This window comes from Halichoeres trimaculatus, unplaced genomic scaffold, assembly GCF_033239565.1.
Source record: "Halichoeres trimaculatus isolate MK-OKI-2021-1 unplaced genomic scaffold, fHalTri1.1 fHalTri1_scaffold_19, whole genome shotgun sequence".
In the NCBI taxonomy this organism is placed as follows: Eukaryota; Metazoa; Chordata; class Actinopteri; order Labriformes; family Labridae; genus Halichoeres; species Halichoeres trimaculatus.
Window position 1 is genome coordinate 12,596,437 of NW_027437197.1, and position 243,793 is coordinate 12,840,229.

General features: G+C 39.6%; 7 protein-coding genes and 1 long non-coding RNA gene across 17 annotated transcripts; 2 read left to right on the forward strand and 6 right to left on the reverse strand.

Moving 5' to 3' along the window:
• Window positions 1–28,646: 28,646 nt before the first annotated feature.
• Window positions 28,647–54,079, reverse strand: wnt10a (wingless-type MMTV integration site family, member 10a). The gene is made up of 5 exons (XM_074695538.1): window positions 54,021–54,079; window positions 52,002–52,267; window positions 45,779–46,152; window positions 29,020–29,201; window positions 28,647–28,932 (listed from the first exon to the last, which is right to left on the reverse strand). Exons 1-5 carry the CDS (start codon window positions 54,077–54,079, stop codon window positions 28,647–28,649), a joined length of 1,167 nt encoding a protein of 388 aa, XP_074551639.1.
• A 13,564-nt stretch (window positions 54,080–67,643) lies between these two features.
• wnt6b (wingless-type MMTV integration site family, member 6b) lies at window positions 67,644–93,507 on the reverse strand. Its single transcript, XM_074695575.1, has 4 exons — window positions 92,698–93,507; window positions 82,104–82,324; window positions 71,839–72,143; window positions 67,644–70,615 (listed from the first exon to the last, which is right to left on the reverse strand). The coding sequence occupies exons 1-4, from the start codon at window positions 92,775–92,777 to the stop codon at window positions 70,154–70,156; spliced, it is 1,068 nt and encodes a 355-aa protein (XP_074551676.1). The 5' UTR covers window positions 92,778–93,507; the 3' UTR covers window positions 67,644–70,153.
• An 11,017-nt stretch (window positions 93,508–104,524) lies between these two features.
• On the forward strand, window positions 104,525–108,512 carry LOC141808405 (FAST kinase domain-containing protein 3, mitochondrial-like). The gene is made up of 10 exons (XM_074694978.1): window positions 104,525–104,662; window positions 104,944–105,799; window positions 105,976–106,126; window positions 106,238–106,425; window positions 106,533–106,701; window positions 106,839–106,924; window positions 107,020–107,191; window positions 107,461–107,530; window positions 107,714–107,828; window positions 107,915–108,512. The coding sequence occupies exons 2-10, from the start codon at window positions 104,969–104,971 to the stop codon at window positions 108,011–108,013; spliced, it is 1,881 nt and encodes a 626-aa protein (XP_074551079.1). The 5' UTR covers window positions 104,525–104,662; window positions 104,944–104,968; the 3' UTR covers window positions 108,014–108,512.
• A 75-nt stretch (window positions 108,513–108,587) lies between these two features.
• On the reverse strand, window positions 108,588–119,772 carry cfap65 (cilia and flagella associated protein 65). Of its 5 annotated transcripts, none has more exons than XM_074694159.1 (34): window positions 119,642–119,772; window positions 119,292–119,374; window positions 118,454–118,641; window positions 118,267–118,369; window positions 117,983–118,149; window positions 117,603–117,811; window positions 117,222–117,358; window positions 116,909–117,134; window positions 116,497–116,765; window positions 116,216–116,410; window positions 115,871–116,100; window positions 115,349–115,505; window positions 115,025–115,153; window positions 114,578–114,829; window positions 114,334–114,473; window positions 114,144–114,228; window positions 113,922–114,068; window positions 113,446–113,611; window positions 113,200–113,328; window positions 112,894–113,107; window positions 112,597–112,725; window positions 112,299–112,389; window positions 112,109–112,194; window positions 111,873–111,939; window positions 111,523–111,633; window positions 111,114–111,305; window positions 110,650–110,808; window positions 110,415–110,552; window positions 110,071–110,187; window positions 109,835–109,969; window positions 109,695–109,745; window positions 109,390–109,610; window positions 109,184–109,315; window positions 108,588–109,065 (listed from the first exon to the last, which is right to left on the reverse strand). In XM_074694159.1, exons 2-34 carry the CDS (start codon window positions 119,370–119,372, stop codon window positions 108,645–108,647), a joined length of 5,274 nt encoding a protein of 1,757 aa, XP_074550260.1. In that variant the 5' UTR covers window positions 119,373–119,374; window positions 119,642–119,772; the 3' UTR covers window positions 108,588–108,644. The 5 variants fall into 5 exon arrangements, with proteins under 5 accessions (XP_074550260.1, XP_074550258.1, XP_074550257.1 ...); XM_074694157.1 differs by having other exon boundaries at window positions 109,695–109,751; XM_074694156.1 differs by having other exon boundaries at window positions 109,695–109,751; window positions 110,071–110,190; window positions 110,418–110,552; window positions 115,871–116,103.
• A 1,104-nt stretch (window positions 119,773–120,876) lies between these two features.
• Window positions 120,877–123,139, reverse strand: LOC141808792 (homeobox protein Hox-A1-like). The gene is made up of 3 exons (XM_074695504.1): window positions 122,671–123,139; window positions 121,617–121,777; window positions 120,877–121,373 (listed from the first exon to the last, which is right to left on the reverse strand). The coding sequence occupies exons 1-3, from the start codon at window positions 123,137–123,139 to the stop codon at window positions 121,038–121,040; spliced, it is 966 nt and encodes a 321-aa protein (XP_074551605.1). The 3' UTR covers window positions 120,877–121,037.
• A 13,855-nt stretch (window positions 123,140–136,994) lies between these two features.
• myo1b (myosin IB) lies at window positions 136,995–199,451 on the reverse strand. Of its 6 annotated transcripts, none has more exons than XM_074694212.1 (32): window positions 199,219–199,451; window positions 189,782–189,928; window positions 186,366–186,481; window positions 171,763–171,857; window positions 168,416–168,520; window positions 167,067–167,113; window positions 165,055–165,118; window positions 162,502–162,600; window positions 161,288–161,391; window positions 159,297–159,444; window positions 158,392–158,510; window positions 157,827–157,913; window positions 157,638–157,703; window positions 154,015–154,119; window positions 152,002–152,064; window positions 151,597–151,797; window positions 151,204–151,430; window positions 150,144–150,344; window positions 149,096–149,189; window positions 148,059–148,208; window positions 147,876–147,944; window positions 147,679–147,765; window positions 147,210–147,296; window positions 146,029–146,115; window positions 145,344–145,430; window positions 143,703–143,777; window positions 143,435–143,569; window positions 142,465–142,571; window positions 142,152–142,284; window positions 141,628–141,780; window positions 139,324–139,454; window positions 136,995–139,245 (listed from the first exon to the last, which is right to left on the reverse strand). In XM_074694212.1, exons 2-32 carry the CDS (start codon window positions 189,905–189,907, stop codon window positions 139,113–139,115), a joined length of 3,501 nt encoding a protein of 1,166 aa, XP_074550313.1. In that variant the 5' UTR covers window positions 189,908–189,928; window positions 199,219–199,451; the 3' UTR covers window positions 136,995–139,112. The 6 variants fall into 6 exon arrangements, with proteins under 6 accessions (XP_074550313.1, XP_074550314.1, XP_074550315.1 ...); XM_074694213.1 differs by having other exon boundaries at window positions 199,211–199,451; XM_074694214.1 differs by lacking the exons at window positions 146,029–146,115; window positions 147,210–147,296.
• A 984-nt stretch (window positions 199,452–200,435) lies between these two features.
• Window positions 200,436–209,597, forward strand: LOC141808870 (eIF5-mimic protein 2-A-like). The gene is made up of 12 exons (XM_074695625.1): window positions 200,436–200,567; window positions 201,198–201,271; window positions 201,550–201,726; window positions 201,909–202,003; window positions 203,047–203,112; window positions 203,258–203,393; window positions 206,434–206,543; window positions 206,788–206,958; window positions 207,276–207,422; window positions 207,758–207,896; window positions 208,526–208,648; window positions 208,894–209,597. The coding sequence occupies exons 2-12, from the start codon at window positions 201,208–201,210 to the stop codon at window positions 208,923–208,925; spliced, it is 1,260 nt and encodes a 419-aa protein (XP_074551726.1). The 5' UTR covers window positions 200,436–200,567; window positions 201,198–201,207; the 3' UTR covers window positions 208,926–209,597.
• Window positions 209,598–230,128: 20,531 nt separating this feature from the next.
• Window positions 230,129–242,444, reverse strand: LOC141807992 (uncharacterized). Its single transcript, XR_012599883.1, has 3 exons — window positions 242,320–242,444; window positions 241,905–242,019; window positions 230,129–230,332 (listed from the first exon to the last, which is right to left on the reverse strand). It is a non-coding gene; the product is annotated as an uncharacterized LOC141807992 (long non-coding RNA).
• Between the last annotated feature and the right edge of the window lie 1,349 nt (window positions 242,445–243,793).

Sequence of the window (243,793 nt, forward strand, 5' to 3'; positions counted from 1 at the left end):
CAACTCACTTTGTTACAAGTTTTGTTGTCAGGTTTAGTTTTTTTTTTTCAGCTTTCCTTGTACCTGGTCAGACCTCCTTTCACTCTTTAACTATGTTTGAGTCAGAAAGTCTGGCTGACTTTGCTGTTGTGTCTGTGCAGACATGATCATGGAGAAAAACTCTCACACGCTTTTGAACCACACAGCTGTAGCGAGCTAACTTTACAAACCAGCAGCAGCATCTTGAGGCCTTGTGGGGGAAAGTAATAGTGAAGGAAAGCAACAAAACTTTAGGAGAAGTCAAAGACTCCAAATCAAAATTTGACACAGCTAGATCATCTTTGTTTGGATCTTTGCTAAGACAGGCATCTTCAAAGTATCCAAGAGTGGCCGCTGCTGTCTTTGACCTGCTTTAAGAGCGTCATCACAGGGAGAGGCATTTCTGAACCTTTCACCTTTTGTTACTTGGCTATAACCAGCTTTCATGTCCAATTTGCCCATTTGTGGTTGAGTAAAATCAAAGCCCTGAAAAAAGGGAATGTAAGATAGTCTATTGGATTTGGATGAGGAGGTCTGCTTGAGCTGCTCGATAGTTGCAGGTCAGATCATATGATGAAGACCATGAACACCTTCACAGTATTCACACCTGCAAACACTCACGGTCTATTCTTCATGCCAAAAAAGGCAATATACTAAAAATAGTTTACAAACAGTAAAAAATAATTAGTCTTTGAGTAAAAAAGCCGACATTTGGTCAGGAAATGTCAGCGCCTATCCTGGTCCTTGTTTGGAGATGTTCAAGTAGCTGGTAGTAAGAAGTGTGGTGTTCCACCTTACGTGTTAACCTCTGCAGAGGGCCCCTTTCACAAAGTCATATGAAACAGATTTACCTGGCTGAAGCAGGGAGTAGACTGCATAAAAAGGAACAGAAAGAACAAGACAGAACGCTAAAATAGGGAGAGGGAGGGAGGGAGGGAGGGAGGAAAGGAAGGGTTAGAGAAGATCCTCTGAGGGCAACAGCAGCTCTGGTTTCATCCAACCGCTGATGCTGACTGGCAGCCATGTCAAAAGCTAAGAAGTCAAACGATGCTGATTCTCAAGTTCATCTTAAGGGCATGTCAAAGTAAAGCTTATTATTCATGCTTTTGGAGGGGCAGGAATGTGCAAAAACACTCATTCAGGTACACAAACACACAAATGGAGGCACACACAGGTTACAGTGCACATCAAAGTGCAGACAGGGTTTGCAGAGGATACACATTAGATACCCTCGAGAGTTTTGTGCATGTATTTCTGTGTACGCACGCACACACACTGCACTTCATCAAAACATCTTGACAGTTAGGATTATTATACACACATTCTGAAGAAGGGATTAAATATAATTACTGATAAGACATTTTCATCTGGAGATCATCTCTGTGATGTACAGAGAGAAAGTCAGGCTTAGACCGTTGTTTGGACACTTGGCTGAAAAGTGCTTCACACAGGAGGAGTGATCACAGGTTTTTTTTTAATGAGAAAAGCTACAAAAAGTCTAAGAATTATTTATTTCTCTTAGTTGTTGACATGCCTCAGTTGTTGGTGCACAACAGGAACTTCTCTAAGTGCAATTAATCATCTTTATGTCTTTTATTTAACAGCGTGGGCCCTTGGTCCAACCTTGTTTCAGAGAGACAACATAAAAAGCTCTCAACATAAAAAGTAGCTTTAACAGTTAAAATCTAACATTAAAAAAATGGATGATAATATTTTTCCTCACTGTAGCTTATAATAAATTCTGGGAATTCTGTGTAGGATTTATTGTAGTGATCATTTTTTGGCCACTCAGTGCAATTAGAAAACAGCATTTGCTCAAAAATGATGGCATACTTACTGTTTTGTTTTATTTCTTTGCTTTTTTTCTTTTTTTTTTTATATACTGTATATACTTGGGTTACATAGCTGATAAATTAAAGAATATCAACAAGTTGGAGGAAATCACCAATCCTTGATGATTGCTTGATGCATACTGTGTCTCATTGGGGTTGTTTTTCAAGTGACTTCAACAAGAACTTTTTGTGTCTATTTGTCTGTGATATGGGAAACAGAATGGGGGGACATGATGCTGATAGAAAAAAGCTTTTGGAAACACACTTGAAATAGTTCATTTTCTAAAGACTTCATCAACAAAATTCTGGAAACAACAAACTGAGAAGCCTTCAGCATGACTTTATATAGTAATGAAAGCAGCTATTATTTTCTATGACTCTGTGACACTGCTCTTTATTTGATCCTTCTGACAGGTAGTCTGGGCATCGATCGCTTCTCAAGCTAAGACATCCAGATTATGAGTAGTTATGATTCTACTTCTGCCACACAGATGTTACACTGATTAAATGACACTGGTCAAAGAGAGGTCACCTGACTCCTCTTACTGGGACAGTGTTCATGATTTCTTGGAATAAAAGGCCCATGTCTGGGCATGTCTTGTAAGTCACAGTTAAGCTGTAACACCTGTGATTTACCTGTAGAGGGAGCACTCCTCTATGTTCTTGCACCATACCCCGGCTCTTAACACCTGCTCTCCACATGTCTTTTTCTGCACAAGGAGACACAGCTCCTCTTTCAAACTTTGCAGATCTTTTTAAGGCAGCCTCTCCTCATATGTGACTCCTAAAAAGAAAACCCTTCTCCATGAACCCTCCTCTCCTTTCTTTGTCGGCTCTTCCTTTCTATGCAATGATTGTTTACAAAAGTCTTTATTATGGCCGTGCTGTTGGAAGTGAAGGTGAAGTGAAAGGAGGGAACATCACATGGTTTCAGAATGCTGGAGGCAAGAAGGAACCTCCTCACATCACTCCATTGAGATACTCCTTCCTATATGTTTCTCCTAGCTTTTTAAACCCACAATGATGAAATGTTTACTTTTAATGCCCTTTTTTTATATACTTCACCATTAAAGTGCACTTGGACTGAATTGTGTAATTGGTATCGTTTTTTTGGTGAAGTGAAAGAGAGTGTTCCAACATGCAAATGATGTATGAGTCATGTAATGATTTGGAGGGAAATTAGCCTTAACTTGAACAACACTTGAGCTACCTGTAGGTCTCTAAGGTAGCTAAGAAAGTTTAACAGCAGTCAGTGAAGTGTCCTGTGATGGTAGGTTGTAGGAGTGTAAATCCTTTGCCCTCATTGCAATTATCCCCCGCGTGTTTGTAGTAAATCTGCACGCATATGGCCCTGCCTTTGAAGACACAGCTACTAATCCCCTAACCCTGTCTGAGAAACAGAGGGAGAGGGAAAGAGAAACAGATAGAGAAGCTGAGAGGAGAGTCATACTTGTAGCGTTATTATGGTGATGGTAATCTTCAACATGATTTTTGTTTGAAAAAAGGGGGGAAAAAAAACTCTCCTCATATTTGGCCAAAAAGAAAATCAAACATTTCCAGAGTAAATGATGCTTCACTGTTTCTGTTTTTGTCGTATTTTTGTAATTCCACAGATTCTTAGTTATAAAACACAAATAATATGGTGCAGTCCATTTTTTTCTTTTATTTATATTACCACAAAATGGCACGCAAATAAAGGACAGCCGAAATGGCCAAAGGGGAAGGCCAGGTCTTTAATATTTGTCAGGAGAGGGAAGCCACAGGGAGGGTGTTTCCCTCTGGCCCAGGGGCCGCTGCTGTGGTGACTGCTGCCTGCCTGCCTGCCGGGGGCTGCCTGTTAGCAACAATGTTTGATCCCTGGAGTCCGAGATCCCTGGAAAAGCTGAACTCCATTTGCCTCGGTTGGTTGACTCTTGGAAACAGAACAGTCAAGTCAGCAGCGGACTGGCCCCGAATCTGTGCAGCTGCTCGGAGAGTGAACACCACGAGAACCGCGCAAAGAACCGCTAGGGGAACCGCCACGGAACCGCGTGGAGAACCTCGACATGTGTCATAGCCACAATTTACAGAGCTGTGTGTTGTGAAACAGATATATGATACCATGACACTTAACAATGTTATTTTGGAAATGGTATATAAGTCCTACCAACCAAGAGCCTGGCTGCAGTGACGTGGAGTTTCTCATTAAAGCGTGCTCTCTGCTTTCCTTCACTTACAATTGCAGGAATTTCAATTTGTTTTCTGCACATCACCCTGTTATAAAGTTCTTGCAGAAATGTGAGGAAGATCTCTGTGATGGTCTATCCCAATGTCATAAGTGCACTCTGTGATCCAGCAGCTTTGCATAAGAGCATGTCGAAATCAAACACAACACTGAAAGTTGAGTTTTACTGAGCTGTTACTTGGGTCCCTTCCATCATGGGTGACTCACTCATCCTCAGTATCAGCTCCGCTAGTCTGTGGCAAAATGTCTTACTTTTACAATACTGAGATGTCAGATGATGAAGATTTTTGCCAATAACTGGTCAACCTGTTCTCAAAGCTTTTCTAATTTCCCTATTTAGTGCGAATTTAATGTAAATGTATCTGGATATATGTTACATTTGATTACTAAGGGAAGAGTAGGAGAATATGTTTTAAACACTGCAGAAATGGACATGCTGTTTCATACATGTGAAGTGACGCAACTACATGTAGCATAATAGAGGTCTTGCAGTTATCACATGTGCTGCAGTCAATGTTGGTTCAAACACTCATAATGCTTTCTGACTAGAAGTGTACAGGATAAAGATGTTAAAAAAGGAGTGTTATGATAGAGAACAAATGAGAAACACATGATTTCACATAAAGAGAAATCCGTATGTGAAAAGGGAGCTACACTCCCAGAGAGATTGATAGTGATGGCGGTCTACCGTTGGGGGTTAGCGGGGCAGCTGTTCCTATCTGGAGCAACTATTCCCAGGCAATCGTCATGACTCTGAAATACATGATGATTAGTATAGCCACATAGACCATTAGAAATCAAAATGTACGCAAACACACACACTGACACATATGCGAATTTACTCACATTGAGAGTTCCCAGACATTCTTGGATATGTATGGAGCCCCAAGCCCCCGTCACCATGTGTTGAAGTCGCGCAAAGGCAACCACATCAGGGTCTCCTGCCCCACCCTGCTCACCCAAAGCACACACACACACACACACACACACACACACACACACACACACACACACACACACACACACACACACACACACACACTCCGAGTTTTAGTAACACAGCTGTAAAATGAAGAAAAACTAATAACACAAGAGCATCATGGAGGAAAGTCTAAAGTGTATGCAAATTCCCAAACCACGTAAACACACAAGCAGATGCTCGCTGAGGCTGACCATAGACATATGGAACCATGCAGGGGTTTAAACCAGTGGTGTTACTCACTTAGACTTTTTTTCTGGTTCAATCTGGTTGATGTTGGTGTGGTTTTGGTTGGTTTAAGAAATTTTAGGAAATCTAAAAAAGTGCTGTGGGAAAGGAATGCAAGAGGAATTTGAACCATCATCAAAGACTAACATTAAATACCAATTTTTGAAAATGTTGAATGCACATGTTTGCCTGTGAGACGTAGTGTGAGTGCAGGTTTTGCAGCTGCTTGTGCTGCTGAGGTGAAGTTATTTCATTTGACTCAATAACAGAAGTGTCTGTCATTCCCCTTTAGGTCCAGTGCTGCGAGGAAAGCATCATGTTGACTCCACAGCTAAAACAGGTAACTAGCTGTTCCTCTGGTGACTTTAAGGAATTTCAAAAGTTGTCCCACTCATTACTTTTCATGTCTTACAACAACACAGACTGACCCCCACAAACACAGATAAGAACAGTAGCATCAGCTGCAAAAAGGCAAATTGTGTTTTGTGAACCATTTCTTTGTGTGCTTATTGGCAATATGTCTTATTCAGTGGAAAGCCTGTTTATTTCCCTTCTAAATTGAGTTACATTTGTAAATAACGTGTATGTGTAAAGCCAGCCAAATCTCCTGAGTGGCAATGCTAAACATCTTGTTCTGCAATTTACTCTGCTTCTGCCACACAAGCTATTCCATTTAAAAAAATACAATATACCTGGATCCAAATCACAGCTTCATACAGCTTCTAATGTGTTTCTTTAACACGCCTATCAAACTAGTTCGAAAAAGTTCCTCCCTTTAGATGAGTCCAGGCATTTACATGTGGGCTGGTTGTGGTTCGGTAGTTGAGTTTGTTGGCTCTCAATTAGAAAATTGACCATTTGATCCTGCTATCCATGAGCTTAAATGTCTTTGGACAAGCACTTCACCGTGAACCCCACCCCTCCACCCCAGATACAACTTCTGTCATCCTTGTGTGTATAGATAAAAGTGATGAGACACTTTTAGTGGTCAGAAGACTTTGAGAAGATAGTTCATGTTTAATATTGATTCATCCTTATTTTTATGGCACCAGAACAAGAAAGAGCAAATCTATTTACAGTATCATCTCATTTTGACCCAGCTTCTGCTCAAAGCACCTCAAACCCAAGGCTCTGAACTTTGGCATCTTCTTTAAATTCCCAGGCCCTGACTCATTTTGTTAAGAGTGATGGTGACCCTCTTTGACCCTGCCAAAGACCTGCAGGGGTCACAGCTATTAGAGTGGTTATAAACTCTTTCTGGTATTCTTTCTGTCTGTAATTAAAGCAATAAATTACCTGCTGATGGTGGCAGGGTGTTAATGGTAATTTTATGGGGCCAATAACATGTTAGGGTTGCTTTCAGGAGGATGAAAATGTCTTATGGACATTGGTTTTCTTACACATAATATATATATATATATATATATATATATATATATATATATATATATATATATATATGTATATATTTGATTGTTAAAAAAAATCTTTTCATACATTGTGTTTTTTTTGTCAGTTAGCTGGCTCCAGTCCTAGACAAAGCCACACAGCTCTTATGGTAGCTTGTCAGGCCTGTGTAAAGTGAAGTAACCCTTTAACTTAATGGAAACATTGACCAAGCTGTCAACGTTTCACTCCTCAGTCTGAACCTCTATCCGCTCGATAAAAACCTTTCCATGATACCACATGTGCCTGCGTGCGCACACACACACGCACGCACACACACACACACACACACACACATCCACATCAGGGTCTCTGTCATCAATACTTTTCATAGCATTGAATGGCCTTGATTTCAACCATAACAGGACCTTTAAAAGCTGTAAGACTAAAACATACCATAATAACCAGAGACTGTATCCTTCATAGACTCTGTAGTGATATGAAGTTCAGCTTAATGAGAAAGACTGGCTGTCTTCTTTCTAATCACCTGGTATCAAATTAGATGTATTGCATACATTGCTGTTGAGAGTATAAAATAATATGCTCAGGAACACGTAAAGTTATTTAGATGAAATTTAACTTAAGGAGATGTAAAAAAGAAAACTAGCCTCTTATGTTTCTTCCTATAGTTGGAAAGAGGTGTCAGAGAACAAACCTGTGGAAGTATTTGTTGCGATTTCCTCATGAGATGTCAGCCAATCAGCTGGCAGTAACACTGTTGATGGACTTCTTGAATCTTTTCTGATTTTCACCCCCCCTCACTCAGTAACTGAAGGAGCATAAAATGTAATAAAGCATAATACTTTCAACTAAACAATATATACTTCAGTAGTGGGCTTTAAAAATAGAGATCTTGTGAGAAAAGACTTTAAAGATATTCTTTCTCCATCAGCATCATCTGGACACAATTGTGTCATTACAGAGCCTCCCGTCTGCCAGTGAGCACCCTTTAAACTCTGATGATAAGGTCTCAAAATGAACTCTTATTATTCCAATCCATTCATTGCTTGACTCCCTCACGTCTTCTGTATCCAATCTCAAAAGCCACACAAGAAGCTGCTCAATAAAGGAAACAAGGTCGCTCCCTTCCAGACAAGCAAGACCTCACTTGACCTTTGACCTCACATTGTGACTGGTTCAAGTGTGGTGACTCAACATAGACACACACAAACTCTTACGGAAACTTTAGAGGTCCTGTTCCCGTAATATTTCAAACAAAGTTAAACAGCTTACATCTGTGTATAGCTGCTATAAGAGCGGGGTGTCAAAGAGCAGCTGTGGAAGTTTAACTGGAAAGACTAATGAACAAGCTAGCTTGCTTTGTGTTAAATAACCTGGTTTAAAAGAGCTATCAACCAAAGACAGTTGAAACAGAGTATAATCCCTCCTGGAGAGCAGAATATTAACTTTCTCAGTGTAGCTTTAAAAAAGCTTTGGGAACTCCAGAATGCCTGTAATTTTTCCTGCAGTGAGGCTTAAATATCCTAGATTTATAATTTAGTTAAAAAAGAAAGAATCAGCCTGGATGTAGAGATTTTCATGATGTGTCTGTGTACTTGAAGTGTTGACCATATGGGCATATCGGTGTAAGTGTGGGTCATTTAACAAATCATCTTCTCTGATCGTTGAGTGGTAACCACTCATTCAGCTGATCTGAGAGCAGCCTCACCCTATTATTTAACTACAGCAAATAGCCGTTCCCCTCAAAGTGGGTCACTTCTGACTTCTTTGTCTAATGACTCTACAGTCATTACTTAGTCTGACCCTGCAATCACAGTCTTCTTCCCACATGCAGAGCAGTTTAGGGGCTTTTGGGGCATCTTAAGACTTATTTACAGCTTAAATATATATAGTTTTAGAATAGAATAGAATAGAATAGAATTGAATAGAATGTGTTTTATCAATCCCTGAAGGGAAATTCAGAGTCACCGCAGCAATCCAGTCAGCCTCCACCTCCACAGGGTAGGTCTAGGACTTAGCTTGTCTTCCTTTTAGTCTGTGAACTCTTGCTCTCCTTTGTTCTTGTTACCTCTGGTGCGTGGGTTAGCATAGCTAGCTCGTTCATCCTATTGGAGTCACATTTTCTTTTCCCAATAACGATGAATGGAAGTTACATAGAAGGACAGGCCGATGTAAAACAGATGTTACCCAGTAGCTAACAAACATGTGGGAGACAATCACCAATCCAAATGGATGAGCTGCATGAATGAAGTGAGAATCAGCACACTTGTTGCTGGTAAGTGACTGACAAGCTCAGCCTGTCACACTGAAATGCATTACGTGTAATTTGACAAATCAAATGCAGAGTCAAGAAAATACCGTGGATTTTGAGTTTCTGACAATCCATCACCAACACTTAACTTTTCCTGGTAAGGGGCAAAATCTAAATGTCTACAGACGACTGTAGATCTGCAGGCCTTGAAAAAAGTTTTCCCTTTTGGTTCTCCTTTCTTCCTCTGCCCAGTATAGCTCCCGTTGCTACTGATTAACAACATCCTCATGCTTCCGTGTGTGTGCGTGTGTGTGCGTGTGTGTGTGTGTGATGACTACTTTGATCTCACTATCACCTCCTATGAATTGACACAGCTGGCCATAATATGCGTACTGTGAGTTGTATTGTCCTGGATGAAATCTCCATTCACCTTGTGTGAGCATGTGTGACAGCAGGTTCTTTGTGGTTTGCGGGTTGTGTATGCCATTGATCCATGGCAGTCATGTTATTTCTTTGAAATAATGTTACACTGCAACGGAAGTTAGGTTTGTGATTCCACAAGAGTGTTGTAAAGGTTATAGTGAAGCAACTCATTCATTCCTACATGTGTCACAGGATAAGGACATAAGACTTTCTCTTTTGTCGATAACCATAGAGATGTTTGATATAGTACTGAGTCTTTTATAGGTTTCACCCTTCCTCTATGATGTTTAATTTCAGCTGCTGTCTCTTTAACCCCCTATCTCTGATTGGCCAACCCCTGGTCCCTCAGGGGGCAGTCATGGATGGACCTTGGTGTTTGAGTCTTCCCCAAATCAGGGATTTCCACAACATATGAATATGTAACGGTTTAAAAATCTTTTCTTTTTTTTAGGGATATCCAGCATTGTTACTTTATACCCATGTTGAAAATGGAAACTTATCATACCCCTGCTTTAAGGGTGGTGGTATAATCTGAGGGTCTTTACCAGTTTCTAAATAAAGATACATGTGCACTACAGCATTTTCATAACATTCATCTTTAAAGAATCTGTTACTGAGAACTGAACTTTTCAAAGGTTGGGCCCGTGTAAAAAGTGCTCACTGAGTATGCTGACAGCGTCTCTGTGGATTTCCTCTAGCTTCCACAGTTTCGGGATGGGAAATGCATAAGGAAAGTGCACTACAGTCGGGCCACTTGAAAGCACGCACGTTCGATAGTACCTCTGACCAAGCTGGCTGACCTCCCAAAGGCTTCGAGCACATATGAATATGTTTAAGTAAGGAATGAAAGTGTAGCCTATGAGATAAAAGTGCTGGCTGAGCAAGTGTGTTGAAAGTGTTGCTGCTATTTTTTTGGTTCAACAAATTTAACAATAGAAACAATCAACAATGAACTAGTTAATTATTTTGCAAATCTATATTCTGTAAGTATTCGGAATTAGTATCATATATAGCCAGCTTTTTGGACACAAAGACACTCAAAGAACTAAACGATTAGTTTGTAAATCTGCAGGATCATCAGTGTTCAGTCATTTGTTGAATTTGTAAGTGGTATTTCAAGCAGTTTTCATTGTTCAGCTGTAATCTGAATTTGAGACATCTGTTGAAAACAGTGTTCGAATACTGGCAACCCTTGGTGTTGAAGAACACATTACAGATACTACTGTGATTTTTTAAACTTCACTCTGCCAGACCCTGCCCATTGTGTTCTTCACAGCCCCAAACATAACACAGAAAAAGAAGGAGAAATGCTCCAGGAGATGGAGAAACTAATAACTGAGAATGACATAGTTGCTAAAGACGGCAAACAGGAAGATAACAGAAGGAAACATCAGAGGACGACAGAGTGAGCCTGGATGCAGCTCTAAAGAGAAGGAAACCACAAAGAAAACCTCTGTGGCCAGAGCATCAATCATCCTCATGTTACTGCGATGGGAAGAGATTGCTGACCTCACCAGCAGATGTGCGGCCTGCTTGCAGGGCTGGGCTGGCCAGGGATGGGCAGGGAAGAGTTGGACTTAATTAAATTAGGTTGTTATCCTCATCCAAGTACTTTTAGGGCCATTTAGCTGCTATGATTATAATTCGGCACTTTTAAGCAGAACACCCAGGATTAAAAATGTATTCAGCCAAATGACTAACTGAGGAACCTGCTACTCCAAGGACTTTGTTATTGTTTGTCATGGTCATTAGAAAAGTATTCAGGCTGGGTCGAAGACATTATGTGCTAAGAGAAATGAGATGTGGATAATACAAATAGATGATAATGATGATATGCAGTTTTAGTCTGTTTTGTTAAGACACAGGTCCTTCTCACCTTCCGGGTCAAGTTAGCAATATCAAAAAATCATTTAACAGAGTTCATGCACACCTTTTGCAGGCTAAAACATGCCCAGAAACTCTGCCGTAAACAGCTTCAGACTAAACAAAAGTGAATAGCAGTTGAACAGGCAGTTCCATGTTTCCATGTAATGGATGAGCGTCCGTGCAGGAAAAGACCTTTGTTGTTCTCATGAAAAATACAAAACGTGCCAGTTTGTGCAGTCATGAAAAAAAAAAGATCCCTCTTTCAAGGGAGGCAAACACGCAATGGATGTGTAGACCACCATGGCATAATAGCAGTACAGACAACCAGCATGACAAAATTACAGATTGTAAACATATATGAAGCAATCCAGGTGCTCAAAATCAGATAGGACCTTAGCCATACCTCCTCTCTTCACTGGATTGCCGTCAAAGGACAAACAACTAGACTTTACAAAATCACAAAGCCAGTGTTTGAATACATCATTCATACAGATGGGAGAAAGGAAACAAACAAGGAGCATGAGAGAAAAGGACAACATACACTACAAGTGGAGGGAGCGAGAGAGAAATGTGAAGAGACTGAAACTCCTGAAGGACAAAGATCCAGATGCTAAGCATCTGGAACACGGCAGGAGATTCAAGGGAATGTCAAAGTCCTGTGCTTTGCAGCGCATACAGAATAATGCAGTGGGGGCTAGATCAGTGTGAACTTGTGGCTTGTTGTTTCCAAAGTCAAGGAAGTGGTAAACTCTACTTGTCAGGTTTTTTTTTTTAAGATCTCAGACCTTTCTTCCACACCCTTATGCGTTGGCTTATCACTGTGTTGTGAGTCCTGTCATCAAAGATCTGCCTATATCCTAGTAAATTAGTGCTAGTTCAAGATTTTCTATTTCTTTATTTTTTCAAGAAAGATTTTATTTTAGGCATCTTGAATGCAGCAAATTTTTGCATGATCTGATAATGCCCAAGACACGCAGCAAAGATATCTTGCATGTTTTCAGACCAATATACCAATTTATCCATTTGGTCTGTTTCTACAGTTTGCTTTCACTCATCACTCATCTTGCTGGTATTGTCATTGCTTTTAATGGCCACTTTTATTCTCACTGTCCTCATTTGTCAGTGAGCCACCTCTTACCCTCAGTAGTGGTTTTCCTTTATCTATCCCTATCTCATGATCCCAATGCTCTCCTCCTCTTCTCCTGCTCTGCTGGAAAGTCCCCCGAGTTTCACAGTGGCACCAGGAGCTACAAGAAGCAATGTTTGGGTCACACTGGTGAGCAAAAGGCACGCTACTGGCAACTTGCCTACCACATTAGAAGATTTTGGTGGATGCATGTGTGTATGTGCATGAGTGTGTTAGCATGTGTGTAAGTGCATATGTGTGCAATAATAAGAGCCCTGCTGCCTGTCAGCCACAAGGCAGCAGCTGCTCAGGCCCACAGATTAGAGGCTTGTGCTGCACTGGATGCCCTGAGTGAGTGGTTAGATGGATGGATAAATGAACAGATGGATGGATGGATAGGAACTGAATGTTTACTAAGAGCTCTGCCCTCTAGCAAAGTGTAATGGCGATTGTGAAATCCCGTACAAAATGTAAATTTATAACTCATCATTTCTAAAGCTACTTTGATAGATAGTAAAACATTAAAACACTTGGAAAAATAAGCCGATTCTGCGGCCAGAATCAAGGGTGTTTTTTTTAGGGATGAAGACATTATTTTTCCTGAACACTATTACCCACTGTCCTTCAAATGTGACTCTTACAAAGACATGCATTTGTTATGGGAACAAATAAATGAAAAACAGATATTAACACTAAGGCCAGCCCACTGTCCTCTAACATGTGATGTGTTGCTATATTTATATTTTTGCCAGTTCAGCTCTAGTGTCCATCATTACTACCAAATAAATCCAAGGAATCTTTTTTCTTTTTTTTCCCCAAGAAAAATGCCTCTCAGTTTGTCAACTCACTGCTAAAGTTTGCAGACAGGTGTAGCTTCCTCAAAGGGGATTTCGGTCTACATACCATTAATAGATTTTGGTTTTCCAGGAAAATCTTGCCCAACAATCCAGAATGAGATAAAGCAATTAAAAATAACCAGTTTTGGTGTGTAAAATCCAATTTTCAAACCACGCATGATGAAAATGCAAACATACACTCACCGGCTACTTTATTAGGTACACCTTACTGGTATGAGGTTGGACCCCTTTTGCCTTCAGAACTGCCTTAATCATTTGTGGCATAGATTCAACAAGGTACTGGAAACATTCCTCAGAGAGTTTGGTACATGCTGACATGATAGCATCACGCAGTTGCTGCAGGTTTGTCGGCTGAACGTCCATGATGAGAATCCCAAAGGTGCTCTACTGGATTGAGATCTGGTGACCGTGGAGGCCATTTGAGTGCAGTGAACTCACTGTCATGTTCAAGAAACCAGTCTGAGATGATTCCAGCTTTATGACATGGAGCGTTATCCTGCTGGAAGTAGCCATCAGAAGATGGATACACTGTGGTCATAAAGGGATGGACATGGTCAGCAACAATACTCAGGTAGGCTGTGGACTTTAAACCATGCAAAATTGGTACTAAGGGGCCCAAAGTGAGCCAAGACAATACCCCCCATACCATTACATCATCACCAGCCTGAACTGTTGATACAAGGCAGTGTTGATCCATGCTTTCATGTTGTTGACGCCAAATTCTGACCCTACCATCTGAATGTGGAGCAGAAATCCAGACTCATCAGACCAGGCAATGTTTTTCCAATCTTCTATTGTCCAGTTTTGGTGAGCCTGTGGGAACTGTAGCCTCAGTTTCCTGTTCACAGCTGACAGGAGGGTCACCCAATGTGGTCTTCTGCTGCTGTAACCCATCTGCCTCAAGGTTGGACGTGTTGTGCGCTCAGAGATGCTCTTCTGCAGACCTCGGTTGTAACAATTGCTTATTTGAGTCACTGATGCCTTTCTATCAGCTCTAAACTCTAGCATCAACAAGGAATTTTGGCCCACAGAACTTCTGCTCACTGGATAATTTCTCTTTTTTGGACCATTCTCTGGAACTGCAGCAGATCGTCTTGACCATGTCTACAAGCATTGAGTTGCTGCCATGTGATTAGCTGATTAAAAATTTTGCATTAACAAGCAGTTGGACAGGTATGCTTAATAAAGTGGCTGGTGAGTGTATAAACATAAGACAATTTCAAAGTCACTAATAGTTTTGTACTCTCATTTTATCCCTATTTCATATCCTTTTCTGCTCTGTGACCAATACTTTGATGCATGAGCTTAGGGCCCCTGTTAATTTGCTTTAAATTCCCCCCACAGGCTTCTGTATTCTCAAGTTTGTATCAGAGCACCTCCTCTTTATGCGTTCTTCATACCGGATGGAAATAAATTAGCATTGGTTCAGCACGTCATTCAAAGATTCATGGGTGTAAAGCAAAAAGCTCTACTAAAGAAAGAAGTGAGTCTTCTCCTCCTCCTTCTTAGTATCACAAGGAGTATCATAAAGGCCACTATAAAAGAATCAGTGTCTCTCATATTCCCCACCTGTGCACAAAATCTATTTTAGGGTGGAATTTCCCTTTAGGCAGGAGCTATCAGTCATGTACCAGTGAGGTATCCCCCCTTCATCCTTTGTTGTGGTTTCTCTGAGTGAGATGAAGGCTATTGCTGTGACACTGGGAGGTAGGCGATCTCTTAAATGCTCCCTCACTGTGTCTGATCTCTTTGTTCCATACACACTGGCACACGCGCACAGGGATACATGCAAGTACCCGCAAGAACACACACTCCTAAACTCCTTTTAATACACACACACACACACACACACACACACACACACACACACACACACACACACACACACACACACACACACACACACGCGCACACAGGCCCGTGTGGTTTGTTGATCCATGTAACAGTATACTCTTTATGTCATACCGACAATAAAAGCCCGGCCCTCCAGATGTCTGGTGTGTGTGTGTCATTGTGGTGGGCAGATCACCTGAATGAATGCCCGCTCACTAAAACAGGCAGAGCTAACACACACACACACACACACACACACACACACACACACACACACACACACACACACACACACACACACACAGACACACACACACACACACACACACACACACACACACACACACACACACACACACACACATTCATCACAGGATATGATGATCATGTCGGTGTTGGACAGGCAGTGAGGTACAGCAGTGGTTGCCTCATACAAAGAGGAATGCTGTTCTTAGGACATCTGGTGCAGGTTGGGATGTAACTGTTAAATATTATGTCATGGTGCAGGTGATGTAAATGGGGGATTTGTACACCTCATGTTTTGCACTACTCACCACACAATGACATGCATTGTCTTATTTGTTCTCAGTAACAAACACTATGGTAACCTAATAACATACAAGAGTAGGTGGATTGTTTGATGTCTCATAAAATGACATGGTGAAAAAAAATCCAAGACAGGTCACTTAAAATTTAAACCATCCAATAATAACATATTATTTAGATTTGGAACACATAAAGTGAAATATTTCAAGCATTTATTTCTTTTTAATTGGGTTGACTACTGCCTAAAGTTAATGAAGAAGCCAAAATTAAGTTCCTGATTGAAAAGTTCTGAAAAAGTTTAATATTTTAAACCAGTGGTGTCACACTATGACTAAATAACTAATTGGACACTCTTACAAAGGTTTCACAAGCCTTTAAAAGGTCTCTTAGTCTGGTTCAGTTGGCTAAAAAATCATGAGTAAAACTGCTGACTTGTCAGTTGTCCAGAAGACAGCCACTAGCCACACATACATGGACCCAAATATTCCGCTTGCATTCGGTTTATTTTCTCAAACGGAAAGAATTTAACCTTTGTATACACCTCATTCCGAAAAAAATGTTCCAATCCGGATGGACATTTAATCGGTTTCACAGGAGTTGAATATTCCGTTCCCCAAACCGATTGAGGTATCATGTATCCACTCAAATGGAAAGTTGTCAGGGTGCGTTCTTTCAGCGCATGCTCAGGTATGACGCAAGACACAACAAGAGACGTTCCTTAGTTTTAAAAATGGCGGCGAACAGTCAGCACTGGACTGCTGGTGATGTTTACATTTTTCTGCCCATGCCCCATCGTTTCTTGTGTTTGATTATAGTGGCGCATGTAGACCAGAGATTGGAATATTCCTTTCCATGTATACTATTGTTTTCGGGAAAAGTCATTCAGAAAGATTCCATTCGGAAAGACCAAAAACTCCTCATGTAACTGTGGCTATTGACACCGTCCATAAGGAGATTTGGCCATTGAATGTTATTACTAGAGAAAATGGCTGTTCACAGAGTGCCTAATCCAAGCACATTGCTATAAGGTGACTATCAAAAACATTGACAACTACAAACTCATTGAGGACTACTGTTTTCTTATTCCTCTCCAGCTGATGCATTCTTCTCTTTTGTTTTTCAAACATCCTGCTACAAAAATCACTTTTTCAATTCATCCTTTTTCCCTACAGACATCTGTGATCATCTTAAAGACTATTACTTCTTGCCACTCTAAGCCAGACAGAGACTGTCTGTACTTTGGAGCCACTGCCTACTTGTAGCCAAAGATTTCCCTGGGAGGTCCCTGGTTTACAGAATACTTGGAAAAGATTGTATATGTATGTACATGCACATATTAATGTGCACTCACTCTCGCCTACAGCATAGGGCAGGTTTGAACACTGGTAGCAGTGAAGCCTTGGCACTCCCTGTTGACATGTACAAATCTGTCCTGATCGCCGATTCTCCACTTAATCTGCACCTGATCACCTCTTTCTGTCACATCAAAAGGAGAAGGGAGGTGTCCTCCTGTAATTTCCTTCTATAATTTAATACCTGTGGTTAATGAAGCAATTTGAGTTAAACTGGATGGGCCGGGAATGGCATTTGCAAGTTTGTATTGTCAGAAGATGATGGTACAGTCGGGACATGAAACAGAAGTTATGAGCTCCAGTCACACCTGTAAGAAACAGAAGGTGAAAGTTAAGGCTACATTCCTTGTACTCTTCCCTTTAGTTAAACACGCGGAATGTACTGTAGTTGCTCTGCATGTGCAAAAAGAGGGGGACAATGTGTGTTTTTCAGTGTAGCAAATAATGGGACAGTCATGTTCATTATTGCATAAAGACCATGCTTGTTTCTAATGGCACACCAAAGCAAACACACTGAGTCTTGTTGAAAAAGTGAAACTTCTGTGCATATACACATTTTTGGCGGACTGTTTTTCTCATTCTCAATGTTTTGTTCCAAGCATGGCATTCTAAAGTATTTACACACACAGTTGTGTATTAGTTTAAACACCTCTATCTCTGTTTGTGTAAGTGTATATGAGATTTGAGGATAGTATGAGACCAGGTGATCAAGCCAGTTAGTCGTACCACAGTCTGCAGACAGGGTTGCCTTGTGGGATCATGAAGGAACAAAGTGGGATGGACAGAAGAGGTAGGAGGAGGGAAGAATGTGTGGAATGATGGGTGAGCTCAGCCTGGCAGGTCTGTACAGAGACAGCATGCGCAGTGAACTCTAAATAAGGTAGTAGAAATGGCCTGAGGACACATCTTTGCCTCTGCCTCTGCACAAAGAACTTGCTACTGATTAACCTACATCTAATCAACTCTCACACCCATTCTCTGACACTGTCTCCATCCGTTAATCCCTGGTTTTCAGTTACACAAAGTATCATGTGAGGTATCTGTCTACACAAATTTATGAAGTAATGGAAGAAAAGTTAAGTCGGAAACTCCTTGTGTGCTCTTTTTCACTTTGAAAAAAAATAATTACAGTAGCTTAAAGGCTCTTAGGATACAATGGGCTCAAAAGAGGTGTAGTGTGAGTGGCAGGTAAGCAAAGCAGCTTCAGTGTTCAGTCTATGGATCCATTTACTGTTTGTAAACAATGGTAGATGTGGGTGCGTCTTCATTTTGGCAGCACAAGTGAACTGACATTTACAGATGGTTAAGACCTCATCAACACTAGTCAGTAGGTGCATTTCTGTCCCATTGTCATACAGCCTTCTTAAAGACGTACCTGAAAAGCACATTTTATCCATGAGTTCATTATTGAGATTTAAGCAAAGAAAGATTTGTGAGGACATTTTCATATCCTCTGTCTGCAAATATGTTAACCACATATGCTGAAAGATACCAAGGGTCACAAGTTAAACTGAAACACCTGAGTGTGTTTTGTAACTGAAAGACCCAAAACATTAGCATCTGACAATATGAGACACAACAGTTAACTCTATAGTGGTCTAGTGACACAGTATGATCTGATCAATGGAGATGAGATGAAAGATACTTTGTTTTTTTTAAATGTACACCATGAAAATCACTCAGAACATTTAGGAACTGCTCCTTTAACTAAACAGGGTGTAATAGTGAATTAATGCCAAGCCACTAACTCTACAAAGTTAGTCCTAGCAAGCTGCTCCAACTCTGCTGATTTTCAGATTTGCTTCTAATCCTTTGATCCACAACAGGTCACAAGTGAACGTCCAAAACATTACAAGATTACAAATGAGAAATTACCCACAAATGAAGCCATTTGGCTAACCACTAGTTTTCAGATCTGTCCTTACGACCATACACACCCTTTCTCTAAGGCTTAAATGGTGGTCTACTGGAAGACGTGGGTTGCAGTCTATCATGCATAAGTAGAAGTAGAGAGGAAGGTAGGAGGTGGAAGAGAGAAGGGACATAAAACATCCCAAATGAAAAGCTCAAGATTACAGAGAACGTCTGTACCTCGTTTCATTAATAATGCCAAAATTACTAATTATATCGTCTCAGAAGTTTCAGGGCTCAGTTGATTATGGAGCAATTTAACTTGTTTGGGGCAGATAACTGATCAAAGCTGAGCACCATGCTGGGTCATAAACACGGAGGTCTATAAGAGAAAAAAATGACAGAGGAATACACCAGAATGATATGCGTAAAATGAGACAAAATAAGGATGGAATGTTTTTTTAAAAGTGGAGAACAAGACATATCATTAAGAAGCGCAAAAACCACAGAGAACAAGATCTCCAGAGAAAACTAGAGAGATATCTAAAGGCCCAAAATCAACCACCAGCAAGCTACTCAAGTTAATGACTTAGCCAAATCTGGAAGTGTCAAAGAAGACCAAACAAGGGCCCTGCACAGCTCTTTACCCATAAGAACTTTGCTTGTGTTTAGAGAAAGAAGAGACAAGTGTAAGACCCAAAGGACGCTTTCATCATGTTGTGGGAGTGCTTCAGTGCCCAGTTTAGAACTGGGACTCTCGTCAAGGTTAAACATTAAATCATGAAGGATATGTGAAGATTGTTAAAGACACTCAACACTCAAGCAATCAGCAGTAAAACTGGGTCTGACACCAACCTAAAACATACAGACCTGATGAAAATCTTAAGACCAGTAGAAAAATTGCTAGAATTGACTTTTTGCAATTTTGGATCTTCATGAGGTTTTAAGTAGAGCTACAATATGTCTTAATTTGGGTCAAGGACCACCCTGTGTCTTGACGGACAGCCAATCGGATCCTCCGGCTCAGCGCAGGTGTAATTTTTTGGGGTTTACCACTTGACTTTTTTGTTCCATAATGCTCAGGATATTTCAAAGAATTTAGAATGACCGTCTTACTGCGTTAATAGCCTGTGGTCTTAAACTTTTGATCAGGTGATAAACAACCTATTTCTGTTTTTTTTTTTTTTTTTGTTAATTACAAGTTCCAAATGTTTTTGTCACACTCCCCCCTTTTGCTTTTGCATAATGTTGCTCTACTTAAAACCTCATTAGGGTCTAAATGTGCAAAATGCATATTCTAGCAATTTTTCAATTTGTCTTAAGATTTTGATCAGGTCTGTATGTGGCTCCTGGTGAAGAACTACCTCCAAAAAAATCAATATGAGCATTATTGGCTGGCCTGAACAAATCTCTGACTTAAATTCCATTGAAAATATGTGGGTTGAACTCAAGACCAGAGTTGAGAAAACCAGAAAATCTGATTAAAAAAACTTCCCTGGTTTACATTAATTTACACCTGTTGTGGTTGCTGGTGGGGAGCTTTATACTGAACATGGCCTTGTGAGTTGGATCACTATAAATATTTGAAAAGTTCCTTGGGTAGTCATTTCTAATCCATACTTGGGTTTTTCCATCTGAAATCTTGGCTCTTAATATGTCCTCATGATCACAGAATAATAAAAAAGGAGTTAGTCATTGTCCTGAAAATGTTTTGCTCTACTTTGATGATCTCAAAGTGCAGTGTTTGCACAAGTGGAGCTTACAGTTCTCCCTGGGAAAACTGCTGGACCTGAGGGGTTAGCCATCTTCCATATATAGCCCCTTTAGTGAGGAAATGTTTGACCTTCACTGATCAATATTTTAGGAAATTGCTCCTTGTGTCACTCTCCATCTCACAAGCTGACGAGGACGTGATCACAGCATGTGTGTAAGAGGCTTGAGTTAAAGTGAATCCATCAGCAGAAGGCCCACCATCTCGTTCCCTGTAAGGCTTTAAGAAAGTGGAACTCAAATCTTGTCGAGCAAGTGCCAGCTTAGGTCGAGCGGAACATGTTCCAAATGGTGTTAAAAGCATGTACTCGTTGGCCTCAGCTTTTAATAATTAATGAGAGAAAGCCCACAAAAATGATCCCTCTTTCCTCTTCGATCCTTCCCTGGTGGGAGAACGCATGAATTAGTAACACAGATCAAACTGCAGTGTTAGCGCAGATTAAGTATTTGTAAAGAAGCTGAAAGGGCTGTATACAAGAGAGGTCCTATGAGATAATGTGGATGTGCCTTGCATGTTCCCCATTCCTGTCACATTGAATTTTAATGTGGAACAGAGCAATTCTACAAGGTATAAGAATGATGAATTAGTTATCAAAACACAGGACCTATCTTTAGCTAGGGATGGCTTGACAAAAGTTTTAAAAGGCTGTTTTCATGAAGTTTAAAACTTCTCAGCAGCTAGGAATGAAAAAAAAAAGAAGTCATTGAGTTGCTTAGGAACGCTTGTTAATGTCTTATAAGTCAGTGAGCAAATCACTCCAGAGCTGATAACTTCGAACCAATTCAACCTTAGTCTGCTTTGGCTAATTGGATTTACTTTAATACTTGTGTGGTCTTCTCTGATCAAATCTGATGAAAGTCATCTATGCTGACATGGTAAGTCAGAAATGACAGTCAAACTTTATTGTAACCGGCATTCTAAGCAGTCCATAATGGTCATGAGCAATCTATTAGGAGTAAGCCAAGCACCGATCCCTCTTTTGCTTGATAGAACACTGGGCAGCTCATTCTTTCTGTTTTCAAGGGTGTTTAGGGATTTTAAAAATGATAATTTGTGAAAATCTGACAAAAACTACAGTGAGCCAATAAATGGAACAACTCACACGATGTTCTGGTTTCTGAAATAAACAAAAAGATTAAAGATCTTGGACTCAACAATCCATCCTATAAAGCCAGAAGCAAGAAGGTGACTGAGGACAGGCTTACACCTGTAGCTTCTCCTGCTTCTATGAGAAACAGGGTTGACTAAGTAGATGCAGTGTGAGCAATTTATACTTTCCCTGTCAGCTGTTTCAAAGCGTCAACACCAAAGCCGTGTAGACAACAATGGAGGGTATAAGAATTCAAAAACTTTGCCTAATAACTAATCGTTTGCATAAGTTGTACATATATGCATACATTTCAACCCTAATATGTTTCGATGTAACCACTTCTGCTACTAGTAATACTACTAATAATAATAATAATAATTATGACTAGAAAAGCGCTCAGAGAGCGCAGACCTCTGCCAAGCATATTGTGATTCTAATGCATCACTTTAGTCCTACTTTATTGTTATACTCCCTTTCAGCAGACTGCTGCAATTTGGTGTTAGTTGCAAGTTTGTACGATAATTTGTTTCCTGACAGTGTTGAAAATGATGATGACCCAGTACATATTTCATATTCTGGATCTTAGTATCCAGAATATTGCCATGATCTGGATTGTACTTCTACATCTGTCAGAATCGTGACCTTGTCTTGTTTTGTTTTGCAAAGCAATCCAACCATTTAATGTGGAGTTATATACACATATGGTGAAAACGGCCCTGTCTCACAATGATGAAGAATACTTTAAAAAAAAATCAGGATCCAGAAGGTGATCTGGATCACCTCCAAAATTTAATCACTTCTTCCTTATCCCATTTTGAACATTTCCTGAAATTTTCCTGAAGATACGTTTGTTACTTTTTGAGTTATGTTGTTCTCAGACAAACAAACAGACAAACGCTTCCAAAAATATAACCTCCTGGCGGAGGTAACAATAATATTAACCCCCTACACAGTTTGAGCTATAAGCTATTTTTTATCTGTGCAATAAATGTTTATTCCTACAGTAAAGTTGGACTCCTATCAAAGAGTGAAAGTTGAGTTGCTGTTGGAGCCAAACTCAAGCAGCCACTTGATCGACTGCATTTCTTGGCACTTCCACACTGGCTTCGTCTCTCTAGCCTGAGGTTGCCATTTGCTAAGAGAGAAGCAGGAACACATTGATCAGTCACACTCTGATGTCACTGATGACTCTGCAGCTCATACTACTTGTCTTCTTTTCTGGGTCTATTGTTTTGCATGACTTGCTTAATGCTCTGCAGGATGTTTGATTTATTGTTAAAATCCAGTATTTCCAATGTTCTTGTTACTTAGTTTACTTGCAGGAACTGGTCCCGAACATTTATTCCTCCCAATCCAGCCTTGAGGGTTGAAGGCGTAAATAACATTCATCCCTCATCGAGCTTGTAGCAGCTAGCCGCCTGGCTGTCTTCTCATCTTTAGCTGACTACATCTTTCCATGCTGTACATGATAACCCTTGCTTGCTCAAACTGTAATTTGAATCGACACTCCCTGAATTAACACCTTTTATTTGTATTCTTTTAGAATGAGGGCTAAATTTAGTGATTGAACTTGCTCCTCTTTCTTAAAGTTTGGTTGAGCTCAGAACAAAGTGTTTCAAGTATGAAAGAGTCAAAAGCAATGAGGGAATCTTTGCAGTATTCAAAAGGATTATTAAAAAAAGAGAGAGTTACTAAAGATGCACATATGCCCACACATTACCTTCAAAAAATCCAAATAGTTGCATGCAGTTGCTCAAACAGCATATGGGCTGCAAAAAAGCAAGGTGTGCTCTCCCTCTGCTGTTTCTAGCACACACACACTTACCACTCACAAGCCCAGCAGTTAAATAAACAATGATCATGGTTTGCAAGTTGAGGTGTTGTTGCTTGAGATATGCAACATTTATGCCTTTAATTATTGTGTTTTAATAAAGATAATTGAGTTATTAAAACAGTCTTTAAAAGTCACCTCTGAAAACAACAATTAAGAAATCAAGGTTAGGACTTAAAGCAATACTTGTGGACAGTTTATTGCGCTGTGCCAAAAAGGCAATCTTGTTTATTCTTCAGAAAATCTTTCATTATCAGCAAGTCCAATGCTTGATGTTGATTTACAAAGTAGTGCATTAGTTTAATGAGTCATTTTCCCCAGTAAAGTGAAGGCACACATGTAACTGCTTGATATTTACATGCATAGTGACTGTCCATTTAGGCGTCATTGCAAAACAACCTGTGTTTGCCCTTGAAAACATAAGAGAATGTTCAACAAGTGGTGCAGACCTGCTAAGTCATGCCTATGGGATCACAACATAATAAATCTCATTCACCAGCATAATGTTGTTTCAGCTCAAACCTGAAGTCACTTTGGGACCTGCTCCCCATCAAAATAACAGCCACTGTTCAAATAAACTCAACACACAAGTCCAGGCCTGGGGTTTCTTTACAGGCAAGAGCCATTCTCGTGAAATTTTTTTTTTCTTTTTCCTTTCTAGAAATCTGATATTAAACAAGCTTTTCTTGTAGATTTATCATTTCTTTAACTCCTGAAAAGTTAAGTGATCATTTGGCAGATATTTCCTTCCAAGCAGGATAAAATAATTATAAAAAGAAAAATGAGAACTGAGCAGTTTGATTGACATCTGTATAAATATTATTTTTATTCTACAACACTGATGATTAGCTGCCCTTGTTTTAGGACCTAGTAAAGTCCTTGGATGACAGGCTGTAGCGGAGATCTCAAGGCTTCCATCAGGTTGCTGTTGACACATAAAAGCATGCACGGGAACACTTTGTCACTTAGCCTGTGCGGAACAACACACGCCTGCATAAACAAATACGTACATGCAAGGGTTGTCACCACAGTGACACATTCACTCATTAACAATTAATGCATGTAGAGAGGGAGATGAAGAGCATGCTCATCTAAATCAGAACACTAAAAGATGCACTACACTTGCTTAGTTTAACTTAAAGCCAGAACTCCAAAGAGAGACCCAGGAGAGCTCCAGGAAGCGTTTCCTTTTTTTCCCTCTTGAATGTGAGCAGTATGTTTGGATAAGAATAGAACTGCACGACTCTGAAATAGCACCTTTTAACTGCACATCTGTTTACTTTGAAAGTGTATCTCTTGCATTCTTACACTTGACTTGGTGACTTCATCACTTCCCCCGGGGCGTAGAATATATAAGTGAGTCAGGACGCTCAACAGGATTTCTCGCTGCACGCAAGCAGCAACTGGTAAGGGAGGGTTTACACTTGACCAAAGTCTTTTTGTCTTACCTGGTCCAGCTGTACTTTAAGGTTCTTAACATTTAGGCTATGTTAAGGCATGAGTAATTAATGTAATGACACCATGCTGGAAGCCCACATTTACAGTGCTGGATCTTTTTTTCTTCAGCCAAAGTTAAAAAAAAAAAAAAAAAGGCTTTCTCAAACTTCTACCTCAGGACATATTCAATCTGAGGAGCCTGACAGATTATTTTTCCTGACAGCTATCCCCACCCTGCATGGAGGATATCATCTAAATAAAAAGGAGAACACTCAGTTACAAATGTGTTAAATAATGCATGTTGATTATGTCATCATAGTTATCTCTGTTAAACTCACTGACTGTTAAGACTTCTAAAAAGGAGGTGTTGGGATAGAAGTGAGAAACTAAGAACAGAAACTTTCCTGAATTAGTAGGACATCTAGGAATTTTGGCAGCTTTAGCTCTTTTTTACATACTACTGCACATTACGTGCTGCATTTTGGCCACAAAGAAAGTGCTAGTATAGTAGGGAGTTTGGAGAACAGCCACTGTTCAGGGGAACATCTAACAATTCTGTCCAGTATTCAGAGATCCAAGAGCGAGATGATGTACCAATCTCGTTCAGATCCAAATGTAAGAAAACCTTATCTGAACCCATTCTTTGAATGAGAGGTCAACAGCCACAAAGGTTTGGAACAGAGCCTTACAGACTGGCTAATATGGTGACTAAGAATGACAGTAGCTATATATGACCCTCAAATACCATTACCTTCAAGGCATGACAGTGTTAAGACCCCCTTGGAACTCTGTGTATTTTTTTATGGGACGGTGATGACAAATATGGCCTGAACAGTTTTGAGATACCCTCAAACAACCATTTTCCTAGACCAATGCTGTTGGATGTAAAATCCATTTGTAGTCACCACTTTGAATCCTGGTTCATACTGGTGCCTTTCTGGGTGGGGTTTGCATGTTCTCCCCATGCTTCTGTGGGTTCTCGCCAGTTTCCTTCCACAGTTCCCAAAAAATCAGAAAAATCAGGCTTTACTGATTGATCAGTCAAAAAAAGATAATTGATTTCTGAAATGATCCAAGTACTTTTTCCTCAGCTAGGAGTGTTACTGTTTCTGATTATGGACTTTGTTTTGTGGCTAAAACATAAATGTTCATGGTACAGGAATGTTAGCCGTAATTCTTCTACTAAGACAGAACATGTTCAACATGATCATAGTATGAAAACCTAAAGAAACAAATACTCTCTGAAGTACTGGTACTGTAAACATAAACACACCGGCTTGTTGTTAACAGTGACTAATGGTGTGCTGATGACAACTTACCATAAGAAAAACACAAAACGTTTCTCTTACCAAAGACACTGCTTTCATGTTTTTTATTATTCATCACATTGAATCCCCCTTTCATCATTATGGCCTTTCTTTGTTGTCTTACAAATATTAAGTTATCCACAAAAATAAAATTTAGATTATAACCATATTAAAACATAAAAATACATACATACATAACATTTATGACATGAAAAATGCATATTGCTGATAGCTCCCAGAGTTTTCCTGGACACAATTCTGTATGTGCAAACTACTTATCAGAATCAAAACATTGTGTTACACCAGAAACAAAGTTCCAGATTTATTTCACCTCTGCTTTCAACACAAAAACATCTGCTCGAAATAAATTACTCTGTTTAATAAGGAGCCTCACTCTTGAACGTTTCTTGAGATCAGATTCGATCTTCAAAGAGTGCATAGACAGAAATCCTTATCGATTTTATTTAAATACTTTTACTTGACACCAGAATATCCCTATTTGAAATGTTAAAGGAGTGTGAAGAAGTGTCTTGATACATCACAAGAAGCTTACAGTGCCACACACAGCACATTGCATCACGAAAGAAAACACTTTGATATTGGTTTAGGATGTATGGACTGTGAGGAACTGAAGCTTGTTCATGTGCACTCCATTTCCAGAGGCACTTTCAATGTATAAATGGAATTTGTGCAACATTCATCAGTATTATTTACACTGCTATTCAGATTATGCCGAAGATGAAATGTTCTTTTTTTTAACTAATGGGATACTGTGCATTGTACTTTGACAGTCCTCTTACATTGCACACCACATACAACACACAGAACAGTTTGATAAAATAACTCAGCACAATGCATCTGCACGAGCACAACACTTGTCACAATGGTTTTCAACAGCAATTTTCAAATGGAGTCACATTATAAACTTACCGTGTTCTAACTCTATTGGAAGCTGATTTTGGTGGGTTTGTTTTTAACACACTGTTTTACTCTGGGGAAGGAAATATTCACTGTTGTACGTGTCTCATGTGAGAAATCAGCACAAGGGTTGACGTAATCGATCATAAAAGGTTTACGCTTTCAAGATAACCATCTGGTCAGCATGAGAACTTAATTTTCAACACCAGTTTGCATATTTTAACCAACACATGATCAATTTACTCAAAAACATCTAGCAGGGTTGCATATTACATTGATGAAAATGATATATTATCTGCTTTCAATGTTGCTTACACTACAAAAACTAAGATCTAAGCAAGCGTTTTGTCATTTCAGTAAAAAAAAAAAACTCTTATTAGACTTAACATGAGTCTTATTCATCTAACAAGTACAGAAAATGTTTTTTCCCCCAAGATTTTCTAGGAAAAAATCCCACCTGACTATGTAATTGTGTTTAATTTCATGTGCTTGGACTTAATTCTCATTTCACAAAACTTGAAAAGCACTTATTTTTTTGACACTTATTTTACTCTTTACATACAATTCAGACATGATTTTTTGTCTGTCTTGAAAAAAGACATTTTCTGGTCTTGTCAGGTAAATGTGACTTAAATTAAGTCAAATAAGACAACTTTACTTAAACTAGGCATAAACACTTGCTTAGATTTCAGTCTTTGTAGTGTCAGCTAAATAACCTCTTGATGTTTCTTTCTGGGTGCACGTTATAATTGCTAAAATATTTACTGTTCTGATCCAGTTTTGAAAAAAACCTGTATACTTAAGCTACTCTTGGGTTTTGCTGTGTTTAAATACACCTTGTGATGTGTGGAATGATGAATTTCTCTCTGTAAGTAATAAATAGGAGATCTGGCAAACACTGTTTGACGTGAGTGTTTATGCTGTAAGACATGTTATAGTTCATGTAGGGACAAATGGAAATCTGAGGATGGATGATGTGAAAAAAAATGATGTATTCATCTTTTTTTTTTAAGTTTCATGAGAGGCATCAGTCTTTTCATCGTATATATTACTATTGCGATAAAGCAATATAATTTCTCTGCATGCAATCTCCTCCTTACTCTCAGGTTCCTCTTTGCTCACCTGAATGGCATGCAGTAATACATCATGCAGCATATGCTAATGAAGCAACAATAACTTGTGAAGTACAGAGCTAAAATGTCCTTCCAGACATTTATCAGATAAAACCGTGTTCCTTTTTCCAATAGGAAGGCAGTAAATATCCATGCTCTTGTACTCATAGAAGCTTTAGACATATGCCGCATGTGCACATGCATTCAGCCATGACCTTCTATCTTTCTGCTGGCTCAACTGCTTCACACTCCTGGAGAACAGCAGTCCACTGCAAAAAGGTACGGGGCACATGTATAACAGTCATATCCCCTTTCATATTAGAAGTCTTTATTTTGAAATGTCTTTCTCTTTGTTCTTTTGTGTTTAGTCTCTGAATGTGTGTTTCTTCATTTACAGACACTGACCCACTCTGTTATTCGGCACTCTTCACACACCACATAGCAGCACCAGTGGAACTTGCAGTTGCAGCGTTCACTCCGTGTCTGCTGCAGGATGTTATGACCTCTACCACAGCACAGACTCTCACAGTTATCCATGCCAGGGCTGGTCTTGTTGCAGATCCGGCCCTGCGTACCTGCCGAATCCGACCCCAGGTCCCGCTCACAGAAATCTGGTGACTTTTCAAAGTAGACCAGTTCATTGATGCTCGGCCGCCGCCGATGCGAGTGATGATGGTGATTGTGGTGATTGTTCTGATGATGGTGATGATGGTGGTGGTGGTTGTGGTGGTTGTGATGGTTGTGGTGGTTGTTGTTGTGGGAGTGGTCGAGCTGCCCGGTGTTTCGGTTGTGAGCCTTGATGAGCGTGGCAATGTGGAAGCGCTCTTTGAGGATTGAGCCCACCACCCGGAACTCTGGGGTGACCTGCCAGCAGGTCTTCAGCTGGCAGCTCCCGGATGTCCCGTGGCACTTGCATTTCCTTCTCATGTGGTCCAGTACCACCTGCAGGAAGCAAAGATTGAAGACAGACAAAAAGAGAGAGTGGGATAGATTGAGGAAGTGAGAGGCAGGAGGGCAGAAAGGTAATGAGAAAGATTAATGACTGTGTGGAAAAATGGTTACATTACAGTTCAATATAAACAGGTAGGGGGTGTTCTAGACTACAAGCCATTTATCATTGTGGCTTCAGTTTTTGTGTTTGTTCTTGCAGCAAGTCACTGTTCCTCTGTATGGTAATTTACACCATATGCCCCGCATTTTTCCAGACAGGTGGTCTAACTCTGAGAATGTTGTCAAACATACTGATATCAAATAACACACATGGATGCAGGCATTATCCAAACAGTAGGCTGTGTCATTATTCATTGGGTGAATATCACCCTCATGATATCAGATAAAAACTCAAGTGATCATCAAGCACCAGGACATGAAATTATTTACAGTATTAGTCTTTAATAGTTCATGTTAAAACCAATTACCAAGAATCAGCACATTTTTAAAAAATTCATTAAAACATAGTAAGAGATGCCAGACAAAATGAAAAAAGTCCTTAACCTAAAAGGCCTTCTAATCTCTTTTTATCTTATTAAAAAAAAAAAAGTAAAAACATGGTACAGGTTTGCATGTTTTTTTTTTTTGCTTTGACAGTCTACACAGTCGTGCATTCATTTTAGGCCAAATTTGTCCCCTTTGATTGCTAGTGAACCTTAAAGAGTGTCTAACACAAGCACACTTTTTTGACATGCAGTTTAAGTCAAATAACCATCTACTAAGAAACAGTGGTACATGGGCAACCTGTATTATTAGTTGCTTTAACGAATGACTAAAATTGTTATCACTGTCCAAATTGCTTATCAAATGTTTTGTCTAAACCAGGGGTGGCCAACCTAGGGCTCGCGTGCCGCATGTGGCTCTTTGCCTTCCGGTGTGGCTCTTTGATCAATTCACAAATATATATATAAATATATTGTCATGGATAGTGGTTTGACGATCAATCTAAAATATTAATATATTGATACCAACGTTGGGATCAGTATTGGTTAAGACTTGGTTGATGACCTTGATACTTAAGTTTCAGTTTCTCTTTTCTACATGTGCTCCTCTCAATCACTCATAGAAAGATAGATAGATAGATAGATAGATAGATAGATAGATAGATAGATAGATAGATAGATAGATAGATAGATAGATAGATGAAACTTTGTCTCTTCTGCAGTAAAAACAGAAATTTGTCTTTTACATGGCTCCAAGTACAAATTTAAACATGCTTACAAACCCACTCAATCTTGCTTTGAAAATTGGAGATGTACTGATTTTCATTTTAGGTCATCTTTTTTATGTGTAAGAGGAAGTGCATTTGTCAGGCTACGCGTGTGATGTGGCTCTTTGTCATACCACTGTAATTTTTGTGGCTCTTGGTCTCTGACTGGTTGCCCCCCCCCGGTCTAAACTGTACAACTTCTTATAGGTAGATTGGGCTTCTACCACAGTTCTTCAATGCTCTAATTTATTTGGTATGGGTTTATACCAGATTTGTGTCTCACAGCAGAGCGTTTGAATGAGAGAAAGTTGTGTGGAGGCTGAGTCAGGTAAACTGGCATATAGCTACAAGACCAGAGGTATGATTAACCAGCATTTAGACAAAGAGGGGCTGTTGGTTGCTCTGCTAACGTTAACCATCGTGACATCATTTAACCACAGAATGCTGCAAAGTGCTCTACTCATGGTGGGTTAAACTGAGATGAGACTTCTTATCTTGTCTTGTTGTCTGTTGTCTGTTAATAAAATAACATTTTATTAACGGTAGAAGGTCTAAGCCTGTTAATGTGTTTGGAAAGTGTCTTGAGAAAACGTTTGTTATGACTTGGTGTGTTATAAAGACCGTCTGACTCTGCGATCCCAGGATGAGTTGGAATATAATTTGACCAGAAGTTAAATCAGTGTGAGCTCACTCACGGTTAACCCCAGCATGTGTGCAGCACATTACCTGCATCAAGATGGTCTGGGCTGTTAGTGTAAGAGTGTTTAGTAACTGGACAAACTTCAAGGAGGATGTTTTGCTATAAACAATGAACTTTGTTAACATTTGTCACCTGTCAAACTTTTCCTCATTCAGCTTATCATTGTGAAACACAAAAAGATCTGAGCGCCATCAGGATTAGAGCGATAGCATATGTCAGTTCTGTAGAGAGTGGAGACTATGGTGTCCATCACTATGATCAGACACAAAACAGGAGTAAACTGCACAGAGCTGCAAAGGTTTTGAGTCATAACTGGCCATCAATATCATTTCTGTAACGTTTTATCCTATCAGCTGCAGCTATCTGTACTTGATGAACTTGTCCAAGAGTTACAAAGGCCATGAGACAAACACATGTGTACACACAAACACACGCAGACATGTATGTATCACACGCTATAATCCCCGTCCAATCTCTTTTTCCTCATTGACTTTGTGTATGCAGGTGTGTGTATCAGTGAGTATGTGTGTGCGTGTGTGCATGTGTTTATCAGTCATCACCTGCCCTAAACTTTAGGATCCAATTACCATCAGGAACGGTACTCCAGGCCACCCAGAGCCTTGACAGATGCTGCTGCTTTTGCAACCCCTATCAACACACACGCATACACACACATGCTGGACACTTGCAAGGTTAAACACATTCCACACATGTGCTAGCAATAATGCTAATCTCCACAAACACCCACTTATTCGTTGTCACCCACGCTGGCTGAGACTTTAAAAGGTTTGACTAGTTTAAGGACAGGGGTTGATTAAAGCATGGTTAGTGAGTGCCTGTTTGTATGTACATATGTAACACGTATACTATATGTTGATACTTGCATGTACAGATGTACTGCATAAAGTTTTTTTAAGTGTTAAAGTAATCCTGTGGACTTATCTCACTTAAATTCAGAAAAGGAAACTCTCCCAAGAAGAGCATCACGTACTGTCCTTGTTACGAAATCACAGACCTCATCCATTATTTACCTGGGATCTCGTTCATTAAAAAATCAGCAGAAGGAACAGGATAGAGGGAAAAAATAGAGACACGAGGGATCTCTCATGTACTTATTGAGAATAACAATCCACTTTTTAACTTTCTAAAAGTAAATGTTAATTTGGATTGATGCCAAAAATGGAATTCTTCCCTTTTCCCGCTCTTCATTTTTTTTTTCTAAATTCATCTCAAAACAAGACCAAGAACAAGTTGTTGAATACCCTGGTGAGTTTGGTTTGCGTGCTCTAAGGCTCTCCTCCAGGCTGTGCAGTGGAGTTTCACAATTGAGCTAACCATGCAGAGTAAAGAGGGGGAAAAAAACATGTTTCCTTGTTCTGGGGCATGAATGAGCAGAAGGGTGGACGGGGGAATGAAATAGAGATAAACTGAGCCACTTGACTCATCTGCTTGGAATGAATAAGTGAAAAAGAGCAGCAAATGATAACACTTGTGTTTGCCAAAGTTAATAGGGATCAGTCAGAGTCTAAAAAAAGAGTAATGACAAAAAATATCAGGTTCCTATTGCAAAACCCTTGATGGGAAAATGATGAATTTATATTAAAATCATTCAACAATGAGAAAAACATTTTAATCCTAGACTTAACTGCAGTCATTTTTCATGTAATTTTTTAAACTTTCTTCGCTTGCATGTATACATTCTCTGTGAACTCATATTCATGGAGTCATTCATCAAAACTTATATGCTGATTATCAGATTAGTGATGATGAGAAAGGCTGAAAAACAGAGATTGACTAACTTCACTTAAAGTGAGTTCAAACTGCAGCGCTTGGTTCTGTTTTTACATAGGGGCAGCTGTAACCCCAGGATCACAAATGCGCTGGTCTTAAACACACAGCAAAGTCTGTAATCATAAAACTCTCCAACCCACTTAAACCTTAGACACACAAACTGACCTAGGAGTCACGACTGCATCCACATTAGTACCGTTTGAAGGTTCATTCCCGGCAGGATAGAGGTTTCAAAGGATGGTGATAGAACAGCAGCTGCTACGTGTTTGATGAAATTAGCCTCAGTCGTTTAGTTGAGGGAGAAATGAAAAGCCAAATTGCAGACAAACTATGAAATACAATAATCTGTATCTTATAGTTTCCTGTGTGTATTCAAGTTTAGTGGGAGTTACAAAACTGTTGCTTTCCACTGCTTTAAAGGGGTTTGGCAAGGCCTGCTGAGCGTTAAAAGCCTTTACATGAAAACATTGCAGTCAGAGCAAATCTCTCAAGAGTTTTGTCTTTTCAGAAACCAAAACACAAGGGTGGAAGCTAAAGAAGTAAATACTAACTGTTACTAATACTATTTATTTCTGCATGAAAAAATGGTAAAATTACTGGGGTGACTGGTAAAAAAAAAGAAGAAGAACGAACTGGATGAGAACTTTAAAGCAAGACTTGATGATTTACACAAATCCTGAAGCTAGAGTTTAAAGTTAAAAATACACCATTCATTTCACTTTAAAGTAAGTAGTGGCACAACTTGTTAGTGGTCAACTAAAGCCCGACCAATATGTAAATGAGTGAATATGTTTTTTTTCCTTTTTATTACAATTTTTAATGTGGTAAAAAAAAAATCAAATCTAAAAAAAACACCATTTTCACTTAACAATTCGTAGTAAACTTCTTATCTGTAGATATTGTCTGTAAAAATTTGTAAAGGTTAATGTAACTCAAGACATTTATCTCCCTAATTAGAAATATATCAAAAATAACATAGAAAACACTTAGTTTTGAGTTTTGCAGTGTGTGAGCAATGATGATAATGTGAGCATGTGAACAAACAAGCTAAGATTACACATCAGAGAGTTTGTCAGGCTGTGTCCCTCAACAAACTGTCTTTGACAGGAATTAAACAACTTCCAGATCTATGTGCTAACAGTGAGTGAAAAGAAGACATGAGCAAGTGGACAAAAATTCAGTGGCTAGACGTTTTTAGCAGACAAAACTAGTGTACTTGATGCTTATGATTACATTTGACTGTGGTCAAAGGATGCAGACTGAGTACAGCATCTGTTAAAACCAGATGCATTCAACTGAAAGTCACTGGTCACCAGAAACAAAAGTGTCTTTCAAACTGTCACAATCCTGTCAGAGTTAGAATTTAAAGTCTGGTTAGATTACTGACAAGTGATCACTCAACAACCAGACATCTTGATGCTGGCAATGGTTTTAATTCAGTGTTTGAAGTGTGCCAACTCTGGCAGAATGAGGAAAAGCACAGCTAATAGGACATAGGTTGCGCTTTTTTTTTTTTTTTTGGACATTAAGCAGGTCCATTGAAACATCTTCCTATGCTAGAGGAAAATAAATCAAAACAGTCATCTACATACGCACCTTCAGATGCAAAACACTAGTGTTGCTGAACATGCTGTGTTCTAACAGAAATGATTTAAAAGGGTGCATTTTAAATAGTCTTTTGACATGAAGCAAGAAAGCTGTCTGCTCTTGCTGTAGAAGAAGTGGTCTATCAGTGTGACATGAGTGACAGAATATGCTGATCTCTCTGACAGAAGAGTAAGGGGGGAACATATTGCACAAGAGAAGAAAAGGAGCAACTTAAGTCTGAAGATTCTACACAAAGAGTCTTAACATTTACTGATCAAACATTATGAACTTCCCGTAGCACTTAAACCCAATCTACTTGGCTTGATTTTCACAAATCCAGACTGCTACAAGATCCTGTCTGCTTATGATGATCAGATAAAAGTTTGTGACTTTCTAATTTCTTCCTGTTCCGCCTATCTATACCTGGGGCCACAGCTGTGAGTTACAAAAAAGGGAGAGTCAACAGAGACAAGTTTTCTGTCTGCCTCTGAGTGTGCGTTAATGATATCCAACTTAAATTAAATCGGAAGAAAACTGATGCTGTGATTTATTGCTGCCTTGTTCTATAGCCCTGCAGACACGCAAGGAAAAGGTGGAGGAGGAGCTGAGGTAGAGAGTACTGTAAACAAGGAGGTAAGGAGAGGTGAGAGGAATGGAAGATGGAAGGAAGGAGGGGAACGAGCTTTAGATTATCTTTTTGCTGCTCCTCCACCTCTTGGTACACCTAAGTGCTTTAGTGTATCCCTGAGTGTGTGTGGGTGTCAAAATAATTCACCTGAATTCAACCGATACTCTATTAATGCTTAGTCATCTTTCTTATAGATTAGATTGGACTCAAACTTCTATCTTCGCTGTCATCAGATGTAATTGTCTTGGCAATGTTGGCAGGGAAATATACAAACATTGTACATGTTACACAACGTGGGTTGCCTCATACATGCTATAAAAAGCTTGCCTGGAGTGAACACTCACTTACTGTCGGATACGTTAGTGCATATTCATGTGTCCAGAGACTCAGTAGTGGCCTGGTGTCTGGATTTAAGAGGAGTAAAATAGGTTACCATGTTAAACGAGGAAAAGAGCTGATGTTTTATAGATGAAATGTGTGACAGTTATGCAGTAGAAGCCCTGTTCCAGTCATGCAAGGATTTTCAATGATCTGAAGTTATGTCTACAGAAATATGCCACTGGATAACAGAACTGTTACCTGCTGAGATGTGCTATAGCACTGACATTCATTGCAAGTACACTTTAACATAATTGCATCAAAGTCAACAGTGGACCACAGTAAGAAACAAACATCTGGCAAGTTTTTATTGGCTGAGAGAGTGAGACAGAGGCGTCTATAAAATAACCCCAGACTGAGATCAAATACAACATGTTGGTGGCAGATTAGGACTGCAGGCTACGAAATAGAGTAGGCCAGGGAAAAGTGCAGCATACTGAAGCAGATGACTGCTGTAATATGAGGAGGAGCGGACGGATTAAACAACAGATGAGAGCCTGCGTCTAGCCTTGTTACCACAATGTGATAAAACGGGTCTGAATGCTGTTATTAGACAGGGAAACTGGTTGGAGACTTTGCATAAATGAAAGACCTGGAGTTACATTTGAGCAAATTTTAGGGTGTTTCACTTCAAAATATGAGAAAATAAATACAGTTTAAGATATGAGTTTTATAACACATTTCTGAAGGGAAAGGCAGCAATTATATTGTAATGTTCTCAAAATTAATTTAATAAAGCAGTCATTCCTTAGTCACGGCACATGAGCGCAGTTTGCTGTGATCCAAGACTGCCAAAGGTTGAGTGTTACCACACTCCTGTCAGCTCTGTGTTACACATGCCTCTGTCATCCTGACCAAATATCATGATTTGGCTGAGTCAACGCTGACTCAGCGAGTTGATAATGAAGGAGTTGGTGATGACTTACAGAAAAGCTTTTTTTGGAGGGGGAAAGTCCTATGACTTACAGAGGAATCCCGAGATAAAATTATGTGTCGAGTCTAAAGTGCTCATATGATTAGTTTTTTTTCTCTCTTAAAATAAATCAAATAAGTACACTGCAAAAAACGGAAATCTTATCAAGTGTTTTTGTCTTTATTTAAGTCAAAATTGTCTTATACTCGATATGAGCCACTTTCAACTTATCAATCCAGAAAAATGTCTTGTTTCAAGTTATCAGAGTACAAAAATGAGGTTTGAATCGCTTGTAACCAGTAAAAAAATCTGCCAATGGAACAAGAAAAAATTGCTTGAAAATTCCTTGAGACTAGAATAATGTCTAAATACAAGTAACTTTTCGCTTGTTCCATTGGCAGATTTTTTTTTACTTGTTACGAGCAATTCAGACCTCATTTTTGTCCTTAAATAACTTTAAACAAGACATTTTTTTGGATTGGTCAAGTGAATTTGGCTCATATTGAGTCTAAAAAAGAATTTTCTACTGAAAATAAGACAAAAACACTTGATAAGATTTTAGTTTTTGCAGTGTATGTGTTTTGGGTGAATTCATGGTTTGAAGTCTGAAGTCTGAAGTCTTACTTATTTCGATGTCACTTGTGAATAACTTTGTAAAAAAGAAAAATTCTTTACATCTCAGAAAAATAATTTTCAAAGGAATTCTGTTCAACCAAGAGCTAACTAGTTGAAGGCCAAATTGGACTGTGTTTGATGTTTTGTGCACCAAATTTTATCAGTGCCCAAACTATCATTGTTGTTACTGCCAACAACTTTAGGAAAACTCCTACCCAAACCTGTGAGTGTCCTGCAAGCGACCCCTGTCTCTAACAAACAGCAGACTTGTCTGCACGCCGCCTTATGTTTGTCAGTTCAAAGACAATCTACCAAAGGAGCTTTAAAGCCAAGCAGAAAGCCGAGGCAATATCAAAGCACACAAACAAATCCCACAGCAGCACATTAAGCCCAGACATCACTTTAAACAAATCAAACGCCTTGCTTCAAAAGAACAGTTAAGGGCAGGAGACAAATACGCATGCAGACATGAAAACACAATGATATGCAATTACTGAGTGTGCACATTCTCAGTATACAGTAAGTCGTACACAAGCAGGAGTGTTTATGTACGTAGTATTTACTCACTGTTACCACTTTGTCCACAGCTCTCATTTAGAGACTCTAATAAAACGTTATTACCAACATAAGCACTTCCACCTGCTGACCGTTTACTATGAAACCTTCACCTCTGTGCATGTTTGTGTGTTATGCGTGAATGTGTGAGTGTGTGTGCTAAAGAGAAAAGTCGTAAGGCTAGTGTGGGTATGACTCAGTATATGTGTACATGCAGTGCTGTGTGCAGAGTTTGTGGTGGGTCAGATCAAATGCTCTGTCAGGACTCAGGAATGCCCGCCACACCACTGATGATACGAAATGGCCTCTGAGGAGCACAGGAGTAACCCCCCATTAATGATGCTATTCCTGATCAAACACACTTTTCTTTTCGTGTGGGTTCCTCTGAGTCAATTAATTTACTTGAATGGGCTCTCCGGAGCAGTTTATCATAGCTCAAGGGTTAAATTAGGCATAAAAGGATCTTAGGGGTTCTTGTATGGCTGCTTGGGATCAAATTAAAGAGGGTTAAGCTCCAGATTCATCGTTGTTTTCACAGTTTTACAGTATTTTCAGTGCTTTGATGAAGCAAAGTGTGCCTTGGGGCAGCTGTGGCTCAGTGGTAGAGTCTCATAATCAGATCGGTGGTTCAGTCCCATCTGCATCCATATGCTGAAGTGTCCCTGTGCAAGACACTGAACTTAACATTTCTCCTGCTGTTGGTCAGTGGTGTGAGAATGTGTGTGAATGAGATTAGTTAATGCTGATGGTCCCTTTCTATAGCAGCCTCTGCCATCGTTCATTTTTCTCTTTGCAGCTGAGCATTGGATAAAATACATTACATGAGACGGAAAACACACAAGTGTATGAGCCTGGAGTTCCTGTGTAAAAGGTGCAGAATAACTACAAAAGAAAACTTGTCACCTTCAATAAATACGCATCTTAGGGGCCGTTCACACGACAACAGTTTTAGGGTGAAACACAAAAGTTTTGTTGTGTTTTAGCCTCACGTTTACATGGAAACGGCGTTTCAGCCGACCTAAAAGGCAAACTTTTGATAACAGCCTCCAGAGTGGGATTTTTCTGAAACACTGCTGAAACATTGTTGCTGTCTAAACAGTAAACCTGCATTTTCAGTGGAAACAATGACGTCAAGCACCGCTTTGTGCAAGCGCATACAACAGTACAATAGTACTGTTGTTACGATTGTCGCAAACTATCATGTTGGGCTTGTGCTGCTCAGTATACTTTATCTGCTGACTGTCTTTCAACTAAATGTGCATCTATTGCTTGACTTTTGCACTTAGTATTCCCCAACATACCAGATGATCAGCTCAACTCTACTTCGAGATGGAGATCTCCCAAAAGCGGCATCTTTGCAAGACAGTTATAGTGCTAACTACAGGCCTGGCATGCTTACTACAGCGTTTTCAGTCCCTCTGCGTTTCCATGTAAACACAGATTTTTTTCACTGCGTTTTAGCGTTTTCAGATGAAAATGGGGCCTTAAAGGTTTAAGAATTTAGTTGCTGTGTTTGTTGTAATGAGAACCAAAATAAAACATTTGTCCAATGAATGAGGGCAGTTGGTAAGTGAGTAGGTGAGGAGTCAAAAAGAGTTTCTATTTTGGCACCATGTGCTTTGATGGCCAACGCAGTGGTCACTTATAGAAATTAAATTTCATTGGTGGTCATGGTGGTATGGGTGACTATCTCTGTGTATTTTACTGACTTCTACCACAAAGCTTACCAATACACATCTTTTTAGAAACTGGCCCTTGAATTTCTCAGGTGTAGCCAGGAAAATAGTTGTGGATTTGGCTTGCAGCCCTGCTTTCAATGTGTGAAAGAACACTGTCTAATATTTCTAAGATGCCAGAAATCAAAAGTTAACAGTTAATCAGTTATTGTGCCCCATGTTCATGGAAGAGAAATTGCATGCAACCAAAAAATCTGTCTGCCAAAATAAGATGTGCATCATCAGGATAGGTCCAACTTTAATAAAAAGCTTGGCAGTGCCATCCTCAGCTCCTTCATGTTGTATTATCCTTGGGCAAGACACACCTGGCTGCTCACAGCAGTGTAGCCAGTGGAGTGTGAATAAATGTGAATTGAGATAGCACGAAGAACACTTCTGCAGCTTCTGCCTCAGTTTATACACCTGTGAATATGACTTGTAGTATAAAATTTAGTGGTGTTTTGAGCAAAGGTAGTGGAGTTTTTTTTCCTTGTGTTGAGCAGTCATGCAACGAACATACAAGAGCTAATCCAGATTCATGTTAGCATCCTAACTGCCAACTACAGGCCTAAAAGTTATCTCTTCTTCATTATTTCAATTATCTAGTGCTTGAAAATACTTTAATCAATTTGTAAACAGCCTACTTTGTTTAACCTACAAATAAAAGTAACGGATGTGCAGGTAAAAGTCAGGTGGCCTTGACAGCTTGGGCGGTGGCTTATATTAATAAAGCCACGCTCACTTTTAAGTGATTCACTGAGATGAGGAGGATCTCATTTCTAGCAAATTCCACCATCCTGCATATCATTTCACACAGAAAACATTTCATTATAATTCATAAGGACAATAACTGCCACTTAACTTTGTATAAAAAGCCAAAACTGCATTGTTCTTTGGGATAATCAAAGGCGCCTTCTTTTTGCTGCCCTTAATTTGTTCTGTGAGGATTCCTAGAACAAAATACCAAAGACTCACAAAAGCTGGACCTCTAATAAACATCCCTTGAAAATTATATGGAGGGATGGGAATATTGTTTTTAAAGTTCAAAATGAGTTTTCAGTATTAAAATTCAGATTGGCTGCACGGGATAATTAAAGTCAGGGTCAGAAGAAGTTGAAAAGTATTGCTTCCTTCTTGAGAGGGGGTATCTCACTTTACTTCCCTGAAGTCATGCCTTGTTGGTAAATCATAATTACCAGACTACGCTTGCCAACATGATGGCAAACAGTTGTACAGCCAACACTGTCACCACCTGCATAATGAACCGACAGGATTCAACAGAACCTCTGTGAGGCTGGGAGCCCTGCAACATGAATGTAGACACACGTGCCAAGCATTTGTTTTGAGGTGTGCTCTTTAAACGTTTGAGGGGAACACTCACAAAACAAAACAAAACAAAAAAAACCTGGCGAGAAAATTGACTTCAGCAGTGCAGTGTTTCCATTTCATAAGCTACAACTTTAAACATGTAGTCAGCCAATTAAATCTTCCTTATTAGCTTCTGAACAGTAGTGTGTTTTGGTTCACTGCAAAAGCAACAAAGAGAGAAGATTTTTTTCCATGAACATCTGGATGGAAGCAATTTCAAGGTTTGCAAACACCTCAATTAATGAAGTGCTTTAACAAGTCTGGCTGATAATTTTCCAACTTAATCTAATTTATGATGATTTTTAACATGCAACTGCTGGAGCCTGAGCTTCACATTTGTATGGTGTTAGTGATATTCTGTTATCATATGTAAATCAACCCACCCTTGTGTTTTTATTTCATGTGCCGCTGTAGTGTACTGTATTATTTCTGTAATCAGCCCTGCTGGAGAGTAGTTGGAGTAGGCAGAGCAGGAGAAGGGAAAGAGGGGAGGGAAGGAAGGGCGAATCTCTTTCTACTTTCCGCCTCAGCGTTTGAAGTCTAAAATCTTTTGCAGGGTTTTAAACATCTGTTTCCAAACTGCCAGCAGCCACTAATTAGGGCTAAAAACAAGACGGGACGCCGTGAGAACCCTGGGGTGGGCATGAGGCGACATGCACACCCCGCTTAAAAACCACCGCATTCCTCTGCTTAAAGACTACTTCTCGTTGAGGGGGGAGAGGGGCAGGGGGGAGGGAGGTGAGGTGGTGGTAGAGGCAGGTCGGTGGGAGGAAAGAGATACAGGAAGGGTAGGCATTATTTAGAGGCCCCACCTGTCAGTGTTTTCTGTTTGATTCTGGGGGCTGTGTGTGTGTGTGTGTGTGTGTGAGTGTGTGTGTGTGTGTGTGTGTGTGTGTGTGTGTGTGTGTGTGTGTGTGTGTGTGTGTGTGTGTGTTACAAGGTCTCAGAGGGTTTTGTTGAGGTTTCAATACTATTTAAGTCATCAAGGTGCGTGGTATTTTACAGTATAACTGCTCAATAATGACTCATAGTGGCTTCTCGGTTTCTCCCTTCTTTAGTTCACCCCCCCAACACACACACACACACACACACACACACACACACACACACACACACACACACACACACACACACACACACACACACACACACACACACACACACACTGTTCATCTTCCCTTTCTTTCCCTCCAGCCATGAATTGCCTTTGTACATTGCACTCATTCAAACACTGATGTCAGCCAGATCCCTCTGAGCTACCCATACATGAGCAATGATTTGAAAATGAACAGAAAGCTCTAAAAAGTCTTCCCCCCCTCAAACACTGATCATCAGATCCACCCCAAAGACATCTCCAAAACTTTCAACTTTTTTTTTTTTTCACTTATCAGATTAATCAACCCTCACTGATGCGAACAGGTATCATTTCCAAAAAGGAGCTCTAATCTCTTAAACGATGATGGCTATGAGTCAAACTTTCAGTTGTTTGATTGATGATGTTCATTTGGCTGGAATTTTCAGCCTGGCACAAAGAAACCCTTAGGCCCAATGTTTTGCATTTTATATATCAAATGGGGAATTTAATTAAACACTTGGAATTGCCATTTGTACTTTGGTTACTTTGACGTACCTCTGCTTTCTGGCTTCGTTATGATTGTCTTGTGCTATGCTAAATTTCTTTCTCTCTGGGGATGAAAACATTGCACACACACAAATAAGGAGCAGGATGATCAAAGTTCTCATGATGTAAAAAGCCCTCAAAATCTATTCCAGATTTTCTATTTTACCAGAAAGCCATGCGTAAAACAAAACTCAATCTCTCTCTCTTTAAAATTGAATGCTAGCTAGGTTAAGATGCTCACAGTACTGGACGCACCACTCGTGTCCAAAGACACTCAGTTTCTGTTTTTACAGCGCTGTGCTTCAGCTCAAAAGACAAGAAAAAAAAGCAAGTGATTATGTAAGTGTGTAGATACCCTAAGCACCAGATTATTACCTCCACCAAGGAGGTTAGGTTTTTTGGAGAGTTTGTTTGTTCGTCTGTGAACAACATCACTCAAAAAGTAACAAACAGATCTTGATGAAATTTTCAGGAAATGTTCAAAATGGGACACTGAGGAAGTGATTAAATTATGGAGGTGATCTGGATCACCGTCTGGATCCAGGATTTTTTTTTTAAGAATTCTTTATCATTGTGAGATAGGGCCGTTTTTACTGTATGTGTATATAACTCCACCATAAATGGTCAAATTGCTTTACAAAACAATACATGACAAGGTCACCATCATTTCTAACAGATGTTAAAGTACGAACCAGATCCTGGCAATATTCTGGATACTAAGATTCGGAATATGAAATATGTTCAGGGTCATCATCATTTTTAACACTGTCAGGTCACAAATTATCATACAAACCTGCAACTAACACCAAATTGTAGCAGACAGTCTGCTGAAAGGGAGTATAACATTAAAGTAGGACTAAAGTGTTGGTGACAATCACAATATGCTTGGCGGAGGTCTGCACTCTCTGAGTGCTTTTCTAGTTGCTGGCTGTTTTCATGTAAAGCAAATTAAGGCCATACCTCCAACTGATATCATTTACAAAGACCAAACTATTCTTCATCCAGATTCAAGCATGTACTGTTTGAACAAAACGTGAAGAGTCATGATACAAATGGAGACTTTTTCAGTCTCTCAGTCGCCCTCCAAGGCTTTAATATTTGGACAGCACAAGGCCTCAAGAGGTACAGTAGACAAAGAAAAGACAACATGCATGACGCCACAGCATGACCCTGCCCATTGACCAGGGTCTCAGATCTCACTTACTACATCCAAACAAGAAGAAAAGGGCCCGATGGACTCTTCCTCCTTGCTTTTTACACTCACTTCTGCTCATGTCATTTCAGCCCCCACCCAAATTATACTCCCAAATCCAGAACACTGATCATGATATATGTCATCAGTTTTACATCTCTGACTACTTCTACCATTACAGCTACTGCAGGGAGTCCAGCTGTTGTTGAGTACAGATGACGGGCTCCACATTTGTGTTTTGACTGCATAATCAAGGAAACCAGAAGTAAACTGATGGAAAGATACAGGCCCAAATTACTCAAGAGGAAACAGGGAACAATGAGCAATTTACAGACGCTTCTCTTCTCTGTTCCACCGCAGAGCTGGATATCGTAAAGGCTTATCACTGTCATTTACATCTTTCTCTTCCATTGCCCCAGGCAGCACACTTTGTAGAGTATTAAAGAGTCATAAAATTACACCAAGATCTGGATTTACAACACTGTTAGAATAGATGAGATATTTACCTGATCCTCAAACACAGTCTTTCTCTGAGTTGTGATTAAACAATGACAACTGTAAGATACATGAGTTGAGATTAATACTGTCTCTAATGCATTTTAATTAAACAAAACTGTTAATTTAAGAGAACAAATCATGTGAAAAAGTATTTTGCTAAAAAGACCCAGAAAAAAATAACCAGTACCATCACTTTACTGAAACAGCAATCCAAGTCCAACTCATTATTAAATGTCAAAGCAAGACAAGCACATGGCATCCATTATACCAGATTAAACTTCCACAATCTGTCAAACAGAGATAATCTCAGTTGTCACTTCCTAATTCTAAAGAGTTGGGGGAAGAGCTGAAGTTTCCCTGAAATGAACAACAAAACAGGGGTACAAAAAACAAAAACAGAATAAAAAGTAGTTCCACATGTAGGAGGCTGAGAAGATGCCCTGAAGGTTTGTATGTATCCATGTTTTTGTTTCCCCTTGGACTAAGTATTAATACCATGATGCACAAAGGTGAGTCATGTGGGAACTCCCACTGTTTTGTGCCTCTCTTTGATTTCCACTGAGAGCATGTAATTCTCTCTCAGCTTCACTCCACAGTAGTTGAAATTGAGCACAGAAAATTGATTGTGTGTATGAAAACTCAGCTAACAATGATACAGAACAACATTCTGAAACCTCTTTGCTAAATAGCTATGAAAATACTTTGGGTTTTATCAGATTTGATTTGATGAGTATATTTTGCAAGTTATTCCAAGTTCCTAACAAAATTAGGCTGATATCAACAGTGGAACCACGAAATGATGCTTATCAGTGAAATTAACTGATTAAAGTAAGACAACTTAACTGCTGATAAGGATGGCTGTAATCTCTATGAACCAAATTTCTCCCCTTATAAAAAAAAAAAAAAAAAAAAAAAACCCAGCCAGTGTCATTGCTTTTCATCCTGTCTCAGTGCTGCGTTTAACATTGTGTGTCAAGTCATTCATCTTCTAGAAAATAACTTTTTCTACCACCAAAATCTTCTGATGGGAGTTGAACAAACTACAAAGTTATAATAAGTGATCTCAAAAGACATCATCATATCTGAATTTCAGAATTCTAAAAGTTCATTCAGTGTTAATGAGACGGCTCAAACTGTGGAGCCATGGAAAGAAGGGAACTAATACTTAAATCAGATTCAAACACCAGATTACATGAAAAAACAAATTAAACTAACTAAATTATAGCTTTGCAATACTTGTAGAGAAACCATGCAGCTTAAGCAAACCCATTTACAAACACAGGCACGCACACACACACATCCACACACACACATCCAGTAAAAATAAACAGCGGTGGTGACCTCGCCACTACATCCAGATTGTGTTCTGTGCTGCAGCATTATTATTGGCCAAGCAGCACTCGACCCACCCAACCTCCACCTGTTTTATTGTGTAATGTGTTTTCTTTTATAAATCATATTACAGATAGTGTAATATTCAGATTGATAGCACATGTAACTAAGTGTATGTGAGTCAACTTCATCTGAGCGGGTCAACTTTTGAGTATTTTTTATCATCTGTGACAAACGAGAACTGCATTCATTTTTCAAGTTAGGGAAGTAATCATTAAAATGTAGGCTCTATCCCTCTGGATACATCTGATTTGAATTGATTAGTTGAACCAAAACCTTAAACAGACGGAGAGACTGCAGCAGAAAAAACACCATAAACTACACAAATCCAATAATTCTCTTCCTAAGATTAGAACCCCGACTCACCTGTCTTCCAACTCTGTTATTATGCAGCCTCATGCGAGCATGGATGTCCTTGTAGGTTTCACGGGCATCTAAGAAGTCCCTTGAGAACTTCTCTCCAAATTCCACATCGGGGCTGCAGCCGCCCCACTCCCAGGAGTCCTGAGGTCCAGGCAGATCTGCAGGGAAGTGCTCCATCACGCCATGTACCATCCCCTTCCCCCTGTGGATGGCCTCCAGTTGCAAACGGTGCAGTTTGATGCGAAAGGCCTCCTCGTCCCCTCGCCGTTTCTCATCACAGCTGCACGCTTTCAGTTTGCCCATGGAGCAGGCGTTGGCCACTGCGTGCACCACGCCTGCTGCTGCAATGGCGTACGCAAAGGCACTCTCTCTGAAACCTGTGGGGTCACAGGACATGATGGTTGTGTTGGTATGTTGAAGATACAGTTAAAAAAATGTGAAAAAAATAGTTTCACAGTATCTTCACAGTCATGGTTCAGTGTAAACAAAGATTTCCCGGACAAAGATAGATTTAAAACTTTGTACAGAGCCACTGAGCATCAGTGTTTTGGTAAATTTTATGTGCTATGTTTCTTAGAAAGTATATGTTACTTCTTTAAACAAGTCTTGAAAATAAGATGCAGTTAATGTAAAACAAACATTTTTACAACCTGCAAGACAGAGGAGACATGTCATGAAGCTGTTGGTTAATATTAAAAGTTATGCAAGAAGAGATGATGGAGAATGAAACAACGAACACAACAAACAAGGCTGTCACTGGTAACATAGACCTGAATTCACTAATTAAGTTATATTTATTTATTTATTCTGTATAATTTAGTTTTTATATTAAATAAAGGGACGCAAAAAATTCAGTTTTGCAACTTAAAATGAGCAAAAATATATAAATAAATATGTTTTGCATCACTGCAAACAAAGGGTGTTGCAACACATATATAAAGACATAAGTTTGATTCTCACCTTTTTATATATAAAAACACATGCTGAGGCTCACATAACCTCTGGAAACATCTGGGACAATAGCAATTAAGTGTTCCAAACACTTGCGTATTTAGCACCGTGGGCCAGCTGAACATGAACAGACTCCCACCACTCCCATCAGAGGACTCACAGAGGACTCACACTCTGGACAGGGCTGTGTCCCCCTTTGTCTACAGCTAATGTACGAAATATTATTCATTTCCCACATCATATCTTGTAATGAAAGGACTAAACTGTGTTCCTGTAACATGTCATCAAAAAAGCCATGCTGCATCATTTGCCTTGTGATCACTTTGAAACGGCTCAGACTGCATGAAGAGGGGGAGGTTAAATGACTGTGTGGATCTAATGTCTATATACGGCGTGTGACTACTTTTGCCTTTACAGCTCAACACATCCTTTCTCCTCCATAGCATGTCTAAATTGCATGTGGCAAATGTAATGACTTCAACTTCACTGCAACTGATCTGTAATTCAGCAGACCAACATTACATTAGTGTTTTCCTACAAACACACATGCGGTAGCAATGCAAACACACAAACACATTTACCCTATCCATGCTAGTCTACGCTGGGGCCAAGAAATCCATGACAAATTGTGGAAGCTGATAATATTGACAGATAAAGTGTGACAGCAGCATTTGCACTCGTACCCTGTCCAGTGTTTGTTGTTAAATCTCAGCTTACTGCCCTCAGGGTCTATAAAAGTAGCCCTGCTGGCAGTCACGTAGTGCTGAAAAAAACACTGTAGATTATAATGGAAACTTGTAAAGAAAACATGAAAAGAAACCTCTTGGGAGTTTATAGCACACAGCTTGGTGGGGAAATGATTCAGGGTGCTCGTTGGAGTCAAATAAAAAGCTATTAACTGAAACGTCTCTTTTTAGCACTGTTTGATGTTGCTTTCCTTTTTTTGTGTATGTAGGTTAAGTTGATGTTATTTTGTTTTGTGAGATATGCTGTAAAATTTGACACATTACCTTTTATGCTGGACTACTTTGCCTACTTTACACTGCCTGGGGTTGTTTAATCAGTTACACTGCATATTATCCATCAACAAGTGTTAATGGATGTACACCTACATGGTCAACTATGTTCACCAGTGTTAGGCTGCAGTCAGAACAAAATGCAAGCCATGCCCTCATATTAAAAATTGGTAACACTTTACTTTAAAGCTCTGCAAATTTCATCGCACTAAGGTAATAATTACACAAAGTTTTTTCCTATTTCTTTGAAATTACCCCAGAAATTTTCTGAGAATTTGGTAAAAATTGGCACATAACTTCTGGCGAGATCAGGTAAGGCCAATTTACAACCCCTCTCTTGGTGAATATCACATCTGAAGCCTTCAGTTGTATCATGCAAAACATAGGCCCAATCATGAAGGTATATCATTTTGCATGTGATCTCAATTATGTATATCAACAAACTCAGTACTAAAGAACTTGGTGAAATTAAATAACAAATAGCTAACTATAAACTGCTTATTGGGAAACTGAATTATTCACTTAACATTTAAAAGGTAATCATCAGAGAAAACAATGAACCTTTATTATGTACTTAAGAACTAAGCAGCTATTTATCATCTGCTTCTCTGGAAATAGCAAAAACGTTGGGATACTGCTAAAAAATTTTGTGGTGGGTTGGGGTTTAAATTTCAATTAAATTATTTGCTAATCGTCAACTTCTCACCTTGCAATATAGAGTAAATTTCAAAGAAACTGAAAAAACAGTAACCTACCAATTGTGACCTGCGGAAATAAATTTGGACATAATTTATAAGAAGTTATGTACTAATTTCAAAGAAATAAGAAAAAACTGTGAAATTATTACCTAAGTGTGATGAAATTTGTGGACCTCTAAAGTAAAATGTTACCTAAAAATCATTGCCTCTTGTTTATTTAAGCTGAGCTGACACTAAGAGATCTCTGGCATGATTTTGGCTCATCAGGCAAGAGGAATGATTTTGGCTCACCTCTTGATGAAACACAACTAATCCATGTGCCAGGTGATGAAACTAAACTATCGGTACACTGACTAGTCAGCGGCAGAATTAACAGCCAAACAAATGATTTATATTTTGAAGAACGGAAACTTCAGTCATATGTTATGTCTGAGCTGTAATGCAGCCACCTGATACCAGCCTGAGTTGTAGTTCAAGGTCATAGTAACCTCCATAATGTGACAATGCTCTTACAGCTTAGTAAAACTGATATAACTACTTAAAGCTTAGCTAAAGCCAAAACCACTTTGCAGACCAGGTTGGCATTATTGAATTGTAGACTCTATAACTGATCATATCTGAGGTTGGTATGAAAAACTAAATTCAACTATCAGATCTCTGGTTCAGGCTGAAATTAGCTTTCAAACTATCCACCTGTTGAATGTCTAAACTGTGCCTTTATCTCAGCTTTGGGTCAGACTCAGTCAGCTCTAACTGCTTTGTACTCAACTGTCTGAACTGACTCTATGTTAATTTTGTCTCCTGCTGAGGATGCAGCACAGCCTGTTGTATCCTAGTGGCTTCATTTGTTGAAAGAGTTTAATACTGCACTCAGAGACATAAGGCCGGGTAAGACTGAAGCAAAACAGTAAAAATGGCTGGCCATAAAATCAAACAATGAGCTTAAAGAATATAAAACACCTCATAAAGGGAAAAGGAAACTGCAGAGTCAGATTCTTCTCTGTGGATTTGTCACCGTTAGCAGCATCCCTAAAATAACAACATACAAGTTATTTGATCCACTCATTTCTGAAAAAAAGAGGGAAATAATTAATGTACCATACCAGCAAAAAAATCCCCATCACCATGATCCACACAAGCATGGGGAATTGAAAGGGACGGCACTTAGGCACATCTTTATACATAGAAAGCCCGTTTTAGCTCTTCCCCGCTCGGAGCGCAGCTCCGCACACAGGCCCCCAAAAGACTGGGTACAAATCAATCTAACAAATAATTCACCGGCTGCGGCACGCCCCGCTGAACTGATGGCAGAGGAAGTGACAAAATGAATTAAAGATTGAAAAGAAACTGTCACTTTGTGTTACAGAAACCAACTAAACAGGTTTATGCTTTTGCCTCCGAGAGTTGGGAAAGTGCTGAGAGCAAATTCACAAGTACTTGCACTGGCAAGGGAAGTAAAAGCATTAGAAGAAGCCTAGCGAGGGAGGACTCAGGCACAGTGACGGAGAAAGAGAGGGAGAGAGATTCTCCTATTTCTGTCTATCCATGTCTTGCCTGATGTCCTCTTTAGCCTAGTTTTTAATGCAAGCTCAACAGGAATGAACATGAGCCCATTAAATTTATCAGAATCCATCAGCAGAGGGATGCATGGTAGAGCGAGGGAGGCTGCAAGCAGCATCTGATGTAGTAAAACAGTTACCAAAACAAACATTTGGTTTTTGTTAATAATATTTTAAAAAAAGTTAAGTCTAGACTTGCACCGTATGAAAAGTGCCCTTAGGGAACTTCTGTTGTGATTTGTGTAAACAAAAGTGACCTGACTTGACTGCGTGGAGAGCTCCTGATACTTTCCTCAAAAAAAAATACAAACATCCAAAGATTTAAGGAAACTCTACAAAATCATTAAAAAGAAGAGGTTCAATGCCAAGGAAGCCAGTTTTACTACACCTTAACAGTTTGTCAAAGCTGTTTCAAAGTATTTCAGACACATTAATAAACTTGTCACACTTTATGAGTTATAAAAGCAAATGTATTGGTTAGGTTGATTCACAGTAAGCCTTGTGCAAGGCTCAGTCATTGACTTTTACCACACTAAGTGTGCGGTAATCCTCACAATACCAGGTAATCCATGTCTGCAAACCTGTCTGAATTAAAGTACTTACCCTTTACAGTAGCCGCACGCAACAAAGGCCCCAGCACGTTCACTTGTACTGTATCAATTTTATTACTGAGCAGAACATATCAACATGTAACAGATGAATCATCCAACTTAAAGAGGTTGTTTATGTCAGTGGTTTAGAGTTTCGGCACCTGAGGCAAATCAGGGATGCCAGACAACCAGCAACTGCCTGTACTAATAATGACAAACAGCCTTCCAATGAGTCAGTGAGGAGTGAAAGTAAGACCAGAGGTGTGTAAGCAAATACTGAAGTTAATAAACATGGTTTCTTTCTTTTTTTTTCATCACTGATGGTAAATATAAACCCGTAATGAGGCTAATACAACCTTAACTGTATTATTGTTTAACAGAAAGATAAGGAGATTAAGTTTGGCATCTCAGTTTCCCTCCAAAAAACATGAACTTTTATCAGCTTGTTTGCTTTAGATGGGGAATCATTCAGTTGTTGGGCACAAGCAGAAAACATACTTTGATAGCTGCCACACTCATGAAATGTATAAGTGTAAAAATGCATGCAACTCATCTCACCATGCAAAATTGATTTCCAGATAAATTACAGCCATATTGACCACAGTGGTTCAAGATTTAAACATTTTTGGACAGAAATCTGATAACTTGGTTTTCAAGCAAACTTTAGCCAAGAGCCACATGCAGCGTTGCATATGCGTCCCAGCAATCTTGTTATTAAATGATGCCTTTTGATTCCATGAAGGCTTTCCAATGAAGACAGATCCTCTTTCATCCTTTGTGACCAACTTGCAAAGCTTCAAGCAGAATAAAGCGTCAGAGAAAGCTGATCTGCATGAGACTTAGTAATCTTGAGGTGACTAACCGCTTTTGAAGTTACCTGTCCTTTTGTACAGGCTATTGAAGAGGTACGGTAAGGTGGTTAGAGAGTTGGTACCAGCCTGCCGGTCGCAGACAACCTAACCTTTCTGAGCGCTTCATTCACATCAGACAAGAGTTGTATCTAAGGGATAAAGTGATCCCTTTTCATAATCTTTGGATGGTGTTTGGAGCATAATATTATACCGATGCTTGTTCAGGATGTTTTGGGATCTTTGAGCGAACTAATCTTACTAAGCTTTTCCTTTCAAGGTATTTCCATCAAAGTGTGTTTGAGGATGAATCCACAGCCTTTTTGAAGACCAAACTTTTGAACCGCTCGTCTTTACTGCATTATGTTTTTAATAAGGTAGCTTACACCTCATTTCCGAAAGGTGTTTTGTCATTTTCACATGTTTTGAGTCTCCTCTTAGAAGGATTTATACTGCTTAGGTTTTGTTTCCCTGTCAATGGAGGGGATGAATGTATGTGATAAAAAGGCAGACATGGATCAAATTAAACATATACTGGCAGCTCAATTTGCCCATAAGACTGACCTCTTTTGAAGACTATGCTGTCGTAGGGTATTTTGTTCCTCGTCTCAAGGCTGGAGCAGTTCCAGCGGTGCCCTCGGAACTGATGCTGGCACTCATGGATGGCAATCTGGATTCCCTGGATTGCTGAAGCCGTCACATCCGGGTTCCTCATGCACACCTCCAGCTGACGCCGTGTCAGACCCGGGAGAGTGAGACACACTGTGTTGGCATTCAGGATTGGGTCGATGTTGGGGAGCTTCAGGCCCAGGATCTCATTGGAGTCTACCCTGCATGGAGCACAGAGGTCAGGTTAATAAGGAGACAAACTTACAAATCAGTTGTTATTTTTCCCTGTTCTTTCTCTTTTTACTCCTCTTAGAAGTTTACTTGCAAGGGTCAGTTTTCTGTTAAATGCTCAAGATCCATACAGTCCAATTTATGATGCAAATTGAGGTGATTGCTGTGATTTGAAGTTAGTGAAACCTCAACATCTTCACATCTTTACATGGCAGCTTACAGGAGAAAGAGGTCTGACATCTTTGGGATTGAATTTTCAAATACCCTCACTTTATTATGATGCAAATCTTTAACCAATATGTAAGCTTGTGTTTGCCTGCATAGAAAAAAGAGGGTCAGACTGTGATTCTTAAAAGGATGTGGGTTCTTAAAACACGTGCCAAAACCTGTTACATACCTGTTTGTGCTTGTTCTAATTTAGTCAGAGTTCACGGTTAGTTTGATCTTCACTTTGATGTCAACTTGACTGTACTGGATAATAGTTGTACAGTAGAACAGGTGAGTTTAGAAAGGGGATTGGGGAACAGCTTCCACATTGTTGGCCTGATTCCAATAGTTTTAGTAACAGTTTTACGGGACAATCCCCTCAGGGAATCTGTTAGCATGTAAATTCAGTGACTCCTTTGCGGTAAGGTGTGTCTCTGAACTCAACTGTCTGCTGCTCCTGTTGCAGATCAATCATGTGAACAACAGTAATTCAGCCGACAGCGGTCAAAGCTGCTTTATACTTCACAGAGAAACAGTAACAGCAGTAACAAGGAAAACACAGGCTGCACTGATGACGGCCTGAGAGCTGCACAGCTTCTCTTTTCAACATCATTACAAGGAAACACAGGTTGTGTGTTTCAGTGTGGCTGAAACGCACGAGGCAGGAGAATGTATGGCTGCGGGCACACACACACACAGACACACACACTTACACCTCTGTATGTACACATGCTGAAGCACACCCGGACATGCACACACAAATACCAGGTGTAGGGAGTATTGTACAGTAACACGCACATAGATTTTCACACAGCTGCAAAAACTTTGTCAACATGTGTCTCTTTTTTTAAGTTCTTCTTTTTGCAAGACTTTTTTTTAATCACAGAAACTCATACCCTTTTAAAGTTCAAGAAGCCGTGCATGTGCTAAAAACAAACAAACAAACAAACAAAAAAAGCTACCATTAATTTTGTACATAAAGCAAAATACGACTTGCCATGACTCCAAATGTTCTTCACTTGCATGAAAGTGCCCTACTTTCTAGGTGGCATTAGCTCACATGTGCTTCTGTAATTCCAGCAGGGCTTCTGTTGCTACCTGTTGTGTTTCCTGCTCTGAGTAGACCTGTTTCAACAACTCTTTCCAAAGGGTAACTTTTTGTCGATTAGCAACTCTGCTTTAAAATGAGGCGTGCATTGGAGACAGGTAACAAGCAATGTATTCTATAGATAAAACAGATGTTTATTTTATCTCTCTTGATATATTTTAAGTTGCCTTTAAATTCATGTCAGCAAGAGCAGTGTTGGTTACATAACTTTTATTTTGAAGGTGTTACTTGAATGTTGGAAAAGTAGATCAATATTTAACTTAAATATCCTGTAGAAGTCATTATTTATGATAGCATTAGAAAGAAACAGTAAAAGAAATATATATGTGCAAAATCATTAACTGTGATTTCTCCTCCACAAAACCAACAGTTATAAACTTTTTTTTGAATTTCGTTTCGACGGACATAACTTAGGAAGCTTAACTCACCTTTTATCCAACAGACAGATGACCACTAAGACGCACGCTCTGAGAAATGACTGTGCCATCGTGTGTCTCAAATTCAAGACAAAAACAAACTAAAAAAAAAAAAACACTGTTTAAAAAATGAATTAAAGTTAAAAGTCCAGTACTCCGCCTTGAAGTTTGACAAGCACAAAACAAAAGAGCAGGGTCAGTTCAGGTCCGGCTAAATGTTGGCTCTGGACTTGACAGCTCCCGAGAATCCCGAATCCAGATGTGGCAGCCAGCGGCGGGATTCTCATTCAAAGAAAAAGTTTCATCAACCTCTCAACTTGCTGAATGGAGGAGCCAGCCGAAGTTAGAGAAGAAGTCACAGCTTTCTTTCCCATACACATCCGTACACATCCCGGTATCTCCGCTAAGGTCTTTGAATTGATAACTTCCGAGAGAGACGGCAGAAGCACCAGAGGCTCTAAATGAAGTCTGCCTGCTTGTGATGTTTCAGTGCGCACCGATAGTCCTCTAAACTAGTGCACTTAGCGCTTCGCCAGCCCACTTTTTTTGCGTCACCCAGGGAGTATGGGAGCGCCGAGGGAGGTCAAGTGGCTCGTTAAAGCAGGATAGAGATCCTTTTAGATAAGGGGAGCAGGAACACTTAGCCTGCGCCCTCTGTGATGGAGAACATTTCTGTTCAATGTTGAGATGCTGAGGATGAGGAAGATCAGATGGACAGTAGAGATTGCATTGTTAAAGTTTGGAAAGGCGCGTCTTTGGTATTTTGACAAACAGGTCCAGTGGGTAAGAATAACAATGTTGGTTATGAGGATAGGAAGATGATGAGTGAGCGTCATTTGAGATGTTTGAAGAAGCCTGTTCAGCGTGGAAAGCTGACTTTTTATTTCATTCTGATAAGATGAGGGATGCAATGCGAGTGCTGGGTGTCTTGTTTCAGACCAAACTGTATGTTCAGTTCACAGAGAAAGTCCTCTTATGTCTCAAAAAGTTTGTTTCTTACTTTCCTCCTCTGAAATTCTTTACTTTTCTTCTGTATTTCCAGAACTTATATTAAAAAAAAAAAAAAAAAAAAAACAACTCCGAGAATAGATCTGGTATTAAGATGTTCACTATTTGAGCAACTCTGAATCTATTTTTCTTGTTACATGAGCTTTAAAGAAGGGTTTGCCATTTTAATTAATGCATTTCTTTATAAAATACAACTGTAAAGTAACTCTTGTTTTTTTCTTTTCTTTTCTTTTCTTTTTTTTTTTTTTGTTTTGTCACTTCATGTCAAAGTGTCCTGAAAGAAAACACTGAAATCCCAATTGCTTTTATTTTAAAACATGTGTGTATGTGTAAATATCTGTGTTCTCGGTAGTGGTCGAGCTCAACCAAGCTTATTTTCACCGACCTGCTTCTGAAGCCGCAAGTGGCATTTCGTAACTTATTCAGAGGATGAGTTAACATTGTCATCATGAGTCTGATGTGTCAACAGTTGTTGTTAGTCGAGTCCTCCAACCTAAGACAGGAAAAGTTATGGAGCATATTTTAAGCACAGATTCTGTTTCAATGGTCATGAGCAAATCATGAAAATGAAAAGTTCCTACATCAAAAAAAGAAGAAAATTAAAGAGAAGTGACATAATTTACATTGATTCAAATGCAGCGTAGTGCCTGTAAACACCTTTAAACACTATTTTACATTGAATAAGTACCCATTTGTGACGTGTTTTCTGAAAATCTGCTCTGTCAATGTGAGGACCTCGCCGTGCTCGTGAAGTTCAGATGAGTCTGATGTAAAATGAGGGCTTGTAAGAACTGCTGGCTAAAAATCCAGTCGCTCTCTAACTTGACTGTGTGTCATGGCCTTTCATCTTTCCATTTAAACGGCTATAAACTATAACTGAAAGCTCCCTTGTTGATGAAGACCACATGATATCACTCATCTCGGTGCTTTATGGGAAGCCTAGAATAAAGATTCAGAGACCACAAATAAAAAACGCTTTCCCCCACTAGTGAAGGGGAGCAAACATTCTGCCAGCATGGAGTCACCAGAGCTTTAAAACTCAACACAAGTTGTGCATTCAGACACCATTAAGTTACCATACATCAATTTGGAAGATCAGGGAAACAATACCACATCAGTTTTCTCCCAAGGCAAGTTGCTCTGGGAAATTTGGCAGGAGACTTTGTACTTATTTCAAAGCACGCACCAAAGGCAGGCTTGTTAGTCGACACAGCGGTTTTCGTGACGTCTTGTTTGGTTCTTCGACAGGATGTGTTTCATGCAACCACCCAACTCTTTCTGTCTCTTTTTCACACATCAGAACTAAAGATATTGGCTGCGTATGACTTTGTAACAATTTACTGACTAGCAGTTCCTTATAAGCATGACTCATACATCACTCCCCTGTCACCCCTTAGAGGATCAGAGAGGACATTTTTTGTGACTCTTTTGAGTCCCAGTTAGGCAGATATCCCAGCACGTTGTGAAAAATGTCACAGATTTTATTTCTTTACTATGAAAACATTTAAAAAGTTCAGATGCCCAGGAGGATATGGACAGCCAAAAGTTCAAAATTCCCAATGAAGCAAAGAAAAAGATGTGACTTTAGAGGCTGACAGCAGGATGTTGTTGATCAAAATAATAAAGAAATAAAGTTTTGGTTAAAGTTTTCAAAAAATAACCTCAAACTACTGAACCAAATTTCTTTTTACTCATGATCAACAGTGTGTATCAGTGTGCACTGGGGGGCGGGCATGGCTCAGAGTGCCGAAGTGCAGTGCAGATCGCATAGTAGATACATAAGAAAAGTTACATCTTGTGCATTTTTTTGGGCCATAGAAAACAAAATGAACAGGAAGTCTCAGTAACTCTGTCATAAAGTCTGAATCCCAAAAACCTGCCTTTCACCAGCGTAACTCAGTTCAGAAAACAGTGGTGTATTATCCACTTGTGTGCATGTTTTTGTGTCAGCCTCATAGACTTAATAACAATCTGTTACATTATCCATTTGTTCCTGACACTGATTTTAGAGGGTACCATTCTGAAAAAGTTTGACTCAGCCTTTCTCTATATGACTTAGGATGAGGTAAAGAGACGGGCCTTTAGCCTCTCCACTGACAGAGGGTGCTCTCCTGTCAGTCAAATCAGCCATGCCCTTATAAGGACAAACTTGGAAGTTTAATGACTGACAAAATAACAAGTTGTGCAAAAAAAAAAAAAATCACCCCCCATATGGGAATGTGTGGTGATAGAGAAATTAGTTACTCAGACTGAAACCATTTTTGAACCAGGCTGTAAACATGTTTATTTTTGCTGTAAAGATCAGCTTATTTGGCTGGGTGTGTATGTGGTTTCTGGTGTTTCTGCAGGCCGCCTCAAGAGGATGCTCATTGAACTGCAGTTTTTAGCACTTCACAACTATGACTAGAGGTTGCTCCTTGGTCAGTGCTTACTGATGGAGCAGCTGCAGCAGGAGGATGAGTGAAGCCATCAACACCAAAAACAGGCTGAAATTCAGAATAATTAGTTTTTAACCCCTTACTACCTGAATTAATTAACAGTTTTAAAATAGATTGTTTTTATGTGTTTTTGCATTCTTACAGATGTTAAATTTAGTGGAGACTCTAAATTTGAATATAGTACTCACAATAGTTATAACTAAGTTATATTATATATATATATATATATATATATATATATATATATATATATAGACAGGAGAAGTTCATCCCCTGACCATTATATTGTGACTTAGTGGGTCTAGTACGATCTTTTGTACGTGTAAAATATGAATCAATAGGTAATAATAATATAAAAAGGTCATTCCAGCTGCATCAAGACCTGACAGGTTATGTCACAAATTTGCAACAAAAGGCATCAAAGGGTTAATAACATGTTGATTCAGGAACAAAAATGACCTATTTTATAAACTTTTGAATTTAATTTTGTTTATTCATGATTCAGTTAAAATGCAAAAAACAAAAAAGGAAAAAAAAATTTAGCAGGCCTTCAAGACTGGCCTGTTGATGGTGCACCTAGAACAGGTTGTACGAATTAAATGACTAAAAGTTTTATTTTAAAAAAGTGAGTCTGAATATTTTACGGCCAAAAACGTGAAAGAAATTAAAAATGATAAATAAAAGGTAATAAAAGGTTTATGACGAGAGTAACTGTCAGTAACCTCACCTGCTACTGACTTTTGTAGTTTATACAAACCACATCATTAACTATGACCCAAACTTGGTTTTGTATGTTACTCACACGTGTCAGAGATGATGACTCTTGGGGCTTTTTAAACTTCTTGGTGGACAATAGCACTTTCATAAACACATACCATTTATCATATTTAATCTATGAACTTTGTAACAGATTGATCTTTTGGAAAGGATTTTGTGCGCCCACACTTGAACAGAGGCAGACTCAAAATACACTCAGCTTCTACATCTGGACTTGAGTCCGCTGCCAAGGTCTGATGTCTTTTCTTTCCCACTCTCTGTTTCTGCATGTTTTTTCTTTCCTTTCTTTCCTCTTTCTCCCTTTTTCTTGTCGTTTCTTGAATACACACGCAGACACCTTTAATTGTTATTTTTTCTTCACCAGAGACCATGTTACTGCTCAGTTACGTTTATTAAAAATGATGTGGGAAACCTTCAGTGCTAGTCTCAGTTCACCTTAACTCCTGTGTCTGGAGACAGAAACTTCATGTTTGTCAAACGCTCATGCCAGGTTCATTTCAGAGTCCTCTATCTAGTGTCTGAGTGTTTTTGTTTTAACATGATTTTCCTGCAGTTATTGAAAACATTTAGTAAATTTATCTTGCACTGCTCACTCTCACTCACTCAGCTCCATGAAATATGACCCTGCTGAACATTTAATTCAATAATAAACTAAAACACTGAGTTTTCCCAACAGCCCTGGTATTTTTATCGAGTCACAGTGTCTGGTTCAATTGAAACTTTATTGTCCTGCAGGGAGAGACACGGCCGAGCTAAGTTTTCACAGTCTGGTGGCGAGTGCCATGTAAACACATGAGGTCATACAGAATTTATGAATATGTAGTTTCTGCTCTTGTGCAATAGGACTGTAAACTTTTAGTGTGGTAGTTTCATGCAGCAGCTTTGATTTACAGCTGAAATGTTAAACATGGAAATTTAAGATTTTATTCTCCTGTTTGTCTTCAGTCAGACAAATCCAGTTGTAAAACTTGAAGTTCATTTGGGTTAAAGACGTAAAAAGTTCGTTTTTGTAGTCTTGACTGTTAGTGTGACCCCTGATGCAGGCTCAGCAGAAACTCCCTGACTCCAGTGGTGACACTGCAAGTTGTAGAGTGTTAAAGTAAATACTGTTATGCACATTCCTGATAAAATATGACTGGCTGTTTTACTTTTTAGCTTCAAGTGTTAGAGTTTCCATTTCTTTGAGGTTTGTCACTCAAGCCATGAATGTAGTGAAAGGAAATCTTGACACTGTACAAGAGGCATGCCTATTTTTAGTTTTCAGTTAAGTGCAAAATTGTAGGTTAGATTTTTTTTTTGTACAATGTACATATTTAAGCATAATTTATGTCAAATTTCTTCATACAGTTGAGGTACTTGAGAAGAGGTGTTTTTAAAACATTGTTGTAAACTATTGCACACTTCCTGGAAGTTATATTCATTTTCTTATATGGTTTTGGCTTTGACCATTACAGTAGTTTTGTTAGTTTTTAGTTTTGTTAGTATTTTTTTAATGTCAGTTTTATTATTTCAGTTTATTTTAATTTATACATTTTTTCATGTTTACATTGTTGTCAATTCCAATCATAGCTTGCAATGCTTTGGAGTAGTTGTGAGACAGAGATGCATAAGTGATTTTCACCTGGAAAGAAAGAAAGAAAGAAAGAAAGAAAGAAAGAAAGAAAGAAAGAAAGAAAGAAAGAAAGAAAGAAAGAAAGAAAGAAAATATAAAGCAGTGATAGATATATTGCCAAATGGATGCATTTTTGATTAAAAACAAAGTTGGTCTAAGACTGGATCCTTGGGGGCTCCCATCTTCAGTTTTAACCGTAGGAGCTATCCCCAGAACCAGTGCAACTTTCCTTTAGAACTACATGCATTCTGACCATTGAAACTTAAGTAAAGGTCTAGTTCAGGGGGATAAATTCCCCCCTGAACATGGCCCAACCTTGGGAGGTAGTACTTTCCAAAGGTCAAGGGACTTTGTGAGGTGAGGCCTGCAAGCAGTAAATTTCTGATGAATGGAGCATGTAGTTTTTTAATTTTCCCCTGTTCTCAACAACATCACACAGAACTGTGACTAACTTGGGTTAACTCCAAAACAACTGACTTCTTTTATTTCTTGATAGTGTGAATGAGTCTCTTAGCCTCTGGTGTTATAGTTTAAAGTGAGACCCTATAAACTGGAGACCTTCAGCTGGATGTGTCAGTGGATATTGAGCTCATAACTGTGTGTGTCTGTGTAGGTATATATTCCTGTAAATTGAATAAAAACAGGTTTTCTACATTTTCTCCTCCTGATTAACCTGAGCAGCTACATTTTTCTGTTGTCTTTACCTAAAACTCCATTGACATTGCTGCTTTCATGCTCGTTGAAAACCATGGTAATTCTGGTCACTTTACCTTTGTCACACCAGTAAACTTTAAGGTTATAAATGAACAGTGATGCAGTATATCAATTCTTTTTATACTGTTCAGGGTCTCCATTGTGTCTTGACTTTGGTGCATTTTACACCTTACAGTAATGTGCTTTCATTAGTTAGCAGCAGTCTCTCTTTACTGCCATGAACTTTTCAAGGTTGACTTTATTGTTGAAGACATAGTAACACTGGTGTCATGGTTACTTCCACCATTGTATGCATGCACTGGACTATCATGAATCCAAACCACTGTTACTGTTCAACAGGGATCCCATGCAGAGTGAATAAAGTAGAAGGAAGTTTCCTTTGATAGGATTAGGATAGATGGTAAATCATTACAACATACAGTCGTTTCAAGATAGATTTGGCCATTTTGAAGAAGTTTCTCTGTCCGAGTCTTTTGGTTTAAGGCCTTTCTCTTCCTCTCTCTGTTGCACATGGACCTCTAACTCTATAGCAGTACAATGCGTAGTATATTAACTGACAGAAGTTATGTTTGTCACACCCTCACTCTCTGTGTTTCTACGAGAAGGGAGTTCAAGCGAAGTTCATGTTTCTTGGAGAGTTTTGGAGCGAGCTGACGAAAATGAGCAAAGCAGAGGGGAGCGCGGCAGAGCAGAGGTTAGTCAATTACAAGGCTCGACTCTCGTAACAAACTTCTACAAGCAAACTCTTGGCTCTGGCCATGTGTGTTTGTGTGAGTAGAGGAGGCAGAAAGAGGGGAAAAGAGACTGGCTGTTCAAAGCTGTCAATAAGAATTGGTGTTTTGATGCTTGTGCATGTAGGGACCCATGTTTGTGAAGTATTTTGTGTGAAATGTAGAGAGTAGAAAAGGCAGAACAAACTGAGGGGACAGCTGTGGAGTTACACCAGAGGACGCTGGGACGAACAGGGCTGACAGTGAAATTAAAGCATTGGTTGTCAAGATCTATGGCATTTAAAAAAAAAACAGGGGAGAAGAAAAAGAAAAAAAGAAAGTTTAAGAGAAAGAGTACTCCTATGAAAACATCATTTGGTCCAGGAAACTTTTATACTTTAACTTATTTAGGCCACATTTCTGGATCAATCGTAGAGGACAAAAGGAATCAAACTCTAAATCAAGTTCTCAATTTTTTACAATTATCTAGAAGACACACCCCCAGTCTTATGCTATTTTTGCAACTGATATGTCAGATACACCTGAATGTTATAAGAGCAGTCCCAAAGGTGTATCCTACCCTTAACATGTTGTATCTGCTGAACAATTCCCATGCTGTGATCCCAACGTGTCTCTAATCAATTAACCCATCCCTGTGGAGAATAAAAATACCCCAGGGCTGTGAGAACTGGCTTTATTTTGGATGATCCTGACGAGTCATAGAATGTCCAGGGAACACATGCCTGAGGGGAGCTAAAACTTTGTGGAAGATCCTTTAACAAAACAGGCGAAACAAGTGGGATCCTAAACTTCCGTGTTTTTTTTCCTACTCCACTGAATGGAAAAGAAAATATTTTGAGAGCTTTCAGGGGAAGAGAAAGTGAAAGAGTCATATTCAAGAGATGAAGTACGTCTAAAAGCACTGGAAGTTATTGTTGAATAGACAACAATGACAATTTAAGTCATTTGTTTTTTCAAGGTTCCGATAATGCATTACTTGGAGCTGACTTTATCCTGTCACTGCATTTATTATTCCTGCAAACTTTGAAGAGGTGTCAAGCAGGAGAAGAGGAAAGAACACTGAGGTTTAATCTTAGATTGCATCAAAAAGAAAATACAGAACAGTACTTTTGACAGTTCTTGTGTCATGAATAATGCACTCTGTGTGGGAAGGCACTAAATTCTCATGTTTATTCTCACTTTTCTCCATAATTCACAATTCTTTTGGACCTAAGAAGTCAGTAGAGGATCATTACCCTGCGCAGCCCTTTTATGAGGTGTCTTGATGGTGTTAGGTGTCTGAGTGGGACAGTAATGTCCTGAATCTGAGCCCAGAGCAGGAACTTTGTGGAACTTCATGCACAACTCATCAAAGCCAAAAGAGAAACTTCTGTCAAGTCAACCAGTTATCCATCCCTCTCAGCAGGACGGCTCAGCAAAGTGCCTCATTATGTGTGTTCTGTTTTTGGGAAGCTGTTCAAGAAGTCCCTGTAACTGTGTTGACAAAACACTGGCTTGATGAAAACAGACAAATCATAATGGCTTTGAAAACTTCAGATTTATTGTATTAAGATTTAGATAGACTTATTTGTGTGAACTTGTGTGCACAGACGCTCATGCAGTCTTGTTTGTAGAGATCAGAAGTGCTTGCTTTCCTTACCGGCTCACTTACTCCTGGGTATCTCTAATTGGGGATGATTACAACATGTTTGCATGCTACTGTTGTCTCAAATCATTGTCGCGTGTGTGTATGTGTGTTTTTTCTTGCTTCTTGAGTTTGTGTTATGTGCGTAGTCAACGAGGGAAAGGTAGCAGGACCAGCCGATCCAAGAATGTGTTTACAAAGCCTTATCATAGCCTCAGAGTGCAATGAATGGGGACCAGTTGGGTAATTATATGAATAACTGAGCTAAAAATGTCCCCACAATCTCTGTCTGTCTGAAACACACATTTAAACTAATGCAGTTACATAAACAGTCTTTTCTTATTTGTATAGTGCAGAAAGTTTATTTGATTGTAATCAAACCAAATGAGGAAAAACTTCCCCAAAGTGTAATTAATTCAACGTTCCTTTTATTTCTTAACTTAAGATTAGTTATATTACTCTATTCAATAGTGATACAGTTTATTACTTGTTAAGATTACTGTCAGTTTTAGGCTTTGGAGCCTGTCATGTCATCCATAGGGAGATAAAAGTGTACCATCAAAGTGAATCAGCTTTCTGCTGCAAGGACGCCATCTTGTGTTCAAAACACAAAGTGAAAGAAGAAGCATCTTTGTACAACTGTGTGAAGTACTTTTAGAAACACTGCTTTCCTCCATATTATTTTATTAGTATCAAACTAGCTAAAAATAGTATTGAAGATTGCAGCTTACATGTTGCTCATCAATCCCTTATTTGGGTGTTTGTGTGTGTGTGAACTGTGAGAAAATTTTATATTTATTTCCACCCAGTCAGCGTCCCCCAGGAAAAAGATGCTTTGCACCGTGATCACAGGTTGCCCACGCACACACATGTGCGCACTCTTGAGCAAGCAGGTTGTCTGCTTCCCATCAGAGCTTTCCCTGACTGTTGTTGTGCAAACAGCCATGTTTATTGTCTCTGCGCTAAAGAAAGAGACCCTCCTTGTCTTCACACAGGAACAGACACTGAGCCAAAGCAGCCACAACAGGCAGCAGACCTCCTGTGTCTCCTGGCGGCCTTGTTTTCACAACCCAGGACAACAGAGAAAAGGAGAGACGAGGGAGTGTAAGAGACAGATACAGAGTTTGGTGAGTGACATGATCACAAGTATAGCGTGATGAAAGAGAGAAAGAGAAAGTGATAAAGATTTGGGTCTGTTGTGGGAGGACTTCTGGGTGTGGGGGTGTACGTAAGGGATGAGTAAAAGATACATCACAAGGTCATCTCAATGTTTTTCCACCCACGACAATAGTGGGTCAAAGAGTGTTTCCCAAGGCGGCAAGTGTTGTTTCAGGATGTTGCAATGATGACGGGTTATTTCAGGAAACACAGCTTATTTTCTTTTACAGCATATTCTTCAGGATGTCAGGTAAGTTTCCCTAAATACATTTCAACACGGAAATACTGTTTGAACTGCTGAACTCAGATGATGTACTTGATGTGTTATCCTGCTGAGTATATGTCATTTAAGGGTCCTAAGGCAAACTGTCTCCAAAATGTCACACACAAAATGGACTATTAAATCTCTTAGCCCGAGCAGCCTAGATGGGTGGGCTGTGGAAGTGAGGCAGCAGCTGAGCTATCACCTCCAGGGCCTGCATTAACTCATAAAGATCACTGTCTCTTACAAACATACTCAGCCAAAGTGGAGGTCATATGTGCGCAAAATGTGAGTGCCTTTTTTTAAAACTATAATAAAGAATACTTTTAGTTCACATTTCATCCGTAAAAGAGGTAAGATTGCTTAATTTCATGGTTTGTGTTAAACATGTTTCTCTGAGTGTGTCTGTCTCTCCCACTCCTTTAATTATAGTCATTGGTATCAGATGAAACCCCACACAGAGTTGATCTCCACTTGTGCCCTTTGTGTAAGCAACATCTCACAGAGAGATTGATGGAGGATTGGAGAGTTCACACAAATGGAAGAGCATTATAGTGTCAGATTACCTCGAAGTTCTCTTACTCACTCATTATCTCTACTACCTTTCTTTTTTCCTCCCATTGCTTATTTTTTTCTGAACCGGCCCTCTTTTTCTCATTTCTGTATGATCTAATCTCTTCCCAACTCTCTTATTGTCTTCCTGTAGGAGAACATGCACTTACATGTAAAGGAAATGCATGCTGAATAAAAGCAATAGACCACCAAGGGTTCACTGTAAGAGCTGAAGAAGGCGTAGGACTCTGATATATGGAGATGACAGTCTGCAGGCGTAACTCTATGGATCCATTTATACCAGCAACCCTCATGAATGCGCTGTGTGTGGTTATGTTTGTGTGCATGCACTTAAAAAGTCATTGTAGGTGGAGACAAAGCTCATCTCCAGCAGGGAATGATGTTGCATACCTCAGGCACTATTTCTCTTTCAAAGGGACACATGGAAAAATACACACATTCTAACCTGGCTGTGCACTCCCACAGACACACACATACACACACAGACTGACTGGCAAATACAGACACATGCAGCCACATGCACACAGATGTCGTCAGGCAACCATATTTATACCAATGCTCCAATAAATCTATCTGCTCACTTGTCTATTTTCTCTGGCTGTGCCCGTGCAGCACTGAAAACCTGCACAGCTTAAAAACAGAGAAGAGGAGTCAAAGAGGGTAAGGGAGCTACAGTAGTGCAGACAGGAGGAGATGAGTGGCCCATGGCATTTTCCTGCTCTTTGGCCTACCTCTCCATGTCTTAAACACAACTGCTGGCCCAGCTCTGCTGCACACCACCGTGCAACAAATTCCAGGAAAATATGAACTTGTGTCAACTTGTACAACTCAAACTAATACAGACCCGCTTTCCTTTTTTCCCACCCTCCTCTTTTCATTTCTGCGGCATAAATACCTCAAAACAACACCTCTTTTTGCTGAGTTGCAGGAAGGAGTAGAACAGAACAGAGGTGCTGAAAGGTTTTGGTGAAAATCACTGCCGGAGTAAAAACCTTACTTGGCCCCTCTGAACCAAAAGAGGAAGATACATGCATGCATTTTTTAAGAAATACTCTGGGAAAAAAAAAAAAAAAAAATCATGTTTAGCATTTTTGGCAGTTTACATCCTTATTGCTATTCATACATTCATAGGACTATGAACAATATAAATATGTGATATTTGACCTGTGGTTATCGGGCTACATTTAAAGTAGTGAATAAAAAGTCGCTTACCTTAAAAATACTGAAATCATTATAAACTTAAAAAAAATATCTGACATTATCTGATCTGGTATTGTACACAACAAGGAGTAGATTTGCATCGTGTTGTGAGTGTGAGTCAAATTTTTGCGCTAAATGAAAATCTGACATCCAGATATAACATGATTTACAAAAAATAAAAATTGAAGTACATAACAAAAGAAGCATATAACAAAATGATTGTAAAGAGAGGACAAACTTATAAATTAACCACCAACTGTGGACAGTGAAGTTCTTGTCAATTATACAAGCAGTTTGGCCAAGGATAGTCTGTACATGGCAGACCCTTAAACTCATGGGTTGTGTTGATTTTCACACTTCCTGTAGACAAAGCAGTATCCCTAATGTCAGTATTGATTTGTCCTAGCTATGCATAAATGGGGTTTTCTGGCTCAAAATTACATTTTGCTGTCATTTAATAGTGAAATTATGGTCATAAAGTAATATGAGAAGGTGTTTTCCAGGAAAGATGCTCTTTCTGCAGCTTGTAACACCCTATGTGACAATACAAAACACACTGGTTTGTATGATGTAATCGATTTTGGGGTGGCAGTGACAACTTCAAATGAATTCAGCAATGTCCAGTTTTTATGCGGATGTGTATGGCACTTAAGTGCATCTACTATCATCACTCAGCTAGCAACCCATTTGGTTGTTATGTACACTAACCATGGAGTTAATAGTTAGGAAAAATGGGACATACTGTCTGATCAAGCCAGTGGCTCTAGCCTGCACAATTTTCTCCATAGGGACTTTTAAAGTACTCAACCAATATGTCATTAAAATTTGCTAAAAATATCTTTCCTTTTTGTGTATATCATTTGTTGAATTCACTAATAATCCAGCCATCTTAATTGATGGAATGAATATGAACACAAAATTAGAAAGCAATGCCAATGTTACTTTGTTTTTGAATCATTTGATTATCTAATGAATGATCATAACTTTGATAGAGTAATTGTTGTGTCAGGAGACAAAAAAGTCAACACTTATTGCAGTGTTTTGTTTTTTACCATTGTGTGTAATAGTGATATCATTTAATTACAGGTCCCTTGAGCACAAATACACTTTGCTGTTAAAATAATAATAATAATAATAATAATAATAATAATAATAATAATAATAATAATAATAATAATAATGTAAAAATACATTTAGATGTGTTGTGAAATGTTACTTAGTTTGATGGTACTTTAAATAAAACTGCCATCCTGGATCTGTACATGGTTCCTGCAAAAAATATAGAGCCAAAATCAAAAACAGACAAGTGCATATCAATTATTTTTTTAAAAATGGATGCAAGCATGAAAGGTTGCTACAGCTAACAAGAAACTGTCTGAGCTGTCTGAATAAAACTTTCGCAACACGTTACTCACCACATCTCTCTATTTGTCTTAACCCAGAACAGCCAGATCTGAGTCATGATAGCTCCCTGAATAATAGATGTCACTGACTTTCAGATGAGATCAGGATGATAAGATCTTCAGAGATAAGCAGCCCGAACAGATGATGGAGAAGCAACATTGTAAAAAGTAAAGTATACGCTGTCTGGTAATAAAACTTCAGTGTAAATGAGATGACATGATTTATAGTTTATGGGGAACATACTTCCTCTGAAAAGAAACAACAAACAGAAGATCTTGTCTGCCTCACACTGAGACAGAGAGTCAGAGAGAGCTGTGCTTTTAATAACCAAATGAAGTTTAACATCACACAGCATCTTAACGTGATATAAAAGTACTGCTGACTGAATTATACTGTCGAAACTGGCCAACCTGCAAAAACACATACTCATCTGTTTCTTACTGATGCTCTCTCACGCACACACCCACACACACTCACACTTACACTCATACATGCTTATACTCATGGAAGCTAACATCCAAAGTGCATAATAACATTAGCCCTGTGTAACAGCACAGATAAACCAAATACATTATTTACATTTCTTGATACCAAGCAATGCTCGTTAATTTATACAGAGAACTATGAAGGTTTAATTACCAAGTCAGCTAGCCATTGTATCCAAAGTGCTTCAGAAAGAGATGGAAGTGAGTGAGTAGTCTTGTCATTGCATCTTTATATAAATAACTGTCTTAGCAAGTGAGTGAAGTTCTCACCTGCAGAATATGGTGCTAACAATGTTCTTCAAAGAAAACAACCAATAGCAATTCCCTTTTCTCTGCATCTAAGCATGTTTTGTATTATTGAAACAATTTTGGCTAGTTCATCCAAATTAGCGGGATTTTTGTTAACGCGCGAAGCATGAAGACTATTGTTGCACCGTCACAGAGTGTGATGGCAGTCATTCTCTAAATTTCTCTCAAAGTAAGGTTAAAGGGCAAGATCTGAGACTGAACGCATAACCCTTAATCTTTCTATTAACCCAAAGCATAACTGGAATAACAGATGGTACAAAAAGGATCTTAACAGGCTCAAAAGGTTTCATAATAGTCGGTACGGCCTCTGATGATTAGCAGTTAATACATGTAACTGTTCACTAAGCCCCTCCCTTTAACAGCATTGTATAATCATATTTAAGCAATAGTTTACCTTTGGGTGTCTCTGGGAGCTTAGGCTTCTTACATGTAGTTAATGTAAAAGAGATAAATGGTAATATATAGTTATAATAATTGTATATAATAATAATAGCTAACATGGAAGCCTTTTTAATTCACACTTTTAGCCATAGATAATGAGTAAAAGTGCCCAGTCTTATGAAAAATGATATTGTTAGCATGCCCAGCTAAATATGATCTGACTTTAGGTAATAATCTGTCTAAGTTACTTTCAAGGCCAACATCAAAACAAGAAAGCAAAAGGCTGCACATCATTTAATTAAATTATTAGCATTAGCCAACTAGGAAAGAGTAACAAAGCCTCAAGTGAAAAATGAATTAAAAAGACCTACACACACTGATAACATCCATCCATGCGAAAAGAAAAAAAAGGGATATGAAAATTCTTGTATTTTTTGTGTATGATGCATATTTCAGGGCCGAACAGGAAGTTTCAGTAGGAGGAGACAGGGCTTAGTGAACAGGTTAATAAGACATGCCAGCTGTGTCCTAATCAGGGGCTGCATCCTACGAGGGGCACATTTAAAGTCCTAATGTGTCACGCTTTTGAAGTGTCTTTTAAATGTGGCTGACAAATGAATCCAACTTTTCCAAAGCTACAACATATCCAGAAGGTGAATCCTTGGTAGCCGAACATGTCACATTTCTTTCTGTGCCAATTTAAAGAGTTGGCAGACTTTGGAGAGGTATTTGGATTAAACTCAGTGAAGTAATAGTAAAAAATACAAATGTTTAACCAAAGTGAGCCCTGAACATTGAATTGATTGTCTACATGACGAGAGTGATGCTCAAGCTATTTGAAGCCAGCCGTGTCAGCTATCAATCCGGCTGGTTACCTTTAGGTGCAATGTGATGCAAGGATACGGCTGGAAAACACTGGTGACAATGCAAGAAATCTTAAGTTGACCAGACCCCTTCCTTTCAAGCTTAACCTGAGCAGTCCACACAGCCAACAAAGACCAGGTCCCTCGAAGGATGTTAACCCTGCACTGGGACACAGCGCATTACTCAGCTCTTGATCAGGTGATGGAGGTGCATCTAAAACCATGTGCCAAATCAAGATCTCCTTAAAGAGATTTCAGAATCTTTGGTCCTTTTTCATGTACAAAAATAGGTAGTTCAGACAGGAAACATTATCAATCCACTTTTTTTCTCTCTCACAGCCACTCTTATTCTTTATTCTCAAGTGACTTTTTTCTACACCTTTTTGAACCCTTTGGGAAGCATCAAAGGGAGCAACAGTTATTTGAAATGTACATTTTGGGCATAATCTGTGTAACTGGTGCAAATACAGAAGCGTAAGTAACACAGTGAAAGTCAAAGTCCTTCTCTCACATTAGCCAAACTACATCAAAAACCACAAAAAGTAACAGAAGTACTTATATTAACCAAGTCATACTGACAGAGCTCAGCCTCAGTTCAGAAGTTCATCAGTGGCAGAGACTAAGCTCTTTTCGTACCAAGCATTTCTTGCACTGGACCACACAACACCAGTGGAAACGACACAGGCAGTTCTCCTCAATCACCACTGTTTCCTCTCGGTAGCCGCGCTCACAGCACAGCAGGTCACAGCCGCTGATGTCCATGGCTGTGCTGTTGCACATGCGACCCCTTGTCCCCAGGGAACCTGTTTTTCTATTTGCAACACAGAAATCAGGCGACTCATCAGAGTAGATCAGATCCTGCTTGTCTGGAGGTTTTATGTTCTGGCCAACAGGGATCAGAGTCTTGCCGTCGTTGCCGCCCATCACTTTTGAAGCACCATTAAATCGCTCCAGCAAGCGGTCGCCCACCTCCCGGAAATGGGGCATCTTCTTCCAGCATGTACGCAGGGTGCATGAGCCAGACAGTCCATGGCACTTGCATTCTGTCCGCATGTAGAGCTTTACTGCCTGGGAAGGTGAGGTGTGGGTTTCAAAGAGCAAAGGCGAAGAGGGTCAGATGGGTGGGGAGAGAAAAAAAACACATGTTAATAGAGGAGAAAAAAAAGGCGGGGGGGGGGGGGGGGGAGTTTTACTGAAGTGAATCAAAACTGCTTTTGATAAATAAAAAAGTTGAATAGGAAACAGTAATTGTTTTGAATCCTGTTTTTTGATCACAAACACTTGCACAAACCCTCACACAGTAATAAATAAGTAAGATACAAGCAGACGCTGTTCAGAAGGAATTCAGCTCCCTACCCCCTCCTCTGCCTCCATCTTGCCTCTGGCCCTCCTATATCTAGCAAGCCTTGACAACAGATCATTCACTTATAGTGCACATAATTAACCCATCACGCACTCACACACAAACGCACCTGCTTGCTCAGACACACACATGCAGACACAATTGCAAAACATGCAAACATACAGGCCTGTATGCAATCGCATAAACACACAACACCCGTATTTCGTAACCTCGGGGCGTCTGTGTTCAGGTCTTGACTTTTTTTCAAATGGCTTGTTCACTAATGCTACAATTGGACTTCATCCCAAAACCCTCCTCTCTTTCTACCTGTCTTTGACCTCAACAACAGTGAACTTTGTAACTCTGTGTTATTCTTGTGCATGTGCCAACATTTTTGCAAGTGGGTGTACCAAACAAAGCAACACAACAGAGCGGAAAGCAAATGAAATGCTGCCTTAAAGATCAAGTAAGCTATAATAAAAAATAATGTAACAACTTCGAAGATGCAACTTATATCCCTTCAGTAGCATGTTGACTTGTTGAAGCTATCCTTTATACAAAAAAAAAAGAGGAACTTTAAACTTCTACAAGAGCTGTGGAAATATAAGCCACGATTTGCCTCGGAGGCTTGAAAACAAAATGTGTGGCACGCTCTTGTTTTTGTGTTTCAGAAACCTGATTCTTGTCAGAATATCAGCTTACGCTGCTACACAAATATGGCTGCAGGCGATGTCTTTCTCTTTTGCATGTTCTTGGAATGATGGAACATTCCACAGCACAAGTATCACCATTGCTGCTTCATCTTTAAGAGTTTTAATGCCAGATTTGGACTCATTGCACCACTGTAGTTAAAAGTGATTTGTTAGAGTGCATTGCAGAGTGTCTTAAAACACATTTTAAAAAAGTGCACAGATATACTGAGTTTTTTTATTCTAATATTTTTTCTTACCAGCCGCCCAGCCTCGTTGTTGTGCAGATCAATCAGTGTCCTGATGTCACTCTTGCCCCTCCTCCTCTTGGCATCCATAAACTGTTTTGACTTTTCATATCCAAACTCCACATCATCTCCACAACCGCCCCACTCCCACTTGATTCCATCCCCAGGTGAGGAGGGTGAAGGTGGTCTTGGAGGTGCTCTGTTCCTGGTCGCCTCACAGCCACACTGCAGGAGGTCTCCCATGCTGCAGGCCTGGGTCACAGCGTGGGTCACACCAGCTGCTGTGATGGCGTACACAAACGCTGTCTCCCGAATATCTACGGTAAAATGGGTGAAAGGGTGAAAGGAGGCTTTTAGTATTGGTTTGGTTTGCAAACAATCAACAGAATAACATTCAATTAAAACTGAATAAATAGCTGTGAATGTTGTGTTAACTAAAAAGTAACAACAATTCCTGCAGAACACTTCAATAATTCAGCGATGCCCGAGTGTCCGTGAGCAAGACACCTGACCCAAAACAGCCTCCAGTGGTTATGCTAGCAATGTGTTAATTGAATAAATTAATACTGCTGGGGGTTTTCCATAGCATCTGCCATCAGTGTATGAATGTGAAGCTGTAAAAGTAATTTTAAGTCTTAAGGACAAAGCATATATGAGTATAAATAGTGTACATAGTCACTAACAATGGGAAAACACCAGATGCATCTTCAGTCCAGCTCTGGTCAAAAGGAGGAAGAGTTAAATAACCAAATTTGGAGTTCACTTTGCAATCAGTTGAGTCATTCCCTGTCTGCCATTAGAAAGTATGCAGGTTAAAGGCACCTTTGCATGAGTTTTGACTACTGGGGCTGAGCCAAGTGAGCATATTCAGCTTTGCTACTTTCTAACAATAGAATTCATGGAAGAACTACTGACATAAAAAGACACTGGAGGTTGTAAACAGATCCATTAATTGGGAGGGGTAGGTTTTTAAAAATGGATGCATTCCAAATATGCTGATACGCACAGGTAGACACAAGTTTTTCATCTCTTTTTCCATTTGACATTCTCATCTAATTTTTTGTTCCATAGAGACAAAAACTCTGCATGATACACACCTACAATTTGCTCTACAGCACATCAAGACAGCTTCCTGTCAACACACTGTATCAGTGAACTTTTCATCGATCATCTCCATCAATCAACTGCAGGACAACAACTGGAAAAAGGAGAGATGGATACACAACAAAAAGCTTCTGGTTTTCCATCCATTCATCCGTTTATCTTCCACCCAACCAGTCAATACAGCAGCTACATGGAACAGGATAAAAGCACCTTGCTCTCAATCCCGCTCCATTACCATGATCTCAGGCATCATTGGATTTGTGGTGCTGAGAGTGTAGCTATTTCTCCCTCTGACATGCACACTCATACACAGGCTCTTACTCTCATACGCACCACAGCTGCTGGTTTATTTTGAGTGTGGGGCTTAACACTCCAGACTAAAGGCATGTAAAACCACAACTGCAAATTGATTGTCTGTCCTCGCTGGTCGCTCCAGCATCATCGTTGCCCTGAGCTTTTATCCTCAGTTATTGCTGCTGCATCTTTGTACTCTAGATCAAAAGAGCAGGGATGAGAGGATCTTAAAGATATAAAAGGTGTAAATATCAAGTTGACCTTTTCTTGGTTTTATTTGGTAACTCGTTTAGAAAAAAGACTTTTTAAGGTTACCATTAAACAAAAAACATTAACAATGGCCATCTTCACAGTTCATTAAAATACTTAATTGATTTGATACAGATTTATCCATCATTTATCTGGCCACATCAGATTTAGGCATTGGTTGTTTTTGCCACTGGCCCTCTACTTGAAGGTCTTGATAAAATTAACCCAAAAATAAAAAGTTTCTGTCACACGCTAAGTAAAATGCTGCCAGCTTGGTATCTTGTGACTCAACTTCACCATGTCAGATGTCAGCTAGATGTCACGATAACCACTGATTTTTCTGAGTTTAAAAGTGGTAACCTCTGGTCAAAAAATTTGAAACTCATGTTGAAGTACTGCTGGAGACCATTTACAGGATAACTTGCTGCAGGACTGCATATGCTAAGCCAATAAAGCCTATCAAAAATATAACATGTTTACCACCTGGTCCAAAGACATGTTTTGGTCAGAGGGCCTTATCTCTTTACTGTTACCCACTGTACAGGTGAACTTTTTCAGAACTAGTTATTTTCAAAGTTACAAGTTTTGCCCATCGGCACCATAGACTGTACACAGAGTGGATAGCGTGTCTCCGTCATTTACCATTGTAAGGTTTTGAAGCCAAAATACCCCCGTCACAGGCGCTGCCAACAGAATCTAAGTGGAGCTGGGTGACAAAAATAATACATTTTTTTTTTCCTTTCAAAATACCAATCATGGGCTGCACGGTGGCGCAACAGTTAGCGCTGCAGCCTCACAGCAAGAAGGTCACCAGTTCAAATCCCCACTTTGGCCAATGAGCCTTTATGTGTGGAGTTTGCATGGGTTCTCTCCCTCCCACAATCCAAAAACTTGGTCACTCGAAATTGTCCGTAGGTGTGAGTGTGTGTGTGAATGGTTGTCTGTCTCTATGTGTCAGCCCTGTGATTGACTGGTGACCAGTCCAGGGTGTACCCCTCCTCTTGCCCAATGACAGCTGGGATAGGCTCCAGCCACCCGCAACCCTGATAAGGATAAGCGGTATAGAAAATGGATGGATGGATGTAGTCTTATCACTTCTCGGCCTCCTGATATTTTACAATCCCTGAAAAAGATACACAAGAAAGGTAGCTGTCAATCATTGTTAAACATGACTAAAACCTTGTTTTCAACCCCTTATAGCGACTAAGAACAAAACTTTTCAGAAAAAAAGAGGACTTGAACACAGGGCAGCCAAATGATGTCTTCAAATCACCACAACAATCAGACGTGAGAAATGTTTCTACGAGCGGTGTTAATTTTTTAAAGTTTGACCACAGCCCACCTGGAATAGAATAGAATAGAAAATACTTTATTTATCCCCGAGGGGAAATTCAGGTATGACTGGAAAGTCTGATTTTTTGACCTATGCTGCAGCCAGTCACCAGGAGGCGCAGTTTTTGTGGCGACCTCACTTCAAGCTGAGCAAGATGGCGCCCTTTTTTTTTTTTTTTACAGTCTATGACTAGCACATGGCTGATTAGACTGGCAGGAGAGCACACAGTAGCCGTCTGCAAGAACGAAAAACCCTGCCTCTTTGTTGCATCCAAACTTGTATAAGACTAGGTTTAGTCAAGCTTTTCAGTATAGTTCAAGCTGAGGGCTTGGATGGGCTTCTCATTTCCAGTTCTATATCAGAAACAGATAGGTGACCTCATGGACAATACAACCCTGACAGATTTTTCCTTCTTCCATATTAAGTCTGCAGAACATGATTTCTGAAGTGGTGTCTGTAAATCTTTGCCAATCTTTATAGGGTCAACTGAGAGTCTAACATAATTGAAAACATTGAGCACACTATCCCCCAAAAAACAGCCAAAATTTAGCAGACCAGATCACAACTTTAGAATCAGGCCATTAACAGGTTCCTACATTTTTCGCGATCCAGAGTTCCGCGGACGGGTGCGCACAGGAGCATAAGATGTTTCCTAATCCACCGCTGAAAATAGTCTCTTACAAATGCATTACTTACTCATGTTTGAACAAGGTGTGGCAGACAGATTAATGACTTGTTGAACTCTGGTCCTTTGCTGGATTTGTTGACAGTATGGGTGAGCGTAAATTTTATAAAAAGGCAAGAAAGCTGTTTAAGTTCTGAGGGCATTGATTAGTTAAATGTCAGACATTTATCAAGATAGATGTGACATAAAGAAGACAAGTAAATTTGGATAGAGAGAATAAAAGAAATGGTGATTAAGACCTTTGAAAGCCACTGTATGAGTGAGTGTAGGAACTGAAGGGGCTTCTATTCATAAGAACTAAAAGGCAGCGAGCGTGCCATCACTACTGTCAGTGCTGCCAACAGAGTATCGTATGATTCAGCGAATGGGATTCATTAAGAATGGTAACTCATACAATTACGGACACATACACACAAAGAACTGGTGGTGTGTGAGGAGACCTGCACAGTCCAACATGATGTGATATAAATTCCAGCTGCAAATCTCAATTGAGTAAAGTCAATACTGGTTTGATTTGTGTTGTAGGTACACTTGCAGCATACAGTGCATTTTATATATTATTATGTGTCAATGTCTCTATTTGTATGTGTGGTTCATATCCTTGTTCATAGCCTTATTCAAAGCCACACCTCACAGTTCCCGATATTCAGAAGAAGTGACAGCCTGAACTAAAGATGTGTCATCCTCAAAACATGTCTGGATCTATTTAGAGGCACGTCACATCAGCAAAGAGCTCATTATAATCAGAACAATATGGTGATAGTGTGTCCAAACAAGCAGGGAGCCTCATCCAGAAGGACTTGTATGCTCTAATAAACTCTTCATTTAGTGTTACGGGTCTAAACTAGGCAAACGACATGTCTGCATTTTTAATGTAGCCGACAACAATATCAGTGATGAAGTTCATTTGGTTCAAAGTGAGATTAAGTCAAAACAGATAATGAGAGGTCATTCAAATGAGCTTGATTTGAAAAAGAGAATACAGAGAAAAGAGTATTGTTTTGAGTAACAGAAGCTATCAAAAATTGGATGATTTGAGACACCCTGTTTCATATTTTCCTCGGAGACATGAATTCCAAACAAATTCTCTGCTGCAGTGGGTGTCTGGGCCTGTCTACGTCTGCTTCTAATTCCATAAAGGCCCTTCTGCAGGAATTAGCACATATTCCTTTAATACTCTGACTTTTTGGGGAATGAAACAAGGGGAGACTGGGTGTTAGAACTGAAAGTCCAGATAAGCAAAGTTTAATAAAAAAAATATGTGCGTCTCATTAGGTGGGGTGCAAAGTCTATTGATCATCTGCCAAGTGGGATTTGGTGACAACCAAAGTGGGTGATAGAGACACAAGGTGTTATTTCACAATGTGCAAGGACAGAGAATGCACAAAATAAAAGACGAGCAAGGAGACCTGACATGTTTTTTGATGCTGAGACTGACAGCAGGTCGCTTCAGTTGTGTATGTTTTGATTTTAGGCCATCACAAAGTCACAATGTCATGACCGTTCCACTGTTCTGCCAACATGAGCAGGAGCTGTCTGACATTGTAGATCCTATGTTCTTGAAAAACTGAGACCTGACTATGGGATGATGACACTTCCCCTCTGTTCAAGAAAAAGTCTCCTATTATCCATCCATTCATTATGGATTATTATACGGGCTCTACAGCCAATTTATTGTGACCTATTGACCTGACAAGTATGTTTTTGGGCTGGGGAGAAGTCAGTATTCAGAGAGAACCTGTGCATGTATGGGAAGAGAATGCAAACTCCACACTAAAAGGTTTTTGTCAGTATAATGTGAAACACCCAGCCACAATCTGGGGGTCCACCATAGACTGTGTAAAACATTGACGTAGTCTCCCCAACGTCACCCATCTGTTTCTGAAACGGAAAATGAAGCAAATCGGGAATCAAGGCTATATTGGAAGTGGCAAGGGCTTTGTGTACAGCAATAGGGTGCCCATCAGTCACGTGACCTGAACTGTGCCTTTGATTGTGCAAGCTCGGGATCTCGATATCCTCTGAATCATCAAGCAAGAAACTCCCTCCCCCAGTACTGATAGTAAACTTAGCAATTCAGACAGGAAATGTTTTTCGAACCAGTCTGTAAATAGGTTAATTTCTGCTTCGATAACAGCATTTTTTGGCTTGCTGTGTACGTGACTTGCGGTACTTCTGGAGCCAGCCTCACGTGGACAGTCGAGAAACAGCAGATTTTAGCACTTCCACATTGCTTCACACTCTTAGACCGGAGGTTGCCGCTTGGGGTCCACCTCCAACTAGTGCTGCCACCGTGCTGGGGTAGGGGGGGTTGAGTGTTACTGTGGTTGCAACATTGTGACATTATTTCCCGACTCTCTGGCTACAGACTGTGCTCGCCTCTGTGAACGCATCTCGTTTTAGTTCTTGATTGTGTTCTGTTAATTACAGAACACAATCCGACCCTGCAGACACCTACACAAATTATAACATAGAGGTTAATGGGGGTCACTACCTCGGCTAAATTTTGCCTTGTGTCAGGTCTTCTAAAGCCACTCCAGTTATTACCAGGGGTTATATTATGGGACAAGCAAAACAGACTTTTCAATTTGCTCATAAAGTATGTTAAAAGTGAAAATAAGACAGTAAGCATTTATTTATTCCATAGAATTTACCACTTCCTTCAAATTATGGAACACTGTGATACCAAAAATTATATCTTAATGTTCTCACTTTATTATACATTTTTACTCTCTGTTATGAGAAATGAGGGGTGGAGAGTAGGCTTAGGCTTAATCTGCAAGACCTTTCCATACAGTGATATTTGTGTTTCCATGTACAGGTTCATGGAGAGTTGGAGCTTAGCCAGCCTCGCTCTGCTGAAGGAAGAGGTCACTGGACTAAAATAGAGCTCTTATAAGAGCATTCACACTCTAAACAACTACATAGAATTTCTACACATCATGTCCATGTTTTGTTCCTCTTAATTTCTCGTGTAAGTTTCCACCTTTTTCCACAGATCTCAGCTCCATGTGATGAATCAACAGTAAAAACAGTGAATTGGAAAACAGCAGCTGAACAAATAGAATCTGATGGTTCTTATGATCCTGGCAGCCATCAGGCTGGAAAAGCTGAGGTAAGAACATGTGTATGCCTGTGAGATTATTACTGATAAAATACTTGACACAATCGATGATGGGTTTAATTACTTTGCTACCACTTTTCAGCCCAGAGCAAGAGCTCTTGTTTATTTTACAGCTGAATAGTCTTTCACACACATGGTGTACACAGTCTACGGAGATGTTCAAAAGAGAGCCGCAGCATCCCCTATGTGGTTACTAGCATCAGTTATGTTGATGGGCTCACTTAATATCGCTTCAGGGTCCTAATGTTATTTAAACAGAGAAGATCAAAGAAAAGTGGATAATACCAAACATTCAATGATGGGCAACAAGATATTTGACCTTGTTTTGACGTCACCTGTGCGTCAAAGGTTTATGTCTAGAAGAGAGAGCAATTCATTGTGACGCAAAATAAGTTGATTCCTTGTATCAACATGTTCATTTGTTCATACTTTTTGGAGTAAAGATTTATGTTGCACCTATGTTGTGAAATCAACTTAGACTCAATGATATGAACTTGCACACCTGCACACTCAAACACACACAGACACTCAAACACACACAGACACACTGACACAGGCTTCAACAGACACATTTGAGTGTACATCAATTTGAAATGACTTAGCTAACGACACACCACAGGATAGAAACAACTTTGTACACAAGAGAGGATTGCTTGGAAAAGTTTCTGCAAAGAGGGAGGCATGTGTTGCTCAGGCAACTTGTTACTGACCCCACCAGGTACTTCCAGCCACCCACAACTCTGAACAGGACACGCGGTATAGAAGATGAATGAATGAACAAAGACATCCCATGAACATACGTTTTCACAACCTTTAAAACTTAAAGGGCAATCAACAGATTTTTTGTTTACAACTTACATTTTCATCATACCATGAGCGGGTATGAGGAGCTCAGTTTTGACTGAAACCCCCTCTGATATAAAAAGGCTCATCTTGCTTTTTAAGCCACAACCCATATTAAAGTGGACAAAACAAACTAAGGCCTTGTTTACATGACAACGTTTCATCTGAAAACACTAAAACACAGTGAAAAAAGATTGCGTTGACACGGAAAGCAGAGGGACTGAAAACGCTGTAGTAAGCATGCCAGGCCTGTAGGTGGTGCTATAACTGTCTTGTCCAGAAGCCGCTTTTGGGAAGAATTAGAGCCGTAGTAGAATTGAGCAGATCATCTAGTATGTTGGGGAATACTAAGTGCAAAAGTGGAGCAACAGATGCACATTTTGTATGAAGACAGTCAGCAGATTCAGCAGATTGAGGGGCATAAGCACGACACAGTAGTTCACGACAATCGTAACAACTGTATTGTTGTCTTGTTGTATGCGCTCGTGTGAAGCGGAGTGTGACGTCAGCGTTTCCACTGAAAACACCGGCTTACTGTTTACACGGCAATTTAAAAAACCCTTTTATAGGAAATAACTCTTCAGTAAGGGCAATGAGGTTAAGTAAAGTACTTAGAAAGCATAAGCAATACAATCAAAGCATTTTTATTTTGACATTTAGGTGTAGTGCCTTCTGTTAAACTGCCATTACAAGCTGACTTAGGTAATTGAGGATAACAGTTTCAGAACAGAGGAGCACTCTGGCTTCCCTATAGACAGGAAGAATTTATGATTAATTGCTACTTCTTCTTCTACCGGTAGATTCTTGCACCTTTCTTTTTTCCCCTTCCTTTCTGTCTCCCTGCCTCTGTTGTGTCTTCGACTTTTCTCCCTGTCAGCGAGACTGAAATCATAAGGGGTGTAACTCATTCAAATGTGATAAAGGTTCTTACTGAGAGAGCTGTGGCATGTATAACAGTCATATGACAAAACGGTAAGCAAGGTAACTAGTTCTGCAGCTTAACCCAACCACTTCAGTCAAAAAAAATCACAAGTTTTTTTAATAGGAGAAAAAAAAACACAGAAATGGAAATTGCTTAAGCTGTAAAATAACAATTCAGTATTGAACAAAACTATATCCACATTGAACATGATTAAAGTGTCATGTGTTATTTTCCTTGTGTAATTATTGACAGGTGTGCTGAAAACACCACTGTGCACATCTTTACAATATGAGACCCAAAATGAATTTAATAGCATGCTATAACACATTTCTTTGTTGTCTCAGTTATTACCTGTTTGTTGACGAAACACTGACACAAAGGCTCTTCAGTACGATCTTGAAAAAGACAGACAGCTCTCTATAAATCTAATCATACTAGAGAAGAACCAACACAGTAATTTGAGAAGACCAAGCACTGACCCAACAGCAGTTATGTTACTGACTTCAAAGAGCTGGAGGAAGATGTTAAGAGATCTTTAAAGAGATGTCAAGAGAAAAGGCAATTTTAGCTGATTATTCCGAGCGTGCCCGATCTGATGAAGAGGACAGTCACTCAACTGTGAATATGTCTGCACTGAAATACAACAGCTGCCCTTGTCTGTTGGAGTGGCATCAGACAGGGTTCTGACCTCAAGTTGACGCAAGGCCATCAGCTGTAGTCATGAGGTCATGGGTTCAGATCCTGAGGAGCTCGGGGCTGAGAAATGGGACATGACAGTGATTTTTTTTTCACATACAAGGAAAGGGAACCATGTGTAAAACTTTATAAAGGTCTGATGGAGAGCCACAAAGATTATTGTGGAAATTTGTCCTCTCCATCTGCTACACACATCTCAATCAAGGGTCAATCCAAAAAACTAAACCATGTGAAAGCACTTTTATTCCTGGAAGAAGTGTCTGATCCATTCAAACCAACAGGTTCAATCTGTGTAACACTGTTTGGTTCATATGGATGATTACTAATGGTGTTCAAAATTTTGTTCAGAGAACACAAGTTCCCAGTCAAGAGTCTGTTAAAAAGTTAAAGTTAAAAAAAGTTCATTGTTTCAGACAATGAATTGTTATCTTTTCACTTTCTTTGTAAAAGACTGTATCAAATTCAGTGCTCCATTTCTACAAAAAACACAAACAACTTAGGGCTTCTGGTGAAGCCAGTGCACACCACATGAAAATGTTTCAACATGCTGCCCCTGTCCTGCAGCTTCCTCTCCTTATTTTCCAGCACTATCCAACTCTCTTTCCTCAAAACCTACTGTCAGGTGTCCCCTCATTCATGCAATAAGTTCCCTTGTGTGTCTTTTCAGGCAATTATTAATAATATATGGAAATTCTTAATCTTTGTTGGTGATGGTTTTATTTGCTTCAGTATACGTTGTTGTGAAAAGTAATGTACTGAGCTATGTAAATAAAAAAAAAAGAAAAGAAAAAGCAGAAACTTGATGTTTTTGTGGACATTACAGACATTTTTGCTGCTTTTGAACAGGTCAGAACTGATTGTTGACCTCAGACTTTAGTCGGTGCAAAGCCAATGAAGTCTACCAATGGGCATAGATTAATATTGACCATACTAATATGACAGTGGGTCTTCTAGATCCAAGGGTACAAGACAGAGAAAAATAAAGACACAAAAGTTATGATCAAAATTCTGTTCCTTCCAAACTCACCTTGCTGCAGTATTTTGCCAAAGTACTTGTTATGGCTGGTGCAGTTCCACCGGCGGTACCTGAACTGATACTGGCACTCCCTGACGCCCAGCCTGGCTCCTTTGGCCACCTCACTGATGATCTCTGGCTGAGTCTGGCACAGCTCAGCCTGCTTCCCTGCCAGACGCTTTGCCTTTCTGCAAATACTGTTGGGGTCCATCACCAGCGGACTGCCGACTGCCCTAGAAAATATGGACACTGTTAGACAAAAGCATCTCCCTGCAACATAAAACTTCTATTTTTGGTGTGCAACACCTGTTAACTTAATCACACCAAAAAGAAAAAAAAACTGTGCTCGCAATCATCTGCTGGGACAAACCAAATGCAACTTTTCTTTCCATGGCTGCTTAGCCTGCCAACTCTGCCCACCATTTCTCAGCTGTGGCGATGATGTACTCCTTAAATAGACACGTGAGAGACAACAGATCACCAAGTTTCTCAGCAGAATCCAAGCACTGACGTCAAATCCCAAAGTCTGTATTTTGCTCTTGGACCTGACTTGCTAGAACTGTGTGGTCCTCAAAAAAGTTGGAAATGAAACAGTTGGAAGTGTCTTGACAGACAGGCAGTTATACAGTTGATCTTAATGCTAAGTTGATTTCGGTAAACCAGATGGCAGACTGTCTAGATTTCCTTGCTGATATGGCTTCTCTGGAGATTTTGCAGCAGCAAAGAGCCTCACCACTTAAACCACAGTTAGAAAAGGAAAAATACCAGATTAAGCTTAAATAGATAGAAAACCTCTACACTATACACCACAAAGGACAAAAAGTGAATTTCAGAATGTGTGACAAAAGAATTCAAGTGTACTTTATGAAGTTAAAATGTTTTGTGTTGCATGAAGAACCTGGACCTCCTCAATGCACTGACATGTGAGTATATATAACACAGATAAATGATCAGTGCTTATCCTTAATGGGAAAGAGAGGCTTGGCTGTATTACTGTGAAACATTGCCAGTATCTGTGGCCAATGTAACATAACAGGAAAGAGGCTTTAGGAAATTTTCATTTGTTCCCTCTACTTTTTGCCTGAGCTATCCCACACGTATCTTTACTATGCTGTTAACTTGACAAACAATACATTAATCACAATACCTTTTCAACTGTTCTTTACTTTTAAAATTTTAATAATAAGATTGAAATGAGCTGATTAAATGGATAGAGTTCAGAAGTCTAAAGTCCTTTGCACACCAGACGCATATTTTTGGCCTGAATATTTTGCACGTTACTGTTTTGTTTTGTTTTTTTTCAAACCAACTGTTTTTCAATGCAAGCTTTCACAACAGCAACGTTCTTTGGCTGAACGAAATTGCGGCTTTTTTTCGGACAGAAGTAGATTTTTCCAAATTTTGGCTTGTGAATAGTACACATCCGACCAATCAAAACACTCGATGTTGACACGTCACCTACCAATACATCCAACATTAATTGTGTTTCTGACCCAGCATCCAGTTCTCTACGACGAAAGACATAAAAACTACAAAAACAACGATAACAAAGACTGTATGGAGGAGAATAACTGAGGAGATTGAATACAATGCCTCCAAATTTTTTGCAATTTCGTGCCGTTTATTCGCCTCACTGTTGGTGGGCAAAAGCCTTTACACTGAAAATCATGGAACCTTTGAATTGTTTGGTCCTCCCAGTGCTGGTTGAAACAAGATTGAGTTAACAACCAATTACGTGAAGTAAGTGATGAAGTAGTGATGATGCACCTCTTTCGAAAAAAAGAGAAATAAAGACAAGAAGAAGAAGTGGGAGAAGAAATGCACTTGTTTTGAAGCACACGAATGGAGAGCAGATAGTCTTTTCAACACGAGTTCTCTTTGTTCAGGACGGGTCTGTTACTTGTAGCATTTGCGAATTCTTATTTCCTACTAGTGCTCATCTACCAACTCCAACCTCACCAAACAGAGCTAATGGTAACCTCTCTTTTCATTTAACTGATAGACTCTCCAGTTTGAACAGACCACTGCAGAATAACTGCGGCATGTGGGTTGGAATAAACATTACCATAAACAGTTAACCCATATTTTAGCCTTTGGCTTGGGCTCTATAACTCTCCCAATAAGCTTTCTTCTGCCGTTCTATCCTTTTACTCTTTTGACTGTCCAGAAATGACAGTTTTGGTTTCCTCGAGATTTACTCTCATAATTACACCTCCGCAGAGATATAAAGGAATCATTCTATGTATTCTATAATAACAAATGGGATTTTTCTCATATGCAGTTCACATACAAAGAAGCATGCACCACACACACCGAAGCACACATAAACTTGTGTGCAGACTCCAGGAACACCCACTGTTGCATTCCTTTGATGATAATTGTGAGTGTACTAACAACATCACCGTGGATACAATTCTGTGTTTTAGATACAGGTGTTCTGTGTGTATGATGTGCTTGAGTGCTTAATTAGTGTGTAATTTTTCCACAAGTGTGTGTGGTATTCACACAGATAATTAAGTCACACAGGCAGTCTGTATGTGTTAATTATCAGATACAAATACAGTACTTAGCAACACACACTCCCTCTCAACAACCGATGATTATCCACCCGCTGCTTATCGGGCTGTTAGTGTGAGAGAGACGAGAGTGAAAGAATGGGATGAAGACAGAAAATGAAAGTGCGAGTGTATTTTCATACAGTGTTTGTTGACTTTTATAGGTGTCAGAAAAAGAATCCAAGTTTGTTTGTGCATGTCTGTGTGTCTCTGTGTGTATGTGTGTGTGCATTGGGCAGTGCTGAGAGGCCAGCCCTGTCAGGAGCTCACAATAGCCAGTCTGGTTTTATAATGGGAGGTGTAGAGTTGTAAAAGTTGTGAATGTACTGGAAGAAATTTGGATGGAATCCTGGAAGCAAAAGATAGAGACAGTTAAAGGGCTCTGACACTGACAGAAAGTGTTCCCTGTGATTGCTGTTCCTCTTTTTAAGAAAAGCAAGACCTTTTCAGATAACTGTTCAAAGAGAAGGCTAAAAAGAGATGGCACTGGTTTAAGATTGTGTGCAGCAATACAGTAGAAAAATGACTTTATTTTTTGTGCAGCTGTGGTAGATTAGTTTAGCATTAATTTAATGTCAATGTTGCTAAGTTGTTGTAAGTTTAAGGCCCCCTTTACACAACAAAGTTTTATCTGAAAATGCTAAAAAGCGGCGAAAACGCAGTGAAAAATATCTGCATTTACACAGAAAGCGGACTGAAAACACTGTAGTAAGCATGCCAGGCCTGCAGGTGGTGCTATGACTGTCTTGTCCAGAAGCTGCTTTTGGGAGATCTCCACAGAAGTAGAGTAGTGGTGATAATCTGGTGTATTGGGGAATACTAAGTGGAAAAGTGGAGCAAAAGATGCACATTTTGTATGAAGACAGTCGGCAGATTCAGCAGATTGAGGGGCACAAGCACGACACAGTAGTTCACGACAATCGTAACGACTGTATTGCCCTTAAGTGTTGGAGTCTTGATTTGGGGACATGGTGTATAAAGTCTACCTTTGTCACCAACATATAACACAAGCAACTACTTTGTCATCAAAGCTGTCTTAACAGGTCACAGCAAGTTAACTCACCATCTGTATCACATTATACTGAAACGTGACATTGGCATCTCTAGCATTAGCATCAACATGATTGTAGCTAAGGTTAACTTGAAGCTCTGGGGAAAGACAACGTAAGGAACAAAACAACACATCTCCAGGATTCAAAATTTGTAAGAGGGTAGTTGTGAGAGCACTCCTTGACTTTTAAAACTGGCACCATTGGGATGCATTAAAAATAATAATATTATTTAACCTTTCAGACAATATTTACCTCAAGACTGTGTCGATAATCTCCACTTGACTGTTGATAAGTTTAAAAGCAGGGTATGATGAAAGGAAGGTGGGAATGTGGTCTGAATCAGAGAGTGGAGTGAACTGAGGTGGAAAAGCGCATTGCTGGTGATATACCCAAAAATGGGGTGCATTAATTGGATAATCAGATGGCTGTAGGCACGGAGCATTCTTGCCCTTGTTTGGAGATTTAAAAAAATGTGTATCCCGGTGAGAGGGAATTGAATTGTAGACTCTTAAAGTAAATGAAGCAGGTACAAAGAAAAGCAGAGGTGTTTGACCAGATTAATCAAAGCCAGGGTTGGGTCTACAAAGCAAAAAGGGCTCTGTTTAATATTAGAATGTGTGATTCAAGTGCATCAATTGTCTACCTTTCTTGTCTTCTTTAGTTGTTTTGGGGCAGTATTGACAGATTGGTGGACAAAGTGACACATTTAGCCTATCTTTTTCATTTCTTCCTGGTAGAGATTTTGCAAAGTTAGTTTCCAAGAGCTTTAAATCACACACTGACATGTTTTAAAAGTCAGCATATTCTCTGAAGTCACACTTTCACATTCATCCAAGCACAGGCATTTGCAACTACGCAAGCATGCATTGAGATAAAAGGCACAAGTACCCCCTGGAGAAGGAACTACAAAGGCATACAGTAATCAGATCCTCCTTATGAAAAGTGCCACTGTTCTTCTGCTTGTCATTTATGATAGCGACAGAGAAGATAACAGCAACAAGAACACACAGTCGCTGATACTATCAGGGGCCTTAAGGGAAACCCGGTCTTGCATGAACAGTTTTCCATGAAAATAAAATACTCAAACAGAGATAGAGGGTCACATGCTGAGATAAAATCAGTCAAAGTAACTACAATAACTCAATCATAACAGTTAGTAGCAGCAATGTTGATGCTTCTGCCACCTGTAGCAACTTAGCAGTTGCTGCGATGCGGAACCAAACCTTTATCTTGTGGTGTTCTTATTGTGTGTTTTCTGGGCCCAGACATGAGCAAGAAAGAGATTAAACATTGGTGCTCGGAGCAACCTCAGGTTTCATTAAGGATCTCACGGCACCAAAGATAAAGTGCTGTACTGTACGGGGCCTTTCTTTTTTTTTTCTCCTCCGCCCACGAATGAGTGAATTTCATCCCTCCTTAATCCCTCAAGTATGCTGGAGATGAAGACAGTCACGACAAGTGTTAGTCTGAGACGCCAGAGTGTGAGAGAAAAATAGGAAGGGTCAGAAAGAGAAGCTGAAGAGAAGGTGTGTGGAGATAGGAAAAACGTGGTAAGGATTCAACATCAGTTACGGATGCTTTAGAAAAAAAAAACATTTAAAGCTAAAGCCGTCATGAAGCAGTAAATGGTACACAGCTTTAATGTATCTAATGTGTCTACGTCTGTACACCTCAAAAGAAGATATGGCCACAGTTAAACCTGACAGCACAGGTTACTTTCTGGTTCAGATTAGTATTGTGAGATAGAAGGTGGGCCAACAAATTCATTTCTTCATGCAATATTAAAATACATGTGACTTTTTTGTGTGTACAGTTCTACATGAGAAGAAAATGTTTTTCTAGCTAAACTATGTTTAGTGGTAACACATCTATACAAACTATAGAGCCCACCTTGTGACATTTAAGAAAAATACTACAGTTTGTGGCAACTATTTCATTATTTATTCAGTGAGCTTGCAATATCTAACCCCTCTTCACTTTGTAAAATTATCACATAACAATGGTTGTATCAAACCATCGCTAAAGTAAGAGGAAACATAAATTACCCATACCAACAACAGCAAATAAGTGAGTAGAACCAAGTGGCATTACTGGTCTCAAAATATGAAGTCCGCAATTCTTCAAGATCCTGCTTCAAACCAGCTGTAGAAACATTAGAAACCACATAAACATCAAGTAATGAGAGCTGATTCTTACAGCATTTATAATAGTATTCACAGTATGGTTCAAACACCTTTAGGTCTGAGTTTCTCACTTCTCTATTGACTCAGACTGTATGGGGAGGTTTGATTTGGGGCTAAAGGCCCACCTCTAAATCTCATCCTAAATGAGACGACGCTGGGTTGATTTTGACATTTCCAATATAGCCCAAACTGATGACAGGCTTTATCACTTTGCTTTAGAAACAGATGGTGATTTCAAGGACATTATTAAGTTAAACAGTCTTTAATAAGTGTGAAACAAAGACGGGAGAAAGAAGATCAGAAAATCATAAACAGATCAGGAACTGGTATGGGGGTTGTACCAAGTGTTTAAATCTTCGCTATTTCCGTCTTAACATTTTGCTTGTGAGATATCTTGGTGGAATTATTAGCCTAGCCTCTCCCAACAATATAATGTTGCTGTCCCGGCTGCTGCATGGAGGGTGCATTGCACACAGATGAGAGTGATCCTAACTCCAAGTCGAGAAAAATAATCGTTCTTTGGCCACTGTGGCTACTATTTTTAAATGAAAAAGAAGTAATTTTCTTACACTAATCATTCATATAACAAAATGAACCCTACATGGTTTGATTTCAGCCTCCTCTAGTAAGAATGGCTATTTTTTCTATGAATTTTTACTACTTGTCTTGTGGAAATTTCATGTAAAATCAAGAATTAACTTTTTCCAAAAAACATTTTCAGTCAAAGTTTGGTGTTAATGTGATAATACATATGTAAAAAACAAACCTATTAAGTTGTTCTTTAAGGCTAACTCGTACTGTAACTGGCTTCTGCTAACTCCAGAAACCGTAAGAGTAATGTTGTTCCTCTTCTTGACGAATTAAAGACATGACATGACATGGGAAACTTGTAACTTCTGTGCCGTATATGCCTGAACCATATTGAGGTATGGATGCCTGCAAAAGTACAAAAATGCATGAGTGCATATGTGCAGGCAGACACACACACACACACACACACACACACACACACACACACACACACACACACACACACACACACACACACACACACACACACACACACAAGCAAGTTTAATTCAGTTCTCTACCTGATGCCAAACCCGCATCGTCATTTAATCTTTATCTGTACCCATCTCCCTGGTCCTGATTAGACATCAAGCTTTTAAAAGCAGCAGTGGAGTGGACATGATAAGATCTGTTACAATGAAACTCTCCCCTTGTCATGATGGCGGTTTTGACTGTTAAGTTGGTGGGTACATTTCCGTAACTGTATGACTGAATGAGTGCAATGCTTCTTGACTGAGTGCAAGTTAAACAAATTAACCAGGATCCACTGGGGGAGACTGTATTTGGACTGACACACACATAATCACACAAAGGAGGAAGATAAAACACACACACATACAAACCAAAGAGAAGATTATGTGCACCTGTAAACTGGTGGCACGCTCTGGGGTGTCTGCCCAGCAAACTGAGGCTTAGAGATACCCGTACACACACACGGCATCGTTGGCCCTGCAAAGCACTGCAGTCAAAATCAGTATAAGAGAGCAAAGGCATTCCTTACTTCTCTGAGCCTCTGCTCTCAAGCCAAATGATTAGAGTGCGCTAATCAGCAGAGGCTCTGAAAGGATATTTATCTCACTGCATTTCGTCTCTTTCACTCTGTCTATCACTGCAGCTCTCCCCTTTCCTTCAACGACAACCTATCTTTGAGATAGGTACGCTTTTTTCAACAGGCAAGTATGACTATGGCCTCAAGTATGGCTTTAGTGACAGAGACACTGAAGAGACGCGAGCTTGAGACAGAGAAAGAGAGATATATGATGGTATGTCCAGCAGCTTTCAACAGAGAGCATCATTGTCCTGGCAGACCGCAAAGCAAACCACAGGTGTGGCTTCACCCTAGCTGCACCACACAGCCACTATATGTGTGTGTGTGTGTGTGTGTGTGTGTGTGTGAGTGTGAGAATCTGTGCAGCAGTGTGTGCACTTGTGTGTCTGCGTGAGTGTGTGATCCACTGAAGAAGTGTGTGAGTGAAAGAAGATGACAACGAATGTCAGTGGGGATAAAAAGGAAGTAGCTGATTTCTTGGTGTTGATTCCCTTAATCCACAACAGCTTTATTTCAAAATGAATGTCTTGGGTCCTGGTGAATGTGCTGCCAGTTGAATGTTGACGTGATTATTACTGAGTTGGAATAAATTCTTACACATGGGGCTGCTTAGCCAGGACTTTTTCTTCCTTACAATTTGAGCCACATGAATTATGATACGCCACTTGTGTTTTATTTATTTTTTCTGGGTCTCTCCTGTCTTTAGACTGATTGTACCGCCAATAAGTAATGTCTTTATCACAATGTTGAATGAAATTGTGTTTTGGTTGGTAACAACTGATATACTACCAAATTTGGTACTGACAAATACACAGCTAGCTGATACTATAATATTAATTCCTTCTTTACAGATGCCTTACCAAACCCTTGTTTCAGGTCTTGTGTTTTACCTGTATGAAGCACATTTACCTGGTAAATTGAGAGCTCCAGCTCGGCAAGATGTTAACATAGTCAGAAGCTGCAGTTTCAAATGTTATTCGAATGTTTAAACCTCCTGTTAGAAGATTTAAGCTGACAAAACCTACTGATACCTCTCTATAACATTGAAATTGATATTTTCATAACATTGGATTCAGTACACAATCTGCTGCCTCAGGGTATATATATCGAACGGCTGAAACTTTTTTTTTTTTTTTGCCCCAGGGAAAGTTTCTCAATTGGTGATTGATTTTTGACAGTACAAAGGTGTACAGGATATAATCCTCCTTTCCCACTCAAACCAAAAGATCCTCACAGGATTTTAAGTGAGATATTCGTCATCTTTTAAGAGTGTTTTGGAGTAGGCTAAACCTCTGGATGATCAGTTGCAGAGTGAACCTTTAAAATGATGAATGCTTAAGATATCCTAAAAACAATGTAACAAAAACAGCTTTTACAAGTCACTGCTTAGATTGATCATACAAGCTACTGAATGGTTTGCGCACGTCTGCTTCTTTTAAATAACAAAATAAAAGCCTGTTTAAAAAGGCTTCTGTTAAGGTAGCTGATAAGATTTTACCCATTTCAACCTGAGTGTGTGAAGACAATGTGTAGAACTGACCCCTGGAGGGACAGTGTTTTCCCCCTTTCCCTACACAGCTGGGTCACAGCAGAGTTCAGCAGCAGACCTGCACCCCTCTGGCTAAAAGTCACTTGTCTTTGTCGCTTCTAGGCAACTAAGTTTCACACATCAGACAAGTGTTTTTCTTTCTGTTATGTCCTCTATCCCTAGTTTTCAAAAAATGTCTTTAACATACAGATCTTGTAGAAACAGACATGCATTTTGGTTGGAACTGGAAAAAAAATGAGGTTTGAGCTGTTTTTTTTTCTTCTTTATCCTCGCTGTGATCACTTAATGCATCCAAATGCATAAAAGCAAACTTGAGTACAGGTACACCAAAGATGTTGGAGATCACTGAATGGATAGGACTCTGTTAGACCCGGTTTTCAGGAGATGCTGTTTATGATGCCTTCAATGGCACTCATCAAATGAGTGGAAAACAATCATCAGACGACTCCCTTGTCCTCTTCTGTATCTATGATCTCATGAAAACTTAAGAACAAGCTGGTCTGAGATGTTGTCTAAGGCCTCTTCAGCGTTTAATAGTCATACTAGGAAGTTTAGTAGACTTTTTCAGGCTCTGTGACACAACAACTCACACTGACCTTGACTGGGCTGTGAATGAACAGTGGGAGGATTCCCTGGGAAAAAAATCTCCAAGCTTCACATTCAAACACTGCCGCTTTGCAGAGGTGTGTGTGTGTGTGTGTGTGTGTGTGTGTGTGTGTGTGTGTGTGTGTGTGTGTGTGTGTGTGTGTGTGTGTGTGTTATAAAGAGAGGGAAGGAAAGCCAGAAATATTAGATGTTGTCTAACGGAATACTACACAGGCAGACAGAGACACACATGAATAGAAAATATGTTATCAGCAGATCTGCAGGAGCTGTCTGTCTGTCCGACTGTCACACAGCTTGTGAAGCTGAGCCTATATGGATTGTTTTATGATGACATATCCACTGCGCCTAGAGGGCCACCTGACATTCCTGACTCCAAACCCCCACTACACACAAACACACACATAGCCAGCACCTCCACCTCAGTCCCTCTCCTCTCTCCTCCATGTATCACTGCAGGCAATGAGCAGCAGACAACTCTTTCACCACCCAGTGTCTCTGTCATTAAGCCCTCTGCTCGGGTCCCATATCTCCCACCCTCAGTGAACAATATATTGACTTGTAAATAATCTGTCCCTTTAAAATAAAAAATAAAAATAAAAAAGTTTTTGAAACAATAAATTCATAATTTAATAATATAATATAATATAATATAATATAATACAATATAATATAATATAATATAATATAATATGAATAGAGTTTTCTTTTCTGTGTCTTTAAAAAAAATCTGTCTTTAACCTCCATTCGTCCATTTGATTCACACCTATATTGCATACGTTTATTTTAATACTCTCTGCTTTCCCTGCTTTGAATTTTGGTGATCATATTTATCCTTGGACCACACTCCCGGGCTATTCTGAGTATTTAGGTGAAAAGCCGGTAAGCTAGTGCTGAGCACAGTAGATAAATATAGATCAATAAATATGACATCCCGTGGTTGTGCGCTTACATCAAACTAGCCAAATTGGATGAGAATGATTGAATCGCCTGTTGTTTCTAGACGGAATGACCGAAAACACGTGGGAAAATAACAGAGCACTTACCACCAGAGTCCGATGATATTGACCGGGCAGAGCAAAATAAAGAACAGGGCCAGCTGGATCCGTGAGAGACGAACCGTCATGGTGAACGCAGCAAATCCTCCAGGAGACCCACCAGCAAAATTCAAAGTACTGACGAGCTCAGCTGACTCCGAGTTGGATTATTTCTGAAATACATAGGAGGTCCTTGTTTTCTGGCGGTACACTCGGCAAAAAGCTCACTGGAAACTGCCTGTCAATAAGAGCGCAAAGAGTTCATCATCCAACTCTTCTTCTGTCGGGCGCATTTTCATGCGCAACAAAGTTAGTCAAGAGGCTACTGAAGAGATGTCCGCTTCCAAAGGTGTGGTTAACCTCTTCATTGTCTTTCTGCTCGATCAGTCGCAGAACGTTACATGCTCCCAAGACGCTGGGAGAAGACAGAGACGTGCAGCTCCAAGCAGTGAAGTCCTCTTTCAAAGCGAAAAGGCGCACGAAACGCCTCTGGTTGTGCGGACAGTCGGAGCCTCGACACCGTTTGGGATATATCAGCACAAATGAAACAAGATAACCTGTAGAAGTGAATGGATGGTGTAATGGAAGCTGGTTTACTCAACGCGCTGTGAAATGACGCGCTGATGAACCCAGTGTTCGGGTTTTTTTGTGCGCAGCAGGTACTGTCTGTGTGCCACTGTCTGTCAATGTGTTTTCTTTGGGTGATACAGGGAGCAAAAAATGCGCTCCCCTTCTTCTCCTACCTTGCTGTGACGTCGCTCCAGGCGAAGCGAAATTCTCGCTGTCACTCAGAATGAAGGGGAAAGAAACTGCAATTAGTTTTAGAAAGACCAGGCAGAGAACTGCGAGGGGTAAACACACACAAACGCGCGCGCACATACACAGAGGGACCTGACATGAGCTGTAGTGTGTTTATGGTGGACCTGAAATCAGAGCTGATGGAATGAGGTGATGTCAGCACAGGTGTGGTAGCACCTTTCTGATGCTCGTGCCAACAGGTTGGCACGTTCAAAGACAAACTGGGAGTCCTTTAATGTCCGTCATGGACCAAAATCCAAAGGATCAAATACAAGGGGAATTATTTTTTCTTCTTTAATTATTTATTTGTTATTTAATTCGGAATTTATTCAGTCTTTGAGACTTAATTGTGCGTGTTCTTCATTAGTGTGTATTTGTGTGTATAAATGTGTGCTGGGGGACTGGCTAGTATTATCGCCTATCTGGCCAAGGGCAAATCCATTGAAATTCGACACCAGAGTACTGTAGTCGCCCATAAAAGCCCTGTCACCCGACTTCGTTCCACTGCAGTGATGCAATCAATCACAAGTGTAACACAAGGCAAAGCCACCCAGTCATGTACCACTGTCTTTCCATAAGGCCTTGTGTGCATTCACAAATGCACTAACCAGAACCATGACAGTAATGAATGCAAGTAACATGCAGGCCCACCCTCACTGAAGATGTTTTGAATTTTAGGTTTGAAACTAAAGTTAAAAAGGACAATATTTACTTTGGGTAGAAAGAGTATTAAAACATTCTTCTTGAGAAAAAAAGCAGATGAAATTTCTCTTGAAGGAACAGTGAGGACTTTGTGAGTGATCTTGAAAAAGTCTCACTTCTAGATATGAAGATGAGACTACCATCTCTAAAGTAGGTTATTCCTAAACACTGCTTCTTAGCTTCCAGATCTGGTCGGAGAAGACTGGATGATTTATGGCACATAAACAAAGATTCACTAACATTACAGGTTATAGACACCAGGTTGTGAGTGAATATAGCTTGCCACTAAACTACACTACAAACTGAGTTGACAAAGTTTGCTTGGTTTCACGTTTCAAACAATACCCTACATAACAGTTAAGAAATACCTTACCTCATTGCTTTGTATTTAGTGACTGATTCATTAAGGTTGGAAGAGTGGGCCTCAAACACCAAGGTCTGTCCATAGCTCTGCCCTCGCCAGGCCTCCAATTACCTCAGAACTAAATTTAGACCCTAGTTCCTGTGGTCAAAACACATAGAGTTCTGAGGTCCTCAGTCTGCAACATGACTTTGAACTGCTGCTCCCGAGGGAGCTATCCTTGTATTGACTCTGCCTGTTAGGCCATTGCAGGATGTTCAGCAAATCAGATAGAACACTTAGTGACAGTGTTGGAATTGCAGAGATGTTTTCTTTTAGTATTATTCTTCTGTTAACAGGGTGATTATAATTTGACTTAACATATTTGTGCAGCCGACCACATTTTTTGGCCAGTGTTCAGCAAAAAGTGAAACTTTCTGCATCTTGTAACAAGTAGCTCAATGATTTGCCTGTGCAGTTTTGGTCAAAGATGAACAGATTTTTATTTTCCTTCTCTCGTAATTCATTAATTACAGCCTAGGCCTGCTGGAAAATCCACCTCCATTAATCATACGATTGGGCTTTTCTGAATCGACACTATTGTTGTCTCACTTTCAGAGCAGTGATGTATGCAGTGTCTGCTATTCCTCAAGGTGTCCAGGCCCCAAATCCTACTTTGTATGTGGTCTTAAAACGGGGTGAAAAATAGAATGCAGTGGCTCAGTGAGTTCACAGAGTAAAAGCTTCAGTCCTTAAAGAGTGCTTTATTGACATGTGATCCAGAGCCAACCACAACAAAATTAGAAAGTCAGGAAAATTGAGTTATCTGTGACCCCAAAATAACCGTGGCATAAATAATGCACATGATCATTGTTATGTGCTTTACACTGTTCATCTATCAAACACCTTACCTCTTTTTTTCTTTTCAGTGTCTCTGTCTGTCTTACTCCACACCAATTTCTTCCTGGTCTTATCCCTCCTCTCTACTGGATGAGTGTGTTATGTTAGGGAGGGTTGATTCTTCATACTTGGCCGAGGCTTTATGGACAATAAAGATCTGATTTCAAAGTCCGGCAGGGTGTTGGGCCTGGGGTCTTGGCTCACAGCTTTGGTTGCCTGCTGGGAGGAGACGCTACACAGCCCCTAACCAGATGGCCATCAGCCTAGAGGTTCTTATCATACATTATGTACATCGTGTTAGAAAATCACTGTTAACATACTTCTGCATATTTTGCAGAAAACTTTATATGAAGAAAGAAAACAGTCTTTTGAAGTTATTCTGTTATTTTTGCCGTTGCTGAGTTAAACCTGCAATGGTATTTAGACCTGTCTCATGAAAAATTTGTTCACACGTTGACCTTACAGTGTCTTGCCTGTTGCTCAGAAAAGTTGCAGAATCGGGCAAGAATGGGAGATAAGTTGCAGAAGGCAGGACATGACATCGAGTGCATGCTTTGACAGTCAAAACATAAAGGCTATACTATGACTGTAGACAAAAAAAAAATAGAGGACTGTTTTCATTACTATTATTATTATTATTATTATTATTATTACTATTATTATTATTATAGATAATAATATACATTATAATAAAAATTACTATTGATAATAATAAAAATACTATTACTATTACTTCTACTACTACTACTCATAGTAATAATAATAATAATAATAATGTCATCTTGTTGGGTTTTCTTCTAGTTTTGCACCAGTCACATGGTGTAAACATGGTTTACACATCAGCACACTCATAACTGCAGAGATGACCTCTTGCAAAAAAATAAAAATAATAATAATACTGACTAAAGTCTGGATAGAAAATTTTGGCTAAGTGCATTGACACATGGGGTCTCCTCGGAAAATTTTTTAATGTTTTCTATAGTTTGGTGCTTAAGTAAATACAGCTTTGCAAGAAAGATGCTAACCTTAAACCAAGTATGACCCCTTGCTAATCAATCAGGGATCAAGCAGGTCAGTCAAATAGGCTATGGTTGTCAAAGGTCATTTCAGAAGGCAAAATATCCAACAATTACATATTTTCCCCAATTTCCGCCCCACAGCTCCTTCCTTTTTTCCTTCGCAATTTACTGGTTTGCGCCACTTCTCCTCCTGGGATAGAAAAAGTATTTCTGATTCTGGAAAAAAATTATGGACATTTTAATGTAAAAATCATAATGTTAAACTAAACTGTAAAACAATTTAGCACCTCCCTTATCACACACTGGCACGTGTATTGTGTGTGCATTGCCAAAGTATTGTCTTTCTGGTGTTTTTCAAACAACCCCTTGTATGGGATATTCAGCATCCCGATATCTACTATGCAAGCCAACACAGGAGCTGCAACCAGATTTCTCTGGTTTAACTGTATTCTCTCTACTCACCCTGCGTCCCCTCCCATGACGCCATGTTGACCTGAAACAACTCTGTGATCAAATGAAGTCCCATTACTTGTTGATTCCCTAAACGGTGTCTTCCTAATCACATATCTCAGAGTGGAGTTATGTGTCGTGTCCTTCCAGCATGTATAATTCATCCTTAGGGACTCGGTTCAGCGTTGTAAAGGAGAACGCCCTAATAGATATAGAAGCTTTTCAAGGAGTCGCCAGCAGTACATTTTTCTGTCATTACATTTTTAGTCTAACATCATTTTTGTTCTGTAAGACATTTTGCAGAACAACAAGGATGAAATATGTGATATTGTGTAAGAGAAAAAAAAGAGGAACAATAGGAGATAAACAAAGATTTACTTGTGTCAAGATGAATGTTGAGTTTGATATCACAACATTTTCTGGTCAGAGTTAAAAGTATTAATGCAAGGATGATTGGGATGTCAATGCCTACCTTCAGTTTCATGAAGAGCATCTGTATGGTAAGACCTTAGCCACTAGAGAAAAATGCTTAAGACAACAAGCTGTGAATGAGAGTTAAACTGACCAGATAGTTGCAACCTAACACTGTCAATGGAGAGCATATTAGCTTAACTTTAAGCCTTTGATTGACAACTATCACAGTGTCTAGTTATTCTCTATTTTCAAGAGCGCTCTAGATTTGCAAGGAAGCACCTACAATGAGTCAGACTTAAGACTCCATAAGAAAGATGGACTTTTCAGCGCTAGTAGATTGAGGAAAAGTTGAACAGGAATTGCTGCTCCTCTGTCCTTTGTCTGTACCAAGATTAGCAAGATGCTTTTACATTAAAAATGAAATATTTTAAAATTACAGGATGAATTATCACAATTTTCTTATGGAGTGGTTCAGTTCAACCACAGATCAATGTCCTGCTTGATTCCAATCAATTTGTGTCCACAAACTGCCAGAAATCTGGGTGTCATGATTGATGACCAACTGACCTCTAAGGTTCACATGACCTCATTTGCTAGACCTTGTCGATATGCCCAGTATAATATCAGGAGGATCTGACCCTACCTGATACAACAGGCTACACAGCTTCTGGTTCCCTAGTGATATCACGCATCGACTACTGTGATTCCCTCGTAGTAGGCCTCCCTGCGTGTACATTCAAACCTCTGCAGATGATCCAGAATGCAGCAGCACGTCTGGTCTGTAACCTGCCTAAAACAGCACGTCACCCCACTGTTAATCTCTCTTTAGTAGCTTCCAGTGGCAGCTCTAATCAAATTCAAAGCTCTTCTTCTGGCTTACAAAACATTGACGAGAATGGCTCCTGCCTACCTGGGGTCCCATCCAGGTCTACACTCCTTCTCGCCTACTACGCTTTGCTTGTGAAAGATGCCTGGTGCTCCCAGCCCCGCAAGGCTCTAAATCTCTAGCCAGACTCTTCTCCTTTATTGTTCCCAAATGGTGGAATGAATTACCTAACTCTATACGATCCACAGAGTCCTTTCTACTTTTAAGAGATGTCTGAAAACTCATCTGTTCAGGGAACACTTAGGCCTTGATTGGACCCTTCTCCTCTTTGTCCTCAGGGGTAGAATGAGTCAGAAGGTCTAAGACCCAACTCTTAGTGGATTTTCATCACTATTACTTAATGTTGTTGAAGATTGAAGTGTATTGTTGCAGCACTTAATTGTGGTTTGTCTGCTAGATTATTCTATACTACCTTAAAAAAAATAAAAAATAAAAATCTGCACTTAATGGCAGCCCCTGCAGCCGAATAACCTGTAGCACTGTTGTCACACTAACTAGGTTTTTTCCTTCTGTCTAAATTCTTGCTTGTGTTGTACGTCACTTTGGAAAAAAGCGTCTGCTAAATGAAACTGTAGAACTGTAGATTTTGAAAAGAACATTGAGAAGTCTGAAAATAGACACTTGGTGTCGACAGGTCAAATAGGATTTGTATGCCTGGACAGCACCAACCAGTCTGCAGGGGTAAAGATGTAAGTGCCATGCATCATCTTACAACAGGGGCAACAATGCATTAAGTTATTTCTTTCATTTCCTTCAATCTGATAACAGATACCAGGATGAGCGTCTCTTTTCTGCAGTCATTCTGATGCAGTTTACTCACTCTAGATCTGTCATTGTGGTTATGTAGTGTATCATTGATGACGCTAAAGAAATTTAAGATGAAATTTGAGCATGCAGACCAAGACCCATATGTAGTAATCAGACAAGGAATTGCATTTCAAATAACCCCCGGATCTGGTTTGGATCTGATTGAAAAACATAACACATTTCATGTGGTTTGAGCTGTCTAGACTCTCGAAGAAGCCTCTGATTACAATCTGGGTGCAACAATGGGATAGATTCAGGCTGGAGGTCTTAAGATCTTGGTCAGTTGACCAAAAGTCACAGTAATTAAAGGAATTCACATACAGTATAATGTATGTTTACGAAACCTGTTCCTGTCTGCACAGAATAATTATGTCCCATCCACTCTCCTATGACATAAGCCTTGGTGTTACAGCAGATCTTTTTTTTTAAATACAACATACTTTTTCATATTTTATAGATTATCTCAGAAAGAAGGTGGAACTGTACAGAGAAAAAAACAACAATAATCAGTAAATCACAGTAAATTGTGATCTGACACTGATTACACTGAAAGAGCATTGGTCTGGGTTATGAAGTGCTCCCCCCTCCCTCCTCCACCCAGGAAAAGCTAACAGGCCTAACCCCTGTCCTGCCACACCTATCATACACAGGCTACACACACACATTCTCCCTCTCACACTGCTTTCATCTGGGCGTGAAATGGATTCCTACTGTCTGCCAGAATGCACCACCTATCTCTGGATGTGATTCCCTTTCACCCTCTTTCATTTTCCCCCTTTTCTTTCTTTCTCTCCCTTTCTCTCTGTGCCACACATGTGCCCTTTTGTTTCCACAGAAAAATGCCTCGCCTGCACTGTGAAGTCCACAGAACACATTCCCTGGGCGGTTCTGATTCAGGATTGATTTGAAATCCCATCAGACCTTATATTTTATATGACAACTTGAATTAGATCCAAATCAGAAACACATGACAGCCCTGGCGTTTTTAAAACAAACCACAGTCATCCCTGGAATCCTCAGGAGAAAGGCATGTTCATGAAATTCCTTCATACCTGGCACACAAACACACACATACTTAAAGTGTCGCAGAGGTTGTAGTATAAAATATTGATACCTCCTGCCGCCACATGATTTTACATGTCCAGAAGCAGACAGCCTGTTTTTGTAGAGGAAGGAATCGAGGTTATGCAAAACGATTGTCTTGTTAGAGCACGTAATGAAAGTAAACCCTGCTAGGGAACTACCTCCCACTAAATCTGACAATATGTCAAAAAAGCTACATCATTTGGTGTGATTTAGATTTATCCAGCTTGTTGTCTCTTTGGGTTGGCACAGTGACCCTGCTTGGACATATTCCATTGAGAACATCAAAGGTTCCAATAATAAAGCTCTTTTCTAGGTAATGTCTTATTTCCACTAGGTTAATTGTTTGGGGGTTCTAGCACATTTTTCCTGCAGCATCACATCTGTGCAAAGAGAGGAAGGGGGAGAAAACAAAATATTTCAGTGTGATGTCTTTAAGCCTCATCCTCAGATTTGGCATGGCTATATCTAAATGGAATGATGAAAGCATTTTGGATATTTATTTCTAAAGAGTTGTTTCATTGCTTTCAAGAGGCTATGAAGACAAGACAGAGCCATCAATATAATTTTAACTTCAGATTCTAGTAAACATGATGAATTGTAAAGCTGGTTGTTTATAGAGGCATGGCATTTTTGATTCAGAATTGATACCATATTAAGAATGACTTCTTTTTTTTCCCTTAAAAAGTGCTATGGATTGATAACTTTAGGTCTCTCTTTTGTTTACTTTCATGAATAATCAGACTGATGATATATCATTAAATCTGCCATTACTAAAGGGGGGTAGTAATCCAACAGAAACATGGCTGGTAAAAGGAATTAAGAAAATGCAAACCAGTAAAAAAAACAGATGCAAAAGAATCCTTTTCACAAATATTTTCTGATCATCTTCATTCAACATTTTTGTTTAACCTGAAAAAGGATGATTTGTGGGGTGATATTAAACTTGTTGCTTTTATTATCAGTGGAATTCATGTCATTTTGATTCACTAAGCTTCTGTACTGTTAAAGTTCAGAAACATATAGTTTATAAGATTTATAAGATTATGCTATGCCCTTGAAGTTGCAAAAGGTTGTAACAGCTATCTTATGCAAACAAGATCATGGTATTGTTTTCTTATGCGCACAAGATAATAACTTGCTTGCGGAATTTGAAAAAGTTAGACCTTTCCAACTGTTGACTTTAATGAAAAGTTAGAGCATACTTGAATACTAACTTATCCCTGTAGGGCCTGAGCCATCAAAAAAGCCAGATTTTTTTTTTTCCTTTTTACATGAGATGTTTGCTTATCATTTTAACAAAACCCACTGAAAAATATTGTTTTATCATTTCTGTGTTTTCATTTATCTGTTATCATTTCTATTTTTTGTATCACATTTGATAATTTGATAACAACACAAACTCTTCATAAGATTAGCTAAAAAGGTGAGCTCACTGGGAAAGGATAACCTGTATATGACATATTGGATAGGTCTGCTCCCAGCAGGCCTCTAGAGGACTGACTAATCAGAGGGGAGGGGGTTTCTGGGGTGAGGAGTCTTAAAGTGAAACTAGCTAAAAGAAGCTAAAGCAGCTAAAATGACTTTTGTCAAGAACCAGTGTAGGAAAAAAAGCAATTATTTGGAGCTGTAAAACATGTGAAGCAAATAAAGGGTTATCAGGGGGACAGTATAAATGCCCAAAAAGAGCACAAACCCTCCTTTTTTAAACCAGAATACAGTTTTGAGCATTATTTTAACCTTGAATGACATTTAATGTTTTTGTTTTTTTTTGCATCCTTCACAGTCAAGGCCTGGACTTACATGTTTTTAAACTTAAGAAAGTAATCTTCCGTGCATCAGTCTATATCTATTTAACTCTGTTTTCTCAGGACACTTGACAAAATAATGTTGAATATGATGATTATAATGGGATTAGGTCTGAAAATATTAATTTAAATCTGTTGGAGTAAGTTTAAATTTAATATAAGTAGTATAACAGCAATAATAAAAAGAAGAAAAAAAGAACAGCAGCCCAAAATGGTAAATACACTTTCAAAAACTCATTCCACAAGCTGATACTGTCGCCCTTAAGATTTTGGTTAGCTCTTAAAAAAATGTGAAGCTGTGTCAGTGTCACGCTGAATCAATCATCTATTTATTACATTTCATTCTTTGTTGTGAACTGAAGCTGAACATTGTCCACCAGTGTCACAACAACAAGATGGAATCCTTTAAACATCTTTTTTTTTTTTTTTTTTTTAAGTTTCAGAACACAAGTCTGGATGTGATAAAGAAACACGTTTTCTTAATTTCCAGGGGAAGTTAATCATTCAGACTGTTATTTTAAATCCAATAGTAGATATAATTTAAGTGAGAGGGGGACGGGGAGACATGTTTTCCAAATGCGTCACATTTATTTGTGAGTAATGATAACATCACTGCTGAACTTTGGATTATTAGATTAGATATGCCTAAATGTGGTGTGATGTTATTCTTATACAACTTTGTGTTTGTGTCTATGTACACAGGGGTGTGCACAAGCCTGTAAAACATTGTATCAGAATTTTGTAAGATTTCAAAATTGTTGACATCCATACTAGAACAAGACTGTTTTTCTCATTCAGTGTGTTTCAGTTTATTAATTTCATTTCCAATGTTTTATCCAGAGCCTATGTTCCTATCCTGGCAAGTCGTAATAAAAGATTAAGAGACAGTGTTTCATTTTCATAATGGTTACACAAATTGGTTCAATTGCAGTTTTATGTAATGCTTGAACTGATCACAAACACGTGTTTTTGGTTGAAGAAACTTTGCTACTTATCTAAAGATGCAAAGCATTAAATTAACTATCCCAAGTTTGAATCTGACTCATTTTGACTCATTCTTTCATTTTGTTCTCACGACACTCTCAGGGGGACAAACAGCATGAGTGACTGTTCAGTGTGATTCATCAGCATTACCGGTAGAGCAGTAACTTTATTATAACAGATCTTATCGAGTCTGCCCTGCTCACCACTGTAAATCTCTGGGTCTTTGACTCTTTCTTCTTTCTCCAGCTGGGATCCAGGGGGCTTTTGCTGCTGCAGAGCGATAGACAAGTAACAAGCCAGATGAGTATTACACACACACACACACACACACACACACACACACACACACACACACACACACACACACACACACACACACACACACACACACAGAGAGAAAGAGAGAGAGAGAGAGAGAGAGAGAGATTGTCTTTGAGATATTGGGTGCAGATGACTTGTGGATCAGCTTTCATATGCTCCTCTGTGTCTCTTTAGCCACACGCATGCCCACCCAGTCTCACAGGATGTCTTCAGGCAGAGGGATGTTCCAGCTTTGACCTTAGATCCCAAAATCAGAATGTTTGCTATTCATAAAATAAAGTAAGAAAAAATATTTTTGAATTCCAGGAAGGTGCTCAAGTCAATGAACACCTGTTAAGCCAATGTTACTTTTGGCTGTGGTTATTCATAATACAAAATAAACTCAATCATAAAATTAAGAAACACATGTTCGCATCACCATCTATCAATTATAATGGATTTAAGGTGGAATATAGCATTTTTTAAAACTATTTTTGTTTCATATAGGATGAATGAAGGGAACATTTTTTTCTGTACTCTTGGCAGCCATTGTACATACCCAATTTAAGCTCTCTTCCTCTTTAAATGGGAATAAAATTAACCTCAGCTGTGTTGGGAAGCATTGGGAAATATGTGGTTAAGCAGTTTGTTTGTATGTAGCACCATCTTGTGGGAAATTAATGACAGACAGCCTCATATTTAAGATCAGAAGGAAAAGCATAGTGAGTAATGATTTACAAACACAGACAGGATTTGCAAGTCCAAAGTATGAAAGAGTACTATTGGAAAATAACATGCGTGTTTGTTTCTTTGAAATTGTGTAATCTTTAAGTGTCCTATAATTAGTGTTAACTGTGAGGTTGCAATACAAACTAAAATGTGTCTATCAGATGTTGTTGGATAGAAGTGCACTTTTTCAACTACACTCGGAATTCGTCTGCTAACATGAATTATTCACAAGAAACTTAAACTTAAAAAAAGACCCGTGAAACTGTACACATTAAAAGTTTGTTATAAAATTAAGCTAATAAGGACGCGTTTTTCATAAACTTCCATTAACTCGCATATTCCTGAAATTAAATGTTTAACTTTGTACAGTAAAAATAATAATTTTCAATGTGGACGGATTAATTGTCTTTATTCTTTTGGACGTGGATATAACTCAGGAACTAAATTATAATTCAAACGATTAAGTTAATTTCAGAGGAAGTAGTCGCTGTCCCTCTCGACTGTATTCCACATTTGCAGTACAGTTTCCGTGCTACCTCCTTCCTGCTCTCCGTCATCAGTGACAGCAGGCTGCTTCGGCCAATCACACAGCACCTGAGTATATAATATGCAGGCGGCCTACACTTCACAGTTTCGCCACTATGCGGCAGCACATGCAAGCACATGTAACCTTACACAATATGTTACCAAACGTCAAAGGACATTTCTGTAACATGTCGCTACGCCTCTTCATGAAACTTCTGCAGCAGTAGAGGTAAGACGTGTACGATTATAATGGCAGTGTTAAGTACAAGGTTTTCGTGTAATGTTTATTTTTCTTGCTTTGAAACTACGTCAAAACGAAACACGTTGCTTTTTAAGTTTATAGTCTTCTTGGTTTACCCTGTGTTGCAATTGTTTTATACAGTCTACGGTTACATTATACAATAGACAGCATTAACAGCTTTATCTTTCTCATCAAATAGTTTTATGGCGATGAAAGTTTGTAACTACATACCCTGACGGTACCTTCTCATACTTTTTTTCATGTGACAGCTGCAGTTACATCATTGAGGAAACAATGAAGTCTATTGCAAGTATCACCTCGTCTGTCAGAGCAGCGTGTCAGCACACCTCTTCGTGTTTTCCTCTTAATCGTGGACTGTTTTCGAACAATACCTTGGACAGATGCTCTCGTGGTGTGGATTTAACCAGAACTTTACACAGCTCGCACGTAAACACAGCAGTAGTGCAGCAGATCAGTTCAGCCCCTCCCCTCTTGCTTGTACCTACACTGAGGGAAGGTGAGGGTGAACAGCTTAGTAAACTTATTCAACCTAAACCAACAGTAAGAGCCTCCACAGATCTCTCTCCTTACAGCCCATACACCAAACCACAGAGCAGTGCAGGTGCACGTGTTAGTATCCAGTCTCTGTTTGAAGGAGAAGTGATCCCTGAGCTGTGCTCCAGGCTGGCAGACCTACACAGCAATGACAGGGCAGATGGACTGGCTACCCTGCTTGGTGCATGTGCTGAATATGGTTTAGAGGCCCAAAGCGCTCTCGTCCAGAGACTGATAAATGAGTGTCTGGAGCTCCTCTCACACAGGGACCTCGGAGTGACTCAACTCTGCCACCTGGGTGAGGTGTCATATGCCCTGGAAGGTCTCAAGTCAGCCATGCTGTCAGAGGTCCTGGACTCTCTGGATATTGCTGTAGAAGAGGATGCTGTTGCTCCCAGTGAGGTTGACAGGGTCTACTCCCTACTTGCTCTTTGTTACGATCCTGCCAGCCAGCAGCATATGTCAGTGCTGGCCACTTTGCACAGACACACACAGAGGATGGTTCACCGACTTAAAGCAAGACAAGTCAGTGAGATACTGCAGTCCCTGCTGAAGTTACGGCACACACGGGTAGGTACAGCAGATGCTCTTTGTCTGCTTGTCTGCTTGTCTGCTTTCTCTTGAAATAGAATATAAAAGTTGAGTATTTTCAATTTCTCTTTCCACTGACATGTCAGTCTCTGCAATGATATGTATCTGCTCTTCCATATTTAATATTATCATCTAACACTGATGTTTGTTCACAGGCTGTTTCTCTGGTGCTGAGCCTAAGTCAGAGAGCTTCTCGGGTCTTTAAATCTTTTAGTGACAATGAAGTTATAAAGGTGCTTTCCGCCTTGATGATCCTGGGACAGCGTGATGCAAATTTGCTTGACGCCATGGAGAAACACTTACCAGGTAGGTGCACAAACAAACTTTGTCAAACAAGACTGTCATTTAAATCTATGTTGTACTGTCAGGGTATGAATATTTTAGAGTAATCCTGATGTTCTGTGCTCTTTGTTTCAGGAAGGATGGGAAACTGTGACCCTGAGCTGGCCAGCACTGTCATGGAGTACTGCCTGCAGATGAGGTGCCGCTCCGAGCCAATCTTTGAGGCTGTGGCTGAGAATTTTGTTTGTCATGCAGAGAAGCACAGCACCCCACAGATAGCCAAACAGATTGTTGCCATGGGGAGGCTTAACTATCTACCACAGGTGAGTGTTCATTTTAATGTTGATGTCCTTGTATTTACTCAACAGAATACTAGAAGCATCTGCAACCAGGTGCTAAATACATTTTGTTATGCTTTCGCTTTTCTCAGTGCTCCAGTGAAATGTTTAAGAAGTTGGAGAGCATTTTATCGACAAGATTCTACCAGTTCCAGCCTCGCTCCTTGATAGAGGTGCTGCACGCTTGCATTCACCTGGAGCGCTTCCCATTGAACTATATGTTCAAAGTCTTCAATCCATTCTTCCTGCAGAAACTGAACGGTATGTATACAGCAGCATCAAGTTTCCATTGTTACTCTTTATCTGACCACATTATGTGTATTAATATCTCAAATAGTGTTGTGGTTGTTAATTTTTTTATAATTTGGTAATGAAAGCTATCCTTGCCTGCCCTACAGCACAGAATGAGCCACTGGATAAGAATACACTGGGTCAACTGACACAGCTCCATCTTTCAACCTCATTAGAGTGCACACACTACCGGGTGAGGAAAAAAACACCACTTTTTGAATCTGACCATAGAATATGCTTTCCTGTGACAATACTTGAGGTAGTTTCTTATTGTTTTGTCTTGATCAGGGTGCCAAATTGCCTAACTCCTTCCATATGAGGAAGTTTTCCTCTGTGGACCAGGCCTTTGAGACGCCTATGGAGGGTTTGTTCTACAAACAGGTCAAAAGGCCACTCACGGAGTTGCTGGGAGGGAAGCTTTTCACTATCAAGGTCTTTGTTAACAGTGGATACACTGTAGGTAAGCAATAACCATTAATAAATACAGTAATGCACAACTTTAAAGACAAAATTGAGATGTAAAGCTGAAGTTAGCTTAGTTAGCTGAAGTCATTGAAATACATCACATAAATATGAGCTTTATTTCTCTGAGAAGACTACATGTCCAGTTGGCTTGGATAAATATTAATACATTTGTATAAAAATATTTCATCAGTGTATCTTTGAAATATAAAAAAAAAGTCTCATGCTGTACTTACCGCTACTGTTTTGCTTCATTTTTATGTCAAGATGTGGAAATTTGTCTTGATGAAAATGGATATGTTCTGCCGCCAACCCAGTGGGATCATACCACAAGAAGGTAAGATTTTACTCAACATGTGCATGAATTGTGCATGAAAGGACTGCATAAACTTATTTAGTATACCATGTCTACACGACAAGTTTCCAGTGATTTTCCATTTGAACAAATGATTGTTGGGAGTTGTAAATAAGCAGTGATATTTGCACCTATTTAAAACCTGCATGTCTTGTTCATGCTCAGGATAGCGCTGTGTTTGGACGGTCAGAGTCGTTTCTGCAGTGGCACACAACACCTGCTGGGAAAGGAAGCTACCAAAAGGAGGCATCTCCGCTGCATGGGCTTTGAAGTGGTGCAGGTGGGTTTAAGTTTAAGTAACCCCTCAAAAGATGTTAAAACAGAAGTCACCGATGAAATGCTGAACAAGAACTCTGTCTCTCACAGATCCCTTACTTTGAGTTTGAAAGGATGGAAACAAATGAGCAGAAGATCAAATATCTTCACAACAAGATCTTTCCCACCATCTTCAAGTTCAGTCACTGATCTTTCTGGCCTTTCAAGATCTAGAAGTGTTCAACCTCAGTTACCATACTTGAATTGCTTGACACTTACGAAGCCATGCTACTACAACAAACTTCCAATGAAATGTATGTAAATGTGGTTATGTGATACATATTTACTATGCTAAATTTTAAAAAGCTGCAAGGCAAAAAAGAAAATGTTCTCTGATAAGCCTGAACTGACTCCAACATCTCTAAAGAAAGTATACTGAATGACAGTACAACAGCAAAACAGAATAAAACATTCAGAAGGTGTAAGTGCTCAAGTCTGATTTAAGCAAGGTGTGTTTTAAAATGCAAATTTCTAAATGGATATAATCAATGAAGAGTAATTTATGTGATTTATTTATGAAGAAGGTACAGTATGTAAATATTGGATGTGTCAACAATTGTGGCTTCAACCTTTGAACTGTTGTGCTTTTTTTTGCCTTACTTTTTTCTTTTTTGGTTGTTTTTTTAAACTAACTTTATTAACTTGACAATTGCCAAAATTAAAATAAAATGAACATGTACTTTGAAGGTACTTTTCTGGTTTTAATACAACACCCAGTTTATTAGGATTCATATTTTATTTAACACGGTCACTGGCAGAGCTTCAGGATGTGTGTCTGTCTTCACCTGTTTGAAACAGGTGGCAGATTAACAGAGCGAGGGTGTGCTGTAAGTACAAGCTCTCCTCTGACAGCTTCTATCATCAGGTTCTGGATGGTGTTCAGCAACACATCTTCACTGATGTCAGCAGGAACATGTCTTGTGTGCTGTGTGTTTTCTCTTTGGGGCCCTTTTATGGGACTTCCTGTAGTGTCCTGACTCTCCACTCGGTTGTGCTGTTTTGTCTCTGCATTAATTATTCCACTAAACAGAACTGGAGGCTGAGATGCTGCCTGTGATAAGGCTGTAGGAAAGGGCCGTGGAGGGAGAGAGGATGGTAATACAGGGCTTTGTGTGGGAGTTGTTTCAGAAATCTGGTATGTTTGGGGATTGGATGCCAAGGCACTCAGAGACTCTGTGAAGGCTGAGTCTTCAAGTATGTCCCTGAAAATGAAGAGACTTGCATGAACACAAACTGTCACTGTGAATAACCTCCCAGCTGCATTCTTATAAAGCCATGAAGCAAACATGTTTATGCTCATGCAGGTCAGGGTGGTCATACCTGAGCACAGAGGTGAGTACCTCCATAGTGATGTCTCCATCAGGGCCACAAGTCACTGAAGGCAGGCCAGAAAGGGAGTGTGTGCTTATAGTAGTTGGTTTAAGTGTGTGGGGCAACATCATCTGACGATATCTGAGAAACACAGAGGACAGTTTTAATTTTCAAATCATTCTCTTTTTAGACTTAAAAAAAAGATAAAACTATACCTATTCTGCCTGTTGAACTGATCAGGGAAGTGTGTAACGTAGTCCAGAGGCACATGGGAGTGTGCTGTAATACCCAGATGCAGCAGAGAAGGTTTGGGGGTTTCTGGGCGACGCCATACTTTTGCTGCTTCTCGCTGTGCCCTTCGCTCAGCTCTTGTTAGCTTGGTACAAACAATGGCCTCTGTTTTACTCCTGGCTCTTGCACAGATGGCTGGCAGAGTCTTTGAGATGACAGAAAGTACAATTAAAGGTAGGGGTCTATAATTTGATAAGACAAATCATATACAGTAGCTCATAAAGACCACCTTGTATGTCCTTAGTGCTGGTCCTTTTCTCGCTGAAGCTCCCACAGGTTCCTGTAACTTCACAAAGAGAGAAGGTGAGGAGGAAAGTGCTTACCAAAGAAGGAAATATGTTGATGAATTTGAAAAGGAGGATAAAACACCTTATCTATTAGCACTATCTGATTCTCCAGAACATTTTTGTCCGTGATTGTAAATTCAACTTGCTGTCTCTCTTTCTCTTCCTCCCATCGCTGCAAAGCATCTTGATACTGAGTCAGTGCAGTTTCCTGGATTATCTAGAAGGAACAGGAAAAAGACTCTTACTTTCATTCAAAACATGCTATGATGTTTTCAGGCTGTAGAAAGACAACTTGAGATATATCTAATGTCATGTTACCTGACAGATGACATCCAGCTGATAGTCAGTGGGGTAGTCAGTAGCAGTGAAGGTAAGAAAACAAACAGCAGTGTCTCCTGGATGCAAAACACCTTGCTGAGGATTAATCTTCACCTCCTGACACAACACAGAATACACAGGCATAGAGACACCCGGTCAGCAGTTATAGTTTATTCAGTTTATGTCAGATGACACATAAAGAGTTTTCCACCTAACAGAAGAAAAATACCCCAAAACTATACAAAAAATTCAAAGTAATGCTTCATGCTAGGTTAGAGCCTGATTCATCAGATCTTTTGGAACTGCTTTACTTGAGTATAAAGGACATTCTGAGGTCCCCTTACCAACTGAATGCTCTGCTGGTCCCATGTGTAGCGGACAGTGTCTGTGTGGGTCACATTGGTCAGGTAGAGGATTCTTGAAGATAGTGAGCCAACAAGTATGTTGCCCAGAGATATACTGTCCTCAGACAGGAATACAGCCTTCACCCACACAAAAAACACACACATTGATGTATACACAAAAATGAAAACACTTGAAACATGATTTAAAAAAAATAGGAGGCAGGAACTCTCATACCTGATTGGGGAAGGGCTGTCTCTGGACACAGAGCTCAGAGTTTCTCCAGTCAGTGGACTTAAATTGGTTTGTGGAACGAAGGGTTGGAGTAATTAACCCACATCCTTCAAACCTCACCAGTGTGGAGTCTCCATCTTGAACATGGATTAAAATATCCATCTGTTAAAATGAGAATAACGAACAACGCTCAGAACAGTAGACACAGGGATTGCATTGATAGATTTTGATGGAGGTAGCTGGAGTAAGTAGTAGGTAGTAGATTTCAGTTTTTACAGTGTAAAATTTATCAAACATGCATTTTATCAGTTTATAAAATTTCATACACTTTTCTGTAATGGTTTGGTAAGGCAATTTCCACTTAAGCTTATTTTAATAAACTATCACTGTAAAACAGAGAGAGTATGCACAATGGGAGAAACAAAGTTTCAGCTACTGTGTACAAGCTGCTAAAACTCAGTACTCACATAGTACACCTTGGCCTCTAAAGGAGAGAAAATCCACTCAAGCATGGCTGTCTCTCCTGGTAGGACTATTCCCTCTGGTCTGAGGCAGTCCAGTAAAGGGTGGTTGAAGTTTTCAACCTGAAGCTGCAGGAGCATTGTTCTGTCCACCTCATAATGTACTGGGACTGCACCACCATTGTGAAGTTCATACACCTGCAGTACCAAAAATAATGAGATTATCACACTCAGTCCAGATATGGAAATAAGATGTTTTCCACAACATCACAGCTGTATTTGCTTCTGGTGTAAGTTGTGTGGCAGTAATCACTGAAAACAACGACAAAGTAATGGTTCATGAATTTATGGGTCAGTTTCACAGTTTCAAATGGGTGTTGCAAATTAAATAACAGAGGAAGTAGTCCTCACTGGCCTGTTTTGGTGGATGAGTGTCCCCGATAGACACAGAAGTGAAGACATGTCGCTTGGAGGCAAAGTAGAGACATGGTCTGTCTACCTTTGTTGTCACCCCCTGAAAGTTCAGCTGCACACAGAAAAACAGACACATGACACCCAAAAAAGACCACCAATAAGAGATCATAAACTATGGTCAGGGGTTTATGAATGTACAACGTTAGCCCAAAATAAAATATTAACAAAATATAAGACTTAAAAGGCAACTTCAGGAGGAAATAAAATGAATACATTAAAAGAACACTTTTTGTGAATATATTTTTTGTTAAATTTAGATTCTGTGTAGACTGATATGGAGCTGTGCCTCACCAGGATCTCTCTCCCATGAGAAATTTTGAACACAACAGGAAATCGATCAGTTCCAGTGAAGTCATGGCTGTAAATATGAGGGATACAGATATGATTATGTCATGATCATGTTTTAAACTGATCCAAAAAACAGATACTTTCAACAATTAATTGCTTCTGATTACATGAATTGCATCCTTTTGTGTGCAGCTACTTTTGTTTATCACTGTGTGCTGTAACATGCTGTACTCTCTGACCTGTAGCTGAAGCTTACTGCCCTCTGCTGGCCAGGGAGCAAAGTCCCAGAGCAAGGAGAAATGCTGAACAAACGATTTTCCTGAACCTGTCAATGATATAAAGATAATTTGCACTTCAAACACGGAAGAGTTTGTATTAAATCTATTTATATGTTCAGATTAAAAGGAAAATTAAAAACATATGCCTGACCTTCATCTGGTACAGCTCAGTACTGCTAAACTCTCCCGTTTCAGCCCAGTATTCCAGCTCTATCTGTTGGTCCTCAGGAAACAGGAACACCCTTTTTTTTTTTTTTTAAAAAAGAGTCAGAAAATCAAAGCTGTGAAAAATCAGCGGTTTGACATGTTTTCCAAACAGATCCACTTCACCTTGAAAGACGTCAAAAAAGGTAAATGTAAAATCTTGAGAACTGCATACATACATTAAGCTATTTCTGACTTAAAACAGAATAAATACTAATGACAGCCTTTGTTGACTTGTTACTCACCAATCCACAGGGAGGGAGCCAGGGTTATGGAACATCAACATAAAAGTTGAGGGGTCTGAATGCAAGGGAGCAGCACTGAAGTCGAAATCCAAAAATGTTTGAGTGAAGACGGAAGGGGAGGAGCGCGTGCTAGAAACAGGAAAAAAGGTTGAGACTGTAAACATGCACCAAACCCTCATAGAAATATAAGTCAATTGTCTTATGCCAAAATCCTTAAAATATTCTGTTTCATACATTAAATATTTCTTTTACAGCACATAACTCTGAGTTCAACATTTCAGCACAGCTCACACTGACCTGTGCCTGGTTGAGGTCTTGTAAGTGAGCTCTAGTGGGGAGGGGTCAGAGAGGAGGTGCTCATTGAAGCTGTCCAGGGAGAATAGTTTCCACAGATGCACCTTGCTGAGTCTCTCAGCACGGCCACCACTGCACACATCAATAACCTTTAGGGTGGGAAATACACCCTTAGCAAGCACTCGACACACTGCTTGGGGAGGGGATAACACAGTTCCTGAGAGCAGAAGCAGGAAAGACATAAAAAGTGAGGGAGCAGGTGAAAGTCAAGTGATAGAACTATAAAATGTGAGCGTAATTTTTATCTACCACTGGCACTTAGTGTCTGGTAGCTGATGATCCACTGGTACTGGGTTTGTTTGTGTGGTCTAACAGTGAGCTGGAGATTCAATGTGGACTGTGAGGAAACTGTTCCCCTCTCATGGTCTAGCTTCACGTCTAAAACGGCAAAAAAGGACATATCAAGTCTGTAACACAGGCCCCAGGTTTCTGTATTGCCAAGTCTCTCCATACCCAACATCAAACAACCACAGAAAGGACCATTAATGAGAAAACCTTTTGGCACAGTCTGAAGGTCATGAATGGCTTCCTCATCCAGAAGAGTCTGTTGTACAGAGAGAATAAACGAGACAGTACAGGGGCTACTGTTTACCAGAGGAACCTCTATTGAGCGATAGCTCCCAACCAGTATCTCTCCTACATCCAGAACTTCCGTCTTTGTCTGGGGAAGGGAGGAAACAAACTATTAGACGAAACAGGCCACAATCTAAGGAGTGCAGAAAATGTCTTAGTTCAACAAAAAAAGACAAAAGTGAGAAATTTTCCCATGGGTAATTTTGAGACATTCTTCTTATTCGAGAAACTTGACGAGCAACTTTTTATTACCTCACAGGCAGATTTCTTTACTCTTTACAAGCAATTTAGGACTTATTAAACCTTTACTATCTCAAAATAAGACATTTTACTGAACAAGTCAAGTGAATGTGGATCATGTTGCGTCCAATGAGACAATGTCTGAAATGTAGTCCTACTTTTAGGAAGCCTTTAGAGCCCGTTCCCATCACCGTAAGGGTAAGGTGAGAAACATTTGATCCAGGTGTTTGGATTGGCCAGAAGGTGAGAGTTGGTTTAAATGTGTATGCTTTTTCCTCCAGAGGGTTGAAGGACCAGGCCTGAATCTGTAACATCAACAAGTCACTCCATCAGTCAGACATACAGTGTACATTTATGCATGACTGAATTCAGGATCTTACTGAGCTCTCATTTGGCTGCAATTCACCAGCATCTGGTTCAACACAGATAAGCTGCTGGTCTGGCTCTGGTATGGTCCATTTGAAACTACGATAAAATACAAGTAAAGGAAGACAGTAGCAGATTAGATTTTTAAACCTTGAATAAGTCCAGAAACTGTGTGTGACAGTCATAAACATTCTGTAAACCCACCATAGAGGCAGGCGGCTGAGGTTCCTGATGTGATGAGAGCGCAAAGTCAGTGAGCCCACAGGTGTCGCCTTAAAATGTAAACTGCCGTCTCCTTCCAGAAATACACGCAGCTTTTCTGCTACACAGACTACAACCAGCTCCTAAGAGGACACAAAGATGTAAAGATTGATAAAAAAAACATTCTGAACAGTGAAGTAATCCCCACTGCTTTTACTACTTGAATTATTGCATTATGTGTGATCACCTTAGAGTGTTTTGATGCATTGAGCTGTAGGTGTAAACTGAACCCCTGTCTGGGACTGTCTTCTGCAGAAGTTGCTCTGAGGGTGAGGATTTGGTGATTCCATGGCTGGATCAATCCACACTTGGGCACCACAGACACAGAATCTTCCAGAGTAGAGTTTGAGGGATGGTTCAGACAAAAAGTGAGGGGCAGCTCTCCAGTATTGTGGAGAAGCACTGTGCGATAGGAGAGAACACTGAGGGCTGGGAACACCTGAAAAGACAAAAATATTTAAGTTAACAGAGTAACCTCTCTTCCCATAAAGTAGTGACATGTTTTTTCTTCAATCTTGTAAGGGTAAATTATATGTTTAAATTTTGAGAGCATGGTGAAATTTAGCATAGAGGACTAAGATAAGAGAAAAGATAAACTGTAACACTGTTGCTAATTTTCATGCTTAAACCTCACCACTCGAGGGGGCCTCAGGGAGCAGCTCGGCACAAAATGCTCTTTGCCTGGCTGAAAGGAGTGGCCTATGACTCTGACAACCACTGACCAGGGTGGACAAAGCAGCTGCCCATCTAAGTGATGATTTTCCTGTCGCATCAGAGAAAGCAAGAGGATGGGATAGCATCAAAAACACATTGCGCATTGTTTTGTTTTTCAACAAAAATAGTCCCTTACAGTTTATATGAGCACATTTTATTGTTCAAAATTAATAGAAAATAGACTTCTGCTTATAAAGTGGTTATCTATCATTTTGACTGCTTGATTTAATACATTTTTTTTTACCTTAAAGTATGCAAAACACTCAAGCTGTGCTTCATGAAGAGTGTTGAGCTGTTTTGGGTCATAGTTCACCCTGAATGAGGTGGATTTTAGTGGAGCCAGGTCACATGATAAGGGTGAGACTGAGAATGGAGAGTCTTGGGCCTCAGTCCATGTCAGGCTGGATCAGAATCCCATACAGCAGAAGCCAAATTGAGATTAAAAAAAAGGTTATTTCCTTCAGAAAAATGCGTCTGTTTTCCTTATGCCCTGTGTAAAACTATCATTAACTGAGAGTTCTGTTTTTTTCTAAATCACTTGCCAAATCTCTTTCAACAAGTGGTGGCCTAATAACCAAAAACCTGGATGGTTGTTTAAGTTTGATGTGTTTAGACTTGCTTACTGTGGTTATGTTGCTTTAATTTCCATCCTCTGCATTAAGAAAATACACTTTGTATATAAGGATCACACAATACTAAAATAGAAACTTAAATATATGCAATGGACTTCTTTTTGGTGACACAGTAAGAATCTATGTAGAGGTACCTGAGTTTCCCTCTTGTGTGGTTGGTGATGGACACAGACTGAGAAGAGGCGCATGAACTTGTCAGAGACGAGGATGTTTTATGGTTAAACAAAAGCTCGCTAGGCTTCACAGATATATGTGGAGAAAATGAGGATGAACCAAAAGATGGTCGATCCACATATCCCAAGCTGGACTGGAAATATTCCTCCATCTTCGACACATCACCATCATTGTTTCTTCCCTGGTGAATCTGCTGGAGTATGAAAAGAAGAAGGTCAGGGAAGCAATTCTTCACCTATACTGTGCTGCTTACAGTTTGTAAGTGGTTGAAATCCTATCACAACCTGTCTGAATATGCACTTTACCTCCTGCAGAGGGCTGAACACTTCTTGTTGGTCTGGGTGTATGCTTTGGACGTGCTGCTTGGTATCATGGGGGTCTGGTGGGGTCTGTTTGCGAGACCAATGGAGTTTGTAAAGAATCAAGTGTTCAGGTTTCAGTACAACTGGTTTCTGGAGCTCTGAGTGACAAGTCCCAATAAGGTCAAGAAATAAGGGTTCCTGATGGGAAAATTAAGAAAGAAGATGGAATGAAGAGTCTTGATGATGTTTCTGCTTTTTGTATGCATTCGCATGTTGGTACCCACCCTGTGCAGTATGAGACAAGCCACTTTCCTGTGATGTGCAATAGGGAGAGTGGGCCTGTAAACTGCTTTCAGTGTGATGATGCTAAGTGGGTGTATAGTGCCACTTGCTGGCTGGATGTTGAACACACTATGCCCGTTACAGTCAAGGTCCCATTGGTAGATCGCTTCAACTGAGGAAGAATTAAAAAGCTCCACTATCTGTACCACTGAGCCTCCTTCCTCAATGCAGCCAAAGTCCACCACAGAGGAAGACAAGGAAACATTGGGACCTGTTCACAGTAATGAAAAAACATTTTTCACAAGGAAATTCAAGATCTTAGATTTTGATACAAAGACCCTCTTCTTTTTCAGTAGAAAAGGGTCTAAAAACATTTTGTCCTAAGATTAGAATGTTTGATGTGTAGCCCCCTACCTATGCAGTTTCCAGTGAGTTTGAGCAGAGTTTCTTTAAGCGCACCTTTACATTTTATGGATAAGTATTCAACAGAGCTTGTGTCCACCACAGCAGGGGTGTAGGTAACTGTGACCTGAAGGGATCCACCGGGTGCTACCTCCCCCCTGCTCTTATCACAGCTGAATTCTGACCCCAACAAAGGCACATCATCAGACATCAGGGAAATTAAGAAAGAGGAATGTACCTGCAGAGAGGGGTGAAAAAGAAATGTAAGGGACAGACATTAAGAATGCACATGTGTACATGTCGTTTTATATATCTCTATACTTACAGGAGAGGGGTTGAAAATGTCAAAGCGTTTCTGCAGACTGTGGCCAACTGCTACAGAGCCAAACTGTAGCTCTGTATTGAGAAGTTGTTTCTTATCTTTGCCCCCAGGAGCTCTCAACTGTAGACACGGGTATTTGGCTGACACAAGATGGCACAAGAAGAATTAATACAATATCATGTTCATCGCTCATCACATGTCACAGAATTCCTTATTGGCACATGTTTGCATTCGTAATACAGACAACATTTTATCAATGCAGTTATGATCAACTGAATGACATGACTTGTAAAGAAATGTTCGTACAGAGTAAGATGATACTTAACCTTTGAAGCCCCTTATCATAAAGACAGGATATACTGTATCAGCTAGTTGTTACAGTACCTAGCCCCTGCAGAAGCACAATGCAAAAGCTGTCTGCTTGGTTCTCCTCCTCTCCAAATCTGCAGTAGACATGTTGCTGGTGCACCAGTGCCTCTTGTGGTTGGAAGGCCACAGTGATTTGACATTCCTGGCCTGGCTCCAAAGATCCTCGCTCAGGGCTTAGGTGAAACGGTGAAGAGCACTCCCACTGGAAGCATGTCTGTAGTTTACTGCAGAGAGAAAAAGGAGGCGGTGAGAAGTACATCTGATTAACGACAGGGATAAAATCTTTCCACATTACAATATGAACACAAAATGAAAGTTATATCCTACAATTTAAGCTGACTAATTTCTTCAATCACTCTTGTATTTCTGTGTTACTGTTTTATAGGCTCATGTACCTCACATTTCTGAGCAGGAAAGTAGTATGTGAGGAGTGCTGGACGGCACATAGTGGCAGCAGCACAGAGTCTGGAACCTCCAATGCAGGACATGGAAGGGTAGCACGGAGACAGACTTGGAAGCTTCCCTCTTTACCCTGAAATTCAATGCTGTCCTCATACTCACACTGTCCCAAACAGTCAAAATGACAGACCAGGAAAGGAATAGACATATATTTGAAAGTTGACTGCTGACACATTTGGGTATAACAGATACAGATCAACTGAGGTTTGCAAAATTTTACCCTCTGCAGTGGTGTGAAAGTGATTGGCACTGAAACAGAAGTTCCTGGGCTGATAAAAATGATCTGAGATATCGAGGTGGTAAAGAACTTGGACATAGGAGGCCTGTGAGGAAGTAAAAGTGAGAAAACTGAGTGCCTATCATGCTCACATAGCATACATATGTGTATCTAAGTGTGTTAATGAGACCTGACATGTAGCTTTTGCAGCTTGCTGTGTTTATTCTTCAACACCAATGTTTTTGTGAGCTCGCTTTGCAAATCCCAGTCCTCCCAGATCAGCTCTGGCTTTGTTTCAAGACCTAAAAAGCAGCTTTTGTGGCTGGAAGGCTTTCGCTGGTTATTTTCACTCCACTGATTATGGCGCATCCTTTGGTCCTGGTTAGGGCAAGCAGATGATGAGTTTTGAGGAAAGACAGATTAATGACAATACAAGATACAGTACATCCATCAATCAATCATCTTAATCACTTTTCTTCTTTAGGGGCATGGGGGTGTGGAGACTGTTCCAGCTGTCTTTGAGGGCAAGACAAGGTACACCCTGGACAGGTGTTAGCAAATGTATCACAACGCACCATTGTGTAGCCCCATATAGTATTAGAAATTTTCATTGTCATAAAATGTGCAATTAGTATGGAGCACTGAAAAACTTGAGTGTTTTATGGTACACTTTATTAGGTAGTTGTAAACTGTATCATTTTTCAGAGATGGAAACGGTGTCAAGTGGATTCAAGTTTGTTGTTTTTTTTGACCGCATGACAGAGGACACAAACACGCCTTTAGTGTATGAAAAGAGATAAGTTATACAGACATACAGTTTTGCTTAATGCAGTGTAACTTTACTGTATTAACTACAGAGTGATGTGCTTTGCACAAACATTATGGTCACTTTGTGTGCAACTGTAACACATACAGACTTCTATTTGTTAATCTAATGCAAAAGTCTCATGTGTGACTTTTTATGATGTTATAATGTAGCATAAGGTGCTAAATAATTCCCAACAGTTCCAGTCAAATGTAGATGTTACCATAATATCTTCCCCAGCGTTGGAGGGCTCCCATGGTGCTGCTGAACCCAAAGTTTCTGGACCTCGAGCCTCAGCTAACATGGCTGGTGGGGAAAAAAAATATTATTTTTCTTTTTTTTCTTTTCAAACATTTAGAAATTTTAAGATAGGGGAGAGCAGTTGGGCAGCCGGCTGCTATTTTCTATGGTTTGCGGTGTGATAAATTGACGTATTTTCAATACTGAAACTGTGTCTACACAGTCAAGACCACACTGATAAACTGAATATTGATTTAGTCGTACACTAGTTAACAAGAGGCGACGAAAATGTGATGGCCAGACACGTTTGTTGAGGCCAGAACGACTCCTTACCTTTTTCGAAATGTTCCCGCAACGAGCTTGTTAACAGCTGTAACTCATGGCATTTACCGTTGTGAAAAATCGCTGACTACAGTCAGAAGGTAGGCCAGAGAAAAGTGTTGGCACGACGCTGCCATGGCAACAAACACTCGTTTGTCTTGCTTCCGCATTGTAATTACGGTAGCCGACGTGGGACAAACCTATCAAGTAAACTGTTGCAGGATGGCCTCAAGTAAACTAGGACAACTTAACATAAAACCCCACTGTATCTGCTTTTAAAAGCCAAATCAAAAACAGTGAATGCAGAAACCTTGCTTTGGAGGAAGGTGACTGAAGTCACATAATACAAATGGAAGGATCCATTTACGTTTAAAAAATAGTCCATAAACCCTGTTAAAGTTGTATTCATCACTTTAATTCTGTCATCATTCATTCTCCTTTTGAATAAATTGAACCAATACAAATGAATCATCTTTAATTTTTAACTTTTCTACCAACAAAGAACACTTCATTCAAAATACAATATATTAAATTCTATAATATTAAATTATATTGACAAGGTGACAAGTCACAAATACAGAGAAAATGTCATATTAACAGTACATATAAAAACAGTTAAGTACATGCAGCAATTAATTTCTTTGTGTGTGTTGCTTTGAATCATTGGGGCAAAAAAGTGGAAAAAACATAAATTCTTAAGTAAATAGAAAAGAGAAGAGTTGAATACGATGAACAAAAACGAATCATAGCCATTTTGTCCATTTAGTTTGGCAAAAGCCATAGCTTTTGAAAACATACTGGTTTGAAAAATAAATTACTCAAAAAATAAACTTAAAATAAAATAAAATAAAATAAAAAATAAAAAACAAGAGTTTAATGCCATATGTAAAGGTGGCAGAACATCCAGTGAGCAGCTGTAACAGACGGTAATGCAGCAGGCTAATAACACTGCAACATGAAAATCCTAATTTCATTAATGTCTGAGAGCTGTGTTTCTTTTTTTTCTTTTTCTTTTTTTTTTATACTTGCCCACTGTTCTTCATCCCAACTGTTTATGGAAGTGCTGTAAGCTCCAATGCTTGTTATAGTTTCAGGATAAGAACACTAGCTTTCATCCTTTGTGCTGGTTTATCAGCAGATCATGCACTTAGTTATAGTCATTTGTTCATCTTGAAGTCAACACTCAACACAGACATTGTAGCTTGATGTTGTCATGTAAATAATGTTGTTTGGATTTTGTGCTAATAGGGCAGTTTCAGAAACAAATATGGCACTGAAGGTTGGGCTGTAAAAACTCAAAAGAGCTCTTTATGTCATGATATCTGTGCACCTCTTTGTGTTCTGTATACTCTTCACAAACATATTTAACATCTTAATACATGAAATACAAGCATACTGGACATTATAACTATTGGAAACCAGAACTTCCTGTTCCTGAGCCACCCTCCTCCAGTTCCTCCTCTGAGTAAGAACTGTAGTTTACTGCTCCTCTTCCTGCATGCCTCCTGAAGACTGCTGGGCTTAAAGAATCCCCTCCCATTACTTCTATCTCTTCTTTCTCATCCACATCATCCCCATCTATCGCCTCTTCATCTTCCAGGTCTGAGCTCTGTGAATCACTCTGAGGCTTGTGTGCACCCGTTCTTCCTTTTTCTGTGTCAGTTAGAGAGGAGGTCAAGGCCTGCTCCTTGGCTTTTCGACTTCTCTTCCACTTCATTCGTCTGTTCTGGAACCAGATCTTGACCTGTTTTAAAACAGTAGAAATTGACATGTTGGAACAAGTTTCTTGGGGTGCATGCAAATGTGTCACACATGCACATTGTCTTGGAGGTTCTTAGACTGAGGAGAATAATGTCTTATCTGCGCTGCAGATACATTGTCAGACATTGTGGGGGAGAAAATGACATTGGGCAGACATAGGGCACCTAAACACTCTAGGTTTGATCTTAGAATATAGTGGGTAAAAGTTTAATCTACAGTCTATTACCTGTGTCTCAGTCAGCATGAGGGAAGTAGCTACCTCAAAGCGCTTCGGCCTTGACAGATACTTGTTGAGTTTGAACTGGTTTTCTAATTCTAGCAGCTGTTGGCTGGTGAAAGCTGTCCTGGGCCTCCGACACTTCCCCAATAAACCAGCCTGGACCTGACCTGAAAGTCGACAAGAGAAGAGAGGCAGGAGACAGAGAGAGGCAAAGAAAGAAGTTATATTACTTTTTGTCGTTAGAATATAAGAATAAACCATCACAAAATTCTCCTGTTGGGTTTGGATTCCACAGATGTAAGTGTTAAAAGTCCTCACTGTCCCTTGAAATTTATAGCTTCAAGCTGAGGTCGTGGTGAAAAAATATTACCCTGTAGGGGTAATAAACCACCACAGAAGGACCATTATCTTAATGAAAAGACTGTAAATGTTATCATTTGATTAAGTAGGTCTGTTCCTGGTGTTACCTTTACTGCAACGTTGCGCATATTATTTATGACCTAAAGTGTCCACAAGTGACACAGAGCATCACTGTGTTATGGGCCCATCAAAGCAAATAACACACAGGGAAGGTACTCCAACACTTAAAGTAAAACCCTGTGGCCTCGATCTTTGTAAGAGAAAAGTGGTCTGGAGTTGGAAATTTGGGTCTTTAAAGTAATTTTGATAGCTAAGTACTATCTTTTGTACTGTACTTTCGTTTTTGTCAGAGCAAGATCCGTGCATATGTGTGTGGGTAAAGTGACTAGTAAAAGCAGGTGTATGCGATCTTATTTATTTTAGAATTACATTAGCTACAGGTTAATAAATAGCCAACACCATGTGGAAAATAAAAATCAGATGTCATTCTACAACCCTTTGTAGATACTTGTAGACATTTATTTAAAAATAACCCTCAAAAAGTGTAGATTTAAAAATATATTTTAGAGCCCATGTGTGTTCCTACTTGCATCATCAGTGCCCATCTGCTCGACAATGTCATGTTTTTAAGCATCCTATACAACTTAACATGAAGTGATACAGTTAAGAACGGTTTTTCCGGTAACAGGGACACACTCACCACCATATTCGCCCTCTCTTGGTATCATCATCCCGGCCCTGATCCAGGGTTCGAGCGGGTGCCCCGCGACCATAGAGGCCGCCTTGAGCTGCTGTGGATATGAATGAACCATCTGTGAGAAGCCGGGGTACAGGAATGCGTGGTGCTGGCCTCCAAGGGCCGCCAGAGGGTACATGGAGCCCGGGTGAACCCCGAAGAGACCTCCTTGTTGCAGAGCAGCGAATCCTGACTGGGATAAGTTGAAAAGCTGAGATTTGGCTAGAACTCCAGGATGAGCTGGTGTAGAGTTTGTTGGATTTGGATGAGGAGAAGGCGTCCCTGAGCCGTGGGATGACACCGGGCTGCCGCTGGGGCTCCTGCTGTGGTGCAGCACCGGGGACGCACCGTCACTGTCCGACCTCTGTTCTGTGCCATGCGCCAGGAGCGCGTCAATGCGAAAGTTGTGAGCTCTGTCCATGGTGGTCGTCATTATGTCCCACGATGTCGACTATCGTAAGCTGATTTTGAATTTTAAAAACGCAACTTTTTCTTTGGTTAACCAAGTTCTCACTACTTTAAACTAAAAAAAAAGCACACCATTGACTGACGTAATAGCCTGAGGAGAAACTGTTGTACTGATATTTTACCACTTCTGTGGATGTCTTCTTCATGTCCACTCCACTCAAGCACCGTGCGTAAAACCCACTTCGCACACACTGAAACTGCACTGAAAAAAATCCTCGTACCCAACAGCTCCATAAACTTTGCTCCCTTGTGATTGGCCAGAGCCTTCTGGACAGGGGCAGGGTTACTCTGTGTATTCTTCAAGATTATCTACGTTTACTCTTTTAACAGCTAACACCAGCGATTTTTAAGCCACAAATAACTCAATAACTTTGAAAAGGGTTCAAAATGTTATTGCAAACAATTTTTTTGTATTATTGTTTTATTAATTGAAAAACAAGAATTCCTAGATCTCTCTTTCTTTCTTTCTTTCTTTCTTTCTTTCTTTTTCAAAGGGAGTCATGTCTTTGTTCTTTTCTTCTTCATCTCATGTGTTATCTTAAAACTGTCTGTCTGTTTGACCTCATATGTAATCTGTGTCTCAGGTGTGATTAAGGTGTAATTTTCTCACAGACGGTCTTGTGTATTCACAAGCACATCAGACACTCACTCGAACTATATTGCCTTAATTGCAGTTATCTCACCTTGGAGAGGCGAAATTCATCATTTTACAACCAACTCTTCATTAAATTTTATAACCTGCTAAGGTTGACAGAAACCCAACTGTTCTTATCAGCTGCGGCTGCTATGATCATCATCCATCAGCACACAATGGAGCTGTTTAAGGGGCAGTAAACTAACGGAAAGCAAACTCATTTTCTCTCCCTGCAGACCAGAGAAGCAAACATATAAATATGGACAGGTGACACCAAATCCTGCTTGGTTGATTGATTAGTCTTTATTACTTACAGTAAGTACTAAGCCACTTAAAACCCAGTTGCTTATAACTTTATGTAATCTTTCCATATCTTTCTTTCAACAGGGTGAATATAATCTGAGCTTTAAAGAGGAAAGTTTCCTTCCAAGGCAAGCTGATTCATGCCTGTGCTGGAAACCAAAAGTATCAGGTGTTCCTATAAAGTTCAAAGCACATTTCTTCCAGAGTAAGTTACTTCCTGCACCCAGTTTATACAGGACTGATAAGAAATGTCCTGATGCCTGGGAAAACAAACTTATCTTACTATAAAGACAAACACCAACACCTGCTGAATGACCCAACACACACATTTAACAGCCTTTGGATGGGTCGGTGTGTGTGCCAGAATGTGACCACCAGAAAAATCATCAAGTGTGATTATATGATTGCTTTGAGATATGAAGAACAAAACATTTTCTAAGTACTCACTTATATAGCATATCTGTCACATTAACAGATGTAGAAAACTTCCTCATTGACATATGAACAAAGAGGCTTTGATAATGTATTTTTAGAGACATCAATAAAGACAGGTTACTAATTTACAAGTCCCATTATCCTATTAATAAAACTCCTATTCTTGGTGTGGTTGGAAAGAGCAGACAGCAGTGGACCTCTGTGGGGTCAAGACATGGTTGCAGTGCTGGGATGGAATAGAACTTTATTCATGCTTCTCAGAGAAATAAAAGCAAATAAATGAAATCTCACTTCTTGTCAGCAAAATAAGTTCATGAAGAGAAAGTACATTGTTTCCTCACAGGTTGGGATTGTTTGATGTCTATTCCCTTTACTGATAAATTGTATTCCTCTCTTTGATGTCTTATCTCTTTACAATAACTGCAAATTAAAGGTTATAAAATTCTGTGTTGCATGAGCTCGTTTGTGATAAGCTCTTTTTTCCACAGCTCTTCATAGTCGGCCAGGTAACATAATGTGTGAAGCACCAACATAAAAGCCAGCTGTTAAGTAATTAATACTCTGTGATCTGTTATACATCACAAACAGAAACCTAAAGGGTGTATTTCATCATTTAATGAAGGCTGACAACTTATCTTGACGATGATATCCTGCCACAAATAACACATCATTTGAGATAAGGTGGACTTACAGGATGCCGCCTTTGAAAATTCACACCAGTGAGAGATATTATGTTTGGTGATGTGATAGAAAGGGATTTATGGTCATGTAAGTAAATCCAAACAAGAGAGTCTTTGTGTTCACATGAGCTTTGATCCATTTATGGGCAGATGCTAAGAAAGCATACACTCTTTACAGTAAAATGCCCTCATCTGAGGATTTGACTTATTGAAATGGGAACTTAACAGTACTGTTTATCTGGGGTCGTATTTTATTTTATTTTACCAAAGGTCAGGTGTAAGGCAAGTCTGTTTGACTTCAGTCTTAAACTATCATTGAAGTATTATCTAAATATTTCCACTCTGACTAGACCTCAGGTTAAGGTGGAATTTCAGAAGTCATTCAAAGGCGAAGGGAACACCTACAGTGTTTGAGTTGACTTCCTTGTATATGAGAGGCAAAACACAAGATCAGGGAAATGCATCAGAGTGGCTATATTTATAAGAATAACAGGCTTCTAATTTTTTTTTCAACCAAATGTTGTAAAATGTAATAAATCAACACTATTGGTCACCTTATATCTCTCTGTTTATTTGCCTTGTCTTGATGTCTTTAGGGCTCTTAGCACAAAGACAGCTGAGACATATCCAAAAAAAAAAGAAAAAAGACAATTTTGCAACTAATTTGATTTGACACATTGTTTTGATTTGACTTAATTTGGATTCACTGACTCATGTCTTGGATGATTTTGACATATATGATGAGGTTGCTCATCATATATATCTTTGAGGTTGCTAGGCGCCGCCCTGTTGGCTATGGCTGCTTTTTGCAGCAGCTCTCTCTTCTTTGTCCGTTTCTTGTAACGTTTTCATCTCTTTTTCTTAATCTTTGTATTTGGAGTGGATCATTACTTTTTTGGCTCATTTGTTGGTCATGGACACCAAACTTTTAGTAGCTTCAGTGATATTTTTACTACTTTTGCTCCTGTGTTTGTCTGGAGATCCTACATATAACCATGGCTGCATTGTTTTCATGTGAAATCAGCTGTTTGCAGCCTGTAGCATGTCAATGCTAACTGGTGTAGGGCCTGATGTCTTCCCACAAGGTGAAGAGAAGGAGGTGAGGATGATGTGCCGGTTCTCAGGTGTGAGCTAAGAAGTGACGACAAGGACCTGTCCGTCCATCCATCATTATTGGGAACGTAAGATCTATCTCCAGTAAGATGGACAAGCTAGCCATGCTAACCCAGCAACAGAGGGAATACCAGAAGGCAGAGTAGCATCATGCTATTCACAGACATGGCTAACAGAGCTAACATCAGACACCAACTGCACATTGGAAGAGCTTCACCTGCTGTGAGCAGACAGGATACAGGAGACAGAGACTGAACAGACTGCTGAAAAAGCTCAGTCCTGGACCCTGTGGAGGTGGAGGCTGGCTGAACTGGAGAATGATGGACAAGCTGTCATCATCTATTTTCTTATGGACCTTTTTGCACTTTCTATACACTTTCTCACTTTCGTTTTCTTGATTGCTGCTGTGACTTCAATTTCGTTGTACTTGTTACAATGACAGTAGAGTTCTATTCTATTTTATTCTATTCTATTCTATTCTATTCTATTCTATTCTATTCTATTCTATTCTATTCTATTCTATTCATGGGGTGTAAAACTTTGAGTTGTGCTTGATGGCTGCTCTGTCACCAGTGGAGTTAATAAGAAAAAGGACCGTTAAAAAGTGTGAAAACAGTGAGATGGGTTTATAACAGCATGGGCTTTGGCAGAGCTGAAGAAATGGATCAAGAAAGTAAAAATGTGAACAGACTTTGAAAGCAATGGGGCTGGAGACCTTGACCTTTAACAAGGTAATAAACACCCATTGAAATGATCACAGCTTCTTAAAGCTTTTTTTTCTCAGGCTATTACTCCTCTATTTAGAGAGGTAAGTAAAGTGGAGAGATCAGGAACTAGGGTGAGAGCGGTGAGTTTTGAATATTTGATCATGTAAAGTTACACTGGGCTACTTCTGACTTTTTCCTTTAAATCATCTCTTTTATGAAGATTTACTCTTGAGGGGCAGACTCTTGAATGTCATGAACATTTTTGCTTGTCTTGAGAGCAGATGCGTTGCAGATTACAATAGTTTTCTCTGACTGCCACTCTGGGGTCACAGTCACCACACAGAAAGGGAAGCAGAAACACATCTGTGCATGCATGACACACATGCACTCTTACACACAGACACCACAGAGGCAGAGTAGACAGAGCAAGTGTGGCACACACAGCCCATTCTGCCGTTAGCTGTAAAAGAACCATTCATGTTATCTCTATTCATACACAAATGTAAGAGAGGTTAACTCAGTGGGCGATTCTGTCAGACCTCTGCATGAAAGAAGCAAAAAAAGGTTACAACCTTTTGACTTAGTTATTAATATGGAAAAAACTAAATAGATATCTGGTAGCTTTTACTGGTCAGAATTGTTTTGTGTTTTTTTTCATTGGTTAATTAATAGAGTAAGGTCAACAACAACACAACCCCCAGTAAAAACTGATATAAGACAGTATGTTAATTCTAAGCAAACGTATCTCATAGGGTAAGTATGAATGCACAAACTTGCTTAACACACTTGTGTTGACTTTAAATTGCCATATGTTGTGACATCTGATAACTGCAAGATTCATCCATGATAATAATTTACATGTTCTCTACATGTTGCAATGTTTGAAGTTGAATTCTGTGGAAAAAGGCACATAGATGACACAGAGTTTGGCTCTGTATCCCATGAGTCATTTGTGCTAAAAACTTCTCTTGAAATCCCCAAAAGATAGGCTATAAAAGAGCCTGTTGTTCCTCTGCTGTCTGTGTTCCATTGTGGTTTGTAGTCTAATCTCTGCTTTTGGTTTCTGTTGTTGAATCCATTGTCATGCCCTAGTTTTGTCCTGATTGGCCTTATGGACCGCAAGGGAATAGAACACTTCCTGGTTGAGCCAGGGTGGGTGTTCAGGGTTGCAAGGTTCAACTCAGTTCAAAATAGGTTGATTAATGATGGCCGTCACAACTGAGACTGAGCCATAATAAGGAGGACAAGAGGGAGGAGCGGAGGAGGAGATGAGGAGGGGACGAATGGGGGGCGGAGAGAGATTGGATGATTATAAGTTAGCACAGTAAACAGTGAGCTGACAGAACAATGAGATGAGGCTTTGGGCAGAAGTGGAAGGGGAGACAAATAGCTAATTAGTCCTAAACTGAGGTGTGTGAGTGAGAGGAGGAGACAGACACACGTAGAGCTGGTTAACACACAAAGACAGGGGCTGTGACAGGGAGGCTGCACAGAGTGGTTAAACATCTGTTGCTCTGTGGGACACCCAGACTGCTCGGCAGGGTCAGGCTCCCAAAATGTTCATTACCTAAACATGCTCGTCTTTTAAAAAAGTTTATATAACAGCTGTATATAAGTTTAAACTGAACTCAAGAAAGTGACCTCTAATAAAATGCACAACTTTCCTTTATGAAACAGCCAAAGGAGTTCTAGGTTCATGAATATACACGAGTATAATGAAAGTGGCACTGTCTGAGGAGGAATAAAACTCATCACCCAAGTCTAAAATTTTAGAAAAAAGCAAGGCTCAAACTAAAATTGGACAGGATTATATTCCATACGCACTGACAAAGCTTGGATTAAAGCTTGTGCTTTTAATATGCTTACCTTTATAGAAAGTACTTCATACAACTTTGTACAGCTTCAGAAATTGAAATATTAACATTACGTTATACTTTTGCTCAACAAACTGAGATCTTTGCATGTTTCAATGGCTTATTTTTTTTTATCAACAGCTGTCTTTTTATACTTAGCCACATCTTGCAACAGAGACATTTTCCTGAACCTTTCTTATGAATTTGGCTCATTTTAAGTCTAATAGGAAGATTTCTTCTAAAAAATATGACGAAAACACTTGCTTAGATCTAAGTTTTTGCAGTGTGTTTTGTGCATGGTCAATACCTAAAAGCAACTGTTTGTGGTTTTTGACAACTAAGTGTAGCAAGAGACAACCTGATACCACACATCAAACAAATCAATTTGCAGAAATATGTCCCAAACATTTCAACGCGGCCTACATAAGTAAAATTGGTTTGTGTTAGCATTCTGCGCTTGGATATAACATGGAGAGTATTTTGACGCTATGATTTATTCATTAAAAGAGTATGCAACTTTAGATTCCTGGCTCATGGCTGACCAGTCACAAAGAGAAAAAGGGAGGATGATAACGCTGCAGTGAAGGTGAGTGAGGCTGGCATGGTGGTGATGCAAACTGACCATTTAACTGCTAGTTAGGCAAGAGCTTAACTGTTTTATCTCTTTAGCTGGTAGCTAAAAGTGAAATAATGTAAGTGAGCAGATGGTTAAAGCAGATTGGAATTTTCAGAGTGAAAGACACAAAGGCAAGACCTGCTCACTAACCGTCCTCTCAATACACATTAACCTTACAAACATGACAAAAATCTCTCTCATTGTGGAGCTAAGAATCGGTTTGTAGCCTGAGAGGACTCATGACAGTTCATTAAACAGTTCTGAGATATTCTGAAAAATGAAACATGTAGTCAACCAAGAAAAACGCAAGAAAGGTGCTTCATTTATTTTTTTATTTTAGTGACCTAACATGGCCTTTCCCATCACTGTTTCCATCTGATGCTGCCTTTTGTGCCTGCTTTTTCAAAACCCTGACTCCTGCTTCTCGGTCCTCATCATTCTCTTCACCCCCCCCCCACATTCTGTCAGAGTGGAGATGGTTCAATTAGCCTTGTGGTCCAAGGACACTCCCACAAATCCATGTTTGTGGGGTTTAATCAGCTAGGGTGTGCATGTGTCTGCATGTGCATGTAAGGGTTAGGGCTAGGTGATGAAAGGGAGCACATAATTCTTTGTCACTGCTTGTCACCCCTATTCTCCTTGTTATTTTTATATGATTTAAATATCCAAAAGTACAGATAAAAAAAAAACATACCTCAATGTTGAAGAAAGCAAGAAAGTTCCACTCTAAAAATGAGAGAAAGTCAATGTAATCCTGCAAATATTTATGTTGTTTTCATGGACAATGCAAAGACAAACTAAAATGACCTACAAAGTGATTTATTGCCTCAGAGCAATTTGGATAAAAGAAGCAATAAGCCTTGTGGGCAACACGTGTCCTCTATAATGACATTGTTCCCTAGATTTTATGTAAAAGATAGCCATATTTTTCCTTCTTTACAGCTTTGGTGATATTGGAAAATTGCCTTTGTTGCATATTTTCCGTTTAACTGGACCATGATCCTCTGGGTGGCGTATAAAATCATGTACATAAGAGAGTTATGTTTCCAAAGTGCCAAAAAAGAAACTATTGCTTCTAACCCTTTGTTCCTCAACCTTTGCTTTGAATCTTATTTAATCTGAACTAGGGTGAAAAATATATATATTTTGTCTTTTATTTTCATTGTCAGGTCAGCTGAGGAGAGATGTGCAGCTAAGAGTCATGGTTGGGAGTTGATCCAGCAACTGCTGTGGTTTGGACTTCATGGCATCTCTGTAGAGGATGTGCTTTTACATACTAAGCAAACAAAATGGTAACATGCCACAAAATAGTAAATGTACTTACTATTTACCTTAATTTTGAAGAACAGTGTCCTGCAACATTTTGTGCAAGTAAAACTGGAAAACAGCCTGGTTCTCAATCTGAGATGCACACAGTAGGAATCTCCTATGACGCTAATCTGTTTCTGTGCTTCTGCACAGCAGGGTTAGACAGACTGACTTCTCGTACGCCTGCGGGGTGTTGTGTTTGAGGCTGTTCAGGGGTCAACAGGGGGATTAGGTTTGCTTTAATTGGTCGTTTTGACAGAGGCGGGACTGACAGGTTAAGAGGAGTGGCTGTCACTTTTTGATGTATGTCATCTCACACTGAAGAGATTTCATTTCCCTAATTGACACCCCCCCTGCTTTACACCTTCCCTCATGGTTGTTTTGCTCTACCTTCTGCCAGGGTCTATTCTCTTCCAACCCCTCCTCTGCTTCCTCCTGAGTTCCCCACTTTGATGTTTCTCGTCTAATTGCAGTTGTATCAATTTAATTAGCTAGAACATTTGCAATGAAAACCAAGTGTTGAACCTGTTAGCCTCATTAGAGTCTATAGGAACTCCTTGATGAAGAATGATTATTCTTATGGAAACTACTGGACTGATCTTGGAGCCAACTGGCTTTTGCTTCAAATGATTCAGTCTTTGGAGCCAACAGTCAGTACTACTTTCTACTGAAGCAAGCTGATTCCCCGATATCTGTTAACAGAAATTGGGTTATGTCTTCCTTATCTATTCTGCAGTTTTCTTCTAATACCATCTTAAGTCACACAAAGGCAGCTGGAGTTGAGAGACATCTACAGCCATATGGTAATTAAAAATCAAATGGAAAAGTGTGTGCTTGGAGATTAAAGGCTAGATTGTAGTCAGAATTTGCAGATTTCTTCTTTCTGCATACAGACAGAGCTTGCCCAAAATGCCACACGTGGGACAAAAAATTATTAAGTTTTCAAATCATTTTTCATTTGTGCTGCTTAAAGAGATTTAACTGAAAGGCTGGTTAAAATCTCTGTCAACAATAAGAAAGAAGACAGCCATTTAGCCTCCAACAAAAATAGGGTGTTGCCACTCACTGAGAGAAATAGAAATAGTCTTCTTCATTTTTGATGAACTGGTGCCCTTGTTTTTCTATTTTACAATCTTATTCCAGGGGTCATTGTGCCAGTGTGACCAAACCGCTATCAGGCTTCTGAAGAAGTGCAACAGTTCTTGTCACAACTAGTATAATAATGAGCAGGAGCAGTAGATTGCTGTAACAAGTTCAAAGAAAAGGAACAAGTGGCAGATTTGTGGCCTAAAATTATTTATTTTGGATTCACAGCTCTGGGATTGTGGGCAGAGATAAACACTCACATACATGCCTGCTCACCCGCCTGAGCTCCTGCTTAATGTCTGTAAAAGAGCACCTAATGATGTGTTCAGCTATTTGCTTATCCATATCAGTTCAACAGCTGCCTCTGTTCACACGTTCAAGCAGAATTACACACACTCAAACACACACGCTCAAACACACAGAGACCTAATCATTTTGTTGACGAGCATAAAGATAGCGAGGATTTATTACTTCACTTATCCAAACTCTGTGATGTGTCCTGCAGCAGAAAATGGCTGTTTACTCACCTGTGCTCTTTTATTTTTAATACATGGAGCAGCAGACTTACTGAAAGCAGCAATGGGGGAAAAAATATACTTCATATTCAGAATCAAAGCTAGCATTTTGTCTTGGAAGACAGTCAAAGAAAAAAAAGGAAGACTCAAGTATAAAATAAAATAATTTTTGTGTGTGTTTTCAGGGTTCTGATTTGACCAAGAAATAAATTTGCACAACACATCTGCTGTTGAGAAAAAAAAAAACACCACGTAATCTTTTTTTCTTGAGGAAATGTGTTAGGAAGTTATTAAAAGCATGAATCAATCAATGTCAGAGTTGTGAATTATTTGCCATTACACATCAACCAAAGCAAGAGTAGCAAATGTGTGTTATTTATTTGAGCTGGCAAACATAAAACTTATGTCACACAGTTGACACCTTAAAACTTTTCTGAGCTGGATGTTTAATTTCCAAACATGTAACCTGTCATCTCACGCCTCAATTTTCAGCTCTCCACAGATGGTGCAGCAGCAGAAGCCCAAATACCCCCCTCAGCCCTTCCCACCCCTCCTCCCTCCTTTCTTGCTTATTGACGTGATAATGGCTACAAATTGATGAAGCCATTGAGTGGGCTGGTGACACGAGGGTGAGTGGGGACACAAACTCTCCACCACCCAGAAACACTCATTAATCAGAGCTCGTCCAGCCCCCGTCCCTCCTCCAGACTGCCAGGGGCCGTAATGTTACACTCTGAGTCTGTCCTCATAGGGGACGTCTCCCATCAGCCTTTCTCTCAATCTCAGTTCAAGAACAATTGCAGGAGCATAGATTGTATTTGAGGAGAATTTCAACACTTCTGCATTGCTTTCATAATTTAAGACTGGAGGTTGCAGCTTGGTCCATCCAAAAGTATTTTATTGAGCCAAGATGCATTTTTCATTTTATTTATTTACATATACCTTTGTTAGAACAGCTCATTTATAGCTTACAGCCATTTTCATCCTCATAAGCATATTGTCCACTGGCTTGATGAATTCATACATTTTAACCTGTTAAGACCCGAGCTTTTGACCGGTGTGCAATTTTTAGTTCACCTTGCTATCTGGGATAAGTAAGACCTAATAAGTAGTATAACAAAACTTGTTTATTGTAGAGGAAGTTTGATTATATGTGTTCTCTATTAGTCCTTTTTGAGTGTAATTGTACTTAAATATGTTGGGGTTTTTTTCACTAAAATGGTTGTAATGTTGTGATTTCACCAAAAGATGATGTGGACAGTGTCCCTAAATGTGGCTAACAGGTCAAAGATTTAAAAAATGAAATATCATGAGATGCAGAAATGTAATGTCCACATATGTGGACGCTGGGTCTAAAGAGGTTAAATATTTATTTCCAATGAGAAGGTACTGCGTTGCATTTGAATATTAACCGCATTTGAACCCTCATAGCTGTGGCAGCCTGCTTAAAAATGTTGCAACTAGATCCCCACCTCAATAATTCTATAGCATACATGGAATAGTTCTGCATATATAACAGAAAACAGGTCTGAAGGAGTGGTTACAAGTAAATCACAGCATGGATTTATACCAAGGTAAATCAGCTGGCTATTGGTCAAAGTATTGACATCCACATCCTGAACCTGTTCACTCAATAATGAAATCAGATGTGATCCTTTGACCGTTCAAAACAGCCAATATGATAAGCTTACTGACCCCATACTGAGAACCTGACAAAGCCCTAATTTAAAACTGAAAGGTTGTTATAACAGAGAAGACAATGTCACCCACTGAGGTGCAACAACAGTCGCTAAAAATGAAACTAAAATAGCTTTCATCACTGTTATATTTTCTGTCACTCCAAACCAAAGTGTTTGAAAAATAAATATTCTCTATCAAACAGCATCAGTGCAGATAGCTGAAGAGTGAGTGTGTTATGTCCCTGGAGACAGATAATATGCTAATGAAATAACAACAGCAAAGTAATGATATGACAATACCTTGAAATGTAGAGGGCTGACTTGTGAAGATTTCATCTCTCAAAATATTCAATGATGCATTGATGGCATAGAGAAATGGAGCTTAGAAGATGGAGAGAGATGAAGGGTGTTGGATGTCAAATTTAAAGATTCATAACTTCCCCCGAACTTTGATCTCTATTGACTTTAGATGGCAATAAATTCTGGACTTGAAAATCCCATGGGGGTAATCAAAGACATGCTCTTTTGGTTTAATGTTGTTGGATTAATTGAGAAAAAAAGAAAAGAGAAAAAGGAAAACTCAGGAGTGATTAACAAAACAGAATTTACATTTACTGAGTCACTTTTTGGAGGAGGTGGTGATGCTCAACCAGCACTTGGCCCTCTCCAAGAAGAAATCCATATCATGCTTTTAAAAAGCTTGCCTGTGCTCTGTTAATGTCTAATATAAAACATAAAAGCCCAATAAGCAAGTATTTATGATAAATATCTCTCAAATTTGATTATATTTGGTTCAGAAATACACAAGAGCAACCAGGCCCCATGAGTCACACCTGGAAGGGCTCTGAACTACAAGGTTGCGGCTTAACAGCACATTACTGGAGACAGCATTCCTCCAGGCCATTTTTACCGTTGCTTCTCCCATCAGATAAGCTTTATCACTGCTCACATCTCTTTTAGAAGACATCTTTCATCCTCAGGCATTGACTTTTAAACAGACAGACATGCAGCTACTGTGGTCTTTTTGAATCCTTATCAGACATGCTGTTCTTTTCTTTGTCAATTTTGTTTTCATTACAATGTTATGAGGGACCATAACACCAATTTACTAAGTTAATTCTAGCAAAGTTACACAGCTGCATCACATCAAATGATGATTAAAAACAGACAAATATGTAGTCGAACACAAACAGAGTGGAGCAAGAGGAGAAGAAACAATTAACTTGATTTATTTCTTTCCACTCTGCAGCTTTATAGACAGGGATAACCTAAGCAGAAGTCAGCATCTTTTGTAACTTTAATCCATAGCCAAGTAAGTACCTCATATTGTTCATATTTATGGCATTTATATCTGGGAGCACTATACAGTCCACTGTAGGAGATAAAAATTTGGACAGGATATAAAAATCACCTCAGGAGAGTTTGCACAAGTATTGCTCACTGCTTATCCCCAGAGTCACTATAAGAAAAGAGAAGGGCAACAGAAGAGGAAGAAATCTCCTATAGCAGAAAAACATTTTTTTTTAGTGTATTGAGAATATTGAGTTTGGAAAATAACAATACAAAGAGTAAAAATGACAGCTAGCTGTAACTACAGCTGACAGATGCCTCATTTGCAGCCTTCTAATTTGGCTTTGCACAAAAAACACAGTCATCTAAACAACACTCAGGCTTGTATCATGATAAGGATACATGTCTTGATGTATCTTTCAGAATTAATTGAATCATGTCTTGATTCTCTTTTTTTATTTTCCAAATCGAGGAAATTACTGCACAGGAATTACAGCAGCAGAAAGGGAAAAGCAGAGACAAGAGAAGTCATGAAGCATGGGAAATACGCTTTTGATAAAAAGAAAATTTCAGCTCTAAGGTCTTAAAACAGTAAGAAATGTTCCTTTCTGATGTGTAATGGCTCATTTCCTCAGACCTTTTTAATAAGTGAATACTCATCAGCTTCTTTTTTTACTGTACTTCCTCATCCAGTGCATTCTGCTTTAGTGTAATGATACCCTGCATCCACAGGATGGCACCAAAGACTTCCCAAATAGTGAAGCAGAAGTAATGAGACTAAATTGTATTTCCTACCATTTAGGATTATACATCATGTTCATGCTCATGCAGAACGATAAAATAATATTGTGAAACCCTGTCATCAATTCTACTTCAAAGTGAGTGCAGACTTAGAATGTGACTGATTTAATCTAATGGATTTGTTATATTTGAAGACTTCTGATGCTGGTTTGAACAGACTGGTGTAACAGCAACGAATAAAAATACCCAGAAGCCACCCTGTTGGACTGATCTGATGCAGTTTTGTGTTAATCTTGGAATAGTGCAGACTCTGCAGGAGATGGGATTGTGCAGCGTTGTTCCTCAACTCTTCCTCTGAGAGTTGAACATCCACTGGGAGGCTGGGGCTCCTCCTTCCTTTCCCAGCCTGCAGAGTGGTGGGAACCGGGTACTGGGCAGCCCAAAATGGTCTGCTATTTTTACCACGCTGTGTTCAATAAGAAGGCTGCTCTCTGGAGACCTGTTGTCGGCAGCTCTCCCCAAGCCGCGGAATTTAACCCCAGGAGCTTTCCCTAGAGGTGATGGAAAACATCTGGCCAGTTGCTTGACAAGGCTGGGTTGTCCAAACTCAATTCTAACAAAGCTCCAAAGACTTTTGTGTCCCGGCAAGTCTGTTGATTCTGCTGATACGAAGCTGGAATGCTAGATCTAATCATCTGATGCACTGACTGTTGATTTATCTGATGCCTCATTGATGGTCAAATGACACAGAAAATGAATGAAGCACAAAACATTATGCCTCAGTATTGATTTAGGGACTGTAGGTGTGAATGAAACTTGAAAGCAAAGGAATAAAATGCAAGAGAATTCCAGAATAGCAATGTTTATTTATTACGGACTTTATTTAATTTAAAAAAAAAAAAAGATTACTTGTAAATGTTACACTGAGTTCTATTAAAACATTTCTATGTTCTGTTTCTCAGCACAGGGTGACATTAGGCACACAAGAATGAAGACATCATTTCGCAGATCTAGCCTCAAGAAGTTCAAATACGAAACACAGAAGAGAGACAAAAAGGGGGAGAGGAGAGATGTCACCTTAACAAAACTGCATCGAAAGTTGTGTGCAGTGCCAAGGAAGAGAATACATCAAAAAATAGCATTCAGCGTAATCTTTCCTGTGCAAGGGACAGCAACAACTGATGTCTTGAGTCCCTGTGTCGTATGTGATGCTGAAATATACAACAGCAACTTACAAACTAATGTAGCCTAGATATCAAAACGTGACTAGACCAACTTTGGCTGTGTTCTTCTCCCACAGTCACCAGAAGAAAATCTGGTAGATATATAAGTCAACAGTACAAAACCCACTAGCATTACATCCAAAAAAGGTTATAATAGTCAACATACCTGGAAATATAGCACTCCGTTTCTTTCTTGAAAATCAAATTTGGCTTATGTATAAATATACTTGTAGCAAAGTTTACTGAACTTGTACTAAAGAGATGCAAAAGCGGTAACTAGTCAATTTCTTCATGAATCTATGGTCATGAGCGCTCAACATTTGGTGTTTCCTCTTGAAAAATACTTATTAGGTAAGAGTGGGTCAAGCACTACTATAACTCAAGCTGCAGTGGCAAGAACAGCTATTTCACAAACACAGCAAGTAAAGTCAGAATAGTAAAGAAGCCTTCGTTCATGCCAGGGCCTTTAGAGGCTATGTACAGCTAACGACACAGTGAGGGCGACTGCTCTAGGGTCTCACTTCTGTTTTTGTTGGAAAAAAAAGAACAAAGCATTTTTTTATTTATTGCACACAAAAGAAAAATTAACATTTTTGGAATCTAGTGTCAACTTCTGGAAGGTGCAGGTACCTCAGTGTTCTCTGATTGGCACTTCTCTCCTTCTAGTGAAGTTTCTGCCCCGGTTAACATCTTAGATCAAGTCTTTGACTTAAACACGACATTCCGTTTAAAGGATATGAATTCGGTTTACAGTATTTATTGGTAGATAAAATAAAGCCTGAAAATCACCACAGATCAGACTGTGCTTATTGAGGATTATGAAAGCTGATTACATGTGCAGTGCTGTCAACACAAGAGTTTATGTTATTCACCCCTGTTTAAAAATGTTTGGCAAAGTGTAGCAAAAGACAGTTTTCAAACAGGGCCAATAATCTGCAAAGTTTCTATATTTGTATTTCTACACCGATCTGATTCACGTCAGGAAATGTTAAATGGCACGTAGGAATTGCGGATACAAAAGTGGTTAAACAATTATTTAGCAAATTACATTTGAATTCAAACCTCCCATTTTTTTTCCAGAGGAAAAATAAAAAGAACATACAATCAAATTCATTTTAGGTCATCCTCTTTTGGTTACACTGAGGTAAAAACAAGTGCAGTAATTCAGTTCTTCAGAGAAACTAAATCTGTCAAGCCAAGCCCAAAAGTTCCCAGTTCACCTTAAGTTTTAAGCCTTCTGCTTAAAGCCAGAGCTGCTTAAAAATGGATGAGTCCAGGCCAGTTGAGGCTGCCGCTTGTCACAAACTTCTTCTGGTGACTCTTTCTCTGAAGACTAATTCAACTTACAGGCAGAACAATCATTTTCAAAGTCACTGCTGGCATACACAAAGTCTCTTGTATTCCACCAAGATTTGTCTTCCATCACTCTTCAAATTGTGACTCGAATATTACAAAACACCAGTGAAGCATTTTACCAAGTTCCTATGGCATGCAACCCAGTTACAGGCTTTCTTGCCATAAAGTGGCACATTACATCGTGTTACAGCTATAACAGTGCCATAGTAAATCTAAGAGGAAGAGACTGAAGGAAAAACAATAACACAACAAGCCAAATAAGTGCACTGTCACTGTGAGCTCAGGGCGGGCACGTGGTGATGTCTCTTGAAATGATAGGTATCTGAAAAGGTGGTGGTATGATTTCAAACTGCGCCCCCTTTCTGAGTACTCAGGAACAGCACTGGCGAAAGAGCTGCACTACGCCATGACAGGAACGGACACCTCCAGCAGGCGGTTGTTCTTGCGTTTGCAGGAGACACTGTTGCCGTTCTTGAGGGCTGCCTGGATGAACTTGACGCATACTTTGTCCTGCTTGAACTGCACGAGAAACCTGTCATGGAAACATCAGTGTCAGTATTTGAACATCAAACTTTCTTTGAGGACTTGATTAGCCTCTGCAATGCCTTACTCATCTGAGATGTCTATGTTGAGCTCCTCTCTGTCTGCAGCTGTGGCCCCGGTGCGGTGTAGTTTGGTGATGATTTCAATCAGATGTTCACTGCTGAGTAAGAAGTCTCCTTTGGTAGCTGAAGCTGACCCCTAAAACAAATAAAATAACTCAATTAGCAAAAAAAAAGGTTTTGTTTGATGTATCTGTGATGCAATCTACAGGAGCTATTTTGACCCAACAAGATGCATAAAACATAACACAGGGTAGATTTAACCAAAATAGATTATAATTATTCAGTATTCCTCAGCGCCCTAACCTGACATAACCGCTCATGCTGTAGTGTGAAGAAATAGCTTCATTCAAATGGGAAACAAGTTTCCTTCAAGAACTTTGATGAATCCTGTAGCGTGTTGGAGGGCAAACATTAAAAGCTTCTCTTATTGCTCAGTGAGCTCTCTTTGAGAAGAAATGACCTCTAAGCAAAGGTTTACTGCTAATGAGATTTTTTGCGCAGCTCTTTGACAGTTAAAGTGACACAGAGGAGAACATAGGCCAGGGTTACGGTGAAGAGGACCCTGACTGTGAGGTATCCTTTATGAAAAGAAATTTCTCTCCAGCAGATTGTGTTCTCTCTTAATCCACCCTCTGAAGAATTATGGTCTCTGATCACACAGGGCAGACTAAGCATGCTAATGTGGATTCCTGTTGGAACATTTGTTTCTTTGACATACCATCCACAAATATGACACTTTTTAAGGCGTTCTACTCAGAGGGGTTTTCATTTACTTTTATCAGTCACTCAGTCTATTTATTAAGCACCAAATCACAACAAATGTTTTCCTAAAATGCTTTCCAAAAATGTTAACAGGTCTATTTATTTGTTGTAAATGTGAATTTGAAAAATGACACAGGTGTTACAGTAACCATGTGCTGTGACAACATATGAAAAGGCCACAAAACAGGCAAAGAACAAAACAAAAAAACAAATAGGAACCAAACACACTTAATTTAGCTGATTGTGGGAACTAGACAACTTAAGTGCTCATATTGCGGTTTCCTAAAATAATACGTTACCACTAATACTGTCATTATCCCATCTTAGTCACTTCAGGAGTCTTGAGTTAACAAAGAAATGTGAGAACAGATCAAACATGTTCAGTTTGCATGGTTTTATATAAAATGTAACCCCTAAATTTTTCATTTTTTCGGATGATTTATACAAATGTTTTTGATTTTGGAAGGAATTTTGCCAGTAGTGACAACTTTACTGTGTCTCTTATTTGAGTGTTCTCAATGAACTGCCACTGTGACTTGTGGAGCAGGTCATTCATTAAGTTCACATCAGGAATTATCAAAATACCTGCTCATTTTACAACATAACTTAGACAGAGTGTGACCTGGCTGGAGAGACTTTTTAAAATTGATTTAAGAGCTTGCTTCACAATACAGTGATAGTAGAGTATTAATAATACCCATATCCTAGGCCTTCTTGTTTTCTATTTAAAAAAAAGTGCAAATGTAGGAAGATAGTGAAGACTCTTCCAACTCAGATTTCTGCAGCTGGCCTCATGCACACGGATGATGGTGTGGTTCGTGTTTATAAAGCGTAAAAGAAGTGTACTGATGGATTCAGTGTAGAAAGCCAGCATCAGTAGCTACGTGATGTGATATCTGGCGCAGGCATGCTGTTACAACATGCTGTAAGAGGGAGTTTTGCAGTACAGGAAATCAGCATGTCTGTGATTTAATCATAGGTGCGAGGCTGCAATCGGAGTACTGAGGATTATCACAGCATACTGAAACACAGTAAAACACCACCAACGCTTGTGTGGTCATTACTTTAACACAGAAGTTCTACAAGCTGCAAAAAAGCAGTTCACACGGATCATTATATTTCTTTTATTTCATTAGCAAGAAGTGCACTGCTGCTCAGCAACATTTAAATACTTTTCAGCACATTCTTGGCCTGTAAAATGAAACTGTGATTGTCCACACACAGCCATAGGGTTCTGCAGAAAGTCGATTAGGTGGCCTGTGTGATTAAAAGACACCAATTTGATCTTATTTCATCAAAAACTGTTTTTTTTTTAATACTGGGTGAACAGGTGCTCTGAGCACCCTGTTGATCAATCAAGTACATATAAACAACTATTTTTTTCTTACCCCATTGGCAGATTTTCAAGCAATTTAGGTGTCATTTTGTCTCTAAGTGTTGTGAAACCACATATTTTTCTGGACTTGCCAGGTAAATGTGGCTCATATTGAGTCTAAGAGGCAAATTTTACTTAAAATAAGACTTGCTTAGATTGCAAGTTTCCTTACCTCTTTGAGTTTGAGAGCAAAGAAGCCATCATTCTGCGTGCTGACTGACACACTGCTGAGGTCTGGCAGAGGTACGCTTGCTTTCACCTGGCCCGTCTTCTGGTCAGCGAGTACCACGCTCTTCTTGGTCAGCAGGAAGATTCGAGGCGTCCCCTGAAAATCAAAACCACTGTGCTTCATCCTTGTGTTGCGAGATGTGTCAAAAAACGAAAAATCCAAAATGCAGCTTTTAAGCCTCTCTAACCTTGAAACTGGGACAGAGTTCGAAAAAAAAAGAGAAATAATTTAACATGCCTGTCCAAACATATCTGCTATCTTCTGGAACAAATAAACAGCAGTTGTTTAGATGTCAAGAAAACAGTTGTTGCTCAGCGAATTGAAAGAGCCTTCAAAACTACTTAATAGTTTTGTGCACCACCAGGCGTGTGTATCGAGCAAAAGCCCTCACAGTGGGTGCAATTCAACTGCTTTTACACAAACTACATGAACCATTACTTTACTGCAGGGTGAGTAATCTCTCTCACCTTGCCATTGGCCCTGTTAATCTTGTTGACCACATCTGCCAGCAGGACTTTCTCATCCACAGTGCTGTTGAGTTTCTGATATTTGGGGTTCTTGCTGATCTCCAGGTAGTCTCCTTTAAAGGGCTGGCTCACGCTGGGAAAACACACACATCCATAATGCATACCACAGAACTGGACAACACCACACTGTGTTTACTGTGGTTGAGCGTGTTAAATTAAAAGAGTCACTAATCTGTTCATTAGTCAAACAGCGGGTCACTGGGTATTTATTTGATAAACCTCTACCATGGAATAAAGAGCACTCTGCTGGTACCTGCTCGGGTAGAGAGTCTTTTTATCCTTGAAGATCTCACTTGCCTCCAGCTTCTCCTCATAAATAGCCTTCTTCTCCTCAGTGAACTGGCTCCTGTATTTCTTACACTGAAACACAAGCAGATAAAAAGGTGTTTAAATAAGGGTTGTCGTTGAGGAGGATATCAATGCTCATCCAAAATGTTCTGTTCAGTCTGTTTAGTGTGCTTTGTGAATGCTGTGATACACTGCTTAGCCTCTCTCTGTACATACTTTTTCTACATTGACTGCATCATTGCCTCAGGTGCTTCTACATCCTAAAAATGTAAACTGCTTCTGGCTCAGAAATAAGTATTTTTCTTTGTGTCACCATTTCAACTAGAAAAGCACTCAGAGAGCACAGACCTCTGCCAAGCATAATGTGATTGTCACGCAACACTTTAGTCCTACTTTAATGTTATACTCCCATTAAGCAGACTGTCTGCTACAATTTGGTGTTAGCTGCAGGTTTGTATGACAATTTGTTACTTGACAGTGTTGAAAATTATGATGACCCAGGACATATTTCATATTCCAGATCTTTGTATCCAAAATATTGCTAGGATCTGGATCGTACTTTTACATCCGTCAGAAATTATGGTGACCTTGACTTGTGTTGTTTTGCAAAGCAATCTGACCATTAATCATGGAGTTATATACACATATGGTGAAAACGATCCTATCTCACAATGATAGAGAATCATTTAAAAAAATCCAGGATCCAGATGGTGATCTAGATCACCTCAAAAATGTAATCTTTTCTTCTTTATCTTATTTTGAAAATTTCCTAAAATTTCATCAAGATCTGTTTGTTACTTTTTGAGTTATGCTGTTCAAGGACAAACAAAAAACCTCTCCATAAAACATAACCTCCTTGGCACAGGAAATTAATCCTTCCTCATTCTTATGTGTGCTGGTCTACTAGATGTGCACAAGACAGTGTTGGGACCAACCCTCCAGAGATGGAAGATCCTCCGCAGCTCTGTGTGTGCTCCATCCAGGAAGAGGTAAGGCCTGCTGGGCCAGTTCTTGTCAATGGGGGACATGGAAGGCACAGTGTTCTTCAGGCCCAGGAAGTATTTCTGCATCTGTAAAAGTCAACAATAATGAGAACTGTAAGCCAAGGGAAATGTTTTATCATTATTAAATAACTCTAATACTTTTCAGTTTCATTGATTTTATTCGAGCCAGGATTCTTGCAAATATTCTAAATCAACTTACAATCCTCTGGATGGTGAAGTCATAGATTTTCTTGCCTGCGTTAGCCCTGAAGAACTTTCTGTACTCCCTGCGGACCTTTCATAAAAACAACAACAACAACAACAAATGTCAGTCACCCACTGCTTCCCATTACTTCTTTGAGATGGAGAAAAGAGAGGGAAAAAAAACACTGCCAGGACGATGACATCGAATACAAAAGCACAATGAAGCAATAGACGTTTGGTTAGTCACAAACAATGAACACCTGGAACAGACAAGTCCAAGCTGCTGGATTTAACTCACATTATGATGATTACAGAATTAATGACTGAGAAGCCCATGAAGCTTATGATAAATGACCTTCATCCTAACCTTGATTGTGACAAATTGAGTTGTGAACAGGTGCATTGTGCAAGCTGTGGTAAAGGCTGGAACAATTATCATGATGAAAAGATTAACACTGCGATGAATGACCTGTACGAGGACAGTTGTTCTATAACCAGACAGACACACAACAGAAAACTGCTGGAGGATGGGACACACATTAGCATTTACACACCAAAAGAACAAAGAAAATAAGTGACATGAATGCTGCTGGAAACACAAAATGAAGCCGTGTTATATGGGGTTAGCTGTAAGGAAGCAGGGGGTGCAGACAGTTCAGACATTCAGTAAAGAACAAATCAGATAGAGACAGACAGCCTGCCTGTGATATGTCAGTCAGGCTCTGTTAGTTCAGATCTTCTGGATTAAAAATAAAAAAAAAGGAAAAAAAAAGCTGTCCATCAATAGGTATCTGAACTATGTTCAACTTTTTACAGACAAAAGTAAAAATGTCTATGCTCAAGTATTGAGATTGATGAGGGTTATGTATCTTTCATCTATAGGTCTCATCCACTCATTGTGCAAACTATCTGATGCTTCAAGTAGCACAGGTTTACTCTGACACTGGATAATCTGCCTCTAAAGATGAACACTCCTGTTTTTAATGGATGATTAATGGATGATATTTGTATCATTCAGGGTTTTTTTGCATCTTGACATCACTGTAAATGAGGGAAACCTCAGTGATTTTCTGAACTCAAAGGTCGATGACCTTGATTAAAACTTTTGGTTTCAGTGAACCCCCTCTGTTTCATGAGACTACAGCTACGATGTTAAATACATTTCTCCAGGCTTCACAGAACAGGGCAGAATGGTGAAGGACAAAATGCCCTCAAAGACTAATAAGAGCTGCATTGCAAAGGGAATTGGGATTTTTCTACCAAATAAAAAAAAATATCCTGCCTTGTAAAATTATACCAAAGAGGGGAAGCAGGTTTTGCTCCAGTAATCTTTGCAGAACTTCTTTTTTCGTGATGGTGGGGAATAGGTGATTATTTTTGCAATTAGCCTTTTGTTCAGTAAACAGCGAAATGTTTTCCTGCTGATGGCGATTCCATTAAAAGTTAATACGTATAATGAGTCATATTCTAATGAGCTTGATTTCTGTGTTGGGAGCTGCACATGCATTTATCTAAATTGCCATAGTGAAGAGCACCAGTTTGACACTGGCTTCCTGCATAACAATGCAGAATGGAATGGGATGATAAAGAAGGTCAGGAGGGATGAATGAACAGGATGATGAGCTGGGGATGGCTGAGTCTTGGGGCTGGTAGGTACCTTGAGTCCCTTCCAATAGGCCCAAATCACAGCAACAGCATGCTTACGCCGGGCCTCTTCCTTCAGTTTCCTCAGCTCCCTGCGAGCCTGTTCACAGGAGGGGCAGGAAGAGGCAGAGAGCGGGAACAAACGAAGCAGGAGAAGATTAAAAAGAAGAAGGAGATACTGATTCGCCTGAGGTCACCAAAAATCAAATCCACACACGCACTTAACCACACAAACAAACCATCAGAGTCTGAAATAGAACAGTTCAATGCTCTAGAAACACACAGCAATGTGGGCAACGTGAACATCTACGATGAGGACTTCTGAAAATTAAAAAGACTTTTAGAGAAAGTGAGCGTTAAAGAGAAAGAAGCAAAAGTTAAACCAAGGGTAACTCAAAGGAGGCAATCAATCTAAAAAGAGAAATGATAAGAGAAGTAAACATGCAGAAACTACTCTAAAACAAGACATCATGCAGGCAGCAGAAAGCATGGACCTCTGTGGGAGAGGCTGAAAGCACACCTTAAATGACCTCTGTTCCTGACTTGTGTGTGAATGCCCTGCATCAGCAATCAATTGCATAAAATGATCTGAGCTGCATGGTGTATATGATGAGTTTCCTTTTTTTTGGGTTGGGGTGAGGATGAAGGCGGCAAGACACATAGTCACGGCAAGACAAGTCGACAGGCTGCCCAAATACCTTGGTGCCCTGCCAGCCGGCCCAAATGACCGATACGGCATGTTTATTCCTCGCCTCCTCCTTCAGCTGACGCAGCTCTCTCCGGGCCTGATGAAAAGCGGTGGCAGTTGCGGAGGTGGTTATTTTCAGTGACAGGCAAAACTTAATTGCCCTAAGGGGGGGACTGAGTAGGTTGGAAAAACCATGATGATGACACATTGACGAAAGACAACAGGGGAGAGACGGGACGGTGTCTGGTAAAGCTCAACATGCAGGCTGCTTCAATTCGAAGCTCTCATTTTGTGGCTCTGCATGTCCTCACACTCAGAAAGAGGAGGACTCAACAGGGAAACAGTGGGAGACTCTAGATCATTACGACATTACTTACAGCCTCAAAGAGATGATGAACTTAATGTTGGCTAAGAACAGAATCTAATGGATTATAACCTAATCTGTAATGAATCAGAATTAATCAGGGAGTGGTGGGAACCATGGAATAAAAATACTGATTATTAACAACCATGAATATCTCATGTGATAAGACTTCAGTAAAACAGCACAGATAATAGCACGTTATGCATATAGATGATAAACAACTTCACTGATAAATAACCACTGAGGCTTCATCAAGGAGCGACATATGCCACCGTTTTGACACGATCCTGCTTGTTAATGAGAGCTGTCTGGTGTGTGTACATTTGAGAGGGGCTTCTCTGCATGAGCTGACTTTGGAAACCAGCTGTCTGAAGGGTAATGCATGACTGAACAACTTAGATCACAGAACATAAGGGGCAATAATAATAATAAATAAAACTCTGTGTTGGAGAGAGACAAAGCCAAACTCAAAGACTCAAAAACATGTGAGCATTGTTAAAAAATCCCAGTGCGGCAACTTTTGAGAGCAATGTTTGTTTTTGTGCAGAGATATAGTTTTTGACTTCATTAATTATAAATACAACAGCCAAAATATATCAGCAAATGCATCAAGTAACAGCTACTAAACAAAGAAACAGGACAGACAACGATGAGGTAAACGAATCAGGCTGGGGGATAACAGAGGGGATACTTGACGTTCACTCAGACGACAGGCTACTCTATTAAGCAGGTTCACAGCAGGAATGAGATGGGATGGGACACTGTATACAGGGATGACAAGACAGCTGGGACACAGACACACTACTGTGTGGCAGGGTTGGAAATACCTTGGTTCCCTGCCAGTATGCCCAAATTACTGTCACAGCATGTTTATTCAGCGCTTCTTGTTTTAGACGTCTCAGCTCCATCCGAGCCTGGTGGGATGTGATGGGCGTTAGGTAGGACAGGTTGAGGATGTGAGAGGGGAAAGATTTAAGAAAGAAAAGTGAAAAGAAAAGTGGGGGAGGGGAGAAAGATGTGGCAGTTTTGTGATCAGCAAAAGAAGCAAGATTAAAAAGGGGAAAAGCAGCAATAACATCAAAGTACAGCTTGTTAAAGAACAGAATTTTGTAATACTGTCGGGGCCCTCAGGCAGGAACACGGCTTAAGATGAAAAATCAAGTGGCGAAGGCCAGACTTCAAGAGCTGTTTCTCCCAAAACATGAATAAAAAAGCTTGTATCAAACCTATGCTAATGTTCTGTGGAGGTAAACACCTCACTCTCTCATATCCCATTGCGCTTTAATGCGTCAGTACCTGGGTGCCGTGCCAAAAGGCTGCGATGGTGGTCACTGCCTCCTCACATCTCTTCTGATATTTCAGCTCTCTCAGGAGTTTGCGTGCCTGGTGGAAATAAAACAGGCAAACATTTTAATGTTTCTCTGCTGAGATATTTACATGGCTCCCTGCTTTGTTTGTTTTTATTCAGAATAATTGCCGAAGAAGGTACACACCTGCCATCCCCTTGTGTAAGACTGCACCACAGTGGTGGCGCTCTTGATCTGCTTGTATTTCTTTTGTTGCTGTGGGATGAAAACAGAGCAAAGTTTTCTAAAAAAACTCTCAAAGGACTGCTCTATATGCTTAATATTTTGTGCTTATTGATGACTCAGTGTATTTATTCTAAAGCTGCTTACTGCATATCTGCGGTACCATGCAGCGACCACTATCTGACTCTCTTTGAGCAGCAGGAAGTGGCTGCGGCATTTCCAGCCACGGTAGATCTTCTGAATGAGTGTAGCCAGGTCCTCCAGACATTGTTTCCGTCTTTCTTCCAAGAAGAAAAGCTGTAAAGGAAAGGAGGCAATTAATTACCTGGGATAGAGAGGAAAAAATCCAGACGCATACAGTGAGATGTCAGTTGTATAAATCTACAGTTCTCACTGAATTTTCTCAAGGCACATGAGGCATCATTCTAACCTTCACAACATAACCAGAGGGAAGGAAAAGTTACACATTAAAAGAATGTTCTAAGAGATTAATAGAAACATGTTTTTATATTAGCAAATATTGATTCTGTGATATCAAATCCAAAGTCCAAGGCTTTCCTGCAACATGGTTTCAGAGATTTGCTTGCTACACTTTATTGTTATTAGTCAATACATCTGCTTGTCAGGCAGACTTAATTATGCATCATATTTCAAAACAGTCACAGCTTAAATAGCCGCCTATAAACATTGATAACTCATGTAGCTAATGCTCAAATTAATATCCACAACTAGATTCTGTGTAATGATTTCCCAATAACAGATATGTATTTATAGCCAATGTTGATAAGAGAGACAGCAATTAAAGAAAGAAAAGCATCTGAGGATGAGATCATGTTGTTCCCAGCTTTGTTGGGGAGAAAGTCGAGTCAAACGCTGCAGGCTTCAACAGATGAAGCGCCTACAAGCACTGAAGGGCAAAAGAAGCCCATTTCCCATGTAAGTCGGCTAAGTGAAAACATGTGTTTTAGGAGAGCTAGATGCATGTTAATTGCTGTAGTGGGGGCTTTAAGTGCAGCCCACCCTGCTTCACAAACATCTCGCTGTGAGAAAACAGGGCAGCTGAGCACACTAGATGTAACCTTTTAGATATTCAAACACAGCTTGATCTGGTGGGGTGCACAGCAGATGTCAAAACACACTAGGAAGCATTTTGATGTAGCTGCAGTTAAGAGGTGTGTTTTTACCGTTCTTGGGTTCCTAATGAAGATCTTCGAGCGGCCGTATGCGTACTCTTCTGTCGGGACCTGCAGGTCGGCCATCAGCACTTCCACCCCTTCCCTGTGGGGAACCAAAAGGTGCAGAATGGTCATAACGAGTGAAAAAAGTCACAAATAGAAGTGTGGAAGAAGTGTGAAGGCCTGGAACACAAAATGGAGCAACTGAGTACAGCTCTGAGGATGTGGACTGGGAGAAACAGAGAGGGAGAATGATTAGAGAAGGAAGAAACAAATCCACAGAAACATGTGGGGAAGGGAAAACAAAGAAACCACACAAAACAGTTTGGGATAGCTTGACAACAAGATAGCAATGTGTGGTAGAGCAGATAGAAATCAGTCCTTTAACCAGGCTGATATGGAACAAAGGAGACAGATAAGGATGAAATCCTAAAGTGTGTTGTGGTTTAGAGAAGGGGCAGTTCACATCTGGGGAACTTTAAACAACTGCTTTCTGACAGGGCTGATACTGGCTTGTGAAGGGATACTGACGGGAGTTTTCTCTATCGATGCTGTGCATGGATCAAAAGTGTGTCCTTAAATAACGAGGGACAAACACCTTGGCTGTTCAACTACATTTCTTATAAAAACATAAAACAATCTTTCCTTAGAAGTTATATTTTAACATTTATCTCTATTAAAGGTGTAGTTACCAGTGTTCCCTACAACCCAGAGGATTACAAAGATTTTTGAACATTTTGTAATCTAAGGTAGGTAATTTGAGCCTCTTACATCAATAACCTGTTTCACATTCACACAGCTCCACACAAGCACACCTGGGAGCTGCCCAATAGACTTCAGTCCATTAGTGTTAAACACACTTAGTCCAGTGGGAGTAGTCTGAGGTTCGGTGACTCAGTTAGAGACTCTAGTGGGTGTTTCTCAGTTTCAGCGCTCATTTCTTGACACAAAGGCAGGGATTTGTTTGGGCATTCATTCAGTGCTTACCCTCCCACCCCCTCCACTCCCTTCCTCCTCGAACAATTAGCAACTGCTTTAGAATAAACACAACAACTACCTGGCAGGTCCTTTCCAGTGAGGCCAGGTCCGTTTGCTTTCCATTTTGTAGCGCTCCAGACAGGGCTCGTAGGGTTGGCGGAAAGCATACCCGGCTCTTCTTACACGGACGTTCTCCATGAGGCCCAAGTAGCGCACCTGATGACGGACCAGTGAGTCCGTGAAGATGTGTGGGGCCTTCTTGTCATTTGGCTTGATGCATCTGTGGAGTACAAAAAGTTTCTTTTAACATCAAGTAAGGGATATCACTAAATATGTTGGTGTGCCAGCTTCATTATGAATTCCACTAAGCACACCCAAAAATGTTTTTCTGTTCGAGAGCATCAATTTAAATTATCACCTGCATTTCTTACTAATTTTCAAGGTGTGTAAGATGCTTGATCCTGTTTAGACTAAAGCTCTTGACAACTGTTCATTAACTAGAATGAGCAACACCAGAAGCAAACTGATTACATGTCAAATCAATCTGTGGAGAAGAGTTTAGAGTGTCTAGATTCTGTTTGATGACACTACAGGGTGTAAGGTGAAGTAAAACTAAGTTTCTGTTAGCATGCTAATTCACTAGGACAAATAACAAGGGAATTTCACACTAGATCCAGATCAACTGTGGAATACTTCATTGTAAATCAACTTTTAGATTAATTCTGAAGGAGAAAAATCTTTTACATAAAGTTTTTTGCTGACTGGTTTGTTTCTTAAGATAGCAGATAAATGGTAAATGCTGTCAAACCTGGTCAGGGTTCCATATCCCTTGATTGCCTCCTAACCATACATTATCCATTATCTCTTCCCTTACTTTATGCATCCTGCTTTAATTGTTTTTCAAAGGAAATGTCCCTGAATTGAATATCAAAATGTGCATCTTTCTGAAACAGGAAAAAACAGAAAAATTCCTCAATGCTAATAGAAGATGGTGAAAAATGGATGGCTAGTGGGTTGTTTATGCCATTCATGTTGTGCAACATTTTAAAACATCTGAGACTGCAAATAGCATTCACACAGCAGCTGGGTTGGCATGGTAACGATGACTGATACAGTCTGTATGTCTGACAGGGCTCTACCTGATGTAGTTTGGGTTCTTGGTCTGCAGGTTCTTCATCAGCGTACCCACTGATGCTTTGAACTGGGATCCAGCAGTTGGGGGTCTCTTCAGGTTGACTTTGGCTGGGTTGCCCTCGGGGAACAGCTGCTTAATGAGGCTTTGGGTTGCCTTGTACATAGCCTGGGACAGGTCACGGTATAACAGGTCGTTGTTCTTGTCGACAAAGCCCTCAGTGCGGTACAGCACCTTGAAGGAACAGAAATGACTTCAATAAGTTTTATTTTGATCATACAAAAAAAGCAGAAATTGGATTATTTTTAGATATAGTAATTCATCTTTTCTAAAGTATTAGTGCTAACCATTACTCTCCCAGACACTGTATCACTCAACAAGAATCTTGCAACTCTAGTACCTTTCCAGCGTAGTGCTGTATGCGGAAGCAGCTGTGTGGCAGGCTGTGGTCATTGAGGAACTTTGAATTCTTGCTGAGGCGACTCTCAAAATGTTGGTGTTCAGCACAGATTGTGTTTAGTTTGTCCAGGAATGTCTCGTCACTGACTGTCCCAGGCCTCAGGCACTCCTCGTCCAACATGGCTAAGATGCCGTTTTGGTTCTGGACATATCAGCGGAGGAGAGACATATTACAGTTTTATAACACCACCCATCATCAAGTGTTGAATACAGAAAGTTATATTCAATATCTTAGCAGCTGCTCGCTCTGTTCCCTTATCAAAAATTCTACAAAAGCAGTCAGGCCTGAATGTGGATTCATGCAGAAACTGGTCTGTGTGGTCTCAGCGCTGGTAGTCTGACTCACATTCTCAATGAGGTCGCAGATAATAGCATTGTTGAAATATTCAATGTTGGTCCACTCGATGCCCTGTAACAAAAGAAATGAAGGTCAAGAGGACAATGGCTTCTCTATCTCATCATCAGCACTAATAAGACATTTTTCAAATCTGTGGGACCCTCACAGAATTTAGTGGCTAATGGAAACACACTTGAGAATTTATACTTTCAAACACAGCACCAGCTCCTGGTTGAGGAACTGTCAGCTGATCAATGATGCTCTCAAAAAGGTCCTCATAAAGCTCTGTAAACACCACTTTGGAGACAACATTGGATATGTCAGAAGACGTTCTGTTCCTTCCAGTCTGGTTTAACCTCAACCATTTGTAAAATCCCTGTTGGAAATTAAAATATCCTCCTCTGGACAGTAATTTCCTCTTTTAAAGCTTTACAAATAAGAACTGGGGGATTTACTCAAAGAAATAAAAGGCATCTGAATAATACCTGATAGAAAACAAAATTCTTACCATAACTACACTAATGTGTTAACGATGAGAAATATAATACTTGACAATGTTACCCGTTTGAAAAACAAGACTAGGAAAATTAAGGTCAACAACTTAGAGATGGGGTATTCACATATATAATGAGACTTGCTGGAATGATGAGGTCTTAGCTTAAGGGTCTCCTCACTGGTTCATGACATGTTGGAGGAGCGGGCTTCAAAAACTGCCAGGGGCTAGCCAATCAGAGGAAAGGGGTTTGAGGAAAGGGGACTCTTGAAGGGGCAGCATCCAAAATGTGTTTCAGGCTTTGGCTGAAATAAGGGTTTTCTAAATCATCGAGTGGAAAAAAAATCAGGATCATGTGGACTGTAAATCACGCAAAGCTTCTATGGGATACCAGAGGGATAGCATAAAGCCTTAAAAAAAAGAACACCTCCTCTTTAACTCTACACTGGATGATAAAGAGTCTAGATAAATCCATGTCATAAGCTCTTTTATCTCAAAATGGGACCTAATGTGAACAAATGTTAGAAAGAAACAAAACACAAACTATGGTAAGCTTTTTTAAAGTGACAGCTCTTATTTCCCCGGATCACTTAAGTGCTTTTTGTAAGATTTATTTAATTTCTTCAAGTGTAACATTAATCTTCACAGCAATATTTGCTCCCTACTGAGCTGATTTCTTGTCTGCCGGGCCTTCTCTGTCATAAACTCAGTGTTCCCATAGTCTGAGCAAGGAGAGAGCACAAAGCCCATCTGGAGAGGAGGAAAAAAAACCCTCTCTGTCATACCCTCAAAACCCCACTCTGCCCTGCTAATTCACAGCTGCTAATGGGTTGGGAACACAGCTTTGGTTGATGTAAGCAATGTGACAGTTATATTGAGGGGGAGAGCTCAACGAGGGCGTGGCTTCAGCTGACAGATGATCAGCCAAATTCCTGATTGGTGGTGCTCCTTCCTTTCTCCAGGGTTGTGGTATTTTCCCATGCAGTATACTGGAGACAGGCCAGAAGTGGAATATCATTGGTGTGCTGGTGTGAGTGGGGAAGGGGTGTGGGGGTCACCACTGCAGTGCTCGCATACATAGAGCTCTAAAAACAAACAGAGCTTGAAGGCCCACAACAGGGAGTGTTTACTCTCGCTGGAATGAGGAATCACTTCCGTCCCAGAGACTCCACAGAGGGGGAGGAGAAGAAACCCAGAGTGTGATGGACACCAGAGACGGGTTATGAGGCATAGATGAAGCAGAAATGCATTAAGGTCAAAGGGGAGCATTCTCCGCCAATCTGTATTTAAGTAGTAAAACCGACGAGTGACATGACAAGGCTGGAATCACACTCCAGAGGCCTTCTTTAATGGACTGTCAGCACAACAAATTGAGAGCTCACATGCTGAAAGATGTAGATTTACAGGTAAGAGAATGATTCCAGGGCCACAAGCTGGATGTGACGGGTAATTTATCCAATGTGTCCAACACCAGTTATTTTACAAGGACTGTGCATGGCGCATGTATTAATGTGAGGATACAGACGTACCTCTCTGACATACTCCTCCTGCTCCTCTCGAAGGGTCAGCTCAATGAAGATCTGCTGTAGCTTCTCGTTGCAGTAGTTGATGATGAACTGCTCAAAGCTGTTGTCCTGTAAGAGCAGCAACGGAAGGGAAAAAAACTTTAGTTCCAGGAAAGACAATGTGTGTGTAATCATAAAGTGCCCCATAGATGCCTCAGAGTATGGTCAGTGGAATGGCTTATGCTTTGAAATGCAAAGGGAGAAGTTGGAGATTTTCATAAGCTGTGTAAAATCTCAGAACTATAAGCCAAAGCATTAAGGAACGTTTCACCTATGTTGTTCCTCAAATTTCTCAAGCTTATTTAAACTCTTCTGTTTATTTCTTTCTGGTTGTTTTTTGTTGGCATTATTACTTTTCCGCTTACTTTTGTGGTTTTAATAAATCCTGCAAAAAGCTTTGCACAACCCCCAAGAAGTTGAGACACTTTGTAAAATAACAGATGGAAACAGAATTTGATCATTTGCAAGTACATTTAACCCTGAATTTTGTTTAAAAATTGCAAAGACAGCTTATGCAATGTCTGAAACTTTTTTTTATGCAATGTCTGAAACTTTTTTCATGGAAAGTATAAGCTCACTTTAAATTTGTTGCCAGTGATACATTTCAAAGAAATGTTAAAGTTAAAAAACATTAAAACACTGGTATCCATTAGTTCCAAATCTTGACAGAGCATTACTTAAAGAAGTGTTGATGCAACACAGAGGCAAACTTTAAATATTTTGAAAAGTGTTGCTGGAATCAATTTCAAAATGAGCAAATATTTTTTTGCAAATCATTACTGGCTTAATGTTTTTCAGCATCTCAACTTTTTTCAGAGCTTGATAAAATTTAAACCTGCCACTCATTTATCCTGCTCATTGATTCCCATAAATTAAACTTAAACTGCCATCACTGGAAAATTTTATATACATCCAATACGGACATTAAACACCCATTAATCCTGTTGCTGGCTTACCTAATCATGTGTAACCCTGATAAAAAGTTCCTGTAATCCTGTAATCCTCAGTAAACACTGACCAAGTTTAAACTTATCAGAAGCCCCAACCATTTTTTTTTCTCAGTGCTCATTAATCTCAATTATTACTGTGGCCAATTATGGCCATTTAATGGTTAGTCATGCTTCTTGGCAGAGGGCCACATTGTGTGCTGGGTTAGGTCAACAACCATTTGCTAAGGACACAACAGTGGTTAGAGCAGCGTGTTTAGTCTGAGAGCACAAGTGAAGGACACAGTAAGGTTTCTCAGTGGCCAGGAAACAGAACACATGGCCTCGAGGAGATCAGTTATTAACGTCAAGACTCCATTTCCTTTCGCTGAGAAACCAAAATGTTGTCTCCACTCCTACACACACACACAAACACACCAATACACACCTAACAGCATGTCTAGATCCACGTGGCAGCAGACTAGAGGCTGAAATATGACAGACTTGAACTTACACCCTGAATACATCAGTTTTATTACTTTGCTGTTTTATGACGATTGCTTGATAAAACCTTGAGTAGGTTAAAGTCACTGCACTGTGTTGGACGTAAATGGTCTTGCCTAGAGATGTTGACTCACAAAGTCACTGAGATTAATAGCATATGTTACCACCAGTATAAAATTCGCCTTGTATATTCCTTGCATTCACATTTCTACATTTGCTTGCAACACCTTACTTTACAGAATCACAAACCTCATCTTGTCATGATAAACTGTCATATGTTCTGTACTTCATGAAACAGCTGGCTGAAGTTCTAGCAGACTACCAAAAACATCCTAAAGCGTCAGCTGAACCTGTATCAAGGAATAGTTTAACATTTCTGCTTGTTTGCTTATTTGCTTTCAGTCAGAGAGTTAGAAAATGTAAATGTCGGCGAAAGTTGCTAACAAAAGACCTATTAGCCTATCTTAACATAAAAACTCTAAGCAGGAAGAAAGAGAAGCCTGTCTCTGTCAAAAGATTAAAAAAGAAAAAAAAAAAAAACAGCATTTCTACAGCTCACTAATTTGCACATCACTTTTTGGTTAAACCGTGGCAAAAACATTCAAATTATTATTGTTATTATATTTGGTTTTATAATAATAATAATAATAATAATAATAATAATAATAATAATAATAATAATAATAATAATAATAATAATAATAATAATAATAATAATAATGACAATGACAATGACAATGATAATGATAATGATAATGATTATTATTATCATTATTATTGTTATTGTTATTATTATTATTATTATTATTATTATTATTATTATTATTATTATTATTATTATTATTATTATTATTGTGAAATATAATATATTATTATGTAGTTCAATGTGCCAGACTACTTTTTGGCTCCATACATCTACTGTTAACTGGTATCTGGGCTACCTCCCATGACTAAGACTCCAGAAATATGCTGACTGCTGCCAAGACTCAGTTGTGTTCTTTTGGACCACAGCCAGGCCAATGGCTTCCTTTCACTTCAAGTCTTTATGCTAAGCTAAGCTGAATGACTTTGATGGCCTATTGATCTTTTCATGTAACTCTCCAAACGAAAGGGAATAAGTGATATCAAAAATAGTCAACTATTCCTTTAAACAACTATCTTGTGTATTGTCAGAAACAACAGTTAACACAGCAGCATAACACTCAGTTGCCAGTGTATTACCACACTGCCTTAGTTTTGGCTAAATATGTGAAATAAACCAGCAACAGAGTGTTTTCATTCTACGATGCAAAGGCGTCTTTAGCATCACTTCAGCTGTGTGACTACGCTGAAGACCAGAGGTCCTAAAACATCTTTATCAACAGGTTGAATTAATTCAGATCACAGCATGCACGCTGGCACAGCACACACTGGTGCAGGTGTTACTTACTCCATCCTGGTGACCAAGACACAACATAACAGTGAGAGGAGAAGAAGGACTTGTGAGTGCGTGATGTGAACAAGCAGGAATATGTAAATATGGATATGAAAAACACATGAACATATTGTGGAGTGGGGTAAGGGGGGTGGGGATGAGGGCATCAAGTAACAAGGGAAGGCATTTCATCCAAATTTAGTCCATTACTGTGCACTCACATTCTGTTTTGCATGTGTGTGCATGCAGCTCCTTAATTACATGCACATTGATGTTTTGTTATCAGCATCATATAAACACACAACCAATATATATGCTGTACTCTGAATTTCTGCTGAGGCACTAAAGAATTCCTGTTGACTGTATAAGATCTTGGATGGAGAAGTATGTCCTTTAACATGTAACATGTACTTTGTGTATATAGTGTGTTGCTCGTATATCAGGAAATTCCTTTATGTTTTGGCCATACTGGACTATAAAATGCTGCCTTTAGTGTGAAAAAACATTGCCAGAAAAAAATAATTTCACCCCTGGGAGCAATAAAGCTGAACGGATCTGATCTGAATGGCGTTTAACCAGCCCTTAGTTCTTGTTGATAAGCTCCTCGTGGGTACCAAAACACGCACGCTAGCAGCCCGAGGCAAAAGTCTTTTAAATATGAAAAACAAAACCCTGGGTTACATCCAATCCTTTTCGTGCTACAGAACAAAAAGGTAAAAGCTTTGACGCACTATTTGTCTTACCTCAAATATCTCAAAGCCATAGATGTCAAGCACACCCATGACCTTGTGGCGAGCTTTGGTCTGTGCCTGCCAAGAAATATTGTCCAATTTAGAAAAAACAACAAGACATATATGAATTAACAGCAAATACAACATATGCATACTAAATGAGAGACCACTGTAATAGTATATGGTATTGAAATCACTTACTTTGATGCTTTCGTTGATCCTGGTCACCAACCAGCTAAACAAACGACTGTAGAGATTTTTGGCAAGGGCATCTCTGGCATAGTAGGCCTGCAAATTTACACACATTAGTTCTACTGGAGCAACAGAAACGTAGCACACACTCCATTTTTACTTGATATTTGCACATCAAGAAGGGAGAAAAATAACCTCACAAACACACAGTAAATAAAAAATTTCTGAGTTAACGTTTTCATTCAGGTTTCACCAGAAAAAGATGTCAGCAGTTACGCTGTTAACATTCTGAATGAACTCGGCAACCTCTAAAAATATGACCTATATTTCAATATCCAAGAGGAATACAGCTCATCTATAATAGAGAGGTTTTCATGTAGCCTTGACATGGATGTGAGGCAGCAGCCTGAGGAGCAAGTCAGCGGGAAGAAATACCACTTAATCTTTTTATGTACAGTGAGTGCTCGTGTGTGCGTTTGAGTGAGTGTGCATGTGTGTCCTAATGTCAGTACATGAAGCACTGATATGTAGGGGTTTAACTGGGGCAGGACAGATTCTGTAATATTCCTCTGACCTGGGCCACATTCAGGGTGGTGGACACTTTCTCCAGCTTAGCCTCCACTGTGCGGTAGCTGAATGCTCTTTCAAGCACCGACTGTTCGATCCCCAGCAGCTCACACATCTCCTTCAAATCTGCAACACATACAAAACCACTGACCATAAGAAAAAATATTTTTGGAGGCATGAGGGAAGAAGATGTGATTATCATATGTTGTTTCACATTTTAGCTAAAAAAAAAAATAATCAAAAAGTGGACAGACAGAGTAAAATAAGGAAACTTGTCTTCACTTTTGAAGGTTACAGTTAAGGGGAACCTTGTGTGGTAAATCTCTACAGACCAATCAAATATGGCTTAGATGACACAGCATGCTGGAAAGGGAAGAGTGCTTAATATTATTTTTAAAAATGATAATGTGACACAAATGACTTTTTAAATACCTCGGGGGGGAAAAATACTGTTAAAGGGAAGTGAGATATTCAAACATGAGCAATATGTTGCAATACACAGCAATAGCAAAGTGATTTATGTGGGGAAAAAAACACAGTCCCCAGTAAGAGTGGCATCAAGATGGATCATGCCACTGCTATGGTGTTAAATATGCAAATGTTAGACTCCCCTAAAGAGAGCAGCTGCCGTGGTGATAACACAAACAGTTCTTGTCATGCAAATCATAAAATACAAATATGTATTTGGTGAGGGTGGCTGCAGAAGGGATTACAGCAGCCAAGAGGGGGCAGTGGCTCACCATCAGGCCAATTCAAGACAAAATTTAAAAGGTTTTAGAACAAAATGTTACAATTATGTTTTCAAATGTAATGGTGTAACAGAATTAATAAATAAATACAGTTGTGTAAAATATATCGCCCGGATGGCTCTTTTGTCACTTTGCTTCACGTTGGTCATCTGTCAGAGCTCACCGTTTTTGTCCTTAATGCGACTCTCATCGGTGCCATTACAGCGAGACTCCGGCTTGAACTCAATGTTGCCAAGCTTCAGCACGGCTGCCACCAGCTCCAGCACCGACTGTACCTCGTCCTCCATGAAACCCACAATCTGCATGGCGTTCTGGGATGCCAAAGGGAAATAAGTTGCTGATCAGCTTGTTGTGAATATCATTATGAATCAGACAGCATTACAAACAAGAACCAAACCATGAATCTTCTGTAATAAGATAGTGTTTATGACAATAGTTCAGTCAGAGTGAAACATAATCGTAGCTTTCTGTCAGCTCTGTAGCAACTGATACTAAGTTTAACAAAGAGCCCTATATACATTTTCAACAAATAGACTTCTTTCAATATGACTGACTTCCTCATTTAGAGCACACTGGGATAACTAAAAAAAGAGGGAACTGAATTAATATGCAAACCAGTAGCATACAACGTGTTATATTCAATTCAACTGAGCAATCTCTTCATCCTGGTTTTCTGCTGTGAAGGGCAAGAACTCATTTGACTCAAACATCTTAAATTTTGTTGTGTTGCAAAAAAAGTAACAACTGCATGTTTTCCACGAGGCTGTGTTATTGTTGTGTGTTATTTTCCATCTTGTTGAAATTTCATTTGGCGCTATATTTTAGTCATGTTTGGAAAAGAAAGACTGGTCGTATACATCAGACCAGGCCATGTGGTCAGACTCATTGTTCAGTGGGAATGTCCTCTTGTGTTTCCTGTGGTGAAGTGCAGCTGTGAGGGGAATACTGTGAAGACTCAGTGTGAGAGGTGATGAGAAGCAGGATATAGAAAGCGAGGAAACAAGTCCAGTAGAATGTGACAGACACAGACTGCAGAGGTAGTAGCTGAGTACAGCATGCTGGGGCAGGACTGATAAACAATGGACTGTAGTGGATTTAGTCTTGTTTGGATGCAATATCCTATGTGTCACAATCAGTGGTAATAACAAGTGGTTCCATTGTATAAAGATTTTTTTTTAATTCAATGGGAAGCAGCTGGGTTTCCCCCAAAGACATACTACTGCCACTGTTCTGTTACAACTTGAACCATTTTGAACTTTTGTCTCCTTATGTGCACTATATGCACACTGAGTACATTATTCGTTTACTTTAAAGTTCAGGATCAGTTCAAAGTTAACTTCATTTTGCAACAGGTTGCAGAGAGCAGAAAAGCATCAGAGTGGAAAGATTTTAACTATCTTGGATCCTAAAACTCTAAGTCTGTCATGTCCATGAGACAAAGTAACAATAGACCCTCTGTTCTGGATTCAGATAAACTTGATGTGGTTGAACGATCCACACTAGCACATCCCTGTGTGCAATGCCTGTTTGGTGTTTGTGTCATTCTCATGTGACAATCAGTATGCGATGGAGAAGATATTTATCTCCCCCAAGGAGGTTGTGCTTTTGAGAGTTTGTTTGTCTGTGAACATAACTCAAAAAGTAACGATCAAATCTTCATGAAATTGTCAGGAAATGTTCAAAACGGGAAAAGGAAAAGGTGGTTACATTTTGGAGGTGATCTGGATCACCATCTGGATCCAGGATTTTTTTTCAAAGGACTCTTAGTCCTTGTGAGATTGGGCCATTTTCAACATATGCTTATACAACTCCACAATAATTTCTGACAGATATAAAAGAACGATCCAGATCCTGGCAATATTCTAGATACTAAGATACGGGATATGAAATATGTACTGAGTCATAATTTTCGACACTTTCAGGAAAAAAATTATCATACAAACCTGCAACTAACACCAAATTGTAGCTGACAGACAGTCTGCTGAAAGGGGGTATAACATTAAAGTGGGATTAAAGGGTTGCGTGAGAATCACAATATGCTTGGCGCTCTCCGAGTGCTTTTCTAGTTAAAAAAGTAATGGGCCAGATTCTTTCTTCAAGCATCCATGATTTGAAAGTAATCTTAAACAAATCCAAAGTCTATGTGTAACTCACTCTGACTGTCCTGAAGTTGGCAGCATCATCCAGCCCGTTGACCGCAGCAGAGTCCAGGCTCAGGTAGTTGTACTTGCTGAAATCCCGATCCAGCTTCAGCTTCTCTGTGACACACAAACCATGTGGTTGCTGTTGAAGCTACATTTGTTTACAGGAGCTTGGCTAATGGAACTTTAAGCCTTATTTACATCAAATGCACATAACACACGAGCAGACTCACAGCTGGGACCGAGCTGATAAGCTGGAGAAAAATCCAGACAATCTTTGGTAAATTGATACTTCAAGGACCGTTAGCATCACTTGAAGGTGCAAAGGTTCAAATAGATAGTACATGCTTTAATACATATTTGTATAACATAGCCACTCCAAACAAATTCAACATCTAATTGTTTTATACTGCAGCGAACATTATTTGGTGAGAACAAATGGCTCTCTTAAAAGCCCCCTCTCCAGTAGCAAAGAAATCTATTCCTCTCGTGGGCACATGTGTCAGGTTTCATTAGTGGCTGCATTAGCTACAGCTGGATCAAGCTCCTCTGATATGCGTGCTACCGAGTCAATGACCATTATATTGCTCTCCTGTGTTCAGGACATAAAAACAATGCCCTCTGTCCATAGAAAAGCAAATAGAGAGCAGGTTTCCACGGCTGGTCTTTGTTCTCTGCGCTGTTTGTCAGGCAGGAAGATAAGACCATTAATGCATCAGCCATGTGTTCGTGCAGCTGCAATGCTTCCGGAAAGTAAGTATGTATGGTCTAATGTAAGGAACGGCATACTGGTGACTTCGCATGACAGATGAGAAAAGGCAGATTCGCAAACAAAAGATTACTGAGTGTTCAAATCAAAACAGCATGGCAGAGCTGATTCATTGCTTCCTGTGAGCAGAGAATGGCCCATTCAGGGACTAGGAATTATTCTGAGTAGACTAAATATGAATGCAGTTTATCACAATCTGCTTGTGTTCAGAGCAAATAAAAGACTGAATTAGGTTTCTTTTAGTAGCTCAAATTGGCATTTTGTTGTGCTCTTTTCAATTTTCTTTGTATTTCAAACAAGAAAATACTATCAATAAATACCATCAAAGAAAGGAGAAAAGGAAAATAAAAATACTAATAAAGTAAAATAAAAAAGAATAAATAAATACATAAATAATAAAATAAATGCATAAATAGAGCTTCCATTCCAGTCCCACTTCCAGCATGTTTACCACTTACTGAGTGTGTCATCTGAGGCTCCAGACAAAAGCTGATAAAAGATGTGGAAGTTCCTCTCTCCTCTAGGCTGTTTCACCACACGTGACTTCTCCAGCAGATCTAAAAGAGGAGAAGACGACACAAGGAAACAGTGACACAGGAGGACAACAAGTGATTTCCTGACACCCGTGTTCAAAGGAGTTGTTTCTGCTGTGATTCAGAGGTGCCCTTGAGTCATAAATGGTACTGACCTGCTTTCAGAAGTATTAAGGACATGTAACATGTGCATGGAGCCCCTAAGGGTTGCTGGGTCTTTTGACTGTATGTATCTGAGCTGCTATGGTGACCAAGCCAATAACAGTAATTATGTGTGCATACTACAGGAAGTGTACAGAGAAGAAACCGTAAGGAAGCTGAATGTCAGCTCCTTCTACTGGGCTGCAGACCAAGTGCAACAGTACCTGATTAAAAGGGGAGCCATCATCTGCTCACCGCATTAGGCTGAGTATGATTTAATTAAAGGCCAACTGCAGAGCTCAGCATCTGAGGCAGCTTGAGCTCCTCTTCACTGACGGTCTGGCTGGATAATATCGTTCAATTTGGCTCCTTATAAAACAAGTTATTTCAGAGACTTTTACATGACACCGGAGAAAGTATTTTGAGGGGAAATTTCCCCAATGAGTTCAATTTTACCTTGGTCAAATTTACAGCTAAAAGCAGGAGAAGAGAAGAAGAGCTGCTCATGGCCTTTTTTCAGTTTTTAGACATTACAAACTGTGACTCACCCGTCTGTGGGTGCTGAGAGAACAGAAGTGCCACTTTGCTCTGCATCTGTGGATACAGTGCAAACACCCAGCTCAAGAGCTCTACACAGAGACCTAAAGTTGTCAGAGTGAGCTTTGGATCAGGCAAAATGAGAATCTATGGCCCCCACTGGCCACAAATCATATAAGTGATCTGATAAGAGCCGGCACATCAATAATACAACATCCATGAGTGAGTGGCTGGCAGCAGTAATCCAGAGCTGTGCTCAAAGATGCAAAGAGCTGCTTCCTCCATTTCTTCCTGCTCTTTTAGGATTTTAATATATTTCTTCCAATTTCTTTCTGCTTTCTTAGTCTATCAATATCCTTATCCTGCGGGGACTGAGGTGACCTTTCACATTGTGTCTCGCCAAACAGTCATGTCATCTTATTATTGCTTTTTAAAGCCAAAGCTTCCAGTTTTTTTGCTGTAAATCATCCTGAACAGCATTTATTGCAAGCTCTCTTTTCTTTTAGATAAACACACATTAAAGCAGCAATAAGGGCGCAATATCCTGTTATGTCGGAGGCAAGGATTTGGCTGATTGGCTGCCAAAAAAAGAATAAAAAAAGGCTGTGAGATTAACCTCAGTTGCAAAAAGCACTGAGCGCTGGAAGGATGTATATCTCAGGGTTATATAATAAACTGTGAGGTGAAGAGAAATCAATCCCGGCTTGCCCTGTAAGAGCATCCTCATCCATCTGTCTAGCCAGCCAGCCAGCCAGCTCTGTCTGAGGCAGTCACATGTCAGCGGGTCTGCCTCACAGACAGCCCCTTGTGTTGGACTAACTGAGGCCAGGAGACAGAGGTTCATCTGTGTCTCAGCCATCAGCTTCTCTCTTTGTTTCTATGACCTCTGCCGGGGGAGTCGGTGCAGACAAAACAATGTGAACAAAGTCAAGATCAAGCCAGGACTGATAACTCCAAAAGTGAGGAGAGAAAGACAGTGGATGCAACGGGGAATTTTTACAGTCTTGAGATAAAACCAGTCACAGCAGGGCATGGATGACACATGCAACTTCACCTTAGTACTACAGTATTTGAAAAGACTCATAAACTGAAAGCAGAGACTTCAACTTTCAGAATTATACTGTTGGCGGGATAAAAGAGAATATTTAAAATGGTAAGAATTAATCACTAATTTATGTTGCTAATTACTACATCAATCAGCCATAACACTTAACCTGCCTGCCTAATGCGCTGACCTGATGAAACATGGACTCTGATAAACCGCTAAGGTGTGCTGTGTCTGGCACTGGGATGTAAACAGCAGGTCCATTGAGCCCTAGGAGTTGTGAGGTGTCCTCTATGGCTTGGACTGGGTTGAATGACGCATCCCACAGATGCTTGATTCGGGGGAATTTGGAGCCTTGGGAGTTGCCTTCACAAGCATAAACTGTGACAGACTGAATGTTTAGACATCTTCTATCAGAATCAACATTTTTTTTGCAGAAGCTGGAGCTCTGGTAGCTCTTCTGCTGAAACCATACCAAATGGGTGAGCCCATGACCCTGTTACAGCAGTTTTGGAGATGCGCTGACCTCGTCTCATAATCACAGTTCAGACCTTGACTAGTAGCTCACATCCTTACGCTACTCCGTTTGCACTGCTCTCAACACAAACTTCAAGGACAAAATGTTCACCTGCCACCCGACAAATCCACTCGCTGACACAAACACTATAAATGGATAATCAGTGTCACCCTTTCCATCTTTCAGTGGTCACAGTGTTGTGGTTGATGTTGTACATTCACAGCTCAGCGCTACTCACAGTTGCTGATGACTCCACCCAGAGGATCTCCTTTGAAGTCAAACTCAATGTCCATGTACTTCCCCTGTAAATCCAAGCATAACAGTCAGAAAAGGACTTAAAAAAGCATAAAAGATCACTGTGACTTGAATCTAACCTCAGCTCATGGGTTCAGTTGAGTTCACAGCAAGATCTCTGCACAAACTCATTCAAGTTACTGTACAGCACCAGAGGCTAATCATAAACTGCTATGAAATAACTGGAACAGGGAAACTAAAACAAACCATTTGAGGCCCCACTCTTTCCTTCTCTCTGAATCTTGGATGCTAGAACACAGAGTCCTGTGTGTTTAATTTTTTTCTCTCTCTGGTTTATTAATAGCAGACTGCTCCTTCAAAACAGCTGAGCTCTGTTGGTGAGTGGGCTCCAGCTAAACTCAAACACACTCAGAGAAGTGGAGTGATGGCAGGATTCACAAGTCCCTGTTAAACTGATGGCACTCTGGTGAGTCGTTGGAAGGCCTGGGGTGCGTATCAGGTATTTGGAGGTTAGCTATATTATAAATAATCAAAATCCTTTATGATCCTCCTGTTACAACTGTAAGTCTACAACTGTAATATTTCATTTATTTGGGTGAACCAAGAGCAGGATGATTAAATCTAATGGGAAAGGGGAAATAAAAAATGGGAAAGTACACTGGCAGTTTGCCTGCCTGCTGCCACTGGCACGTTAAACCAGTTTCCATTTAAACTGTTAGATATTAAAGCAAAAAAAAAATCCCTTCAGTCCCACAGCTGCAGACAGTTTATTGCGATCAGAGTTTTTAAAGTCCTGGAAATTTCTTGAGCTAAACTGGCTTGCTGATTGACAAAGTTGTGGCTAAATGAACATTCATGTAAGAAAAATGTACATGAACAAAGGTAGTACTGTGATGTAATATCATGCAATAAGGGTGGAAACTGAAGCAGCCTGCTACAGCAACAGATCTCCCTGAAAGTACTGTGCTGGAAACTGCTAGAATGCCCTCTTGGGAAACACAACAGCAAAACACACCCTTCTCCCTTTACAGAGCCACTGTCTGGGAGTTTGTTTTTTTTTTTCACTGGATTCGTATGTGTCTGTGCAAAGAACCACAGAGACACTGAATCATTCTTATGATGCTATCTGTCGATCATAGAGATTAGCACCAGTCGTTTTCGTCTTACTCATTCTCACCATGCTAGGCTGCACAGGAGCAAACCGTCTGAAACTAAACTAATAAACAAGCTCTATTATCTAAATCCTGAAAGATTAATAGAATTCAAGATAAGTACAACTTTACAAGAAATCTCCCTTTCTCTTTGGAGAAAGAAATTCTGCTGTGTACACTTGCATGTGGCCACATTCTGCAGTTGATGGACAGCAGTGCAGGCTGGAAGCCTCGTGTGCATTCTGAATGCACAGAGTTATTACAAAGCCTGCTGTAAGAGGCATAAAGTGGGCGAGCTGAGGGTACATTTACGGATCTATTATATGTCCTTCCATAATACGGGGGAGGATGTTGTTCCCTGTATCTTTTCATTTTCATACTCTGAGTGGATCTTTAGTGGGACTGGTGTTCTGATGCGCATCACTTTTCAAGTGGAAAAAGGCCTTTTTGCAACTTAAAGCCAAAAGTGGTGCTTGAGACTAGACAGAATCACTGTTATTAGAACTGATTTTGCACAACCCATGCAGCAAGTGAAGAAAATAACAAAAAAAAATGTATTTATAAAGACCCATACTTGCACAAGCCCATGAATAAGACATAATGTGTTAAGATCTTTCAAAAATTTTGCGATGGACAAAAAATTGCAATTAATTAATACTGTGGGACTTATTTTGAAGGCAAGGGAAAACACAGATGAGAATAGAAAATATGCACTGGTTCAAAATGCTTTGAATAGAAGCTTACAAGCTGTGCATAATATTTAGCAGCAAATATGTCCTTGATATGCATGATGCCATTTATTGAATGACACTTGCTGTTCATCAGCTCTGGAGAGGATACTTACAAATCTGGAAGAGTTGTCATTCCTCACTGTTTTGGCATTCCCGAAGGCTGAAAGGAAACCAATGCATAATTTATGAAAAATTCATTCAGTATAAGTTAATGTATCAAAGCTTGTTTACAGTTTCCCAAACCCTGCAAAATGATCCTTAACATTTTGTCTCATTCCTAGCTAGCTGTCAATCACAAAGGGGCTGGATGTCAAAGCCATTTGTACTGATGAAGCCCTATAATTCTGTGTGGATTAGGCAGAGCACCAAAGCTTTCCAGGCTTAGGGAGGACTGAACCTTGCTGCCACAACAAATTGGAATCAAAGGTTTTCAATATCTGCCAGTGGTTCTTATGACAAATAACAACAAGCAGCATGCTGTTAAGGATCGGCCACTAAAAAAATTTGGTGCGTGACTACTCTAATGCATTACAGGCCGTGTGCTATGTGCATGAATTTGAGAATGCCATTTTCCAATTCAAAGCCCACTCATTTCCCTTCTAACCACATTCCAACATTAAAAAGCTATTAATATGTCATGCATCAAAGTGCTGCCAGCACAACTGCTTAATTGCTGATAACAGTTGATTAGGGTTTAATTCTAGCCTTAAGAAAGGAGGGAGAATCAGAGCAAGACAAGAAAAGGCATGAAGGGTGACAAAGAATTGAATCAACAAAGATTATACCAGTGAAGCTGAGAGTCACAGAGAGCAAGTTTAAGGCAGACACACTATAAGTAGCATGATAACTGTGCCCCCCTTGGCCTCCTTTTAGCTGAGGGGCAATTACATCAGCAGGAGTTAAACTCTTGCAGATGTGTAAGGGTTCTGCAGCAGCTCAACCTGGGCATACAGCTTCATCATTCATGGGCATTTCCTGTCCACTGCCCCCAATTAAAATACAGCTGTTCTTGTGCCAACGCTGAGCCGTGGGAATGAGACAGTATGTGTGTGTGTGTGTGTGTGTGTGTGTGTGTGTGTGTGTGTGTCTAATTGGTTTACCTATTTCTAGCAGTTACTTTTTACATTTGTTTTTGTGTTTGTTCATGTGTATTTCGTATGAGGTAGAAAACCACTGGAAGTTTTGGGAAGGAAAATTATTTTACTTGTCTGAATGCATCCCAATTTAAAGCAAAAATATCAAAGAGTATCTTAAAAGCAAACAGCTAACTTTAAACTCTGGTTGAGCAGTAACCCAGATGTAGCCACATTTTGGCAAATGAAGCTAATTTTCTCATCAGTAGAGCCTTTGAAAATGTGTTAACAGGTTGACAGCAGCGTCCCTTTGCAATATCCAGATGTGAACTTGAGATGATCCGCCTCCGAATTAAGACACAGCGTGAGTGTGAACAGCGCTCACTCACCCTCAAGCACGGGATTGGACTGCAGCAGCTGTTCCTTGACCTTATTCACCTCCTGGCCCTTCCCACACACCGCTGCCACATATGACATCACCAGCTTACTGGCCTCTGGAACACACATACAGACACACAGATAAATATTCAGGTCACAGCCTTTGCTAGATATGACTGAGGAGCGAAGTGTGCTCTGCCTTCACCATGATATTTCCCATAAAAGTCCCAGTTACCTCATCTCCCATGACACACATCAGAGCAGGGTGGGGATCATTCATTAGTCTGGAGTACAAGGCAGAGGAAGGGGCCTCATAATGGAGACCCACTTTGTTTAGTTAGACGGAGTCCATTATTGCATCATGTTCTCATCATTTCAATTATGGGCACCACTCAGAACCACGAGTGTGTACTGAGGAACGTGACTTTATCTGGCTTGTCGGGAATCATCCTGTTCATCCACTTTTCATGTTCGAGCTGAAATGTGATGAGAGCGAAACGTGTTCCAGAAATAATTTTCTGGTTGAGAATTGGGACATGAGCTCAAAAGGCATCATGTGCCGTCTCAAACAAGTGACATGCCTTGTAAGATGAGTGCTGGCATCAGGATAGTCTCTTCAGTCCAGTGAGATGACAGTGACCCAGAACTGATGTTGTTTGTGTGATGTGCCAAGAAGGGATAGAAAAGAGCATGACAGGAGTTGCTGGTACTGACTGCTGATGAGCCTGGCACACAAACAGCTCCAGACATGCTCATACATTTTGCGAAGGTAGAGGAAGGTGTATGTGCAGCTTAATCTTCACATTTTTATCTCGCTGGGTAGCAAAACAAAGTCTCTCAGTCTCGGATAGAGCTATGTTATGTCTGTGCGCCGCGCTGGCATCCGATGATAATGTTTGTCACAGCTCCTCGCTTCTTTAGAAATCACAGAAAGACAGAGCACAAGAAAGGCTCCAGCTAGACATAAATGTCAATGACCCGTATCGATGGGGCATATTTTTGATGGCCTTATTCCACTCCACAGCTTCCAGGGCAATAAGATTATAGAAATCCAAATTTATCTCCCAGACAAGGCTGAACAGATTCTTGGAGTCGGGTCTTAAACATCAGTGGGAGGTTGAGAGGGGCCGAACTAAAGCCGGCAAATCATGCAAAACATGATGGGACAAACTTTACTGTGCTTTCCATTGCTTTGTCGTAAGTCTTTTTTCATGTAATGGTTATGCTAAATAACTTGCAATGCCATAGAGCACTGACAGTGGATTTATTTTTTTTAAATGCTAATGGGATTTTCTGGCTCTCAATGTTTCCTTTAACAGTAAAAGGGGAAATGTGCTAGAAGTCTGAGTCACACTCATACATCATTGGGGTGACGTGATGTGACGAAAGCAACACAATGCAAATTGGAAGACGGACAATATATCAGAACAGTAATATATCATCATCCTGACCTGTCATCCAAACACCAGGGCTAAAGAGCAGCTTCCTAGCTGGATAAGTGTTAGGGCTGGGACGATATGCTATTAACACAATTTGATTCTATTATGATTTCTAGGGTGCCGATTAGAATTAAATTGTGATTCTTTGATATTAGGGATTTTTGCAATTGAAGTTTGCTTTTTTAACACCAGACCATGTGAAGATGTTAAATGATGGTGATGATAATGTCTACTAAATCCTAAATCCGGGGCCATATTTGCTCATTAAGTGCACATTATATGAGTCAGAGAGAAACATTTCACCCTCTGCTGGAGAAAAGTGTTAACTTTTTTCCAATCCAGTTTATAAGAAAAAAACTGATTTTCTGACAAAGAACCCCAATTCGATATCGTCAGACAAAAAATCCCTTAATAGTGATTTTTTATTTTTTTCCTCCCATCCCAATAAGTGTGGCTCTTTCCTGTCAGTTTGTTTGACACCATTGCAATTGAATGATTGATGGCAAAAATGAAGGCAGCATGAACATCAGTTAACTGGACAAAGAAAAGGTTAAAAGCTGCTTTTATGAGAAGACAAGGAAGGATGGACTACACTCTGCAGAGAAATCCCTTTCACCTGTAGTTGGTGGACCTTAAAGATCCACAGAGTGGGATATATATCCCCACAAACAAATACCTATTGGACAAGACGTGTACTACTGCTCATAAAGCAGAAGTTTTGCTGAAGACTCTGCATTGGAGTTGTTTTCAAATAATAATTTGGGTGTGTTTTTATGTAGGACTTCAGCCTCAGAATAACAATAACTTGAAGATAGAAAAACAGCAGTATTCCTACACTATAAACCACCTATCTATGATAGGTGTAGATGTCTTTCTTTTCATTTTTTCTAGTCCTTGATTAAAGCCACATGGCCAGTAATAAATGGACCTCACTGTTGAATGGTAGAATGCCATTTTCTGTGTCTATAGCTAACTGTAACTAACTCCTTTACTGGACCGGGTAGTAACAATACCTAGGCAATTAATGCTTTGTAGGGTACCTGTAAAAACATCCAGTGCCAAGTTATCAAGGCTGTGATGCTGCAAGTAACAACATTGGAGTCAGTCAAAAGGTTTTAATGTTACGATTTTACGATTCTGAGTATAAATTAACATTTTAGTCTTTACTGCTCAGGAAGATGTTTTATTGGTAGACTGGGGCAGATTTCCCGCAGTTTGTGCTCTGCCAACTCGATATGACTTTTACCTGCAACAGTACTACCAGCAGAGACCAGGAAATTCCATTCTAGGAGCTCTTTATGTAAGGTTTGTGAAACTGTTCCAGAACATGGCCACATGATAATAAAAACCAACAAAAATAAAGGAACAGGGACATAACTCCAGCTGCATTTAGCAGCAGCGGGCTACTTTTAATATTTTTCGATCAAAGCACAGTTGGGCATTATTATTCAGGCCTCTGGAGAGGGCCCAGTGGATGTGGGCAGAAACCAGGCGTTACCATCACATTTCATGTACCAACATGATATTCTCAAAGAACTGGCATCAAGCCGCCTTTTAAATGGCAGATTTGATCTAAATCTGCACTGTGGCTCTTTTTCCAAAACAACCCTTATCTGACAGCAGCCTTCTAAATACATTTTGACTACACTTTAAACCCACTGTTGTCCAGGACTACAAAAGGAGGACTAAGTCAGACAAAAGGCTTGATGGTATATTTCGTAGCCTCAGGGATTTCTTTGTAAAGAAATTTTCATTCAAAGAGTATTTTTCCCCTTAGATGAAAGACAATTTCTCATTCTTGTTAGGGTGAGATTGTTTAAGGCAACTAGCGTCAGTCATGTTTAGGCATATTTGCACATTGGGGAATCTTAACCAGAAGGTATATATTAAAAAAAAGAGTGAAGTATTGTGGTACATACCAGTTTTCCCAGCTCCACTCTCCCCTGTGATCAGGATACACTGGTCCTTATCCTGGTCCCTCAGTGAACGATACGCCTCATCTGCCAAAGCATAGCTGGAGAACAAAGAGAACAAAGTCACAAGCCTTTACATTACAATTACATGCCCAAGTTCACATATTGTCCTTATTTCCCAGGAGCTGTCAGGGGTTTGGGGGATTTGAAGACATTGGAGAGGGAAAAAAAAAGTTGGAAAAGTTGTTATGACACTACACCAGACCACATGGTAGTCTAACCAATGGCATATGGTTTAAATGGAAATGAGGTCCCATCTGTAGAACAGCCACACTTGTTTTATATAGATGCAGAAGCTACTTCACATTGGGATATGGTAGTGATCGTTGGAATTATAATCATTTCACATTCCTTTATCGAAAGGTAACCACTATACTCACACTGTTTTCACCAGTCACCAACTTGAGTTGATTGTAGGCTTTAAAGTGGGGTCAAGATTGTCTCTGACTGCTACTGTAAAGCCTGCCTAAAGTGAGTTAGTAGCTACAAGCTAAGCTAATGGACACTAAATCAGCCTAAAGACACCACAACTTCAAATTCTTCTTCTTCAATATTCACACCCCATAGCAATGTTGATTGTTGCTACTCAATCTTTGGCCTTTAGCATAGCTGTCAACAAGCACCTTTATAACATATACATTTCTGAAAGACTCAAAACAGTTTTGCATTTTTATCAAATGTAGCACATTGTTAGCGCTTTTAATTAAAACATTCTCTCAATATTTGATGCCACTGCCAACATTCATTTTAAATAAAATATTTTAATTGCTCATGCCAGACTAATGCCTGAAACTTGTGAGTACTAGGCCACTAGGAAAACCCCAATCCCTCCAGGCAGGTTCCTGTTATATTTCAGAAGAACACAATTAGTGGCTCAGAATGTAAAATTACCCTTGGTGGATTAGTGAAGTATGAAAGGGGAGAGCCTATTATCAAATGAAGTCTATTGTCTGACATTGAGGAACGGTGATACAATGGGAAAACGGGACAATTATTGTAGTCCCACTCCCACTTGCTTCCATAACAATATAGTGGTTGTTCACTTCATGTAGACAGTCCCTGCTGATGGTTTGAGAGGAGGGTGTGGATGGTGTGAGAACCATATCACAATGACAACTTTTTGTCTAGGGTGGCACAGTGGGGTTTAATTTCACTGTGATACACCCACTAAGAAGAATATAGAAGGGTGAGGCTGCCGCAATATTTTTACAGCTTCCATTTGGCAAGCTTGTACAATGCTGTGAGGGGTACTGGTGAGTTCCAACTTTCTCTTCCAGCAGAACACGAGACTGCAAATTAGGTTTCTTTGTCCCCCCGTCCTGACATACTTTGGCACTCATTACTCAGGAATTTTTCCCAAAGCCACATCTGGTAATAGCTGTGACTGTGCCTTACAGCACTCTAAAAAATGTCTACACTATTGAGAAGCTGATGTGTTCGTTTGGACAGGTTAAATTGGTTTTGGAAGACTGTATCATTTTGGAATATGATACATAACTTATCCTGGTTAACAAGGAGCCTGTCTGTGCAGGTAGAGCATCACACAAGAGAGAAACTGAGGCAGAAGATGATGTTCAAAACACGATGAAATGTCTGTGTCAAATTTTTGATGGAAACATCCTGGAGGAGGGGAACAATTCCTTAGCTCCAAAGTCAGCATAAGCCTCTAAACCATCAAGGGGTTTTAAAATACAAGCTAAGATCAACATCTTTAAGTCTAATGTTTCTCATCAAGTGCAGGGTAAATATAGCTTGAGTTCATTTTGGAGGAATGCATCAAAATATTTCCTCGCAGTGTCTAATTTTGTCCTTGCCTGGAGGGTTGGGGCACTCCAAGTCTTCCAGGTCTGGGTGAAATCATTAATCAAGCATTTATATGCACCAAGTGTCTTAAATGCAGAAAGGAATGTCTGACATTCACAGATGCTGACAGGTATGTTCTTACTGCACAACCAATGGGCTCTAAAGCTGGGCCTGGAATGGGCTGTTGAATTCTGAGGTTACATTAACCTGCAGAGGCAATGCTGTCAGACTCTAGCACACTGCAGTTCAAAATGTAGCCAGGCAAAAGAAAAAACTAGTCAGATAGAGATTTAAGTGATATCAAAATGAGACATTCAGGTTGAATTTAAGTCTTTACGCTGAATAGTAATGCAGCTTCATTCCATATTTTGTTGAGTTTTATTGTCCAAATGGAAGAAAAAAAATCCAACATCTGAAAATCTTTAAATGTAGTTTATCTACAGCAGTGACCACTTAAGTGAATTTGCTGCAATTAGGATACAAACTTGAAGCTTATAATCACACATTGAACTGACGCTGACCCCACATCTGAAAAGTAGCTGGATGCTAAAAAGAGAGGGGGGGGGGGGGGGGGGGTCAGAGATGGACAGCCAGATGAATGCATTCCAGGCCACAATGCTAAGTTAAATTTCAGACTGTAGCTAATGGGGCTTAGGGTTCTGCACCATCACACGTGGTTTTGAACCAGGGCCCATGTAGTCCCCCAAATTAGTCCTCTCTCATAAGCCCCAAGTTCTTGCCCTCCAGTAAATGATCTCTAGAGAAATCCCTTTACCTTACACTGTAGTAGCTTAGACAGTATACTTAAAGATATCTGGACCCCATTACTTTAGGTCCAATGTTGTCTTGATCTGCCCTTATTCCAAAACAATGTGTGCGAATACCACACATTTATTTAAGAACCAGACTACATAATACCCAATAATTAGCTTATTTTTAACCAACTGTGGGATTTACATTAAAACCACATTAAAAAAAAGTAGCTTTGCTTGTTAAAAAAAAGACTCAGTTGCTTTAGAAAATTAAATTAAGTTTGCAACTCAATAAACTATCCAACTTAAACCAAAAGATGCAGGGTGTCTGATTTTTTCTTATGCATCTTTTTTTATCTAATTTGTTTAAAACTTGGATTCTTACATGTTTCAGTCTATAGAGCTTTGTAACGTTTTTTGTGATCTTATTAAATGATAATTAAGCCCTCTTATCTTACTAAAGATGAGAAAAAATCTTATCAACTGTTCAGATAAGTGGCAGGGTGCTGCTTTACGCACCCCAAGCTCCTAACCTGTTAAGGGACTAAGTGAACATTTTAAGGTAAATGTTCTACATTTAGAAGAACTTTTAAAGTTTGATGTCTGAAACTGACAAAATGGGATTAATTAACTGTTTTCAGCATCAAAATACCATCCTATGATTACTCATCGCAGCCTAATCTTTGCCCTCCACTGAACACCACGTTTGCATGGAAAAGACTGCCCACAGGACATTACGTCACTGCTGAAAAGTGCAGCACAACGCAGCAGATGTCTGCTTTGTGAAAACAGTGCTGACCTGATCCTGGCAATAAGCAAACCACCAGACAATTACCCCTGCCCTATAGGAGGCCAGTGGGAGGGTGGTGGGTCAACAGGGGGGTGTAACAGAGGAGGCGTGAAGGGGATAGAATGGGGGGGGGGGTGTCACTTGTCAGACAAAATGAAATAAAATACACACACACACACACACATGAATATGAATGACCATCGCATCAGAATATGAATAGAAGCTGGTCGAAGAGAGGGCCACACCCCAAAATTGAAGAAGTGCAGATGATTTACATGTTCAATTCAAAGACAACATTCAACCCAACTGCTTCCAAGAAATCTGTGTTTTCATTCCCACATACATAAGTAAGAATAACAAGGCAGAATTAGAAAGTAAGTGTACCCCTGTGGCTACAGCATCGTGCTATCATTAGGAACATGAAAGCAGTACGAACAGCAACTGTACTGAAAGTAAAAACGATGATGAAGCACCAAGGTCACCATCAAAGGAGGGAGGAAGCTGTGAGTGAGGCACCGAGATCCCGAAGGCCTCCCTGATCAGTGTGTGGAGCCGGGTGTGTGTGGGGATTAGGCTGGGATAAGGTCTTGGACCATAAGTGCTGCTTGGCACCTCCCCTTCACATCTGCCTGCAGGCTGTAATTTGGCCGTGCACGTGGCAGCGGTGAACAGAAAGCCACACTGGCATGAGGTAAGCAGAAGAAAATAGTCTAGTCAGTTCTTTTTACTAACAACCTCTGGTAACTGGGGCACAGGAGGAGATGATAGGCCTGCAGTGTGTGACCTGAATCTTAAAAGGGTGGAGTGCTTTGAGGGAGTGAGCACACTTTAAAGTTGTGATTTGTAGATGCTAATGAAGCTGTAATGTATGGGCTAGAGAGCAGCCCACCCAGCTACTGAAGGATGACAGGATCCTCAGAGACAGTTAGCAGTGTCTTGATACGGACACACTGCACATTTACATTTTCTTCTTTTAGATGAGGAACTTTCAGTGGGCTGCCTTGATTCTAAATCGGGTTAAGTCTCTATTTCTTGTTTGGATGAATGTGAGGGCTTAGGGGTCGGGCAGCCTGTGATCTCAGTGTGATCCGGCTCCTCCAGAGGCCGCAGGAAATCCGCCTGGCTCTGATGGAGCAGCCAAGGAAGCGACTCTTTCCTGATGCTTTATGACCAGGTGGATGAGTGGGTGGCTGCTGCAAGAAACCCACACACTAATCCAGTACACTGGCCTGCATACAGAGTATTACCAAGCCTGTGAGTGTGGGTGGCTTAGAGAAAAGATACATGCTCATGGACCAAAGGTCTTGGTTCTGACAGATATGGTCCATCTGTGTGATGATTATGGAAATGTGTTAACCTAAAACAGGTGGCAAAGAGAGGATCAGCACACAGTGGGTGAAAAAATGAAGCAATTATCTGATATAGGATTATTATAACAGTGGCATAGTCAATGTGCACCTTACATGTAGCATTAAAGACTACCTCTATCCAACTCTGTAACTAAACTAAATTAAAAGCTCAGTGTGAAGAACAGCTTGCACACATCTCTAATTTATTCAGCACAGACTAGATGTTGCCAAAGACAGACCTCTGCTTAATTACTCATTGATACACCCCCGTTCTTACATCAAACTTCCAGGGGGTCCAGGGCTCTAATTTACTTTACTGCACAGCAATTTGGTGTTCCACAGCAGGGGAAAACACAGGCCCAGGTTGTTTGTCTGATCCTTGGAATAGCAGGAAATAAGCCTGCTGAGTAAGGTAGCAAAACATCCTCAAAGCAACACTCAACAAAGACTTTCTGAGCTCTTTGCAGCACTTTTGGTGAGAATCTGCATGCTGCTTGTGAAATGGGATGAAAAGTATTCAAATTAATCAGAACGATAAGGTGCTTGAAGAGTTGAAGAAACTGTCTGAGTCACGAGATGAATGACAGAATGATTAATGATGATGGCCTTGTGCCTTTGGCTGGAAAACATTAAAACCCACACTTATTAGAAAAAAAAAAAAAGCCCAGCCACGTGCACAGTCACAGACAGGCTAACGGAAAGAGAGAAGCAAGATTTTTATAGACCCGTAAGCCTTAGCTCAGTCAGGACTGAGAATGTCCTCTTCTTACCCTGCTCTCCATTTAACAACTGCCCAGTGTTTCAGTGTTTCTGGTCACTTCAGCCTTTTTGAAGACTCCTCAAAACCCTCTTACACTTGAGGACTGTAGTTCTGGCACACTCTTGACCTTGATTTCTATAATTAGAAAGTAATATTGTAAACGTTCCCTGAAAGCACAAGAACCTTCCCTGCACACTTATAAAGGCTGCAAAGAAGTAAACTGTATACTCAATTTAGGACAAGATCGCTTGGCATATCTTCAAAGCAGGCAAGGCCTCAGGGTGACCATGTGAGCCGCTCAGCCCATTCAGACAACACACAGTCATTGTGGGTCTGACCGACAGTGTAATGTCGGTCCCACATCTGCACAAAAGTGGTGGTTGACACCCGATCCTGCCCCACACCAGGAAATGAGGAGGCCACAGGCTGAGGAGTTTGGTGGAAAGGAATAAAGTTGTCATAGAGTTAGTTTACTTGAACCTAAACAATCTGAAAGAAAGAGTTTCTCTCCTTTGCTTGTTGAACTTCATGTAAATGAGACTGAACAACTTTTACCTACAAAGTTCCCTGCAACTCAGATAAATGAAAGCTGATTCTGTTGCCTTTTGGTCCAAACAAAAGCAAAGCAAAGCACTACATAAGATACTCTGAATGAGAGATAAAAGACCTCAACAATAAAACTGTCACGTCATCGTCATTATGAAACTATAGCCTTTAGTGAAAAGGAGGAGCAGATAGTGATCAATCACACTCTGAAGCCTAACCACACTTATACAATCTATAGGGACTGAGGAGCATAATAGCATTAAGCAAGTGCACAGGTTGACTTAAGCTGATTAAACAGCACATTATTAGATGACAGTGAGGTTAAAAAGTCATAGAACCTGTGATTAAACTCAGGTGAGAGGTTTTGTGTTCATGGGCACTAGTTGTAAAACCAATTCAACCAATGCCTCTGGGTTGCATTTCTTGTTTTTCTACACAGATGATTCAACAAGTTGAAAAGAGGCCAGGAACATCACAGACATCTTCAAGGATCATACAAAGCTGTTAGAGAGGCGAGTGTTGGAGGAGGTAGCAGTTAGCATGTCCTTGTTTTTTGGTTAGAACTAAATCAACACAGAAACTACCCAGATAGGCTTGAAGGACTGTTGTGCAACGGCATTGCTAGGAGTGAAAAACAGGATTGCACTGTACTGTGAATTGCTTTGAAAAGTGTATGCCTGCATGAGTACATCATTTTATATGGGAAAGAAAACAAAAAAGCCTCTATTTTCAAACTGGAGGCAATAAATAAAACATGTTTACTGCAGCACATGATAGTTGGGTTTAAGTCACAGCTAGTGCATTCAAAAAAAGCCAACTAGATCTCCTGAGCCAACTTTTTGTTTGATAATATATGACAGAGGACAGCCTCAACAAGACTGTACACTAAAACCGCTGAAAACAGCAGTTCAGCACAACACCGGGAGGGCTGCCACCCTCCATTTTTTTCTAGATTGGACCTTTCTAGACCATCACTTAGTGAAGTTTACAAGTTTAATAAAACTCACCTGAAGCCTAAAAGACAGATACCTATCTACAACAAGTGAATGCACCTCAACTCATTAATACCAAAATATTTCAAAAATGCAACTCTATGACACAGATATTGCATTCAACATGAATGCTCACACAAACACAGCTGATCTATGTCTTATCCATTCGCCTTCCTCCTGGTGCACCTCTCGTGTGTTGTTATGTAAGCTGAGTACACAGATAAAAGCTTCCTACTCATTGTTCTCGCTATGAAGAGAGAAAGTTTACCATGGATTTCAGACAGACACAGACAAAAGAAGTCCAATAAAATGAAATGTAGACGAATTAATGAATGACAGCGTAGACAATATTTGATTGAAAAAAATGTTTAACTTTCTGTGGGGGGGATAAATTATCTCTGAGAACAAAAGAATTCATAACCCTGTCTGTTAATGATTGTCACAATCCTTTCTCTCAGATACTTCCTGTATAATCCCACAGAATGGAAAGTTTAACTCGTAAAATTAATCATACAGTTATGCTTCAATACAAGGTGCAAGAACTGGAGTGTAATCTAATGCACCAATCCTACATCTTAAATCCAAATATCGAAGGCAATAATTGGGCTTTGGTATCAGCAGATACTAATACTGATCCGATCTAGTACCTTTATTTAAAATTGTTTTTTTTGATGCAAGGATGAGACTGAGAATTAGGTTTTGGCAACTTCAGGCTTTTCTACATTTGTAAACCAAAATGGAATAAAACCCTATTAAAAATGGCTGTATAATTTAACTTATGAGATGTGTAGTGAGCAAATCTTCAGCACTAACAGGAATAACAATTGTATTGTAAACATGAGCAGTGGTTAAGTGAGGAGCAAAATTGCACATATTGCAAGCTTTTGTCAAAGTTCTATATGAAAAAAAAGGTCAAATACTTCCAAACAGGAGGCCGCTGTAGTTATCTTCCTCCTTGCTATCTTAGCTTTATCTAGCACAAATGTGCCAACATTAGCCGGTAAGTGATGATGGAGATCAGCCCTACGGATCGACCCTTGGTCACTGTCAGATCTTGCTTTTTGAGTCTGTATCAAACCAATATCTGGATCAGTGCATCCCAAGGAGAAATGAGCGTCCGGACCTTTATACATTGCTTATGTTACATTATAGGATTATGACGTCTGTTACTGGCACCATTGTCATTTCATAGCTTGAAAGTGAAAGCAGCACGGGAAGACTTGTAAAATGATTTACAAGGTCAAAGAATAACTATAAAGATTATGTTTCCGTCTGATGCAACAGATGACTCTTGTAACAAAAAGCTATTATCAACTTACTGGAAGAATCAACAATATTAGACAAATGATTTACATATGAGTTTAAAAGACATTTCTCATATCAAACCTATTCAGGATCTATAAGCTCTATGGGACTGTGTGTGGGTGTGTATACAAGACTGAGTAGGTAGGAGAAAGCTGTGCAAATGCAGCCATTGATTATAAAAGGTGGCATTATCTGGTGTGCTGCATTTGCATTTTGTTCTTGAGTTGAAGAGGTGGGTGGCAACACACACATACACACACTCACACCTTCCCAGTCATCTCCCTCCAGGTTCAGCAATCTCACCATTACGCCAACACACATGCTGGAGAGGAGTCACTCAGCCCACATGAGTCAAAATGCCACTTCACCGAGTGCCCACTTACATCTACCTACGTACAGGTTCTGTGCTGAAACTCAAGCAGGACTCCTTCAAAATAATCCTTTATGTAATACCAAAACAGTGCACACATTCCCAGGTTACCAAACAATGGTGACTGTTAGGAGGAGGCAACAGGAAGAAGTTTCAAAAGAGATGTTAATTTGATTTTTTTTTTCTGAGCCATATTGTGTATAAAATGTAGCTTATGTACTGCCTGTGGAGCAGCAAAAGGAGAGGAAAGGTAAACACAGGTGTCATAAAGCTGGAAATGGCTCCAAAGTCCACCTTTTCCATGGATAAAGCAGCAGGTAACCGTAACTGTGACTTATCTCACTCCATGACAGCATGGGCATTGGTCACTTGCCCAATGATCCCATATGAAATTGATTCGAAAACAATTTGGAGTTGTGTTGCACACAGTAACACCAACTGGCTCCTAGAAACCTGGCAGCACCTTTACAGAATGATGCCAATGTAACAAGCTATAGTGGCAGCTGCTAATCACCGCTGCTTTTCCAACAACAGCTCTTCTCATCCTGGGAAATTAAGCTACATGTACCATTCGCTGCAAAAGGTCAAGAGAAACCTCATAACAAGCCATGAAGCCCCACAAAGTCATAATGTACAAATTGTGTATGATTGAGAGACTGCTCATAGGGTGATGCTGGTTAGACATATAGCTTCATCCCATGTGTAATCCCAAAACCTCTCCGCTTTGGACACAGAGGTTGCAGATCTAATACTAGAAATTTAAGAAAGTAAAATAAGTGATAAGAGAAGAAGTGTGTTTTTGTTTTTTTTCTTGTATATTTTTATTTGAAAAAACAAACCAGATGTAGGATAGTGGGATGAGGAATTAAGTTGTCCAAAGGTAAAAGTAGAGTCTTTATCAAGGTGGGTAATAAACTGAGATAGAATTCCATGTGAGTTAGATATCGTAATAATTACTGCTAACATAACGACCAATTTCAGGGGCACCCTTTAATGATAAACAGTGTATGACAAAGCAGATTTCACAGTCAAACTGTCACAACAATGACAGCCTTGACATGTGCCTTTCATGGGGCCTCTTTGCTCTTTTAGCCGGTCAGTATGCCTCACTGTAACCAGTGTTCTCGTGGCATTGGGTATTAAGCACTAAGAGTGTTGGGGGTCTCAACACCTCATTAAACATTTGGGAAATGCGATCCCACCCTTGAGACGCTGGGTTAGCTGCCCATCCACAAACCCCCCGCCACACACTCTCAGACCTTCAATCTGTGTCTGGCTTGGGTGGCAAGGGACAAACAAAGGCTGACTGCAGGCCATCTGTAATACTGCCGGGCAGGAGAAAGGCCTCTGATTAGTTCATCTTTAATGCTTCCACAGTGTGCAGACGGGGGGAAAACACCTGCCAGTTAATTATGAGGACCCTCATCTGGGCAGAGAGCAGTTTGCTAAATTGACCATAAGAGGAAATGATGGACACGAGTGGCCCTTTGTGAGGAAAACTGCTGTGGCTGTGCATGAGCGGAGCGCTGAGCTGGGATGTGAGTTATGAATTTTTGACATCTTGAAAATGAAAAGGGAAACCAATTAACAAAAAAACAACAATACATGGTCTTGATGGACTTTTCATGCAGATATATTTTCCAATAGATTCTGAAAAAGTATCAATCACCACTCCAAATCTGAACACGCCTCCTATCATTGGTTTAGCCTAGAATTGGTGCGCATGCCTTTTTGTTTTTGCTGTTTACATTTTCTACTTGATTTAGTCATTTACTTCTGGATCACACTGTGTATATTAGGATATTGTTAAAGTCTTGGTAGACTTCACTTGACAGCTGCCTGGAACATCTGCTGCCTTACTTTCTCTTAATTGATCAATGTGTTCTTTACTGGTCTCGGGCCAAGTCACAGTTTATGCTAACTCTAATTAAAATGGAACTTAACAGGCAATTAGCCTACTAACAACTTAGGAGGTTGGGGACCAGCTGCAGTCCTTTTCTCAAACTGATGTGCATACACAAACACTCCCACACATCAGCACCAACACCAGGGAGTGTAAGAGCAGGTGTGAAACAGACAAGCACCTGCACACACTCACTGGTCTTAACTTGTGCTTACAAAACACACAAAAGTATTGCTGCACAAACACAAAGCACTGCAGACATCCTAGGAGGAGATGCACACACACCCATGCCATGCTAATTAAGATGCGTTCATCAATTACAACATGTTTCACAAAATTGGTCTTTCTTTACACACCTATAACCTTAGGCTGCATTAACCTTCCCTCCCGAGCACCAGTAACACAAAAAGCTGGTATTTTGCAGGATGATATAACAACATTTTTGTCCATTTTGACATGAAGCTACATTGCCATGTCTTGAATACCAAACAACCTAAAATCTTACATGAGGAGAAAATGTTGCTTAACAGTTTTGTTTGCAGAGTATGTAGGTGTGTGCTGGTTTTGAAAGGGGGTTTAAGAGCTAGGCAGTTACCGACTGCTTGTTATTTGTTCTTTAAATAGCTCGGCAGTAACAATGAGGTGAGAAATCCAATGAAGACAGTAGCTTCATATGAAAAAGGCTGAAAATACTCACCAACACTGACATAAATGTTCTGTGGTTCCTTTTCCAAGCACTCTAGTTGTTAAACAGTCATCAGCCCAAAAAATGAGAACGACCAATGCAATTCAATAAACTGCCCAACACCATTAGGCGCTTCAGTAAGCAGTTTGAGAAACAACTTCAACTGATGCAACCTTCTCTGAGCTGCTGATGTTATTCTGTTCAAGTGTCTGATGAGGATCAAAGACAAGAAGAGGAAGACTCTCAGGACCCCCTGTTGTTACCTTAATTAAAGCCAAACACTGATCCTCTTCAGGCAGTGTTGTATTAGTGACTGTCAGCAAGTTGAAGTTCAGCCATGCAAAATAGACAGTCACAGAAAGTGTAAACCTCTCTTTCATGAAGACGTCATGAAGCTTTTAAGCTCCTTCAATAATTGAATGAAAATGCATTCTCGTTTCATACAGTTTTTTTGATAAGTGCTTTGGCAGTATTTCAGTCCTCCAATAAAGCTGCTTTCTGAAACATTGATTTCAAAAAAAGAACACTGAGGAAAAAAAAACTATTTGTTCCTGTAAAGCAAACAACACTTTGGACTATTTTTTTTTTTTATTAAAACATCAATCTTAGCATGGAAGGCATTCATGTTAATACACTTATTTACTCATTTTCCTTGTTGTTTTGGTTTTCTTCCATGCGGACCCAGTTATAAGCTATATAAAACAAGTTTAAGATCAACCCTTTCAAGATTCTCACAGAAAACTTACAAGGTCAGGTTTTCCGCGTGATTATGTTGAACAGTAAGAGCTGGATAAGAGAAAGGCTTTATGTTTAACAAGGCATGAAAAACTTTACAACCAAATGACCTGTTGTGGTTCTTACGCTCACTGCTCTAATTTGAATATGATTCAGGTCAATGTATTCAAAATGCATTATCCAAATCTTTTTTTCCAGGTCCTGGCTGTACAGCTCATCCTTTGTTTACATGCTGCAATATATTATAACTTAAGTTAAAGGTCATCCAAGACCGATGCTGAGCTCGACAAATAAAAGCACCAACATTGTACCGTACAATTTGTTTTTAATTGGGAATGCTGAGATACTTTTGTTTTTAGCATAAGCTTGTTTTTAACCAAAGTAGTATGTTAACTAAACTAAACTTTTATTTTCTGTTGGTTTGGACATAATAAATCCCAGATTAATCAATATATCCAGATACAGACAGTAAAAATAAGGGCAAACTTATTGTATATGCACTTTTGTTTGTTTATGTTTTTCCTTTTTCTTTTTGATCTTGTTATTGCTCAGACTGTGTGATGTTTGAAACAACTGGCTGGATGCTTTTGACAGGGCTGCGTGTTTGACATTACTTGAGGATGATCAATGCAAAGCCACAAAGCTTGGTCCAGATGGCCTGACTCAAGGATTAAGATCAGTTTATATAGCATGTTCCACAATCTGCTTTTGACTGGCATTTTAGCCTTTTGCAAGTCTGTCTTACTAAAGGCAGCTTAATCTTTCTTAGTTAGAGACTAATGGTGAGATAATTTTTTTGAAAATCTAAAGTGTGTTTATGATTATTGGGAAAACACAGAATCAGTCAAACCAAGCACTTAATCAATGAAGAAACAGAAAATCAAAAAGGGATGTAGAAGTTATTTTACCTGTAGGCCCAGTTTTTGGTTTATGAATCGGGGCTTCTTTTTTAGGAGTTATTACTGACACAATGTATAAAAACATGTAGACATATACAGCCTCGTTCAGATAAATTTCAGATTTTTAGATTTGTAAATGAGGAGCTTTAAGTTGGAAGCATAAATCAGCTTTTAGGCTTTTGCAAACAAATCTTTTCTAATTTACATCCCTGCCTTGCTATAGCAATGGCTGGTTTTGTTCATGTCATTATGGTATGAAAATGACCTTGCAAAGCAAATGACAAATGGTTGACTATTTGGCCCTCAACCTTCAGTAACTTTCTAAATACCTTACGGTCATGCAGCTAAGGGCAGAGGTCAATTCTGAGAATGTCTGTTCACTGCCAAAACTGTTAGGTCAGTGTCTGAGTTTACTTGTGAGGACTGTAAAAAAGGAAAGAGAGCCCTAGGTCCAAATCACTTTTCAGACAAGGTTTGAAGACCTATAATTCCTAAGGAGTGCTGCGGAGAAGGGTTGGTTAAAATGTCCTCTCCTGGGTTTGAAGGAAAAAGTTTCACATAACATAATTTGACAAGAAGCAGATCCACTCTCAGCACGTTTGAAGTAATAATCAGCCAGCTGGTGTTCTGTTTTTCTGCCCTGCTTTAAGCCATCAAAAACTCAAAGCAAGGACAGAATTTATTCAAGGGGTTGGATTTGTTGTGTGCGATTGAGTTATCACTTTTCAACAGGTAAAGCAGGCCACTCTCTAAATTAAAAAAAAAAAAACAACACACCATGTTGCCGACCAAGAGAAACCCCTTTGTACAACCCAGTGGCTCTATCTGTAAACAAAAGGACACCAGAAAGCAATGGAAAAAAAGGATAAAACAGCCTGAAACTGTGTCATGTCAGTTCTGTACAGCTGGCTGTAGAGTAAAGCCAAGGAGCTAGCTTTTGTCTGCAGGGAGTGTGTCTGCTCAGTGACAAGGGCACTCTCCCTCTTTGGTTTGTCTCTCTGAGGGGTTTTGCTGCAGCCTAGGGACACAGCAGGCTAATTGACGAGTGCTGGGCTTTGTTTTATCTTGGAAGCCACACAGAAATGTTGACTGAATGTTGCCTGTGGACAGATGGTATGCCACAGTGCTGAATGGCCAGCAGACGCACCAGACTGGCTTGGCACACAAGAGCTAGTGCCCTTCTGATCCCAATCTTTGGGCCTCCTCATTAATGATCAGGTCTGAAGTGAGAATCCTTACAGGGGTTTGAAATACGCTGAATAGTCAGTGGTCAGAAGAGGATCTCTGCTTCAATCTTAGGTTTTTTTTTTGGTTACCACTGTCCACACCTGGATGCTTCTTTCTGTCACTGCAGAGATCTGATAAAATGGTTTGGAAATAAATAATGTGTCTCCATCTCCACACAGCAACAACAAAAAACAAACCTCTATTTGATTATCAATTGGTGGCTAAAAAATTGAGCAATAATGGCGAGTTTTAAGTAGTAAAAACTCTAAAAGAAAGTTTTTTATGTTTGGTAATAATGATCATCTAATCGCACTAGTGCAAAGGGAATGTTCTCTTACAAACAACACAGCCAACAATGAGGTACCATCCTCTTTGTTACTTTGTGGTGAAGATTACTGACATAAACACCCCGTGGTTTTAGAGCTGGACTCACATGTGTGGACTAAGCTCGTAGAAGTTCCTGTTACGATACTCCTCCACTTTGTCTGGCGTGAAGATGGGCAGAGACCTGTAGGGGTTCATGGAGATTACCACACTGCCAATGTAGGTCTGAGGAGGAGAAGAAAGAAAGGACACAGTGAGGGTGGAATAAACTTAACATAAAATGACAAATTCCAAAATCCTTTCCTGCCCTCTGTCCATTTGGGTGTTAATTGTCATGTCCCAGTGGGAGGAATTTTGCCTCTGTCAGCTTTTCTCTGCTGAGTGTTCATAATGTTTTGTTTAGACATGCAGTGCCTGAAGTGAAACAGAGAAGAGTTTATTGAACCTAGTGCAGGCTAGTAAACAACAAACTGCAAAGAGGTAAAGATTTCAAGAGAAGGGTGCTGGATTAAATGTCATCTTGAAATTACTTTTTTCTTTCTTTAAAAAAATCAAATCTGAGCTCAGGGTTCCTCATCAAAAGGACTGTAGCTATCGTTAAAACAAAGTCCATGTATTAAAGATGCAGTTATCCAACATATCAGCAGTGAGTCTTATCAAAGAACTGGGAGATATAAAGCTAACAGTGTTTCACATTTCCTTTATGTAACACTCGCACAGGTCCTGTTCAACACATAACACTTGTCAAATATTTCAGAAAGCAAATGTAACCAGCCATCATCTTCATCATCGTCCTCCCACACTCCAAACAAAGCCCAGAGAGCACTTTCAAACATCAACCTGAAACATTTTCTTTGCTTTCCACGGTAATGGCTGTTGCATAACCCACTCTGACAAGAGCAGAGCGTGGCCTTCCCTGTGGCAACACCGCAGCCTCCCACAGCCTCTCGTTCAATAGCCTACCACAGGCGAAATGAGGCCTTTTCAAGTGCAGAGGACAGGGTACAAAGAGAAGAGTGTGTGCAATGTAAACAGCTATCACGTGTAAATGAGAGGCTCTTTTGACCAGAGGCAGAATCAAAACACATTAAAAACAGCAAATCATACTTGCTGGGGACTTTTTAAGTCTTTAAATCCATATCAGCAGAGAGAAAGTAAAAGCGATGCTCTTTGGGCTGTTGCTATAAGGCTTCACAGTATGTTCACAACAAATGTAAACAAACTTATACCTCATAAAGCAAATACATAACTCCCCATTTGTGATATAGAGGAACTGTTAAGGGGTTAAGAAACGTGAAGATAAGCATGAAACATCAAAAGATAAGCCTGCTATCTTATCTTTTTTTCTTCTTGTCAACGTACAATTAGTAGGTCTCTTTCTCAGAGAAGAGACACTTGACCTTATCCTCATGAAGAAAAGCTGGAGAAGATATCAGCGAAAATTCAAAGTGTAACGTGTTGATTAGAAGAGATCGATAACGTGTCCAGACACCGTGCACAGTGTTGAGGTAGTGGGAGAATCTCAGCTGCATGTTTTCTTTTGGATTTACACCTGTTTGCTATAAAACTCCATCTGTCTGGTCATTAAAATTACAGGTGCTGGAATATATCACACGCTTAATGGCTCCTAGAAAGAAACTACTTTTTCTCCTACACTCAGCTTTTTCTTCAGTTCATTTTTCAGGTTTTTTTTCCTCCTTTACTTCAGCCACCTGGGAATCTGACTTCCATTGATGTAAAAAAAAAATGTCAAGTGCTAATGATGACATTTGGTGTTGGCACGATTAATACAGTGAATGGAAAATAAGTGAGACTAATAGCGTTATGAAACAAATGTATGTATCTTGTTTTTTCTTGTGGCATGCAGCTAGCCGTTTCTAACGATCCAAGGACACACTTCTTTTAAAAAAGTATATTAACATCCAAATTGCTTAGCTGCATGTCCTCAGTTGCATCTGGCTTAAATGAATAAGGCTTAACACAGGAGTCATCCTTATATTAGCCAGGTAATGGCACTTAAATAAGAGGTAACCATGTTGTTGTCCAGAACCTCCCCAAATATGCCAAATATGCCAAATGTCCTCGATTAAACTTTAGGAACTTAATCTACAGCTGGACACCAGAATCACAAAACACCTGCTTCAACGTTATTAGGACTTATTCAAAGATAAAGATCAGGTTAAAAATGGTAGAACAATCCCCAAGAGGCTTCATTTAGTGTGGACTGATCAAAAAGCTTTAGTTTTTCCTTTAAGAAAGAGGGCTTAGTGCCAAATCAAATTCCACATTGGAGGGCTGATGTTAGAAAAAGCTGAAAATAAAAAATGGAGTGTTACAGTGAAAAAAACACTACCCTCTTTCTGTAATGTATTGTTTATTAATGAGGTTTCTTTTGCCCTGAAGTGGAGAAAGCAGAGAAAGTCATGAAGAACAGACAGCAGCTAAAAGGGAGATTCTCATTCTCTTTGATTTTCCACAGAGTTATTGGATACATGATGTGCTGTCCCTCTGGAAACAAAGCCATGTTTCTTCTGCCCTGAGCTGTCATTTGATCGTTTTTGGTGGGGGGTTGGGGCCATTTGTAAGGAATGATACCACATGAGGGGGAAAACATTCACATGGAAGGATTGTTCACCACAGATTTATTGGATAAGTACAGGCCTCAGTGCCATTCCTGGTCATCACTCTTGAGGTGCAGCTAATGTTTGCTACCAAAAAAGACTTCCATTATTAAAAACTCAAAGTCATGAGATTACCTTCCCAGGAATATGTCTTTTTTTCTTGGCCCTCTTCAAAACTCTACTACGAAAACATTACAATGTTTTGCCAATGACAAAGAAAGCTTCATACAATTTCAAAATGGAAAAAAACTGGGCTTGTTTAACCAGTTTAGAACGTTTAGGACAGCACCATGGGAAAGAAAAAAGCTTCAAGCTCAGAGTTTTGAACAGAAAAATGAGGACATCAGACATGTGCAAACACTGTTCCCATTCCTCAGCAGGATGTGGGCTGCATTTGGACAAAATATCTGCCCCTCTACAGAGGCAATCATGGCTACATGAGGTGACATCATCCCTTGGGCTGGGAGCCCTGTGAGCCAACAGTAACCAGAGTGGAACTGTAATCATCTTGGCTGACGTGTAGTGCAGGGCGACCTGCAGAGAAGTGGGGGAGTGAAGTGGCCAAGCACAAAGCCCAGAACCAATTGCCTGATGCAGGGATGATACTCACACAACTGCTTTCTTCTATAGATAAATACCAAACCAGCCACACTGCCAGTTCCTCGTTCTCCCTGAGCTCAAGATTTCATGCCTCATTTACAGGCATCATCTACATTCTTCGGTTATATGATTTATTGATTGGCTGGTTACTGTGGTCCCTGAATCTGTACCACTTGAATAGAGTAGAAAAGAATAGATGTATAAAAAGTGTTTACATTTTTCCTCAGACACAAGGTTTGTAAGTCTGAAAATTTAAACCTGTAGAAAAGTCTAATATTGCAAAAAATGAGTCTTTGAGACTTACGTAAATCTCACTGTGGTCGAAGCGGTTCCTTAGGTTGTCAAGGAATGAGTCTTCAGTAAGGGGCTCTAGGAGGACCATGTCGCCCACCCCAATCATGTTGTCTAGAAGTGACGTTTTCACCTCCATTTTGGCTGCAGGTGTCGCCCCCTAGATGAAGATAAAGAGAAGAAAACACACATCAAACACTCTTCACTAAAAGATATTCCATTAAGTTTTCTTCTACGGGTGGAAAAAGTGATAATGTTTTTAAGTCAGCATCATGCTTTTAATAAAACAGGACGCGCACATGCAATCAACCCTGTCATTTGTTCCCCAGCTTTAAGATGATGGACATGTTTTGACTGATTTCTGCCAACAGACAGAAAATGAACAAAGGCAGCAAGAATGAGGTCTTCAAGTGGGCAAACATGAATGAACACAAAGCATTCATTATATTTCAAAGATGAACTCTAAGTAATGTGGATGAGCAAGGATTACAAAACATCAGACAAATAAAATCAAATGTCTCTGAAAATTTGATTTAATTACATGCCTTTTTGTTTTTCCAACTTTGCAGAGCACTTGGTTAAGATTGATGCCTTATCTTTTTGTGTAAAACATTGCCTGAAGTTATCTACGGATAAATTACACCTATGAAGCCATTTTTTAAGGCATGATGTCCGTCATATGTGAAGCCTTTGGTTTTCAAGAGGCATCTTCTGTTCAGAAAATAAACAGACCTAAACTTAGCCAGTTCAAATAAACTCCTGGGTGGACATGTTTGTACAGCAGTGGTCTGACTCCAGGGGGAGAGGGCCTTTTGATTGGCTATTTAGGCTTCTTCTCCTGTTGCATGAGAGAATGTCCCTCAGGCAATTACATAACTAGAGAACTTTGCCCTTGACCTCTGAATGTCTGCTCATCTGGAATCTGCTCCTGTTTAAGAGCTGCTTATAAATCAATGAAAGAGCTCTAAAAACAGTCAACTGCTCTATAGTTTTTAGCTTTTCAGCTCGCTTGCTTGCTGGAGTAATGTAACATTCGGGGCCTATAAAGGATCTGGGCTGGTGCACACTATGACAAAGACCTTGCTGGGGGTGGCAGTTTTTTGGTCCAATGTTGCCTCCCAACTCCTTTGGGACAGTAATCCCAGTGCTATAGGGCCAGAGATAAAAGAGGGGCCTGGGCTACATTCAGGGCCTTGATACAGGGCTTTGCTGTGCTAAAAGCCCAATGTCTGCTGTTGTGACAGACAGATGAGGCCATGTAATCATCTATTGTTCACTGCTCTGGTAGTTTGGATGTCTGTTTTTGCATAACCACAGACAGACACGGGTTGGTACAGAATGAAATACAGCAAAGATGTTTTTCAGAATGCTTTGATGCTACAGATGCTTTTTAATAAGTAAAACATGGATGTTAGCAATAGTTACGATGAGTCCTGCAAAAAGCCTGTTTTCAACACTCATTTCTATAACTCGAATTCAATCTGACAGTTCTTCATGGGATACTATTACACAAATTACTCAAGCTTTGTCCATACACAAATCCATCTCTTTGTCTTTTGACACAGAACTCTTCGCACATCAGCTGTCACATCAACTTTTTGCACCATTTTAGCAGCAGCAGCATGACATTCCTGAAAAAAAATGGATCTCCTGTGCAGACCTCTGCTTTACTGTTTCCTTGGCTTCTGTTCCCCCCGCAGGGCACAATGTTATTGGCCCATAAAGAAGTCTCTCGGTTCTTAGTAGGAGGCAAGACTCAAGCTCCAAAACCACTCCTGCTCACACTGCGGGTGAAAACAAATCTTTCAAAAAGGTGGGCCAAGATGGAGAGGAGGAGAAGAAGAAGAGTTTAAAAATGTTAAATTTTCTTTCATCTCCAACTCAAGGGGATGCACAGTTGTAAGTGGAATTGTTACAATACTTCCACCGGCACAAAAAAGGCCTTCAATACAGCCCCACGCAGTATCAGCTAACAGCAAGTATGCTGGTCAATGCCCAAATCCAATAGCGCAATCTGTCGCCCAAAATATTGACTTGTCAATATTTTGGGCACCTTATCAACCTTATACACAAATACAGTAGCATAAACAGAAATATATGTCTGCAATTTGCAATTATTATTTAAGAACGGATAAAAACCAAGTTCATAAGTTAAACAATGTATAAAAGAGAAAAATACAGCAAGTTGCTAGCTAAGATGGTTAGTCAGCACTAGCAAAATGTCAGCTATCACAGTTTTCTTATGAAAAGTTTTTACTTTTAAATTCAATTTTTAAAAATTAAAATGGTAAAAACACAAAATCCCAGCAGGCTTTCACTTTAAAAATCAGGTTCACTCGATGTTCTTCTGGGTACAAAGGGCATGGCTGTTGAATAATCGTTGGCTAATGTTAGCTTAGCTCATGTGTAGGGATGGGTACCGATTTAGGTTCTTTTATAGGTACCGACCGAATTCTGTCAAAAGTACAGGGTATCGATTCACGTAAAATGAAAAGGTACCATGTTTAGGTACCTAAACGCATTATTGTGACTCTAAGGGAGTGGAAGAGTAGGTGATTTTCCATGCTGGACATGAACACAGCATTTCAAGGTTATATATTGAAGAATAAATTTGTTAAGTTGTAAAAAAATATACATTTTGTTATTAAACAAATTGACATTTTTTACCACATAGACACAAAAAAGTACCGAAAATTGTTACCGTTGAGTACCGGTACCGATTGCCAGGTACCAGGCATCGGTACCCTATCGTTTCAAATGTGAAAGGTACCCAACCCTACTCATGTGACAGAATTAATTCTTTCTTTTCCTCAGTTTGGACCATAGTAGTAGTATATCAGTAGTTATATCTCTGTGCAGGTTAAAAAGTGTACCATACAGCTGGTGAATACAAAGAATACTAAAAAAAAGTTTTTCACTTTAACCCCAGTATCAATACAACATGTTCTTAGTACAATTAATTAAACCAAACATGTGCTAGCAAAAAGTACTAAGACATCTCTTCTTGTCTTCAGAAACTAAACAGGGCAGCGTGAGGAGGGTTTGTTTGCATGTCAGCCCACAATCCAGTGAAGTCTGTTACTCTACATCCACTTAATACTGCAGCATACCTCTTTGATGGCAATGCGCCAAAACACTCCCAGAGATGTCTCATATCCACCAGCTGCTCTGGATGTCTGAAGCGGGGTTTTAAATCAAGTTATTTCCTTTTTAATGTAGTCGCTGATTCTCCTGAGGGATGAAACAGATAGCACCTGCTCTGTGATCCTCCACCATATGCCATCTTACTGTAGGGCATTATAATGCTGCTGCTTTGCTACAGCATTCCAGTATTTTTCAGTGAAACTCTAAACATTAAAGAGATCTATGCCTTAGTTTAAAAAAATTAAACAATCTAAATCTGTCATTAAATTCAAATACTTCAAAACTGACAAATCATAAATATCAATCAGTGATATATGCTTACCAGGTTATCAGAAAATGTAAGCGTTAGCCTGGTAATCAATCAGTTGTCAACTACAGTTTCTATAAAGCAGCCACAAACTAAGACTGGCAGGCAGGAAGGGTAAAGTCCTTCTACACGAGGAAATACTCTTCAGTGTTAAACTGAACTTTCAAAGGGCACACAGCCTACTCTTCCTCAGTAAAAGCAGATGCTGAAGCCTTGCTGTGACCCAAGAGAGAGCACCATGTGTCCACGTGGCCTTAGCGCCCACGCTTGTCTGACCACCAACATATTGTATCTGTCTGCAGCCTCAGAGCTGGATGCCCTCAGCTCCTCTGCTGATAACCCACTACCCCAGATTCAGAGCTGGCTTCTAGGCAGTCAGTGACACAATCCCATTAATAAGAGTTGCTGCCTGCTGTTAACTGTTGTACTGGATCCAGAGAGGGAGACCGAGAGAAAACCTGACAGCCTTGATTAAACTCAGGGGATTATCTTCACTGCTGAGTGGTGGAGAGATGAGTCAGTCTAAGTCAGTCTGTGCCGTTAAAAGTAAAATAAAACATATTCTCCTTTCACACATTAAAGACAGAGTACAAAAATTTCACTTTTGAGGTGCTTTCTTTTAAAATGACCCTTTTATCGTGAACCCAGCATGAACCTGTGAGGAATCACTCAGGGACTGGATTAGAAATCTGTCGCTCTATCAATCTCTCTGATACATTTTGCATCAGAGAGATTGATTAAATCTCTTTGATGCATGCTAGAAGGTAAGCGTCACATGGTTTAGCTGCTATTAATCTCAAACCTGAATCTCACAAATCAGTGATGTTGCGAAACTCATAAAAAGCATCATCTGGCTGCACCTTCAGTGCTCTCTATGCGTGGCTGGCTGACCTTGTAAGCCAGAGATATAAAAAATCGTCACATTCTGGTGAATAAAAATCGATTCGAAAAGCTTTTACCGGGTTTTTTCTTACAACACTTGCAACAGATATGGCTGAATAGGATTTGATTTTAAATAAATCTTACCAGGACTGCAGGATACAGCTATCTGCCATTTTACATTGAGCAGCTATCAGCAATTTTGATTCAACATAATACCTGCTGTGGCACTAATCTGCCCAACCCCCTATGCCTTGGTGTCACGCAATACACAGCATGCTGGCACAATCATTAGGAGCATTTTCCAGCATAACCCTAAATGTCAGGAGAAGGGCACAACTGAGTCATAGCTCTGATCCTAAATACAGTTCAAGTCAGCAAATTAATTCAAAATATGAGTTTGATCCATAATTCCAACAGATTAGAGATCTGTTTTTAGTTAACCGTAGTTGCTGAACATGAAAATAAAACATGATAGAGAGATTTCATCATCAAAAGCCTGCAAGTGAGGTGGGGGCTGTGCTTGGGATTTCAATGCATGTCACAAACAATATTATGAGACGTGCTTTACTCCGTGACTCTGACTTTGACCTAGATTCTCCAGCCTGGTCAGGCTCAGAGGAAAAAAAAAGAACATTAAATGTGCATATATTATTTACAGTCTGAGGCTCATGTGCTCTTTTCTGTTTTTAAGCAAGGAGAGAAGTCAGACAAGTAGAAGTCAACAACCCCACGGACAAGAACAGGACAAAAAGCTAATATAACAGCTGTTATTTGTTTTTCATATTTGATTTTGCATGGACTAATTATAAAGAAACAGCCCAGAGTGGCTATCAATTTTGAAATAGTCAATATCTCCACTGCAATCAGCGAAGCCAGCTTGCCATGACATGCGGTCTGTGAGAAGGCAAATGGCTATTGTGTGAGCCCTACTGACGGAGGATTGGCGTCATTGTACCTTAACAGCGGTTGTTTGAGAACACGGAGGCGTCCATGTGCAAACAAATGATAATAAAAGTCTATTATGCGGCGTAATAGTAAATTCCCAACAGATCAAGCTGGCCTTGTCACGGGGCAGGAGAATCACAACACCAGGCTGCTGGCAGTGATGGAGATTAAAGCCTTCCCTAATGGAGCATCAGCAGGGCATGGGGCTGTGCCAAAGAGCAGACCAGGACAGTCCAGGACAGGGGTTTAGAGGAGAATAGAGGGAGGGCTGCTGTCTGAGGAAATGGCCTGGAATTCAGAGTGATTACAAGGCACAGATCTTTGACTGGAATTACAAAAATAACTTTTCAATATCTTGCACATAATGTCAGCTATTTAAACATTTCTATCGTCTGTCAACAGTGCGCACATTTGCAAGTTCAATAGAGTTGTCATGCCAAACAAGGATGCAGCCAGGTTTAATCATAAACCCGTAACCCAAACAAACACAGCGCTTTATTTACAACACACAGCTCAAACAGCAGAGAGGAATGGGTAGATTTGCAAAAACATGAGCCTACAGCTGGCAATCAGGCTGACAAAGGATCCACCAACCATACCCTGATTAATCCACAGAGCAAACAAAAACTAGACTTTAAAAAAAAAGACCAGACGAGTGAAGGGAACAAACATCTGATGTTCTAACTTTAAAAACCCTCATTGAAAAATGGTTTTAACTGCCCCTTACTGCTGATAAGGTTCACTAAATAAATTGCTAAATAGCAGAAAATTCACAAATTATGTGTTTGGGGTTATTCCCAGAGCTTCTGACTTGAAGTATTTTCGATACAGTGGGAAGTGCCTGGAACCTGCAACGTTTCCAATGAACACCAGGGGTCGACTCCACTGACAGCAAAAAGAAGTGCAATTGTAAACGGAGCTTATCCTTTAAAGTTGGTTTCCTGAATCGGTGAACATTTTCCTGCTTCCTAGTCCAGTTCATGATCTCAATCTCTACTTTAAAGACGCTTAATTGTAGCATATTATTTTGTCATTTATAGTCTTACTAACTGTATAGAAAAAGCTGGCGCTACTTGTTATAGATGAGATATTTCCACTAGAAATTTGGCAGGCACTTATGTTGGCTGGAAAGAGACAGGAAACAAGGGGAAAGACATGCAGCAAAGTGTCATGACCGAAGTCTCATCAGCATGGGTAATGGTGAGGACTAGCTTCTGTGCATGGGTTGCGCACTTAAACCGTTCGGCTAACATCCCAAAACCTCTAAGTCTTAACTTTACAAGAGGATGTCTTTACAGTGCCTCATGATGGTGATTCATACATCTACTTATCTATCTTCCCATGAAAGGGTAACGAGCCAAAATCAAAACCTTCTTTTCTGTCAACAGATAAGTAACCCTTATTTAACAAGCATCCTACATTTCAACACAAACTGGCAAAGTCAGGCAACAGGTTTAAATTCTTATAATCAAATAGAGCAGCTTGCCAAGATGGGTGAAAGCCCTTCTACAAGAATTGTTCTGTTAACAAAGTCAGTCAATACTCCTCTGTGCAGTCAAACTGTCACTTACAGTACAGACTAGACGCTACAGTTTACCCTGTGATGTTATAATTCTTATCTGTATTACAGCACAAGAGTCCACTCAAACGTTCCCCAGACAGTCATGCATTAGCAGTGTCGGCATCGTCTGCACAACAGGCAGTCTAACACTTGGTCTGGCTACATTTCCAATACATGAATGGAGAAAGCAGCTGTGCTGGACTGAACAAAGTAACAGTGAGCTGGATCAAACTGCACAGTTGCAACTGTAGCTCCAAGGAGAGACAAAAAAGTAAAGTTTAAGCTGTGGAGTCGCACAAATGGAAAACAGTCCGAGTCAAACGGCCCTAGAGGAAGTTCTTCATTCTGGAAAGTTTCAGCTCTGGCCCTTTTAATGCCATCATATAGAGGAGAAAGATCAGGGTTAATGGTGAGTTTAGGCATCAACATTCACATTTTATTGACAGCATTTGATGCATCCAATTTTGAGACAATACTCCTCTGAGTCAATGCAAAGTAAGTCCCTCTTTCAGATTTCCACGGTCCAGACAGGGGAACAGCACATGTGTGACCCTGTCTAATGTGTTGATTCAGGGCTAACACAAGACACACGCCTCACTACACTAAGCTGCACAGGCAGACAAGTGCAAACACCATTCATCACCATGGTACTGGCTGGGGGACTTTGGTCCACTATACACACCTCATTAGACCCCAGCATCTCACCCAAAGGTGTTCATGAAGAGACTTTTGGCACATTCAAAAAGCACTGGTGCAACTTAAACCTTGCTGGCCAACTAACTCACAGTGAGGAGAACTACTGGAGTGGCCAGCAGTGCCCCACATCGCTGCCTTCCAAGTCTGAGCTAAATGGTTGTTACTTTTTCCAGGAGTCCATATGAAACTCTGAAGGCTTACACACACTACCTTTCACAGTCAGCTTACATCACGGTTTGTTTGATCGGTGCCTGTAATAAAGTTCCCATCTGGTTCCCCTGACTAAGACTCTAGCCAACAGGGGCAGGACTTCTTTTTGAGGAAAACCACAAAGTAAAGACACAGTCATTCAAAAAAAAAAAAAAAAAGTTATCCAATCAGGAAAGTTCATAAATAGCAGCAGGAGTTAAAAACTTCTAAATTCAAAGGATTAACCCAAGTATTGTGACAGTTTTATTGAATATAACTAAAAAAGACAAACTTACACACCTTATGCATAAAAAAACTGTTAGTGTGCATCATTCCTTCTGATTTCATGTTCTCAGAGAAATAATACTTAAAAGGCACTAACATTTTTACCAGTTTGGAGATGATAATACCTTGACCTTAATGTCTCCAGGCAAAGAACAGAAAGGAAAACTCAAGTCAAGGTAAAACTCATGTTTAGACTGCGTGGAATCAGCAGTTTCCGAAGCCTTGACTCATTGCTTAGTAATCTTACCACATTTACTGCCTCCACTTTTAAAATGCTGTTTCACCTAACATGTGCACAGAGCATTACACTGACTGAGTTATTACACATGTTCAAATCATTTTATAATCTAAGGCTGGTGATTTACAGCAGAATACTTTTAAGTAGTATAAAAAATCATCAAATGCAAGTAAACTATAATTTTAGTACTGTAGAAGTGATGAAATTTCCCTGACATCTAGTGTAGTTTTTCTTCCCATAATGCACTCCTACCCTTTCTGGGTTGTATAAGGCTGGATCCCACAGGGAATCCCAGCAGAGCAAAAGCAGGTCACCTTTGACAAGAAGGAGCGTTAAGATGTTACTCATAGACTCTGAGAGGTGAATAGTTTTATTCATTCTGCTCATGCAGAGCTGTAATTCGTACCAGCAAGCCATGTTAAAATCCCTCTAAACCCGGGGCGTACAGGAGGGTAAACCCACCCTCAGTTTATCATCTATGAAGGCTGACATTACAGATCAGAGTAAGGATATATTTTTGATTAAATGAGATGATCCTACAATTGAGGTTTGTTTTCTCTTTAAATTGTCATTAGGCCACTAACTGACTAAAATGCCTACTCTAAAAATGGCATAACAATCTCAAATTGTTCAGTAAAGTAGGCTATAAATATATGTGGGGCTGAATACTTGAAGCACAACGTTAAACAATGTTGATACCAGATCCCAGTTCAAAAACCGAACTAAGCTGAACTTTTCATGTATTTTGAAGGGGCACATCTGCTGCTGTCTAATGCATTGAGTGTGCAGTGGTTCGACTATCTTGAAGTACAAAGACTGTGCTCGAAGCCGCAGATGTGAGCAATTAGCGACCACGCGTTTCATTACCATTGGTTAATGAGCACAAGGTTACTAAGGAAGGAGTATAAAAAGGCGAAACAAAACTAGGACATACTAGGTCTTGGCAGTTATAGCACCAAACACTAACATTTCTTTCACACAGATTTTTTGGAGAAAAAACCCAACCCCCTCCTGCACGAAGAGAGGAGGAATGAATGAGCTGGGGAGCAGACGTTCAAGAGTCTGTGAAGTTTACTTTGGGAGAAAAAGTTCAGCAAAGTGTAACACTACATCAAGTATCTCCAAAACATGAGAAAAGATGTAGAGTTTTATTCATTTCAACCACAATACATGTTATTAAAGACGTCAAACTTGCCTCTTTACCTCCGTAAGAGTTGCTCTCCTTGTCCTTAATCCACTCTTCGGACAAAAGTAGGATCCCAGAGGTGATTCCCCAAGTCTGGAATGACTCCTGAAGCCCTACCCCGCAGTTTTGTAGTTTACCTCGGAACTGCTGTGCTGGATGAAGCTGAAAAGGACTCTCATCCGGAATTCACCTCTTTGAATGGAGCTGTGGATGGGCTCGAGAGTGCAGGGTCCGCCGGGCGTAGGGAGTGGCTAAAGCGGCGTCTCTGGGCTGGACCAGCTTCCCCTAATCACCTCCAGTGCGCGGGGGGGTGATGCTTTCAAATGGTGTCGGGAATACTGGTTTCAGGTTTTTTGTCAAGGGACTGTATACGTTTTTATGAATTATATTTTTGAGTTGAATTCCAACACGCTCACGCTTACACTGTATCAAAATTGCCACTTTAGTCATTAAACAACGAGTCCAAACTGCTATAAAAACATACAGCGCTGCATAAATCCTGTTTTGTGCCATATCTTTTTTTTTTTTTTTTGCATTGATAATGGGTACATTTAGGGGGAATTAGAATAAAAGAGCTTGGTTGGCTTTGATAGCTTTCTCAGTTGTATGGCTGAGTCACCCATGTAGCGCATTGGGAAATAAAAGTGACTGTTAAAATGTTGAAATGGAAGGTCCAAATTCATTTTTTGTTGCAGAAACTGAGGCACATTATTAAAGTATGAATGTATAGTTCGGAGTTACAGGGAACACAAAAAGAGAGAAAATTTACGAGTCATACATTAACGCACCACTTAACTTTTCCCTTCATCCCATACATGAATACACAATCCATCCGACAGCACAACATCCCCATCCTGTGTCTTAATGCTAGATAGCAACGACTTGTTGACCCAATGACTAATAACTCCAGCTTTGTGTTAGTTTGATGCGTTTTCAGACATATTTTATGTATTTTTATTACTGGGAAACTAATCCTGGCACTGATTTTTGGAGGGGTCAAAACATTTCTTCTTTCTTTTGATTTAGGCTGTTCGCTTACGAACAGCGCAGGGGGTTGCTTTACAAGGACTATTTTTATATCCCTCTATTTTGCTCAGTACAAAGAAAAAAAATCAATCCCTAATTTACGAGGTCGTATATTTAATTATATATTTATTAGAGTTGTTTCAATTACTGCATTATTATTAGTTTCGAACAAATTTTGAACTGTTGTACCCCCACACAAGTGTAGTGACCCATATTTTGTGCGTAAATGCGCATGTGCCAAAGCGTTTTCGAGTTCCTCTTCCCTGCTGCAGATCACAGTCGTGTCTGGAGGTATTAGTTTTTATTTTACGGACTGTTTTTGCCCAGAACGAGGTCTTTGGTGAGTTTTTGTTTGTATTTGCTTTATTAAAGATGCTAAGGATTTATAGTTGGGCTAACTGCCCCCATCTGGGAGTAAATAAAGCGTTAGCTAACAGTTAGCCAACGTGTTAGCAGGTGTATTTAGACAGGTTTAAAACATCCGCGTCTCTTCTTCTGTCATTTAAAAAAATCCAGTTGACATTTGATTAAAACCGAGGGTCATTTTCTTCGTCATGTCGTTTGATAAATTTGCATCAAAACAGTACACGAAAGCCTTAAAGTTGTGCTTTGGTGAAGCTAGCTTCGCTAACCTCCTACTGTCACTTCAACATTAACTATAATTCAGGTCAGTATTAGTGTGAAGTTTGCGCAGCAAATATTTATTGAATGCCTTCATAAAGGTTTTGCACAATCAATCAAGGGCACCTGGCTATGTCGGACTCGTTTAATCGGACGTTGCGTGAATAAACCGTGAATCCTATATCAGCGGTACTCTCGTAGTAGGAACATGTTTTTAAATGAGTTTGTGTGACGGTTGAGTAGTTGTCCCAGCCGAGAGTTGGCCCTTTAACTTTTTTTTTATCCCAATATTAGCATACCCGGATTTATTGGTCCGCATGGTCTAATTGTTTTCTGTCTTTCTTTCCAGCGTGTCTTTTATGAGTAATCAAAGGCAGCAGAAGCCTACGCTAACAGGCCAGCGTTTCAAAACCCGGAAAAGAGGTGAGGAACTGCTACCTCCAGAGAATCATGAAAGCCACACCTGTATGGTCTTCTATCATGAAATTAATAGTTTTAAGCATTTTACATAATGCATAATTTTGTTTCTGCCATACGCCAAAAAAGTTAGTTTGAGAGACGTTTTGTTCTGTCTGTCTTAATAAATCTGAATCTATGTAGTGAGTAGCATGAATATAGGATTGGACGTGACTGAGGAGATCTCCATTACATTTGAATTAAGTGAGAAGGATTAACCCAAGTAAATTCTGGCTTGTACACAGATGAAAAGGAGAGGTTCGACCCCTCCCAGTTCCAGGAAAGTATTGTACAAGGTCTGAACCAAACTGGCACCGACTTGGAAGCTGTCGCCAAGTTCCTTGACGCCTCTGGTGCCAAGCTTGACTACCGACGCTATGCTGAAACTCTCTTTGATATCCTGGTGGCTGGTGGAATGCTGGGTGAGAGGCACAATATTGTTGTATTGGCTTTACCTATGAAAAAAATCCTTTAAAAGTGAAACAAATGACTTTTTTTTTTATCTGCATGCCAATTGTAAGATCTTTTATGTATACAAAGTATATCATCTCATTGTACCAATATGGAATAAAGCTCACCACATCAAAAATGTGTGTCTTTTCAGCCCCAGGAGGAACCTTGTCAGATGACGTGACCCCAACTGAGTTCTGTCTCTTCAAAGCAAACGAGGACATGGAGACCATGCAGGCTTATGCACAGGTGAATAGCAATACCTAGAACAAATTGAAAAAATAATATTAACAGAAATTGATTATTTTCCCAATAATTTGAGAATCATGCAAAGACAACATTTCAGATGTTAAAACAGAAAAATGTTATTTCAAATTAAATGTGTGCTAATTTTAAAATTAATTTTTGTTATATATTTCTAAAGAACAGGAATACGGGCATGTCTATCATTGCATCTCTTTTTGTTGTTATTTTTTTAAACTTTTGGGAACTAAGCAGAAAAGGTATTGGAGTCTTGAAAGTAGAGCATCATTTTGCCTCATATCAGCTGCTCAACATATTTATGGGGTCTCTTTTGTTTTAGTTTCATATGCTAAATGTTTCCAGCGGGTGACAGGTCGGGGGCTGCAAACAGGCCAGTTAAGCACCTGCATTTACCTATTGAGTCTTGCTGTAACAGAGTGGTTTTGCATTGTCTTGCTGAAATATGCAAGGCCTCCCTTGTCTGGATTTCGGCATATGCTGCTCATAAACCTGTATTCTGTATATTTATCAACATTAATGCTGTCTGCCTAGATATGTGATGTCTTTGCATGGTACAGTTGTAGCCCGAGTTTGTGTTTGCAGTGACAAACTGTGTATACACACAATGTGACAATGGTTTTTGGATGTGACTTTGAGCGCATGCAGTGACTTCCACTATTATCACGTCTGTTTTTATTACACTACCACCCGAAGAACTAACAATCAAGGCCACTTTTTGACCATTTTATACAGATTTCCCCAGACTCATTGTTTACCATAGATGATGAAATCCCTAAATTCTTGGCAAATGTTAACTGAGGAACAATCTCAAATTTCCCAACTTAGTGTCTTACGAGTTGTGAATCTCTCTGAGACACAGCCTCCTTCAAATATCTTTTTTATATTTTGTCATGTTGCCAACCAGCTTCATATTCCCTAAAGAGATGGGAGGTGTTCCTCCAGGTGTTTTTTTGTCATGACATACATTTTCAGTGTTTTTTTTTTTATCATACTGATGCAGCAAATAAATGCTCCTTTTTATCTCTTAGCTCTTTAACAGGCTCATCAGGCGTTATAAATACTTGGAGAAGGGATTTGAAGAGGAGATCAAAAAGGTTTGATTTTGTTAGTTATCTATAAATACACCGAGTTCCAGTTAAGGTCATTAGTTTGAGCTTCATGGACTCAGTAAAATCAGAATTACTGTGTGTATTAATTGGTTCAGCCTAAAGGAGTCTGTTTGTGTCTGCTTTTTGGCAGCTGCTGCTGTTTCTCAAGGGCTTCACAGAGTCTGAGCGCAACAAGCTGGCCATGCTAACTGGGATTCTGTTGGCCAACGGCAAAATCTCTGCTTCCATTCTTTGCAGCCTCTTCAATGAGAACCTAGTCAAAGAAGGTACCCATTTCTTTGCCCTATAGGCGTGTTGTGTTTTGCAGTTTTGTAGATGGTTTGGCCAAGACAAAATAATTAGGATTGAAAGGGTGGATGAGAATCTTTCAAGACCATCAGATGGATAGGACGAAAGACTTTTGGGAAGTTATTTCACGCTGTCTTTATCCCTTTTTTTTCCTCTGATTTTTTAATGTTTAACGTTGTATCCTTATTTGCTCTTGCAAAGGAACTCCATGTTCTCCCATTCATATCTTTTTAAAAATGGGAATTCAGCATGATGTCATTTAGTCATTGAAAAAGGTTCACTTCCGCACTGCATGGATGTGTCCAAAACCTTAATTTTCTAGGAAATGCCCTTTAATTGAAAAAAAAAATAAAGTTCTTGACTGCATTATAAAACCAACTTAGTAATACTGAACATTTGTGATGATTTTATGATATGTGATGATTTTATATGCTTTGTTTCTTTACATAAATTTACATATACATAAACATATTCAGAAGTTTCCTTCTGCTTTTAATGAAGGGAAAATCTTCTTTTTTTATGAGAGAAATTAATCATTTGAGAAAAAATGTATAGCCTTCAGAAAGTATTCTGAGTTGAAAACTTGCCTCTTTATATCTCTTTTTACTATTATCATTTCGATTTAAACTATACAGTGTTTCCCACAGGATTTTAGGAGACTGTGGTGGCAGAGTCGCTGACCCTCGGCGGTTTTAATGTGTGTGTAAGTTTTTAAGCGCGACGTATCACCCTTACAGTAAGTTCAGTTTGGGACCATGGACATGAACGTATGCTGATAAATAAAAACTTACAAAGGCATATCAGAAATATTTTAAATTTGATTCAGAAACAAAACCAAAAACTCACTCTCTCACAATAGTTTGAAAAATTTACTGAACAGCATTTCAACAACACGTTATTTACACTATTTCCATGATCCGTGATCCGTTATCAGGCTACTGAGACTGTAGCCTACCGTTATTCTCTCACCTGAGTTAACAAGGTGTGTGTTTGAAGCTGATGAGAGAAAAGAGAGCAAGAGGATGTGAGTAGGTGAAAGGGAAGCAAAGTGGAAACCCTTTTTATTGTTTTAACAGCTTAAAAAAATATTTTTTGCGATAAAGGGTCAGATTACGATTCTTCTTCTCTCTGCTCCCTTATTTGGATTTAGGAGTGTTGTGTTTTCACTCTGTTTTTTTTTTCTACAGTGACTGCAGAAAATAGTTTAAATAAATAAAGATTCCTAAATTTGCTGAGGCCCTGATATTGCTGTGTATCTGGCTTTTAGAGAAATTCATCTTCTTCCATGCTTTCTCCGTCTGTTGTGTTCACCGTCTTACGCTGACGTCACTATAAAATCCCACAGCGCACATGGCTACTTAATATGCACGTACTCATTTGCATTGACCATATATGGCTATGTTCGGGCGTGCTGAAGGCGGGAAACGAGGTGTGTTCACGTCACCAGATTTACGCTGTTCTCGGCGCCGTGTGATTTATCACGGGGAATAGCTTCAGCCGTGTGTACGCAGAGTCTGATAGATCTGAAAAGAGTGTTGGTCGTATGCACGTTTTGCCTTTTCGTCGTAAGTGAAACTTAAGAGGACTTTTACACGCTGTAAAAAATGAGGCCCCAGGAGAGGAGAATATGAAATAATAAGCCGCGTCAGCTCGTTGGTATTGTACAGGCGATTGTACTCTGTGCCTGCACTGACTCTGAATGCGCTACGATATTAAAACAGTGTGGTCTCTCTCGTCACTGAAACTCTGTAACCGAGACGTGCGCGGTGCAGCCGCTCCTCTTCCAGTGAATGGAGGCAGACAGCGCAGTGAGCTACTGTGGCCACGGCTGCAGTTAGCATGAGCGCTAATGCCCAAAAAAGAAGTTGCACTAACCTCAGAGTCAGACGCCCCGCTTCAGTGTTGCTGGAATCTGGTTTGCGTCAAACGTATCAAGTAAAGAGCGACGTGTATGAGTGTGACCAGTGCGCGCGCACTCTTGTTCTCGCTTGTTTACGTGCGGTAGGAAATTACAGCTGTGCAATGATCTGACCGAGTGACGGATCGTATTTTTTTCTCCATATGAGACTGTGGCGGAGCCAAATGAGACTGTGGCGGGCCGCCACAGTCTCATTAATTAATGGGAAACACTGCTATACTCTGTATTTTTAACAGCCAACAATGATCTTCTGTTTACAAATACTGGCATACTACTTAATGAATTTCTCAACAAAAATTGAAGTAAAGGCATTCCTAAAAAGCTTTGTTTGAAATTCATACCTGGTGCCAATTATGTTGCAGTCAACAAGTCCAAGCTTGTTCTAACTAAATGACCAACTTTTGCATCCTGTTGCTGTTAACCAGCCAACATGCACAAGTTAATTTACCTATTTGCTTTGCCTCACATTAGTTTAATTTTCTAACCTTCCGCAAAAAGTTCAGTTGACAGCCGACACACACTTACACTCTAAATCAGCATGAGAGAGCGTAATTAGTTTACATTTTGCCTTAGGGAAGTATTCCAGAAAGGAAGAATAAATGAGGCCATCATTAGTGTGAATTCTTTTTAATGGACTTGTTTCTCTCCTGGTTTGAAAAAAAAAAAACGGCAGATGGTTATGGACATATTATTTTTATCCCTTACCTGACAGTGTAAACACAGGCAGCAAAAACTGGATAGCTTTATCTGTATAACCAATCAAATAACAAGCTGTTTGGCTGGATGTAACACTACTCCCCCAAGATCTTAAAACAGGTGGAAGATATCTCTAGCCTTTTTCACATTTTCAACACTTCTTTTTATTTTTCAATAATGTTCTCTGAAATCATATTGAATTTAATTAAGATACGGATGCACATTTATTACACCTGTGGTTCAAACTAATTTTGGCTGCATTGTTGTTTTTACAAGCAGTGTTCCCTTTAAAACCTGTCTTATTGCATCCTGTGGAGTTGTTTACCTGTGCATTACCCAGGCCTAACTTTATCCTGGCAGGTCTGTTAGCAACAGCTGACTCCAAATTTTTTGCATTTGTTCAGGTGTCTCGGCATCCTTTGCTGTAAAACTCTTCAAATCCTGGCTTTCTGAAAAGGACATCAGCTCTGTTGCTGCCAGTCTCCGGAAGGTTGGCATGGACAACAGGCTCATGGTGAGAATGACAGCTCAAACACAAAGGCCTGTGAGGCTAAGATGCAGCAAGGTTAACTCTCTGTGTTTACTGTGAATACAATCTTTATTAAATTTTGGATTTATATAGTATGGATGAATTAAACAGAGTTCCAAGCTGTTGTGGTGTAGAGAACTCCAGCAATTAACGAACATTGGAGTTTAAATGCTTTAGGAGGCTCGCCTGGCCAGGGACTGCCTCGATATTTGACTGTGTGTTTTTTTAGGAGCTGTTCCCTGCCAACAAGCGCAGTTGTGAGCACTTCTCAAAGTACTTCACAGACGCTGGGCTCAAGGAGATTTCGGACTTTGCCAAAAACCAGCAGTCCATAGGGGCTCGCAAGGAGTTACAGAAAGAGCTTGAAGAGCAGATGTCACGTGGGGACTCACTCAAAGATGTAAGTCGTGTTGGTTTACAGCTCCTTATATGTTGAGTGTATTTAGAGAATATACCAGTGGGAGGAATGCTTTACAATGCTTTTTCCTTGTCCTGTGTCCCTTTTTATCATAAACTGTGCAGGAGTAAACAAAAATCAGTGTCAAGTCCTTGAAATACACTCAACATGAGCGTGTTATCTGCTCCTGCATGCCTGATGTTCTTATTACAACAGACTTCAGCAGGATTTAAGTAGTCAAAGGTCCCGGCATATGGCTGGCCGTGGTTTGTCTGCTTGGCAAATAACGTGTGTTCCGTTTCTGTGCTCGGGTCTCACAGATCATCGCCTACGTCCGCGAGGAAATCAAGAAGAACAACATCTCTGAGCAGACGATGATTGGACTAATTTGGTCCAGCATTATGAGCTCGGTGGAGTGGAACAAGAAAGAAGAGCTGGTCACAGAACAAGCCATCAAACACTTAAAGGTAACGCATCTCTTATGGCTCCTCTGATCCTTGACTTAGTGGCAGTCTGAGGCACCCACTCAAAAATGAGAGATCTAAAGAAACCCACGAATTTCCCTCTAAAATTGTGCCTTAGGGATATTTTAAAACTCAGGCTGCTACAGGCTTTGAACTTTTAAGAGAAGATAATTGATTTACCAACCCAAAGCCACTCCGCTGGCTGGGTGGAAGTAATCAGAGAAATAGCCACAATGTTTTTCCTCTTCTCTGAGAGGTCCAGAAACCTCCTACATAACCCCCTGTGTGAATCTAATGTTTCCTGTCTAACTCTTCTTTTCCCTGTTCTGCATTCTCAGCAATACAGCCCACTTTTGAAGGCTTTTACCTCCCAGGGTCTCTCTGAACTGACTCTTCTGCTGAAGATCCAGGAGTACTGTTATGATAACATCCACTTCATGAAGGCCTTCCAGAAAATTGTTGTACTGCTGTACAAAGGTGAGCCCTGTTTGTTGATCAGACTGTCAACATTAGTCCTGGTTTATACTTCTGCACTGACCCTGTGCCAAAGTGTGAGCACTCCATTCTTGTGTGTCGATGTGGTCAGCAATACTCAAATAAAACGCTTGTAAGCATTGTGGCTTTATATGATAGTTCACCTGTTGTTTTGCGGATCAAATTAAATCGAAGCTGACAAATACAGCCGTTGATCATATAGCAAGACGAGACGTCGAAGAGGGTGGAGTGTCCTGTCAATGTTGTAAATGCAAGAAATGTGATGCTGCCTAGTGGACCAATCACAAAGGATGCAACGGTTACATTTGGGTGGAGGTGCACATCAGGCAAAGCACATAGATCTCTGTTGGAAAATAGCTGCATAGATCTATGGCACAGGCACAGCATTCATGCAATGCAGAGGTATAAATCAGGCTTAGAAGTGGAAAACTGGGTTCAAACCTGCGACTAAAGCCTGCAGGCCAGTATTTGCAGCTGAAGTTTTTCCAGATTGATGTTGCTGTTCTTCCTCAAGTATTGTTTTTCAAGCACCTGCAGACACAGCATGATGTTAAACAGAATATATGTTCCTTCTCTCATTTTTTTCTTTCTTTTTTTGTGTGTTTTTAAAGCGGATGTTTTGAGTGAGGAGGCAATTCTGAAGTGGTACAACGAAGCCCACCTTGCCAAGGGAAAGAGCGTGTTCCTCGAACAGATGAAAAAGTTTGTTGAATGGCTAAAGAATGCAGAGGAAGGTAAGAACTCCAGCCTCCCTCTTTTTCTGGTTTACTTTTACCTCTCAGCCACCCTGTAGGACGTAGAAGTAATATGTGTCAGTGTTGTATTTCATTTGTAGTGAATAACTTGCCGCTGTGTGTTCTTTGCCCACTGTATTCAATGATTTTTTTTTTGTCACGTCCTTGTGTAAATGACATTGGGGGTGATCATTGTGTGCATCGATGTTGGTGCAGAATGCTGACTGAGGTTTTCTCTCTTCCAGAGTCTGAGTCTGAGGAGGAGGAGGCAGACTGAGGACCTCTAGCTATAACTACAATCTTTACTTGTATTTAACATTAACATAGCATCAGAGGACTTTCTTTATTTCTATTTTTCCTTTTCTACTCCCTACCTCCTCATATCTAGTTAAACTGTAATGTAAGGGCTCAGAAATTGTTCTTGTTTTTGACATGTTTTCTTTCTGAATCAATGCTTGTACTCTTCTTTGTACCCTTTGGGAGCTGGTCACAGTGCCACATTTAGCTGAATAGATCATAACCCCTCTCGGGTAACAAAGGGGGACTTTTTTTGGAATAGATCGTTCCCTTTAAAATTAGTCTGTTTGGAGGCACATTTCACAGCTATTATATTTAGTCATGGAGCTCTTATTTCCCAGAGGCCCATCTGTGTAACCACGATATCTTTCTGCTCTGAAAGGCAAACTGTTTTGTAACTTCATTTCAAATCCTGCCAATCATGCGTCAGACTTTAAATTGTTGCCACTTTTTAGGTTCTGTCTACATAATTAGTGCAGATGTGCCATTTCAAACAGCAATGGTGAAAGATGCATTGCCTCATGAAATGACTCTTCATGATTCTACAAATCTTCTGTAACAGAGCCAGTCTAGCATTGTACTGTTTCCCTTTACCATACAGTTTGACTTTTTAAAATGAATGAAAATAAACGGTTTTCATTACTACTGCATCAACTGCTACATTTTGTCACATAAAAAAAGATGGTATGAGCAAGTTTAGGAGAAGTGTTATTAATAATTAGTCAAATATTTTAGTTATATATGCGCAGCTGGTCACATGGAAAAGTTGCTGTAGACATTCAGGTTACTCCATCTGTTGTGTCAAAGATCAACCTGTGTTCCATCAAAATTTTCCATTGGTTAAACTCTTCAAGCCTCACCTAATCAAGTAATCAAGAAAGGCAGCGTAGCATGCGTGACCTGAGGTGCAAACAACCATCTCATTCACCTCACTCCTATCCCACTTTAAATGGTAATTATGGCTCAGTCAGGCATGCAAAAAATGAGAGCGAGGGTGTGATTCAAGATGTTATGAAAACGGAGGTCCATGCACAGTCATTACTACAAGTCATTTTACAAAGTCTGAAAAAACAGGACACCCCTAATAATGCTCTGCTGCGGAACTCATTCAGAATGTTTGCTACAACTTTAACCTCGTCTTGCTGGTGCAGTTAGTCTGTCGGAGAAACTTGATTTTCCATCCAACCAGAATTTCTATTTCAAACTTTCTACATGGATAGGCCTGGGCATCAAACAAGCACTGAAGCACGACTTTTATCTGTTCTTGTAGAAAGGATTTATTCATGCATGCGTGACCATTTGTTGTATTGTTTCCGAGAAAATGTATTCACTTCGGCACAGGCTATCACACTGACAGTTGCCAAAGCCTTGGGTGAACTGGAGAGGCTATGGTTAGAAGATGAGTTGATGCAAAACTAAACTGCAAAATAGTAGCTTTTCACACCTTCATAAACAGTGACCTTGTTGAGTGGAAAGCATAATGTTGCCCACACAAGTTACAGTTGTCAGGCATATTACACTACACTACATTACAGTACAGCACAAAGAACAATCCTGACTGATAATTGGTTTCACTCAGCACCAACAGATGGCAGTAGGTCCTTAAGAGAGGCTGCCTCTTCATATTAAGTCTCACAGTTTTAAGTGTCTAACTCAAACAGAAAATGCCATTTTAAAGAAACCAGGCTAGAAAGTATTAGACAGGCAGAGCTACAAAGTATCTGACATAAGTATTTTCTCTACCTTCCTATCCCAGGAGGATTTGTTTGCTTTTTGGTTTTATTTAGTCGCTCTAAAGAACATGAAACAATTTGGGAGAGTGACAAGCCAGCAGGGGAAAACACGGCTGCTTTTAAGATTTGTGTTTGAGAGCGCACGCACATTCAAGTGTGTGCAGTGCTGAATGGCAATGATGCCCCCAACGCCCCCCTTTCCCATGCAAAGTACTGGCAATGCCATCTTGGTGAGACTGTTATCTCAGTGTTACCAGCACAGTCAACCCCATCCAGAGCTCCTCCCTGCATGCCATTTTGTACAGGCACTGGGCATAGTCTCATACTGGAGGAAGCTGTGGTATAATGAGCTGTGCACACGATGCCCTGGCACATCTGTTTCTTTTGCACATTTGCTATTTTGCTGTTACATATGCTGCTCCACACAGAGTGTTTGTCAAGGTTTGTTTTTATTCAGGTGTATCTCAATGCATCGCAGATTTTAACGTGTCTCAATGACACAGAGGCCAGAAGCATCTGCAGTCCCTTAGCGACTTTTTATATGTTTTCATCTCGTCACCCTCAAGCAATCAGAGAAAACAAGTAATCATTTTGTTCAATGGCATGAAAAGCATGTCAGAGGCAAATAGAAGAGAACATTGACTTAATTTATTTTTGAAAAATTCAGTCGCAGTAAGACTTCCCGCTTGAATTGAACAGAGCGGCACAATGTGCCAGGATATGCCAGGGGAGTTGTGGAGAGCAATTATTCTGGATTTCACACTGCGGCTTTGGTCAGTAAACATGGCTCAGACTGCAATGCAGAATTCATCCAAATAATGTCACAAAATGGACAGATGAGGCAAAAAAATCATTCTTATAAATAAATATATATTATTTTTAATGAGGAGACTTTGGGGGAGCATTCAACCAAGAATACAACCCCCCTCAAACCATAACACGATGAGCTGAGTACATACAGATACCGTTTTTTGTTTTTGCACAGTGTAAGTGATATGTGCTTGCTTTGAATTTCAAGCAGCATTGTGTCACAGCTCAATTTTTTCTGCTCTGCTGCTGCTTTATTTATGGGAGACCACCTTAATGCTACGGCTTAGCACCCAGGTGAATATGGAAATGAGGATCAACATGTTGACTCACTCAGTGCCACCAGTTTGTCCTTGGATCAACTCATGCCAAACATCCCAAAGCATTGCAGCCTCCCAACCTCAATGCAGTCTTATTATGGACAACTGAGCACCTCTGTGACAGAAAATAGCAGCTAAGCCCTTAAAACCATGAGGGCTGAAGAGTTTTTGGGTTATAGGCTGACAGACGCTGCTATCTGTCAGCTGTCCCTGCTCAACTCCTGTTGGTCTCTCTCTGAGTCCCTCGAGGAAAAGCTGCCATCCTCACCAGCTTTGTCTGCTGGAGGCAGCCAGAACATAGCTGCCTTTTAAATGTTCTAGCCTCAAACTATTATTCTCAAGGTTATTAATCATGTGTAATACTCTATTTCAGAGGCAGCCCAATAAAAGATGACAGCTACAGGTTTGAACTTTGAGACTTGTCCGCCATAGATCTAGTTAAAGTACAAGCTGTGCTGTCAAGGTTCACTCTGTAGTTATCATTTTGTATTTGTATATGCTGTACTATATACAGTCATTTTTCCTCATATATATAGCTTTCCTCTTTAAAACCTATGAAGAAGAAGTAAACGTTTTAACTGAAAAACAGACTTTAAGCAAAATCTCAGAGTAACCATAAAACAAGTACTTGTGTTTTTATGTCATACTTAAGTTAGCATCCACTGATTGGCAAGAAATATGAAAACTATGTCATGTCAATATTAGTATCTCCTTTCACTCTATGTTCGACTCATACCTCCTATAATAGAACAAAAGAGCACCATACGTACACTTTTCAGATCTTGTATGTGAAGGCTGAGATGCATTAAGAAAATGGTGTTGCTTTCATTTGTAAAGATCAAACACGGCTAAGCAAACAGCATAAAACATGAAAACAACATGATGTGCAACGTGCAAGTCTTGCAGACAAATGTTATGAGATCTAGTGATCACCATAATCAGAAAGATTAGCATCTTTACTCCTTAAAAGCCCCTTTCCCAGCTGGTGAGGACCACCCTGAGGGCCTGATACACTAAAGGGTGTGACAGCTTCAGCACCCACAAAAACTGCATCTGTGCCAAAAGACATCAACTAATTCATGTCACACAGTGCAGAAGGTTAAAGAGGCTGTGAAGATTTTTTAAGTGATCTTGAAAAAGTCTCACCTCTAGATTTATGCCTGGTTTTAACACACAATCTAAAATGAGATCATCAGTTTTGAAACCCTTAAGTCCAGTTCATTTGGCCAGTGTGAACACAAGTACAACATGCTCAGGTACTCTGATGAGATCCGCTTCGGTGTAAACATGTAAACAGATGCTTCATGATCATTTAGTGTGACCGCCAGCCGCACTGGCCAGCAGGAGGATGGTGTGCTCGAGTTTGGCATTGTTTGGATAGCTAGTGTGATCTTACCCTTGATGCTATTTCTCTGCTTCCTGATTGGGCCGGACAGGACCAGATTAATTTACAGCACATCAAAGTCTCTATGACAGGGTGGGCAACTGGTGGACGGGGGTCGGGGTCTGGACCATAGACTGTAAAAGAAAAAAGAACGTCCTCTTGCTCGGCTCGGAGTGAGGTCTCCTCAAAAACTGCCCCCCCCTGGTGACTGGCTGCGGTATAGGTTTAAAAATCCAGCTTTCCAGCTATTCCAGAAGGGCTGTGGTCAAACTTTAAAAAATTGTTACACCTTGTAGAAATGTTTCTCACGTCCAATTGTTGTGGTGATTTGAAGATATTATTTGGCTGTGTTGTATCCAAGTCCTCTTTTTTTCTGAAAAGTTTTGTTTTCATTAGTTATACGGGGCTAAAAATGAGGCTTTATGTAACGTTTATCGATGATTAACAGCTGCCGTTCTCGTGTATTTTTTTCAGGGATTGTAAAATGAGTCTGGAGGTAGAGTCAGTAAGTGATTAGAATCTTGAAAAAAAAAAAAATTATTATATTTGACACCCAGCTCCACTTAGATTCTTCCAGAATCCCTTATCGTCTCTACTGCGCAGACTCTGGCTCCAAACTGCTACAATGACTGCGCCTGTGGGGGGGGGGGAATTTTGGCTTCAAAACCGTACAGTGATAAATGGCAGAGCTACACTGTCCACTTTACAGTCTATGGTCTGGACCCAGATGCTGGACCCAGACCTCTTATGAAGAAATTACTGGGAGGCTTCACAGCTAATGGGGTCCCTACATTCCAGGCTATAAATATTGCTGTAAAAGTAAAAACTTGCCATCAGGCATGACAGTGCTTTATTATTATCATAACTATTATTTTTCATCATTTTTTTCCTTTTTTAAAAACTCTAGCTAGTTGACTTTTTCAAGCTTTCCCCACAAAGTGAGCTAGATATAAACTACAAAACTTGCATCACATTTTCCATGAATCTTCTCTTAAATAAAATAGTAAGGACTCTTCTCTCCATCCAGCTCATCTTGGAGAGAATTTAGCACCGTCAGGATGACATACTACAGTGCAATTCAGCCCTACACAGCGGAGATGTGGCAGCTCATCTCAGTCACAATGAGGTACAAAACTGCAGCAAACGGCACAGAGCTTCTCAACTTTGTGGGCATTTTTGAGTTCGAATTTCATTAGATAAATTTGTGAAAGCAGATTGCTCTTGAGACAGATCAGATAAAGGCGACAAATGGTGCAATCCATTGTTGATGAATGCAGAGCCAGGCCAGTTTGTAATGGCCTGGCTTTGAGAGTCAAGGGATTTAGCAGCTTGACTTGAGTCAACATGGAGTCCCATCACAAAGATCATTACTTTCTCTTGGCTTATCCTTTTCCCTCTTCAGTGGCCTTGGTCTGATAGCTGTTTACAAACTACTAGAAGCAAAGGGATGGGTGGCCTTGATGTTAAACAAATAAAAAATATGATCCACTCAAGGCCACAGTTTGGAACCTGGATGTCTTTGAGTCCATATGGAGGAAAAGCTTTAAAGATGGCTCAAAGAGTAAACATCATCACCCCCCACCCATATGCAGCTTGTGTTGCCCTCTCATGAGTTTCCACTGATTATTTCAGCTATCGGGGGTTTCAGGGGAGGTTACTGTGAGTGAAGTCAGTTGAAGCTGTGCAAGAAGTGGAAGGGAAGGGGTGGGCACTTTGACAGCGCCCTTTTGGGAATTCCAAAGCTACATCACAACACTTTGGCTGTGACAAACTGTGCTGATAACTTGAAAATGGAATGAAAGTTTGCATCTCTAGAATGTTTTTAACGAGTCTCCCTGGAGTGTGGCATAATGACTCTGGAATGGAGAGAAGGAGTGCAAGTGTTCGGTCTGCACGCAGCTCTCCAGTTTTCTGTTGCCCGTTTATGCACCAGCAGCTCCAGGGACTCAGACAGCTTGTGCAGAGACATGAAAAAGCCTCTACAAAACTGTTTGTTTTTGTAAGGAATGGCAGAGTAGAGGGGAGGAATACACTTAATATTAAATTACTTCTTTTTTTTCAGTTATATAGCGAATATAACAGAAGAACACTGTCCTTTTTAAAGATTTAATAAGGGAAACTTCACCAAGGACGGATTGGATAAGCAACAGAAGAAGCTTTTCAGATGAGTGTATTCAAGGTTTGAGTCTTCTGCTTTGGGGGTTCATTTAAAAAGAAAGCTTTGTGCCTACATTTTAAATGAAGACTGTTTTTTTTTGTTTTGTGACACTGCATTCTTTTGCGTTCATTGCCAATAAACTCAAAGTTGATGTAATCATTATTTACCATGAAGATCTTGTGCTGTATTTTATAAGGGATCTGTTTCAACAGTTTACAGACAGATTCAGGGATAACATAAATTTGAAAATGTGGTTTGTAAACTGTTACACATTTTGAATGGACATTTAGCATTATAACTTTATAACTAATGTTCTAGTTAATGGAAATGATAATACACCCTCTCAACAACTGATTACATTCAAATTATTTGATCAAATGTGTTGTTTTTCTTTTGTTTTAGCTTATTTTGTTGCATACTTCTCTTGGCTAAATTCCTTACACAGTGTAAGAGTAATTTCACTGTGTAACTTCAACATAAACGGAGCTAGAGCACAATCAAGTTCATTCTTCCATGTAAGTAACTTGATGTACCCCCAAAAAGAGGGATTACGCAGCATTCAGGTCTCTGTGGCGAACAAAACACTGTCTGGGTGTTGATTGGGTTATGTAAGGGTATGAATTGCTGTGAAATTTTAAGACAAAGACTTTATTGCAAAGATGAAAAGGACTGAGAAGTGAAGTCCCGGTGCTGTCCACCTGCTGGGCGATGGTCGTCTCATTCTGACAGTAATGAATTCCTTCACACCTCTCTTAGACCATCAGTCCCCTATTCCCAAAATGTAGCACTTTGCATTCATTGGAGCATTTGATTTGTGCTTGTCAAATGATGGTTTAGTCTACTTCAACCGAGCAAGTTAAAAGATGACACTCCCAGTCTTTGTGGTATTTAAATACAGTCAGAGTATGATGTAGGACACACATTCTTTTAACCTCAATTTCACAGGCTTTTGATTATTGTCCATTTATTATTTTCAATTTTAATTTTAATTTTCAATCCGTGTTTGACATATTGGATGGAAGGATGTCAATTTTCATCCTAAAATCCTTTTAGAATACAGTGAATATGCACAGGTGATAGGGGACATCATCGTACCTTATTTCATCATTTGAAGCAGAAGATGAAGAGGAGTAAACCAGGCTTGGGGAAGGTTTTAGGAAACAAGTTTGAGTTTGTAGGACTAAAACTAAAAGGCAGCAATAAGTTCATAGAATCTTTGACAGTCTGTGCACTTAACCTCAAGGTTTTTTGGCAGCATTTATAATTCAAAGTATACTTTTTTTCTTGATCCAAGGAGACTATGGTTTAATTGAGTTTACAACAGCTGGGATTGCTTGTTTAACCTGTAATGTTTAACTTCTTCTAACTGACTTCCAGTAGCTGTTTTGTTTCATGACTCCATTAAAAAATATGATGTGATTGTAGAATGTTTGCTCAGGCTGCTCTGAAAATGATGTCTTATCCATGCATCATTGCACACCACTGGGCAAACAGGTCGAAAGCATCCCAATTAAAGCAGCTCCATGCTGTCGGAGCAGTATGTTGGAGCAGACATGTTTTCTTTATGACCAGAACTTAATTAATCACGAGGAATACAGTGTGAAAACAAACAGAATCAGAGGAAACTGCAAACTTGCATCTTTTGAAGCTTTTATACATTCAACAGAGAACAAACAAATAACAAATATTTATATCTGCTTATCCCAGCAAGAAGTCAAAGGTGCAGAGGATGATAAAAACCCAAAACTTGCTCAGATTTTAACAACATTGCAGATGTCAGAGCTCAGTGTTCTCAGTCCTCATCACTCAGTGTGGGTCCTATTAGTAACAGCTTTTTATTGTTTTTTTTTCCTGTAACACTTTACTTTAGAGGTCCACAAATTTCATCTCACTTAGGTAATAATTAGACAAAGTTTTTCTTATTTCTTTGAAATGACCCCTAAATTTCATGAGAATTTGATGAAAATTAGCACATAACTTCTGGCCAGATTCTGGCTGTTTTGCAGTGCACCTGTACTTGCAGTGTCTATCACAATCAGGTAAGGCCAATTTACAACCCCACTCTTGGTGAATATCACATCTGAAGCCTTCAGTTGTATCATGTTAAACATTATAGGCCTAATCATAAAGGTATGTCATTTTGCATGTGATCTCAATTAAGCATATAATTAAACTCGGTGCTAAAGAACTTGGTGAAATGAAATAACAAATAGCCAACTATCAACTGCTTATTGGGAAACTGAATTATTCACTTAACATTTCAAAGATTATTATCAGAGGAAACAATGAACCTAACTTCTTAATTCAAGAACTAAGCAGCTATTTATCACCTGCTTCTCTGGAAATAGCAGAAATGTTGGGATACTTCTAAAAACATTTCGTGGTGAGTTGTGATTTCATTTCAAATAAATTATTTGTTAATCGTCACCTTCTTACCTTGCAATTTGGAGTACATTTCAAAGAAACTGGAAGAAACAGTAACCTACCAATTGTGACTTGCGACAACAAATTTGGACATTATTTTAAAGAAGTTATGTGCTAATTTCAAAGAAATAAGAAAAAACTTTGTCTAGTGGTTAACTATGAGTGTGATGAAATTTACGGACCTCTACCCATGCTTTGAGGTAAGAATTAAAAAAAAATTGCTTCTTGTAATTAGAGTAATGTCTTAATATGAGACACTAAACAAGTATTTTTCATTGTAATCACTGGCAGATTTTCCTCATCCTTTCAAGGAATTCAGCCTCATTTCTGTCCTTTAATATCTTAAAATAAGACATCACATCTAACCTTCAGGTAGAGGAGGGGGGAGCTTTTAATACAAAACATGCACTTAGAACACACAGTCCCAGTTGAGATGACAGATCATCACTATCTGTTAGCGTATCTGTTTCTCCTTTGAAACTTTGAATACAGCACATCAGTGTAGTGTTACACCTCATTGGTCTGATATAATACTACATTAGCAAAAATCTATATCACCAACGTTTTAATCCCATAAAAGTGTCGGCCCTCTGCAGTTTCCGCTGTTTCAGGCTGCAAGAGTTGCCAGGTTTCCACCTTGCACTGTCGTTACCTCAGACAGTCTTAGCATCTGAACTTGCAAAATTAAAGAAAGGTCTTGCTGATCTGCTGTCTGCACTGCATTTTCTGCTCAATGTCAGTTAATTTCACAGGTGCCATTTGGTTTCTGAGTCAAGCTAAGTTAATCATATAGTATTATTCTTTCACTCTTCATTTAATAAAATAAGTAATTATCCTGCAAAATCACTTGTAATGAATGAATGTCCCAATGTGTTTCAAAATGTACAAAATGAACTGAGCATGAGTTATAATAATTTAAATCTGAGGTTGAGAGCAGAATGGAGAAGTTACTATTTTACTACTTATTTAAACTGAGACTTTCAGCAGCCCCAACATATAACAGTGACTGACAGCATGACTAATAACACCTGCAAATCCCTGCTGGTGTATTATACTTCTTTCCTGCAATTAGGCATAGAAATATTGCCCATTATATCTTTTGTATAAGGGCACACAAGAAGCACTGATAGTATAAAAAGATCGAAATGGAAATGAAGGAATCTAAAATATGAAAGAAAAACACTATATCTGTGTTTTTCAAGCCTTGAAGAATTTGTGCTTAATGTTCTTTCTTAAGAAACAGAGGGAGGGAGAGAAAAAGAAAGAGCAAGAGAGGATAATAAATTCTCAAAATTGCCCTTTGTACTTGACTGACTGCAGCATTTTACTTTAAACACATGGGGCAATCTTTTCTTTTTCCCATATAAGCCTTGCCACATAGGGTCTGATTCAGCCAAACAAAGATATCCAAAAATCTTTTCTTTTATCCATAGGGCAAGGGATTTAAATAAGAATAAGTGTTGCAGCTTGTAAGCCGCAGAAATGTATTGAGAATCAGAATAACCAACCCTGTTAGTGCCTCAGCGAGCACTCAACAAGCCCTGATTTATCTCTGCTGGCTGATAGAAGACACTGGGACTAAGTCATGCAGGCGGTGTGCATTATAACAGCCACATTGTAACTCCATAAACCTCAGAAAACACAGCAGCAAAGCCGGGGCACGTATCTACAAACAAACAACACTCAAAAGGGAATGCATGCAGCGTAGCACCAAGACACTAAACAGCAAAGCCATACATATACAGAATCACAACAATATTACCCATATTATCCCAAAAGTCTTATATAGCGCAAGCAACAAAGTATAACACAGATGGAAATTTTAAGAGAAACCTCAAATTTGTCGCTTGAATTGAATCGATCCTCTTTTAAAGCATGTGTACATGTTACCTTGGTAAAATCTGGCAGATAATGAATTAAAAAAAAAAAATACCTTTCCTAAACTTGAAAGATTTCTTGAGGAGAAAGCAGAGCCTTGAATGTGTTCCACACACACACAGAGCCGAGGCTGGTATGGTGAACTCATCACTGGCTCAGAAGAGAAGTGGCCTTTTTCTTTGTCTGGCAGCTGAATGTAATGAACAGAAGTAGAAGTATAATGCCTCAGATGAAGAATGAGATAGATATAAAAGATGTAGTGCAGGCTCTCATCAGCCAGCCTCCATGACTATAAAGGTGAAAGTCTCATCTCTCTGAATTAAACATTCTCTCCCCAAAGGCTGCAGCATCAATGAACACATCTGACTTGACCAAAGTTTAAATGTATGCACTCTGCAGTGGAGTCACTTGCTAAGCGAGAGGTCAGCTTCTCCAAATGATTAAAAGATTTCCACATGGAATAGACATTGAGTTTTACAGGCATGTTGAGAGTGTATAGAACAAGTACAAATGAAGGAATGTGCATGCTGACCTTGTTGTGTAGCTTTTGGTGTACATTCCTGTGTGTGGAATGAGTCTTTGGCTCATAGACACTTGACATTTCTGCTTTTATTCAGTGCTTCAAGATGCCTGTGCAGACTTTCAGAGGAATTAAACTCTGGATTTTAAATGAAGTCATTACATCACCATAGACACGTGTAGTGGCCGGTGACTACCTGAGATCTGTAGCCAGATATTAAAAAGTGCTTCCACAACTAGATGGAATGCACTTTGTACTGCCCACTTATCAATCAGCTTGCTGTGCTTCCAGCTAAATTTCCTTAAGTTAAACCCCTTTAAAATGTTTCTAGTGTTTAACAAAAACTATGCTGTATTACAACTGGGGATGCCATGATCCTCATTTAGAAATTTATTTTAAAAAGACATTAAAATAGAAATAGCTTAACCTAGCAGCAAGTAAAAGATCAGTTTCTTCAGCTGCACTGACATCCCCTTTGGTGTGAGTGTTTATCCAATGTGTACCCAGCTTTAAGGGTTTAAGTCCTTACCACAAACAAGCTGTACTTTTAAGGGTAGAAAAACTTTATAGCTTTCTGTGTGCTTAAATGTTGCATATGATGATGTGATAGGCTGGAGTTGCCTCTACATAAAGGCAGAAATCGTTTTTTCAGGATGTACAACTGTCTATTGAAGTGGACATTAATTAGGATCAGATTATGGCCAGGAAATTTACGAGGCCCCCTGCTGGCTAGCTGCAAAATAGATCATGAACCCTGCCTCCATTCTAGAGAGAACATCAGTCAACGCCCAAAGGTAAAATACACATCAAATTATTTTTTCTCTAAGATGGTTTGACTCCTTACAATAAATTCTCATCACAGTGTTTTCATGAATGTCCAAGATGATTTTTCAGGACAAAAGTTTTTTTTTTACTTTCCTTTTTTTTTCTTCTTCTTTGTTTTCTTCAGCTATTTAATTTTAAAGAGAGAGGGTGTGGCATCATGACTGACACCTCTCTAAAAAAAATGCTGGCTCCTTATTGTTTTTCCTGGATTTACAAAGTCAAGTAGTAAACAAAACAAACGCAATAGTCTGAACTTTCCAAAGCCAAATGGTTAGATCGACACATGATTCTGTTCTGGACTTCTGGGTAGTATACGGATCTTTTAAATTTAATTGGTAGGTATACTTGGTTAGCATTGCAGGTGTGATCCCAATTGGCTCCAGTAGAGGTCAAAGCTCCAAAGTGACACACCACAGTAAGAACACTCAGTCAATATCTTGAACTCTGTAAATCTTTTGTACAGGTTATATAAAGTTCAGATTCCACAGAACAAAGCTGGAAGACTATAACTTGCCCATCCTGTCAAGAAACACGCCTAACTCCCCTAACAATGTGTGTGCATAAGTCGGCTTTAAAAGGGTTTCACAAAGTGAACACTGATGTGTGTTGAAGTAAATTATATATTTTTTTAAATTTGCGGGAAATTTATCATCCCAGTAAAGAGCTACTTACTTTTGCTCCATGAATTTTAAATCTCATTAAACACTGAAGTCAGTGTGGTGGCTGGATTGTACTCCTAGGGTTCAAAATGCACAATCAAAATCCCAAATTTGTCTGCTTATCTTTATATATATGCTTTAAAAGGGAAAATTGCTGGAGTAGGAGGAAGTTTTCATACAGCCTTACTTTCTGCTGATAGTGTCTCCAATTCCAGACTTCAGGGTTTTGTCAACTTTCAAATGGGTGGTACATTTTTGTTAATGGTCTCATTAATTCAATGCCAGCACTTACAAACAATGTTTAACGGGACTCTTTAATATCACGCTGACACAGATTATAAACTAGGGATTTGTATTTGGAATCAAAACAATCAGCACTGTTAAAGCCTTCAACAAGCCTTCATTTTCTCTGTAAGAGACAGCTGGACTAATTCTTACAGGCAGGGAACATGATAAAGCAGTGTGTGAGTGATAACAATATAAATGCCAACATAAACCCCAGAGAAAGCTGCAGCAGAACTGTAACACATATGGGAGAGCACACGTGGGAAATAGCATTGCATGCCCATGCAAACAACAATGCAGTGCATAGTATAATTATTGAAGATTTAAACTATAAATTTAAGAGTGAAAAATGTATTTTATTAGACATGGCTCCCAGAAAAGAATGTATGCGAAACAAAATGTACAGCAAGCACACATGTAACAAAAGTTGGTTTGTTGTCTGTGATTCAGGGAGAAGTCCACTTCCTGCAACTCCACAGCAACTCTGTAATATTTGTTTAAAACAGTGGCTTTAAATATTATTCAGGCAGCCATTAAACTGATTTAGCTATGACCAACAATTTTATTAGTAAATAATGTAGTAGGACAAATACAGGAGTAGGTGTTGATAAACAACATTTTAGTTTAAAAAAGGTTATGGAGTGAAATGAGTGGGAGCCATGGAAAGCCAGCGCACTGTGTGTAATGGTGAAATTTCACATTGTTTTTTTGTTTGTTTTTGTTTCTAAATCAAGTACATGTTACTTTCCTCAGTAAACAGCTAAATACTTTTGAAAAATCAATTTTCAAACCCTCAGAACAAGGTTCCAAAACAGGAAGAGCAGTGGAGTAATTTCTCGCACCATCCTGTAAAAAGGGTTCTTATTTGTTGAGGGGACTGTCACAGATCCTGTTTATATTTTCTGACTATCGCTCTGCCACTGCTTTTAAAACACATTCTGGCACTCAAGCTAAAAAGCGGCAGAGCATGTTGGTAGCCAAACATATGATTGCTTATAACAGCAGCCAGTGACTTCAAGCACACAAGCTGACCACCATCACCTCAGCCAATGTGAGGAGGTGAATGGTGAATTCAAAGCATAAAAAATAAAACTGATCAAAGTGCCACTGAACTGTTGGGGCTCCTGGAAATTATCTTTCCAAGGATAACCTCTGCTTTTAAATTCAAGCATTGAAATCGCACAGACTGTCAAAACTGTCTCAAAATCTTCTTTATAAACAAATTTGAAGAGTGTCATAGACTGAATTGGATAAGTTAGTGCTATTTTGTTATCATATATCGATTTGATTTCCCCCTTTCAAAGCAATCAAGAGCTGTCCCTGAGGAGGCCCTAAAGTTGCTTCCAAAAGTACTGTGAGTAAAAAAAATTGCCATCCTTTTTAAGATCTACATGTGACATTACTGAGGTGTTTCTATTTACTTGATTTTTGGTGCGTTTAAAATTTAATATGTCTCTTGGAAATCCTATAATATGTCTCCATGCTTGTTGCCATTGTAACTTCTTTACACACACCCTAAATCCACCAACTACAACAAAATTTGACGTCATTTGGTTCAAAAATATTTAAAACTAGAGACTGACACCTGAAAGTCCTCTAAAAAACATCGACAGGATATTTAATCAAGATTTGATTTAATAAAGTCACTCATCTTCATGCAATCAAAGACTTCTCTCTGTGCTGGCAATCAGGAAAAATCCAGGATTACAGCACTTCCAAAGACTTTTTTATTAACAGTCAATAGTATGCACTGGGTGCTGGATCCGGTAGTCCAGTTCTTTGAGCTCATAAAAAATAGAGAGAGATAACCTCATAAAGTACATCCACCAGTGGGGTATGGAAATCAAGCTTAACCTAAGTCCACTGTAATCCTTCTGTCTTGATTGAAAGCAGCTCTGTGAGGCCTACTGCACCTCATTGTTTAGGAGACAACTCATGAGAAGAATCTGCCTCGTCAAATAATTACCTGTAAGGGCCTTGTTATTCTTGTGTGTGTGTTTGAGTGAGTGAGTGTTTGTGCAGATTCATGTCAACAACAGCAATCACTGGCAGCAGGCTCATTAAACATTTTGAGGTAGCGCTTTGGTTGTCAGAACCAGTTTTCATCATTTTAATAGCACTCTGGGATGCATGAATATATGATATTTCTGACAGCAGTTTGGTCCGGTGGAGTTCCCTGAGGAATAAAAGCATGCTTAATGAACATGTGATTAAATCAGTGCAGCTGACTGTATCACATGTTTACGGGGAAAGCAAAAATGTAGACTTGTACTTGTAAGAATGTTAAATTATTTAAAAGATGGGCTTCTTAGAATATGATATGATTTATTACTACTATAAAACACTGTGCAGGGAACAAGATTCAAAGATATGGAAGACATTTATTCAGCACGAAGAAGAGATGATCTACTGTGTCCAGTGTGCATGCATGTATGGCTTGAAGGCTGAGAATGAGGTTCTCACCTGCAAGTTCCCCTCTGGAAATCGAAAGGAAAATAGACCATGCACCAGAGTTATGGAGCGTGACTGCAGAGTCATGGTCCAAAACTAATTTATTGTTTTTTATTTAGGATAGAATGAAGCAGCCTGAGGCAAGGATCTCAAACATTAATAACAGGGGATGCCATGTTGGTTATGCAGCTGCTTCCAACAGTAATGATAATATCAATTTTGTGTAAATCTATTGAGTGAAAATGTGAAATTAAAGCTTATTAAGCTAACCAGCAGAGGATGTATAAAAAATTGTATGGATCATGTTTTTAAGGTATGATAACCTTTGGCTTCTGCAGCTGAGAATGTATGGCAATATTGGATTATCTCATATCAATGCAGTCCATATTTCACAATGGAGATTTTTACTCTCTGTCAAACTGCTTATTAAGTTCAGGAGTTCACATTTTGTCTGCCAAAAGACAAGTTTTGCAGACTTCCCTGAAGTCTTTCATTGATTTCTTTTATATAGTATACTTCAGCCTGAACAGAGAAAACACCAGCAGAAGTTGTATAGAGTTTGTGAACTTATAAATGTTAAGCAGTGGAAAGGACCACTGGTCTCTCCCACCAAGCCTTCCTAGTGAAATCAATAACCTGAACTGTCCTTTAGAGTCTGCATGATGGACAGCTTCTGAGCTGAATGAGTACCGATTCTTACTTTTTTGTCAAACTGCCCATCGAGTTCAGGAGTTTACACTTTGTCAGCCTCAAGACAAGTTTTGCAGTCTTCCCTGAAGTGTTTCATTGATTTGTTATACAGTACGCTTCAGTCTAAGTAGAGAAAACACGACAATAAGTTGAAAAGAGATGACTTTTTAAATATTAAGCAGTGGGAGGGTCTTTGGTGTCTGATGACACCAGTAGACATTTCCCACCATGCCATCCTCATAAAATCAATAAGCTGAACCATCTGTCAGATTCTGCATGATAGACGACTTCACAGGCTGAATAAGTGCCCACTCTGCCTGGATGTTCTGCACGAGCTGTGGGATGTATCCTACTGATGACAGCTCACTGTGAGATGTTAGGCGCTGTGCAATGAAACAAATAATGAATGAACCCTGTCTTTCAAGGCTTTCTATTAATGACTGGCTAGCTAAGAATAATTACCTGGCTTTGGAGAAAGCTTATCTTGACTTTCTATACTGATGTGCTGCTGTGAGCCTCCAGGGGACCAGCAGCTTGAATGAATCTCACAGCCCCACAGAGCTGAGTTAAAAAGGTTTTACTTCATTCCTCCTTTTACACCTTTTTGAACCTGTATTGCAATGCTCCCACAGTTGGCTTTACAAGGAAAACATGCACCAGCAGATCATCAATTCCTTTTCTTGACTGCAGCTTCATATGAGATAAACAGGAGTTTTTTTTTTCTGTGAGCTCACTCTGGGAGTGAAAAAAAAAAAAAGTCTAAATAAATAATAAAGTCTCACTGTACATAACAGTAAAGTATATTGTAACTCACATCTACTGCCGATAACTTCTGACCACTGCAACTGTGAAATCAACTCTGAACCTGAGTCATTTTTTAGAAACCTCCCTGTCTCAAGTATGTCTATGCAAAGCAGTTAATTTATTTAAATTCTAGCAAGACAATCATGTTAAATAAAAACACTGGCTTCCTTGATCATAAGATCATAAACCCAAGAAATAACCCAAGGAAGTACAACACTACACATTGACATCTTCCAGACATAAAAGTTATACAGTCACAATTCAGAAAGTGACGGTTACAGCCATTCAAAAACCACATTTTACAACTCAGAGACCATATTGGCTTAAAGGTTTCTTTCACTGAAATAGCCTACCTTCTTAGCAAAATAGGATAATCAGAAACAAGATTGGCTTTTGCTTTGAAGTAGATTCAAGTGCCTTAGTTTTCTACCAAAAAAAGCTGAGTCAGTGTTCAGAGCTCATCTTGTTTTTGTTGACAAATTGGAGATTTTCAGATGGATAATTAGTAGTAACTGAGGTTACAACAGCCGTTTAAACACAGTCAAAGTCCTCTAGAAATATTCCCACCGGATTCTTTTTTTCATGATAGTCTAAACCCATTTGAGAGGGATACATCACGCTGAATGTTACGAATATTAAAAAGTGTTTTAGAAATGTTTTTTAAAGAAAATAGACTGTTGATGTTTTTTTTAAATATCATTTTATAAACCCTGGAACAAGCAGGCTTTTGGAGTGGCTTTGCCGCCTCAACTTCTCTCCTTTCAAATGTATATTCAACAAATTCATCTACAGTGCAGTACAGCATGATTTACACCAGCACAGGCTAAATACCCTTGGTGCTAAAAGGTTTACTGTGATGTTGTGTATAACAATGTCAGTCTTTGTTTGGCCTCTGTGGTATCAATTTTGCTGAATGGTCATCAATTTTTGTCCCACTGCCCTCTAGTGGTCTTCTGGTGTTGTGCAACTATTTTTTATCTTTTGTCCAGTCACTGGCCTGATTTGCAAAATTCACTGGATTTCAGGCCTTGGTAGAAAGACTACAATGGTTTCACAGGAACCACTTAGTTTCTGGAAGTGAAGTTTGAGGAACTGAAAGTTCCTCAAACTTTTGGTTGGAAAACAACTTAAAATTGATTTATTTTTCTTCCCTGAGGTAATATTCTTACATCGTGTTTTATACTCAAGCAAGAAAAAGAAAAAATAATGAAAGTTTCTGTAGTAGAAATCCTTCAGATGGAGAAACTTCATGCAGTCAGGGCTTTGTTGAGTTAAAGAGCACAATGGCAAAGAACTAGAGAGCTAGATCTCATGTTGTGTGTGAATGCTCCCCTTCTTTTTTAAGTCACAGTCTCAACATGTTCTTCTAAGACACATTTTAGTTACCCAGTTAACTTACTAACAAGGTGAGCTGTGGATCTACTTAGAGCAGCAAGGACATGAAATGGCTCACTGATATTTGGACATGTTTGTCAAATGTTGGAAACCCATCACAAAAAATACTAAAGCCAACAAAGTGAGTCAGCATGATTTTCTGTGTTACCCTCTTGTTTATGTGCTATCTCACAGGTTTTCAAAATGTTTTTCTGAGTGGTGTCCAACATTGCCGACATTGTTGACGAGACATTAGATCACCTTGCTCCATGATTCATTCTGTTTGTGGATTAGCTGGCTAATGTTAGTTAGCATCCTGAAACCGGCTTGGTTCCCAGAATGCAAAGTGCTGCCAGTAAGCATCGTACTTGTTAAGCTATGCCATGGGAAAAGGAGACCTTGACATGATGACAGCCCTGCTGTGGCGAGTGCTTTGAATCACTTTTATGATATTTCAGTGTGAACGCAAAACATCCCCAGGGAAGAATGGAACAATGTCTTTTTTTATCAGCTGAGTCAGAAAAAAAAAATTTATCTACAGGTGTAAAGGCACATTACACTGTTTTACACCAGGAAGCTTCTCTGTATTTTCTGGGTGTTAGAATTAATTGGGAAAATCTGTATTAATGTCCCCTTTAGTTAGAGTGACAACTCTGGGCAACCTTCTTCGCAAGATTAGTGAAATTAATGCAGTTTTATGCAGATTAATGGTGCACAAAATTGAACATTGATTTTTTTTCTTTTTTTTTTTAACTCCTCTTTAATGTAAATGGATTCCCCTCAAGTTTGTGATCTTACATGAATATTTGGTATCACTGTAGAGTAACCTTGATAACAAATCCCGAAACTTTTATTTTTATTTTTTGAATTCATGTTGCTCCTGTATTACATCTATGCACATAAACACAAAAGTTGGGTTAACAGCTTGCAAATTCTGGAGGACCACAACCTTTCAGTGACTCCATGATTGCAGAGCCATAGCTTGAATTCACGTCTTCTTTCAGATCTACCTATATTGAGTTTTTAACCTCATGAAATCAAATCAAATTTATCTCACAAACACAAATTGTGAAGTAAGACACAATTTCACATTTTATTTTGAGAAGCCTACTGCATCAAGTCGTAAACGTAAAGTTAAAATAAGATATCTGCAATGTCTTCCGCTGCAGTGAACAGCTTTGCACGACTTCACACGGAGACAAAACAGCCAGCCTTGCATCAAAATAAATCTTCCAATTCATTTTCTGTGCTGGAGTCCACTTTTTCTTGAGAGATATGGCACTGGGGCGGCCTGTGCTCGCTATCTCAAATATCTCTGTCACACACTCACAGACCACTTCTCTTCTCTTCTGATATCCCAGGGTGTTTCTGCACAGACTGGGATGATATGAGTTTGTCACGTGGCTTTTCTCAATTTCTCTCACATTTCAGTCCTCAAATTTTTGCTTTTTACTCCCTCTCTTCCCAGCTCTCTCCACCATCAGTTTTTTTTTTTACTCAAAAAACCTTATCGCTTCATCTTAATATTCAGTGAGCCTCCTGTGTTCAAAAACCCAATCAGGAGCTAGATATTGGTCTTTAAATGTCAGAGCTGTATATGTCAAGTAGTCTTTCATATTAGGCATGGCCAAAACCTTTACTTCTCCTATCAGTAGTCTGATCTCTACTGTAACTCCCAGCCGGGATGACCTTATTCTCATAAATCTTTCCTCACCTATATCAGCACTCAGATTCTGTGCTTCACAGCTTACCCGTGTGAAGTGGGATCTGTTTTCTGTAGCTTAACTCTACAGAGAAATACTAGTTTGCCTCAATGCTTTCCCCCAACCAAGTAGACACAGTTTGTGGTTTTTAAGTTTACTACCACATAATCTCTTCCTGTCCCTTTACCACTGTTAAGGACTATCCAGCTGAGGCAGAAGGCTATTCAGCAGTGAGTCTGCTCCAGGGTTCTGCCTCAGGTGCTTTTTCTTGCTATTGCTGCTTCGTGCTTGTGTGAAGAGGATTATTGTCAGGCCCTTTTAAATTATAAAACACAGTGTATGGCTTAGATCTGTTATATATAGAGGTGCTTGATACAGTTTGCGTATACTTGGAGCCACTGATAGTTGATTGAATAAGAAACAATGAGGACAACAATTACGTAGTTCTACTTGATTCAAGTTGGAGCTTGTCACACTGCAAAAAAAAAAAAAAGAAAAGAAAGAAAGAGATCTTATCAAGTGTTTTTGTCTCATTTTAAGTAAAAAAAAAAGAAAGTCTTATTACACTTGATATGATCTACATTCAACTCATCAGTCCAGAAAAATGTCTGATTTCAAGTTGTTTGAAGAAAAAAATGAGGTCTGACACTTGACACAAGTAAAAAAAAAATCTGCAAATAAAACAGGAAAAAAATGCCAGAAAATTTGCTTGAAACTAGAATAATGTAGTTATACAAGTGACTTTTCTCTTGTTCCATCAGCAGATTTCTAGAGCTTGTTACAAGCAAATTAGACCTCATTTTTGTCTTTAAACAGCTTGTAACAAGATATTTTTATAAGGTGGATGTGGCTCATATTAAGGCTTTCCACTGAAATAAGACAAAATCACTTGATAAGGTTTCAGTTTTTGGACCTCTAATGAAATAACACATAAACAGAAGAGTTAACTGACATCTGAACCAGTTAAGATATAAGTTATATAAAGTATCATGTTTGACTTTTGTTCCAAAGACTTTGTCGCTGTCACATGGTGGATTCCAGAAAAACAGAATATAACACTCTTGATCAGTCAGTGAAATTAACCTCAATTAAAAGGGCTCAAAATCACAACAAATGCAATCTTAATACACTTTCCAAAAACATTCATCAGTGCATCAAGATTGGCTCTTGATGCTCTTGATGCACTGACCCCAGCCTCTGTTTACTCTTTGTGAAGCCCTCTGGAGGTCTTAGATGGACAGTTCTTGACAATCCTTTCAAAGCTGCAGTCATCCTTGTTGCTTGTTCACCTTTTCACACTTTTTCGCAGTCAACTGTCGTTTCATTGCACCTTTGTGGCGTAGCTCAGAAGATCTCTGGTGACAAATTTTCCCTAAAAAAATGTGAACACATAAATGTCAAGCAGCGAGGAACACAAAGGTTTCACTTAGTCGTCTATAAAAGCTGCACCCTCTGGCATATTCAAATAGATTTCTCCTTTTTGTAAAAATATTATCAGCATTGTCACTGTTATTGAAAATGTAAAAAACCTTCTCAGCACCATTTCTCCTCTTTCTTTGCATCCTAAAGACCTGCATTAAGTAAAAACAGATTACTTTGAAGAGTATATGAGTGGGCAGGAGTTGTCCACTTACAATTACAAAATAATCTACCCCACGCTAGCCTTTTTACAATACCTGCAAAGCACCTGATGGAGAATTTAAATTATTTCAGCACATAGTCTGCAATTTTCTAAAGGTTACAGGCAGAGCAGATGCATTTGTGTGCAGAATTGTGACAAAGCTGGCATCATTTTAAAGGTTAGAAAATATATAAGTAAGACATTAACTCCTTGACCCTTAGAAATAAAAGCTTCTCCTCAGAGTGCCTCCTCCGGCTCTGCCAGGAGCAGTTTTTATCACAATGATGAAAGAAAAAAATATCTCTTGTTCAAAATGGTGTGCTAGAATGTAGGTAGACAAGTAGGTGGCTCATTTTCTGAATTACAAAGAACAGAAGGCTTTTATTGCTTCTGCTGCTCATGCTAGGGAGATATTATGGAGTGACGGTAATGTGCAATAAATTGATACCTAATGCAGGAAATGAAATGCAAATGGTGGCTGCTGGAGAGCATATTGATTCATGCTGCACGGTAACTGCTCTGTGACAAATTGTAAACCTAGCACTGACAAATAGTCTCACTCGACTATGCTCTGGCTTCATATGCGTTTAGTGCAGTAGTCCTGTTAAGAGCCACTTTCTGACACCAACTTCCTTTCATCGGAGTGCTGACATAAGCAAAAAGTCATGCGAGCCCCATTTAGAGGGAAGGTTGGGAGCTGTGAGGCTGTAGTGATTAGTCAAGAATAAGAGCCTGAAGTTTAATTAAAGTCATCAGGCAATTAGGAGCTAGTGCGATAGTGCTTTACAATGCATTTCTGTCTTCTTTCTCCATTACCAAAGCTTAATCGAAGAAGTCCCTGCACTGATATTATGAGCTAAATGTTGCTTCAGTATATGGAACAGTCACATGGAGGCTGCAGTTGAAATAGGGCCTTTGTCAACTAATTGCAGACGTCCATTTATTATTTGCAATAATGAGGTTCCCCTTTTTTTTTTTTTTCTTTTTTACTTTGAAGCACTCTCTTCCTATTGTTAGGCTTTGGGTTTCGAGTGCAATATCTTATGGGGCAATCGTTACTGGAACGACTGTGCTACCAAAAGCTGTTTACAATGACTATTGTGAATGAGTCTTCAGGGAAAAAAAGCACTGATCTTCTTCCAAGTTTCCTAAACGTAAAATGATAGCGATGTTATCAATAGCTTACATGTTTCTACAGGTGAGCGATTTCTGAGGTGTAAGGACAAGGCACAATTGTGGGGAGGTGCCGACACAGTATCCACATTGATCTGAAATTGCTTATGTGCCACACACGAGCATCCAGTAATGGAGTGTGAAACTGGAGAAAATGAAAAGTAACAGATGAGGAAAAATGAACTTGAGCAAGTACACAGCAGGGCTGTGAGACCCGCGGATCTATCGTAATGATTCAGTGATGTCAATATTTGTTACCCTTGCTCCATTAGCAATGACTGGCTGATTAATATGTGTACACAGGCTCTGGATGACCTTCACAATCGCTGTTGTTTCTGTTCCGGTTACATGACTTTTAATGAGACATGTGAAATTCTTGTCAGGAAAAAAAGAATCCTCATTGGCCAATGAACAAAATGCATTAGCATTCAATGAGGGCCTTGCATTGAACTGTTGAAAAAAAAAAAAAAATTATCAGTGAGTGTTTGATGCCACAGCTTCTTTGTAGCGTAAACAAACAAACAAACTGTTCCTAGATGCACTTGGAGAAAGAAAGACACCTCACAGATTTTCTCAGACAATGAAACTTGACAACATGCACTCAAAAACCAAAAAAATCTGGGCAATATAGTACAAGATGCGAAGATGCACCATTCTCTAATGACAATAGTAGTAGACTGTATCATGACGCTCAGGTCATTTTGATGAGAATGAGTTGTCACTGTCTTCCTTAGGGTGACCATATTCTAAAAACCCAAAAGAAGACATCCTACCTGGCTTCTTGGAGATACTGCAAAAATACCCAAAGTTGACAAAGTAGCTTTATAATTCTTACATTTATTTAAATAATTACTTTTCTGTTTAAAGAGAAATGTAAATATAATTTTCTCATGTGAAAATAAACGAACAAAAACAAATAATTCCCCCAAATCTTAGTAAAACAAACAAACAAAAAAACACAGAGGTAGTCTTAAGTGTTTTTGTTGATGTTGTTATTGTTATTTGTCTCCCTGTAAAAGTTAATTGACATATTGATGCATCAGCATTTTTTTCGTCTATTGTAAATATCAATGGTCTGTAGAACACACTAAGCAAAACCTAGAAATTTTAAAGAATTATAATTGATATATAATTTTAAAAACCCCATTTATCCTGCGTCTAAGTGTGCTGGAAAACACAATTCCAAGGACCAGAAAGTGATACCCATAATTCACACAAGATGTCCAGAAGAAAAAATATGCAGAAAATATGAGGTTGTGGCCCAGCATTTTCAGATCTGTCGATGAGTTTTCACAGAAGACCAGATAACAACAAAATCAAGCCTGAGCAGAGATTAACTTTGCACAGAAAACTATCAATGCAGGACTGATCATTTCTGGAGCTGGTGGAAACTCAGGGTTACAACATTTTTCAGCAGAGCTGTCATTCACTATGTTAACATAAATAAGCTAACATCACAACTGCATTCTATTTGGGGTTTTTGTGTATGAACTCTATTTTTTGGCAACAACACATAATGTTCTCAGAGTCAAAGCTTGAATGCTTCACGTTTTTATTTATTTATTTATTTATTTCAAGTCTTAAGCGGACTGCAGTGTTGTTTATATGTTTCATGCTTACCCCTACAAGTTGTGAGCTTTGCCCCTGTGGTGCTTGTGTTATTGATATTTATACACACAATACTGATGGAAAAAAAATCTTGTTGCATAAAAGCCTTCTGTTTTTGTATTGCTGTTTGTCAAGCATTTTAATGATACAGATAGTCCTGAGATGTGTACACATATTGAATTTATGGGTAAAAGTATTCATAGTAAGTCATTAATGGATGCTTTTTTGAATTTTGGAGTAGTATAAGTATAATTGCAGTAACTCATGTGCAACTTGCAATATACTTTGAAAAAAGAGCTGTGAACAGTCTTACTGAGAGAAATTTGGGGCAGTCAGCAGAAACCAACCCATCACTTCAGGGCAACCACAACCACGCACATGTACAATGTGTTTTCCTCTTATCTTTGCCTTGAATTCATCTCAGCATCATCACACATTTCATTCAGCGTCTGTGATTGATTTACTGTTCTTTGCACCAGCTCGAACAGCTTATGCTTGTTAATTTGGCATGCTTTCAGCGGGGTAATGTGACTGCTGGCTCACACAACCCTGGTGGTGCATATGCAAGCAGTGCTGTTGAGTTGTTGCACAGGGGGGGTTAATCGGGGCTGTGTTATACGTGTGCAGATGATGTGCTGTGATGGGTGTTACAGATTGATGACTCTCATCCAGTGTGTCGTTCATGTTAACATATTTCAGCTGGCGCAGGGAATGTCATGTCTTGTGTCTTGGAAAGTTCACCACCAAAATCTGTGCCCATAAAAATGGAAATGACCTGCCGATGAGCAGTGTAAGCAGATCTGCAGGTGAAGGATATGATGCAAAGGAGCTATATTTCCATTGGATCACCTTGCTTCTTATGCCTCTTTTTGTCTTATCCTCATTTAAGTGATGTTGCCGATCTTGCACTAAAGCAAAATGAGCCTGGATGCCAATGACACGCACAGATAGTTTAAAGGGTTTAAATGGTGCATAAGCATTTGTGGCATTGTTGCCTTTGCCTGAAGACACGTTGGACTGCACTCTGAATAGTTCATGCCAGAGACCTGAGGCCATAAGTCAATCAGCCTCTTGGAGCGCATATGGCAGCGGCAGCTCTGACATGTTAATTAGTGACAACTCTCCCTTCTGGCCATAGAGCAAGACAGCTATAGAAAAGGTGAGATACGATGTGTAGCCATTCAGGAAACTTCCATGAGCACACATACTGCTTTCATCCTGACCTGTGTGGTACAGCTATCAAGGATAAGCATTGTTGTCTAAATTTCAAAGATGAAGAACGCTAAATAGACCTCCCTGTCAATTTATCTCACCTCATCTCTACTTTATGACATGAATGAGGGGAACCTGAACAGCAGTTAACCAATAGAGAAGTTGACAGCTGCATAATGCAAAAAGATGACAGGGTGATGCCAGGAACAAAGGAGCCAAGAGATGCACTAGTGGCTTTTAAACCCAAAATAAGACACAAAAGCTTTAGTAGCTTTTTATGTTGAGACAGAAAAAGGATGCATAGATGATGCATGCCAGTCTGCAGTGAGAGTTTCACACACCAGCAGGGTTCACGGAGTACAAGGTGATAATTACAGTCCATTTTACAGATGAGTGAGTAATGCATTCATAACGTGTGTTACTGAGACTTTCTCATGTGCTCACACTGAAGTTTTACAGCTGCTATTGGGGAATGGGGGTAGACTTAGAGGGACTCAGCTGTATTGACATCAGAGTTGATACAGCTTTACCTCTGTTCCAAAGTTCTACAGAATAGGGAGCAGAGAAAGAGAGAGTTTGAAAAGTCTACCACAAACTAAATGTTCTTCACCGCAGCCTTAAATAAAAAAAAGTTATTCAATCTGAAACTGATGGGAATTTGATCATACGCCTTGGTTGAGCAGCCTTTATCTGAATGACTGAACATCCATGTTTAGATACCTTATCCTGTTTCAAAGTCAAACTTCTCAGTCTGTGAATCCAAATATATGTTAAACCTTAAAAAGGACAATTTTCATTGGGAGTCTTTTTAACGTGACTGCTCTGTACGGGCAATCATGTTTAGCCTCACAGAAAATTCAGTCAGCTTTTCTTGAACCGATTAAAACTCTATTTCAGTGGGATAACAGTGTCTTTGGTGTCTGGGCTCCAAGTCTCTTCACTCCTCATAGATTTAAGTTAAATTAAGAGACTGGGAGTGATGGTGTAATATCTTTAACCCTGTATAATCAATCCATCTTTATACAAAGCTTATTCACAACAAATGGTATCTAAAGACACTTTACAAAAGATCAGGTCAAGAATTTACTCAGTCAAATTATAAACAAAGACCCAACATCTGGACAAGGTAAGATGTCTGCAGGCCAGCAGGTGAAGGGCTGCTGTGAGTTTATGGGACAAAAAAGAACTGTCAAGAAGAACTAGACCAAAAAAACTAAAATGTAAGATGAATTAATGAATAATAATAAAAATAGATCGTTTTCATGGGTTTTGCATTCTTACAGATGTTAAATTGAGTGGAGATTGTAAATTTGAGTATAGTACACAATAGTTATAACTAAGTTATATCAACAGTATATGTATACATGAGAAGTTCATCCCCTGACCAATATATTGTGACATATTGGATCTGATATGATCTGTAGTATGTGTAGAATATAAATCAGTGGGTAATAATGAGATACAAAGGTCATTTCAGCTGCATCAAGACCTGACAGGGTATCTCCCAAATTTGTGACAACAGGCATAAAGGGGTTAAGCACAGCACTGGTGCAGGACAGCAGTGACATTGGCAGAGCAGAGGCAGGGACCCAGGAATCCTGTAGCTTTTAAAAGGCCGCCTAATTGGAAGGATACCTGTCAGGGGGATGTGAGAGTGAGGCATGGCAAATGTGACAGCGGTGCACCCTGAGTTGCTTGCCTGAATGAACTCCCAGGCGTAGCCATATTAATTGTTGCTCATTCTTGCCTCAAGCAACGGGCAACAAAAATGAAATGCTCCAGACATGCTGACCTTTTATCATGCAGTCAGTTTTTTTTTCATGTGCTCTTAAAAGGAAGAATGTAGATGCCTTTGAGACCAGAAGGAATAAGCTGTTAATTAAAGCAAGCTGCACATTACGCTGTTCAGGGCCTGTGGCTGTCAATTTTGTATGCTGCACAGGTAGCCTGATTGTTCCCTCTCAGAATTCTATTTGATGCCCTCGAATGAAAGAAAGTCACTAATTTGCTGATGTCTTGATTCAGAACAGGGATTATCCTCCAAGACAGGCTAAATGGAAGGTCAACAAGCAATATATCTGACAGGAGGTTTTCTGAGGTAATAACTCTCTGTTTATTACCTCAGTCAGTTGAATCCATTTCCCACATCGCAATCCAAGAGAGCAGACTGCACCTGAGCATTGCTGCGGACTCGGTGTGTGTAAGTGAATGTGTTTAAGTATGCTGGTGGTCTGTTTACATACAGTTATTTGATGAAAAATCTTTTATCTATTTGTCTTTTAATGCTGACAAATAAACAAATTAATTAGCCGGAGTAATAAATGACAGGTACTTCCTGCATTAAGATATAAACTCCTACTATTTACACTGTTGATCTTGAAGCAGTTTACTGCACCTCATGAGGATACCAGATCTATTTACTGCTTCACATTTGTTATCCACTAAATTAATTGCCCACTGTTTAAACATTGCTCTTGATTGACAAAATTAAATGTTTTTTAATATAAGGCTCAGCTTTAGATATTTTTTATGGGAAAAAATATCATTGGAAATGTCTGTTTATTCTGTGCTGTTACAAGTTCTTCCCCATTATTCAACATAGTTTTTTTTTTTATTATTTATTTAGTCATTTATATATTTTTGAGAAAGACAGGCTTTGTTTATGGCTGTATGAATTCTTGTTGTTGTATTTTGAACTATTTCCTGCTTGTTTTCTCTCCTGCCCCAGACAGTTAAATGTATTTCAGTGAGAAAAAATGTTTTGGGTTTTTTTTTTTTTCCTCCATTTTTTTGTGAAATTTCTGCAGGATGACTTATCATACCACCTGCAAAGTGATGACTTATCATACCACCTGCAAAATGAAGCTACATGAGACATGTCAGGGGTTTGAAAACTAATGTATGAGGAGAAGGAGTGTATGTCAGTGTTGTACATGCAGGCACAGGCAGAGATGGGGCTTGCAGATTGTGTTCTTTCAGTTGCTTGTAATTCCACCAGGTCTGTGTTCGGTCCGTCTCTGCTCTGACATTTGTATGTTCCTGCTTCATTTGTGGTCCACGGCATGGTGATGGCACGGTGCAGTGTGGTAGTTCTGTGGGCTGTGGGCAAAAGGGAATCAGTTTACAGGCCTGTGCACACTTCTGTTTAGGGTTGGGTTGAGTTGGGGTGTGGTAGCTGGGGGAGAGATTAAAAGTATCTAGTAGTCCATTATTGCAAAGAAACACTGTGATGTCCTTGAGCTGAAACAGACAGGCTGATGCATGTAGATCAGTATCAGACTATGGATCAAGATTTCAGGGTAAAATCATGTTCATGATATTGAACTTTATAACAACTATCACTCCAGCGCATTATTAAAGCACATATGTCCATTACCACTTACAACTGTACACACAAGTCCATTGAAACATTAAATGATTCATGGATGACTCTATAAATATAATGGTTTCATTTTGGGTTTTGTTCATGTTCATTTTGAAAGTTAGTGTACGAGGTAAAACTGTTTTCTTTTAGGCTCCTGGAAAAAGGAATTTTGGATTCATCAGACAGCAACAATACAGATTTCCCCTTTCAACATTTGGTGGAAAGGTTAGAACAACAGTATTGCGGAAAATATGGCTTTTCTCTCAACCTTTTCCTCGAGAAGCCTAACTTCTGCTTCTTAATTTTGCCGGCTCCTGGGAAAGCATTGTGACTGACATAACTATAGCACTGCATGCAGACAGCAATGACATCACAATTTAATACTTTTGGAACGACGCATCATGAAAGAGAGCAGAAACAACAGTGTGGAAGTGGGAGAAAAACAACAATGGGCTGAATTTGCAAAGCACAAAATGCAGCTGCCAACAGCACCATGAATTTCATATATGCCACCATTATCTGTCTCAAGGTCCAGTTCACAAAACATATTGCACCAATGTTAGTCAAGCTCAAACATGCCCATGAACTCGTCCTTCACTGTGCAGTTTGTGTTTCCCATGGAACTGTCTGCACATCCATTGTGTACTGCAATATTTCACTGTGCAACTACACACCAATTCTGACAGAGTTCATTTCTGTCCACATATAGATTATGTGTTTGCAAGAGAGAGGAAACTTTTCACCCTTTATTCTGAACTCCAGGCTCAACAGATATATCAGAAAACACAACTTTTTGATTGGAGTAAGACAATTTTGTAATCTTAGATCTCTATGTCAAAGTTAAAATCAGTTCCAAGTCACATTAATATGAATTGTTAAAACAAAGTCGTCACTCTGATGGCAAAGTTTGTGTTTTTCCCCATAAATACTGTGCTTCTGTTGCCACTTTCTTTATGCAGAAGGTAACATTTCACTCTGATAGCACATGGCTATTTGTACAGCTATTTGTGAATCCTACACTTTTTGCAATAAGGCTCATTTGCATAGCAGCGGACCAATTGCCCCAAATGCATGCGTGATGGATGGTTCAAACACGCACAGCCCTGGAGCACAAAGATGCTTTCCTCTCTGTAGAAGTGTTGGGAGTGCACTTAATACTTTTGTTTGTGATTTAGCCTTTTCTTTTTTCTCTTACACAGAGGTTTTACAGGCACAGACATGAAAATGGTAGCCCATGAGGATTAGTTTAGAATTTATTTTAAAAAAAACTTGGAGACTGGTTTGGGCTTTATAAACTATGGCGGGTCACATTCAGCAATCAACAGCTACAGGATATTTCACTGACAGTGCGGTCAATTATTTGAATTTGGGAAAAAAAATCTTGACTGTTTTACCAATTTTAGTAAACAGCAGTTTTCTGCAATTTTAAATAGTTTAATTGCTTACTGATAATCTAGCTTAACAATTTCCAAAGTGTGTCACCATGTTTGTTTGTCTACTTCTGTGCTTTACATCAGTGTTTTTCAAATTGTGGTCCTAGGACCACTAGTGGTCTGCCAGTGCCCCTAGTCGTCGGCAGCAACGGTGAGGAATTTGTGGTTTTTTGTTTTTTTTTTGTTAGTTTTTTTTATAATGTGACACTGAAAAAAAAAAGGGGAGGGGGGGGGGGGGGGGGATGCAGGGCTGCTACACAAATGGATAAAATTTACAAGAACTGATTCATAAAAGCATCAACAATGAATTTGATTATCAATATGTTAAGTTACGAGATTACGACATCTCATCTTGAGGTGTGGAGCTGTTTACGTCCCATATAAACATGAACGTAGCAGGGTATAAGTTAAGTTAAGCCGATGGCTGATACACATGACATATTGCAGCAGCAGAGAAAGCAGTCAGGCTCAAAACTTCCTCAGTGTGTGGGCAGCTATGTGGTGGGAAAACAACAACTGAAGAGGAGTGATGCTTGAAAAACTCCACATATGATCCATGTTGGGAAATGTTTGGTCTGCCCTGAGTACTTGTCTTGTCCTGATGTGTATACTGATCATCCCGTTTGACACGTATGAGAAGTTCATGAAACTAGCATTGCCGTTGGCTGTGGTAGAGAGCTTTGGAAACTCTCTCATTATACCATCTCTCTCTCTCAGGCTCGCAACCTTAAACTGTATGACTAATGGAGGTAGTCCCCCCTGTGTCACCCGTCTGTTTCCGAAATAGATTTTTGAAGCAAATCGGCCATCATGAACAACACTGGACAGGGGCTTCAGGTAAAACTATAGGGCTCCCATCAGGCATGTTAGCTAAGCTGTGCCTCTGATTGGGCAAGCTTGCAATCTTAATATCCTCTTAAATGCCGAATTAGAAAAAAAAAAGTCACCCCCTGTACAGTATGTGCAGATACTATAATTAGTGATTCAGACAGGAATCGTTTCTTGAACCAAGCTGAAAATACGTTTATTTCTGCTGAAAAAACTTTTTTTTTTTTTTTGGGCTTGGTGTGTATGTGACTTTCGTTACTTCCTGAGCCAGCTGACACTCGAGAAACAGTCAGTTTTGAACACCTCTGCCTTGTCTCATATTCTTAGACAAAATGTTGCAACTTTCTCAGAGGCACACATAAACACACCCGCCTCCTTTACCCTCCTTTGCAGAATTATCCATTTAGACATAGAGTATGATGAGTAATTTAATTTAATCAAAGTATTTAAGTATGATAATACTGGCAATTTTAAGTATTATGAAATAATGTATCAGCAATGAAGTTACATTCATATTTTCAGGTCTGATTCCTCCCTCACTCTAAAAGAAAACAACAAACCATGAGGCACTAAATGCACTTTTTTACTTTGTAGTCACTGTAATTGTAAAAATACTAGTTATGAATCAAGCAAATTAAGAGTAAAGCAATAAGATGCATGTTTTTAACGGGAAAAAAAAAAACAATTTGCAGATTAATCAGTTATCAAAATCATTAGTAGTAGCCCAAGCAAGTTGTAACATGTATGCTGTGGGTTTAAAGTTTTTCAGTTGGTTGTTGGGGGTGTTGTTCTGGGGCTATTTAGCTTGGTGGCCTGCAAGATTTTTCTGGGGGGAGAAGTGGTCCTTGGTCTGAAAAAAATTGAGAAACATTGCTTTACATAACTGCATTTTGGCCATACATTTATGCAGCCAATGCTCCATTAGTAACAAAGAATACACCATCTTCCCCAGAATATGGTTCCCTGCAGTTTCAAAGACTGCAGAACCAGGGGCAGAACTGAATAATGCAGCAAAATGGAGCCAAGCAGATTACTGAGGTAGAAATGTGAATATGCGTGCATGGTAGCATGGAGCGAAAACATTCACAGGAGACGTCATTATAAAACAAAAGTCCTTTCCAACTGTGCAGCCACGTTCCATTTAAACCATGACATGACTGTCATAGATTTAAAATGGTTCAAGCATGCAAAAGCAGGATGAGCAAATCAAAACATACTGTATTTTTAACCCAAAGGTGGGAGAATGTTGAATTTTAGAGAGTCAGGTGAGGAAGATGTGGGCCAAGTTTTGCATATTGGTTGTCGAAAGGTCCTAAAGTATTTGAATTTCAAACAGTATGGTTCAATATTGAAAAGTGCCTGTACTTCATGCACATCAAAGGGTAGAACATGATTATGCCAAATGTAAGGGAGCAACTCTTCAAGAGATTGCATGTTATTTTTACTAATAATTGCTCAAATGTCGGAAATTTATTTGGATAAAGTGTGACATTCAGTCAGACTCAGGAAAATATCTGGACCGTCCATCCTGCTAAGGTTAAAAAAAATTTCTGTGGTAGATATGAAATAACCTTGGATAAAAAATGTACATTAAGACCTCCCTGCGTCTGACTGAACCGTTTCATGAGGTTAAGAAGATGTTTGTCTGTGGAAATTGCCAGATATCTTAAAGCAGTGAAAACTTTAATACTGTGTGTGAACTCACCTTGCCATTCTCCTCAGCGGAAAGAAAAGTTTAGTTTTTATCTGGTGTTTTGGATGGCTTGAGGGGGTTGTGCTGGATGGTGGAAGGAGAAGCCAAAGAACCTGACTGGGACCACCTGCATGGGTGAAAGGTCTCTTAAAAGAGGCGAGCCAACCGAGCAGTGCATGAGAGAAAACAAGCAACTAAACTCTGGTTTTGAAGTCTTTGCTGGAGATGTGGAGGCGGAGGCTACAGGACAGTTCTACCCTTTGGGTATTACAGTCAAAATAACTTTTTAAACATGACTTTGGTCCTGCTGTTGGGACTATTTAACCACAAGAAATATATAAAGAGTCCATATACGAGAAGGAAATGTGCACAGACTCAAAACATAAAGGTAAAAAGTCTTCTGTAAAGGGTGAAATGTGTTGCTCACCAGAAAAAACAGCTTGGCCATCATTCCCGTGTCAGCCTCCACAGGGTCCAGAGGGCAGCCCAGGACTGAGCTGGCCTGCCTCTGCCTTGTTCAGTCTGTGAATAGCATGTTGCTGCTCTGATCCTGTTGGAGAGTTGGAGATAAACCTTATATTTCCATAATGATATGGAATCAGGGAGATAGCTGTCTAATTTCATTTTTGACAGGTGATAGTGTTTGCAGATGAAGAGATGTAATGTTACATGATTCATTATATATTATGTATAGTTTATCAGTGCTACTCATTTGTTAATTAATTACCTCGGCCAAGGAGGTTATGTTTTTGGGAGAGTTTGTCTGTTTGTCTTTGTTAACAACATAACTCAAAAAGTAACAAACAGATCTGGAGGAAATTTTCAGGAAATGTTCAAAATGGGATAAGGAAGATATGTTTACATTAAGGAGGTGATCTAGATTACTCTCTGGATCCAGCTGGATTCTTTAACATTGTGAGATAGGGACTTTTTCACCATATTAGTATATAACACCATGATAAATATTCATATTGCTTTGAAAAACAATACAAGACAATGTCACAATAATTTCTGTCGGATGTAAAAATATGATCCAGATCCTGGCAACATTCTGGATATCAACATCTTGAATATGAAATATGTACTGGGTCATCATAAGTTTCAACACTGTCAGGAAACAAATTATTGTACAAACCTGCAACTAACACCAAATTGTAGCAGACAGTCTGCTGAAAGGGAGTATAACATTAAAGTAGGACAAAAGTGTTGCGTGACAATCACAATATGCTTGGCAGGGGTTCATATGAACATTAATATTAGTAATATAATTCTAATATGAGAAATTCTGCCTAGCACATAGAAGATCCATACCTAGGGATCAGGACTAACAGTCTACATTTTCACTCTTACCTACTGCTTAGAAAATACAGTATGTGCCTCACAGCATTTCCACAAACAATTCCAGATGGCATAACAGGCGAGTGAGAGGCATATTGAATTCAGAATTATATGTATCCAAGCCTCTGACAATCTCTCTGTTCTCGTTTTACTTTGTAAGTCATCTGGATCTCATTCTCATTTAATTTAAAATAGGTGGCATATGCAAGCACCAAAGCTGTTATAATATATGCAAAATACCCCTGCAACATATTCATGCATTGACACATTCATGCATCCAAATGCATCAGGAATTCTGACTTCATATGTTGGTCAAAGTTATTGTTGAATGACAGAGAAATGGAGAACAAAACAACTACATTTTAATGGAAGAAGGGAGTAGATGTGCGCACGTATTTGCTGGAAGCTGTAGCAATGGCGTGTCTGAAAAATGGGGATAAAATCATCGAGTTGTCAGATTGCCACCTGGTATAACATACGAGCGAGGAGATGAGCATGAAATCCTCATAAACCAAAACGCAGCAGTCTATCATCAAAGTGGGATGAGAAGGAAATGTTTCATG

Coding starts and splice junctions, on each gene's coding strand:
- wnt10a (XM_074695538.1), bottom strand. CDS start 54,079: ATGGCACAGTCATTTCTCAGAGCGTGCGTCTTAGTGGTCATCTGTCTG. Junction 52,268..54,020: donor ATCTGTCTGTTGGATAAAAG/GTGAGTTAAGCT, acceptor TGCTCCATGCAG/GGTAGACTCCAATGAGATCC. Junction 28,933..29,019: donor ACCGGGCAGCTCGACCACTC/CCACAACAACAA, acceptor CCACAATCACCA/TCATCACTCGCATCGGCGGC.
- wnt6b (XM_074695575.1), bottom strand. CDS start 92,777: ATGACGGTTCGTCTCTCACGGATCCAGCTGGCCCTGTTCTTTATTTTG. Junction 72,144..82,103: donor TGGCAAAATACTGCAGCAAG/GTGAGTTTGGAA, acceptor ATTTTACCGTAG/ATATTCGGGAGACAGCGTTT. Junction 70,616..71,838: donor ACAACGAGGCTGGGCGGCTG/GTAAGAAAAAAT, acceptor TCACCTTCCCAG/GCAGTAAAGCTCTACATGCG.
- LOC141808405 (XM_074694978.1), top strand. CDS start 104,969: ATGAAGTCTATTGCAAGTATCACCTCGTCTGTCAGAGCAGCGTGTCAG. Junction 107,192..107,460: donor TAACAGTGGATACACTGTAG/GTAAGCAATAAC, acceptor TTTTATGTCAAG/ATGTGGAAATTTGTCTTGAT. Junction 107,531..107,713: donor TGGGATCATACCACAAGAAG/GTAAGATTTTAC, acceptor GTTCATGCTCAG/GATAGCGCTGTGTTTGGACG.
- cfap65 (XM_074694156.1), bottom strand. CDS start 119,372: ATGTTAGCTGAGGCTCGAGGTCCAGAAACTTTGGGTTCAGCAGCACCA. Junction 116,411..116,496: donor CTTGTCTCATACTGCACAGG/GTGGGTACCAAC, acceptor TTTTCCCATCAG/GAACCCTTATTTCTTGACCT. Junction 111,306..111,522: donor ACACTCATCCACCAAAACAG/GCCAGTGAGGAC, acceptor TTGGTACTGCAG/GTGTATGAACTTCACAATGG.
- LOC141808792 (XM_074695504.1), bottom strand. CDS start 123,139: ATGACGACCACCATGGACAGAGCTCACAACTTTCGCATTGACGCGCTC. Junction 121,778..122,670: donor AAGAGAGGGCGAATATGGTG/GTGAGTGTGTCC, acceptor GTCGACTTTCAG/GTCAGGTCCAGGCTGGTTTA. Junction 121,374..121,616: donor TCATGCTGACTGAGACACAG/GTAATAGACTGT, acceptor GTTTTAAAACAG/GTCAAGATCTGGTTCCAGAA.
- myo1b (XM_074694212.1), bottom strand. CDS start 189,907: ATGGAGGTGAAAACGTCACTTCTAGACAACATGATTGGGGTGGGCGAC. Junction 157,914..158,391: donor CCACCCTGAATGTGGCCCAG/GTCAGAGGAATA, acceptor GTAAATTTGCAG/GCCTACTATGCCAGAGATGC. Junction 142,572..143,434: donor GGATCTTCCATCTCTGGAGG/GTTGGTCCCAAC, acceptor CTTGTGTTTCAG/TGTAAGAAATACAGGAGCCA.
- LOC141808870 (XM_074695625.1), top strand. CDS start 201,208: ATGAGTAATCAAAGGCAGCAGAAGCCTACGCTAACAGGCCAGCGTTTC. Junction 202,004..203,046: donor CCATGCAGGCTTATGCACAG/GTGAATAGCAAT, acceptor TTTATCTCTTAG/CTCTTTAACAGGCTCATCAG. Junction 203,394..206,433: donor TGAGAACCTAGTCAAAGAAG/GTACCCATTTCT, acceptor GCATTTGTTCAG/GTGTCTCGGCATCCTTTGCT.